This window comes from Stomoxys calcitrans, chromosome 2 (assembly GCF_963082655.1).
Source record: "Stomoxys calcitrans chromosome 2, idStoCalc2.1, whole genome shotgun sequence".
NCBI lineage: Eukaryota > Metazoa > Arthropoda > Insecta > Diptera > Muscidae > Stomoxys > Stomoxys calcitrans.
This window is the reverse complement of record NC_081553.1, coordinates 185564752-185809101: the sequence shown is the minus strand read 5'-3', so window position 1 is coordinate 185809101 and position 244350 is coordinate 185564752. Positions and strand designations below refer to the sequence as shown.

Below are 244350 nucleotides of genomic sequence, written 5' to 3'. Positions count from 1 at the left end.
ATTGCATTAAAAAAAATAAATATAAGCGAAAATAATTGTGTCTTGCTGTACTTTTTATAAAAAAAATCTAATTTGATGTCGAATTTTTAAAACCCCAAAGGGAATTTTCTAACGGCTTTTAAGTTTTGCTTTGATTCTCTACTACACTTTGTTACAACCCTGGTCTTTTGACATATTTTGCGTTTCTTTATTTCCCTTTTCGTAACATTGAAAGAAGAAGCATCAGATACATCATTTCCACCCTGCAGACCGGCGTTAATTTTGTCATTGAAAAAAAAAGAAAAGAAATTTGTTGTTATTTGTGGAAAAAACGTAATTTTCGCCCTGAGCCAACACCATGGAGTCCGAATTGGATGTCATTGATTCACTCAATGCCCTATCCTACCAGGGAAAGTGTTTGCAAAACGATGAGCTGACAAGGGCTCTTGAAGGAGGCACCAGAAGCCCTGAATTTCGCGAGGTTGTCGCTTGGTTAGCTCAGGAGCTGCACGTTTTAAGAAAAACTGATGAATCGGTTAGCAAAGACTGTGATGACCCCAGTGAATTTGCCATGGAACTTTCGGCTATGTTAAAAGAGTTAAGTTGCCCCTACAGCTGTTTCGTTACTGGTGCTCTCTCCGATCGTTTTGAGACCAAACAGGATAGACTTCAATTGCTGGACTACATGATTACCGAACTGATGGCTACAAAAATGATGTTGAAGTTAAAACCCATGGATCAGGCCTATGTAATACCTAAAACGGAAACAAATACAGCTAAAGCTTTAGAGCAATTAACCAAGGACTTGGGACTGGGCAAGCCTCCAGAGAACATAGCTCCCAAAGCGTTTTTTGACAAATTAAATTTTAAAGTTGAGGAAGTATTGAGAGGCATGAAACCAGGTGTGGTAAGTGATCCACTGTTTAGGAATACCCAAGCCTTGACCAATGAGCAATGGGCGCAGCTGGAGCAAATCCATGGTGAACTAGATCAGGAGTATAATTTGAGGCGTCAAATGTTGCTAACACGTTTAGAGGTGACCATACAGAGTTTCCAGTGGTCCGACACAATGAAGTCCAGAGAAAAGGAGATTGCGGACAAATTTCAAAAGAAACTTCAGGAATTGGAGACTTATAGATATGGAGGTATTGAGACTGATATAGTGGCCTTGTTGGCAGCTCGTGCCGATTTGGCCATAATTGAGAAGACAAGTTCAGCGAATGTTCGAAAAAATACTGGCTCCAAGATACACAAACATGTTATTGGCAAGGTGCCGGATAGAGGCGGCAGAGCCCATGAACATGCACCTCCACCACCGGAAATGCCTTCATGGCAGCAGCAGAGGTCATCTGGTCCTCAGGGTGGTGGCGGCGGTGGCCGTGGAGGTGGTGGCAACTTCCGTGGCGGTCGGGGTGGAGGTGGCGGCGGAGGTGGTGGTGGTGGTAGTGGCGGTGGCGGCGGCCATTGGCAACAATATTCTGCTCAACCTCAAACGCAAAGGCAACCCTATCAGTCGCAAAATCAACACCAGAATTATCAGTCTCAACCGCAACAGCAACAACAAAATTGGATTCAGGGCAGTGGTCGTGTCCAGGGTACTGGCTGGTCTCAGGGCGGTGATCGCAATGACAGAGGAGATCGAGGTGATAACTATCATGGTAGGAGTGATAATTATCATAGAGGCGGCGGCGGTGGTGGAGGCGGTAATAGAGGCCATTCGAACTACAACCGTGGCGGACGACGTTAATTAACGAATGCATTTGAAATGATACATAATCTCGATACGGAATTTCGCGTAAACTGAAATGATAATGATGAAGAATTTATGCATTAAATAAAACTTAACAAAATTGCAATAGAAAATAATTCTTGAAAGTTATTTGTTTTATTGAAAACTAATTTAGGATTCTTCGTCCTTACAGATCATGACGAATCAGAAGTAGCGGCTTCATTTAACAATCAGTTCCTTAAGATGTAGTTTATGCTGGCAAGAAATTCAGAGATAACATTAACACAGCAGCCAGCCGTATATCCCCACTTAGGCTCAATTTCATATCGCAGACAGCTGTAATCTCAGGCGCACGTAGATCCAATGATACTGATCTTAGAAATGGGGCAACTGAATCTGAAAATCTCAAAATTGTTCGGAATTTAAGGCTAGAATACTCGAAGCACTGTATTTGGGCATTGGTAAGATGTGGTCTACTGTCTAGTCGCTCTCAAACTTTAGCAGAATGAAATATAGGACTACAGGCGCTTTTGGCGATGTCCTAAAAGAAGCTTCAGGTTATCCAATCGTGAATTTATTAGCTATTGCGAGTGCGATAGGACCAGGAGGGGAGCTATACGTCATATACGTGGTCCCGGGCTGATGAGCAACCTTCACAATTAATCTTAGTTGAAGTTACGACTGTCATACTCAGCACCAAGTAAACCAATTTCCATACTGATGAAGAAGAACCTGAAGTCGAGTACCTGACGAGCTGCTCAACCTGTTTCTCAGCCCTACGCAGGATGACTATGAGCATCACACGGGCTGAAACATTGAGTTCCGATCTGTATGGTGTTTATTGTTATCATGAGCTCAGCTGAGAGCTACGAGTGTCCATATGTTGCGGGTAGTGGAACACTCTGCAGCTGCAATTGCATTTGCAATCAGCGGCATCGAGTGGAGGGTCTTAGGGAAAGGCTGGGCTGCACCGGCTCTTGCTTAAATACTGAGTGACAATGATGCTCGATAGGACAAGGAGAGCTTTTGGGGCTAACAAATGGCTATTACGTTCCCGCGGCGGGAAGGAGCATGCTCGCCTATAGGAGATTGACGAGGACCTCCATATGCAAATATGTGGCTAAAACAATCACAACCTGCCGCTGAGCGCTCTTACAGTTCCGGATGTCTGAAAACTGGGCAGTGTTCACGATACTGAAGCCTGGAAAGTACTTGAGCAAGGAAGAATTGTATATACCGATATCCATTCTGTTACCAATAGCTAAGACTCCTCCCGAGCCTTGTTGGAGAATTTCAATGTGTTGGGCATGCACAAATACATTTGTGGTTTGTAAGTCATTCCACTAAAAACGGCAATAGGGTATGGTAAGTTCAACAGTTTTATTATTTCATTTATGTTTGTACCTAATGGAAAATTGCAACATTAATGTATGTACAAAATATGAAGGCCTTATTAACTAAATTGGTAACAACTAATAGTGTTTAGTAACGAACCCGACGTTCATTCCAATCACCATAACTAGAACGTTTTTCTGTATTCAGAGTTATGTACAGCTGGAGTCCACGACCACCAACACTCATGTTTTTCGGTGCACCATCACAATCCTTGAACGGGCCTTCGTTGTCAAAGCGTCTACAGTCCATGGGTTTTCTTGACAACTCCAATTGTTGTGTTAACACTTTAATCGTTTGTAAGCGATATTCTTTAGGGTTTCTGGCCAATTCCGAGCCATAATGTGGTATCATTAGCACCGATGTGCATAAAATATCTATCATATTGTTAATATTCAATCGAACTTGGTCACTACAGGTTATGCAGTTCAAATGTGCCTCCAACCATGAGATCAGTTCATTGTAGTATGTTGAACATGCCCCACATCGTATGGCCCATTTGAGAATTCTTTCACTTTCACAGGCTCCTTGGTAGCCACAGGATTTTAGGGATTTTATTAAAGTCTGCATTAGTTTTTTAATCTTATATTTCCTCCTTGACAAAGCGATGATAGCTATACACTATAAACACACACAAATGTGTTTTATCATGTTCGAATAGTAACGGTACTTGCTTCTCGTTTTATGTCTCATTCGTAATGGGCTCTTTACAAGTAAAGATGTTTTGTACAATTGATTGATTTCTTAGGAAGCGTTGACATGTGGTAGTTATAATGTCGTCATTTTCAAGGTCTAGACGAAGCACTGTGACCTTTGGACTATCTTTGGGTCTATCCAGAGTTCATCGTAACGGAAATGAGGGTCAGACAAATAATAAAAAGCTTTTCGCAATTTACATCATCAGGTCCTAGTGGAATATTTCGGCATGTAGGAAGGTTATCTACACCCCATCGGACCGCCACATACACAGCATGCTACATATGCATGCTGTGTATGTCATAATCATAGGATTAGCATATACGCTTAAATAATCTCAAAAGGCAAGGATATGAATACTAATATCCAAGAACGACAAGGTAAAGGTTTACAAGTTAACAAGCCATACGTTATTCCAATTAAAATTATAAAGGGTGAAGTGTTAAAGTAGAGTCGAGGGAGTTAAACAAGTGTAGATAGTACGACGTCAATCGAACTTCAAAACTTCACACAGGAGCCTCATTATTAAAAATAAAAATTGTTCCACATAGTTTTCTAAAAAATGTATTTAAAAAAATATTAATGTATGTATGTATGTTTTGGTGCATTTGGTACATTGGTGTGTTTGGTGTTGAATAAAATTATGTTTTATTTATTTATAGTAGGTATTTGTGCAGGGACTTTCATAATACTGATTATTCCACAGGCTATACCGGCACCCACGGAATTCTCTTCATTCTGATAAGCCTGGGCATCGGGTATAGCATGTATAGCTGGCGATGAAAATACCTCAGCATTTAAGGCACTGTTCAAATCGATCGGTCTCTCATGAATCACAATGGAACGTCCAATGATGCCATTATAACCAAACAAAGTCAAATAGATGCTAATGAAGACCACTGAAACTTCGCCATTCTCTTTGACATCGATATTGCCCAACTGGAAAGAGAAAACTTTATTATCCCATAAGGTAAAAGCGATAGCATTAAGCTTACAAAATTATTGGCAAATTGTCCACCAGTTGAAGTGCAACCTTCCGTAAGATCTCCATAGGTGTGTATGTGCAGAGCGTGCTTGCCGGCTGGTATTCCCGTGGCATTAAGGGTAACCTTTACATCATTGTTATAGGGCAGTTGTTGAAAGGTCATCAAACCATCGATACCTTCCCCGGTCAATTTTGCTCCCGCCTGCCAATGCGGTGCAACCTGTGGCAGGAAGACAGAAAATGAATCTTATGTAAATGTATGGAACGTGTTTGATGATAGTGCTGCAAGCCAATTAGATTAAAACTACAAGAAAACGATTTCAATTAAGCAGGGTATTCAGTTCAACTTTTCACGCGGAATGCTGTTAAACTCAATATAAAAAAAATATCGCGAAACGTTAGAGAAATATCGTTGAAAAAGTAGTACTCAGCTTATAGTGGGAAAATGGCAAAAAATTATATTGGCAACCCTTGAAACCATTATGGCTACCATTGCCGTCATATTTTTTTCTTTTTGTTATTTTATTGATTTTGAAAATAAGTGCAGAGAAAATAATGTCTTTTGGTAAGAAAACAAGAAAAACATTTGATAACTGTAAAATTTTGCTCGTGAAACAATTAAAAAATTCAGCGACAATTCCGAACGCAGAACCGAATACCAACCCTTAGAAACGAATAGAAAACTCCTTGCTAGAAAGCATGGCGAAACAATTAAAGGTGGTCTTATTTATACAACAACCACAAATCATATGGTGCAATCCGCCATCTTGTCATCAAGCGGATCGGCTGTTATCAGCTGTTCGCGTGAGACCACCTTGGTCTTGTCTGAGTTAAAAGAAAATTTTTCAAATATACGGTTCAGGGTATTATTCTATTTTAACCAGGGTATTCTGCTCAGTTTCTTGAGCGGAACGCTGTCAAACTCCATATAAAAAAATGTTGGCGAAACGTTGGCTAAAAATGGGCGGAAAAGAAGTACTCTGCTAATACTGAGGAAAATGGCAAAAAATATATTATAGTAGCAACACTTGAAACTATTGTCGACATTATTATACCCACCACCAAAGGATTGGTGTATACTAATCTAGTCATTCCGAGTCTATCTAATCATGTCCGTCCGTCTGTCCGCTATCGGTGAAATCACGATAGCGGTCGAACGCGCAAAGCTAACCGCTTGAAATTTTGCACAGATACTTCTTATTGATGTATGTCATTGGGAATTGCAAATGGGCCATATCGGTTCAGATTTGGATATAGCCCCCATATTAACCGATCCCCGGATTTGACTTCTTGAGCCCCTAGAAACCAATTTTCATCCGATTTGGCTGAAATTTGGAACAAAGACTTGTGTTATGAATTTCAACATCCATGTCAAGTGTGATCCGATTCGGTTATAAACTGATATAGGCCCCATATAAACTGATCGCCGTATTTGACTTCTTAAATCCTTAGAAGTCTCAATTTTCATCCGATTTGGCTGAAATTTGAAACAAAGACTTGTGTTACGACATAGCCTCCATATAAACTGATCCACGGATTTGACTTCTTTAGTCCTTGGAAGCCTCAATTATCATCCGATAGGGCTGAAATTTGCAACAAAGACTTGAGTTATGACTTCCAACTTCCATGCCAAGTATGGTTCGAATCGGTCGACAAACAGATATAGCCCTCATATAAACGATCCCCGGATTTGACTTCTTCAGCCCTTAGAAGCGTAAATTTTCCCCTGATTTGGCCCAAAACCCTATTACAACATCCATGTCAAGTTTTATCCGAATCGGTCAATACGGTTACATAAACCAAAATAATTCAAATCCAAACTCGGTTAAGGGTACATTTTTAGCGGAATCCATGGTGGTGGGTACCCAAGAATCTACCCGGCCGAACTTAACACGTTTTATTCGTTCTTCAAATTGCGCTCGTGAAACAATTAATATTTTCGCGGCTTTTCCGAAAGCAGAATACCAAACCTTAGAATAAGAACAAGAATTCTTAAAATTTTTGTTTGAGCGGAGCGGACGTTTTGTTATTACGCTGCTCAGAAATTTTCTGTAATAGGTAGGTATTCTTGGAAAAAATTTTAAGTCATTGAAGAAAAGCTACGATAGTGTTATTCGTTTGGCGGTTGATGATTTGTGTCTATTTCCAGTGGAGAGGTAGATTTAGAGCCTGGCAGTAGGCTTAGAAGGGACTCTAAAGACCCAACAGCTGCGGTGGTGGTATAAACTCTACAGATCGAAAGCCACAAGGGCACCACACGATTGAGACGTCTATAAAGCTGAGGTAAGAAAATATAAGGGCGAGCTGAGAAAGGCTCAGAACAAATCCTTGGCGGAATTCTGCATCTCCGTGGATGATACATCTGAGGCTTCTAGGCTAAGAAAGATCCTATCCTCGATACCTATTACGGTGGGATATATTCAGAAGTCAGATACTGGATGGACAATGTCTAGTGAGGAAACACTAGAACTACTCGTTGACACACATTTCTCGGGAAACTCTCCAGCGAACAACGTGGCTCTAGAAGGGGTTGTCACGGGTATGCATTCGTCGGAGGTTATCGGGGAAATTGTGTCTGAGCCGAAAATCCTTTGGGCGATGATAAGTTTCGAATCCTTCAAGTTGCAGGGCCCTGATGATGTATTAACGGTTGAATTACAAGCTGTCTCAGACAGACTTGCTTCTAGGCTTAGGGAGATATAAACTGCCTGTATCAGCATGTCATATATACCTGTGGGATGGAGGGACACAAAGTTAATTTTCATTCTAAAAGAAGGAAAACCGTACCATACGAAAGCGAAAGATAGGTCTGTCATCCTTCAAGCTGAAGACTTTTGAGAGGTTGATAGAAACATATCTTAGGGCAAAGATCTCCGGAGATCGGATGTCTCGGCAGCAGCATGCAAGTCCACTGAAACAGCCCTTCACGACCTAGTCGGCTACGTAGAGGGTTATCTCGCGTTCAAGGAATATGCAATGGTAGCATTTTTTGGCATTGAAGGTGCTTTCAATAATGTAAAACCGATGTCAATCATGAAGGAGTTGGAGTTTCTAGGCATCAACTCTACCGTAAGAAAGTTTATTAATAACTTACTTACTAAAAGATGCATTACGGCAGGCTTGGGATCTGTTGATCTAAAAAGATGAGTCAGCAGAAGAACAACTCATCGAGGTGTACTGTCTTCTCTACTTTGGAATATAACCATTAAAAATATATTATTGTCTCTGGAAGAAAAATGTGTAAAAGTGGTCGCGTATGCTGATGAAGTGTCAATTGCGGTTAGGGGAAAGTTTCTCAGCACTCTAAGAGATATACTTCAGGAAGCTCTACGTGCAACAGCATAGTGGGCTACCGAAAGTGGTCTGGGTATAAATCCGTGCAAGACAGAAGTAGTTCTTTTCAGCAGGAGATACAATATGCCTACAGTGGAACCTGTCTCCTTGGGTGGAGAGAATGTTCCATTTACAAAAAGCGCAAAATACCTGGGTGTTTTGCTGGACTGGAAACTGAACTTCAAATCCGATATTTTGGAAAGGGCAAGAAAGGAAACTCTTGCCCTATACACCTGCAAAAGAGCCATTGGCAATAGTTTGGGGGCTTAAATCGCGTGTCATGCATTGGGTATATACTGCCGTTGTCAGACCTATTATGCTATATGGTGTTGTGGTCTGGTAGACGGCGCTTCAAAAATCCCCCTACTGCACAATACTTAACCGGATCCAAAGGATGGATTGTTTGTGCATCACAGCCGTACTGAGGACGACACCATCTGATGCACTGAATTTAATGCTACATCTTATGGCTCTGGACATTGTGGCTACCCAAATTGCAGCGACCACTGCCGTGAGGTTAAGGGAGCTTTCTCATTGGTCATGTGGCGGCCACGGACACTGTGTTATACTTGATACAATATTCGATGTTCCAGGCAGTGTGTATTACACCCTACCTGAGCCGATTTTTGATAAAAATTACTGTACCACTATTCCTGATAGAACCGATTGAAACTACAATATCCCTGGTAACAGAAGTTACATAGACTTGTAAAAGGATGGTTCCAAACTAAACGACCAGGTGGGCTTTGGGGTGTACTCTAAAGATCTAGAACTGGTCATATCGAAGAGGTTTCCCGACCACTGCAGAGATCCTTGCAATGGAAAGGAAGTGGTGGAATGGCTAAGATATAATGTCATTACGAAGATTGGCATACATATCTTCTCAGACAGACAGGCAGCCATTAAATCCCTGGAGAACGTATTTCTGAACACAAAAACCGTCGCAGATCTCTCAACGAGATGTCTGAACAGTTCAAAATTCACCTGTTCTGGATGCCGGCCCACAGAGATATCCCAGACAGCCATTAAATCTCTGGAGAACGTATTTCTGAACACAAAAACCGCCCTCAACTGTCGCAGATCTCTCAACGGATGGCTGAACAGTTCAAAATTCACCTGTTCTGGGTGCCGGGCCACAGAGATATCCCAGGGAATTCTAAAGCAGACGAGCTTGCCAGACTTACATTCTCCAGGGACACTGATATCTGTGGGTATGCCTCTAGCGACATGTAAGCTAAGTTTTTAGGACCAGGCCCGAAGGGCAAAGAATGATAGATGGTCACAAAGAGGGGGCTGTGAGCATTCCAAAACTATGTGGCCTCATCTAGACTTGAAGAGGTCTACTACTTTGCTGCCATTGGCTAGAACAGACGTTTCAATCATTGTGTCCGTCATGACAGGTCACTGTCTAATCGGAAAACATGCTGACAGACTGAAGGTTGCCAGCAACGACTTTTGCAAAAGCGGTAGGGACATCGAGGAAGAAGAGACTATAAAACACCTTCTGTGTGTGTGTCCCGTACTAGTAGTTAGAAGGAGTACCACTTTAGGTTCTCATTTCTTTGAGAACCTGTCTGATTTAGCGGATGTGAACATTCGTAAGTTACTGGGCTTTTTAAAGCGATCTGGATGGTTCAACGGTAGGAACTAGAAGACATCTTCCTTCTCTTGTTCCTGTGGTATCACAATGGATGAAAACGTCTTAGTGAGTCTGATGGCAGACTGCCACTTAAACCTAACCTAACCTATTGATGTGGGAGAAGTATCTTCCTTGTTTTTAAAGGGAAAACATTATACTCAAACAGGTAAAAGCGTGATAAGTACAGCCGGGCCGAATCTTGGATTCTGCTAAAATATGGGATCTATATCTGGTTATAGACCGATTTGAACCGTATTTAACACGATTGCTTATAGTCATAACAGAGCACTATGTGCAAAACTTCAGCTAAATTAAATGAAAATTTAGGCTTCTAGGGGCTCAAGAAGTCAAATCGGGAGATCGGTTTGTATGGGAGCTAGTTCAGGTTATAGACCGATTCGGAACGTACTTGGCACAGTTGTTTGAAGTCATAACAGAACACTATGTGCAAAATTTCAGCTAAATTGGATGCAAATTTAGGCTGCTAGGGGCTCAAGAAGTAAAATCGGGAGATCGGTTTGTATGGGAGCTATATCAGGTTATAGACCGATTTGGACCGTACTTGGCACAGTTGTTGGAAGTCATAACGGATTACTATGTGTAAAATTTCAGCTAATTTGGATGAAAGTTGAGGCCTCTAGGGGCACAAGAAGTCAAATCGGGAGATCGGTTTGTATGGTAGCTATATCAGGTTATACACCGATTCGGACCGTACTTGGCACAGTTGTTTGAAGTCATAACAGAACACTATGTGCAAAATTTCAGCCAAATCGCATGAAAATTGAGGATTCCAGGGTCTCAAGAAGTCAAATCGGGAGATCGGTTTGTATGGGAGCTATATCAGGTTTTAGACCCATTTGGACCGTACTTGGCACAGTTGTTGGAAGTCCTAACAGAACACTATGTGCAAAATTTCAGCCAAATCGCATGAAAATTTAGGCATCCAGTGGCTCAAGAAGTCAAATCGGGGAATGGGTTTATATGGGAGCTATATCAGGTTCTTGACCGATTCGGACCGTACTTGGCACAGTTGTTGGAAGTCATAACAGAACACTGTGTGCAAAATTTCAGCCAAATCGGACAAAAATTGCGGATCCAGGGTCTCAAGAAGTCAGATCGGGAGATCGGTTTATATGGGAGCTATATCCAAATTTGAACCGATATGGCCCAACTGCAATCCCCAACGACCTACATCAACATAAAGTACACTATGTGCAAAATTTCAGCAAAATCGCATGAAAATTGAGGCATCCAGGGGCTCAAGAAGTCAAATCGGGAGATCGGTTTGTATGGGAGCTATATCAGGTTATAGACCGATTTGGACCATACTTGGCACAATTGTTGGAAGTCATAATAGAACACGATATGCAAAATTTCACCCAAATCGAATGAAAATTAAGGTGTTCAGGGGCTCAAGAAGTCAAATCGGGAGATCGGTTTGTATCGGGAGCTATATCAGGTTCTTGACCGATTTGAACCGTACTTGTCACAGTTATTGGAAGTCATAACAGAACACTATGTGCAAAATTTCAGCCAATTCGGACAAAAATTGCGGCTTTCAGGGTCTCAAGAAGTCATATCGGGAGATCGGTTTATATAGTAGCTATATCCAAATCTGAACCGATATGGCTCAATGTCAATCCCCAACGACCTACATCAATATAAAGTATCTGTGCAAAAATTCAAGCGGCTAGCTTTATGCGTTCGACCGCTATCATGATTTCGATAGACGGACGGACATGGCTAGTTCGACTCAGAACGTCGAGACGATCAAGAATGTATATATTGGGTCGCCCAAAAAGTAATTGCGGATTTTTTAAAAGAAAGTAAATGCATTTTTAATAAAACTTAGAATGAACTTTAATCAAATATACTTTTTACACTTTTTTTTCTAAAGCAAGCTAAAAGTAACAGCTGATAACTGACAGAAGAAAGAATGCAATTACAGAGTCACAAGCTGTGAAAAAGTTTGTCAGCGCCGACTATATGAAAAATCCGCAATTACTTTTTGGGCAACCCAATACTTTATGGGGTCCTAGATCAATATTTCGAGGTGTTACAAACAGAATGACTAGATTAGTATACCCCCATCCTATGGTGTTGGGTATAAAAACTCTCTCTCTCTCTTTTGGCTTAGAATGTGCGATGTATGATACTTTCTGCTCTTATTTCGTACACAATATCGAAATGCTTGGTAACACCATCGACTTTTTTTCAAAATTTTATTAATTAAATCCTTTTCATCATCAAGATGTTTTGTCCTTTCGATCTGCTTTACATGTCCTGATTTGATTTTACTGAATATTTCGTATTCTTAACCCATCACCATGACCAATTCATTCTCAATCTTTTTTTAGAGAAATTGCGAAATTTGCCTAAAGTTTTCATTTTTGTTTTATTTGTTTAATGGATAGATGATGCCTTGGTCAGCCTTACCCTCGCTGGATAATAGAGGGGCCAATGTGTTACAAAATATTCCCTTAATTTAGGAAAATATACTATGGGCGTACGTACATAGGCCAAACCCAAATACGATGGGTGCTGGTGCACCAAATTATAATTGCCACCACCGAGGGGTACCGTTAAGCGCTCGAAACGTTTCACTTTCGTACCGGAAATGATTTTCACTTGCTCATCTGGCGTTGAGATATTGGCATTGGAATTGGGTCGAAAGCGATCCAAAATGCTTTGTCCCGTTACAAAACCGTTAAAGTTATAGCAAAACACAGACACAACAACAACAATCAATGTGATTGGAAAATTCGAATGCGAATGACAGCGAGCCATTAGAGTAGTCGTAATTACTTTTTAATGTACTTTGTCCGTAGGTAGGGATTAAAAATTAAAATCCAATTTTTTTTTGGAAAATATTTTCGTTGCCGTTCTGTTTTTCTATTGAATTTGTACCGATTTCGATTACCGTTTGGTTGCAAAGCTAAATGGGGACTGACTGCTTACTTTGGCTTGAATTTGGCTTATTGGCATATATTGAAGCGAGGCGTCATTTTCGCAGTTGGGGCAACATCGCTACGCTGTCAACTTTGGCGTTGATCATGATCATCATTGTAATTTTTTCTAAGCTGGGCCATAGAATAGAAATTGAAGGCACTTTTGGTGTGTTTTGGTGCTGGGCTATCTGTTTGCATGGTTTTTTCACGCTGACTGCTTCGCTTAATTACAGCAGGAGGAGCTTGCCCCTCCTCCACCCTCTGTCACCCACTTGTTAGCATTTTTTATACCCTCCACCATAGGATGGGGGTATACTAGTTTCGTCATTCTGTTTGTAACTACACGAAATATTCATCTGAGACCCCATGAGGTACATATATTCGTGATCGTCGTGACATTTTATGTCGATCTAGCCATGTCCGTCCGTCTGTCCGTCCGTCCGTCTGTCCGTCCATCCGTCTGTCCGTCCGTCTGTCCGTCTGTCCGTTCGTCCGTCTGTCCGTCTGTCCGTCCGTCCGTCCGTCTGTCTGTCCAAAGCACGCTAACTTTCGAAGTAGTAAAGCTAGCCACTTGAAATTTTGCACAAATACTTCTTATTGGTGTAGGTCGGTTGGGATTGCAAATGGGCCATATCGGTCCATGTTTTGATATAGCTGCCATATAAACCGACCTTGGGTCTTGACTTCTTGAGCCTCTGAGGGCGCAATTCTATCCTATTGGAATGAAATTTTGCACGACGTGTTTTGTTATGATATCCAACAACTGTAACAAGTATGGTTCAAATCGGATGATAATCTGATATAGCTGCCATATGAACCGATCTTGGGTCTTGACTTCTTGAGCCTCTAGAGGGCGCAATTCTTATCCCATTGGAATGAAATTTTGGACGACGTGTTTCGCTACGACTTCCAACAACTGTGCTAAGTTAGGTTCAAATCGATCAATAACCTGATATAGCTACCATATAAACCGATCTTGAATCTTGACTTCTTGAGGCTCTAGAGGGCGCAATTCTTGTCCGATTGGAATGCAATTTTCTACGACGTGTTTTGTTATGATATCCAACAACTGTAACAAGTATGGTTCAAATCGGATGATAATCTGATATAGCTGCCATATAAACCGATTTTGGGTCTTGACTTCTTGAGCCTCTAATGGGCGCAATTCTTATCCGATTGGAATGAAATTTTGAACGACGTGTTTTGTTATGATATCCACCAACTGTAACAAGTTTGGTTCAAATCGGATGATAATCTGATATAGCTGTCATATAAACCGATCTTGGGTCTTAACTTCTTGAGTCTCTAGAGGGCGCAATTCTTATCCCATTGGAATGAAATTTTGCATGACGTGTTTTGCTACGACTTCCAACAACTGTGCTAAGTTACGTTTAAATCGGTCAATAACCTGATATAGCTACCATATAAACCGATCTTGAATCTTGACTTCTTGAACCACTAGAGGGCGCAATTCTTATCCGATTGGAATGAAATTTTGCACGAAGTATTTTGTTATGATATCCAACAACTGTGCCAAATAAGGTTCAAATCGGTTCATAACCTGGTATAGCTGCCATATAAACCGATCTGGGATTTTGACTTCTTGAGCCTCTAGAGGTTGCAATTATTATCCGATTTGGCTGAAATTTTGTACGACGGATCTTCTCATGACCATTAACATACGTGTTTATTATGATCTGAATCGGTCTATAGTCTGATACAGCTCACATATTAATCGATCTCTCTATTTTACTTCTTGAGCCCTCAAAAGGCGCTCAATTCTTATTCGAATTGGCTGACATTTTACACAGGTCTCGAACGTATAATTTAATTGTGGTCCGAACTGGACCATATCTTGATAACGCTCTAATAGCAGGGTAAATCTCTTCTTTTATCCTTTTTTTGCCTAAGAAGAGATGCTGAGAAAAGAACTCGACAAATGCGATCCATGGTGGAGGGTATATAAGATTCTGCCCGGCCGAACTTAGCACGCTTTTGCTTGTTTTTATTAGAGTTGCCTCATAGTTGCCCTTTATGATGACCATTTGCACCTGATTTTCGATTGAGTGTGGTTGAGTGCTAGCGACTTCCCTGCTCCCCCAATTCTGGGACTCAGGTGTCGTGTCGTGTGTGGCCATTTGGGGGTGGGGTATATATCACATAATTTGATGTTATTGTCAATATGACGAAACTTTAGACAGACAGACGTATGCAGAGTTGTTGGAGCGTTCAAGCTCACCTCCAGTTCGGATTGCATGCAATTCTTTCAATGAATGTTAGTTAATAATAATTAATATTTTATTTATTTTCATGCTGAATATTCGCAAAACAAATGGAAAAAAATTTATGTATTTTTCTAATAGAAGAACATAAAAGTTGTAATTGGCATCATGTTGTAGATTGTAGAAAAATTGATATGGAAATAGCCAGCTTAGGAAAATCATGCAACAAAGCTTTTACCCACCATCAAGGATTATGCTAAATATATTCACATTATAAACTCATTTAAGATGAGGATAATGAATACAGCCTTTTCGGGAGATCGATATTTTTGAAGGCTATAGGTGTTAGTCATCATCAGTGACTAGACTAGTAGGTTAGGTTGAAAAGAGGGTGCAGATATTAATCTGCCCCATGCCACTAAACTGGTATACCCCAATATAAACCGATTTCCGGATTTGACTTCTTGAGCGCATAGAGGCCTCAATTTTCAACTGATTTGGCTGAAGTTTGGCACCAGGACTTCTGCTATGACTTCCAGCGTCTGTGTCGGACATGATCCGAATCGGAGTATATACTGACATAGGCCCCTTAAATACCCATTCCTCGATATGACTACTTGAGACCGTAGCAGCCGCAACCAATTCCCATTTTGATTGTTGTAAAATAACTCAAATACTAACTGAGTTAATCAAGTCAAATTTATAGCGAAATTTATTGTAGTGGGTAACCAAGATTCGGTCCGGCCAAACTTAGCAAGTTTTTACTTGTTATACCCCCGCCATAGGATGGGGGTATACTAATTTCGTCATTCTGTTTGTAACTCCTCGAAATATTCGGTTAAGAACCCATAAAGTATATATATTCTTGATCGTCATGACATTGTAGCCATGTCCGTCCGTCTGTCTGTCCACAGCATGCTAACTTTCGAAGGAGTACAGCAAGCCGCTTCAAATTTTGAAAAAATACTTCTTATTAGTGTAGGTCGGTTGGGATTGTAAATGGGCTACATCGGAACCGGTTTTGGATATTGACTTCTTGAGCCACTAGAGGGCACAATTCTTATCCGATTTGGCTGAAAATTTGCATGAAGTGTTTTATTATGACTTCCAACAACTGTGCTGAGTATGGTTGAAATCGGTTCATTACCTGATATAGCTGTCATAGAAACCTATCTAGGGTCTTGACTTCTTGAGCGTCTAGAGGGCTCATTTCTTCTATTTTTTATCCGATTTGGCTGAAATTTTGCTCGACGTGTTTTGTTATGACTTCCAATAACTGTGCTAAGTTTAGTTTAAATCGGTAAATAATCAGATATAGCTGCCATATAAACCAATCTTGAATCTTGACTTCTTGAACCACTAGAGGGGGTAATTCTCATCTGATTTGGCTGAAATTTTGCACGACTTGTTTTGTTATGACTTAAAAAAACTGTGCCAAATATCGTTGAAATCGATCCATAACTTGATATAGCTGCCATATAAACCGATCTGGGATCTTGACTTCTTGAGTTTCCAGAGAGTGTAATTATTGTCCAATTTGGATATTTTGTGCAACGGTTTCTCCCATGACCTTCAACATACTTGTCTAATATGGTGTGAATCGGTCTATAGCCTGATACAGCTCCCATAAAAACCGATCTCCCTATTTTACTTCTTGAGCCCCTAAAGAGCGCAATTCTTAGTCGAATTATGGTCTCCAACATTCAATTCAATTATGGTTCGTTGTACCATAACTTGATATAGCTCCAATATTATAGCAATTCTTTTCTTTTATTCTTTGTTTCTCTAAAAAGAGATAGCGGGAAAAGAACTCGACAAATGTAGTATCTAAATATTGGTCTGAGACCCTATATAGTATATGTATTCTTGATCGTCTTGACTTTCTGATCGATTTAGCCATGTCCTTCCGTCCGTCTGTCGAAATTAAGACAGCATTCGAACGAACAAAAAGATATCCGCTTGAAATTTTGCAAATATAATTCTTATTGATGTAGGTCGTTGGCGATTGAAAATGGGCCACATCGCTTCAGATTTGGATGTGGCCCCTATAAACCCATCCCCGGTTTTGACTTCTTAAGCCCGTGTAGGCATCAATTTTCATCCGATTTGTGACTTCCACCATATGTGCTGAGTATCGTCCGAATCTGTTTATAAACTGATAGAGCTTCCATATAAACCGATTCTGGGATTTGACTTCTTGCGCGCCGAGAAGCCTAAATTTTCATCCGATAACATCTGCACGGTTTTACTTGTTAAATTCTTTGTTGAGCAATGAGAGAAAGGGCTTAGCTACGGCGGACCTCCTTTCGCCTCGTGTGAGCAGGGTATGGAGAACAGCAATAATATCAATGAGGTTTGTTTGCTTGAAATGGCATGTCCGACATCTCTTGATCTACCAAAAGTGAGTCACTACAAGCGAAGTCTCTTTTCCTGCAGGACCTTGAGATACTGAACAGGAAGATAGCAGCGCAATATATTGAGTTTGACCTAATAGAGATGGGAACTGTGAACCATGTATCAGACTACGTCAGCAGGATATTCAAACTGGGTGCTACTTAAGAAGCTTTCTCGGTTAGAGCGACATCGACGTCATCCGAGGGATGTAGTTCGCGTCAATAAGGGACTTAAATAAAACGTCCTTGCCAGTAGAGTACAAATTTGATATTATTATTTGGGTCCAATTGTCTTGGAGACCATCGTAGTATAGAGGTTACCTTTCATTTAATACCCATATTGTGCCAATCGGTGAATATGTCCTGTTGAGGGGTTTTGGCAGGAGGGGTGGGGTGGACGCCTCAGACACCGAGGAATACATTTGTATATCAGCATTGTACACTACTTTTAAATACCTTTCATTTGGTATCCATATTGTCCCAATCAGTAAAAAATTCCTGCTGGGAGATTTTGGGGGGTGGGGAGGGCCTTCAGATGCAAAAAAATAAATTTATATGTCAGATTTGTATTCTACTTTCATTTGAAACCCATATTGCCTAAAGCTGTTAAGTGTCCTGCAGGGTGGTGTTTTTGGGGGTGGAGGACCCCCCCGAACACCTAAGGTGAAATTTGTATACCAATTTCGTACTCTGCTCTTAACTACCTTTCATTTGATACCCATATTGTCGCAATCGGTAAACATGTCCGTCCCGGTGGGTTTTGGGATGGGGCGTCCCCCCAGGTTATTTGATCCCAAAATGTTTTATTAACTTCGTGTTTTTGGGATACCATAAGGTGCCATGCAAAATTTCACTTAAATCGGTGCACCCATCTTCAAGATCTGGCGTTTTTGAGGGAGGGTCGGCCCCCCTGATAATATCAAAAAATGTAGTACCCTATTTTCACCGGGGGCCCATCTGTGAAAATTTCATTAAAATGGGTTCAGTCGTTATACAATGTTTCGGTATAGGAAGGGGGACGACCCTCCCCCTTATGCCAAAAACACCACCCAAAATCAAAAGAGGACCGATCGGGACAATATAGGTATCAAATGAAAGGTATTGGAGAGTAGAATACGAATATGTTATCAAAATTTGAGTCTAAGTACCTATCGGGCCACCCCAACCCCAAAACTCCCCCAAACAGACAGGATGTTCATTTCAATATGGGGCTCAAATGAAAGGTATTCGGGAGTATATTTCGAAGCTGGCATACAAAATCAGATCGATGTATAAGGGGTCATGCCACCCCTCAATCACGCCATTAGACCCATTATAACTATATGATACTTGGCTGAACAGATTTTCTTAAAATTTTCATAAATTGTGTACGTTTGTCTGGAAGGAAACATCGGGAGGCAGACCCTCCCCCTTACCGCAAAAACGCCATCCATATACGAAAGTGGTCCGATGGGCACAATGAGGGTATCAAATGAAAGGTATTGGAGACCAGAAAACGAATATGGTTTAAAAATGTGGGTCCAAGTACCCAGCTGGTCCCCCAACCCCAAAACTCCTCTAAACAGATATATTTGAAGTTCATGTCAATATGGGACTCAAATGAAAAGTATTCCGCAGTAGATTACAAATATGGCATAAAACATTAGGTCCAAGTAATGGGAGGTCGCCCACCCCCAAATATCCCCAAATGGGCATATTAGCCATCCATGGCTATATGGGACTCAAATGAAAGGTATTAGGGAGTAGATTACGAATATGACATTCAAATTTGCGTTCAAGTCTAGGTGGCGCTTTTCCTCTTTTTTTGTGCAGCACGAATTTGATATCCATATTTGAGTCGAAATGTTTGAGTTGCCATCCCTCCCCTTATGAGAACATTACCCTAGGAAGAACATTACCAACAGGAACCCAGAAGGGGCAAATTCCCACACATCAATGAGTGCTTTTCGATTCAAGTTTAAACTCAATGATAAGGCACCTTTTTTTTATTAGCCGAGTCCGAATGGCGTCACCTCTTTGGGGCAAAAATTTTTTAAATAGCAATGAATGGCATTGTGCCTCGCAAATGTCGCCAACATTAAGAGGGGATACACACTGCTTTGTCCGATGTTCTCCAGGAGGGCTAGAATGGCACGTCATAGGCGTCATAGGTTACAATGGCACGAATTCGATATCCGCATTCAGGGCGAATTGTCCCCACCCTAAAAAGATATTAGAGAGTTAAAGAAGGCGCAGCGGAGTGGGCCCGGTGCGGCTAGTTTTCTATAAAGATGGGCATTCAATCTAAATATAAAAATTTTTAAAACTCAAAATTCAACTAAAAATATTTTTTGGCAATTATGTTTTTTAACCGTCTTCTTTTTTTTAAAGCTTGATTGTTTTTTTATTTCATTATTCCGCTGCAAGTTAACAATCAACAACCATTTCAAAATCACGTGGACATTGCCGGCATCACAAACTTTTCATAGCGCTGTCATCGCAATGCTTCCGTTCGTTAATAAGCGACCAACTTATTTTGCTCTGGGCGATCTAATTAAAAATTAAATTTGACATCATTTTGCAAACTCAAAACTATCGAGTGTGAAAAATCTGACACGAAAACCCCAAAACAATTCAAATAAAATCATTCATGAAAATTTTCATAGAACAAACATACATCCGTGGATACATAATTCGAAATTTTTATTTATTTTAATTAAACAACCATCTAATTGTGAAAATAATAACATCATTATTTCGATTTGGGGTGGGGGGTTGGGTACAACTAAAGCATAATTATCACGTGGTTGAGTGGCGTGTAATTCAATTATATGGTGATATACAAAAGCTCATTTCCTTTTTTTTTTGGCCAAAAGTGTAGACCTTTGTTGTCAGCCTAATTAGCGATTAAAAAATTGTGTTAATAATCCAGTTAACATAATTTTGGACATTTGTATAGATGCCCGGCAGGTTATGTTTGCCACCACAGCCATTACTTCCACCTGAGGTGATGCCAAATTGAACGTAACGCATTTGACGATGCTCATAGGGCACGGCAGCGAACAGCGGTCCCCCAGAATCGGCGCGACAAGTGCTGCGCTTGTCAATGCCCCCGGCACAGAGATGGGCTTCATTGGTGATGGTGTCTTGTTGAAAGGCCTGCTGGCAAAATTCAAGATTTTGTAGGGGTATTGTGGCCTTCAGAAGGACATTGGAGGCATAACCTGTAAGAAAAATTGAAAATAAAAATTGAGATAAGATTCAAGGAGCAAAGCTATAGGAAAATAGTGAACATAAATGAAGCAAAAAATTCACTCTATTGCGATCATATGAAATTCTTCTTATGAGGCATTTTGAATAGAATGGACAGTTTCTCAATCGACTACCTTACAGAAAAGACTGCTTGGAGCGGCTGATGGTATTTGTATGGAAGAATTAGTTCCGCTTTATCTGACTGTGGCTTGAGATATCTCCAAGACGTTTTGACAGAGTTAATAAAAGCTGGATAAAAGCATAAAGTCGTTTTCGACCTTTTGCGTTTTCCACCTTTTGCGCACCACAATTCTTTCTCGTTTCATGGCTAAATATAGCTCAAAGTACCCATTTAAAATTTTGATTTGAATTATAATTATTGTTTCAATCATAAAAATTAGTTCCGGGAAAAACTCATTTTGGCTTTGACCATACACGTCATTTAGAAGTAAACAACTAACCGTTAGCCAACGACAATTACCCCGTTGATTTCCACGTGGTGTTTGATGGATGAGACAAATCGAAACTAAGGTTAAAGCACAAAAAAAACAAGTAAAAAGAATAAAGGGCCGAACTCTGGATATCCACCACCTAGGGTCAATCCCATGGCAGCCGGTTGTACGTACCGGATTGACCGCCTCAGTGTACAACACACTGCTACAACAACAACAACAACAACAACCACCTAGGGTATATATGTAAACCACCTTTCGTCATAAGCCGGTGAAAAATGCATAATATATGCCCCCATAGCAGCTAAATCGAAATATGGACCAAATTCGACACGGATATTGAGTGGTCTAATAAGTGCAAGTCATTGTTCATATGGTAGTCATATCCAAATATAGTTCATGGTAGCCATATCCAAATACAGACCAATCTGAACCATATACGACAGGGATGTCGAATATCAGCGAACTCGAGAGAGTTTAAATCGAGAGATCGGTCTATATGGTAGCTATATCCAAATCTGAACCGATCTGAGATGATTGGCAGAACGTTGTCGAAGGGCCTTACGCAATTCACTGTCCCAAGTTTCGGCGAAATCGGACAATAAATGCGCCTTTTATGGGCCCAAAACCTTAAATCGAGAGATCGGTCTACATGGCAGCTATATCCAAATCTGAACCGATCTGAGCCAAATTGCGGAAAGTTGTCGAAGGGCCTTACGCAACTCAGTTTCCCAAATTTCCGCGAAATCGGACAATAAATGTGTCTTTTGTGGGCCCAAAACCTTAAATCGAGAGGTCGGTCTGTATGACAGCTATATCCAAATCTGAACCGATCTGTGCTATATTACAGAAGTATGTCGAGGAGCTCAATTTAACTCACTTTCCCAAATTTCGGCAAAATCGGACAATAAATGCGCCATTTATGGGCCCAAAACCTTAAATCGAGAGATTAGTCTATATGGCAGGTATATCCAAATCTGAACTGATCTGAGCCAAATTGCAGAAAGTTGTCAAAAAGCCTAACGCAACTCGCTTTCCCAAATTTCGGCGAAATCGCATATTAAATGCGCCCTTTATGGGCCCAAAACCTTAAATCGAGAGATCGGTCTATATGGCAAGTATACAGAAGTATGTCGAGGGGCTCAACTTAACTCACTGTCCCAAATTCGATATAATCGGACAATAAATACGCCTTTTATGGGCGCAAGACCTTAAATCAAGAGATCGGTCTATATGGCAGCTATATTCTAATCTGAACCGATCTGGGCCAAATAAAAGAAAGATGTCGAGTGGCCTAACACAATTCACTGTCCAAATTTCAGTAAAATCGAAAAATAAATGTGGCTTTTATGATCCTAATACCCTTAATCAACGGATCAGTCTATATGGCGGCTATATCCAAATCTGGACCGATCTAGGCCAAATTGAAGAAGGATGTCGAAGGACTCAACACAACTCACTGTCCCAAATTTCAGCAAAATCGGATAATAAATGTGGCTTTTATGGGCTCAAGACCCTAAATCGGCGGATCGTTCTAAATGGGGGCTATGTCAAGATATAGTCCGATATAGCCCATCTTCGAACTTTACCAGCAGAGGGCAAAGTTTCAGCTCATTATCTCTTTTTTTAATGACTGTAGCGTGATTTCAACAGACAGACGGACATGGCTAGATCGTATTAGATTTTTACGCTGATCAAGAAAATATATATTCTTTATAGGGTCGGAAATGGATATTTCGATGTATCTGATATCCAATTGTCGGACCAAGTATTTGGGGGACCCCAACCCCCAAACAACCCTTAAATCGGACATATGTACCGACAATGGCAATATGGGTTTCACATAAATGGTATTTGCGAGTAGATTACGAATTGGATACCCAAATGTGGGATCAGGTTTCTAAGGGTCCACCCCTTCCCCAAATCACCCCCCACTGTACCACAGTGGTGGTGTAGGGTATAAAAAGCGACTAGCTTTGATAGAAGACGCTATCAAATGCTTTGGAGATATTACCCCGTGGTGAAAATAGGGTACTACATTTTTTGATATCTGAAAGGGACCCTCCCCCTTACCCTAATTTTCAGAAACGCCAGATCTCAAAGATGGGTGGTGCGATTTAAGCGAAATTTTGTGTGCTCTCATATAGTACCCTAAAAATAAAAATTTAGTATCCAAATTTCGGATGGGGTACCTATGGGGGCGGCCCCACCCCAAATCCTACCAAATATATATATATAGTCAAATCACGACAATATGGGACTCAAATGAAAGGTATTTAGGATAAGAAAACGTATGTGATATCTAACTGTCGGAGCAAGTATTTGGGGGACCTCAACCCCCAAACAACCCTTAAATCGGACATATGTACTGACAATGTCAATATGGGTTTCACATGAATGGTATTTGCGAGTAGATTACGAATTGGATACCCAAATGTGGGATCAGGTTTCTGGGGGTCCACCCCTTCCCCAAATCACCCCCAAACAGGACTTATTTACTGATCATGGCAATATGGGGCTCACATAAAAGGTATTTGAGTGTAGAATACGAATCTGATATCTAACTGTTGGACCAAGTTGTTGGGGGGCCGCTCCTCCCCAAAAACACCCCCCAAAGGGGAAAAATTTACGACCATAGCAATATGGGGCTCAAATGAAAAGTCTTTGGGAGTAAAGCACGAATCTGATATACATTTTTGGGGAAAAAGTGTTTATGGTCCACACCACCCCATAAAACCACCCAAATAGGATGTATTTGCTGAGCATTGCAATATGGGGCTCAAATAAGAGGCATTTTAGAGTAGAACAAGAATCTGATATATATTTTCAGGGCCAAGTCACTGAGTGGCCGACTCATCCCTCAAAATAGCCCCCAAAACGGTCATGTTTGTCGACTATGGAAATATGGGGCTTAAATGAAAGGTAATTGGGAGTAGACTACGAATGTAGGAGGTATTTGCTCTCCATGACAATTTGGGTCTTAAAGAGAGTGGAGCTCGATATTGATAGTTTTTAGGGTCCATGCCCCAAACCGGACATATTTGCTGCCCTTTTCAATAAGGGGTTTAAGTGAATGGTATTTGAGATTTGAAAACGAATTAGATATCCAATTTTGAGGCCAATGGCAATATGGGGTTCATATATACGATATTTGAGAGTAGAGCACGATGCAAATTTATTTTCAGGCTAAGTGTTAGGGGGACGTCCCCACTCTTCGAAACACCCCTAAATCGGACATATTTACCGACCGTGTCAATGTAGGGCTCAAATAAGAGGTATTGGGGAGTAGAGCACGAAATTAATGCTCACTTTCGAGACCAATTTTCTGTGGGTCTAACCCTTACCCAAAACACCACGCAAACAGCAATGATTTACTGAACATCGCAATATGGGACTCAAAAAAAACCTTCACCGACCGAAATTTTTGGTCGCAATAATATTATGAGTCGATTTAGCCATGTTCGTCCATCTGCTTCGGCTAACCTATATAGCAGTTAGTCGTGCATTGTGCTAGTAAATGCACCAAATCGGTTCATATTTGTATAAAGTTTCAATATAAACCGATATCATATGCGCCTGGAGGGCGCATATGATATACCATTCAGCTCACCTTTTTCGGTGACACCCCAACCGGCAACTATTTGATCCATAGCCATTTGGGCATCAATATGGGCATCCAGAGGCAAGCATATAGGTTTAATGTGACCTAGGATAAAGAAAAAACATGTTGGTCTTAAATTTCAGACATTATGTGGGTGCTACTCACTTTTAAACTGCACGGGACGCTGCAATCTGATCAGAGCAATATCATTCATTAATGGATGACGTTTATAATCAGGATGGGATGTAATACTTTCAACTTCCACATCCTCATAGGGAGGAGCACAATTCGAATCGGAATAAGATTTTCGATAATTCTCACAATCATGTTCATGGCCCAGATCATGTTCACCCAAACGCACTGAAAACCTATAACAGAGGGCAACATATCAAAGGATTAGTTATGAAGAAAAAACATTCCATATTTCCTTACTTACACCTCATTACGATCATCCACACAATGGGCAGCAGTCAACACATACTGATTGCTTATCAAAGTTCCTGCACAACGAAAGCGTTGACGTGACTTGCCACCCCTCGTCTCCAGTAAAACCATCCAGGGAAATTCCGAAAGACGTACCACTTCACCATTTGCTATACGATCACCAGCCAAAGGACCACAAGGCATTGAACGCAGTATTTGCTCGCCCACTGCTGATCGCACATAACTGCTGGTAGGTGGTAGATAATGAGAATGGGGAATATGCGGATGATAAGGCTCCACTATGACTGGATATTGGACATTGGCATCTCTGTGCAGCGGATTTCGGGGATTATGCACAAATGGAGGTGAAGGTGAAGGTTTAGCAATCTGCACTTGTGGCGGCGAGGCATAATATGGGTGGCCCGTATTGATGTCGTAAGAAGCGCAACAGGCATAATGCTGCAGGCAGAGAAACGAAAAAAAGAATGCATTCACGTTTAGAAGTGTCAATCAGCCAGTGGTGGGTGGCAATGTGCCATTGTTCATTGATTAAGAACATCGGTGTGGAATATTTACCACATTGCCGCTAGAGCCACAATGACTTTGTCGTATGTAACGATGAATATGTTCGGGATAGGGAGGTGACCAAGTCTTTAGCAACCATTCTATGCGACGACATTTGGCCATGGGCACACACAGGCCCGGTTTAAAGTCGGGCGTGAAACATCCTGGCATAAAGGGAAAGTAACTTCTTGAGATTGAAAGTAGGTTTGTAGCAGCTCGTTTACCTGTATATCCATTGTTTGCCATGCCATAGTATTGGCCATAGACACACATTACGCCAATGTTGACCAGAACCAGCGCCATTAGCGCTCTTCCCCCTAATCCATGGAACATTTTACGTTTGCGTTGTGATCCCTAGTCCGTAGTTGCTTAAATGAATTATTTGACGGTTTTATGCGCTATTTCTATTTGTAGAACTGAATCCGCAAGAGTCTGCTCGACAATTGATAAGAAGCTCAAATTTCACTTAATTCAATAGAAAATATTTTCTTCATTCTAAGGAGAGTCTAAATTTGAGAATATATTCCAATCTCACTACAGCACTTCCATTGAGAGATGCTGAAGAGTTACAATGCTGTCTATTTGTGGAAGAGTTAATTCTGGGGGCCACAACAAAAAAGAGAATCCATGATTCATTGCAGATGGGAGATTTAGCTGTGTACTTTGAAATTGAATCAATGGGTAGGCAATTTATATCAGAGGTTTAGATTTTAGAGAAATTCAAATCCGGATAATCGGTTATGGTTATTCCATTTAAAGGCAATTCATTTGAAGATATGACACCCATACTATAGCTCACACTAAAACGGATATCATAATAATTAAAAATCTTTATGGTGTTAACAAAAATTGTTTAGCTGAGAAGCGTATTTTTAAACTTTTTTTTTCCTCACCACATTTAGAGCATCATACTCAAGTGAATCATTTGTTGGTACATAAACATATGACACTGGTCATAAATTTTGTTATGGTTGAGCGAAAACTCATTTCTGAGTAAAAAGTTCAACAACATGCAATGGACGTTATTACTAAAATGGTATACCGGAAAGAAGCTGGAGTTTAACACATTAGTAAAGATTTTATTCACTTCGCTCCCAGGCTACGGCGGGACTCACCGAGACCCGGAATCTTGGAATAATGAGGTTTATCGAAGGCTTTTCATTATAGAATTTATGCTAAAGGAAGCCAGGAGGAGCTGCAAACCATTAAAGTCATCCGGACCCGATGGAATATTTCCGGCGTTACTACAGAAGGAGGTCGGATATACGGCGCCCCATCTGGCAACTATTTTCACTATGTGCTTACCACTTGCGTATACTGCGAAAACCAGGCAAAATGCAAGGGTGGTATACTGGGAGAGGAGTCATTTGTCTTATCCTTGGTTTTCGAGCTGAAGAACAGCCATCACAATTTACCTTGCACTAGGTTACGAATGTCATCTGTGGCGCCAAGTCATCTAAGGCGTTGGGCCACGAAGGAATCTCTACACTGAGTTCCTTACAACTGTCCTCAACCTGTATATGAATACTTGTATAGTACCCGATGTCTGGAAGATGGGCACAGTGATCGCGCTACTGAAGCCTGGAAAGGACCCAAGTAAGGGGGAGTCGTACCGACCTTTCTCCTTAATCTCACCAGTAGCCAAGACGCTTGAGGACAGCATGGATTTCGAAGACTGCATAGCACAAAAACTGCTATGCATGCCATCACCGCCCACATTTGCCTCGGCTTCAACCCAGGCCATATGATAGGACGGTCCGCGTCGCACTGGACCTATCGAAGACATTCGAGACGGTCAGCCATGCCAAACTATTTGATACGTCCCCCCAGCTAGACCTGAAACGCTGGGTCGCGAATTACCTGTGTGGTCGCTAGTCATTCATGGAATTAAGGGATAAGAAATCGAAACGCTGTAGAGTTCGCCAATGTGGGTTGATATCTCCGGCACTGTTTAACCTCTACCTATTAACCATTCCAGAAGAAATTGACCTCTCCGGCAAACCAGAGTAGTTTTGGCTCAATTACGATCCGGCAGCCGTCTCAATTCCTGCAGAGCAAGGATGGATACCAATGTGCGGGATGTATGTCCCGATTGTGACCATACGACACACGTCACCTGTTAAACTGCCTAGCCAGACACACGCGTCTTAGACTCAGTTCCTTTTGGACGCACCCCATCTTAGTCGCAGAGTTCTTGGATCTGGACACTCAACAGAATCAAGCAGACGAAAGATAAGAACACAAAACACTACTACAACAACATCCATAGGTGAGAATCGGTCGAACTACCTCGGTGAAAAACCATCCCCCCAACTCCTTCTTATCGAGTTTTGGGATTAGTAGTGTGAATTCAGTCCCCTACACAAGAAACAAGTCCAAGTACTTGGACTCCGGAGACAGTGCCAACTGTAGTGCATTTAAGATAGGTCCCCATAAAATGCCAAGTTTTCGTTTTCTGTTCAACATTAATGCAAAGTCCATACTAGGCACTAGGCAGTTTCTTTAATAAACACTGAAGGAGGTGTGTAATAGTAGAGAGAAATTCCGAGTTGCGATAGCAGCATAGCGTATTCCCTTCCCTTCTAACCCTTCCCTCAATGATCCTTCCCCAAATCGGTAAAGTATCTTACAAAAGTGGCCAACATTAGGAGGGTATAATCACCCATTAAAATTTGGCACAGTCTTGGACTGACTGAATCCTATCTTTGCCATCTGGAAGATCATGTTATACGGATGGATCAAAGCTAGAGGACAAAGTGGGCCTGGGGTCTACATTGAGAACCCAGGGACTGAGATCTGTTTTAGATTGCCTGACCATAATACGGTCCTGCAGGCGGAGATCCGGACGATTACGAAATGCGTGAGGTGTTGTGGTGCTTACGCGAGGACGTCGAGTGTGAAAATCTTTACGGACAGTAAAATGGCCATAAGGGCAATAACAACCAGGACGGTAAGGTCACGAAACAGTTTTGCAGTGTAAGAAAGAGATAAACGCCTTCTCTGTGAATGCCAAAATCCATATCATTTGGGTGTCGGGCTATGACGGAGAGGAAATGAAAGCGCAGACGATTTGGCGGTGGAAGACAGAGGAATGCCGTCAATAAACTTGGTTAAATCGAAGCGTTACGGGTCAAAGCAGTCCGAGTTAAGGCCGTGGACGACGAACGCGCATGTGGAACAGTGAAACAGTCGGTAGGGCGGCGAAAATCCTATGGGGTGATCGGGATCGTCAGAGGACGAGGCTATTACTGAAAGAAAGTAAGAAAGAGGTCAGTATAGCTTTTGCTATACTTTTTTGCTCATAACGGGACACATAAGACTACGAGCTCACTTATACAAAATCGGTGCCGTCACCTAGTAAACACGAATAGTGCCGCGTACTAGGGTATGCCTCCTAACCACCAATCTGCGTATAGTGCCGTATAATAGGGTGTGCCTTCTTGCCACTCTTTTGCCACCGCGACTGAACCCTCACTTTTTTGAACGGAGTACCCTCTCTCACCTCCTTGTGCCTTCACCTAGTAAATATGAATAGTGTCGCGTACTAGGGTGTGCCTCCTAGCCACCCAACTGCATATAGTGCCGTATAATAGGGTGCGCCTTCTTGTCATCGCGCCCGAAACCTCACTTTAATCTACAGGTTGCCCTCTCTCGACACCTCGTGCGGTCAGCTAATAAGCCCGAACAGTGCCGTGTACTAGGGGGTGCCTCCTAGCCACCAACCTGCGTACAGAGCCGTATAATAGGATGCGCCTTCTTCCCATCGCGCCCTCAACCCCACTTTTATCAACGGAGTGCCCCCTCTTGACACCTTGCGCCATAGGCTAATAAACATGAACAGTGCCGTGTACTAGGGTGTGCCTCCTAGCCAATGATTATGCCGTATAATAGGGTGTGCCTTCTTGACACCGCGCCCGAAACCCCACTTTTATCAACGGGATGCCCTCTCTCGCATCTTCGTGCCATCAGCTAATAAACCCGAAGAGTACCCGAAGAGTACTAGAGTGCACCTCCTAGCCACCAATCCGCGTATTGTGTCGTTTGATAGGGTGTGCCTCCTTGCCACTCTCTTGCCGCCGCAACCCCACTGTTATCAATGGAGTGCCCTCTCTTTCCTCCTCATGCCGTCACCAAGTAAACACGAATATTGCCGCGTACTAGGGTGTGCATTCTAGCAACCAACCAACGTATAGTGCCATATAATTGGGTATGTCTTCTTGTCACTCTTTTGCCATAGCGCCCGAACCCCCACTTTTACCAATAGATTGCCCTCTCTCGCCTCCTCGTGCCGTCACCTAGTAAACTCGAACAGTGCCGTGTACTAGGGGGTGCCTCCTAGCCACCGACCTACGTATAGCGCCGTATAATCCGCGCCATCAACCCCACTTTTATCAACGGAGTGCCCCTCCTGATACCTAGCGCCATAAGCTTATAAACATGAATAGTGCCGTGTACTAGGGTGTGCCTCCTAGCCACCGATTGTGCCGTATAATAGGGTGGGCCTTCTTGACACCGCGCCCCAAACCAACACTTTATCAACGGGATGCCCTCTCTCGAAACCTCGTGCCGTCAGCTAATAAACACGAACAGTGCCGTGTACTAGGGTGCGCCTCGTAGCCACCAATCCGCGTATTGTGCCGTATGATAGGGTGTGCCTCCTTACCACTCTCTTGCCACCGCGCTCGAAACCTCACTTTTATAAACGGAATGCCCTCTCTTTCCTCCTCATGCCGTCACCAAGTAAACAGTGCCGCGTACTAGGGAGTGCCTCCTAGCCACCAACCTGTGTATAGGGCCGTATAATTAGGTGTACCTTCTTCCCACCGCGCCCGAAACTACATTTATCTCTATCGACACCCCGTGCCGTTCTCCTGTGGTCCTGAACCGTGTATTACCGTGTACCCCCTTGACACCCATAGCATTCCCCATACTGTACCGCATATTAGGGTGTGACTTCTTGTGTTCACCGTGTCCGAATATCTCGTTTCGCAACGGTGTGAACTTCCGCATCTTCGTGCCGTGAACGCCGGTTAACCCGAATAGTAACGTGTATTCGGGTGTGCCTCCTAGCCACCAATCAGTGTCCAACCGTGTATTGGGGTGTGCTTCGTGTCACCTACCGGCTGTCGAACCACAGTGCCTAACAGTGTATTACAGTGTGCCCGCTCGCAAACCGACCCACCGATCCCCCCAGCGATTGTGCTCCCGAATCACATCCCTCACCTTTTAGCTTTAAGACTTCATCAAGCAAATAAAACATATAAAACGAAATTTAGAGGCTTTTCACTCTCCCAGTCCAAGATCAGATATATTTCTATGACGAACCTTGCCCCTGAGCTGAGCTGAACCCCAGCACACAGAGAAAACTTGTCGTTAAAAGTTGCTTATCATTAAATGCTTATCATTAAATGCTTATCATTAAATGCGCTATGACTGAATATCCGGAGAAGTACATCGCAGCCACTTGCTTGAGAGTCTCAGAGCTAGACTAAGACAGGTTCCACATTTCTCACAATGCTCCTAAGGATTTTCGGGTCCTTAGATAGCATCCTACGGAACCGGGAGGACTCGTAACTCCTTATATTAATAAATTTAAATTTTATTGGAATATTAAAAATAAATTTTATTGAATTAAAGTTCATTTCCCAGAAAATTTCGAAATCATTTGGGGTTAATAAACACCTCCCGTCTTTGTATTATTCCAAAAATTATTGACACCTTAAAGTATGCTACATAATTTTTAACAAAAGCACGAACTCACAAAAAGTGTCTAATTTCCATTGACAATATAACGAATTGTCAACGTGATTGATTGCCACCAACCTTCCCGCCGAAATGTAATGCAAACTAACCCAGAAGAGGAGCAACAGAAGAATAAACATATGACCCAGAGAGCATGCGCAGCACAACATTGATTATGAATGCCGATCACAAATAGTGGAATGCGGTATGGTGATGCAGCCGGCATATCAATGGCCAGCGACAATCGATTGGTCATTCCGTGTTGTGACTTTGAGGGGGCATTGGATAAACTTTCTTCGGAAGTTAATGACAATGGCTGTGGTCAGTTGTGGTCTTAAGCTTAAATGAAACGGTCAAAGTGAATAAACAAAAGTAAAAGTGAGAGAAATTATAAAAGGAAAGATGTTCTTCAAGTGGATATGGATTGGGACAATGTTGCTGATACTTACGAGTATACAGTCCAAGGAGCTTCCAGCTGAAGAAAAGGATACTAAAGAAGCAGATACGAACATGGATACTAAAATGGACAATAATGGCATCGCCACTACCGAGGAGGAAGTCATTGACTTGCCCATGGAATTGAATTCGGCGAATATATCGAAGTTGTATTGGGGCTTCAGTGACATCTTTGGCAACAAGCACAAGGAGACCCCTCTATTTTCTGGGCCTTACAATGATGTACCAGCAATTGGAGGTGACACTGCCTATGGCAGCTTTGATCGTCATCCCTGCCGCAGGGTTTGTCAACAGGGTAAAAGTCAATCCTGTTATTATCGCATCATAGTGCACTACTATCAGACATTGGGTCCCGAATGCCAGAATTGCCTGTACGATCCTAGTACTTGTGAATCGGAGAATTGTATATATGGTGATGGAGTGCCAAATGAGGTGATAGCAGTGAATCGCCAGTGGCCAGCTCCCTCAATAGAGGTGTGTGAGGGAGATACCATAGTGGCGGATGTGATCAACTATCTGAGGGAGGACACCACCACACATTGGCATGGTTTGCATATGTCTCAGACGCCCGATATGGATGGAGTGCCTTTTGTCACCCAATACCCGATTTCTCCAGGAGAGGTTCAACGTTACACTTTTCCTGTGGATCGCAGTGGCTCGGTGTGGTATCATAGTCACATGGGATGGCAGCGAGCTCTGGGTGCAGCAGGAGCTTTGATCATACGCCAGACCAAGGAGAACAATCGCCATGCCAATTTGTATGACTACGATTTGGTGGAGCACACCATGATAATACAGGACACCGTCTATAGTGGAGACTTTACACGTCCCCGTAATCTGGTGATAAATGGTAAAGGCCGTAATCATTTGAACTCCTGGCCCGACAATGACTCCAGGCATCGCTATGAACGCATTAATGTCTCGCCGGGAATGCGTTATCGCATGCGTGTCATCAGCAATGGGGTCTTCAATTGTCCAGTGGAATTTTCCATAGAAAATCACAAAATGCTGATGATAGCCTCGGATGGCAATGACTTGAAACCTGTCTATGGGGATAAATTTTTCCTTACCTCAGCCGAGAGATTTGATTTTATCTTACACGCCAATCAGTACACAGGCAACTATTGGATACGTGTCAAGGGCTATAATGATTGCGAAAATTTGAATCTATACCAGGGTGCCATACTACATTATCGTGGTGCCTCACGGCGGCGTTTGCCAGCTCAGCAGATAACCGAGCTGAGTAATGAAATAAAATCAACAACCTCAGAGGCTCCAGTGGGTATCAATACTTTGACGGAAGTTTCAAATCTAGCTACCAGAGATGAACGCAATGATGTGCCCACCCTGGGCCTGCAATCACTCACGCCTTTGGAGTGGCCTGCCTATACCAAATTCATCACCTACTACATGAGCTTTGGTCAGTTGGTGTTGGACGGTGAAGAGTATTTGCAAGTGGACGAGATCACTTTTGCCTTTCCCTCGGTGTCCTTGCTGCAGGGTCGCCATCTTTTCAATGATGACAATTATTTCTGTAACCGTACTGGCTTCCAGGCTGCTGGTATAAATTGTCGCCGCACCAATTGCGAGTGCACCAATGTTGTGCGAATGCCTGCTTATAAGCCCATCGAATTGGTGGTGGCAAATTATATGAACTCAACGCATCCCTTTCATGCTCATGGTTTCACCTTTCGTCTGGTGGGTCAAGACGTTTTGGGCAACATCAATGATGTGAGAAATGTAAGTTGACCACATGGAAGTGATTTAGTTTAAGGTAATTTAAAAGTTCTATAAAAAGTCGTATCAGCATTCTTAGATGGCCCTGAATTCAGCATAGACTGAAGATGGTCGTCACATATCCTAACCGGTCTCGATTACACATAGCCAGACGCCTTTAGCGCTGCTAGACTGCCCACTTATATCGGAATAGTCCGATCGGGCAGCCACTCCTACATTGAAATCGTTACCAGGACCTTCAGGATCGTAAAGACCTCTGCCTGAGAACGGGTTCAGAGAATGTGGTTTGGTGGCATAGGCTGGGCAATTTAAATCACATACAAAAGGGCTCTAAAGACAATTCTGGATGTCTAAACTTTGGGCATACAGGTTAAGTATGATGTAGCCACTGCGGTTTTGAGATTTTTGATGAAGTCCGAATGGATTTAAGGATTAGGAGCAAGTCTTAAAATTGAGGAATAATCGAAGGGTTTGTAGAATGGAAGAGGTTTCCCGTCAATTTGATGGGACACTGATGTTGTCATCTTTTAGTTGATGGTACACGGATGGATCAAAACAGCGCACAGTGGGAGAAAATCGAAAAAAACTGGTAAAAATATGCCGGGTGAGATACAGAGTGAAAACTTTTGAAAAAAAACTAATTTTTCAGATCAAAGTGTTCTTAAAAACTAAAATTAAATTCTCCCCGAATTTTTTTACGAAACTTCCCAAAATACGGAGTAAAAAAACATGTGCCCAATTGGGCGATTTGTGCTTTGGAATTTTTAAATTCGAGGGGTTTTTCCAATTTTTATACCCTCCACCATAAGATGGGGGGTATACTAGTTTCGTCATTCTGATTGTAACTACTCGAAATATTCGTCTGAGACCCCATAAAGTATATATATTCTTGATCGTCGTGAAATTTTATGTCGATCTAGCCATGTCCGCCCGTCTGTCCGTCCGTCCGTCCGTCTGTCTGTCGAAAGCACGCTAACTTCCGAAGGAGTAAAGCTAGCCGCTTGAAATTTTGCACAAATACTTCTTATTAGTGTAGGTCGGTTGGTATTGTAAATGGGCCATATCGGTCCATGTTTTGATATAGCTGCCATATAAACCGATCTTGGGTCTTGACATCTTGAGCCTCTAGAGTGCGCAATTCTTATCCGATTGGGATGAAATTTTGCACGACGTGTTTTGTTATGATATCCAACAACTGTGCCAAGTATGGTTCAAATCGGTTCATAACCTGATATAGCTGCCATATAAACCGATCTTGGGTCTTGACTTCTTGAGCCTCTAGAGTGCGCAATTCGTATCCGATTGGAATGAAATTTTGCACGACGTGTTTTGTTATTATATTCAACAACTGTGCCAAGTATGGTTGAAATCGGTTCATAACCTGATATAGCTGCCATATAAACCAATCTTGGGTCTTGACTTCTTGAGCCTTACTTGACTTACTTGTTTTATAATAAAATGTCTGCCAAAAGATGCCCGTACAACCTAGGGCATTGACATTTTGTACTCGATCTTGCTAACAGGCAAGCTCTAATAGCACTAAGCAACAGACCCACATATTGACTTGTTGACTAAAACACGGTTTTGCAAGACCGTGTTTCAAGTCAGGTAGTTTACAGGGATAGGCTTAAATGAACTAAAAGAAGTTAGGTTAGGTTAAAAAGGTAAGGCCACTATGGACATACACCTAAGTCAGTAATCTGCTTTTTGTGCGCTCTAAATACTAAAAGTTACCTCGAAAAAGAAAATCTAAGTCAGGAACTCCGAGCTACTTTCGCATTTCCTACTTGTTTTCCATACAACGATCCGAAGTTGTTTCATGTTTGGTATTGTGACCCCACCTAAGTGCCGGTGTCTGTTAGCCAATCAGTACACAGGCAACTATTGGATACGTGTCAAGGGCTATAATGATTGCGAAAATTTGAATCTATACCAGGGTGCCATACTACATTATCGTGGTGCCTCACGGCGGCGTTTGCCAGCTCAGCAGATAACCGAGCTGAGTAATGAAATAAAATCAACAACCTCAGAGGCTCCAGTGGGTATCAATACTTTGACGGAAGTTTCAAATCTAGCTACCAGAGATGAACGCAATGATGTGCCCACCCTGGGCCTGCAATCACTCACGCCTTTGGAGTGGCCTGCCTATACCAAATTCATCACCTACTACATGAGCTTTGGTCAGTTGGTGTTGGACGGTGAAGAGTATTTGCAAGTGGACGAGATCACTTTTGCCTTTCCCTCGGTGTCCTTGCTGCAGGGTCGCCATCTTTTCAATGATGACAATTATTTCTGTAACCGTACTGGCTTCCAGGCTGCTGGTATAAATTGTCGCCGCACCAATTGCGAGTGCACCAATGTTGTGCGAATGCCTGCTTATAAGCCCATCGAATTGGTGGTGGCAAATTATATGAACTCAACGCATCCCTTTCATGCTCATGGTTTCACCTTTCGTCTGGTGGGTCAAGACGTTTTGGGCAACATCAATGATGTGAGAAATGTAAGTTGACCACATGGAAGTGATTTAGTTTAAGGTAATTTAAAAGTTCTATAAAAAGTCGTATCAGCATTCTTAGATGGCCCTGAATTCAGCATAGACTGAAGATGGTCGTCACATATCCTAACCGGTCTCGATTACACATAGCCAGACGCCTTTAGCGCTGCTAGACTGCCCACTTATATCGGAATAGTCCGATCGGGCAGCCACTCCTACATTGAAATCGTTACCAGGACCTTCAGGATCGTAAAGACCTCTGCCTGAGAACGGGTTCAGAGAATGTGGTTTGGTGGCATAGGCTGGGCAATTTAAATCACATACAAAAGGGCTCTAAAGACAATTCTGGATGTCTAAACTTTGGGCATACAGGTTAAGTATGATGTAGCCACTGCGGTTTTGAGATTTTTGATGAAGTCCGAATGGATTTAAGGATTAGGAGCAAGTCTTAAAATTGAGGAATAATCGAAGGGTTTGTAGAATGGAAGAGGTTTCCCGTCAATTTGATGGGACACTGATGTTGTCATCTTTTAGTTGATGGTACACGGATGGATCAAAACAGCGCACAGTGGGAGAAAATCGAAAAAAACTGGTAAAAATATGCCGGGTGAGATACAGAGTGAAAACTTTTGAAAAAAAACTAATTTTTCAGATCAAAGTGTTCTTAAAAACTAAAATTAAATTCTCCCCGAATTTTTTTACGAAACTTCCCAAAATACGGAGTAAAAAAACATGTGCCCAATTGGGCGATTTGTGCTTTGGAATTTTTAAATTCGAGGGGTTTTTCCAATTTTTATACCCTCCACCATAAGATGGGGGGTATACTAGTTTCGTCATTCTGATTGTAACTACTCGAAATATTCGTCTGAGACCCCATAAAGTATATATATTCTTGATCGTCGTGAAATTTTATGTCGATCTAGCCATGTCCGCCCGTCTGTCCGTCCGTCCGTCCGTCTGTCTGTCGAAAGCACGCTAACTTCCGAAGGAGTAAAGCTAGCCGCTTGAAATTTTGCACAAATACTTCTTATTAGTGTAGGTCGGTTGGTATTGTAAATGGGCCATATCGGTCCATGTTTTGATATAGCTGCCATATAAACCGATCTTGGGTCTTGACATCTTGAGCCTCTAGAGTGCGCAATTCTTATCCGATTGGGATGAAATTTTGCACGACGTGTTTTGTTATGATATCCAACAACTGTGCCAAGTATGGTTCAAATCGGTTCATAACCTGATATAGCTGCCATATAAACCGATCTTGGGTCTTGACTTCTTGAGCCTCTAGAGTGCGCAATTCGTATCCGATTGGAATGAAATTTTGCACGACGTGTTTTGTTATTATATTCAACAACTGTGCCAAGTATGGTTGAAATCGGTTCATAACCTGATATAGCTGCCATATAAACCAATCTTGGGTCTTGACTTCTTGAGCCTTACTTGACTTACTTGTTTTATAATAAAATGTCTGCCAAAAGATGCCCGTACAACCTAGGGCATTGACATTTTGTACTCGATCTTGCTAACAGGCAAGCTCTAATAGCACTAAGCAACAGACCCACATATTGACTTGTTGACTAAAACACGGTTTTGCAAGACCGTGTTTCAAGTCAGGTAGTTTACAGGGATAGGCTTAAATGAACTAAAAGAAGTTAGGTTAGGTTAAAAAGGTAAGGCCACTATGGACATACACCTAAGTCAGTAATCTGCTTTTTGTGCGCTCTAAATACTAAAAGTTACCTCGAAAAAGAAAATCTAAGTCAGGAACTCCGAGCTACTTTCGCATTTCCTACTTGTTTTCCATACAACGATCCGAAGTTGTTTCATGTTTGGTATTGTGACCCCACCTAAGTGCCGGTGTCTGTTAGCCGCGAAAGCCAGGCAATGACAAAGGAAATTCTCCAACTTCAGGAAGATGATGAGCTTCCCCATATGCCCTTCACATGCTATCCCTTGCAGTACAGATTTTGCATAAGTGGGCTCGTAGTCCAATATGTTCCGTTATGATACCAAAAGTTATACTGATCTCCTTCTTACTTGCTTTCAGTCATAGAAAAAAGTCCGCTGAAAATAGCAAACACTGTCTGCTAAAAACAGCAAACACTGTCTGCTGATTGTTATACCCTCCACCATAGGATGGTTGTATACTAGTTTCGTCATTCTGTTTGTCTAAGACCCCATAAAGTATATCTATTTTTGATCGTTATGACATTTTAAGTCGAACTAGCCATGTCCGTCAATCTGTCCGTCCGTCCATCTGTCTGTCGAAAGCACGCTAACTTTCGAAGGAGTTGAGCTAGGCGCTTGAAATTTTGCACAAATACTTCTTATTAGTGTAGGTCGGTTGGGATTCTAAATGGGCGATATCGGTCCACATACTGATATAGCTGTCATATAAGCCGAACTGGGATCTTGACTTCTTGAGCCGCTAGAGGGCACAATTCTTATCCGATTTGGCTGAAATTTTGCATGAGCTGTTTTATTATGTCTTCCAACAACTGTGCTGAGTAGGTTGAAATCGGTCCATAACCTGATATAAATGTCACATAAACCCATCTGGGGTCCTGACTTCTTGAGCCGCTATATGGCACAATTCCTATCCGATTTGCACGACGTGTTTTGTTATGACTTCCAACAACTCTGTCAAGAATAGTTCAAATCGGCCCATAACCTGATATAGCTGCCATATAAACCGATATGGGGCCTTGATTTCTTGAGCCTCTACAGGGAGAAATTCTTATCCGATTTGGCTGAAATATTGCATGATGTGTTTTTTATGACTTCCAACAACTTTATTAAGAATGGTTGAAATCGGTACATAAGCTGATATAGCTACCATATGAACCGATATTGGATATCGACTTCTTGAGCTACTAGAGGGCGCAATTCTTATCCGATTTGTGTGAAATTTTGTATGAGGTGTGTTGTTATGATTTCTAACAACTGTGATTAGTATGGTTGAAATCGGTTCATAACCTGATATAGCTGCCATATAAACCGATCTGGGGTCTTGACTTCTTGAGCATTTACAGGGAGAAATTCTTATCCGATTTGGCTGAAATATTGCATGATGTGTTTTTTTATGACTTTCAACAACTGGGCTAAGTATGTTTCAAATCGGTCCATAAGCTGATATAGCTGCCATATAAACCGATCTTGGATCTTGTTTTCTTGAACCACTAGAGGGCGCAATTTTTATCCGATTTGTGGGAAATTTTGCATGAGGTGTGTTGTTATGATTTTCAACAACTGTGCTAAGTATGGTTGAAATCGGTTCATAACCTGATATAGCTGTCATATAAACCGATCTGGGGTCTTGACTTCTTGAGCCACTAGAGGGCGCAATTATTATCCGATTTGGCTAAAATGTAGCACGAAGAGTTTTATTATGACTTTCAACAACTGTGCCAAATATGGTTCAAATCAGCTGCCATATAAACCGATCTGTGATCTTGACTTCATGAGCTTCTAGAGGACGCAATTATAATCCAATTGGCTGAAATACAATAATACAATCCAATTTGGCTGAAATTTTGTACAACGGCTTCTGCCATAGCCTTCAACATACGTATCAAATATGGTCTAAATGTGTCAAAATCCTGATACAGCACCCATATAAACCGATCTTCCTATTTTATTTCTTGAGCCCCTTAAAGGCGCAATTCTTATTCGAATTGGCTGAAATTTTATACAATGACTTCTACTATGATATCCAACATTTAGTTCAATTATGGTCCGAATCGGTCCATAACTTGATATAGCTCTAACATCATAGCAATTCTTTTCTTTTATCCTTTGTTTGCCGAGAAAAGAACTCGACAAAAGCGATCCATGGTGGCGGGTATATAAGATTCGGCTCGGCCGAACTTAGTACGCTATTTCTGTAATAGCAGCAAAATTAACTACTAACTGACTGTGTTTACTTTGCTTATCATAGTTTTTAATTTTTTCTTTACTTATTCTTACCTTTATTTTCCAGATTCGAGAGCTCGATCTCCGTGGATATCTCAAACGTACTCCCGATAATTTTCCGGCTGTGGAAAAGGATACCATACAAGTTCCACCTTTGGGCTATATAATTATTCGTTTTATTAGTGATAATCCCGGATTTTGGGCAATGCATTGTCACATCGAACGTCATTCATTGTTGGGAATGACGGCTGTTTTGAAAATTGGTGAAAATTATCAGATGAAGAAGATAACACCTAAACTCAACTGTTAATTATACTACAGAGTCGTTAAGTTTTTACATTTCAAATGGTTATAGTTAAATTTAGATCAAGTATTTATTAAATTATTTATTTTGACAATAGCCGTAGCAGATTGACATTAAAATCATCAAAGAGATTTTGATTGGATTACAGGTTTCCAATCAAACCATCAGTGTCTTCAAAAAGTTAACTCCGAAGATTTTTCTATATGGGGACTTTATCAGAAATTGAACCTATGTTTATATATATTTTGTTTTATGAAGAAGTCGAAATGATATAACTTATCATTCCAAATTTCACCGAAATCGGATTAAAAATATGGCTTTGTAACCCGCCAACGGGTAAATAGCTTAACTATACCAAGTTTATGTTTAAGATTGTGGCTATGAATAACAACATACAGACAAGTTTACTCTTCTCAATCGTTCAACAGTATTTGCCATATCCCCTGTTTCAGCCAGAATGTACAATCAAATGCAAATTTGCCCATGAACCGGACAAACTTTAGGAACAGGTGCAAAATTCGGTGGCCTCCAATCAAGCTGATGCATATGTTCCATTATCACATTGTATTAGCCTTAAGAAGCTTAATTGGCAATCAGCTCCTATACAGAACACAAAGTTGGCTTAAAATTTAAGATTCTTCTTTACAAGCCAAAGACCTTAAACTTCAAAATAAGGATGCTATCTTAAAATTTATACCTACGGACATAACCATCCGTTTCGAATTTTGTTGGCTCATTGATTATTAGTTTACTTCACAGATGCCAGTCCAATTGTTATTTTTAAAAAAAAAACTTTTTAATTTAAACATTCTATCTTTACTTAAAACGTAAAAATGACCGGAACGAATCTTATATAGCCTACACCATGTATCTCATTTGCCAAGTTCTTTGCATTGTATCTTTTTATAAGCAAACAAAGGATAATCGATTAGAATTGCTGTGCTATTTGAGATATACCAAGATATGAACCGATTGAGGCCGTACTTGGTTAAGCTGTTGGAGACCATAGTAGAATTAGTTGTGCAAAATCTCAGCCAAATTGGATAAGAATTTAGAGGCCCAAGAAGTATAATCGGGAGATCGGCTTATATGGGAGCTGTAACAGGTTGTGAACCGATTTAGACCATACTTAGTACAGTTAGTGGAAGTCACAACAAACTATTGGGTTGCCCAAAAAGTAATTGAGGATTTTTCGTATAGTCGGCGTTGACAAATTTTTTCACAGCTTGTGACTCTGTAATTGCATTCTTTCTTCTGTCAGTTATCAGATGTTACTTTTAGCTTGCTTTAGAAAAAAAGTGTAAAAAAACTATTCATTCTAAGTTTTATTAAAAATGCATTTACTTCCTTTTAAAAAATCCGCAATTACTTTTTGGGCAACCATACTTCATGCAAAATTTCAGCCAAATCTGTTAATAATTGCGCTCTCCAGCGGCTCACTAAGACAAGATCCGATATTGGACTATATGGGAGCTATATCTGGTTGTGAAACGATTTAGACCATACTTGACACAGTTGTTGGAAGTCAAATCAAAACACTACTTCATGCTCAATTTCAGCCAAATCGAGATCGGATTATATGAGAGCTATATTAGGTTATAAACCGATTTAGACCATACTTGCCACAGCAGTTGATGGTCAAGCCAAAACACTTCATGCTAAATTTCAGCCAAATCAGATGACAACTGCGTCCTCTAGCGGCTCAAGAAGTCTAGATCCAAGTTCGGATTATTTGGGAGCTATATAAGGTTGTAAACCGATTTAGACCATTCTTTGCACAGTTGTTGATGGTCCAACCAAAACACTTCATGCTAAATTTCAGCCAAATCAGATGACAACTGCGTCCTCTAGCGGCTTAAGAAGTTTAGATCCAAGTTCGAATTATTTGGGAGTTATATAAGGTTATAAACCGATTTAGACCATTCTTGGCACAGTTGTTAATGGTCCAACCAAAACACTTCATGCTAAATTTCAGCCAAATCAGATGACAACTGCGTCCTCTAGCGGCTTAAGAAGTTTAGATCCAAGTTCGAATTATTTGGGAGCTATATAAGGTTATAAACCGATTTAGACCATTCTTTGCACAGTTGTTGATGGTGAAACCAAAATACTTCATGCTAAATTTCAGCCAAATTGGAAAATAATTACGCCCTCTAGAAGCTCACGATGTCAAGATCCGAGATCAGATTATATGATTATGAACCGATTTAGACCATACTTGCCATAGTTGTTGATGGTCAAACCAAAACACTTCGTGCAAAATTTCGGCCAAATCGGATAAGAATTGCGCCCTCTAGAGGCTCCAGAATTCAAGATCGGTTTAGATGGCAGCTATATCAAAACATGTACCGTTATAGCTCAATTACAATCCCAATCAAAGTGGTACAGGGTATTAAAACTTTGTGCATTTGTTTGCAACGCTAAGAAGGAGAAGAGCTTGACCCATTGATAAGTATACGGATCGGCTTAGAATTACTTCTGAATCGATTTAGCTATATCCGTTTGTCCGTCTGCCTGTCTGTCCAAGTGTTCTTGTAATCAGTGAGCAGGTCGCATTTTATGTTCGACTATCGTAAAATTTTGTACAAATTACTTGTTTGGTCCAAGGATAAACGCTATTGATTTTGAACAAAATCGACCCAGAATTAGATATAGCTCCCATATGATGTATATTCATCCCTGTTTTAGCTGTAGAACCCACAATTTTGACCCGATCTTTATAAAATTTGGATCGACATGTTTTATTTGGCATTCCAATACGTGGGCAAAATTTCATAAATATCGGTTAAGATTTAGATATAGCTGCCATATACATCTTTCATCCGAGATGGCCTGTTAAGGCCGTAGAAGCTACAATTTTGGTCCGATCTTTATAAAATTTGGCACAAAGTGTTCTATTTGGCGTCTTCATACGTGTTCACAATTTTATCAAAATATATATATACAAAAAATATATATATACTTATCAATGGGTCTATCTCTCTTCTTTTGGTGGGTGTTACAAACTAATTCACTAAGTTATAATACCCTGTACCACAGTAGTGGTGTAGGGTATAAAAATCTCCGATCATTGAGTTCGTATCGAAAGAGAAACAAACGAAAATTGTAAAATTAAAATGATCCGATCTGCCTAATCTTCGGAGCAACAGCGACATTCGTTGCCTTTGTTTAGCGTTGGAAGCCATCAATACAACTTCCAAAAAGTGCACAGATTCATATGTATGCCATGGGAGTAGTATTATTGTGTAGACAAAAAATATGCCATTACACAAACACATGCATTGGGAAAGGAACAGCTAAAAGACAGGGTTGTCGAGCGTGGGTAATGAGGTATTTATATCATCATAGAGATGATATAAGTACAACATATCAACGTATGGCCCTTGAGGCCTTCACACTTAATACGGCTGATGAGTTGTTCTAACCAAATGACGAAACGCATCCCATATTGATTGGTGTGTGTGGCGATCTCTGTAAAAATCTCCAAAAAGTCTCAAAAAAGAAACAAACAATGTTTTCATTTTCAAGTTTTTTGCCTGTTAGGGCCAAGATCATTAAAAATTTTATAATTCTTGTTTGCTTCTCTTTCGAGACGAGCTCAATGGTCGGATATTGGTTTTTTTTTGTTTTTGCAAATGGAAAAGGTAATCCAGAGATAGCAACACATACCAACCACTATGGGACGCGTTTCGTCTTTAGTAGGAAGACTTTAGGTGTGATGGCTTCAAGGGCCGTGCATTGGTGTGTTGTATTTGAATCGTATTAATTGCACAATGAGCCTCTGTGATACAATTACCACATTAACCACGCTCGACAACACTGTCTATTAGCTGTACTTTTTCCCAATGCATGTGTTTTAATTAACCAGAGTTGATTTCTTTGATGTGTGACTTGTTGGCATACATTTTTGTTCCAATTAAGCGATTTTTCAGTTACGCAGGTTTTCAATTGAGCGAAGTGAAATGTGTTAAAAAGTCTTTAAAATCAATTATTTCAAGCTAATTTTTTTCAATCAGCCGGTTTTTTCAACTAAAAGGTGTTCAATACAACAGATTCGACTGTACTCTTGTCTAATATAAAAATTTCAAGAGTTTGGAAAATTTTCTTTCAAAACCTTATACACAATGTTGCTTAGTTTAACCTGCATTAGACGGACGGACATACGGATGCCTCAAAATTAGCTTCTAAAATTTCGAAGTGTTAAAATCATGCTTGACAATTTTTTTTTATTGTAGGGAGAGAGGCAGAGCGTTATGGTATGAAAAGCCAAATTACCCGCAAGTTAAAATGCTAATGTATGCATTTTTTATGTGCATATTTGTACCATGATATTGTAAAGTGAATGTGCCCCGTATATATACAAGGTCTTGGATATTAGAAAAAAATTATTCACACATTTTACGCTAAATTATTATACCCACCACCGAAGGATGGGGGTATATTCATTTTGTCATTCCGTTTGCAACTCATCGAAATATCCGTTTCCGACCCTATAAAGTATATATATTCTTGATCACCGTAAAAATCTAAGACGATCTAGCCTTGCCCGCCCGTCTATCTGTTGAAATCACGTTACAGTCTTTAAAAATAGAGATATTGAGCTGAAACTTTGCACAGATTCTTTTTTTGTCCATAGGCAGGTTTAGTTCGAAGATGGGCTATATCCGACTATATCTTGATATAGGCCCCATATAGACCGATCCGCCGATTTAGGGTATTAGGCCCATTAAAGCCAAATTTTTTATCCGATCTTGCTTAAATTTGGGACAGTGATTTAAATTAGGCCCCTCGACATCTTTCTGCAATATGGCCCAGATCGGTCCAGATTTGGATATAGCTGCCATATAGACCGATCTATCGATTTAAGGTCTTGCGCCCATAAAACGCGCATTTATTGTCCGATATCGATGAAATTTGGGACAATGAGTTGAGTTAGGCCCCTCGACATCTTTCTGCAATACGGCCCAGTTCGGTCCAGATTTGGATATAGCTGCCATATAGACCGATCCCTCAATTTAAGGTCTTGCGCCCAAAAAAGGCGCATTTATTGTTCGATTTCGTCGAAACTAGGGACAGTGAGTTGAGTTAAGCCCCTTTACACCCTTCTTTAATTTGAGTCAGATCAGTCCAGATTTGGATATAGCTGCCATATAGACCGATCCCTCGATTTAAGGTCTTGCGCCCAAAAAAGGCGCATTTATTGTTCGATTTCGCCGAAACTTGGGACAGTGAGTTGAGTTAAGCCCCTTTATACCCTTCTTTAATTTGATTCAGATCGGTCCAGATTTGGATATAGCTGGCATATAGGCCGATCTCTTGATTTAAGGGTTTGGACCCATAAAAGGCGTATTTATTGTCCGATGTCACTGAAATTTAGGACAGTGAGTTGAGTTAGGCCCCTCGACATCTCTCTGCAATATGGCCCAGATCGGTCCAGATTTCGATATAGCTACCATATAGACCGATCTCCCGACTTAAGGTCTTGGGTCCACAATAGGCGCATTAATTGTCCGCTTTCGCCGAAATTTGGGATATTGAGTTAAGTTCGGCCCGGCCGATCTTAGTCCCCTCGAAATTTTTCTGCAATATGGCCCAGATTTGGATATAGTTGCCATATAGACAGATATCTCGATTTAAGGCTTTGGGCCCATAAAAGGCGCATTTATTGACCGATTTTGCCAAAATTTGGGACAGTGAGTTCTGTTAGGCCCTTCGATATCTTTTTTCAATTTTGTTCAGATCGGTACAGATTTGGATATAGCTGCCATATAGACCGATCTCTCGATTTAAGGCTTTGGGCCCATAAAAGGCGCATTCATTGTCCGATGTCGTGGAAATTTGAGACAGTGAGTTAAGTTAGGCCCTTGACATCTTTTTGCAATACTGCACAGATCGGTCCAGTTTTGGATATAGCTGTCATATAGACCGATCTCTCGATTTAAGGTCTTGGTTCCATAATAGGCGATTTATTGTCCGATTTTTCCAAATTTGGGACAGTGAGTTGTGTTAAGCCCTTCGACATCTTTCTTTTGGACCCATAAAAGGCGCATTTATTGTTCAATGTCGCTGAAATGTAGGATAGTTGGCTGCGTTAGGTCCTTCGACCTGCTATGGGGCATAAATTATGCATTTTTCACTGGATGAAGATGAAAGGATGTTTACATATACACCCGAGGTGGTGGGTATTCAAAGTTCGGCCAGGCCAAACTTTACGCCTTTTTACTTGTTTTTATACCCAAAGCTTATATTTTCAAATAGTGGCATTCTATTACGCCAGTAACTGTCTATAACTTGGAATAGGCAGTTGAAACCCACTTTGGTATCGGTATAGTGAAATATGAGAAAATCCACTACAGAGGATTGTTGGCGTTTGCTGCTGCTTATGGCAGTTCAAGTGAAATACGTTCAAAGTTTTCTCCATGTAAGCTCACAACGGGGAATTTTTCCAAATTTTCATCCAGTACAGTTGGAGAATGATATGTATGCAAATTTTGCTCGTCACCCGTGTCGACGCCAGTGTAGAGCAGGAGCCTCAATGACCTGCTACTACAAGCTGTATATACACAACTATCAGATGTTGGGTCCCGAGTGCCAACAGTGTCTGGGTAATCCAAATGCCTGTGCCGATGAGCATTGCATTTATGGAGATGGTGAACCTTTGCCTTTACAACTGGTCAATTATCAATTTCCAGGACCTGCCATAGAAGTATGCCAGAATGATGTCCTAATTGTGGATACCTATAACAATTTAACTGAGGATGCCACCTTGCATTGGCATGGCATTATCATGAAGAAAACACCTTGGAGTGATGGAGTTCCTTATGTGACTCAGTATCCCATAAGGCCAGGAGATGTATATCGTGTTTGTTTCCAAGTACCATTGGCAGGCACACATTGGTATCACAGTCATGTCTCTTTGCAAAGGGCAATGGGGGTTTGGGGAGCCTTAATTATACGCCAAAGTGGACGCTTGGATCCACATAGTCATCTTTTTGATGTTGATGATGTGGACCATGCCCTTTTGCTGCATGACATTAGCAGTTTGACTTCTCCACGCAATATAGTCATTAATGGCAAAGGCCGCAATCAGGATTGGCCTGTGGATGATGCCAGAAATCACTACTTTCGCATGACTGTCTCGCCCATGCGTTTTTATCGCATACGCATTATCTTGAATGGTGTGGCCAATTGTCCGGTGGAGATTTCCTTCGACCATCATAGATTTCAAGTCATAGCCACCGATGGTAATGACATTGAGCCCGTTATGGCTGATACATTACAGATGACCTCGGCCGAGAGATTCGATGTGATTATATATGCCAATAACGCGCCAGACACTTATTGGATACGAGTACGTGGCATCTATGAGTGTGAGAATATAACCCAATATGCTATACTCCATTATAAGGGAGTACCGCTGACGCAATTGCCAGAGGAAAGGCCGCGTAGAGCAAAACAGCAAGTTGTGATTAATGCTTTGGCCCAATATGTGGAAAAGCCCGAGATGGTGGTCATAACTGCCACCAATGACAATGTCAACATCACCAATATACCCACAGTGGAACTTAAGGCCCTTGAGCCCATGCCTTGTCCAGCCAATGCCGTCTATCGCAAATTTTATACCAGTTTTGGCTATATATTGGAGAATGGGGTGTACCATCTGCAAGTGGGCAACATTACATTTAGTGCCCCTAAAACTTCTATGCTGCAGAGTCGCCATTTGTACAATGAGAGTGAGGTCTACTGCAATCACACATCTCTGAAAGAAGCTGGTCGTGATTGCCGCAACTCCAATTGTCAGTGTACCCATGTTATACGCGTGCCAGCCAATGAGTGCATTGAAATGATTGTCACCAACTACATGGAAGAGACACACCCATTTCATTTGCATGGCTATACGTTCCGTGTGGTGGGCCAAGGTGTGTTTGAAGATCGAGCAGATTTGTATAAGGTAAGTATGATGAATGAAATAGGGGAAATGAAATAGAAATGGCCAAAGGCAATGCACATCGCCCTAAATCTATTTTGTTTTTCTGTTCTTTTCTTCCAGGTCGAAGAAGCCGATCGCCAAGGCCGCTTGAGACGCCATAGTCCTCACTACAAAGCAGTACAAAAGGATACAGTTCAAATACCCATTCTGGGCTACATTATCATACGTTTCAAAAGCACTAATACCGGTTTTTGGCTGCTCCATTGTCACATAGAGCGCCATCTGTTGGAGGGAATGGCTGCGGTTTTGAAAGTCGGTGAAGATAATGAAATTCTAAGCGTTACATCAGCAAATCAATGCGATGTACGAGCATTGGCTTCTAATTCAGGCAGCTAAGAAACTTTTACATACAATATTTAAAAGTTTATGTTTGCAGAGTAATTTAGGATTAAGTATAATTATAATGAATTTTTTTTTGGGTATTTTTTCCCACATGCCCTAAACATCATCTTCCACGCATGTCATTTTTTTAAAGCGATTGCGTGTATATTTCATTTTTAGAATGAATGTGAATACAATCTTGGTCTCATTTACAATGTGGCGTGAAAACTTAAGGGATCTAATGCCAGCCGCTTATCTTTGAACTTGGCCCCTAATTATACCACACACCAACATTGTGGTATTGTTATGTAGTGCATTTGTGCTTTTATTTGCAACGCTTAGAAGGAGTAGAGCTATACCCATTGTTAAATATACCGGTGGGCTTAAAAACAGTTCCTGATTCGATTTAGCCATGTCCGTCCCTCTGCCTGTGTATTGTTGCAATGAATCGCATTTATTGTACGCTTACTAAAAAATCGATCGGTCCAAGGATGAGTGGTATTTAATTTGAAACAAGTAAGAGCGTGCTTAGTTCGGCCGGGCCGAATCTTATATACCCTCCACCATGGTCGCATGCCACTATGCCATATGCCACATGGCGAAGCACAATGACTTCCGCAGAGGTTGTCTTGATGGGGATGAGGAGGCTTTGCTCTCTGGGAGGCGGTACTTTTGCGATCTTGGTGATCGTGAGAAGGGAGATCTCTTGAAATTTGTGGACTGAACGGGATGGTTCCGACGGAGGGTGCGATAAGACCCGGCAAAGGTACATATTTATTTTACGTTACGAAGGATGAGAATGGATCATTTTGTCATTCCATTTGCAACACATCGGAATATCCATTTCCGACCCTATAAAGTATATAGATTCTTGATCAGCGTAAAAATCTAAGACGATCTAGCCATGTTCGTCCGTCAGTCTGTTGAAATCACGATACTGTCTTTGAAAATAGAGATATTGAGCTGAAACTTTGCACAGCTTCTTTTTTTCTCCATAAGCAGGTTAAATTCGAAGATGGGCTATATCGGACTATATCTTGATATAGCCCCCATATAGACCTATCTGCCGATTTAGGGTCTTAGGCCCATAAAGGCCACATTTATTATCCGATTTTGATGAAATTCGGTACAGTGAGTTGTGTTAGGCCAGTCGACATCCTTATTCAATTTGGCCAAGATCGGTTCAGATTTGGATATAGCTGCCTTATGGACCGATCCCTCGATTAAAGGTTTTGGGCCCATAAAAGGCGCATTTATTGTTCGATTTCGCCGAAATTTGGGACAGTGAGTTGTATTAAGCCCTTCAATATCCTTTTTCAATTTGGCCCAGATCGGTTTAGATTTGAATATAGCTGCCATAGAGACCAATCTCTCTATTTAAGAATTTGGGCTCATAAAAGGCGCATTTATTGTCCGATTTCACCGAAATTTGCGACAGTGAGTTGTGTTAGACCCTTTGACATTCTTCTTCAATTTGACTTAGATCGGTCCAGATTTGGATATAGCTGCCATATAGACCGATCTCTAGATTTAAGGTCTTGGGCCCCTAAAAGGCACATTTATAATCCGATTTCGCTGAAATTTGACACAGTGACTTATGTCAGGCTTTTCGACGATGTCCTTCTAGAATTTGGTCCAAATCGGACCATATTTCGATATAGCTGCTATGGGGGCAAAAGTTATGCGTTACCGGGTTATGACGAAAGGTGGTTTACATATATACCCGAGGTGGTGGGCATTCAAAGTTCGGCCCAGCCTAACAAATGCGATCCATGGTGGAGGGTATATAAGATTCGGCCCGGCCGATCTTAGTACGCTCTTACTTGTTTTATTTTGTTTCATTTTATGTCTACTGCTCATAAATTGAACAGCAGACATTTCCATCAAACAGACTTTTTAGCAGGCAGCCTGCTGTTCTGAAATTGTCTATAACCGTAGAACAACTGCTGTAACAACAGCAATATTAACCACTAACAGTCAGCAGACAGTGTCTGCTATTATCTGCAGACTTTTTCCTACGAGTGTGCACAACAAAAAACACCATATTTTTTAAGGCACTTAAATATTATGTGTAAACATAATATTTTATCACCTCTTATACGTTTAGTAAATCTTTTTCATAGGCTTCCATTATATCTATAATTGGATCATTGATATATTTCTTAACTTCCTTGTGGGTGGAAAAGTCACCATGAGCCCAGGTGGGATCTTCCATGTGATGCATCACCTTATTGGGTAATTTTTGAGCAAGACGCTCAACATCTTCTACAGCAGCCAAGTCATCGTTATCGCTATACCACAAATGCACAAGGGAAGTAATCAATTCGACAGGATATGCAGGAGGAAGGGGGTGGCCATAAACATCAAGATTTTTGGCTACACCAAAGTCATAGAGACAGAAACAGCCGGATTGTTGTTCTTGCATATAATGACAAATTTGATTGGTGGAACAGCCAGCAGGATGAGTTTCAGCCAAAATGGGGAAGACACTCTAAAAAGCAAAGAAAAGGCAAGAATTGGACTTTGGATAATATATTTATCAAGTAATTCCTCCTACCGTATTACTATTCGTTTCAGGCCCCTCCAGCATATAACCAATGGAGTTGCATAGACCATGTACACGTGAACCCGGGGCGCAGGCATTATAGGCCAATTTGGTAAACAACTCATTGTGGGGCAAAAACTCTTGATCGTTGAAGAGAGCCGAATAGACATTGTGATGCCCCAAATAGGGAGCCAAAGTTTTTACCAATTTATCCTCCATGTTGCTCATATAAGCCACCGGTGCCAACATATGGGCTGTCTTAATTTTTCCATTATATTCAGGACGTGTGGACATCAAGGTAAAGTATACCGTGGTACCTTGCGAGTGGCCTATATAATGTATCGATTCCTGGCCTTGGCCATTTCTGGCCAAGGCATAGTCAATCATGGCCGCAATATCGTAATGGCCAATTTCATGCCAACTAAAGCGCCAAAAGTAGGGATGATTAATCGATCGGGAAACATGATGGCGATTGTAGGTGTTGCCTCGGGCATTACCAAACCAAACATCGTAGCCAGCATCGGCCAGATTAAAGCCAATGCCATCATTGGGCCCGTTCAACATCCAACCATCAGAGCTGCTAAACAATCCATGTTGTATGAGGACTATGGGACGATATTTGTCTTGATTTTGTAGCTTATGGGAATAGGGTATGCGGAACATGGTAATGATATAGCCATCCTCGGTTATGGTCTGATGGGTTTCGGCAGGATAACCATGGCCTTTAATGCGATCAGCCTATAGATTATAAAAAAAAAACAGTTTTTCAAGAATTTTTTTTAGTAATACTTCAACATACCGTGGTTAATTTTGGTTTCAACGTTATATGCGGCTCTGGATCTCGAAAATAATTCAAAAGCTCTAAGGCTGGATCCTCCTGAGGTGTCTCAGCAGTCACAGCCACCGCTGTCAGGCAAATTAGCCAAATCCACGTCTTCATATTGCCAATTTTCAGCAAACACTAATCTTGAGGTCTTACTATAATTTTGACCATTGCCTATTGATTTGATTGTTGGCCATCAGTAAACAATCAAATTTTGTTTGGGCCATTATCAATTGTTGGCGAATTTAGCTTATCTTGTGTGTACTTCCAAGTACTACATTTAAATTTAGTTAATCATGTGCGATTAGAGTTATTATTATTATTTCGTTTAAGTTAACACGGGTAGCACACTTGAGTTTGCCCCCACCAAAGACAAGTGAAGTGCTTGTAAAACCATTTAATTCTATGGGGGGCGTGTTTATGATTTTACAAAAATTTCCCTTATTAAAGGGGGTGATTACAATGAACAAACGTTGTCAGTTTGTTGGCTTAAAAGAAAAAAGTTTTATGCTCTCCAATGTCTCGAACTTGGACAACCGTAGCATGTTATCGTCTTAATTGCTATGATAGATAAGGCCATGCTACAGTGGCTGATATCCGTTAAAGGTAGTGAGCTAAAATGTGCCACGAGTTAGTAGCCCATCACCCGGAAAACTTGAAGAAATCACTATGAAACACGTTAAAAGCGTGCTAAGTTCGGCCGGGCTGAATCTTATATACCCTCCACCATAGATCGCATCTGTGGAGCTTTTTTTCCCGATATCTCTTTTAAGGCAAACAAAGGATAAAACAAGTAAAAAGGCGTTAAGTTCGGCCGGGCTGAACTTTGGATACCCAACACCTCGGGTATATATGTAAACCACCTTTCATCAAAATCCGGTGAAAATTGCATACCTTATGTCCCATAGCAGTTATATCGAAATATGTTCCGATTTGGAGCAAATACTAAAAAGTACAAGTCATTGTTCAATTGTGTATAAGAAAATATTGGACTTTTTAGTATCTATATCTAAAAATAAATCGATCTGACCATATACGACACGGATGACGAAAAGCCTAACATAAGTCACTGCCCCAAATTTCGGTGAAATCGGACAATAAATGCGTCTTTTATAGCCCCAAAACCTTAAAAAGAGATATCGCTCTACGTGGCAGCTATATCCAAATCTGGACCAATTTGGGCCAAGTTGCAGAAAAAAGTCGAAGAGCCTAACACAACGCATTGTCCCAAATTTCAGTGAAATCAGATAATAAATGTGGCTTTTATGAGCCTAAGACCCTAAATCGGCCGATCGGTCTATATGGCAGCTATACTAAAGTCTGGACCGATCTAGGCCAAATTAACGAAGGGTGTCGAAGGGCCTAACACAACTCACTGTCTCAAATTTCAGCAAAATCGCATCATAAATGTGACTTTTATGGGCCTAAGGACCTAAATCGGCCGATCGGTCTATATGGGGGCTATATCAAGATAAAGTCCGATATATCCCATCTTCGAACTTAACCTGCTTATGGACAAAAAAAGAATTTGTGCAAAGTTTCGGTTCAATATCTCTATTTTGAAAGACTGTAGCGTGATTTCAACAGGCAGACGGACGGACATGTCTAGATCGTATTAGATTTTTACGCTGATCAAGAATATATATACTATATAGGGTCGGAAATGGATATTTCGGTGTGGTGCAAACGGAATGACAAAATATTCATTTTCCCTCCATCCTTTGGTGGGGGGTATAAAAGGAATTGCTATGCTATTGGAGCTTTATCAAGTTATGGCCCGATTCTGACCATAGATGAATTGAATGTTGGAATGTTGTTGAATGCGGCCTTAAGGGGCTCAAGAAGTGGGAGATTAGGGAGATCGGATTATAGCGGAGCTGTACCAGGCTATTGACCGATTAAGACCACAATTGATACATATGTTGAAGGTCATGGAAGAAGCCGTTGTACAAAATTTCAGCCAAGTTGGATAATAATTGCGCCCTCTAGAGGCTCAAGAACTCAAGGCCCAGATCGGTTTATATGGCAGCTATATCAGGTTAATGACCGATTTATTTAGCACAGTTATTGGAAGTCATAACAAAACACCACGTGCTAAATTACAGCCAAATCGTATTCGAATTGCGCACTCTAGACGCTCAAGAAGTCAAGACGCCATATCGGTTTATATGACAGCTATATCTGGTTATGGACCGATTTGAACCATCCTCTGCACAATTGTTGGAAGTCATAATAAAACACCTCATGCAAAAAAAAAAAACAAAAACAATTCAGGCAAATCGGATAAGAAGTGTGCCCTCTAGCGGCTCAAGAAGTCAAGATCCCAGATCCCAGGTTTATATGGCAGCTATATCAAAACGTGGACCGATATAGCCAATTTACAATCCCAACCGACCTACACTAGTAAGAAGTATTTGTGCAAAATTTCAAGCGGCTAGCTTTACTCCTTCGAATGTTAGCGTGATTTCGACAGACAGACGTACGGACATGGCTAGATCGACTTAAAATATCATGACGATCAAGAATTTATATGCTTTATGGGGTCTTAGACGAATATTTCGAGGAGTTACAAACAGAATGATGAAATTAGTATACCCCAATCCAATGGTGAATACGGATCCCCAGATGTTGGCGACCCCCGCAAAATTTTAAGGTCCATGATTTGCGTGTCTGCATCTGGAATATCCGCACTCTTTATAGAGAGGGTGGGCAGACATTACTACCGTACAGGAAATGTGATCGTTCGAGAAGGATTCCATAACAACACCTAGTGATCACGCCCTATATTATAGATGCCATGAAACGAGGCATGAATTTGATTATGTGGTTAGTCGGAGACTGAAACACCTTCTCTCCAGGTTTACTCCGGTGAATGACAAGCTATCCAAGCGCCTAGATAGAGAATATGACCGCTTTCCCGGTCATGATATTAAAACCGTTCTGGGAGATTTAAATGCGAAGATAAGGAAGGAAAATATCTTTAGCTAAATTTAGCCTACACGAAGAAACTTCCGATAATGGATTTGGGCTAAGAGACTTTGCCGCGGCATTGAATGTGTTAGTTAGCGGCACCAGATTCCAACATCGAAGGATTAACACAGCCACATAGCTGTCACCCCATCTAAACACGAGAAACCAAATAGATCATGTTGTGATAGATGGAAGGCATTAAAGTAGTGTGTTAGATGTACGATCGATCCGAGGGGCGAATATATTGGATTGCCCAAAAAGTAATTGCGGATTTTTCATATAGTCGGCGTTGACAAATTTTTTCACAGCTTGTGACTCTATAATTGCATTCTTTCTTCTGTCAGTTATCAGCTGTTACTTTTAGCTTGCTTTAGGAAAAAATTGTAAAAAAAGTATATTTGATCAAAGTTCATTCTAAGTTCAATTAAAAATGCATTTACTTTCTTTTAAAAAATCCGCAATTACTTTTTGGGCAACCCAATAGTTTCAAATTCATCCGATTACACTGAAATTTGGTACCTTAAGCAGACCCCGAACACCCACACTAAATAAAGCTACTATAAGTCGTCAAGTGGAGTGAGAGGAACCGCTCCATTTAAACCTTTCCATTTTATTCTACACTAAATAAATCTACTATATGTCGTCAAGTGGAGTGCGGGGAACCGCTCCATTTAAACCTTTCCATTTTAGTCTTTAAGCCTCATACATTATCCGCAGTTTTTTTCTTCGAAAAATCCACATTCACTGAGCTAAGTGGTATACATTTTACCAGAATCCAACATCCAAACCTTAATAAAGGACATTTTATTTGTAATTTGTATTCCCACGAAAAAGTTCTGCACTACCACCCGTGCAGAACATTTTCGTTTTATTATTATTACTACCAATTCATTAATTTTATGACAGCACACTCTAATATACATTAAACCAGCTAAACCTAAGTACCTTCATAAATTCATGGAAAACATTTAACGCGCCGATAATTAGACAGACAAGGCAACATAAACATTATGGGCCAAGTGCATGGTAAGGCAACAAAAACTGCTTTAATAAATGAATTATTGTTACTGATAGAGAAAGAAAGGCTAGACGCAAAATTACTCCCACCCCATTATGTTGGAATATAAAAGCACAAAAATTATTAATTAAACTTCTAAAACTTAGCCATTATCAGACAGAGAATTATAATTTCACTAAATAATAATAATAGTTGTAATAAATGTATTGTAACAATAACCACAATTACAACAATAACAAAGCGAGAGTGGATTAGTTGAAGACTCGAAGTAGTTGTTAAATTATATGACAACATCTGTGTCTGACATTAATTAACACAATGTTAATCAATTTAATTAGAGTTTATCTCGTGTGCGTGGTGGCTAGAGCGGAAGTGATAAGAATTTCCAAGATATGGGAATACTTGCAGAAGCCTGGTGAACATTTACATGTGAATCGAAGAACAACGGTAAGAATGGAGTGTAGGATTGTATGAGATGAAGATATGAATGGGTTGCACTTCCAATATCGGATACAAATCGTACGAAAAAATGTTTTATCAATGTCCTAAGCCCATGATGTTTATGTATTGCCAGAATTCCTGCTATGGTTTTGTAGAAGAATGTGCCTGCTCCAAAACCATAGGTTTGAAGTTTAGATTTTCGAACTTCGTGTTGTGTAGGGTATTTTCTTCTTTAACATGTTTTTCATTTGAAACGTAACAATTTTTTTTTCTCATATTTCAGGCTCATCGTATTCTCGATTTGGGTTATCCCTGTGAAGAGCATGAAGTTCATACAGAAGATGGATATATTTTGACAATATTTCGCATTACCAATTCGCCAATAGAATTGGAGAGTTCCCCTCGAGCAAATAAACCCAAAGTGTTTCTCCAGCATCCATTATTTGGTACATCCGATACTTGGATCTTAAATGGGCCCCAACATAGTTTACCCTTTCTTTTGGCCGATCGTGGTTATGATGTATGGTTGGGCAATTCAAGAGGAAATCTTTATGGACGTAAACACAGAAATCTCACCATTAACCATACTGATTTTTGGCGTTTTAGTTGGCATGAAATTGGCTATTATGATTTGGCCTCCATGCTAGATTATGTGCTACAGAATGAAACAATAAATTCCAAGCAGCGCTCTTTGCATTTCATAGGTCATTCTCAGGGAACCACCGCTTCGATGGTTTTATTATCCCTGAGAACGGAATATCAACAACTTTTAAGAACAGTTCATTTAATGGCACCTGCTGTTTTTTTGGACAATACCGAAGATCGTTTACTGCAAGCTTTAAGTTCCTATCTGGGCTATCACAATTTGTTGTCCCAACAATTTAGCCATCAGGAGTTTATACCCCATAATGAGTTATTCAATATTCTTTTATACACGGCATGCCAACAGGATTTAATATGGCAAGGATTCTGTTCGCCCATGGCTTTTATGATGGAGGGAAGTTTGAAAAATAAAAATTTGGTAAGTTTTATAAACAAGGGTTTTCTGCCCACCACCATAGGATGGGGGGTATACTAGTATAGTCTTTCCGTTTGTAAAACCTTGAAATATCGGTTGGAGACCCTATAAAGTATAGTCTGAGTCGATCTAGCAATGTCCGTCGAAATTACGAATGAATATATCCGATTTTATACCCTCCACCATAGAAGTGGTGGTATACTAATTTCGTCATTCCGTTTGTAACACCTCGAAATATTCGTCTATGATCCCACAAAGTATATACATTCCTGATCGTCATGACATTTTAAGTCGATCTAGCCACGTCCGTCCGTCTGTCGAAAGCACGCTAACTTTTGAAAGAGAAAAGCTAGGAGCTTGAAATTTTGCACAAATACTTCTTATCGGATGGGATTGTAAATGGGTCATATCGGTCCATGTTTTCATATTCATGGACCGATATGACTCTTGGATCCTGACTTCTTGAGCCGCTAGAGGGCGCAATTCTCATGGGATTTGGCTGAAATTTTGCACGAAGTGTTCTGTTATGACTTCCAAAAATTGTGCGAAGTATGGCTCAAATCGGTACCTAACCTGATATAGTTCCAATATAAACCGATCTTGAATCTTGACTTCTAGAGCCGATAGAGGGCGCTATTCTAATCCGATTTGGCTGAAATTGTGCATTAAGTGTTTTGTTATGACTTCCAAAAACTGTGCTAAGTGTGGTTCAAATCGGTCCATAACCTGATATAGCTACCATATAAACCGATCTAGGATCTTGACTTCTTGAGCCGCTAGAGGGCGCTATTCTCATCCGATTAGGTTGAAATTGTGCATGAAGTGTTTTGTTATGATTTTCAACAACTGTGCGAAGTATGGTTCAAATCGGCTCTTAAACTGATATAGCTGCCAAATAAACCGATCTTGGATCTTGACTTCTTGAGCCGCTAGAGGGCGCAATTCTTATCCGATTTAGCTGAAATTGTGCACGAAGTGTTTTGTTATGACTTCCAACCATTGTGTTAAGCGTGGTTCAAATTGGTCCATAACCTGATAAAACTACTATATAAACCGATATTGGATCTTGACTTCTTGAGCCACTAGAGGGCGGACTTCTTACCCGATGTGGCTGAAGTTTAGCATAAAGTGTTTCGTTATGACTTTCAATAAATGTGCGAAGTATGGTTCAAATCAGTACATCTAGAGGGCGCAATTCTTATCCGATTTGGCTGAAATTTTGTACAACGGCTTCTGCCATTAACTTCAGCCTACGTGACCGATATAGCCCTGATACAGCTCCCATATAAACCGATCTCCCGATTAAGTTTCTTGAGCCCCCTCCAAGACGAACTTCTTATCCGAATGGATTGAAATATTACCAAATGACTTCTACTATTGTCTTTAACATTCAATTCTTTTACGACCCGAATCGGACTATAACTTGATATATTGGGTTGTCCGAAAAGTAATTGCGGATTTTTAAAAGAAAGTAAATGCATTTTTAATAAAACTTAGAATGAACTTTAATCAAATATACTTTTTTTACACTTTATTTCTAAAGCAAGCTAAAATTAACAGCTCATAATTGACAGAAGAATGAATGCAATTACAGAGTCACAAGCTGTGAAAAAATTTGTCAACGCCGACTATATGAAAAATCCGCAATTACTTTTTGGGCAACCCAATAGCTCCAATAACATTACAATTCGTATCCATCATTCTTTGTTTGCCTAAAAAGAGATATCGCTCAAAGAACTCGACAAATGCTATCCATGGCGGAGGGTATATAAGATTCGGCCCGGCCGAACTTTGCACGCTCTTACTTGTTATTTGTTATACGATCTTATTTTCTTACGTTTCCTTTCAGACCGCTTTACAAATTTGCTTGGAAACTCATCCTGGGGGAGTGTCAACCAATCAGTTACTCCATTTTATGCAAGTCAAACATTCGTCAAAATTTCGTCAATTTGATTTTGGTTCACATGAGAATCGTTTGCGTTACAATCAGCGTCATCCCCCTGAATATCCTCTTGAGATGATTGACGTACCACTACATATTTGGTATGGTGAAGGTGATCGTACTGTAAACCCCATAGATATTCGACGCTTAGCTGCCACTATATCTGATGTCCAATTGCATAGAGTTCCTGATAGAAATTGGTCACATGGTGATTTTATTATATCGCGTAATGTTCGCGAATATGTTTATGAACCTCTTATAGACATTTTAGATGAATATGAAGCAAATACGTAAAGATTAAAGCAATTTGAATTGATAGTTGTTAAGTAGGCTAGGAAAGCTAGACATTGTTCTAAACATTTACCCTTCAATGCCCCTGGGTTTCCAAAGGATGCTGGAGAACGAGAAGAATTGGCAAGCGGTGAAAAGATACGCCGAACAAATAGTGCACAGTGAGAAGATGGAACTGGATGCAGCGGCATAGAATATCAAAGCGGAGTTCTGGACGCATATACAACGAAGATGGTATAGATATTCATTAGATATGGGGTCCACTTCAAAGTAATGAGAGAGAGCGGCACCGTAGTGGAATCATCCCATGGGTTGACACAGTTTTGAGTTTTGGGCTGTACTTCTGATAACAACGGAGTTCGGTATAAGGCGAGATATATACTCGTCAGATGAGAAAAGCATTTTCTCATCTTGACCCGCAAAAAAATGCCCTTGAATTGGTTCAAGTCTGTTTTTGTATGTAAATCCAAATGTGGAAACATGTTACCATCGAAAACAGAGCTTCTATAGAGGTAATGCTCCAAAATCTTGTCTTTCCCCCCAAATGCTTTACAGACACTGTTAAGTTAGGTCAGGTTTGGTTGAAAAGAGGGAGAAGATATTAATCCGCCTCATGCCACCATGGGCATACACCCAAGCCAGTAACAGGCTTGTTGTGAGCTCTTAATACAAAAAAGTTACCTCTAAGTCAGGAATTCCGTGCTACTAACAAAACCCCTAAGAAAACAAAAGCACCGTAGTTCACTTGTATCTCCATATTTTCAGCAGGAGATGAAAGTTGCGTACAGTGGCACTTGTCTCCTTGGGAGGAGACAATGTTCCATTTACTGAAAGCGCAGTTCCATTAAGGAACAGGGGCAAAATTCTCATATATCAATGAGTGGTGTCCGATTCAATTTTAAGTTCAATGATAATGGACCTCCTTTTTATAGCCGAGTCCGAACGTCGTGCCGCAGAGCGACACCTCTTTGGGGAGAAGTTTTTACATGGCAAAGTACCTCACAAATGTCGACAACATTAGGAGGGAATAACCACCGCGGAAAAAATTTTTATGGTCCTTCCAGGATTCGAACCCAGGCGTTCAGCGTCATAGGCGGACATGCTAACCATTGGCAAAAGTTGGGGGTTTATACCACGTGTCATGCACTGGGTATATTGAAGTTGTCAGACTTGTAATGCTATATGGTGTGGTGGTCTGGTGAACGGCGCTTAAAAAGTCCACCTACTGTTCAATACTCAACCGGATCCAAAGGATGGCTTGCTTGTGCATCACAACCACACTGAGGACTACGCCATTGGCTACACTGAATTTAATGCTACACCTAATGCATCTTGACATTGTGGCTAGACAAATTGCAAAGACCACTGCTGTGAGGCTGAGGGAGCAATCTCTTTGGCCACGAGGAGGAGAACCGATTGGAACCAAGATATCCCTGGTAATAGAAGTTAAGTAGACTTCTATACGGATGGTTCCAAACTAAACGACCAGGTGGGCTTTGGGGTGTACTCTAAATATATAGAATTGGTCATATCGAAAAAATTACTCGAAAATTACACACTGCAATGTGTATCAAGCGTAAATCCTTGCAATCAAGAAAGTGAGCCAATGGGACGCAGTGAGTCAATCTAGCAATGTCCGTCCGTCCATTTGTCGAAATCACGATAGCGGTCGAATGCGTAAAGCTAGACGCCTGAAATTTGCACAGATACTTAATATTGATGTAAGTCGTTGGGTTTTGACCAATGGGCCATATCGGTTCAGATTTGGATATAGCCCCCATATCAACCGATCTCCTTATTTGACTTCTTGAGCCCCTGGATGCCGCAATTTTTGTCCGATTTTTCAGAAATTTTGCAGATAGGGTTATGTTATGATTTCCAACAACTGTTTCAAGTACGGTCTAAATCAGTCTATAACCTGATATAGCTCCAATGTAAACCGATCTCTCGATCATCCTTTCGTTCGATTCCTAGAAGCTTTAATTTTTGCCGGTTTGACAGAAGTAAGGTATGTAGAATAAAATTATGCCCTTCAACTAAATTTATTATTTTTATACCCACCACCAACACATCGAAATATCCATTTCCGACCCTATAAAGTATATATATTCTTGATCAGCATATAAATCTAAGACGATCTAGCCATGTCAGTCCGCCTGTCCGTCTGTCTGTTGAAATCACGATACAGTCTTTAAAAATAGAGATATTGAGCTAAACTTTGCACAGATTCGTTTTTTGTCCATAAGCAGGTTAAGTTCGAAGATGGGCTATATTAGACTATATCTTGATATAGCCCCCATATAGACCGATCCACCGATTTAGGGTCTTAGGACCATAAAAGCCACATTTATCATCCGATTTTGCTGAATTTTGGGACAGTGAGTTGTGTTAGGTCCTTCGACATCTTTTGTCAATTTGGCTCAGATCGGTCCAGATTTGGATATAGCTGCCATATAGACCGATCCTCCGATTTAGGGTCTTAGGCCCATAAAAGCCACATTTATTATCCGATTTTGCTGAAATTTAGGACAGTGAGTTGTGTTAGGCCCTTCGATGTCTTGCGTTAATTTGGCTCAGATCGGTCCAGATTTGGATATAGCTGCCATATAGACCGATCCTCCGGTTTAGGGTCTTGGGCCCATAAAAGCCACATTTATTACCCGATTTTGCTGAAATGTGGGACAGTGCGTTATTTTAGGCCCTTCGATGTCTTGCGTTAATTTGGCTCAGATCGGTCCAGATTTGGATATAGCTGCCATATAGACCGATCCTCCGATTTAGGGTCTTAGGCCCATAAAAGCCACATTTATTATCCGATTTTGCTGAAATTTGAGACAGTGAGTTGTGTTAGGTCCTTCGACATCTTTTGTCAATTTGGCTCAGATCGGTCCAAATTTAGATATAGCTGCCATATAGACCGATCCTCCGATTTATGGACTTAGGCCCATAAAAGCCACATTTTTTATCCGATTTTGCTGTAATTTGGGACAGTAGTTGCCATAAAAGCCACATTTATTATCCGATTTTGCTGAAATTTCAGACAGTGAGTTGTGTTGGGCCCTTCGATATTTGTCTTCAATCAGATTGGTCCAGATTTGGATATAGCTGCTATATAGACCGATCTCTCGGTTGAACAATGACTTGTGCGTATAAGCATTTGGTCTAAATCGGATTATATCTATATAGCTGCTAAGGGGCATAAGGTATGCATTTTTCACTGGATTTTGACGAAAGGTGGTTCACATATATACCCGAGGTGGTGGGTATCCAGAGTTCGGCCCGGCCGAACTTAACGCCTTTTTACTTGTTTTAGATTCAGCCCGGCTGAACTTAGCACGCTTTTACTTGGTTCCAGTTAGTTTTATGAAGATTGGTTGTGAGCTTGTAGCACTACCTCCCGCTTACTGCAGGAGTTGGTCAACCATCGCAAGATCATGACTGTTCGTTCACTGATCACACATCTATTTCTCTACAAATAGATACTCTCTTCTTTAACCGCCAAAGGCGAATGAGCTTGACATGACAGTTGACACCATCCGCGGGATAAAATTAGTATTAACGTTTGGCTGTGCACTCTCCAGAAGCCAAATGGGACGACCGGGAGCTATATCAGTTTGCATTCATTCAGACCATAGGTTATTTTAGGTTCAATGGGTAGCCCACTATAAGGGTGTGTTCACTGAAACTCTCTCATAGAGAGAAGAAAAGAAGAATATGGTAGAGAGCAAACGCATTTCTAATATGTCTGCATCCCTCTTTCAGGGACACTTTCGCAAAATCACTTAGTTCGGCTAAGAACCTGCTTCCAAAGATAGAGAGTCTGTGTCTCTGCTTACCCCAACATTAACGCAGCAAAGTAGTTATCCTAGTAGTTCGCCAGTTTGTCACATCTCGGTGGAGGTTATAAAAATATCGTCATTTACAATAAATCTCATCTGTATAAAAGAAAGTTTTAAAGGTTTTCTAAAGAATAATCTTAACAATCTTAACAACATTCAATTAGTAATTATTTCCATGAATATCTAGCTAAGAGCAAAAAATTCTGTGGAATCATTTGCTGCCAACACCATTGTCATAACCTTGACTCACAGAGTACGATAACATAGCGATTCGAAAGCTAGAAAATCGCAACTCATCAACCAAATTTATTAATTCATTAAAACATAAATCATTCACATAGATATTAAGTGTATATGAGAGAGAGAGAGAGAGAGAGAGACGGAGAGAGAGTGTGTGTTGCTGTGTTGGTGTACAGTTTGTAGTATGATACTTTCTCATATCCATCTAATTCATCTAAATCTAAAAATAATAAATTTCCGCAGGATTACTTTCAGACATCTCTCACAAAAATCGTTCTTATCTCCTGTCAGCAAAACAAACAGAGGGCTACATTTAAACTAAAATACAATGCCTGCCCTGTCATGCCCCTCATACTCAATTTGAGATAGTGGGCAAGGAAAACCAGCAACAACAACAACAACTGAATGGTGTTGAATACAGATTGTCGCCTTTGACATATGAGGCGCAAATTTTGTCACCGTTGACATTTTTATCTCTTTTTGCGAATAAATGTCCAAATGAAGTACAACAACCAAATGAAAACAAAAATTTAATCAAACCAAATCTCAGCCAAGATGGAAAGAGGAAAATTCCCATTTGGATGTTAATAAAATTTTTGTGTGTGTGGGAGATAAAAAGGCCATCTCATCTTATTTAATTAGGCATCGCCAGACTATAACTTTGATAAAGTCAGGGTAAATATTTGAAGACCACCTGAAACTACCCTCCCTGGTATTCTATCGCCCCTATTTGACAGAAGTTTGAGAGGAATTGGCTGTGAATGAATGGTGCCAAAAAATTTGCAGGCGCCATACAAATGTTTATAACTTTCGGATGTTAGATATTACACAGAGATTAAGCCATTTCTTTGTGGTGAATGGTATTAAGTTGATGGTGTGATAAGAGGGAAAATTCGTTTGTAAGGTGGATGGGGAAATAACACAAAGGAACTTTTTTAAAGCTTCTATGGGTGTAATAGGCAAGCAAAAATTTGGCTTATTTGCAATTATAATCCAATTTGCCTTAAATTTGCAAAGTGGTGTTTCGTTACAACTTCCAACAATCAATCCAAGAATGGTTTAAATCTGTCCACAACCTGATATAGATCCTATATAAACCAATCTCCCTATTTGACTGCATGAAAACTCTAGAACGCAGCTATTGAAAGCGCAATTAATATCCAATTTGGCTGAAATTTTGAACCTGCTGTTTTGTTAAGGTTCCATCAATCCCTTCCTGTAAAAACCGAACTCTTTATTTGAAAAAATTTAAAAAAAAAAATTCATGGTAGAGGGTATGTGACATTCGTTTCTGCCGAACTTTTAGACCCTTGGTACAGAATTTTCCGATTCTAAGCCCCAAATGTCTACCAAAGATTAATTTTTTACTCTAAAATACTTATCATTTGATCCCTATATTGCCATGATAGGATTACTTATCCAATTGGCTGGTTTGTTAGGGGGTGATAGCATTGCCGGCAGTTCACCCAAATTTTGGGTGACAAATGACTTTTATATTATGCTTTTGTTTTTAGTCTCATAATGTCCTGGTCTACATGCTCGCTTAGCCGAATTTCGGATAATTGGACCCATTTCTATACCCACCACCATAGGATGGGGGTATACTAATCTAGTCATTCCGTTTGTAAGACCTCGAAATATTGATCTAAGATCCCAAAAAGTATATGTAATCTTGACCGTCTCGACACTCTGAGTCGATCTAGCCATGTCCGTCCGGCCATTCGTAAGTCTGTCGAAATCACGATAGCGGTCGAACCGCGTAAAGCTAGCCGCTTGAAATTTTGCACAGATACTTCGTAGGTCGTTGGAGATTGCAAATGGCCATAGCGGATCAGATTTGGATATAGCCCCCATAAAACTAGAAGCCTAAATTTTCATCCGATTTAGCTGAAATTTGAAACGAAGACTTGAGATAGGACTTCCGACAGATATAGCCCCCATAAAAACCGATCCCCGGATTAGACTTCTTGAGCCTTTAGAAGCCTCAAATTTCGTCCGATTTGGCAGATATAGCCCTCATATAAACCGATCCCCGTATTTGACTTCTTGAGCTCTTACAAACATCAATTTTCATCCGATTTGACTGAAATTTAGAACAAAGGCTTGTGTTATGACTTTCAACATCCTTGATGAGTATGATTAGAATCGGTCCATAAACAAATATAGTCCCCGTATAAACCGATCCCCCGATTTGACTTCTTCAGCCTATAGAAGCCGATCCCCGGAATTGAACTCTTGACCCCTTAGAAGCCCCAATTTCTTCCGATTTGGTTGAAATATGCAACAAAGACTTGTGTTATGACCTTCAACATCCATACCGAGCACGATTAGAATCGGTCTATAAACAGATATTGCCCCCATATAAACCGATCCACCGATTTGACTTCTTGAGCGCCTAGAAGCCTCAATTTTCATCCGATTTGGCGGAAATTTGGAAGAAAAACTTGTGTTATGATTTTCAACATTCGCGCCGAGTATGGTTCGAATTGGTATATAAACAGATATAGCCCCCATATAAACCGATCCCCGGATTTGACTTTCTGAACCCCTAGAAGCCTCAATTTTTATCCGATGCGGATTAGATTTGGCCCAAACCCCCTATCTTATGATTTACATCACCCATGCCAAGTATGATCCGAATCGGTCAATATGATGATATAGGCCCCCTAAGTACCGATATACCGATATGATATCTTGAGGCCAATATAATTATAATACAAACTCAGTTAAGGGTAAATTTTTAGCGGAATACATGGTGTTGGGTATCCAAGATTCGTCCCGGCCGAATTTAGCACGCTTTTATCTTAGACCACTATAGGGTATCATAACTTAGTGAATTTGTTTGTAACACAAAAAGGAGAAGGGATAGATCCATTGATATGAATACCGATCAAATCAGATTTCATTTAGACATGTCTGTCCCTCTGTCTGTCTGTACATATTTAACTGTGTACAAAGTACAGATCATCCGGAAACCCTAGTAGGCACTCTAAGAGATGACGGAACATGAACGAAATCTAGCTCTGAGATACTCGAGCGTGCTCGAAAGTGGCCGGTGTGTCGAAGAACCCTTTGATACAACACAGTGCCGAATCACTGTTCGTGGTTGAGGTCATGATAACGAAAGGGAAGATAGCTGCTGCGGGATCGCCCCATAACTTCCTGTTATGTTCCCAAAAAAATACAACCTTTTGTTAAACAACTCTTTTAGATGATTTGTGAAGCGGCGTTTTGCTGGACTCGCGCCAACTGAATGGCGGCTAGTAAGGGTTGTTTTTATCCACCGATTTGGCCAATTTCTTTTCGAGGACTGCAGGCAATCAGTCTCCGATCCTTCATTTGGAAGACCCTGAAGAGACTAACCGACATTATTACTAGCGGCTGTCTCGATCTATTACTGCTATGAAATGTGGTGGACACTATGGCAATGTGGTGGACACTAAACTTTCATGTTGGTAAATTGGGCTCGATAAGGAAGATTGCCACCAGAGAAACTCCTGAAGTAGGTGTTTTATCCTTTCTTTTGCTGTTTATCAATGGGATTCTGAGTTCTGTCGGGAGGCAGAGGGTGAAGGTCGTTTCATACGCGAATGTTGGGTGCCCGTTTTCTCTCTACTATCAGGGACTTCATTTAGGGGGTGTTGAGGTTTGGCATAGAACCCAGAAAGATTGAGCTGGTACTTTTCACCAGGTGGGTATTTACAGGGGACTTGTACTGAATGAGTTGAAGCTGCATCTCTTTCCAGAGGCCTAGTACTTGGGCGTAATTCTAAAACTTCAAACCAAGTTGAAGAAGGAACGTTGTAGAAAGGGTCAAAAGAACAAAATGGAATTGAAAACGATCTACACTTGTCACAAGTCGATAGTGAGGAGTTGCGAATTTATGTCGGGTGCACTGAATGTTTACGGCGGTTGTTCGCCCAATTTTCAACCTTGGATGTCGGACATGGCATTGGTATTTGGTACAGGGTAACGGGACACTGCTGAGCGCCCCGAGAATGGCGCTGAACCTAATTCTAGATCTTAAGAGCAGAGGTTAGCATGTCCGTCTATGAAGCTAAACGCCTGGGTTCGAATCCCAGAAAAATTTCTAGCGGTGTTTTTCCACTCCTAATGCTAGCAACATTTGTCAGGTTCTATGTCATGTAAAACTTCTCTCCAAAGAGGTTACGCACGTTCGGACTCGGCTATAAAAAGGAGGTCCCTTATCATTGAGCTTAACATTGAATCGGACAGCACTCATTGATTTGTGAGAAGTTTGCCGCAGTTCCTTAATGGAATGTTCATGGGCAAATTTGCAAAATTTTTGTTTTTATACCCTCCACCATAGGATGGGGGTATACTAATTTCGTCATTCTGTTTGTAACACCTGGAAATATGCGTCTAAGACCCCATAAAGTATATATATTCTCGTCATGTTATTTAAAGTCGATCTAGTCCGTCTATCCGTCCGTCCGTCTGTCTGTCGAAAGCATGCTAACTTTCGAAAAAGTAAAGCTAGCCGCTTGAAATTTTGCACAAATACTTTTTATTAGTGCAGGTTGGTTGGTATTGTAAATGGGCCAAATCGGGCCATATTTTGATATAGCTGCCATATAAACCGATCTTGGGTCTTGACTTCTCGAGCCTCTACAAGGCGCAATTCTTATCCGATTTTATTGAAATTTTGCACGTAGTGTTTGGTAGCGCTTCCAACAACTGAGCTATGTATGGTTTAAATAGGTCCATGTTTTGATATAGCTGCCATATAAACCGATCTTGGGTCTTGACTTCTTGAGCCTCTAGAAGGCGTAATTCTTATCCGATTTTATTGAAATTTTGCACGTAGTATTTTGGTAGCACTTACAAAAACTAGGCTATGTATGGTTTGCATCGGTCCATGTTTTGATATAGCTGCCAAATAAACCGATCTGGGGTCTTGACTTCTTGAGCCTCTAGCGGGCGCATTTCTCGTCCGATTTAACTGAAATTTTGCACGTAGTGTTTTGGTAGCACTTCCAACAACTACTCTAAGTATGGTTTGAATCGGTCCATGTTTTGATATAGCTGCCTTATAAACCGATCTTGGGTCTTGACTTCTCGAGCCTCTAGAGGGCGCAATTCTCTTCCGATTTAACTGAAACTTTGCACAGTGTGTTTTGGTATCACTTTGAACAACTGTGCTAAGTATGATTCAAATCGGTTCATAATCTGGTATAGCTGTCATATAAACCGATCTGGGATCTTGATTTCTTGAGCCAACAGAGCGCTCAATTCTCATCCGATTTGACTGAAATTTTGCACATTGTGTTTTGGTATCACTTTCAACAACTTTGCTAAGTATGATTCAAATCGGTTCATAATCTGGTATAGCTGTCATATAAACCTATCTGGGATCTTGACTTCTTGAGCCAACAGAGCGCTCAATTCTCATCCGATTTGACTGAAATTTTGCATGAAGTGTTTTGTTATGACTTTCAATAACTGTGCTAGGTATGGCGTAAATCGGTATAGAACCTGATATAGCTGCCATATAAACCGATCTGGGATCTTGACTTCTTGAACCTCTAGAGGGCGCAACTCTCATCCGATTTGGTTGAAATTTTGTACAACGGATTCTCTCATGACCTTCAACATATGTGTCTAATATAGTCTGAATCGATCAATAGGTTGATACAGCTCCCATATAAACCTATCTCCCGATTTTGCTTCTTGAGCCCCTACAAGGCGCAATTCTCATCCGAATGAACTGAAATATTACACAATGACTTCTATAATGTTCAGTATTCATTTATGGTCCGAGTCGGACTATAACTTGATATCGCTCTAATAGCAGAGCAAATCTTTTCTTATATCCTTTTTTGCCTAAGAAGAGATACTGCGCATAGAACTCGACAAATGCGATCAATGGTGGAGGGTATATAAGATTCGGCCCGGTCGAACTTAGCACGCTCTTACTTGTTAGACCTATATGTTGGGTGTATGGCAACCAAGAACCTGGTACTCCTCAGACTTTACGGCGTGGCAGCATGCTATATTCGGCGCGACTTATACAATGCCAGGGGAGTCCTTCTTGTTGACGGGTTGGACGTTGTTTTCCCCAAAAGGGATCTGTGGGTTGGTTGCACACCGCTTTTGTCGAGACTTTCTGTATATACGGCTGGGTCTATATTGTATGGGGTAAGAATCTTGCTCCTAGTCAAACTTGTATTCCTTGTAATTAGGGAATCCTATAGCTTTTGAACAGGTGCAATGTATTTCAGGGTGAGGTATTCGTGGTCGCACGAAAGCACTGGAAACGATGTCGTTGTTAGAACCGCGGCTTTATAGAAACTTTTATTAGTCATCAACAAAATCGATTCAGATTTGATGGCGACAACTGTATAGTAGCCTATTATATAGTCACCACCGTTTGATTAAATTCAGTTATTGGATGAGATATACAACTGTTTTTGTTGTTTTAGTTGTAGCAGTGTGTTGTGTTCCATCTTTCGCCTGCTTGATTCTGTTGAATATCCAGATCCAGGAACTCTGCGACCCAGATGGGGAGCATCCAGAGGGATCTGGGTCTGAGTCGAGTGGGTCTGGCTGGGCAATCAAACAGGTAATGTGTGTCGGGTGGTCGCTGGTCATAATAGGGCCTTACATCCTGCACGTTGGCATTTATCCTTGCTCTACTCAAATGTTTTTTTGTTTTTTTTTGCTGTGGAATTTTGTTAAGTTCAATCTCAAAAAATATCAAGCAGAAAATCCTTCGCTTAAAAACGCAAAGAACTTAATTAGTGAAAATTTGTCCTCTTTTGTCTTAAGCGAAAATAAAAAGTTCCTTTAAGTTCATTAAATTTACAAAATTTTAAATATTATTTTTATACGGAAACTTTTTAATCATATTTAAAACTTTTTTCCAAACTCACTCTCAGGTTACCAATGTTTGTCATCCTTCTAGACATGGTCAAGGTAACAACATCATCCTTCTTTCCACCACAGTATCTTCGATTATGACAGATTTGCCAAAGTGACCGTTCGGCTGAGTGTATCTATTTTTAAGCCCTGAATAAAAGAAAATTTAAAAAATAAATTTCGAGGGCTTCATTGATTCACATTTGAGAGGGGACTTAATACTGTATGAGGGTTTCTTCAAAAGGTAAATGAAATTTGCTTTGGGTTTAAGATTTCCAATCTATCTTTGCTTTAAGAATTTACTTTTATATTTTCATTAAACAAAGAACATCAGAGGGACCTTAAACCGAAATACAATTTTTTTTAGTTTGGCCAAGAGAAGCAATGAGAAAAGATTTCAATGAACTCTGTAATAGATACAATTCCTATAAATAAGAGATCTTGGTCATTACTCTGTCCTTGGAGGAAAGGTGGAAAATTATTCCCAAGATGGACAGTTTGATGTGGTCGACAGGTTATGAGAAATGCTAAGTAAATTTAACATCCCTTTTTTTTTGCTGTTAGGATTTCAATATGAAAATCGTTATTTTGTAGAATAAACGTAAATTAAGTTTTGTTTACAAGGGATATTTGTTTGCAATTGGTTTGGGTGGGGTTGGGTTGGGTTCAAAAATGGTGAGTTTACCCCTTTTGGGTCTGATGGTTAGTTTAAATGAACCCCATAGTCAATTATGAGCTGAGAATGTAGTCTTAGTATTCAGGTTCAAGGCCAGTTTAGTTCTTTTCCAATAAACAACAAGCAAGAAAAAAATTGTATAAAAATGAAAGGAGCAATATTAGTCTCAACCAGTGTTGCCACTCAAGAATATTATTTCCTACCAAAATTTAAGAAAAATCCTACCAAACTAGACCAAAACCTACCAAATGTTCTACAAACCAAAAATGTGTTATAGTGAGTATTTTTAGCCACCGCCGAACAGTCGGCCATCTTGATATTCTTGGTATCCGATCGGACGCCTTTTCCATTCCTTCTAGGTTTCCTAACGTCGCACAGTGGGAGGAAATCGAAAAAACTTGATAAAAACAAGTAAAAGCAAGCTAAGTTCGGCCGGGCCGAATCTTATATACCCTCCACCATGGATCGCATTTGTCGAGTTCTTTTCCCGGCATCTCTTCTTAGGTAAACAAAAAATATTAAGAGAAAAGATTTGCTCTGCTATTAGAGCGATATCAAGATATGGTCCTGTTCGGACCACAATTATATTATATGTTGGAGACCTGTCAGCAAATCCGAATAAGAATTGCGCCCTTTGGCGGCTCAAAAAGTAAAATAATGAGATCGATTTATATGAGAGCTTTATCAGACTATAGACCGATTCAGATCATAACAAACACGTATGTTGATGGTCATGAGAGGATCCGTCGTACAAAATTTCAGGCAAATCGGATAATAATTGCGATCTCTAGAGGCTCAAGAAGTCCAGATCCCAGATCGGTTTACATGGCAGCTATATCAGGTTCTATACCGATTTGAACCATACGAGACACAGTTGTTGAATATGATAACAAAACACGTCGCGCAAAATTTTATTCCAATCGGATGAATCCAATCCAATCTAGAGGCTCCATAAGTCAAGACCTAAGATGGGTTTATATGGCAGCTATGTCAGGTTATTGACAGATTTGAACCATACTTGGCACAGTTATTGGAAGTCATAGCGAAACACGTCGTGCAAAATTTCATTCCAATCGGATAAGAATTGCGCCCTGTAGAGGCTCAAGAAGTCAGGACCCAAGATCGGTTTATATGGCAGCTATATCAGATTATTGTCCGATTCGAACCATACTGAACGCAGTTGTTGGAAATCATAACAAGACAGCTCATGCAAAATTTCATTCCAATCGGATAAGAATTGCGCCCTCTAGAGGCTCAAGAAGTCAAGATCAAAGATCGGTTTATATGGCAGCTATATCAGGTTATTGACCGATTGGAACCATACTTAGCACAGTTGTTGGAAGTTATAGCGAAACACGTCGTGCAAAATTTCATTCCAATCGGATAAGAATTGCGCCTTCTAGAGGCTTAAGAAGTCAAGGCCCAAGATCGGTTTATATGGCAGCTATATCAAAACATGGACCGATATGGCTCATTTACCATTCCAACTAGCTAGCTTTTCTCCTTCGAAAGTTAGCGTGCTTTCGAGAGACAGACGGACGGACAGACGGACGGACATGGCTAGATCGACATAAAATGTCACGACACTCAATAATATATAGACTTTATGGGGTCTCAGACGAATATTTCGAGTAGTTACAAACAGAATGACGAAATAAGTATACCCCCATCCTATGGTTGAGGGTATAATATACCGTATAAAAACGGGTAGAGACATCTCTTTGAAATCATTAGACCTAAGGTGTTAGCGAGATTATATGCGAAATTCCATTTACATTTACAACTCTCGAAGTACTAGATCGTCGTTATTCATAGAGGATCTAGACATACCCGTCCGTCTGTTTATTGAAATCACCCTATGGCATTAAGTTCAAAAATGGCCTATATCTTGATATAAAACCCTTTATACTGATCTCCCGATGAGAAATCTTCAGTTCATAAAATTGTGTTTCTGCCCCAATTTGAATGAATTGCTGGCCGATATCCGTGGACATCATACTGGCTGTAATATTGTGGTCAGATCTGTGTGGTGTTCATTACTGTCACTAGAAGCATAGCTGCGAGCGTCCACAGGGTAGCGGATTCCACTATCCTGATTCCTACTGAGTAGCAGCAACGGCAGTCGCGGACAATTTGCGGTACCGAGCGGAGAGTCTCAATGAGAGGTCGGGCGGCACCGACTCTTGCACAAATACTGGTTGGCTATGATGCTCGATATGACAAGGCGGGTTATTGGAGTATTTAAATAATCATTGACCACCCTGTCCGCGCGGCGATCGGTCCATTGGACCGGAAGGAGCTTGCTCACTTACAGGAGCATGACGTGGATTGCCACCTCCACATAAAAATGTGGCTACAAAAACAACAACAACATATGCCTGTTTACCGACTGAAGGCATTGATTTACGAAATCTAGAAGAGATTCCTTAACACTCAAAAAATCGTGCGGAGTACTTTTGATGGCACGAAGGTTCATATTGATACGATATCCGAAGTTCCAGGCAGTATGGATTATACATTGCCTGAGCTGCTTTGTGATAAAAAAATACTTTCCCACTATTCCTGATTGAACCGATGAGAACTACGATATCCCTGGTAACAGAAGTTATACGAATGGTTCCAAACTGAACGACCAGGTGGGCTTTGGGGTGTACTCTAAAGATCTAGAAATTGTCATATCAAAAAGGTTACCCGTCCACTGCAGTGTGTATCAAGCGGTGATCCTTGCAATTAATTATGAGGTGGAATGGCTTAGATATAATGACAGACAGCTAGGCAGCCATTAAATCCCTGGAGATAGTATTTCTGAACTCAAAACCGCCCTCGACTGTCGTGGATCTCTCAACAAGATGGCTGAATAGTTCAAAATTCACCTGTTCTGGGTGCTGGGCGACAGAGATATCCAAGGGAATTGTAAAGCGGACGAACTTGCGAAACCATGAATTCCAGGGAAACTAGAATCTATGAGTATACCTCTAGCGACCTCTAAACTCAGTTTTCAGGATCAGGTCCGAAGGACAACGAATGATAGATGACCACAAAGAGGGGGCTGTGAGCATTCCAAAGCTATGTGGCCTAATCTAAACTTGAAGAGGTCTACCGCTTTGCTGTCAATGGCTAGAACAGACGTCTTAGTCATGACAGGTCACTGTCCAATCGCAAAATCTGTTGACAGACTGAAGGTTGCCAGCAACGACTTTTGCAGAAGCCGTGAGGACACTGAAGAAGAGACTATAGATCACCTTCTGTGTATATGTCCCGCACTAGCAGTCAGAAGGAGTTCCACTTTAGGTTCTTATTTCTTTGAGAACCTGTCTGATTTAGCGGATGTGAACATTCGCAGCTTATTGGGCTTTTTAAAGCGATCTGGATGGTTAAACGGTAGGAACTAGAAGGCATCTTCCTTCTTCTGTTCGTGTAGTATCACGATGGACGAAACATCTAAGTGATTCTGATGGCAGACTTCCACTTAAACCTAACCTAACTTTACCTACGATCATCTTTGAAGAAGTGCGGTCCAATGATGCCATCAGCCCATAAACCCCACCAAACTGTAACCTATTCTGGTTGCATTGGTATCTTTTGCACTGCTTCTGGCTGATCATCACTCCAAACTCGAAAATTCTACTTGTTGCCGTACCCATTGAGCCAAAAATGAACTTCGTCGATGGAATGGATAAAGCGCGCGATGAACTTTCTTAACCGAGCATGCATTTTGATAATAAAATTCAATAATTTGCAAGCGTTGTTCGTTTGTAAGACGATTCATAGATTAATTATAAACACAACTGAAGACGTTTTGCAGTGAAACAAAATAAGAAACGTGACTGAGCTCTTTAAACTAGTGTTGCCAAAAAGATAATAGCTAGAAATTCACCCTTTATATTTGGGATCATTGTAAAATTCTAAGACGATTTAACGATGTCCATGTGTCTGTCCGGCAGTTGTAATCACAATCTTTAAAAATTGAGATATTGAGTTGAAATTTAGCACAGACTCGTATTTCTTCTATACGCAGGTTAAGTTCTTGAATGAGCTTCATAAGACTATACATAGATATGGCTGCCATATAGACCGATTTGGTAATTTAGGGTCTTAAGCCCGTAAAAACCGCATTTTTTCCGATTTCGCTGAAATTTGAAACAGGAAGTTGAACTAGGGGCTCGGATATTCAAGCCAAATATGGCCCATATCGGACCATATTTACATATAGCTGCCTTATATACCGATATGCCGGTTTAGGGTCTTAAGCCCGTTAAAGGCCTATTTATTATCCGATTTGGCTGAAATTGGAAACAGTAAGTTTATCTAAGCCTACCGACATCCGACTCAAATATGGCTCAGACCGGACCATATCTAGATATAGCTGTCATATAGACCGATCTGGTGGTTTAGGATGTTAAGCCCATAAAAGCCGCATATATTATCCGATTTCGCTGAAATTTGAAACAGTAAGGTAATTGAGGCTTCCCGATATCAGACTCAAATATGGTCCGGATTGGCCAATATTTAGTTATTGTTTACATATATTGACCTATCTGCCGACTGAGGGTCTTAAGCCCATAAAAGCCGCAATTATTACAAAATTTCGCTAAAATTTGAATCAGTGAGTTATTCAGATCGAACCATATTTAGATATAACTATAGACCGATCTGCTGATTTAGGGTCTTAAGACCATAAAAGCCGCAAGTATTATCCGATTTCGCTAAAATTTTTAACTGTGAGTTAGTTAAAGCCTCCCAATATTCGACTTAAATATGGTTCAGATCGGTTTTAATTCAGATATAGCTGCCATATAGACCGATCTGGTGATTAAGGGTTAAAAGTCGCAAATATTATCCGATTTCGCTGAAGCTTTAAACACCGAGTTGTTTTAAGCCTTCCGTTATCACACCCAAATATGGTCCTGATCGCACAATTTTTAGATATAGCTCCCATATAGACCGATCTGCCGATTGAGGGTCTTAAGCCCATAAAAGCCACAATTATTATCCGATTTCGCTAAAATTTGAACCAGTGAGTTGTTTTAAGCCTCCCGTCATACGACTGACATATGGTCCAGATCGGTCTATATTCAGATATAGCTGCCATGTAGACCAATCTGCCGATGGTAGGTCTTAAACCCATAAAAGCTGCATTTATTACCCGATTTTGCTGGAATTTGACACAGTGATTTATATAAAGCCTCCCATCATCCGACCAGCATATGGTTCAGATCAGATTATATTTAGATATAGTTGCCACATAGACCGATCTTCCAATTTTGGGTCCTAGTCCCATAAAAAGCGGATTTGTTGTCCGACTTCGCCGAAACTGTGACTTGTATAAGAGTTCTGAATGAAAGATGATTCATACCAGTCCCCATTCGCATATTAGTATGGATATGGTAGTGGAGTTGCTACAAAAGAGGATGGTTAATTTATTCATGATGGTGGGTATCCAAAATTCGTTACGGCCGAACTTTTCACTTTATTACTTGTTTTAGCATAGATTAACTCTACTTACGTATGTTCTCTCGAAAATTTCTTTTACTAAGTTCTAGACCATTAAAATTGTTTAACATTACCTTTTTAGCCATTGCCTTTTTGTGGATGTCTATCTAAATGGAAGAATGTAAATAATACGTGTTTAGTTATCTGCTCAGGCGATACAAGTGTCGTTATAAATTACAGAAGATTATGTCGTTGGTTTGATAAGGTGCCTTGTACCATGTGTTATAAAACACAACCTATCACTCGCATCTTGGGTGCCACATTTGTAGATTTGTTTAGGTTTATTCATAGGTAGTTGATCGCAGATAAATTCAGTTCATTCTGGCTAAAATTAGATTTGAGTCTCAATACTCTTTGTTGCAGTTTGAAGAGACCAATGGTTGCAAAGCTGATAAGGAACAGTGTCAACTGTTATCCTATAGTTTGAATAACATTGAGTGATATGTACACACAAACATTGTAGTTTGAGATTTTAGATATTATTACGGGGATATTCTTCTGGCTACTATTGGTGAAATTTATTATTTAAATTGACAGAGTATAGTATAGATAGAAAAGCTTATTGGAAATGTATGAAATACAGCTCATCATTCCGGTGAATGGTGCTATTACACGATAGGTGTTTGTCTTTTGAGCTGTTTCTTTGTGTATCCACTTGTCTTTCCTTCTGTACGTGAAATAGGAAAAGAGAGTGCTCTAGTTGAGGATAGGTTGGATGCGGATGACTCCAGACATAAGATGTCTTAGTATCCGCCGAGGCCAATTGCGGCCCATTGTGATTCCTCAATAGTCTTTCTCTCCTTGATCTGGGTAGATTAACTGCCGACTCCACTGATTGACGTTTGATGATAGAACAATAAATAATAGACTTGATGGATTCAGTCCCTAGAGTGATTCTTCAATAGCCTGCTTCGATCTGGGTAGATTAACTGGAGCCATCACTGATTGCCTCACAATTGATCGCTGTTCCTTCTCGTACTACTTTGATTATGGGACAAAAGACTTCAATCTCCCTGGATTCAGTCCTCCTAACTCCTCCAATGCCTGAAAGGAAAAAAAGACCAGTATCTTATTCCTACTATGACTTAAGGCCGGACATTGGCAAAGAAAATGATAACTATCTTCCGCAGTGTTAGTTCCATGATACCAGCGACAGATATCATCATTCTTAATGCCAATACGAGACACATGTGTACTTAGCTTTTTGTACCGTTAGAATTCCTGTGACTGGTCTTAGGTATATCCTTTCCGTCGATAAAAGCGGATCTATGTTGCGGCTGGAGCGTTCGTCCCATAGTTGTTTCGTATGCTCACAACCTGATTTTGCTTTGCGTCTGCTAAACAACGTTTCCTTATAACACATTCGGAGCCCGTAATAAATATGTGGGAGAGGGGGGGTGAATATCCGTTATCGATATAGTGGGAACATTCGCACCCTCTCTCGCAAACAAATCCGACTTCTCGTTGCCTGTTATATCCTTGGGACCAGAGACCCAATTAAGGGTCAACCTGTGGTGTCTATGTAGTTGTTCCAGAAAGAGACGGCATTTATACAGCGTTCTGGATCCTATGCTCGCACCCATAAGCGCTGCCTGAATATCGTTAGATATGCAAATATCCGACCGATCCATGTTCCTTGATAACACTAACTCCGCTGCCCTGGCTATCGCCAAGACCTCCGCCTGGAAGATACTGCAATTGTCCCTCATCCGTTAAAATAAATCCAATCGGAGTTCCTCGCAGTATGTTTCACAACCGATCCCACTATCCATCTTCAATCTGCCTGTAAAGATATTGAAGTCCTCAGTCCTAAACCGCCCTTTCTGCCACTCCGCCAAGGTAGGTATTATCACTTGTAACCAGCGGCTGGAGCGTTTGTCCCATTGTAGTTTCGTATGCTCACAACCTGCTGTTGTGTTGCTCCTGCTAAACCATGTTTTCTTATAACGCAGCCGGAGCCCGTAATAAATATGAAGATTCGCACCCGCTCCCGCCAGCAAATCCGCCTTCTTGTTACCTGTCACATTCTTGCGACCAGGGACTCAATATAGGGTTAGTCTGTGGTGCCTATGTAGTTGGTGCAGAGAGAGGGACGACATTGATACAGAGCTTTAGATCTTATGCTTGTACCCATAGGCGCTTTAAGCGCTGCTTGAATATCACTAATATGCAAATATCCGACCAGTTCATGTGTCTTGACAACACTAGCTCCGCTGATATAGCTATCGCCAAGACCTTCGCCTGGAAGATACTGCAATCATCCCTCATCCGTTAACATACATCCAATCGGAGTTCCTCGCAGGATGTTTCACAACAGGTTACACTATCCACCTTCGATCCATCTGTAAAGATATTGAAATCCCCAATCCTAAAAATCCAAATCCTGACGCGCCCCTTTCTGCCACTCCGCCAAGGTAGGTATTATCACTTGTAACCTGCGGTCCACAATATCTACCTACGTTATGTAGTCCGTCTGCAGATCAGCAATAGCCCCGTCGTGTTTACCCGTGTGTCGCATTCACCTTCACCGAAGTGGCTCCAATGCTGGCCGTGATCTCCTTAGGACCTGGTCGCAGTTTTACTCATAGCGACATTTTTAAATCTCAAAGTCCCAAATTGTCGTGACGGGTTAACATATATATTTGGTAGGTTTGGGGGTGGGGCGGTTCCCCTAGGTAGTCCATCCGAAATTTGGATACCGAAATTTTGTTTTAAGGCTAATATAAGAGAGCACACAAAATTTCGCTTAAATCGCACTACCCATCTCCGAGATCTGGCGTTCTGAAAACTAGGGTAAAGGGGAGGGCCCCCCCCCCCCCTTCAGTTATCAAAAACTGTAGTACCCTATTTTCACCACGGGATCATTATGCACCAATGTGAAAATTTAAAGGAAATCGGTTTAGCCATTTTTGGGTCTATAAGGAACACACAAAGAAACAAACAAACACAAATGGATTTTTATATATAAGAGTAGAGATGTTTCATACGTATCACACTATGTGTATAACTTTCAGAATTGTTATATTTAAAAGTACAAATGAGAATACATATGGTCTAATACCACCTTAAACGATGGCCATTACCCAAAATTCATTTGTCTTCAAACAATTTCGTAGCTTAATATTTCACTATGTAATGCAGATTGCCTTGTACCGCTTCTTCTTTCACTTCAAGTACAATCCAATGAAAGCTTAGCGCTATACAGCGCGTGGATTCGATGCCCATTGTTCTTTAATTCGTAAACAATGAGGCTTGGGGGCAAATCAAATGAGTTGATAGACGCCAAGTGCGCTTATGTCTAGGTAAAAAATTTTTAGACACATTGATGCACTGGCGATTATTGTATCTTAAATGCAGTATACACTCATGGGACATAAGACTGGCCCTTTCATTGGCGCAGTGACAACATTTGCCTGTACAGCTTAATGTATGCTTATACGTAGTATGTGTTCTTCGTCCGTTTTGTAGACTTGGGTTGTACCAATTTCGAATAGTATATCCCAGGTATTTTCACACGGGGATAAATCAGATTTGTCTTGTTAGCCAAGTTTTACTGTAAAATGTGTATTGTTTATAGTTTTCGCTGCTGGTTAATGTTTCATAATCGTATGCTATGATTGATACCTGCAAATATTGTATTACTGCTTTACCTGCCCGATGTGATCGGTTTCCAGTACCAGACTGGTGACTCACTGCAAGTTTTATTTGTTTAATATTGTCATTCACGTTTGCTTTAGTACATTGTTTTTAGTTCAGATTGGACCAGAATGGCATTGGAAAATATACGAACGCAATACTGCTGCCCAAAGAAATTTTGTGTAATTTGTTGACTTTCTGCACCGTTTTGTGTAATTGTTAGCGTATCGTAACATTGTGACAAAAAACTATTATTCGGCGTACTAATTTAGTAAGATCGGAGATTTGGCGAATCTTCTAAAAACTTAATTCACTGAAACAAGTCCCTTGTGACGATACAGTTTCAATTTGTAGTGGCAGGCCATATAGTTCAAATTTGTACTTTGATAACTCTTCTATCTCAATTCAGTATAAATGCGCCTTTTATGGGGCCAAGACTTTAAATCGAGATATCGGTCTATATCGCAGCTATATCCAAATCTGGACCGATCTGGGTCAAGCTGCAGAAAAATGTCGAACTGTCCCAAATTTCGGCAAAATCACACAATAAATGCGTCTTTTATAGGCTCAAAACCTTAAATTGAGGGATCGGTCTATATGACAGCTATATTCATATCTGGACCGATCTGTGCCACATAAAAAAAAATGTCGAAGGGCCTAACCCAACTCACTGTACCAAATTTCGGCGACATTGGGCAATAAATGCGCCTTAAATGGGCTCAAAACCTTAAATCGAGAGATCGGTCTATATGGCAGTTATATCCAAATCTGGACCGATCTGTGTCATATTGCAGCAGTATGTCGAGGGGCTTAACTTAACTCACTGCCCCGAATTTCGGCAATATCGGACAATAAATGTGCCTTTTATGGGCCCAAAACCCTTTAATCAAGAGATCGGTCTATATGGCATCTATATCCAAATCTGGACCTATTTGGGCCAAATTGAAGAAGGATGTCGAAAGGCCTAACACAACTCACTGTCCCAAATTTCAGCAAAATCCGATAATAAATGTGGTTTTTATGGGCCTAAGACCCTAAATCGGTGGATCGGTCTATATGGGAGCTATATAAAGATATAGTCCGATATAATCCATCTTCGAACTAAACCTGCCTATGGACAAAAAAAGAATCTGTGCAAAGTTTCAGATCAATATGATTTCAACAGACAGACGGACAAACATGGCTAGATCGTCTTAGATTTTTACGCTGATCAAGAATATATATACTTTGTAGGGTCAGAAATGAATGTTTCGATGAGTTGCAAACGGAATGAAAAAATGAATATACCCCCATCCTCCGGTGGTGTGTATAAAAATCCGTATCTCGGATTAGGTACCTATAACGAAAAAATTAAAAGCCTTCCATGAGTAGGCTCAAAATGGACTCCAATGAACCAACAGCTGCGGTGGGGGCATCAGATCGTATCATGTTGTCCTCTCCTCCAATAGGTGTGGGTGCCTTGACACCTATAGGCGAGTGTAATGCTTCGAGCGCACAACCAGTCGTCAGACTAACAAATGAGGAAGAGACGGATAAACCAGAGGGATGTACAGCCTTTAAAAAATGTGGTATTTCCGATTCAGACAGCGACGGGGTCAATGAAACACTCATCGCAGTCGAATAAAGAGATGAGCATAGCGGGATGACGGCAGAAGTGAGAGATGGCTTTGTTAAGCTCACAAGCAGACTGAGAAAGCGATCCGGTGCAAGACGAAGGAGACAGAGGACTGTGTACCGGCGGCGCAATCGGGTGAAAGTGCAGGATGCTAGAAGGGATAGAACTGACATTCTAGGCACTTCTACGGAATCTGGAAAGGGAATCAGATTTTCCGAAGAGTATAACACTGCCTAGACGATGAAGAAGAAAAAGAGCTCCCCGTTTTTAAGTACTCTGGGAAGACCAAGCCGGCCTCACCGCAATGGAGACTCTAGATATTGTTCTGCGGAGGGAGGCAAAGTCGGAGCAGCGACTAAGGAAGAGCGCACGGCCCCGGAGTCTACTTCCAAAAGGATGCCACAGCCATCATGGAAGGGGAAGATGGTCGCTGATAAAGGTAAAGAGCCGCCCTCTTACGCCTGAGTGGCAAGGAATCACAACAGAGATGAGATGACTTATGCAGTCATCGATATCGGCTACGCATTCGGTAGGGTTCCACCAGATCGTCGGTCCCAGGTGAGGCATTGAGGCATGGTACACGATCGGGTTATCGAACATGCGTTGAACTCTGAAGGGGGTCCACCCATACCAATTATGAGCTGCGAGTATAGAGGGGCCATCTTAACGCTGCGCTTTGCGTCTGTGGAATGCATGCCGTCAAAAAGTTCGTTGGAAGTATCCACACTCCCTAGACGCAAAGCTCGACCACAGTTCACAAAGGCGACGGTCTTCATCAAGGATGTGGGAGGCGAAATCTCGACAGAACGTATGAACAAACTCTCCTTGTGGTGGGCAATGATGGCGTATTACGGGACCATTGCCGTCTTTTTCAAAACTGGGAAGACTAGGATAGGCAAATATCCTCATATTGAGCCTTCAGGCGCTGCCGTGGCAGCACACTCAATACCACCTAATGAACAGGGGGCCGACTACAAGACAATCGTCGATTCTCTCAATATTGGGAAGACTAGGATAAGCAAAGATCATAATACTAAAAAAAAAATACCCAACTCAGCCACCTATTCCCAAGAAGCCCATTTACTTAAGATTTGTGTGACTAAGATAGACAAAGATCCAAATTTTGAAACATCAGGCAGTACTAAACTACAAAATTTCCCATGAACATTCCATTAAGGAACTGGAGATATTTATCTCATATCAATGAGTGCAGTCCGATTAATGTTTAAGCCCAACGATAACGGGACTCCTTTTTTATGCCGATTCCGAACGACGTGCCGCATAGCGACACCAATTGGTAGAGAAGTTTTAACATGACAGGATACCTTACACATGTAGCCAGCATTAATAAGAAAGGGGATAACAAGACTAGGATGGATACACATCCTAATGTTAAACCATCAGGCAGTGCAGTGACAAAGAACTCAATGCCGCCTAACGCACAGGGAGCCGACGTTGAAACCATGACCTACTCCCAAAAAGCTCATTTACTCATGATTTGGAAGACTAGTATAGACAAAGATCCTAACATTGTAACATAACAGGCAGTACAGGGACCATAGACTCAATACAGCCTAACGAAAAAGGGATGGAACCACCACCGACTTTCTCCAGATTCGGAAAACTAGGATATGCAAAGATACTAATATTAAAACATCAGACAGTGCAGTGATGGTAAACTCAATGCAGCAAAAAACCAGTAAAAGCGTGCTAAGTTCGGCCGGGCTGAATCTTATTTCCCCTCCATCATGCATCGCATTTGTCGAGTTCTTTTCACAGTATATCTTCTTAGGCAAAAAAGGATAAAAGAAAAGATTTGCTCTACTATTAGAGCGATATCAAGATATGGTGCGGTTCGGACCACAATTCCATTATATATTGGAGACCTGTGTAAAATGTCAGCCAACTCGAATAAGAATTGCGCCCTTTAGGGGCTCAAGAAATAAAATAGTGAGATCGATTTATATGGGAGCTGTATGGGCCGATTCAGACCATAATTAAAACGTATGTTGATGGTCATGAGAGGATCCGTCGTACAAAATTTCAAGCAAATCAGACAATAATTGCGACCTCTAGAGGCTCATGAAGTCAAAATCCCAGATCGGTTTATATGGCAGCTATATCACGTTATGAACCGATTTAAAGCTTATTTGGCACAGTTGTCATAGTCATAATAAAATACGTCATGCACAATTTCAGCCAAATCGGATAGGAATTGCGCCCTCTAGAAGCTCAAGAAGTCAAGTCCCCAGATCGGTTTATATGACATGTCAGGTTATGGACCGATTTGAACCATACTTGGCACAGTTGTTGGATATCATAACGAAATACTTCGTGTAAAATTTCATTCCAAATCGGATAAGAATTACGCCCTCTAAGAGGCCAAGAAGTCAAGATTCAAGATCGGTTTATATGGCAGCTATATAAAGTTATTAACCGATTTCAACCTTATTTAGCACAGTTATTAGAGGTCATAGCGAAACACGTCGTGAAAAATTTCATTTCAATCGGATAAGAATTGCGCCCTCTAGAGCCTCAGGGAGTCAAGGCCCACGATCGGCTTACATTGCAGCTATATCAAAACATGAACCGATATGGCCCATTTACAATCCCAACCGACATACACTAATAAGACGCATTTGTGCAAAATTGCAAGCGGCTAGCTTTACTCCTTCAAAAGTTAGCATGCTTTCGACAGACAGACGGACGGACGGATGGACATGGCCAGATCGACATAAAATGTCACGACTATCAAGAATATATATACTTTATGGGGTCTCAGACGAATATTTCGAGTAGTTACAAACAGAATGACGAAATTAGTATACCCCCATCCTGGTGGAGGGTATAAAAAACAGCGGGGCCAAGCCACGAGTGAGAGCGAGCAGAGGCAACGGAGGACATGTTGAGGCCCCATCCCATGGTGGAGGGTATAAAAAAACAGCGGGACCAAGCCACGACATGGGAATGAGAGCGAGCAGAGGTATAAAAAAACAGCGGGGCCAAGTCACGACATGAGAGTGAGAGCGAGCAGAGGCAACGGACGACATGTTGAGGCCCCATCCCATGGTGGAGGGTATAAAAAAACAGCGGGGCCAAGCCACGGCATGGGAGTGAGAGTGAGCAGAGACAACGGAGGACATGTTGAGGCCCCATCCTATGGTGGAGGGTATAAAAAACAGCGGGGCCAAGCCACGACATGGAATTGAGAGCGAGCAGAGACAACGGAGGACAAGTTGAGGCTTTTGGTGAAGCGCATTTTCCCCAGAATACGACGGGACTCAGACACCGGGATCTTGGAATATTGAGATTGATCGAAGGCTTATCATTACAGAATTTATGGTAAAGGAAGCTTTGAGGATCTTCAAACCATGTTCTAGGTACGTACACACTTTCACCCCTAATACTTTAAGATCTCTAGCTATGATGGGTCAAAACTTTTCTCCGAATGAACACCATTCAACCAAACCTAACTTTTTCTAAATACAAATCACTTTCCTCTGTCCCCTTCGAGAAATTACTAATATTATGTTGCACTACTTTCAAGCAACCGCAATTACTATGTCATATTAGTTGTAAGCCAATGTGTATCTGACAATGTGGTAAGAAAACTATTCTCCACACCTTCCTCTCTGTATTGTTAAAACAACCACAACCTTATGAATTCCAAGTTAAATCATTAATTTAGTGATTAAGTAATGACAAAATGATAAAAATATTTGTCAAAATAATGGAAACCAGATCGTTTACATTAAAAACAAGTAAGAGCGCACTAAGTTCGGCCCGGCCGAATTTTATATACCCTCCATCACGGATCCCATTTGTCGAGTTCTATGCGCAGTATCTCTTTTTAGGCAAACAAAGAATATCGAATAAGAACTGTTGTGCTATTGGAGCTATATCATGTTATAGTCCGATTCGGACCATAAATGAATGCTGAACATTGTAGAAGTCATTGTGTAATATTTCAGTCCATTCGGATAAGAATTGTGCCTTGTAGGGGCTCAAGAAGCTAAATCGGGAGATAGGTTTATATGGGAGCCGTATCAAGCTATTGATCGATTCAGACCATATTAGACACGTATGTTGAAGAGAAGCCGTTGTAAAAAATTTCTTCCAAATCGGATGAGAATTGCGCACTCTAGAGGATCAAGAAGTCAAGATCCCAGATGGGTTTATATGGCAGCTATATGAGGTTATGTACCGATTTGCGCCACACTTAGCACAGTTATTGGAAGTCATAACAAAACACCTTATGCAAAATTTCAGCCAAATCGGATAAGAACTGCGCGCTCTATGGGCTCAAGAAGTCAAAATTCAAGATCGGTTTATATGACAGCTATACCAGATTATGAACCTATTCGTATCGTACTCAACACAGTTGTTAGAAGTGACACCAAAACACTACGTGCAAAATTTCAGTCAAATCGGACGAGAATTGCGCCCTCTAGAGGCTCCAGAAGTAAAGACCCAAGATCGGTTTGTATGGCAGCTATATCAAAACATGGACCGATTTGGCCCATTTACAATCCCAACCGACCTATACTAATAAAAAGTATTTGTGCAAAATTTCAAGCGGCAAGCTTCAATCCTTCGAAAGTCAGCGTGCTTTCGACGGAGGGACGGACGGACAGACAGTCGGACGGACATGGCTAGATCGACTTAAAATGTGATGACGATCAAGAGTATATATACTTTATGGGGTCTCAGACGCATATTTCGAGGTGTCACAAACAGAATGACGAAAATAGTATACCCCCATCCTATGGTGGAGGGTATAATAAAGTATACATATTCTTGATCGTGATGACATTTTAAGTCGACCTAGCCATGTCCGTCTGTCTGTCCGCCCGTCTGTCTGTCCGTCCGTCTGTCTGTCCGTCCGTCCGTCTGTCTGTCGAAAGCACGCTAACTTTCGAAAGAGTAAAGCTAGAAGCTTGAAATTTTGTACAAATACTTCTTATTAGTGTAGGTCGGTTGGGATTGTAAATGTGCCACATCGGTCAATGTTTTGATATAGCTGCTATATAAACCGATCTAGGATCGAGAGTTTTTGAGCAACTAGAGGGCGCAATTCTCATCCGATTTGGAAAAAATTTTGCATAAGATATTTTGTTATGATTTCCAACAACTGTGCTAAGTATAGTTGTTATAGGTCTATAACCTGATATAGCTGTCATATAAACCGATCAGGGGTCTTGATTTTTTGATCCTCTAGAGGGCGCAATTCCTATCAGATTTGGCTGAAATTTTGCGTGATGTGTTTTGTTGTGACTTCTAACAACTGTGCCAAATATGGTCTATAACCTGATATAGCTGCCATATAAACCGATTTTGGTTCTTGACTTCTTGAGCCACTAGTGGGCGCGCTTCTAATCCGATTTTGCTGAAATTTTGTATGCCGTGTTTAGTTATGACTTCCAACTACTGCGCTAAGTATGGTTCAAATCGGTCTATAACCTTATATAGCTGCTATATAAGACGATCTTGGGCCTTGACATCTTCAACTTCTAGAGGGCACATTTGTTATCCGATTTGGCCGAAATTTTGCATGAAGTGTTTTATTTTCACTTCCAACAACTGTGTCAACTATGGTCTAAATCAGTCCATAACCTGATATAGCCGCCATATAAACCGGTCTCCCGATTAGACTTCGTGAGCTTCTGGAGGGCGCAACTCCTATCCGATTTGCCTGAAATTTTGAATGACATGTTTTGTTATGACTTCTAACAACTGTATCAAGTATGGTTCAAATCGGTCAATAACCATATATAGCTGCCATATAAACCGATCTTGGATCTTGACTTCTTGAGCCACTAGCGGGCGTACTTCTTATCTGATTTGGCTGAAATTTTGCATGCCGTGTTTTGTTATGACTTCTAACAACTGTGCCATGTATGATTAAAATCGGTCCATAACCTGAGATGGCTGCCATATAAACCGATTTGGGATCTTGACTTCTTGAGCCTCTAGATGGCGCAATTATTATCGGATTTGGCTCGAATTTTGTACAATCGTTTCTCTTATCCCTTTCAACATATGTGCCAAATATTATCTGAATCAGTTTATAGCCTGATACAGGTCCCATATAAACCGATCTCTTTATTTTAGTTCTTGAGCCCCTAAAGAGCGCAATTGTTATTCGAATGGTCTTCAACATTTAATTCAATTATGTTCCGAATCGGACCATAACTTGATATAGCTCTAATAGCATAGCAATTCTATTCTTTTTTCCTTTGTTTGCCTAAACAGAGATACCGGGAAGAGAACTCGACAAATGGGATCCATGGTGGAGGGTATATAAGATTCGGTCCGATTCATCACAACGCACACGCACTGCCTGTCTTTTCTATCATTTTTCTAAAAACAATGGACATTTATTTTGCCTTCCTTCCCATTGTGTAGCGCATGTTAATAATTGTTCTCGTTCAGCTTTAAATTTAAATCCCTAGCAAAAAGGAGAAGCATTTGTTTAATTTGTTTATAACTATCATTAAATTATACTTGTCTAACCTATCGTTTAGTGGCGCTCTCAATGTCTGTCCGTCCATTCGTTTGTCTGGCTGGCCGTTCAAGTGTCGTTGAGAGGTTCTGCACTTGTGCTTGGAGGTGAACAGACGAATAGAAAAAAAATGTCAGTCATTCAGCCAGTACTAAGTAGCTGATATCTCGCATCGCGAGTCACAAGTCTGGAGCAGGCTATTTGATCTGTTTGTCTGCGGCTCATAGTCACAGCCACTGGCAGCCACTGGCATCTACATCCACGATCATAGCTACTGACATCGCTCATCATCACAATCTTTGCTCGTAATAAAATTATAAAATATCAACAACAACAACAATAAGAAGAGAAAAAATAAAAGTTATCTATCAGAAGAAAGAAATGTTCTTTTTTTCTACTACGAGTATACGTTACGGTTAAGGCAGATGTGGATTAATTTTCATTTGTATGATGAAACATCTTTTCACACCGAAGATTCAGTTGTGTGAAATGTTCCGATGTGTAAACGCGTAAATTACGGATAAAATCGGGCGTAACTGTAAAAGCGCGTTTGCATCAAAACGATCACAAACACAACGGGTTAGTGTTGAAAATAACGGGGTGCTATTCAGAGTCCTGTCAAAAGATCCTTTTGTGATTAAATAAAGAAAAAAAGAAAAAAAATGCAAACTATTGTGAATACTCTCCCCCACAGAGATTTAGTGTTTTGTAACTGGATTAAAATTATGCAGAGTTCCAGAAAGTGATATTAAAAATTGCATTGTTTGAAGAACTATTTGAATTTGTTGTCCTTTTCCTTGACGTCCTCACAGTTTCTGTAAAAATCGTTACTAGCTACCTTGAGTCTATCAGCATGTTTTTCAATCAGATTGTGATGAGCTTGGCGAACACCATAAACTGATCTAGCCAACGTAAGCAAAGGGATGATAGACCTCTTCTTGTAATGTACAAAGCCTTCAAAATCCTGTCCATCGGTTATCCGTTGCCATTTAGACCATATCTCGAAGAATAACTAAACATGTGGTTAGAGGCATACCAACAGATTTCAATTTCTATTTCATCGTCTTGCAATATTATCAGTTCTTTAATTCCCTGGGATTCCAACCGTTCACCCATTGTGTTAAGAGAAGTCAAAGGCGACTTTTAAGAAAAACATTCCCCAGCGATTTAATGGCTGCCTGGCGTCCGGCAAGATATTTACGACAATTGCTATAAGGACGTAAATGCCACCGTAGCGGAGAGATAAGCATGTGCGCCTATGACGCTGAACGCCTGGGTTCGAATTCTGGCGAGACCATCAAAAATTTTTTTCAGCGGTGGTTTTCCTCTTCTAATGCTGGCAAAATTTTTGAGGTACTATGTCATGTAAAACTTCTCACCAAAGAGGTGTCGCATTGCGGCACGCCGTTCAGACTCGGCTATAAAAAGGAGGCCCCTTATCATTGAGCTTAAACTTGAATCGGGCTGCACTCATTGATATGTGAGAAGTTTGCCCCTGTTCCTTAGCGGAAATTCATGAGTAAAATTTGCAATTTTGCTATAAGGACATAACATCTTCGCCGCTTCATTTTTGTAACTTTTGTAATGGCATGAATCTCCGTTTAATATATAGTACAGTATTCGGGTAAGCTATGTGAACTGTCTAGGTGACTCCATCGGAATTTAGATTGTTGTTGCTGTAGCAGTGTGTTGTGTTTCATCTCTCGTCTGCTTGATTCTGTTGAGTGTCCAGATCCAGGATTCAGGAACTCTGCGACTTAGATGTGGTGCGTCGAGAGGAATCTGGGCCTAAGTCGAGTGGGTCTGGCTGGGCAGTTAAACAGGTGACAAGTGCCGAGTGATCCCAGGTCACAATCGGGACACACATCCTGCACGCTGGCACCAATCCTTTGCTATGTAAGATTTGAAGATGCTGCATCTGCCGGATGGTAATTGAGCCAGAACCATAAGCGTCACCAGCCCATTCGTCTGGTGGGTGCTAAAACCCTTTGAGAAGCACAAAAATAAGCTAACTTTGTCGATTACAACGTAGCTTTCTAAACTCTTGGTGGCCCCAGGGGCCTTCTACGCTTATTGCCAGAATCACTCTGGTTTGCCGGGGGAGGTAAATCTCTCCAGGTGCATGGGAGACGGTCGTTCTCCAAAGACCACATTCACCCGTTAGCTATTCACCGCATCTGCTACCGTGTCTGCATGAATGTTGTATGGGCCCGCTTGATCTAGAGGTTCTCTCTTGTAGCGCTGGATCTAGATCATATAGATCTACCTTGAGGCTTCTGGGCGGTGAATGCCTATCCAGATGATGATTTGAATGGTATCTGCAATAACAACCCAAAAGGTATTGCTAAGGCAGCATGTAATTATGTCTTCGCACGGTAGAATCTTTGTTTCCTGACGGAGGTGGTCCATGTGTAGTTCGAAGGGCGGCATTATGACAGATCTGTATATTATTCCAGTGCGTGTCACAAAGCTAACGGGACCACATTGGCGTTGCATGACCGGCCAATTGCTGTGTACCTTGTCATTAAGGTTTCTTTGTCAGCTCCCAAATTGCAAGTGACGGCAAGTGGCTTGAGGATATTCGATAAAGTCAAAGGTATATGACTTTATCGAATATTGCTGTGGCATGTTTGGAGAATTTGTAAGAGCTGTCAAATGTGACACCAAGTACGAGTATTTTGGGACACTTGATGGTCGGAATTGTCACTCCGTCGACCATCACTTTCAGCTCCCTACGCACCTCATGCGTGTATGTAGCAAACAATGTGACCGAAGAGTTAGTGCCAGATATCTTAAAATTTCTTGCAGCGAAATAAGAGGCAAGTTCGTTGAGGTAGATGTTTAACGTAACGCAGATGTCATCAATGGGTGATACGATCTCTATGACATATGATACAATCTCTATGAGGTCTGGAGGGCATGGAATGGAGGATAGGTAGAGGTTAAACAGTGCCGAAGATATCACCCCCGCTTTGGGGAACTCCCTGTTTCACTCTACGGTGTTACGATTTCTTATCCCTAAATTCCTCAAATTACTGGCAACCACATAGGTAATTCGCGACCCAGCGTTTCAGGCTAGGCTGGAAGAAGGTATAGGCGATGTCCTCAAAAAGTTCGGCATGGCTGAACGTGTCGTATGGCTTCGATAGGTCTAGGGCCACGATGACCATCGTATCACACGGCCTGGGCTGTTTGAAGCCACTGCAAGTGTATGCGGTGATAACATGCAGAGCAATTGTTGTGCTACGCAATCTTAGAAATCCATGGTGATGCTCGGCGGGTGGAAATTCTCCAACGAGGCTCGGGAGGAGTAGTACCTCATATAGGTACTAGGTCTGTATGAATCCTCCTTACTCGGATCCTTTCCAGGCTTCAGTAGGTGGATCACCCTGCCCATCTTCCAGACATCGGGTACTATAACAGTGTTCAAAAACAGGTTACGGACGGTTGGAAGGTACTCGACTCCAAGTTGATCCAGAATCTTCAGCATCAGTGAAGAGATTCCGTCGGGGTCCAATGCTTTGGATGAAATTTATATCTTCGTCCATGGTAAATTGTGATGGCTGTCCATTGGCTCGAAGACCACTGATACGAAGAATGGGTCTGCTCCTAGCCCTGTACACATACACAATAAATTGACGGTTGAACAACCTGGCGCACCTCTTCGCATCAGTCACCGTTGCGTCACCAAAAGTGACTGAGGTTCTGTCATCCCGTCTACCTTCGAGAGTGACTTAAGAGTACACCACAACTTGCCTAAACCGGTACCTAAGTTACATTGCTCCAAGTGTTCGTTGACTAACCTGTTTATTTACAGCTTCAGCTCGCTCATTCTGGGGTTAATGGGGTCAGCGTAAATGGGTGGTGTAGCGCATCCCATTACGCTCGTTTGCGAGTACCACTGTATGCGCCGGGATATTGGGCCACACTTGGGGTATTCGACCGGCTGGTATAAAGCGAGCGGCTGCTGCGTTAATAATGTCTCGTATTTTCCTCTCGGCAACTAGCACATTTGAGGTGGGTGTCAGCTCTCTGAAGCCAACCCAATCGGCCTGCTTTTTATTGATAAACGTTTAGCGCGCAGAGGTTATGAAGTCGTGCGGTCGGTCGATGGTGAGAATTATGGGGAGGTGGTCTGATCAAAAAGAAATGATGGCTTGCCGGGTTACGTCACTCAGGAGATCAGGGGATGTCTGGTGAGCTGCTACACCCCCTCGTAATCCTTGTGGAGTCATCCTCATTCACCGTGCAAAACGTGGAGCCTTAAATCTGCTCTGCCAAACCTATGATCCGCTGGTCGTTACCTAGGGGAGAATATCAGAAACGTAATGCGCATTAAAGTCCCAGACGATTATGGCCAGTGGATAGTAACCCACTTATGTTGGGCTTGAAACCCTGGCCGTTAATTGGGACACAGCCCCCAACCGGCGGTATGTACACTTTGTTTAGCTCTATCTCGGCAGTACCGGACCTAACAGCTATCCCAATGCACTCCATGTAGGGATTAATAGCGCCAGTCGCAGGCGAGATGGGTCTTTACAGCACGGAATGGTGGATACGAAGGCCAATCCCCCACCTCCATTCCTTAAGCTATCCCTACGTAGCACATTGTATTAGTGACAACTGTTCAAGCTGCAGGTGTTGGTTAGCTTTGTCTCCTGGATCGATGAAACCAATATGCTCTTCCGACTCATAAAATCTACAATCTCATCGATCTTTCCACGGCGACTGCTGCAATTAAAAAATGATCCCCTTCCAGGCCCTGGCCTGTTAATATTGGGGTTGGGATACTGCTGTTGCGAATATTGCCCCACGGGAGAGGTCGGAGTGTTAAACATAGTCCGACGACGAGAACGCAGAAGGGGACGACGACGACGCTTGTGACGTACTGCTGTCTATGTTCGTACAGCACCTTGCAACATATTCAGTGTGACTGTACTCCGTAGTGACGTAGGGCCAGAGCAAGATCGGTTCCATGCACTGGTTACACCTCACCGACACCGACCGATAATGGAAGCGGTTCTGGCAAACTGAACAAAACCACTGTCCGGGGTTCTTTTCAATCCCGCCACTAACCAAAAGCGTGCGGAGGCACTCCGGGATGTGCCTCTCCCTTTGACACAAAAAGGACGAACACGTACACTGAGGTGGCAGCCCTTGTCGTTGAAGGATTCTATCGGGTCAATCGGTGCGTACAACCGGCTGCAATGGGATTGCAACCGGCGGCTATGGGATTGATTAGCTTATGTTGTTTTGTAAGTAGTGTGTCACGCTTATAATCTTCTGAAGCAGGATATTAAACAGATAACATGCTCGGCTGTTTCCCTGTCTGAAACCTCGTTTGATATTGAATGGTTTGTAGACAGATTCTTTCCTATTGCTGCATGAATTTTTCAGGGATACCAAACACTGACGTTTGAAATGTCTTTGGTCGCAAGGGCTGTCGATAGCTCGGGACTTTTCCAGGATTTGGGGCAGAGTGAATTACTGGTCTATGGTGGATTAACACCGTCTAAAGCCGCATTGCGCATGGGTCACCGTAGCGCAGAAGTTAGCATGTCCGCCTCTGACGCTGAACGTCTAAGTTCGAATCCGGGGAGAAAACATCAGAAAAATTTCAGCGAAGGTTATCCCCTCCTAATTCTGGCTACATTTGTGCAGTACTGTACCGTTTGGTATGTCAGCCATGATATACCCTCCACCATCAATCGTATTTGTCGAGTTCTTTGCGCGGTATCTATTTTTAGGCAAACAAAAAATAATGAGTAAGGACTGTCATGCTATTGGAACTATATCAAGTTATAGTCCGATTTGGACAATAAATGAATTGAATTCTGAACATTGTAAATGTCATTGTGTAATATTTCAGTCCATTCGGATAAGAATTTCGCCTCGTAGGGGCTAAGGAAGCAAAATCAAGAGATCGGTTTATATGGGAGCTGTATCAAGCTATAGATCGATTCAGATCATATTGGACACGTATGTTGAAGGTCATGGGGGAAGCATTTGTACAAAATGAGAATTGCGGCTCAAGAAGTCAAGATCCAAGATCGGTTTATATGGCAGCTACACCGGGTTATGAACCGATTTGAACCATACTGAGCACAGTTATTGAAGGTGATACCTAAACACCAAGTGCAAAATTACAGCCAAATCGGATAAGAATTACGCTTTCTAAAAGCTGAAGAAGTCAAAAGCCAAGATCGGTTTATATGGCAGCTATATCAGGTTATGAACCGATTTTGGCCATACTAAGCACAGTTGTTGAAAGTGATACCAATTTCAGTCAAATCAGACGAGAATTGCGCCCTCTAGAGGCTCAAGAAGTCAAGACTCAAGATCGGTTTATATGGCAGCTATATTAAAACATGGACCGATTTGGTCCATTTACAATCCCAACCGACCTACACTAATAAAAAGTATTTATGCAAAATTTCAAGCGCCTACCTTTGCTCCTCCGAATGTTAGCGTGGTTTCGGCAGACAGTGTTTTAGACGCATATTTCGAGATGTTACAAACAGAGTGACGAAATTTGTATACCCCCGTCCTATGGGGGAGGGTATTAAAAGCAACCTCGAAATAGTCAGGAATTATGTGCTTCATGCAAAATCCATATCAAGCTCCTAAGTTGGTTCACGTCTGGTATTGTGTCCCTAGCTAAGTGCCGGTGTCTGCTAGCCGCGAAAACCGGGCAATGGCATAGGAAATGCTTGACGTCTCATCATTTTGCCCACATGCTCTCTGTATTTATTTGCTTTAATTCCACTAGCCGAACGTAGAATAGCGTTCCAAGCGCCTCGATCTTCTGCGCTCATTCTAATATCTCTGACATCAAGTTTCGAGGTGTCTCCCACCACTTGATCTTTCTATCGGGCTTTTGGTCTTCCCGGTTTGCGTGTACCACCGTGTTTGCCTTCAAAAGACTTCTTTGCTGGAGCTTCTTCATCCATTCTGACAACATGACCTAGCCAACGCAGCCGTTGTATTTTGATGCGTGTAACTATGCCAACGTTGTCATACAGCTCATACAGCTCGTGGTTCATACGTTGCCTATATTCTCCATTATCACAAACTGGTCAATATATTTTACGAAGAATCTTTCTCTCAAATACTCGAAGCACAGTCTCATCTGCTTTCACAAGTACCCATGCTTCAGAACCATATATAGCACGCTCTTACTTGTTTAAATATTAAATGAGAAATAGCTTTCATTGGAAAAAGTTAAAGAAAATTTTGAAAATTTAATTATAGTTTAGTTGCTTCAAATTACATTCAAGGCCGTTTAAGGTTCCCCTCTAAATTGTCTGTCATCTTAGCCTATAACAAGTCATTAACAATTTCAGCTACCATCATCAATTTAAATCGGCATTATGAGATTAAAGACGAAAATCTCAATCCAAGGCCATTAGAAAATTATTTTCTTAAAAAAAACCATAAGTTATTACAATTAGCAAAACTTATTTGCTGCTTGCTAACGCCTTAAAGTTCTTTTACAATGTTTAATCCAGTTATCAAAGTCTGAGACTCCACAAGTGGTCGGTGAGTTAGGGACAGCGAGACTACAAAGTCCGTTGACATTGACGACGACGACAGTTGACAAGCTTGACAAAAACTTCTTTCATTTACAGAAGAAATGCAAATAAATTAAATTAATTCTAAAGTGAAATTCAAAGCAAGGCAACCACATACAAAACCGCACAATAAAAAAAGTGAACAAAAAAAAATTCCATTAAAATCGATTGCGAATGCCAGAACTTTTTACACCACATGCCTAAGCTGTGTAAATTTGTGTAGTAGCCAAAAAAAAAAAAAAGATTGCCACAGTCCAATGAATGTTGAAATATAAAAACTTGTTCCAATGCATGGACAGAGATTCTGAGAATATTTCGCCAATATTAAGCCAAAAATAACTAAACTTAATTAAGTGCAAATCAAAGGAAGCCAGCTAGCCAGTCCGCCCAGCACACCCTGCTAGTCACAATAGCAATTTTATACACTTCATTCAAGTATCCAACAAGCACTAGCTACAATTTCACTGCTTAAACCACTAGAAAACAGTTGGTGGTCTCAAAAATAATGTCAAGCAACACAGCAGGTATCATGGCTGTGGCTTCAAGCACAGTGGCTACTCCTACAACTACCACTGCAGCAACAGCTACAAATGCTGGCGGTCAGCAGCCCATTATGGAAATGTTTACAACGACCATGGCATCCATAAAGGAAACTATGAGGACCTTAATTACTAACCCAACCACAACATCAACAATAACCACCACTACTTCTACAGCTACAACTACAACTACATCAACGGCAGCATTTTTACCCAGCACCTCAAAGGCCAGCATTTCCGTTTCCTCTTCGGCTCAGCCGGACCAACTTAATGTGGCCGACTTAAGTTCATCGCTGCAACACTTTGGCTGGGTGGATTATTGCGTTTTCGTTTTGATGTTAATCATTTGTGCCTTTATCGGTTTCTACTTTGGCTTTATTGAAAAGAAACAAAAGAATCAAAAACGCTCAGCCACCGAACATCGTCGTGGCTCCGAGGCCTTGGATTACTTGGTGGGTGGTCGTAAAATGAAAGTGTTTCCGGTGTCTTTGTCACTGGTGGCCAGGTAAGTGTGTCTGCCTTCATTCTCCCAAAATAACCACAAAAATCATGGAAAATTTCTGAATTTCTTGAAATCTTAGCTTAAGATGTTATACCCAAACTTTTCCACTTTAATGTTTAGGGCCCTTTGGGGAACAAAGCGAGGGGGGAAATAAGTAAGCGGAAGTTTTAAGAATAAAAGCAAATATATAACAACATAGGCGACAAAATAGAATACGGAAGGAATTCATTAGCGTTAGTTTCCGTAGTTTTTCTTTAACTTAATTCATTTAGTTTGCAAAAGTTTCCATGGATTCTTTTGGTCCTTTATGAAAGTTAAATGAGTAAAAGGATATTGGGATAAGGTGTGAAATGAGTAAAAGAAAATTTAAGGCAATGAAATAACAAAAGAAAGTTTGTTCCCCTTTAATTCGTCCATGATCTCTAATTGAAGATGCAAAGGAACTAAATATGGGAAACAATTATAGAGTAAATCTTAGAAACATTAGCTAGGAAAATTAGTAGGAAAAATGACTTTAAGTGATAAGTGGTCAAGGGAATCCTCAAAAGCTATTGCCGAAACCTTGCCTCAGGTACAGGCATCAAAAGTCAGACAAATTGTTTAAAAAGCAAATATTTAGAAAAATTTTACGAAAAACTGCACTTTACATACAATTCTACATATGGTAGTTCATTCAAGGAACGTCCCATTTGTAGGTTTGTAGGCTTGTTTATTTGTGTGTTCCTTATAGACCTAGAAGCGACTGAACCGATTTTCTTGAAATTTTCACTGATGGTAATCCCGTGGTGAAAATAGAGTACTAATTTTTTTTATATCTGAAGGGGGAGCGGACCCTCCCCTTACACTTATGTTTAGAAACGCCAGATCTCGAAGATGGTGGTTGCGATTTAAGCGAAATTTTGTGTGCTCTCTTATAGTAACCTAAAAAGAACAAGCAAAAAGGCATTAAGTTCGGCCGTACCGAACTTTGAATACCCACCACCTCGGGTATATATGAAAACCACAACCAAATAAACCGATCTGAACCATATACAGCATGGATGTCGAAAAGCCTAACGCAAGTCACTGTGTCAAATTTCAGTGAAATCGGATTATAAATGCTCCTTTTTTGGGGCCAAAGCTTTACATTGAGATATCGGTCTATATGGCAGCTATATGCAAATCTTGATCGATCTAGACCAAATTGCAGAAATATGTGGAGGGTTTTAACTTAACTGTCTGTCCCAAATTTCGGCAACATCGGACAATAAATGCGCTTTTTATGGGCCCAAAACATTAAATCGAGAGATCGGTCTATATGGCAGCTATATCCAAATCTTGACCGATCTGAGCCAAATTGAAGAAGGATGTCGAAGAGCCTAACACAACTCACTGTCCTAAATTTTGGCGACATCGGACCGTAAATGCGCCTTTTATGGCCCCAAAACCTAAAACCGAGAGATCGGTCTATATGGCAGCTATACCCAATTTTGGACCGATCTGTGCGATATTGCACAAGTATGTCAAGGGGCTTAACATAACTCCATGTCCCTAATTTCGGCGACGTCGGACAATAAATGCACCTTTTATTGGCCCAAAACCATAAATCAAGAAATCGGCAGCTATATCCAAATCTGAACCGATCTGGACCACATTGAAGAAATATGTCAAAGGGCCTAACACAACTCACTGTCCCAAATTTCAGCAAAATCGGGTAATGAATGTTTCTTTTATGGGCCTTACATCATAAATCGGAGGATCGATCTATATGGCAGCTATATCCAAATCTGAACCGATCTGGGCGAATTTAACGAAGGAAGTCGAAGGGACTAAGACATCTCACTGTCCCGAATTTCAGCGAAATCGGATAATAAATGCGGCTTTTATGGGCCTAAGACCCTAAATCGGAGGATCGGTCTATATGGGGGCTATATCAAGATATAGTCCGATATAGCCCATCTTCGAACTTAACCCGCTTATGGACTAAAATAGAACCTGTGCAAAATTTCAGCTCAATATCGCTACTTTTAAAGACTGTAGCGTGATTTCAACAGACAGACGGATAGACGGACGGACATGTCTAGATCGTTTTAGATTTTTACGCTGATCAAGAATATATATACTTTATAGGGTCGGAAATGGATATTTCGATGTGTTGCAAACGGAATGACAAAATGAATATACCCCCATCCTTCGGTGGTGGGTAAACAAATTTGGTATTCAAATTTTGGATAGGGTACCTAGGAGGGTGGGCGCGGCGCCCCATCTCAAAACCTAACAAGGGTGGGGGGGGTGGGGCGCCCCCTACCAAAACCTACCAAATGTATATATATACCAATCACGACAATATACCAAATATATATATATACACCGATCGCGATAATATGGGACTCAAATGAAAGGTATTTTAGATTAGAAAACGTATCTGATATCCAATTGTCGGACCAAGTGTTTGGAGGACATATTTACCGACCATAACAATATGGGACTCAAATGAAAGGTATTTGCGAGTAAAATACGAATCTGATAGCCAAATTTGGGGCAAAGCTTCTGGGGGTCAACTCCTTTCCCAAAGCACCCCCCAAACAGGACTTATTTACTGACCATGACAATATGGGGCTTAAATAAAAGGTATTTGAGTGTAGAAAACGAATCTGATATCCAGATGTGGGACCAAGTGTTTGGGGGACCGCCCCATATCCCAAAGAACACAAATTTATGACCATTGCAATATGGGACTCAAATGAAAGGTCTTAGAAAGTCAAGCACGAATCGGATATCAATGTTCGGAAAAAGTGTCTATGGGGCCACCCTAACCTCTTAACACCACCCAAATAGTAAGTATTTGCTGATATTGCAATTTGAGGCTCAAATAAATGGTATTTTAGAGTAGAACACGAATCTGATATATATTTTCAAAGCCAAGTCACTGAGTGACTGCTCCATCCCGCAAAACACTCCTCAAACCGGACATGTTTGCCGACTATGGGAAATTGGAGCTCAAATGGAGGGTATTGGGGAGTAGACCATGAATCTGACATCAACATTCGGGACCAACTGTCTAGGGGACGTCCCACCACCATAACAACCCCCAAGTAGGACGTATTTGCTCACCAAGACAATTTGGGTCTTCAAGACGGTGGAGCTCAATATTCTTAGTTTTTAGGGTCCATTCCCCAAACCTGACATATTTGCTGGCTTTTTCAATAAGTGGTTTAAGTGAATGGTATTTGAGATTTGAAAACGAATGTGATAGCCAATTTTAAGCCCAATGACAATAGGGGGTTCAAATATATGAGAATAGAGCACGTTGCTGATATATTTTCAGGGCTTAGGCGTACTCGGGTAGCAAAAGCCTCTTCCAAGGAACCCATGGTACGACCAGGAGTGTCAAAAAGCTACTAAAGCCAAGAAAGCGGCATATAGGGCAACTTTACGGTCAGCAGCAATGTGCCAGGCGAAGGAGTGGCTTCGAGAGAAAAGGAGAGAGAAGAAACGTTAATTCCGCAAGAAGAAGAAAAACGAGAGTATGAGCGAATTGAGATGTTCTGCAATCAAAATTAAGTCCGAAAATTGTAGCAAAGAATTTAACATCAAACCGATGGCTTTGGTAGAGGCACATTCTCCTGGAGGCCAGAGCTTAGCATGTCCTCCTATGACGCTGAACGCCTAGGTTCGAAGCCTGGGGAGAACATCAGAAAAAAAAGGTCAGCCGCGGTAACTCTTTCCCTATACCCGAGAGAGCCTTTGGCAAAAGTTGGGGATTTAGACCGCGTGTCCTGCATTGGGTATATACTGCAGTTGTCAGACCTATAATGCTATATGGTGTTGCGATCTGGTGGACGACGCTTCAAAAGTCCACCTACTTTTCAATACTCAAACGGATCCAAGGATGGCTTGTTTGTGAATCACAGCGGCACTGAGGACGACACCATCTGATGCACTGAATTTAATGCTACATCTTATGCCTCGGGACATTGTTGCTAGACAAATTGCAGTGACTACTGCCGTGAGGTTAAAGGAGCTTTCTCATTGTTCCAGGCAGTGTAGATTACACCCTACCTGAGCCGATTTTTGATAAGAAGTACTGTCGCACTATTCCCGATAGAACCGATTGGAACTTCGATATCCCTGGTAACAGAAGTTACATAGACATCTATACAGATGGTTCCAAACTAAACGACCAGGTGGGCTTTGAAGGACTTAGATTGGTCATTCCGAGAAGGTTGCCCGACGACTGTAGTTTGAATCAACCAGAGATCCGATAACTGGCTTAGATGTATGAATATAGTGACATGAGGCCGATTAATATCTGCACCCTCTTTTCATCCTAACATAACCTAACCTACAATATTTTGATGGCTAATTGGAGCCGCCATCAGTAGTTCCCCCATCTCCAGGTTATGTAAGTTTTGTTCCCCTCCACCTTGTGCAACACTAAATTGTTCTAGATTGTGTTGAATATTGAGTTACTCATCCGCTGCCTCAACCACTTCTTAAAGTTCTTGGGTGAACTCAATGTTCTCACAGCTCGGAATGTATTTAAAGACTTTGGGAAGTTGTTGCCCTAGGCAAATATCCGCGTTGGAAGGGAAGTAATTGCCAAACATGGTATTGGTTTCAAATAGAATTTGCACCTGTTGTTTTTCATTTTTTTTGCGTTTTCATTAATGCAAATTGTGTTTTTTTTTGCACTCAGCATTTTCAAGGATCAAATCATTAAGTGATTATCCTTAGATTAAATTTTTTTGTACCATCAAAACAAAATTAAACAATCATTTTGCAAAAGTCTATGAACTTTAGTTTGCAAAGAATTTGCATAAGTTTCGAAGAGCATGGTTTTTTTTCCTTCTTCAATGAATTCACTTTGTGGCTGCTTTTGTGAAAAAGCCTTTTTGGGCCCAGCGAGGGCGTAAATGCCAAAGGTACATCATCAAGAGGTCAAATTTTTTGAATATCTCATTTCATGGCCTAGCTTTGGAAAGCATTTTTCCAGCTCTATGGCATTTGAGAGAAAGCCATCGTCATTATCATTTGCACACCTTTTGAAAACGCAAGAGTTTGTTATGCATATTAAAAATCTAGAATTTTGATTTCTTTTTTCTTTCCAAGAATTCAAATTTCCAAAATTTTTGCTGTTTGTTTGGCAAACATTAAACAGTGAAATAGATTTTCATTCACTCATTGCAACGTGTTTGGAATTCTAATTACCGCCGCGCGCAATTTTAAGGGATGTTTATTTCAGCTGAATTTCACCTTCGATAAAGTGCACGTGTCCGCCTGGGGTTTGAGCAGGGGGTGGAGTCCTTTTCCATTTCTTTGGTAAAATGAAAGTGTTGCCAAAGGGAAAAAGGTTAAGGATTTGCATAAGGATTTTTTGGTTTGTTCGTTTTCCTATTTTTTAGGTTTTTTTTTTGTTCATTGTTGGGTAGACCCACCTTGAGTCCTGTTTTTTCGTTGGGGGGAGGATATTTCTTAGAATTATTTTAAATGTTGTTTTAGGAACGTGACAAAATTAAGTGAATGCTTTATGGATTTGTATTTTCGAAGGCGTTAAAAAGGAGTTTGCTTACTGAGAAAGAAAATTGTTCAATTCCCCTGTCCGAAATTCTTTTAAATAAAGAAATCTTATGGAAAAAATACCAAATAATAAGCGAACAGGGTGGTGTATACCAAAGGCTTTCAGAAACGTTGACCCTCTTTCATGGGAAAATAATGTGTCAAAATTCTTAGAATGGTTGCTTTAAAAGAAATGATTAGGATGTTGTCAAAATAAAGTGAATTTAAAGGCATTTTAAGGACAAGAGGTGTCTATCCCTTAAAGTTCCTACAGTATCACCAGCCAGATCCCTTTAAAAAGACTAATAACTTGGGAATGTTCACATCTGCTAAGTCAGAGAAGAACTTAAAGTGGAATTCTTCCTGCTACATAGTTTGCTCTTTCTCTTCTATTGTTGTTGTGACCAGGTTTGCTGTAAGTATTTCGTATACTTCATTCTAAGATTATTCTTACCCGGTTACCCGGTTAAATAGAGCCATCATCAGTGATGCTTACTTACTTTAATTGGCTATGACAGATCATTTGTTCCACCAGTCGAACGTAGAAGAGCGTTCCAAACGCCTCGATCTTCTGCGCTCATTCTAAAATCTCTGACACTAAGTTTCGAGGTGTCTCCCACCACTTGATCTTTCCATGGGGCTTTTGTTCTTCCCGGTTTGCGTGTACCACCGTGTTTGCCTTCAAAAGACTTCTTTGCAGGAGCTTCTTCATCCATTCTGACAACATGGCCTAGCCAACGCAGCCGTTGTATTTGGATGCGTGTAACTATGCCTTCATCGTCATACAGCTCATACAGCTCGTGGTTCATACGTCGCCTATATTCTCCATTAACGCAAACTGGTCCACATATTTTACGAAGAATCTTTCTCTCAAATACCCCAAGCACTGTCTCATCTGCTTTCACAAGTACATAATCACAAGTGCAGAACCATATAACAGCACGGGTAGTATCAGTGTCTTGTATAGCGAAATCTTCGTCTGTCGAGGGGTGGCGTTGTTTCTAAACTGCTTACTTAGTCCAAAGTAGCATCTGCTTGCCAGTATTATTCTTCGCTTAATCTCAAAACTGGTGCGGTCGGGAGGAGACTTATTCCTCTGTAGTTGGCACATTCCGTCTTGTCTCCTTTCTTGTGTACGGGACACAATATGCTGAGGTTCCAATCATTGGGTATGCGTTCTTCTAGCCAGATTGCGCAGATAAGCTGATACATACGCCTTATCAGCGTGTCGCCTCCGGTCTTAAATAGTTCAGCGGGTAACACGTCGGCTCCTGCTGCCTTGTTGTTCTTTAGTCAGGTCACTGCTACTTGGACCTCATTCTTACTAGGAGGTAAACATTCTATACCATCATCGGGGATTGGTTCTGCGGTATCCTCATCGCCGCCAACGTGGGACACTAGCAGTTAGGTACAATGTTCCTTCCATATCTTCAGCATGTTATCTGTGTCTGTTATCAGATTTTCTTCTTTGTCTCTGTAGGAGGATGTGCCTGCACCAAAGCCATCGGTTTGATGTTTAATTCTTTAATAGAATTTCCGGACTTCATTCTGACTTCTGTACATCTCAATTCGCTCACATTCACGTCTTTCAATTTCCTTTTTATACCCTCCACCATAAGATGGGGGGTATACTAATTTCGTCATTCTGTTTGTAACTACTTGAAATATTCGTCTGAGACCCCATAAAGTATATATATTCTTGATCGTCGTGAAATTTTATGTCGATCTAGCCATGTCCGTCCGTCTGTCCGTCCGTCCGTCCGTCTGTCTGTCGAAAGCACGCTAACTTCCGAAGGAGTAAAGCTAGCCGCTTGAAATTTTGCACAAATACTTCTTATTAGTGTAGGTCGGTTGGTATTGTAAATGGGCCATATCGGTCCATGTTTTGATATAGCTGCCATATAAACCGATCTTGGGTCTTGACTTCTTGAGCCTGTAGAGTGCGCAATTCTTATCCGATTGAAACGAAATTTTGCATGACGTGTTTTGCTATGATATCCAACAACTGTGCCAAGTATGGTTCAAATCGGTCCATAACCTGATATAGCTGCCATATAAACCGATCTTGGGTCTTGACTTCTTGAGCCTCTAGCGTGCGCAATTCTTATCCGATCAGAATGAAATTTTGCACAACGTGTTTTGTTATGATATCCAACAACTGTGCCAAGTATGCTTCAAATCGGTCCATAACCTGATATAGCTGCCATATAAACCGATCTTGGGTCTTGACTTCTTGGGTCTTCCGATTGAAATGAAATTTTGCACGACGTGTTTCGTTATTATATCTAACAACTGTGCCAAGTGTGGTTCAAATCGGTCCATAACCTGATATAGCTGCCATATAAACCGATCTTGGGTCTTGACTTCTTGAGCCTCTAGAGTGCGCAATTCTTATCCGATTGGAATGAAATTTTGCACGACGTGTTTTCTTATTATATCCAACAACAGTGCCAAGTATGGTTCAAATCGGTCTATAACCTGATATAGCTACCATATAAACCGATCTTGGGTCTTGACTTCTTGAGCCTCTAGAGTGCGCAATTCTTATCCGATTGGAATGGAATTTCGCACGACGTGTTTTGTTATGATACCCAACAACTGTGCCAAGTATGGTTCAAATCGGTCCATAACCTGATATAGCTACCATATAAACCGATCTTGGGTCTTGACTTCTTGACCCTCTAGAGGGCACAATTCTTATCCGATTTGAATGAATTTTTGCACGAAGTATTTCGTTATGATATCCAACAACTGTGCCAAGTATTGTTCAAATCGGTTCATAAACTGATATAGCTGTCATATAAACAGATCTGGGGATTTGATTTCTTGAGCTTCTAGAGGCCGCAATTCCTATCCGATTTGGCTGAAATTTTGCATGACGTATTTTATTTTTACTTTCAACAACTGGGTCAAATAAGGTTCAAATCGGTTCATAACCTGATATAGCTGCCATATAAACCGATCTGGGATCTTGACTTCTTGAGCCTCTAGAGGTCGCAATTATTATCCGATATGCCTGAAATTTTGTACGATGGATCCTCTCATGACCATCAACAAACGTGTTTATTATGGTCTGAATCGGTCTATAGCCCGATACAGATCCCATATAAATCGTTCTCTCTATTTTACTTCGTGAGCCCCAATGGGCGCAATTCTTAAACGAATTGGCTGAAATTTTACACAGGCCTCCAAGATATAATTTAATTGTGGTCCGAACCGGACCATATCTTGATATCGTTTTAATAGCAGAGTAACTCTTTTCTTATATCCTTTTTTGCCTAAGAAGAGATACTGGGAAAAGAACTTGACAAATGCGATCCATGGTGGAGGGTATATAAGATTCGGCCCGGCCGAACTTAGCACGCTTTTACTTGTTATTTCTGCGGAATTGACGTTTCGCCTCTCTTCTTTTGTCCCGATACCTTTCCTTCATCTGGCGTGTTGTTACTGATTGCAGGGTTAATCTACATGCCGCATTATTGGCTTCAGTAGCATCTCGACACTCTTGGACATACCATGGGTTTCTGGGAGGAGACTTCCGGTTCCCAAGTACCGATTTCGCGGCATTTTCCATGGAGTGAGCAATAGTTTGCCACTGCGCCATGTGCTTTCATCAAGCAGTTGGGTCAGTCGAGTGGAGTATGCCGCTGTCATTTGTTGTGTTTGTAGCTTTTCAAGGTCCAGCTTTCGTGCAGTGTCAGATCGTACGTTCCTCGCCATGTTCAAACGGGTGCGAACCTTTGCTGCAATAAGGCAATGATCCGAATCTATATTCGCTCCATGGATCGATCGTACATCTAAAATGCAGGATGAATGCCTTCCATCTATCACAACTTGATCAATTTGGTTCCTCGTTTTTTGATCGGGTGACAGCCATGTGGCTTTGTGAATAATTTTTTGTTGAAATCTGGTGCTACTAACTACCATGTTTTTTGCTGCGGTGAAATCTATCAGCCACAACCCATTACTGGACGTTATCTCATGGAGGCTAAACTTTTCGGCTGTTGGACCAAAAATGCCTTCCTTCCCTATCTTCGCATTCAAATCTCCCACAACGATTTTGGGTTTTGTGGGATTGCACATGTATTCCTCGTTGTGGCGAGCCGCTTGCTCCAAAATCCGACGCTCGCCTCACCCGCCCCTAATCTGGGAACATACGCTGATGTTGGCCATTGGTTATTTGAAGGCGCTAATAACACGCCTTGTCATCTCGAGTATCACTGGCACTCAGTATTTAAGTAATTGACCCAGCCAAGAACAGGCATATTTCAGTCGGCTCTGGGTTAATATTGAGACCTCTAGGTCTAGCCCAGTCATATGCCATATGCAAAACATTTTTTGGACTTCCGCATAGCTGGTTCAGATCCTTACACTGCATAGCAGATGGATTCAAATCCCTCCTCAGTCAGCATCCATAATAGGTTATTTTTGGCGGTCACCCAAACGAGTGGCAATAAAATGCCCCCCTGTGGCGAGCCTTGTTCCACTTTCTCCCTTATATTTCCTGTATTTTAGCATATGGTTTATCCAGTCTCATAGGACTGGGTCCATCCGGTCTGGTCTAAGGATTGGATCAGTGTGTCGGTCCGCACATTGTTAAAATCCCCCTCGATGTCAATGCATATCGCCACGGTGTTTGTTTTGGCAGCAAAGAATTCTTCTATTTTATGCACAACCCTCGTCAAGGGCAGTTTCCACAGACCTTCCCTTGGCATAGGCATGCTGATTGTATTTGAGCAGTTCGCTGGATGTCCTACTCTTTATCATGGTGTCCGTAAGGCTTATAGGTCTGTAGGTCTTTTGTGTCGCATAACTTGCCTTGCCGGGCTTTGGTATTAATACCACCTTTGCCTCCTGCTAGGCTTTCGGAGTGTATGCAAGTCCCAGGCACGCTGTGCCTGCGATAGTATTTTGTATGGGATTTGGTGGAGGCTTATTCCTCTGTAGTTGGCACTTACTGCCTTGCCCCCATTCTCTTCTACGGGACATTGTATGCAAAAGCTCCAATCGTTGGGTATGTGTTCTTCTAGCCAAATCACGCAGACGAGCTGATGCATACGCCTTATTAGGGTGTCACCTCCGGTTTTAAACAGTTCCGCCGGTAACTCATCGGCATCGGCTGCCTTATTGTTTTTCAACCAGGTTATTGCTAATTGGGCCTCATTCCTTGTACGAATATACCATTATCAGGGGTTGGTTCTGCGGTGATGTCCTATGATGGTGACGAAGAGTATATGACGATCATAGGATATCAGTACGTGGAAAAATGTTCTTTCCATATCCTGACTTCAAATTTCCATCTTTGTCTCTGCAGGAGAATGTGAATGTATCGAAGGCATCTTTACTATTCTAAATGATGAAGTCTCTCCCCTTATTGGCGATAGCCTTTAATTATACCCACCACCGAAGGATGGGGGTATATTCATTTTGTCATTCCGTTTGCAACACATCGAAATATCCATTTCAGACCCTATTGAGTATATATAGTCTTGATCAGCGTAAAAATCTAAGACGATCTAGACATGTCCGTCCGTCTGTCCGTCTGTCTGTTGAAATCACGCTACAGTCTTTAAAAATAGAGATATCGAGCTGAAATTTTGCACAGATTATTTTTTTTTTGTCCATAAGCAGGTTAAGTTCGAAGATGGGCTATATCGGACTATATCTTGATATAGCTGCCATATAGACCGATCTTTCGATTTAGGGTTTTCGGCCCATAAAAGCCATATTTATTATACGATTTTGCTGAATTTTGGCACAGTGAGTTGTGTTAGGCCCCTTGACATCCTTCGTTATTTTGGCCCAGATCGGTCTAGATTTGGATATAGCTGCCATATAGACCGATCTTTCGATTTAAGGTCTTAGGCCCAAAAAAGCCACATTTATTATCCGATTTTGCTGAAATTTAGGACAGTGAGTTGTGTTAGTCCCTTCGACATCTTTCGTTAATTTGGCCCAGATCGGTCCGGATTTGGATATAGCTGCCATATAGACCGATCCTCCGATTGAGGGTCTCAGGCCCATAAAAGTCACATTTATTATCCGATTTTGCTGAATTTTGGGACAGTGAGTTGTGTTAGTCCCCTTGACATCCTTCGTTAGTTTGGCCCAGATCGGTCCGGATTTGGATTTAGCTGCCATATAGACCGATCCTCCGATTTAGGGTTTTGGGGCCATAATAGGCGCATTTATTGTCCGATTTTGCGGAAATTTGAGACAGTGAGTTGCGTTAGGGTCTTCGACGTCCTTCATCAATTTGGCCCAGATCGGTCCAGGTTTGGATATAGCTGCCTGTAGACCGATCTCTCGGTTTTAGGTTTTGGGACCATAAAAGACGCATTTATTGTCCGATTTTGCCGAAATTTGAGACAGTGAGTTGCGTTAGGCTCTTCGACGTCCTTCGTCAATTTGGGCCAGATCGGTCCAGATTTGAATATAGCTGCCATATAGACCGATCTCTCGGTTTTAGGTTTTGAGCCCATTAAAGGAGCATTTATTGTCCGATTTCGCCAAGATTTGGGGCAGTTCGTTCTGTTAGGCTTTACGACATCCTTTCCGCATATGGTTCTGATCGGTTTATTTTTAGTTATAGCTTCTAAAAAGACCAATATTTTGGTCCAAATCGGAACATATTTCGATAAAACTGCTATGTGACATTAGGTATACAATTTACACCGGATTTTGATGAAAGGTGGTTTACATAATACTCGAGGTGGTGGGTATCCAAAGTTCGGCCCGGCCGAACTTAACGCCTTTTTACTTGTTTTTTATTCCTCTTCTTCTAGAGGCTTCCACTCTCATCAAAAAAGGCCGTTGGCCTGATTAATAATAAGTATAAACCCATACTACAGTATCTGTTCTGAAAGCTAATTTCAGTTATTTATAAAATTCTTTCAATATTTTCCAACAATAAATTGTAGCATCTATTCATAGATTTCTCCCTGTAAATCATAAATCCAAAACAAAAATGTATCAAAAACTTTTTGTGATATGTTTTATGAAAGCCGATCTGCGCCTTAAGTTTGAGGCAATACAAAAAAAAAGTCCTAAAAATCATTTTTATGACATTTGAATGAAAACTCATTTGCCAGTACGCAAGTATTCAACGAGAATGTTTTGCAAAAACATTCCAAAAGGCAACAAAAGAAGAAAAAAATATCCAATTGCATATTTATAACACGCAAAACAATTTAAGTTGAAGTTCTAAGAATTTCAATACACCAAAGTCAAACATTTTCATGGCACTTTTCTAATTAAACTGGACGCCATAGCGGGGGAGTGTGCCTAACATTCCTTAGCCCTTTCTAAAAAGCCCACACAATAACTTTTCGATAAGTCAAAATGCCTTCATCATTATGTTCTTCACCATGAAAACGATATGGATGAGGATGTTGCCTTGGCAAACGGAAAAGGCGAGAAAATTTTCGTATTTAAAAACTTTTTTAGTTTGGCAAAGATTTGCTCAAATGTTCTGCTTGAAGTCTCGCCCAAAAATACAATTGATTTAAATTCTTGGAATTACACTTTAAGCCTGAGAACTGAAAGTTTTCTTGAGTTTGAATTGAAATCGTTGCCTTTAGCTCTTTGCCCGTCCGGTTATCCCATTGTCCAGCCCATCACATTTTGAATGATTAACTTGAGGATTGGGCCAAACCGTAAATTTTATTAACATTGTCTGGCACGTCTGTCCGAGGCAGTTTGTATGGCAAAAGCATATTTACTTGGGAAAAGTGTAAAATGTTGGTTGACACCAAACAACATTAAGCCCTGCAGCCAGACAGAGTCGCCAGTCAGGCTACCCACGCTGCCTTCAAAGCAGCCTGGTATATTCATTACTTTTCTTTTGTAACTAGGCCTTGGGCATGGGAAACACAACAACATTTGGCCCAAAGACACCTACTGTACAAACACAAATCCAGCATCATTATTAAGGTCTTAAGAAGAAATTCGCAACTAAATTTATTTATGTTGTATATTTTGGGAATGTATTTAGCATATGCTCGGTAAGGAGCAAAAATTGTACAAGTCGATTTAAATGATTTTGTATATCTACCACAATAGGATGTGGATAATCTCCATCTAGTCATTCCTTTTGTAACACCTCGCAACATTGGTCTGCGACCCATTAAAATATATATATATTCTTGGTCGTCATGACATCCGGAGTCGATCTACCCACGACCTTCCGTCCGTCTGGGGAAATCACAATATCGGTCGAACGCGTAAAGCTAGCAACTTGGAAGTTTGCAAAGATACTATTTATTGATATAGGTCGTTGGGGATTGCAAATGGACCATATCGGTTCAGGTTTGGATATGCCTCCCACATAAAGGAATCTGCCCATTTGACTTTATAAGCGCCTGGAAGCGACTTCCACCAATCATGCCAAGTATAACCCGAACCGGTCCTGACAAGTATAATACGAATCAGTTGATAACCTTATATAGGTCCCATATAAACAGATCTCCCGATTTGACATCCTCATTCCCAAAAGCCGCAATTCTTATCCGGTTGGGCTGAAATTTTGCATGAGCGATCCATTGCGATGAGATCCCAAGATTCGGCAAGTTCTTACTTGTTTTTTATAGAGTATGTAAGAAATGTACTTAAAAATCCAGCAAGAATCCAAAATCTAATCTATACTAAGATTACAATATTTAGCAGAAATTAGATTAATCCTTTTTATGCTCACCACCACAGATAAGTAACCTTCTTGCATTTCAATGTGTTTTCCAACCAAACTCTAAGTCTTATTTTATGAAGTTGATAATAATTCACATTGCAAGAATTACCAAGAACATTAGCATTAGCTGGATTTTTAAAGTTTTTCTTAAAGAAAACCTTATTCAGCCAGGCTGAATTAAAGTTTTCTGAAAGAAAACCTTATTCAGCCAGGCTGAATTAAAGTTTTCCTAAAGAAAACCTTATTCAGCCAGGCTGAATTAAAGTTTTCCTAAAGAAAACCTTATTCAGCCAGGCTGAATTAAAGTTTTCCTAAAGAAAACCTTATTCAGCCAGGCTCAATTAAAGTTTTCCTAAAGAAAACCTTATTCAGCCAGGCTGAATTAAAGTTTCCTAAAGAAAACCTTATTCAGCCAGGCTGAATTAAAGTTTTCCTACAGAAAACCTTATTCAGCCAGGCTGAATTAAAGTTTTCCTACAGAAAACCTTATTCAGCCAGGCTGAATTAAAGTTTTCCTACAGAAAACCTTATTCAGCCAGGCTGAATTAAAGTTTTCCTACAGAAAACCTTATTCAGCCAGGCTGAATTAAAGTTTTCCTACAGAAAACCTTATTCAGCCAGGCTGAATTAAAGTTTTCCTACAGAAACCCTTATTCAGCCAGGCTGAATTAAAGTTTTCCTACAGAAAACTTTATTCAGCCTGGCTGAATTAGAGGTTTCCTAATGAAAACCTTATTCAGCCTGGCTGAATTAGAGGTTTCCTAATGAAAACCTTATTCAGCCAGGCTGAATTAAAGTTTTCCTAATGAAAACCTTATTCAGCCAGGCTGAATTAAAGTTTTCATAATGAAAACCTTATTCAGCCAGGCTGAATTAAAGTTTTCATAATGAAAACCTTATTCAGCCAGGCTGAATTAAAGTTTTCATAATGAAAACCTTATTCAGCCAGGCTGAATTAAAGTTTTCATAATGAAAACCTTATTCAGCCAGGCTGAATTAAAGTTTTCATAATGAAAACCTTATTCAACCTGGCTGAATTAAAGTTTTCCTAATGAAAACCTTATTTAGCCTGGCTGAATTAAAGTTTTCCTAATGAAAACCTTATTCAGCCTGGCTGAATTAGAGGTTTCCTAATGAAAACCTTATTCACCCAGGCTGAATTAAAGCTTTCATAATGAAAACCTTATTCAGCCAGGCTGAATTAAAGTTTTCATAATGAAAACCTTGTTCAGCCAGGCTGAATTAAAGTTTTCCTAATGACAACCTTATTCAGCCAGGCTGAATTAAAGTTTTCCTAATGAAAACCTTATTCAGCCAGGCTGAATTAAAGTTTTCCTAATGAAAACCTTATTCAGCCAGGCTGAATTAAAGTTTTCCTAATGAAAACCTTATTCAGCCAGGCTGAATTAAAGTTTTCCTAATTAAAACCTTATTCAGCCAGGCTGAATTAAAGTTTTCCTAATGAAAACCTTATTCAGCCAGGCTGAATTAAAGTTTTCCTAATTAAAACCTTATTCAGCCAGGCTGAATTAAAGTTTTCCTAATGAAAACCTTATTCAGCCAGGCTGAATTAAAGTTTTCCTAATGAAAACCTTATTCAGCCAGGCTGAATTAAAGTTTTCCTAATGAAAACCTTATTCAGCCAGGCTGAATTAAAGTTTTCCTAATGAAAACCTTATTCAGCCAGGCTGAATTAAAGTTTTCCTAATGAAAACCTTATTCAGCCAGGCTGAATTAAAGTTTTCCTAATGAAAACCTTATTCAGCCAGGCTGAATTAAAGTTTTCCTAATGAAAACCTTATTCAGCCAGGCTGAATTAAAGTTTTCCTAATGAAAACCTTATTCAGCCAGGCTGAATTAAAGTTTTCCTAATGGAAACCTTATTCAGCCAGGCTGAATTAAAGTTTTCCTAATGAAAACCTTATTCAGCCAGGCTGAATTAAAGTTTTCCTAATGAAAACCTTATTCAGCCAGGCTGAATTAAAGTTTTCCTAATGAAAACCTTATTCAGCCAGGCTGAATTAAAGTTTTCCTAATGAAAACCTTATTCAGCCAGGCTGAATTAAAGTTTTCCTAAAGAAAACCTTATTCAGCCAGGCTGAATTAAAGTTTTCCTAAAGAAAACCTTATTCAGCCAGGCTGAATTAAAGTTTTCCTAAAGAAAACCTTATTCAACCAGGCTGAATTAAAGTTTTCCTAAAGAAAACCTTATTCAGCCAGGCTGAATTAAAGTTTTCCTAAAGAAAACCTTATTCAGCCAGGCTGAATTAAAGTTTTCCTAAAGAAAACCTTATTCAGCCAGGCTGAATTAAAGTTTTCCTAAAGAAAACCTTATTCAGCCAGGCTGAATTAAAGTTTTCCTAAAGAAAACCATATTCAGCCAGGCTGAATTAAAGTTTTCCTAAAGAAAACCTTACTTCTTGAGTCGGATTATATCTTGATATAGCTTCAACAGCATAGCAATTCTAATCTTTTATCCTTTGTTTGCTTAGAAAGAGATACCGGGAAAAGAGCTCTACAATTGCAATTCATGATGGAGGGTATATAAGATTCGGCCCGGCCGAACTTAGCGCGCTTTTACTTATTGTTATTTATTATTTTTGATGCTTTCAAAGGCTGCAGTTACTACTTGCGGTGGCCGATCCATGGTATCGATGTCGTCGGCATAGACGAGCAACATGTGTCCGCTAGAGATTGGTGTGTCATATCTACTCAAATATACATCTCGTATAATCTTCTCCAACAGGACATTAAAGAGATCACACGATATGCTGTCTCCTTGCCTGAAACCTCGTTTGGAATGGTTCGGAGAGTTTTTCTTATTCATATTGAGGAACGAGTTATCCTACAGTGTCTACTTTAATTTGCAGGGATACCAAACTCAGACATGGTTTGAAATACCTTTGAACGTATAGGGCTATCGAAAGATGATTTGTAACAAAAAAAAAGAGATGGTAAGAGTTGACCTGTGCTTCTACAGACTTTTCCAGTATTTGGCGCAGTTTGAATATCTGGTCTAAGGTGGATTTACCAGGTCTAAATCTGTACGGATAGAGCCCAATTACCTCATTGACTTTGGGTTTTAATCTTTCACACAGTACGCTCGAGAGTATCTTGTATGCGATAAGTAGAAGACTTATTTCTCTTCAGTTGGCACATTCCCTCTCTTTTCTTTTCTACGGACATAGTATGGAATGTGTTCTTCCAACCAAATCGCGCATACAATTTGATGCTTACGCCTCCTTATGCATACCACTCCTTTAATTGGTTCGTTGCTACTGATTGCAGGATTGCTCTGTATGCTGTATTCTAGGCATCAGTAGCATTTCGACACTCTTGGTCGTACCATGGTTTTCTTTGGGAGGCTTTTGATACAACAATACGCATTGCGCGGCATTTCCTATCCTGTATACTCGTACTAAATTCTTCATTCCCTTTGTAACATATCAAAATATTGGTCCAAGATCCCATAAAGCATATATATTCTTATTCGTCCGTAAGTCTGTGGAAAGCACGCTAGCTTTCGAAGGAGTAGAGTTAGGCGCTTTAAATTTTGCACAAATACTTCCTATTAGTTTAGGTCAGTTGGGATTGTAAATGGACTATATCGGTGCATATTTAGATAAAGCCCCCATGCAAACCGATTTCGGATCTTGACTTCTGAGCCTCTAAAGAGCGCAACTTTTATCCGATTTGGCTGAAATTTTGCACAGTGACCTAGAATGGTAGGAATCGGTTCAAAACCTGACATAGCTCCTATATAAACCAATCTCCCGATGCCATTTCTTTAGTGTCTAAAGGGCGTAACTCTTATCCGATTTTGGCTGAAACTTTTTCTATGACCACTAACACAAGCGTCTAGTATGGTCGGAATCGGCCAAAAACCTGACATAGCTCCAATCTCCAATCTCCCGATTTTACTTATAAAGCGTTATTCTTATCCAGTTTGGCTGAAAATAAGCGCAGTAATATTTTCTAGGACTAACACATGTTTCAAATATGGTCCGAATCGGTTTAAAACCTGATAGAGCTCCCATGTAAACGGATCTTCCGATTTTATTCTTGAGCTCCTATAGAGGGCATTTCTTATCCGATTTGGTTGAAAATTTGCACAGTGGCATCTACTATGGTCTCCAAAATCCAAACCAAGTATGCGAATCGGTTCATAACCTCATATAGTTCCAATAGCAAAGCAATTCCTATCCATTATACTTCATATGCCCATAAAGAGATACCGGGCAAAGAACTTTAAAATGCGATCTTTGGTAGAGAGTATCTAAAAGATTCGGCCTGGCCGAACTTAACACGCTTTTACTTGTTTTATATTGAAGTCTAGTGCTGCTAAGTACCATGTTTTTTTTGCCGCATCGAATTCTATTAACGTCAAGTTCTTTATGATGTAGCGATAAATACGATATGGCTGGTCCAATGACAGGAACTTGTTGGCATCTCCCATTTCTTGTTCCTGTGGTATCTTAATGGGCTAAAATGGCTTAGGGATTTTGATTGCAGATGCCTTCAAACTTTCTCGACCTAAGCTACTAGATGCCCCAAATTTGTAATACTCACCACCAAATCTAGTCATTCCATTTATACAAATTGAAAATTTTTCCCATGGTCTCGCCAGGATTCGCCTGGGTTCGAACCCTTTCCGATTCGGCTATAAAAAGGAGGCCCTTACCATTGAGCTTAAATTTGAATCGGACTGCACTATATGTGAGAAGTTTGCCCCTGTTCCTTAAGGGAATGTTCATGGCCATAATTTGCATTTACATTCCACTAAGGAACCGGGGCAAACTTCTCACATATCAATGAGTGCAGTCCGATTCAAATTTAAGCTCAATGATAAGGGGTCACCTTTTTATAGCCGAGTCCGACCGATGTGCCGCAGTGCGACATGTCTTTGGAGAGAAGTTTTACATGGCATAGTACCTCACAAATGTTGTCAGCATTAGGAGGGGAAACCCACCGTTAAAAAATTTTTCTGATAGTCTCGCCAGGAATCGAACCCAGGTGTTCAGCGTCATTGGCGGACATGCCTACCTCTGCACTACGGTGGCCTCCAATTGTAGGTTAGGTTTTAGTGGCAGTCTGCCATCGTACTCACTTAAAGGTTTTCGTCCATTGTGATACCACAGGAAGAGTGGAAGAAAAATGTCTTCTAGTTCCTACCGTTGAGCCATCCAGATCGTTTTAAAAAGCCCTATAACTTGCAAATGTTCACATCCGCTAAATCCGACAAGTTCTCAAAGAAATGAGAACCTTAAGTGGAACTCCTTCTAATTGCTAGTGCGGGACACACACACACAGGGTGTTCTATGGTCTCCTCTTCCTCGCCATCCATCCACACAGTTTCTTCAAAAGTCGTTACTGGCAACCTTCCGTGTGTCAGCATGTTTTCCGATTAGACCACGACCTGTCATGATGGACACAATGACTGAGATGTCTGTTCTAGCCAATGACGGCTAAGCAGTAGATCTCTTCAAGTCTACATTAGGCCACATAGTTTTGGAATGCTCACAGCTCCCTCTTTCTGGCCATCTATTATTCGTTGTCCTTCTGGCCTGGTCCTGAAAATGTATCTGGATAAAGTACATATATTGGGTTGCCCAAAAAGTAATTGCAGATTTTTCATATAGTCGGCGTTGACAAATTTTTTCACAGCTTGTGACTCTGTAATTGCATTCTTTCTTCTGTCAGTTAACAGCTGTTACTTTTAGCTTGCTCTAGAAAAAAAGTGTAAAAAAAGTATATTTGATTAAAGTTCATTCTAAGTTTTATTAAAAATGCATTTACATTCTTTTAAAAAATCCGCAATTACTTTTTGGGCAACTCAATATATATGCTTGATCATCTTGACATTCTAAGTCGATTCAGACATGTCTGTCTGCTAGCTAGCTACTGTAAGTTTTGCACCGATACTTCTTATTGATGTAGGTCGTTGGGGATTGCAAATGGGTAATATTGGTTCAGATTTGAATATAGCTCTCATATTCACCGATCTCCCGGTTAGAGATCTTGAGTCCCTGAAATACGAAAATATTATCCTAAAGCCTAATAAACTCCCCCTGATTTGAAATCTTGAGCCCCTGGATCCGTAATTGTTATTAGTTTTGACTGAAATTTTGCATGTTGTGCTCTATTATTACTTCCAACATGCGTGCCAAGAAAGGTTAAAATCGATGTATAACATGATTAGCTCCCCTATAAGCCGATCTCCTGATTAGTCTTCTACGGCCCCAAGATGCTATAATTTTTTGCTGATTTGTCAGAAATTTTTTCGTAAAGTACACATGTGCTTTCAACTTAGTTAATTTTTGTAAATTTTTAGTAGAATCCAATGGTAGTGGGTTCCTAAGATTCAGACCGGTCGAACTAGCACGTTTTTCTTTGTTGTTATATGGTTCCAAAAATAATCCTTAATTAATTTAAAATTCAAAATTTCTTTTCAGTTTTGTTTCGGGTATCTCTCTGCTGGGCACTTCAACGGAAATCTATGTGTATGGCACCCAATATGCCTTCATTTTGATAACATTAGCACTATCGGGTGTTATTTCCTGGTATGTCTTTTTGCCAGTCTTCTGTAATCTACAGCTAACATCAACCTATGAGGTAAGTGATCCATGTTTCGATTTACTCCAACTATATATAATGCACTTTAAATTGGCTTTTGTTGCTAACCTTTGACATTTGTATACACATCTATCGTATTATACGAGTATATGCATGCACTCTATTAACTCTAAATGTTTACTTTTTAATATTATCACTACACAGTTTTTGGCAAATGCATTTTTTTATGTTTTTTATTTCAATATTAGCATTTTTTAACTATATATGCTGTAAATAAGCTTTTATCCACTACACACACACACACACACACACACACACACACATTTTCTATGTTTGCATATAAGGAATAGAAAAACAAGAAATATTTTGTTGAGTGTTCTAAAAGTTATGCAGATATTTTTTTCGGATTACGATATGGAAATTCGTACAACATATGTTGTGCATAAGTTTAGTGAGTTTTTCGACATCGTTGTGTTTATATGAAATGTTTAATATTAATGTATTATTTTCTCCGACTTTTACCGAAACTATAAACGATAATGTTATTAAAAAATATATATTGTAATATTATTGTAATGAATCTTCAAGTATTACGGAGTCAAACAATATTTACTTGGAGTCCAATAATACATCAAACATATTGTGTTTACATGACTTCTTGCAAGATATTGTCCAGCTTATTGTTTTATGATCATGCTACAACTGTTGAAAGAAAAATTTGTTTAATGTTATCAATGAATTGATTAATTCATGTGTTACCAGTCTGAAGTTTTTGTAATTCTAATAATGATATGTAATAATTTGATCTCTTAAAGTTTAATATTGGTTTTCTTATTGTTTATTCAACTCAACCATGTTTTGTTGGATTTGAAGATTTACATTACATGTTACTTACTGTAATAATAATATTCAAATTTAGAATATTTTATTTGTGAAGTACATAAGCAGAACTATCTTTGTATTATCAACATTGAAGTCTGAGTTTTATGGGCTAAGACAATGTTGAATAAGAAGACAAAATGGTTTTTAACATAAATGTTTTTATTAACAATTTTTGAAAATCGGATTAAGAGATGAGCATTTTGTGGACCAAAGCTGTAAAAATCGGTAGTTTAATCCATATAGAAACCATCTCATATTGGTTAACTGAAGAACATACTATAAATACCAAGTTTCAATTCGATAGATTCATTTTGAAAGACTAACATTAGTTCAAGCTACTGACCACCGGATAGATATCCTATGGTCAATTTGATGAATTCAAATTGAACAATGAAAAGAATGGTAAGTTCGGCTGGGCCGAATCCCCCATGGATCGCATTTGTCGAGTTCTTTTCCCGGTGCCTCTTTTTAGACAAACAGAGCAAAGGAAAGGGGCTCAAAAAGTTAAATAAGGAACTGGGGAGCTGATTCAGACCATATTTGACACATATGTTGGGGGTCATGGGAGAAGCCGTTGTACAAAATTTCATCGAAATCATATAAAAATTGCGCCCTATAGAGGCTCAAGAAGTTAAGATCTCAGATCGGTTTATATGGCAGCTATATTAAAACATGGACCGATTTGAACCGTACTAAGCACAGTAATTGGAAGTCATAGCGAAAGATGTCGTGCAAAATTTCAACGAAATCGAATAGGATTAGCGCCCTCTAAAAGCTCGAGAAGTCAAGACCCCAGATCGGTTTATATTACAACTACATCAGGTTATGCATAGAATTCACCCGTACTTGGCACAGTTGCGGTCAATCATAACAAAATAACTCACGCCAAATTTCTGCCAAATCGGATAAGGATTGCCTCCTCTAGTGGCTCAAGAAGTCAAGATTTAAGATCGGTTTATATGGCAGCTATATCAGGTTATGGCTCGATTTAAACCATACTTGGAACAATGGTTGGATATCATGACGAAACGCGTCGTGCAAAATTTCAGCCATCGGAGAAGAATTGCTCCTTTTAGAGGCTCAAGGAGTAAAATAGGGAGATCGGTTTATATGGGGAGCTGTATCAGGTTATAGATCTATCCAGACCATATTTGACACTTATGTTGAAGGCCATGGGAGAAGCCGTTGTACAAAATTTCAGCCAAATCGGATTGGAATTGCGCCCTCTTGAGGCTCAAGAAGTCAAGACCACAGATGGGTTTATATAACAACTATATCAGGTTATGAACTGATTTCAACCATATTTAGCACAGTTGTTGAAAATCATAACAAAACACCCCATGCAAAGTTTCAACCAAATCGGATAAGAATTGCGCCCTCTAGAGGCTCCAGAACTCAAGACCCCAGATCGGTTTATATGACAGCTACATCAGGTTATCAATTGATTTCATCCATATTGAGCGCAGTTGTTGAAAATCATTACAAAACACCCCATGCAAAGTTTCAACCAAATCGGATAAGAATTGCGCCCTTTAGAGGCTCAAGAAGTCAAGACCCCAGATCGGTTTATATGACAGCTATATCAGTTTATGGACCGATTTCAACCATACTTAGCACAGTTGTTGAAAATCATAAAAGAACACCTCATGCAAAATTTCAAAATTTTCAAATCGTCTAAAAATTGCGCCCTGAAGTGGCTCAAAATGTCAAGACCCATGATCGGTTTATATGGCAACTATATCAAACCATGGATCGATATGGTCCATTTACAATCCCAACCGACCTTCACCGATAAGAAGAATTTGTGCAAAATTTCAAGCGGCTCGCTTTACTTCTTCGAAAGTTAGCGTGTATTCGATAGACTGGCGGTCGAAAGGACGGACGGACAGACAGACGGACATGGCTAGATCGACATAAAATGTCATGACGATCAAAAATGTATATACTTTATGGGGTTTGAAACGGTTTATATGGCTATGAACGGTTTATATGGCTATGAACCGATTTTAACCATGCCTCGCACAATTGTTGGCAGTGATATTAAAACATCATATCAAGAAGTCAAGACCGAAAATAGGTTGATATGGAAGCTTTATCAAAACATGGACCGATTTGGCCCACTTTCTGATTCGATTTAGCTATGTCCGTCTGTCTGTCTGTCTGTCTGTCCGTCTGTCCATGTTAATTCGTGTACAAACTACAGGTCGCAATTTTCATCCGATCGTCTTCAAATTTAGTGTGGACGTGTTTTTTGGCCTAGAGACAAAGCCTGTTTAAATTGGAAAAAGTCGGTTCAGATTTGGATATAGTTCCCATAGTTCGTCCGTTTTGCAGTAATACTGCAATGAAATGATCACTTGTTAACCGATTTTCTAGCAATTTGGCAGGAAGGATTTTCTTATGACTCTTAACATAACAGGTGAATTTCATAGAAATCGGTTCAGATTTGGATATAGCTCCCATTTATATGTTCGTCCGATTTTCAGTAATAGTGCAATAAAATTTTCATTTGTTACCCGATTCTCTCGAAATTTGGCAGGAAAGATTTTCTCTTGACTCTCAACATTACTGGTGAATTTCATGGAAATCGGTGCAGATTTAGATATAGCTCTCATGTATATATATATATATATATATATATATATATATATATATATATATATATATACATATATATATGTATATATATATATATATATATATATATATATATATATATATATATATACTGCCCGATTTTCAGTTCTAGAGCCACTGTAAGCGCCTTTATTGACCAATCTTGCCAAAAATATTGCACAACGCTTTCCTCGATGACTACCACAATATACATAGAGTTTGGTCAAAATTGGTTCAGATTAAGATATAGCTCTCGTATATATGTTCGTCCGATTTCCAGTAATATTGCAATAAAATTGTTTTTGTTAACCGAAATTCGGCAGGAGGGATTTTCTCTTGACTCTCAACATTACTGGTGAATTTCATGGAAATCGGTGCAGATTTAGATATAGCTGTTGTATATGTATATCGCCCGATTTTCTCTTCTAGAGTCACAGCAAGTGCAATTATTGACCCATCTTGCCAAAAATTTTACAAAACGCTTTCCTCGACGACTGCCACAGTATCTGAGAAGTTTGCTCGATATCGCTTCAGATTTAGTTATAGCTCCCATATATATGTTTGTCCGATTTGGAGAAATATTGCAAGAAAGTGCTCAGTTTTTAAACGATTCTCTCGAAATTTTGCGGGAAGGATTTTCTTATGACTCTCGATTTTAGTGGTGAATTTCATAGTAATCGGTTAAGAGTTAGATATAGCTGTCATATATGTATATCGCCAGATTTTCACCCCAAGAGTCACTGCAAGCGCATTATTTGACTAATCGTGCCAAAATTTTGCACAACACTTTCCTCGACGACTACCTCGTTATCTGAGAAGTTTGCTCGAAATCAGATCAGAATTAGATATAGCTCCCATATATATATATATTTTCGTCCGATTTGCAGTAATATTGCAATCAATTGGTCATTTGTTAATCGATTTTCTCGAAATATGGCAGGAAGGATTTTCTCTTGCTTCTCGGCATTATAGATGAATTTTATAGAAATCGGTTCAGATTTAGATATAGCTCCCATATATATGTTTCATCAGATTTAAGGTATTTTGTCCTTCCTTACTGGTTTATTTTAAAAATTCTTCTTATTGATGTAGGTTGCTGAGGATTGAAAACTTTAGGGAAGTTGTTACGAAGCTAAAGCGAGGTCATGTTTTATTTATATATGTATATTCAAATAACATTGATTACAATACCAATAAATTCATTGTCATTTTCTTCGATCGCCATAAAGGGTACGATTGTGCACTTTTTATTTCTTATCAGTAATTTAAGCCATAAGTAAAAAAAAATCTTAAAGCTCTTTGTCGTCATTGCAATCATCATCTTTATCTATTGCTTTAATGCTATAATGAAACCATGCTCATCCATAATTTTGTATAATTCTCAATGCTTTCATCTATGCTTATGCTATGCAGATATACCTATGCTTATGCTTCGAAGGATCAATGCTTTGGCACAATTTTGCTTTCGTTTGATGATCTTTTCATTTTATTGATGCAATGCGGAATACATATTTAACGAGTTCAATTTGTGACCTATTTATAATCTTTTTACTCTTTTTTTGTTGGAATAAGAATTTTCCACTTGAGTCATTATTAATCGTCTTGTCTTGTTTATTATGCTCGATTAAAGCGAACCAATATTTTTAACGCAAGGGTAAACAATTACCTCTGTAATGGAATGAGGAATTTCGATGAAACACACAAAATTAAGGTCAAATCCACAGACTTCACTTAAGTTGTGATAATACATAATGTTTAGGTTGTTCTTTATCACAAGGAAATCGTTTAGTGAAATGCTAAAATAATGCCAAGAAAAATATCGTAGCTTATTGGCTTAGTGCTGAAATATTAAATGTGCCATGACTGATGGTGTATGTATGAAACACCTATGCCCATAAGAAAATCAATCAAGAAGCACAATATTTATAAAAAAAAAAAAACTACTGAAAATGTGGTGTTTTCCATCTTACTTTGTGTACCACCTACGAATAAATTATGCCTATTCTTGATGGCTATGACATTTAAACTTGAATCTTTCCGTATCTCAGTAAAGATTTCAATTGTCTGAAATTTTTCTTATGAATTTTTTTTTGAACATGCCTATTGATTTCATAATATTTCTCTTGGCGATCCTTCCATCTTCTTGGCTGGTGTAGCAATGCTAGAGCCACTAGAAGTTTATATATTAAGCTGAATCTTGGTAAGATGAGTTTTAATCCATGGGATGACTATGTTTAAATATGGACCATTCAATATAGAATATTGGTCTTATCTGTGTCACTTAATAAGAAAATCTTGCCCTGGGATTCGGAGCGGAGCGGAGCAGGCATAATTTTATCGGCTTCCATTTTCAAAAACTGTTCCGCTCCGACAAATTAAAAAAAAACAAGTAAAAGCGTGATAAGTTCGGCCGGGCCGACTCTTATATATCCTCCACCATGGATCGCATTTGTCGAGTTCTTTTCCCGGCATCTCTTCTTAGGCAACAAAGGATAAAAGAAAAGATTTGCTCTGCTATTAGAGCGATATCAAGATATGGTCCGGTTCGGACCACATTTAAATTATATTGTATGTTGGAGACCTGTGTAAAATGTCAGCCAATTCGAATAAGAATTGGGTCCTTTAGGGGCTCAATAAGTAAACTAGAGAGATCGATTTATATGTGAGCTGTATCAGGCTATAGACAGATTCAGACCATAACAAACATGTATGTTAATGGTCATGCGAGGATTCGTCGTACAAAATTTCAGGCAAATCGGATAATAATTGCGACCTCTAGAGGCTCAAGAAGTCAAGATCCCAGATCGGTTTATATGGTAGCTATAACAGGTTACGAACCGATTTGAACCTTGTTTGGCAAGGTTTTTGAAAGTCATAATAAAATACGTCGTGCAAAATTTCAGCCAAATCGGATAAGAATTGCGCACTCTAGAGGCTCAAGAAGTCAAGTCCCTAGATCGGTTTATTTGGCAGCTATATCAGGTTACAGACCAATTTGAACCATACTTGGCACAGTTGTTGGGAGTCATAGCGAAACACGCCCTGGAAAATTGCATTCCAATCGAATAAGAATTGCGCCCTCTACTGGCTCAAGAAGTCAAAATCTAAGATCGGTTTATATGGCAGCTATATCAGATTATAACCCGATTTGAACCATACTTGACACAGTTGTTGGGAGTCATAGCGAAACACGTCGTTGAAAATTTCATTCCAATTGGATAAGAATTGCGCCCTCTAGAGGCTCAAGGAGTCAAGACCCAAGAACGGTTTATATGGCAGCTATATCAAAACATGGACCGATATGGCCCATTTACAATCCCAACCGACCTACACTAATAAAAAGTATTTGTGCAAAATTTCAAGCGGCTAGCATTGCTCCTTCGAAAGTTAGCGTGCTTTCGACAGACAGACGGACATGGCTAGTTCGACTTAAAATGTCATGGCGATCAAGAATATATATACTTTATGGGGTCTTCGACGAATATTTCGAGGAGTTACAAACAGAATGACGAAATTAGTATATCCCCATCCTATGGTGGAGTGTATAAAAAGATCTAGCCATGTCCGTCGTCTATCCGTCCGTCTATTGAAATCACGCTACAGTCTTTAAGCATAGAGATATTGAGCTGAAACTTTGCACAGATTCTTTTATTGTCCATAGGCATGTCAAGTTAGAAGATAGGCTATATCGGACTACATCTTGATGTAGCCCGATCCGACGATTTAAGGTATTTGGCCCATAAAAGCCACATTTATTATCCTATTTTACTGAAATTTGGTACAGTGAGTTGTGTTAAACCATTCGATATTTTTCTTCAATTTGGTCCCGATCGGTCCAGATTTGGATAAAGCTGCTATATAGACCGATCCGCCGTTTTAAGGTTTTAGGCCCATAAAAGCCAAATTTATTATCCGATTTTGCTGAAATTTGGGACAGTGGGTTGTGTTAGGCCCTTCGACACCTTTCTGTATTTTGGCCCAGATCGGTTCAGATTTGGATATAGCTTCTACATAGGCCGATCTCTTGGTTTAAGGTTTTGGACCCATAAATGGCCCATTTATTGTCGGATGTCGCCGAAATTGGGGACAGTGAGTTGCGCTAGGGCCTTCGACATCCTTCTTCAATTTATTTTAGATCGGTCCAAATTTGGATATAGCTGCCATATAGACCAATCTCTCAATTTAAGGTCTGGGCCACATAAAAGACGCGTTTTTTATCCGATTTCGTCGAAATTTGGGATAGTGAGTTGTGTTAGGTCTTTCAATATCCCTCTTCAATTTGGTAAAGATCGGTTCAGATTTGGATATAGCTGCCATATAGACCGATCTCACGTTTTAAGGTCTTGGGCCCATAAAAAGGCACATTTATTGTCTGATTTTCCCAAAAATTGGGACAGTGATTTCCTCTAGGCCCCTTGACATCGTTCTGCAATTTGGACCAGATCGGTACAGATTTGGATATAGCTGCCATATAGACCGATCTCTCGATTTAAGGTCTTGGGCCCATAAAAGGCGCATTTATTGTCCGATTTTCCCAAAAATTGGGACAGTGACTTCCTCTAGGCCACTTGATATCGTTCTGCAATTTGACCCAGATCGGTTCAGATTTGGATATAGCTGCCACATTGGCCGATCTCTTGGTTTAAGGTTTTGGACCCATAAATGGCCCATTTATTGTCCGATGTCGCCGAAATTGGGAACAGTGAGTTGTACTAGGGCCTTCGACATCATTCTTCAATTTGTCCTAGATCGGTCCAGATTTGGATATAGCTGCCATACAGACCGATCTCTCGATTGAAGGTCTGAGCCACATAAAAGACACGTTTTTTGTCCGATTTCGCCGAAATTTGGGATAGTGAGTTGTGCTAGGTCTTTCAATATCCCTCTTCAATTTAGTCCAGATCGGTTCAGATTTGGATATAGCTGCCATATAGACCGATCTCTCGTTTTAAGGTCTTGGGCCCATAAAAAGGCACATTTATTGTCTGATTTTCCCAAAAATTGGGACAGTGATTTCCTCTAGGCCCCTTGACATCGTTCTGCAATTTTGCCCAGATCGGTTCAGATTTGGATATAGCTGCCACATAGGCCGATCTCTTGGTTTAAAGTTTTGGCCCCATAAAAGGCCCATTTATAGTCCAATGTCGCCGAAATTTGGGATAGTGATTTGTGCTAGGTCCTTCGACATCCTTCTTCAATTTGTCCTAGATCAGTCCAGATCGATTTGGGGTCTGGGACACATAAAAGACGCATTTTTTGTCCGATTTCGCCGAAATTTGTGAGTTGTTAGGTCATTCGATATTCCTCTTCAATTTGGTCCAGATCGGTTCAGATTTGGATATAGCTGCCATATAGGCCGATCTTTCGATTTAAAGTCTTGGCCCCATAAAAGGCGCACTTATAATCTGATTTCGCTGAAATTTGATACAATGACTAATGTTAGGCTGTTCGACATTCTTGTTGTATATGGTTCGAATCGGTCTATATTTGGATATATTTAACAAAAGGACCAATATTTTGTTCTACAAAATTGAACAATGACTTGTACTTATTAGACCACTCTATGTCCGTGCCTAATTTGATCCAAATCGGACCAAATTGCCATGGGGGCATACATTATACATTTTTCACCGGATTATAACGAAAGGTGATTTACATATATTCCCAAGGGTATCCAAAGTTCGGACCGGCCGAACTTAGCGTCTGTTTACTTGTTTTAGTTGCCTTGTAGGTCGCCCCAGTTGGTAGCGTGCTCGGATTACCAGTGCGTAGTCGTGAGTTCGATTCCCATCAGGGCCTGTTCTGTCGCTATTGTGGTATCACAGTGGACTAAAATAGTCTAAGTGAGTCTGTTTGGAAATAGACTGACACACTTTCCTCACCCTCTTCCTCCTCCTTCAAGTTGCCCTTTCTCAGTCACAGACCTTAAATTTCCATTCCATTTTCCTGCTAGCCATAACACAGCTCAAGAGGGAAAGTCCGTATTTACAATAGCCTCTCATATGCTTCAAATGGTGTTTAGATTTCATATTTAAAATATAAATTTTTTTATCACTGTATAAAAGGTATGAAAAACATTTTCTTTATCATTGAAAAGAAAACATTTACATTGGCATTTAGCCGTCTTATACTGGTCAACATTTTCTTCAACACAAGGAAATATTTGCTATTCATTTCTACGTGTGCATGTGTCTGTAAAGAATTTAATACTTCTCAAATCATATCTATTGAAATGTTAACATACTAATGCCGGCTAGCATTGCTAACAAACAAAAAAAAAAAAAAAAAAAACGAAAAAAGAAAATCCTTTGGATATTCTTTCAATCGGCAAAAGGAAATAACTGAAAGTGTTTGTTTGAAGCTTCCCAACTATTGTAATTCGTCTTATTTACTGTTGCTTAAAAGGAAAGTGCATTAAACTTCAGAAAAGAATTTCAAGAAAACAACTTCAAAATCAACTAAGCATAGTCATACAGCGATACTATGCCTTGCTTGAGGTTGTTTTTCTTCCTTAAGCTTACTGTTACATTACTGTATAAGAGAATTACAAAGAAAAAGTTTACAAACTAAAAAAAAAGCAATAACAACTATTTTGCAGTACTTCGAAATGCGTTTCGGCAAAGGAATTCGTTTGTTCGGTTCTATACTATTCTCACTGGGCACGGTAAGTAGTTTTGTTCGTTAAAATGCTTTAATTTGGGTAGTTTGAAAAGTTTCTTTTTTAATTGAAAAATTCCCCCACAATGGACTGTTGCTGCTGTTACTGCTACTGGGAATAAATTCCTATTGATTTCTATTGAACCCATGTAATGCCTTTGATACTCTGGCTGGGAAAATCTGCGCCACCTACAACCCAACATCCAACACTCTGGTCACCTTGACACTGCTATAAACTTGAAACGGATGCATTGGCATGCTGCTGAATTGAATGAACTCGCTCAACTCACAATTCACACTGCAAAATGTTAACAACTGACATCCGGTGAATGCACACACACCCAACTGTTGGCATTGATGGTTGTTGTTGCTTGAAATGCTCACCGAACACACAACATTCTCTACACATTCTACATTTATTGGTTGTTTCATCTACTTTTTTATGTATGTATGTGTGTGTGTGTGCATTGTCTTTCTACATGAATGCTCACATACACATCCGTGTTCAGATAACTTGGTTGCCCATTGTGATTTATGTTCCAGCTTTGGCGTTCAATCAAGGTAAAGTTGTTTGATTCAACGATCCACTTGTTGTTGTTGTTCTTGTTCATGAGATTTCTTTTTCATTGTTCACACCAAATTCTCCTTTCCTTTTGAGAGTGTGAGAGAGAGATGAGGTTTGATGAAAACACCTCTTTGGCTAGTCAATGAAATTGAATTTTCCTCGTTATAACTTTTATTTGATTTTATTATTATTTTCTTATTCCCTTTTTAACTGTTTTTTCCCCGTTTGTTTCATTAAATTTTTATGGCTCAGTGACGGGTGTTAATATTCACATCATTACGCCATTGGTATGCATGGTGTGCATTTTCTATACGTGTGTGGTAAGTTTTGAATGCACATCAAGTTGAGAGAGATAGAAGAGAGAGAGAGAGATTGGATAATTGGTATATCTTATTGACTAATTGGATTATAAGATTAAATTGGCTTATTTAAAGAAGAGTAACAGATTTTCGTCAATTATTCGTAAAACAGTAGAAATCGAGAATTCCTGTCGTCATCACTCCAATTAGCCAAATTTATTAACATAATTTCACCTACTCACTAACTTGAGTAAGAAGTTCAGTGGGGGGAAACATGTTTTATTTTGAGTTTCGAATGTACGAAAGAAAACAAATTGCTGCATTTCCTATGAAAGCTAAAAATATACGAAATAATCTATTCTAATGTTACGTTTGCTGTTGTTGTTGTTGTAGCAGTGTGTTCCAGATTCAGAAATTCAGTGATTATGGTGGGTTGTGTGCAGAGGGATTTGGATCTTGAGTCAAGTGGCTGGGCGGTAACACGGGTGACATGTGTTGTGTGTTGACAGGTCACCATGGGTCACACTAGAGCTGGCAAACTATCGATAATTGCAGCATTCGATATATTTCATTCTTTTAATGATAAATATCGATAGTATCGTTAATTCCCCATCACCTATGTTCCAAACAAAAATCTTATATATAACAAGTAAAAGCGTGCTAAGTTCGGCCGGACCGAATCTTATATACCCTCCACCATGGGTCGCATTTGTCGAGTATTTTTCCCGGCATCTCTTCTTAGGCAAAAAAGGATAAAAGAAAAGATTTGCTCTGCTATTAGAGCGATATCAAGATATGGTCCGGTTTGGACCACAATTAAATTATATGTTGGAGACCTGTGTAAAATGTCAGTCAATTCGAAAAAGAATTGCGCCCTTTGGGGGCTCAAGAAGTAAAATAGAGAGATCGATTAATATGGGAGCTGTATCGGGCTGTAGACCGATTCAGACCAAAATAAAAACGTATGTTGATGGTCAAGAGAGGATCCGTCGTACAAAATTTCAGGCAAATCGGATAATAATTGCGACCTCTAGAGACTCAGGATGTCAAGATCCCAGATCGGTTTATTTGGTAGCTATATCAGGTTATGAACAGATTTAAACTTTATTTGACACAGTTGTTGAAAGGAAAAATAAAATACGTCATTCAAAATTTCATCCAAATCGGATAGGAATTGCGCCCTCTAGTAGCTCAAGAAGTCAAGTCCCCAGATCTGTTTATATGGCAGCTATATCAGGTTATGGACCGATTTGAACCATACTTGGCACAGTTGTTGGATATCGTCGGATAAGAATTGCGCACTCTAGAGGTTCAAGAAGTCAAGACCCAAGATCGGTTTATATGGCAGCTATATCAGGTTATAGACCGATTTGAGCCATACTTGGCACAGTTGTTGGATATCATAACAAAACACGTCGTGCAAAATTTCATTCCAATCGGATAAGAATTGCGCACTCTAGAGGCTCAAGAAGTCAAGACCCAAGATCGGTTTATATGGCAGCTATATCAAAACATGGATTGATATGGCCCATTTACAATACCAACCGACCTACACTAATAAGAAGTATTTGTGCAAAATTTCAAGCGACTAGCTTTACTCCTTCGGAAGTTAGCGTGCTTTCGACAGACAGACGGACGGACGGCCAGACAGACGGATGGACATAGCTAGATCGACATAAAATTTCACGACAATCAAGAATATATATTCTTTATGGGGTCTCAGACGAATATTTCGAGTAGTTATAAACAGAATGACGAAATTAGTATACCCCCCATCCTATGGTGGAGGGTATAAAAATCAATTTGTGTTTGTCCTTATAGACTCGAAAATGGCTGTACAGATTTTCTTGACATTTTGCGAAATTTTGGTTGCTCTCTTATAGTAACCTAAAAACAAAAATTTGGTATCAAATTTACGGGTGGGGTACCTAGGGGGACCGCCCCACCCCCAAAACCAATAGTATATATATAAATATACCAATCTCGACAATATGGGACTCAAATGAAAGGTATTTTGGTTTAGAAAACGAATCTGATATCCAATTGTCGGACCACATGCTTGGCGATTCACCCCAAACCCCCAAAATACCCTAAAATCGAACATATTTACCGACCATGGCAATATGGGATTCAAATGGAATGTATTTGCGAGTTGAATGCAAGTTTGATATCTAAATATGGGATCAAGATTCTGGAGGCCACCGCCTCTCCAAAACACCTCCCAAACAAGATTTATTTACTTACCATTGCTGTATGGGGCTAAGACAAAAGGTATTTGAGTGTATAATACAAATCTTATATCTAAATGTGGGACTAAGTGATTGAGGGGCCGCCCCTCCCCAAAAATGGCGCCCAAATTTACGACCATAGCAATATGGACCTCAAATTAAAGGTCTTTGGGAGTAGAGCGCGACTCTGATACCATTATTAGGGAAAAAGTGTCTATGGGGTCACCCCACCCCCATAACACCAGCCAAATAGGACGTATTTGCTAACCATTGCAATGTGGGGCTCAAAAAAGATGAATTTTGGAGTAGAACACGAATATGATATCTATTTTCAGGACCAAGTCACTGAGTGGCCGCCCCATCCACCAAGACACCCTCAAAACCGGTAATGTTTGCCGGCTATGGAAATATGAGGCTCAAATGAAAGGTATTTGGGAGTAGACCACGACTCTGATATCAACATTGGGGACCAACTGCCTAGGAGACTGCCCACCCCCATAACAATACACAAATAGGACGTTTTTGCTCACCATGACAATTTTGCAGTAAGGGGTTAATTGATAGGTATATGAGATTAGAAAACGAATTTGATATTTAATTTTGAGGGGGGTTCACATAGATAATATTTGAGAGTAGATTACGATGCAGATATATTTTCAGGGCTAAGTGTTTAAGGGACCACCCCACTACCCAAAACACCCCAAAATCGGGCATATTTACCGACCACATCAATGTGGGGCTCAAATAAAAGGTATTGGGGAGTAGAGCACAAAATTGATACCCACTTTCGGGACCAATTTTCTGGGGGTCTACTCCTTCCCCAAAACACCCCACAAACAGCATTTATTTACTGACCATCGCAATATGGGGCTCAAATAAAGGTATTTGGGGGTAGAATATGAATCTTATATCCAAATGTCGGACCATATATGGGGGGTACAGCCCCTTTACCAAAACACAACCCAAGAGGTTACAAATTTACCAACCAAGGCAATATGTGGCTGAAATGAAAGGTATTTGAGATTTGAAAACGAATTTGATAACCAATTTGGGGCTAAGTGTTTGGGGGACACCTCGTCCCATAAACTCCCCTTATGGGGTTTAAATAAAGGGTGCTTGAGAGAAGAGCACGATGCTGATATTTTTTTCAAGACAAAGTGTCTCGTATCTTTTCCCAGCTCTAGGACACACATCGTGCAAGTTGGCATTAATCTCTATGAGAGCCAGAACCACTCTGGTTTGCCGGGGGAGGTAAATTTCTACAGGTGCGATGTGTGGCGATCGTTCTCCAAGGACAACATTCACCCGGTAGCTATTAGCCAAAAAATAAAATATCAATAGTATCGATTGTGCCATTGATATTTTCCCAGCTCTAGGACACACATCCTGCACGTTGGCATCAATCTCTTTGGGAGTTGAGCCAGCTACATCTGCCGGATCGTAATTGAGCCAGATCCACTCTGGTTTGCCGGGGTAGGTAAATTTCTTCAGGTGCAATGGGTGGCGGTCGTTCTCCAAGGACAACATTCACCCGGTAGCTATTTACCGCATCCGCTACCGTGTCTACATGAATGTTGTCCAGAAGCGCTTGGTAAGCCGCTTGATCTAGAGGTCTTTTATTGCAGCGTTGCACCTCAAGGTTAAGATCATGTATATCCACCTTAAGGCTTCTGAGCGGAGGATCTACCTACCCACAAAATGATGATTCGTATGGTCCCTGCGATAACAGCCCAGAAGGAAATGTTACGACAACATGTAGTAATGTCTTAGTCCGCGTTAGCACTCAGGAGACAGCCTGATTTGGCTGTCTCCTGAGTGAACGACCGTCACCCATCGCACCTAGTTAGTTTTGACCTAATTATGTTCCGGCAGATACAGGCGTTTCAACTCCTACAGAGCAAGGATTGATGTGTGTCCCGATTATGACCTGGGACCCCTCAGCACCCGCCACCTGTTTAGCTGCCCAGCCAGACCCAATCGACTCAGACCCAGAACCCTCAGGACACAACCCAACATAGTGGCAGAGTTCCTGGATGTGGATATTCAACAGAACCAGGTTTTCACATTTTCTCAAGGCAAAACTGAATTTGTATCTGGTACCGAGACAAATTTAAGTAAACATTTTTAGGGGAAAGATTCCCAAAAAGGACGTTTGGTGGCTCCAGGATAAAGTCTGCAAGGGAATTTTTGGCTTCTACGATGCACGTGTTATTGGCATGCCATTGAGAATGGGTCTGTGCCACCAGGATAACCGCAAAACCAAAATTCTGGCGAAGAATCTTCAGTTGTTCTAAACTTTATGTGGACAATAAGTCGGAGTACAAAGCCTTTAATACAAAGACGTTGAGTTTGAAGAGCGTTACGAAATGTACATTCTTTCTTAATATACTCCAAATAGATGACAATGTTAATTGGTGTTCATGAACATGACAACCTTCCAGGAGAAGTGAAAGCGGATACTTGCAATATGTCGAACTGCATAAATTACTAGACTCAATGACCTATCGATAAGATATCTCTATATGCCCTATTGGGAGTCATAGCTGTGATAGGTCCAATGGCGGCACACATGGTGATCTAGCACTTGGTATATTTATGTCCGGTCTACAGGAACATAAAGCTGCCAAACTTTGGGAGGAGGATCTTCTCCGAAATGAGAGATATTGTAAATGGTTAAAAAAATCGAAGGGACGAGATGGTTACAACAATATTAACTCACACGGAGTGCCCCCATAGAAAAAATCAAGCACGGCGTTGACAAATTGACGACATTGTTTCATAAAAGTGAACCAACACACAGGTGTTAACAGGTCATCGACAAATGTTCATAAATCAACAACAGTTTCTGTTAACAAGCCATCCACAGGCGTTCACATTCTGTTAACATGTAGTACACAGGTTATTTTAAAGATTTCAAAAAGTTTTTGTATGCTGCTGACAATCGAATCTTTGCGCCGTTCATACCATGATTGTGTGTTTATAGACGCATTACCACATTGCACCATAGCCGCCTCCGAACAAACAATGTTTTGAGATTCATGTGACCTAAAAACTGGTATACATACACATTTCGTGGGCATGATGTTCACAACAGTCGCAAAACAAACCCCTCATGTTGACAATATTTTCAACAACGCCTGTGTATGATAATGACACAATTGCTATGTGAATTTGCATATTATTGTATTTTCTTTTTTTTCTTTTTCTGTCAGTGTAGAGACACTGTAGACACTGATATGCGTGCAGTCAAATGCTCTTCGGACGTACTTGCATTTACAATCGATTAGTTTACACTTTCTACATTCGTCTTCCGATTTATGATCTGGGCACATACACCCTTTCTTCTCCTAGACTTCGTGTGACTCGGGTGCCAAGATGGGAGCTCCGATGTATGCGAAATTTCGTTTGCACCATAATGGTTATCCAAAAAACAATATAGGCGACAAACGGAAGATTTTTGGGAGTAAAGTACGAATATGACATTAAAATATGGCGCCAAGTGTTTGGGAAGCTGTAACATTCCCAAAAAGCATCTCAAGCGTATATTATGGGAGATGGGGACAATACGAGTATTAAGCTCAATTGATATGATATCCTCATTTGGAGGCAAGAATTTGGGGAATAAAAAGTGTTTTCTACCACATCCGAGTTTTTTTTCTAATTCCTTGTTTTAAAAACTTTTCTCAAAATTTTAAATGCAGTGAATAATACCTTTTTAAAATATTTTTTTGGCGAAAACTTTTTGATATATGGATTGTTAGGCAAATTATTCGCCTCGGCTTGTCTAAATTGTTACGAAATTTTAGTGTTCAACATTGAATGTTATATGCTCGCTCTTCTAACTCTCTCCTCAGTCTCGTTAACAATCTTCAAAATTCCATGATCATTACCGAAGCTTCCTTAATTTTCAAGGGAGGTCTTAAAGCTGTCGTTTGGACTGATGTCATTCAAACGATTATTATGGTGGGTGCCATTATCTTTGTTGTCGTCAAGGGTACCATAGATGTGGGAGGCCTTGGTGTGGTATTTGAACGTAATTGGGCCACAGGAAGAATTGAAATCCCTGAGTATGTTGCCTTATTAAAGAAAATCCATTCAAAGTAAACAAACGATTTTTTTTAGACTTACTTGGGATCCCACTGCTCGCATCTCTATGTTGTCTATTATGGTGGGCACCACCCTGTGGTACACGCAGGTCAACTGTGGCAATCAGGTTATAGTACAACGTTATTTGTCGGTGCCCTCCATACGAGAGGCAAAACGCGCCTGCATATATTTTACCACGGGCATTGTATTGATCAATGTGTTGTGCATGTACAATGGCCTGTTGATATTTGCCAATTATTATGATTGTGATCCTTTGAGTACAAAATTGGCTAAGGCCAAGGATCAGATGGTGCCCCTAATGGTTATGGAGACTTTGCAATTTCTACCAGGCATGGCTGGTCTCTTTGTGGCTGGGGTATTTAGTGCCGCCTTGAGCTCTCTATCGACAGGATTGAATTCCTTGGCTGCGGTATTTTTGGAGGACTATATAAAACCCTTTCGCAAGGAGACATTGACGGAAAGGCAAACGGCTTGGATTATGCGTTCCACGGTGGTATTTATTGGAGTACTAAGTGTAGCTTTGGTATTGGTCATACAATTCTTGGGCCATGCAGTGGTACAGTTGTCCACCACTTTGTCCTCAGTGACGGGAGGACCTTTGCTGAGTTTGTTTCTAATGGGCCTATTAATGCCCTGGATTAACTCAAAGGTTAGGTTGTGGAAAAAAAAAACTCAACAGAACGAAATATTAATAAATCTCCCATATATAGAGCGCTGTTAGTGGCTGTATTGTCTCGTTTATCACCATGACTTGGATTTGTGTCAAATGTCAAGTGGCCTTGGCCACTGGGGAACTGGTGTATGCTGAGAAACCCATGTCGACAGAGGGTTGCACCTATGATTTTGAACCCATAATGACCTCATTGGCCAATAGCACTTTTTTAGAACATAGGTAAATCTTGAATTAAATTTTGTTTTTATTTGATGTTTTATTTTTGGATTTTTACAGCACCAAAACTTTTGCCCAGTATATCTATCAAATGTCATTTTTCTTTTATGCTGCCGTTGGATGCACCATTTCCATTGTGGTGGCCCACTTGGCTTCGCTGGTGTTTGGCCGAAATGATCCCTCCACCATGAATCGCAAACTCTTTCCACCATTTGTGTGTAGATTAATCGAATTTAAGGATTACGACAGCGTCTATCAGAAGGATGTGGATGAGCAAATGGTTATTGTCTATGATTTGCAGATAAAAAATAGTGACTTAAAACAGTCCTTAAAGGATGATGTTGTTCTGTGAGATTTATTTTTTTCGTCGCAATTAAGATAAGTTTGTAGTAATGCGTTTTTTTGTTATTTTAGTCTAAGAAAATATAAAACAAACTGAAAACAATGGAATTGGTGTTTTTTTAGGAGAAAGGGAAAGAAATTTATGCTAGCCCTTTTAAGGCAAGGTTCTATTTGCAATAAGTTAATCTCCATCTCTCCAGACCAAAGCCCGCTCAAACGAAAAAACTGTAACGACCACCACAATGTGTGACTCTAATGTAGGGTATTTCAAAGTAGAACAAGTAAAAAGGCTTTAAGTCTGGCCGGGCCGAACTTTGGATACCCACCACCTCGGGTATATATAAAAACCGCCTTTCATCAAAATTCGGTGAAAATTTCATACCTTATGTCCCATATCAGTTATATCAAAATATGTTCCGATTTGAACCAAATACAATACTAATAAGTACAGTAGCTATATCTAAAAATAAACCGATTTGAACTATATACGACACGGATGTCGAAAAGCCTAACATAAGTTACTGTGTCAAATTTCAGTGAAATCGGATCATAAATGCGCTTTTTATGGGCCAAAGACTTTAAATCGAGATATCGGTCTACATGGCAGCTATATCCAAATCTGGACCGATTTGGGCCAAGTTGCACAAAAATGTCGAAGAGCCTAACACAAAGCGCTGTCCCAATTTTCGGCGAAATCGGACAATAAATGCCTCTTCTATGGGCCCAAAACCTTAAATCGAGAGATCGGTCTATATGGCAGATGTAAGAAGGAACATCGAGGAGCCTAACTAAACTCACTGTCTCAAATTTCAGCGACATCGGACAATAAATGCGTCCTTTATGGCCCCAAAACCTAAAACTTAGATATCGGTCTATATGGCAGCTATATATAAATCTGGACCGATTTGTGCGATGTTGCAGAAGTATGTCAAGGGGCTTAACTTAACACACTGTCCCAAATTTCGGCGACATCGGACAATAAATGCCTCTTCTATGGGCCCAAAACCTTAAATCAAGAAATCGGTCTTATGAGAGCTATATCCAAATCTGAACCGATCTAGGCCAAATTGAAGAAAGATGTCAAAGGGCCCAACACAACTCACTATCCCAAATTTCAGCGAAATCGGATAAAAAATGTGGCTTTTAGGTTCCTTAGACCCTAAATCGGAGGATCGGTCTATATGGCAGCTATATCCAAATCTGAACCGATCTGAGGTTTTTGTGTTCAGAAATATGTTCCCAAGAGATATTAAGGGCTGGCTGGTTGTCTGAGAAGATATTTATGCCAATCGCCGTAAGGACATTATATCTTTGCCATTCCACCACTTCCTGAATTGCAAAGATCTCAACTTGATACACCAGTTCTAGATCTTTAAAGTACACCCCAAAGCACACCTGGTCGTCTAGTTTGGAAACATCCGTATAGAAATCTATGTAACCCCTGTTACCAGGGATACCGTAGATCCAATTTAAAGCGTCGTCCACCAGACCACAACACCATATAGCATTATAGGTCTTACAACTGCAGTATATACATGTTGGAAAATAAGGGAAAATTGGAAAATAAAAGAATGCTCCTTTAACCTCACGGCAGTTGTCGCAGCAATTTGTCTCGCAGTTGTCGCAGCAATGTCCAGAGGCATTAGATGTAGCATTAAATTCAGTGCATCAGATGGTGTCTTCCTCAGTGCGGCTGTGATGCACAAGGAAGCCATCCTTTGGATCCGGTTGAGTATTGAGCAGGAGGTGGACTTTTGAAGCGCCGTCCACCAGACCACAACACCATATAGCATTATGGGTCTGACAACTGCAGTATATACCCAATGCATGATACGCAGTCTTAACCCTCAACTTTTGCCAATGGCTCTCTTGCAGGTGTATAGAGCAAGAATTGCCTTTCTGACCCTTTTCCAAAATGTTGTATTTGAAGTTCATTTTCCTTTCCAGCAAAACATTCAGGTATTTTGCGCTTTCAGTAAATTTAACATTCTCTTCTCCCAAGCAGACAGGTGCCATTGTAGGCAACTTGTATCTCCTGTTGTAAAGAACTATTTACTTCAGTTTTGCACGGATTTATACCTAGACCACTTTTGGTAGAGCACTTCGGTGATGTATATCTCTTAGAGTGCTGGGAAACTTTTCCCTAACCGCAATTGCCACGTCATCAGCATACGCGACCACTTTTACTACTCTTTCTTCCAGAGACAATTATATATTGTTAATGGCTTCATTCCAAAGTAGAGTAGTCAGTACACCTCTTTGAGGTGTTCCTCTGCTGACCCATCTTTTGAGATCCACAGATCCCAAGCCTGCCGTAATATATCTTTTAGTAAGTTATTAATAAACTTTCTTACGGTAGAGTTGATGCATAGAAACTTCAACTCCTTCATGATTGACGTTGGTTTTACATTATTGAAAGCACCTTCAATGTCAAGAAATGCTACCATTGTATATTCCTTGACAGCGAGAGAACCCTCTATGCAGCCGACTAGGTCGTGAAGGGCTGTTTCAGTGGATTTGCCCTTACTATATGCATGCTGCTGCCGCGATAGGCGATCTCGAGGGAATTTTGCCCTAAAATATGTTTCTATCAACCTTTTAAGAGTCTTCAGCATGAAGGATGACAGACTAATAGGACAAAATGTTTCGCCTTCGTGTGGTAAGGTATTCCTGCTTTCGGAATGAAAATGACTTTCACGTCCCTTCATCCCAGAGGTAATATGACATTCTAATGTAAGCAGAGTCTCTATCTTTAAGCCAAGGAATCAGTCTATTAGACACAGCTTGTTATTCAACCGGTGATGCATCATCATGGCCTGGCGACTTAAAGGAGTCGAAACTTCTTATCGCCCAAACAATTTTAGGCTCAGTCATAATTTTCCTTATAAACTCCGACAAATGCATACCAGTGACAACCTCTTCTGGCGCCACATTGTCCGTTGGAGAATTTTCCGGGAAATGTGTATCAATGAGTAGTTCTAGTGTTTCCTCACTAGACATTGTCCATACATTCTCTGACTTCTGAATATACCCCACCGTTATAGGTCTCACGGATAGAATCTTCCTTAGCCTTGAGGCCTCAGATGTATTCTCCACGGAGCTGCAGAATTTCACACAGGATTTGTTCTTAGCTTTTCTCAGCTCGCCCTTATATTTTCTTAGCGCAGCCTTAGAGACGTCCTAATCGTGTGGTGCTCCTGTGGCTTTTGTTAACGAGTTTTCTGCAGTCCTTCCTTAGACCAAACTATTGCTCTGTTACAAACAAATGCTCTAAGTTATAAGACCTTGTGTCACAGTAGTGGTGTATGGTATAAAACATGCAGAGTTTTTGGGAATTTGCAGATGTTGGTTGAATAGGTATTTTTGCCACTTCACACAGTCGTTCATCCTTTTTATACCCACCACCGAAGGATGGGGGTATATTCATTTTGTCATTCCGTTTGCACCACATCGTAATATCCATTTCCGACCCTCTAAAGTATATATATACTCTTGACCAGCGTAAAAATCTAAGACGATCTAGCAATGTCCGTCCATCTGTCCGTCCGTCTGCCTGTTGAAATCACGCTACAGCCTTTAAAACTAGAGATATTAAGCTGAAACTTTGCACAGATTCTTTTTTTGTCCATAAGCAGGTAAAGTTCGAAGATGGCTATATCGGACTATATCTTGATATATGCCCCATATAGACCGATCCGCCGATTTAGGGTCTTAAGGTCATAAATGCCACATTTATTATCCGATTTTGCTGAAATTTGGGACAGTGAGTTGTGTTAGGTCAGTCAACATCCTTCTTCAATTTGGCTCAGATCGGTCCAGATTTGGATATAGCTGCTATATACACCGATCTCTCGATGTAAGTTTTTGGGCCCATGAAAGGCGCATTTATTGTCCGAAGTCACCGAAATTTGAGTTGTGTTAGACCCTTCGACATCCTTCCTCAATTTGGCTTATACCGGTCAAGATTTGTATATAGCTGCCATATAGACCGATCTTTCGATTTAAGGTTTTGTGCCCATAAAAGGGGCATTTATTATCCGATGTCGCCGAAATTTGGGACAGTGAGTTGTGTTAGGCCCTTCGACTTCCTTCTTTAATTTGGCTCAGAAAGGTCCAGATTTGGATATAGCTGCCATATACACCGATCTCTCGATGTAAGGTTTTGGGGCCATAAAAGGCGCATTTATTGTCCGATGTCGCCAAAATTTCGGACAGTGAGTTATGTTAGTGCCTTCGACGTTCCTCTTCAATTTGGTCCAGATCGGTCTAGATTTGGATAGAGCTGCCATATAGACCGATCTCTCGATCTAATGTTTTGGGCCCATAAAGGGCGCATTTATTGTCCGACGTCGTCGAAATTTGGGACGGTGAGTTGTGTTAAGCCACTCGACATTTTTCTTCAATTTGGCTCAGATCGGTCCAGATTTGTATATAGCTGCCATATAGACCGTATGGTTTTGGGCCCATAAAATTCGCATTTATTGTCCGATGTCGCCGAATTTGATACAGTCAGTTAAGTTAGTCCCCTCGACATTTCTCTGTAATTTGGCCTAGATCGGTCCATATTTGGATAAAGGGTGATTTTTTTGAGGTTAGGATTTTCATGCATTAGTATTTGACAGATCACGTGGGATTTCAGACATGGTGTCAAAGAGAAAGATGCTCAGTATGCTTTGACATTTTATCATGAATAGACTTACTAACGAGCAACGCTTGCAAATCATTGAATTTTATTACCAAAATCAGTGTTCGGTTCGAAATGTGTTCAAATTTTGTTCAGCGATGAGGCTCATTTCTGGTTGAATGGCTACGTAAATAAGCAAAATTGCCGCATTTGGAGTGAAGAGCAACCAGAAGCCGTTCAAAAACTGCCCATGCATCCCGAAAAATGCACTGTTTGGTGTGGTTTGTACGCTGGTGGAATCATTGGACCGTATTTTTTCAAAGATGCTGTTGGACGCAACGTTACGGTGAATGAACACATTTCGAACCGAACACTGATTTTGGTAATAAAATTCAATGATTTGCAAGCGTTGCTCGTTAGTAAGTCTATTCATGATGAAATGTCAAAGCATACTGAGCATCTTTCTCTTTGACACCATGTCTGAAATCCTACGTGATCTGTCAAATACTAATGCATGAAAATCCTAACCTCAAAAAAATCACCCTTTAGCTGCCATATAGACCGATCTCTCGATTTAAGGTTTTGTGCCCATAAAAGGCGCATTTATTACCTGATGTCGCCGAAATTTGGGACAGTGAGTTATATTAGGCCCTTAGACTTCCTCGGATCGGTCCAGATTTGGATATAGCTGCCATATAGACCGATCCTCCGATTTAGGGTCTTAGACCCATAAAAGCCAAATTTATTATCCGATTTTGCTGAAATTTGGGACAGTGAGTTGTGTCAGTACCTTCGACATTCTTCTTCAATTTGGCTCAGATCGGTCCAGATTTGGGTATAGTTGCCATATGGATCGATCTCTCGATTTAAGGTTTTGGGCCCATCAAAGGCACATTTATAATTCGATTTCGCTCAAATTTAACACAGAGACATATGTTAGGCTTTTCGACATCCATATCGTATCTGGTTCAGATCGCTCTATATTTGTGAACGATTCCTCCTAAGATGCTTCATTAGCTGCTGCTGTGAAAGTACTTTTTGAGTTCCGTGCTTCCCCGTTGGCACACACCTTGAGCCCTGTCCAACCGGATGACCCACCCACACAGGGCTTGTCGGGACCCGTTTCGATGCTTCCCCTCTGGTCTCGGTTGTGGCAGGATGATTTTCAGTCTCCTTCATCTCCTTTAGGAACAGGGAAAACTTCTCACATATCAATGAGTGCAGTTCGATTCAAGTTTTAAGCTCAATGATAAGGGGCCTCCTTTTTATAGCCGAGTCCGAACGGCATGCCGCAGTGCGACACCTCTTTCGAGAGAAGTTTTACATTTACAAATTTTTTCTGATGTCCTCGCCAGGATTCGAACCCAGGCGTTCAGCGTCATAGGCGGACATGCTAACCTTTGCGCTACGATAGCCTCCGTCATCACTGCGTCACTCCGGTCACCATCAGCTTCATCCAATATACCAATCTTCCAGTCGCTGGTTGAAAGATTGGGATTACATTCCCTTAGTCTTCCAAGTATAGATTCAGGATCAGAGGGAATCCTCAGATCCAAATCCTACCATGCTCGATTGGTTGAGAAGGAATATCTTCCTTCTTGGCTATATATGGCTACCATAAAGACCAATATTTTGTTCAGCAAAATTGAACAATGACTTGTAGACCACTCAATATTTGTGTCGAATTTGGTAAAAATCGGACCATATTTCGATAAAGCTGCTATGGGGGCATAAATTTTGCATCTTTTACCGGATTATGGCGAATGGTGGTTTACATACATACCCGAGGTGGTGGGTATCCAAAGTTCGGCCCCGGCCGAACTTAACGCCTTTTTACTTGTTCTCTCTATCTCTCTCTCGATCTCTCTCGCTATCTCTTTACCTCTTGAATATGGTATGAGAATTCCTAATAACTCTCTTTACTTATAAAGGGAGGCCTCAAAGCGGTTGTATGGACTGATGTTATACAAACCCTTATAATGGTGGGAGCTATTATCTGCGTGGTTGTAAAAGGTACCATTGATGTGGGAGGTTTTGGTGTTGTCTTGGAGCGTAACTGGATGACAGGAAGAATTGAATATCCTGAGTATGTATCAAAAAATTAAATTAAATCTAGTTCCTACCATAGAGGGAGAGAGAAAGAGAGGAACGTTGAAAAATATATACCAATCACTGATATTTCAGACTCACCTGGGATCCCACCACTCGAGTTTCCCTGCTATCCATTATGTTGGGCACCACCTTCTATTATACGCAAGTCAATTGTGGCAATCAGGTTATAGTGCCACGTTATTTAGCCTTACCTTCAGTGAAGCAGGCTAAAAAGGCTTGCCAAAATTATACCATAGGCATTATTACAATCAACATCTTGTGCATGTATAATGGCCTATTGATATTTGCCAAATATTATGATTGTGATCCCTTGACTACCAAATTGGCCAAGGCAAAGGATCAAATGGTGCCCCTAATGGTTATGGAGACTTTACAATTTCTACCAGGCAAGGCTGGTCTATTTGTGGCTGGGGTATTTAGTGCTGCATTGAGTTCCCTATCGACAGGATTGAATTCCTTGGCTGCGGTATTTTTGGAGGACTACATAAAACCCTACAGGAGTGAACCATTGACGGAACGACAAACGGCTTGGATTTTACGTTCCACAGTGGTATTTATTGGAGTGTTGAGTGTGGTTTTAGTGTTCGGAATACAGTTCTTGGGTCATAATGTGATACAGTTATGGACCACATTGGTATCGGTGACAGGAGGTCCTTTACTAAGTTTATTTCTAATGGGTCTATTGATGCCCTGGATTAATTCTAAGGTAAGGTTTTGGAAATTGAAAAAAAAAAAAAATTAAAGAAATTCGAAGGATATTTTGTTTTGTAGAGCGCTGTTAGTGGCTGTCTTGTTGCTTTTGCCACCATGACCTGGATATGTGTCAAATGCCAAGTGGCCTTGGCCACCGGTGAATTGGAGTATCCAGAGAAACCCCTGTCTACTGAGGGTTGTACCTATGATTTCGAACCTGTCACAAAGACTTTGGCCAATTCTACCTTAATCGATAAAGGGTAGGATTTTTAAAAAACACTTTTTTAACAGTTTTTGTTTTAGACTTTCTTCTTTTCTAGTTCAAAAACTTTCGCCCAGTATATATATCAAATGTCCTTTTTGCTTTATGCTGCCGCAGGATGCTTAACTTCCATTGTTGTGGCCCATTTGGCTTCTTTAGTCTTTGGACGAAATGATCCTTCAAAGATGAATCGCAGACTCTTTTCACCATTTATAAGAAAATTCATTAAATTTGAAGACTACGAAAGTGTCAATGAGAAGGATGAGTATGAGAAAGTAGAACTTGTTTATGAAGTGGATAGTAAGAAAAATTGAGTTATTAAGCTCATTAGGACAATTTCTGTAAATATTTAAAGGTTGTGGTTATAAAAAGAATTTTTTTCAATTTTATATTAAAAAAAAAATAAATTAAACAATAATTTTTTTTGATGATAGAGTGTAGAGAGAGAGAGTGAATTAATAAAAAAAAAAAATTCTGCATGGTATGGATGATGTAAGGCGTTTCGATGCCATGCAGTATAATTTTGGTATTAATTCGTGGTTGTAACGTGGTGTTATCCTTCAATTATAACAAACTTAAGGCCAAAACAGAATGAGCTGAGCTTGTTTTGCAGCAGTGGTTATCCCCATTAACGCTGGCGACATTTGTGAGGTACTGTACGGTTTGGTATGACTGTTCTGTAAAAACTGGATGCCAAGGATTCCCTCAGATCCTGAATCCATACTTGGGAGACTAAGGGACTGCATTCCCAATCTTTCAATCATTGACTGGAAGATTGTTAGATTGGATGAGGCTGATGGCGACCGGAGACATGCCGTATTCGTACTAAACTCCGGTTGTCTCGCAGAGCTCATCAAGTCTGATGGAGTTGTGTCCTACGGATTCAACAAGTTAAAGCTGAAGGTCTATAGAAGCGGTGGGGTTGGGGAATCAGGAGATGCCTAAGCAGTTGTTGCTAAACACTTGGCAGAAAAACTGTCGACCACATTTCTAAAATCTGAAGGATTGCAGGAGACTGGAAATCTCATGGGTGTGTGATGGAATGGTTCGTGGACTAAAAATTCCTGCCTTTAAACTAATCAAGGGTACGGGGAATGGGATACACAGAGCCTGTATTCTTGCAAAGAGTTGTCTTAATGTTTTTCTCAGTTGTTGTTGTTGTAGCCACATTTGCATGTTGAGGTGGCGATCCTCGTCAAGCTCTTATAGGCGTGCAAGCTCGTTCCGGTCTATACGACCGATCGCCGCGGCAATATGATGTCCCATTGGTTAGTTAAAGGCGCAAATGACTCGTTTTGTCGTATAGTGCATCATAGGCATTCGGTATTTAACCAAGAGCCAGTGCCACTCGGCCTCTCCCCCCGATACTGCTGATTGTCCGCTACTCATTGTAGGAAGTGATGGTAATGCACCTCACCAGATATGGGGAAGTTCGGACGTCAACGAAAGCGATGAGCAGCTTATCGAATATATTGGGTTGCCCAAAAAGTAATTGCGGATTTTTTAAAAGAAAGTAAATGCATTTTTAATAAAACTTAGAATGAACTTTAATCAAACATAGTTTTTTTACACTTCTTTTCTAAAGCAAGCTAAAAGTAACAGCTGATAACTGACAGAAGAAAAAATGCAATTACAGAGTCACAAGCTGTGAAAAAATTTGTCAACGCCGACTATATGAAAAATCCGCAATTACTTTTTGGGCAACCCAATATTATAATTTGCAATCGGGCGATTTGTAATAAAGGGAATAAACCGACCGGAACAAACAGGAGGTACTAGATGTGACCTATGTATCGAAAGATCTAAGCAGAAGGATATGCGGCTGGCAAGTTTTGGATGACAACAGCTTATCTGATCATCGGTATATTAGTTTCAGCTTTGGCGAAAATACTGCAGAAGTGGTGCCTCGGCTAAACAGAAGAAAGACGAATTGGGATAGATTTCGGCACACATACTGCACGACTACCACTTCTAGACCAGAAAAGAAGTGGAAATTGCGGAGATAATAGACATTATGGTCAACCAGATCACGAAGGCCCTGAATGAGTCGCTTGTGTGAGCACGTCCTAGAGCCAAGCCAAGAGGCAAACAGCGACCGCCAAGGTGGAACAAACTCTGCAGAAAACTCTTCAACAGAACGAAAGCCATGATTGGTATGTCCATAAGGCTGAGCTAAGAAAAATCAAAGGCCTGGGTGGAGTTCTGCAGCTCCGTGGAAGATACATCTGAGGTCTCTAGGTTAAAGAAGATCCTATCCTCAATACCTATTACGGTGGGATAAATTAAGAAGTCCCAGAATGCATGGATATTGTCAAGTGGGGAATACTAGAACTACTCGTTGATACATATTTCCCGGGAAACTCTCCAGCGGACAACGTGGCTCTAGAATTCTTTGGAGATTATTAGGGAAATTGTGTCCCAGACGAAAATCCTTTGGGTGAGAGAAAGTTTCGACTACTTTAAGTTGCCAGGCCTTAATAAGGTATCACCGGTTTAATTACAAACTATATCTCCTTAGTGAGATATACTCTGCCTGTATCAAAATGTCTTATATACCTCTAGGATCTGAGGACACATTTCACTCCGAAGCATGAAATCTTTACCACAAGAAGGCAAAAGATTTTCGTCCTGTTAGTCTGTCATCCTTTATGAGCAAGACTTGTGGGAGGTTCATAAAAACATTTCTTAGAACAAAGATCCCAGTAGATCGCCTGTCTCGTGTTGCGAACATTCCAAAATATTTGTATAATTTAGACTTGAAGAGGTCTATCGCATTGCTGTTCGTGGCTAGAATAGACTTCTTTATCATTGTGTGCACCATGACAGGTCACTGTCTGATTGGAAAAAATACTGATAGATAGAAGTTTGCAAGTTACAACTTCTGAAGAAGCTGTGAGTTCGTCGAGAAAGAAAATACTATAGAACATCTGTTGTGTGTGTGTCTCACGCTGGCAGTCAGAAGGAGATCCTCTTTAGGTTCTATTGTATTTCTATGGGAACTTGTCTGATTTAGAGGATCTGAACTAGAAGGCTTCTTCTCTCCGCTTCTATGCTATGCAAAATAGAATTGTGGATTTATCAGTACTTCTTAGGCATGTCGTTGTGTTATTTTCCCACTAAAATGAGAATCGAGGACTAGGCCTAGGAATTTCGCTTTGAAGATGAATCCTTCCGGTGGCGTGAGTTCAAATCACCTATCTTCGACTAAAAATTATCGGAACAAAATTTTTCATTACATTCATCCTCAATTAATTAAATCGTAACCAATCTTGATAGTCTACTTTATGATGTCACGTCGACAGAAATTTGCCTCACATCGAAAGAGAATAGAAAAGAACACATGTCCTTGACACGTTATCCGCTTGTAATTCGCGTTATCACCCAACTTGTCATGTATAACCCTGTCACATAGCACACTATTCGGTATTTGGGAGATATTGTAGGATATATTCTTTCCTAAGCATCTCTAGATTAAAAGAGGCTGCCATAGCATAATCCTGCTGTGACTTCTCGAGATATTTCTCAAGGGAACTCTTTCGCACTTGTGTAGCGTGGATATATAGGTCAGTCCGAATCTTACATACGATCCACCATGCATCTCATGTCATAAGTTAATTGAATGACTTTTTCAATTATTGTACATTAGAGCTATATCAAGTTATAGATCGATACGGGCCGTACTGTCATTGCTATTAGAAGTCATAGAAACACCAACTGTAGGTGTTGGGAGTCATACCAAAACGCCACGTGTAACCTCTCAGCCAAAATAAATAAGAATTGCGTCCTATAGAGGCTGAAGAAATCAAGACCCAAAATTGTTTTATATGGCAGCTATAACAAAACTAGGACTGATTTGGCCCATTGGCATTCCCAATTGACCTAAACTAGCGTGCTTTCGACAGGCAGACGAACGGACGGATGGATGGATATGGCTAGATCGACTTAAAATGTGATACGATCAGGAATATGGGCTCTTCGATGTATATTTCGAGGTGTTACAAACGGAATGACGAAAATAGTATAACCCCATCCTAGGGTGAAGGGTATAAAAACAGACAGCATACATAATTTTCATAGAACTATGATATTTCCAATACTACAAAATCTGGGGTTTTGGACTTTTATTTGGGCCTACTGTTTGGCATGCCGCAGAGTACCTCCTCTTATAATAATGTTAAATAGCGAAAGATAATCTATAAGCAGGGGAATATGATGTCAGGTTTTCAATTTTGCTAAAGTCATTCCTTGCTTGTGCTTGTCTACTACATATTCAAAATTTACCATCCATTGATGCCGTTGTTGTTTTATGCATGTCTTAACATCTGCATTGTAAATATTTTTTTTTATTAATTCACAACTTCTTGTACACATGAGTTATGTAATCTTTAATTTTCTTCAAACAGTTTATGCTTTAAAATTGTTTTAAGGAAAGAAAAGCTAGACTTGAAGATTTGAATAATGTCATCATCATATCATTATGAGTAAATCTATCAATCAATGAATCGATCAATCCATGCATTTTTCAAAGCTTTTATAAACCAGATTGAAGTGATAAAGCTTCCCGGGTATCTCAAATGAAAAGTTGCTTAAAATGCCCATTTCGATGAGTTGCTCAAAAAATTCGTGTTGTTGCCACTAAAAGAAACAGGTTGAGTAGGTTATCACGTTTAAGAAGCCTATAATCGAAAAGTACAGGCCAAAAGTTTAAAATATCGGTATCGCAGTGCTCGCCGCAAGGTCCACTCCCAATTTGCTAAAGATCCTCGAGGAGGTATTCATCTGTGTACGAATGAAATCAAAAATGGCTGTTCGAATTAAATTTTGTAGTCTTTTTTATAGCCTCCACCATAGAGCGGGGGTACAATAACATCGTCATTATGTTTGTAACACATCGAAATATTGGTTTAAGACCTCATAAAGTATAGATACACTTTAAGTCCATCTAGCCATGACCGCCAGACTTTCGAAATAACGTTAACTGTCGTTAACTTGTTACTTGGTTTTAATGTAGGTCGGTTGGGATTGTAAATGTGCCAAATCGGTCCACTTTTAGATATAACTCCCTTACACAACGATCTCTCGAATATACTTCTTGACCCACTAGAGGGCGCATTTCTTATCCGATTTGGCTGAAATATTGGAGAATATTTACTACGATCTGCAACAGATGTATCGAACATGGTATTATTCGGTCCAAAACCTGATATGCCTCCCACATAAACCGATCTCCCGAATATGTAGAGCACACAATTCTTATCTCATTTAGCTATAAATTTGCACCATGACTTTGCCTTTGATTCTCCAAAAGATGTCCCATGTATGGTTGTAATCGGATCAAAACCGGATATAAGTTCCATAGAATCCGATCTCCCGAATATACTTCTTGAGCCTATGGACAACGCAATTATCATCCGATTTCGCTGAACTATTGTACGAGAACCTTTCCTATGACCTTCAACGGATGTACAGAATATTGTTCTAATCGGCCTAGAACCTGATACAGCTCCCATATAAACCGATCTCCCGAATATAATTCTTGAACCAATGGAGGGCGCAATTCTTATGCGAATTTTGCACGAGGACTTCTCCTATGACCTCCAACATATGTACTGAGTATGGCTCCAATCGGTCCAAAACCTGATATAGCTCCTAGCTTCCAGGGGCTCAAGAAGTCAAATCGGGAGACCGGTTTATATGGGAGCTATATCCAAATCTGAACCGATATGGTTCATTTAGAATTCCCAACGACCTTCATCAATATTTAGTATGTGTGCAAAATTTTAAGCGGCTAGCTTTACGCGTTCGACCGCTACCGTGATTTCGACAGACGGACGGACGGACAAACGGGAATGGCCAGATCGGGACGATCAAGAATATATGTAATTTATTGGGGATGGTGGGGGGGCGTCCTAGATCAATATTTGGAGGTGTTTCAAATGGAATGACTAGATTAGTATACCCCCATCGTATGGTGGTGGGTATAAAAAGTAATCCCGTAAAATAAAATCTAAGTCGGGAAGACCGTGCTACTTACAAAATTCGTGCTACTTGGTTCATGTCTTGGATGTCCGAGTATCGCGTTCCCAATTAAGTGCTGGTGCTTGTTGCCCACGAAAGCGGGACAATGGCATAGGAATGCTCCAACATGCCCCACACATGCTATACCTTGCCACACCGATTGGTCATATGATTTTCATCGTTCTACCGAACGTTTTGCTGTTCCATGAGTGTTAAATGAGTGTTCGTCGCATACATCTTTAACTAGGACTACCATGGTCCGAAAGGCTTTGGTTAAACCAAGTTTATTGACGGCAGTTCTCTGGCCTTCCCTGCCAAATCTTCTGCTCTTTCATTGCCCCTTACTCCGCTATGGCTTGGCACCCAAACCAAGAGAATCGTGCATCCTCAGAGAAACCGGCCAGCTCCTTTTTACACTCCAAGACTGTTCGTATACTGTCCACACCTCATTGCGCATTCCGTGATCGCCTGGGTCTGCGCCTGCAGGAACATATTGTGGTCAGGCAGTCGAAAACAGATACCAATCTATACGTTCTCTATGTAGACACTTAGGCCCAGGCTTTGATCCATTTGTGTAGCATGATCTTTCAGGTGGCAATAATAGAGTTCCATCAATTCAAGTCTGTGTCGCTGGCAGTAGGGTATCGCACTCTACCCGGAGTGTCATCTCATGTACGGAAACTTCTTGCCTTCCTTCCAGGTTTTCTATATTCTTCTCGATTATACCGAAATGGTATGACCTATTTCTATCCTTAACTCTCAAAGCCGCAGCGCCTGCCTCAACCCCTAATCTCTATGTCTATGGTTCGGATATATCTAGAATAGTCTGCAGTACCCTAGTGGGCGTGGTCTTCATCGCTCCGCCTATGCCAAATCAACATGTTCTCTGAACCTAATGTATTAACCTTGCGTTGCACTTTTTCTCCATTGCAGTCCATCAAACTACTGAGGCGTATATAAGTATAGGTCGGATAACTCTCCTATAAGCCAGTGAACTATGCTCGGATGCAGGCTCCATTTCGAGCATACTTTCCGTTTGCATAGTGCCCAACATCTGTGAGCCTCCACGGTATGCTCCGGAATTTGACACTTCTAATTTAGTTTCCTTTCAAGATCAATCCTAGGTATTAACCTAGTCAGATATCGAAATCGTCCTATTGAGGAAACGTGGTATCTCAAATTGGCCCACCTTCGTCTTTCTTAACATTATATATGATTGGATCGGCATTATTTGGTTGCCGAGTCATACTGTGGTACAATGAAATCAAAAGGAGGTTTAAGTGGCACTGAAGGATAGGAGTTTACTGATGATAAACTTACAGAAGGCGAAAGTCTTTGTGACAACCTCAAATGAATTAAGAACTTAAGGAGAAAGGAGATCAGGAGATCAGGAGAACATAAACGAGATAGGTGTGGCTAGCGAGGCTGCATGTAGGACAGTTGGAAAGGAAAGCTTCCTATGCAAGTGACCGGCTATCGAAAGAGATAGTTCCCATCGGACGCTGTACCTTGTACTTGAACCAACTGGAAACTATAGAATGACAGAGAATTGAGGTACAAGTGAAAAGCACACAATGCCTGACATAGGCGTTCTGACGTTACGTTTGGTGTATTTCTGGCTGTTAAACGCAGCACACTCTAATTTAACCTTGCAGTAAACTTCATACATACTACTGAGTGCTGTCCGATTTAAGTTTTAAGCTAAAATGACTAGGGGCCTTCTTTTTATAGCCGAATCCGAACGGCGTGCCGCAATGCGACACCTCTTTGTGGAGAAGAATTTTCATTGCTGCCATACCAGATGGTACAGTACCTCACAAATGTCGCCAGCATTTGGAGGGGATAACCATCACTGAAAAATTGTTTGTAATGTACTCGCCAGGATTCGAACTCAGGCGTTCAGTGTCATAGGCGGACATGCTAACTTCTGCGCTATGGAGGTCTTCTTCAACCTTACTTTAAAAAAAATACACAAATGTTGTAGATCACAGAAGAAGTCATTGTGCAAAATTTAATTTTATTACCGTCAGACATGTCCGTTTTATTAGGGAAATTCGATTTTTATAGAAACTGTATAACAGTGATTGTGTAACCCACAGTCGAATTTTATCCGTGAATTTGGATCTTTTTGATGTAAACGTCGCTTAGCTTTGGGAACTTCTTTTGTGGTTAAGGTTGTTCTATTACGCTAAAATTCAAAATTCTTTTAAGTCAAAAATGTTTTGCTTACAGCAAATTGTGATTTATTGCACGAAAAGGTGAATCGTTTTCTTTGTTTATTTCTTGTGTCTCTTTCATTTGGTAGAGAGTACGAGAGCTTGGCATACGCTCATTTGTCTCATTTCTTGTGTTTTCATTGAGTAATGGTTGGTCAGTCAGTATTAGTTCCTTTACTGTGGTATAGGGTATTATAATTTAGCGCAGTTTTGTTTTTGAAGAGAGGTAGACCCTATGATAAGTCTACGTATCATATCAGAACCACTTTCTTATTAGATTTAGTTAGGTCCGTCCATAGCAGTCTCATAGACGCAGTGGCTGTCTCACAGTTAATCTGTATGTCAATGGGTCGGATATCTAGAATAGTCTCTAGCGCTCTAGTGGACGTAGACCTCATCCATCCGCCTATGGCAAGACAACATGTTCCCTGAACTTGTTGTATGGTCCCAACGTTGCACTTTTTCTCTATAGCAGTCCACCAAACTACTGAGGCGTAAGTAAGTATTGGTCTAATCACGCTTCAGGCTCTACAGAAGCGTGATTAGACTTGCTCCAAGATCGGGCATCGCCTCTAGGTGTCCCTTACCAGGAAACAGATGTTGATGTTGTCCGTTGGTTATTTGAATTCGCCAATAACTCGCCTTTTCATCTCTGTATTTAAGTAAGAGCCAGTGCCACCTGATCCCTCGCTGAAGCTTTTCTCTCGAAAGCGTTGACTGCCGCATTTGCAGCTTTTCCCGCATAAAAACGAAGCTTTCCACTATCCACAACCTGTGGACGCTTTCAGCTAAGCTTTGTGCGATAACGACGAAAACACACAAGTCGGAGCTCAGAGTACCATCCTGTGTGGTGCTCATAGTTATCCCGTGTCCGCCGGAAAAAGCATATTTTTCTATTCGTTTTACTAACATCGTCATTCAGTTTGTAACTCATCGAAATAAGGATCTGAGACCGCAAAAAATGCAAATTTACCCATGAACATTCCATTTGGAAAATATCTCCCGTGAACATTCCAATCTCCCGATCGGTGCGCCTTCTAGAGGTGATTTTGCTGAAATTGTATACAATGACTTCCTCTATGACCTTCATATAGCTCCCATAGAAACCAATCTCCCGATTATATTTTTTCAGCCTCTAGAGGGCGCAATTCTCATCCGATTTGGCTGAAACTATCGGACTCAACAGATGTAACAAGTATGGTCTGAATGAGTTCAAAACCTGATATAGCTCCCATATAAACCGATCTTTCGATTATACTTCTTCAGCCTCGAGAGGGTGAAATTCTTATCCGATTTGGCTGATGTTTTGCACAATGACTTCTTCTATGACCTCCAATACACGTGTCAAGTATGGCTTGAATCGGTCTAAAACCTGATATAACTCCCATTAAAACAATGACTTCTCCTATGACCTCCAATACACGTGTCAAGTATGGCTTGAATCGGTCTAAAACCTGGTATAGCTCCCATAAAAACCGATATGTCGATTTCTCTTGAGCTCCTAGAGGGCGCAGTTCTTGTCTGATTTGGATGAAATTTTGCACACCGACTTCTCCTATGACCTCATATAAACCAAACTAGGTCTCATATAAACCGATCTACCGATCTATTGGTCTAATCACGCTTCAGACTCTATAGAAGCCTGATTAGACCAATACATGCTTACGCCTCAGTAGTTTGGTGAACTGCTATAGAGAAAAAGTGCAACGTTAGGACCATACAACAAGTTCTGAGAACATGTTGTCTTGCCATAGGCAGGGGGATGAGGACTACGCCCACTAGGGCGCTAGAGACTATTCTAGATATCCGACCCATTGACATACAGATTAACTGTGAGGTAGCCACTGCGTCTATGAGACTTAAGGCGATGGGAGAATGGATTGGGGATGGGAGCAGCTCATACCATCGCGGTATAATCGAGGCGACGATAGGAAACGTGGAAGGAAGGGAAGAGGTTTCCGAACCGATGATGCCAGCGGCACAGTATTGGACTGACCAAACCCTAGTATTGCCGTCTGGATCACGTTACACGGATGGACAGAGTGGGCCTGGGGGTCTACATTGAGAACCCAAAGGCTGAGATCTGTTTTAGACTTAGGGACACAATATCAGACATTAACCAACTTAGGGTAGTGGTATACAATTAAGGATTTTGTAAGTGGCACGGAATTTCTTACATAAAATTTTCTTTTAGGAAGTTAGTTTTTAGAGCGCACAACATGCCGATTACTGGCTTAGGTGTATGTCTTTAGTGGCATGGGACAGAGTAATATCTGCACCCTATTTCCGTCTGTCTTTCCATGTTAATTTGCGTAGTAAGAACAAATTGCACTTTTTATAATTTTGGCACAAAACTCTAACGTTTTTTACAAAAGAAGTTTACTTGTCGAAAATTTCGTTTTGGTTAATGAACTATTTTTCTGAGTGTACTGAAATCAAGTACTTGGTTGTTCTTTTCGAGTTTTCCTTTCCTTAAGACGGTTATTTCTGAAAATAAAAGACATTCTATTGATAGAGTGACTTACTTTCCTCTTCAGTATTTTGAAATGCGTTTCGGAAAATCGATACGTTATTTCTGTTCCATATTATTCACAGTTGGCATGGTAAGTATGAAATGGCCATAGTCTTCACTTCAAATGTTATTTCTAAGAGATTGTCTTCTGCAGATCCTTTACTTGCCTTTGGCAATTTATGTGCCAGCCTTGACATTCAATCAAGTGAGTGGCATAGATATCTATACCATTACCCCGGTGGTATGCATAGTGTGCACTTTTTACACCTGTGCGGTAAGTCTGAATCGAGTTGAGTGTATTGAGTTGATATTGGAGATTGTTTTGCTTTGTGTTACAGGGTGGTCTAAAAGCCGTTGTATGGACTGATGCCATACAAAGTATTGTCATGTATGGCACAATTTTGACCATTTGTATAAAAGGTACTTTGGACTTGGGTGGTCTACATGCTGTATTGGAAAGAAATTGGGAAGGCGGGCGGCTCAATTTTCCAGAGTAAGTAGAACTTTAATTGTTTTGTTATACAACAAATAAATGGGTGCTAAGTTGGGACGGGCTGAATCTTGGGTACCCACCACCATGTATAGCATTTGTCAAGTTCTTTGACTGATATCTCTTAATGGGCAAACAAAGGACAATGGATACGAATTATTATGGTATTGGAGCTATATGGGGTTATGGACCGATTTGCAATTCCATGGCAGCAGGTTTTACGTACCGGATTGACCCGATGAAATCCATCAACAGCAAGGGCTGCCGCCTCAGTAAACAACACACTGCTGCAACAACGCAATGCTACAACAACAACAACAACAACAACATGGACCGATTTGAGTCATACTTGATTCGAATAACAGATACCATGGTCATTATTCAAAACTTCAGGGTAGTCCTATAGGGACTCAAAAAGTCAAAGTGTTAGATCGGTTTATATGGGAGCTTGTTTAGTTTATATGGCGTCATAGGAGAAGTCGTGAAAAATTTTATCCAAATCAGACAAGAACTGCGCCCTTTAAGAGCTCAAGAGAAATCGACAGATCGGTTTTTATGGGAGCTACATCTGGTTTTAGACCGATTCAAGCTATACTTGACACATATATTGGAGGCCATAGAAGATGTCATTGTGCAAAACATCAGCTAAATCGGATAAGAATTGAACTTTCTAGAGGTTCAAGAAGTATAATCGGGAGATCGGTTTATATGGGAGCTATATGAGGTATTAAACCGATTCATACCATACTTGGTAAATCTGTTGAGTGTGATAGATTCGCCCAAATCGGATAAAAATTGCGCCCTCTAGAGGGTGAAGAAGTATAATCGGGAGATTGGTTTGTATGGGAGCTATATGGAGGTCATAGAGGAAGTCATTGTGTACAATTTCAGCAAAATTGGATAATAGTTGCGCTCTCTAGAAGCTCAAGAAGTATTATCTGGAGATCGGTTTATATGGGAGCTATATCAGATTTTGTATTCGGACCCATTCGGGCTTAACCTGGCACATCTGTTGTATGGCATAAAAAACGTCAAAACGTCTAGAGGCTCATTAAGAAGTATTTTGCAAATGAAATGTTCATGGGTAAATTTGTATTTTTTGGGATCCTAGATCCTTATTTCGATGAGTTACACACGGAATGACGATTTTAGTATAACGAATGGGAAAATAAGCTTTTCCCGGCCAACACGGGATAACTATGAGCACCACACAGGTTGGAACTTTGAGCTCTGACTTGTATATGTGTTCATCGATATCACGGGAAGCTTTGCTGAAAGCTTCCAGGCTCGTCTACAGGTTGCAGAAAGCTTGGTGTTTATGCGGAGTAGCTGCAAATGCGGCAGCGGGTAGTCAGCGATTTCGAGAGGAGAGAGTCACTGAGGGGTCAGGTGGCACTGGTTCTTACTTAAATACAGAGTACCAATGATACTCGAGATGACCAGGCAGGAAATTGGCGGCTTCAAATAACCAACGGTCAACATCAGTGTCTGTTCCCTGGTTAGGGGCGGCTGGAGGTAGGTGCCGGATCTTGGAGCAAATGGCTCGCGACAAAAGCCATGCGGTTGGGGCGCTGGGCTAATAACCCGCCCCCGGAAAGTTAAAGGAATTACTCTAAGAAACAAACAATGGCCTAAAGTCGGAAAATATCTTGCAATGCAATCTGAATTAAACAAAAGAATATTAAAAAGGAACTCCTCTAACGTTGACGCCCCACGCAAACGGAAAAAGGACCACGATTTGGGGATATGCACCTGGAATGTCCGCACTCTTTATGAAGATGGTGCAGTATACGCGTTGGTGGATGTACTTCAGAAGTACAAGGCAGGTATTACCGCCTTACAGGAAGTTCGATGAAACGGGATTGGCGTCACAACAACACCAAACGGTGACGAACTATGCTATAGCTTGGCATAGGGGGAGCGATTAGGACCATGCCCACTAAGGGAATGGAAACTATTCTTGATATCCGACCCATTGACATACAGCTAAGAGACTTAAGGCGATGGGAGAATGGATTGAGGATGGGAGCAGCTCATACCATCGCGGTATAATAAAGGCGACGATAAGAAACCTGGAAGGAAGGAAAGAGGTTTCCGATCGGATACATGAGGTGAACCGTGGGGTCAAGTTCGACGCACTGCTGCCAGCGGCATAGAGCTTTGGTATTGCCATCCTGAAGATAATGTTACACGGACGGATTAAAGCTAGAGGACAGAGTGGGCCTGGGGGTCTATATTAAGAAACCAACGGACTGAGATCGGTTTTAGACTGCCTGTCCATAAAACGGTCCTGCATGTGGAGATCCGGGCGATCACGAAATGCATGAGGTGGTGTGGTTCTAACGCGAGGATGTCGAGAGTGAATATCTTTGAGGACAGTAAAATTGTCGTAAGGGCAATAACAACCAGGACGGTAAGGTCAGGAAGAGTCTTACAATGTAAGAAGAAGGTTATCGCCTTCTATGAGGATGGCAAAATCCGCATCGTTTGTATGCCGGGCCAAAGCGGAGTAAGGGGGAATGAAAAGGCGGACGATTTGGCGGTGAAGGCCAGAGGACTGCCGTCAATAAACTTGCTTAACCCGAAGACTTTCGGTCCGGATTGAACCGGTCCTTAGAGACTGGATAAACCATATGCTCAGGAACAGGTGGCTTAATTGTGAGTCCCATGACATAAATATAAGGGAGGAAGTGGGACAGGGCACACCACAGCGGTCATTTTATCACCACTCCTATAGCCATGAACAGCCTATTACGGATGCTGACGGAGGTCCTCCTTCTCGAACCAGTCTGCTACGCTGAAATTGTTATAATATTTAGGGCAATAACAAACAGGACGGTAAGATCACGAACTGTCTTGGAATGTAAGAAGGAGGTTAACGCCTTCTCTGAGGATGGAAAAATCCGTTGTGTGCCGGGCCATAACGGAGTAAGGGGGAATGAAAAGGCAGAAGATTTGGCGGTGACGGCCAAAGGACTGTCGGTTAACCCGAAGCCTTTCGGTTCCACAGGGAACAGCAAAACGGTCGGTTGGACGAAAATCCTATGGGGGATGCAGATAGTGAGAAGACGAGGTTATTACTGTAGGGAAGTAAGAAGGAGGTCAGTATAGCTATTGGTATCATAACGGGACACATAACAGCAAAACGGTCGGTAGGACAAAAATCCTATGGGGGATCCCGATCGTTAGAAGACGAGGCTGTTACTAAAAGGAAGTAAGAAGGAGGTCAGTACAGCTATTGATATCGTAACGGTACACATTGCACAGTGCGGCAAGTGATGCCGTATGTAGGGCATGCGGGGAAGAAGATGAGACGTTGGAGCATTTCCTTTGTCATTGCCCGGCTTTGGCGTCTAACAGATACCGGCACTTAGGTGATGACACAATACCAGACATGAACCAACTTGGGGAAGTGGCAAGGAAAACAATTGAGGATTTTGTAAGTAGCACAGAATTCCTAATGCTTATTTTCGAGGTTACTTCTTTGAGCGCACAGCTACGGAGGCCATCGCAGCGCAGAGGTTAGCATGTCCGCCTATGACGCTGAACGCCTGGGTTCGAATCTTGGCGAGACCATCAGAAAACATTTTCAGCCGTGGTTTTGCCCTCCTAATGCTGGCAACATTTGTGAAGTACTATGCCATGTAAAACTTCTCTCCAAAGAGGTGTCGCACGCCGTTCGGACTCGGCTATAAAACTCATTGGTAGGTGAGAAGTTTGCCCCTGTTTCTTGGTGGAATGTTCATGGGCAAAATTTTTTGTTGTTGTATTGGGAGCGCACAACAAGTCGATTACTGGCTTAGGTGTATGTCCATAGTGGTATGGAGCGTATTCATATATGCACCCTCTTTTCAACCTAACCTAACTGCGAAAGCAGACGAGGCAGTGTTTGGAGTGTTTGAGAGAAAGATTCTTCGTAAAATGTATGGATCAGTTTGCATTGATGGAGAGTATCGGCGCCGTATGTACCACGAATTGTACGAGCTGTATGACGGCGATAGCATAGTTACACGTATCAAAGTACAATGGTTGCGTTGGCGTTGGTCATGTTGTCAGAATGGATGAAGAATCTCCATTAAAAAAAAGCTTTTGAAGGCGATCACGATGATGCACTCAAACCGGGCCGATCAAAAGCCCAATGAAAAGATCAAGTGGCGAGAGACACCGTGAAACTTGTTATCAGAAACTTTATCGTAGAAGGAGCACAGAAGATCGAGGCGCTTGGAACACTGTTCGGCTAGTGGGACAAATGTTCTGTCATAGCCAACTTGTTTAGGTTAGGTTGAAAAGAGGGTGCAGATATTAATCCGCCCCACGTCACTATGGACTTACACCTTAACCAGTAATCGGATAAGTTGTATGTTCTAAAGTAAAGTAGCTTTGCAAAGAATTTGACAAATGAGAGTCATGGTGAAGGGTATATAAAATTCGGCCTGACCGAACATGGCGCGCTTTAAATTGAGGCGTTTTTTTTTTAATTGGTTTTTGTACTAAATGTCAGTCTTTTTCCAGTCTCACTTGGGATCCTACGGTGCGCTTGTCAGCTGTTTCGGTCTTTTTGGGTAGCACTCTTCACAAAATCCAATCGAATGATGTTAATCAAATGTCCTTGCAAAGATTTAACTCCTTGCCCAGTATGGAAAAGGTTAAGCAATGCATGATCATCTTTACAATTCTGCTGATGTTTTTGCTCTTCTGTTGCTGCTACATGGGATTGTTGAGCTATGCGGCATACCATGATTGTGATCCATTAAGTACAAAGGTGAGTGGGAGGTGGAAATTTCCATTGAGAGTAAAATTTTGTTTCATTGCTAAGGTAGCATCGGTAGCCGATTTTGGTTTCCACTTAAAGCTTGACCTGGCGCAACTGTGGTATCACAATGAAGAGTTTTGGAAATCGAACCTATCCTAATTTTTAGTTACTAACTCACCTTTCTTATCTCCTTGCAGCTGGCCAGGGCTGATGATCAAATGCCTACCATCTTGGTGATGCGCATCTTGGGTGTTATACCGGGTCTACCTGGGCTCTTTGTTGCTGGAGTGTTTAGTGCTGCTTTGAGCTCCCTATCCACTGGATTGAATTCCATGGCCTGTGTAATATCCGAAGATTTGATAAAGCCAGTACTACCAAAGCCTTTAAGCGGTAGGCAAAATTTGTTTCTTTTGCGCTCCATTGTGGCTTTCTTTGGCTTGGGTTGCATATTCTCGGTCTTTGTGGTGGAAAAATTGGGCACAGTTTTGACTTTGGCCACCATGACGGGTGCTGTAACCATGGGTCCCCTGTTGGGTTTCTATACAATGGGGGTGTGTATGCCCTGGGTTAAGGGAAATGTAAGTGTTCATTATGATGAGGTTAAGAAAGATGAAACCTTTCTATGTTTTTTTTTTCGTTCCAGAGTACCTTGGTGGGTGGCATTGTCTCCTTTTTGATTATGGGCTGGATATGTTTCAATGCTCAACTGGGACAAGTGAATGGTGAAATCAGACATCCCAAGTTACCGATTTCTGTGGAGGGATGTTCATATGAGTTTGATAATTCCACATTCGTGGAGCGACAAAAATATACGTAGGCACATCTAAACTTAACTATTCCTTCTAATGAAATTTTTTCCCATTGTTCTAGACCTTCGGAGCGTAACATCTATCATTTGTCCTTTATGTGGTATACAGGCTTTGGTGGCATCCTTTGTTGTTTGGTGGGCAATTTGGCCTGTTTGCTTTTTGGTGTTACCAAGGCTGAAGACATTAACCCAGATCTCATCTCTCCAATATTGCATAGGTTTCTGCCACAAGGTGTGATGGGCAAGTCCGCCAAGGCTGAAATGGAACCTCTAGAAAAGCTAGTCCCTAATAAGGAGACTGTAATTGAAAAGAAATTACTGGACTATGTTGAATAAAATGTTATATAAAAAGTTATTTAGAAAGAAAAATTTTGGTATTTACTTTAAGAGGTAATAGGTGAAGGTGGCACATAAAAAAGGTTGCACATAAAGAAGGTGGCACAATAGAATATACACAATAATAAGTGAGTAATAAGTGGTTTATGGTATCAAGTTGCCTGTCATAATGATGGCGGTATCTCTATGACTAATTCTATTTATGAAGATTTTAAGTACACACCAACCACTTCATTCGTTCGCATGCACTGCACCGCACCCTTTAACTAAATTGAATGACAATTTCAAAATTTTCTGGTTTTCTTTTTGTTTTCTCTAGTATTTAGAGATGCGCTTCGATCGCCGTCTAAGGATTTTTGGTTCGGTGTTGTTTTTATTCATATCGGTAAGTTGTCAACAAGAATCTGTTTCAATTACTTAATGGCTTCCAGATATGTGGTCCCGGGCAAGCCACAGGTCTACAAGGCTGAGTTACAAGGGCGATCTGAAAAAGGCCCAGAGCAAATCCTGAACTGAATTCTACATTCAAGGCCTCTAAGGTATCGAAAACCATGCCCTCTCACTAAATACGGTTGTTTACATTCAGAACTAAGACAAGGTACATATGGTTAGGTTAGGTTGAAAAGAGGGCTTGTAGGGGCTCAACAAGCAAAATCGGGAGATCGGCTTATGTGGGAGCTGTATCAAGCTATAGATCGATTCAGACCATATTGGACACGTATGTTAAAGGTCATGGGAGAATCCGTTGCAAAAAATTCCTGCCAAATCGGTTGAGAACTGCGCCCTCTAGAGGCTCAAGAAGTCAAGATCCCAGATCTGTTAATATGGCATCTGAATAAGGTTATGTACCGATTTGCGGCACAATTGTTGGAAAGCATAACAAAACATCTCATGTAAAATTTCAGCCAAATCGAATGAGAATTGCGCCCTCTTGTGACTCAAGAAGTTAAGATCCAAGATCGGTTTATATGGCACCTATACCAGGTTATGAACCGATTTAAACCATACTTGGCACAGTTGTTGGAAGTGATACAAAAACACCACATGCAATATTACAGCCAAATCCGATAAGAATTACGCCAAATTTTAGCCAAACAGACGAGAATTGCGCCCTCTAGAGACTTAATACGTCGAGATCCAAGATCGGTTTATATGGCAGCTACATGATAATAAGGACCGATTGGACCCATTTACAATCCCAGCCGACCTACCGACCTAATAAAAAGTATTTGTCCAAAATTTCAAGCGCCTAGCTTTCCTCCGGACGGACATGGCTAGATTGACTTAAAATGTCATGACGATCAAGAATATATATACTCTATGGGGTCTTAGACGCATATTTCCAGAATAACGAAATTAGTTTCCGCCATCCTATGGTGGGGGTATAAAAATAGTCTCGAAAATGAAAATCTTAATCATGAATTCAGTACTGCTTACAAAAATCCTTGATTGTTTTCCAAACCACATCCCTTAGTTAGTTTATGGCTGGTATTCTGTTCCCACCAAAGTGCCGGCGGTTGTTAGCCGCGAAAGCCGGACAATGAGATAGGATATGCTCCAATGTCTCATCATCTTCTCCACATGCCCTACACATACTAGCACATGCCGCGTCGGTTTTGCATAAGTGAGCTGGTAGTCGCATGCGTCCTGTTTAGATATCGAAAGCTTTACTGACCTCCTTCTTACTTCCTTTCAGCAATAGCCTCGTCTTCTCACAATCAGGATCTCACCATGGGATTTTCGTCGCCCCGCCAACCTTTTCGCTGTTCCACAGCGTTCGAAGCCCACGCTCTTAACTCGGACTGCGTGGACCCTAAAGGCTTCGGGTTAACCAAGTTTATTGGTAGCCTTCACTGCCAAATCGTTTGCTTTCTCATTCCCAGTTACTTCGCAATGGCCCGGCACTCAAACGATGCAGATCGTGCCATCCTCAGAGAAGGCGTTTATGTCCTTCTTACATTCCAAGACTGTTCGTGATCTTACCATCCTGTTTGTTATTGCTTTAAATATTATAACAATTTCTGCGCACCAGACGGGTTCGAGGAGGAGGACCTCCGTCAGCATCCGTAATAGGCTGTTTATGACAATAGGAGTGGTGATAAAATGACCGCTGTGGTGTGCCCTGTCCCACTTTCTCCCTTATATTTATGTCATGGGACTCACAATTAATCCATCTGTTCCTGAGCATATGGTTTATCCAGTCTCTAAGGACCGGGTCAACCCGGCCCGAAAGGCTTCGGGTTAAGCAAGTTTATTGATGGCAGTCCTCTGGCCTTCACTGTCAAATCGATTGCTTTCATTCCATCTTACTCCGTCATGGCGCGCCACCCAAACTATGCAGATCGTGCCATCCTCAGGGAAGGCGTTTATCTCCTTTTTACATTCCAAGACGGTTCGCGATTTTACCGTCCTGTTTGTTATTGCCCTTTAGACCAGTTTACTGTCGGTAAAAATATTTACACTCGACGTCCTCGCATAAACACCATACCACCTCACGCATTCCGTGATCGCCCGGATCTCCGCCAGCAAATTTGACCATGAACCATTCCATTCCATTAAGGAACAGGGGCAAACTTCTCACATATCAATGAGTGCAGTCCGATTCAAGTTTAAGCTCAATGATAAGGGGCCTCCTTTTTATAGCCGAGTGCGAACGGCGTGCCTCTTTGGAGTGAAGTTTTACATGGCATAGCACCTCAAAAATGTTGCCAGCATTAGGAGTGGAAAACCACCGCTGAAATGTTTTTCTGATGGTCTCGCCAGGATTCGAACCCAGGCGTTCAGCGTCATAGGCGAACATGCTAACCTCTGCGCTACGATGGCCTCCTATTATGGTCAAGAAGACGAAAACAAATCTCAGTCCTTGTGTTCTCAATGAAGACACCCAGGCCTGTTCTCTAGCTTTGATCCATCCGTGTAACATGATCTTCCAGATGGCAATACAAGGGTTCTGTCAATCCAAATCTGTGCCGCTGGCAGCAATGCCTCGCACTCGACTTCAAGTGTCGTCTTAAGTATCCGATCGGAAACCTCTTCCATTCATTACATATTTCCTCTTGTGACCTCGATTATACCTCAATGGTATGAGCTGCTCCTATCCTCTATCCATTCTCCTATCGACTGAAGTCTCATAGACTCAGTGGCTACCTCACACTTAATCTGTATGTCTATAGGCCGGATATTGAGAATAGTCTCTAGTGCCGTAGTGGGCATGGTTCTCATTGCTCCGCCTATGTCAAGACATGTTTTCAGAACCTGTTGTATTATCCTAACGTGGCACTGTTTCCCCATCGCAGTCCACCAAACTACTGAGGCGTAACTAAGTATAGCTCTAATCACGCCCCTGTAGAGCCAGTAGACTATCCTCGCGTTCAGGCCCCATTTTTAGCCTTGGGCCCGCCTAATAGTGTCCAACATTTGGCAGTTTTCTGAGTACACTCCTGAATAAAACACTTCCAATTCAGTTTCCTGTCCCAGATCACTCCTTACTATTTGACCTTGTCAGATATGGAAATCGTTTTATTGAGGAAGCGTGGTGCTTTAAATTGGCCCACCTTTGTCTTCCTCTTGAACAAGCATATTTCGGTCTTTTCTGTGTTAACATTGAGAGGCCTATCCCAGTCATATGCCATCTGCAGGACCAGCTATGCAGAAGGGCCGACCTTCTGCATAGCTGGTTTGGATCCTTACACCTTAGACGTAAATATTACAACATTGTCCGCGTGGCAGATGGGTTCGAATCCCTCCTCAGTCAGCATCCGTAATAGTTTGTTTATGGTGACCACCTATAGGATAAAATTAGCGCTGTGGCGAGCCCTGTCCCACATTCTCCCTCAGATTTATGTCATGGGACCCACAATTAATCAACCTGTTCCTTAGCATATGGTTTATCCAGTCTCTAAGGACCGGGTCAACCCGATACTGGTCTAAGGATTGGATCTGTGTGTCGATGTGCACATTGTTAAAAGCCCTCTCGATGTCAATGCATACCGCCAGTGTGTACGTTTTGGCATCGAAGGATTCTTCTATTTTATGCACAACCTCGGGCTGGGCAGTCTCCTCCGACCTTCACTTGACATAGGCAAGCTGTTTGTATCTGAGTAGTTCACTAGATGAACTAGTCTTTACCATGGCACCCACAATACGTTTCATAGTTTTGAGTAGAAAGAACGTTAGGCTTATAGGTCTGTAGGTCTTTGGTATCGCTTAATTTGGCTTGACGGGCTTGGGTATAAATACCACCCTTGACGCCTGCCAGGCTTTCGGAGTATATGAAAGTCCTAGGCACGCTTTGAAAATTTTGGCCAGATGGGGCGCCAAATAGTCCGCTTCCTTCTGTAGTAACGCCGAAAATATTCCATCGGCTTCGGGTGACTTAAATGGTTTGAAGCTCCTCAAGGCTTCCTTTACCATAAATTCTGTAATGATAAGCCTTCGATCACTCATTTTTCCCAGATTCCGGTGTCTCCGTCAGTCCCGTCGTATCATGTGGAAAATGCGAAAATGCATTTTTATCAAAAGCTTCAACATGTCCTCCGTTGTCTCAGCATTCACTCCCATGTTGTCTACTAACGTTTCAGTTTGGACATGGGTTTTTGAGAGAAACTTTTTCATCTTAGCGGCGTCATTTAACGCTATCGACTTGGTCGAAAAAAATCTTTCAGTAGGCAAATTTTGCCTCTCGTATTCTCATTGAATTCCTTGAGCAGTGTGTAATACACATCCGAATATACTCCCGCTTTTTCACGACATGCTCTGTTATAAAGTCTTTCCCAATATAGCGAATCTCCCCGGTCATTCAGAGTTTTTCTTGGGCTGATTTTCTTTCTCGGAGAGAACAACTATCTTTGAAGGACCCCACCAGTACAGTCGTAATCCTGTTGACATTTTCGTCAATGTCTTCTATGCTTAGACAATCTGAAGCCTTCATCTGAGTAGTCTTCTGGATTTTGGCCAATTGGTGTTCAACTTATTACGGAAGCTTATCGGATTCGGCGCTGACCATGCTATTCTAAACCTAATGTAGCGATGGTCAGAAAAGAAGGTCTACCTCTTGTCAGATTTGCTTTCCTCACCAGCCGTTGCAGCTACCACGTGCCTGGCAGTGTCGGAGCGTCGAAAGGCAGAAAAAGTGATGCCAGGTATGCTCCATCGTCTCCCTGTCTCATCACTGTTGCATCCGACGGTGACAACTCTGCGAAAAAATCTAATTTAAATGTCTATAATACAAATAATACAGGTCTTCTGCCGATTACCAGAGTTAGCATAGAATGATAGATAGTTGGTATGGTGGAGAGCGTGTGTAGCAGTCTCGCTCCGGTGGGGGTTTATCAGTATAACCTCATTTTGTCCTCCTATAGATGGGCCTCTTGGGAGTGGGTGTTGATCTCATCGCCCGCTCCCTGCTCATTAGGTTGCTTTGACTTTCCTGTCACTGCATTGCTTGATGTTATCGTATTAGGTTCTTTGCCTATCCTAGTCTTCCGAATCTTTATAAAGTCGGTAATGGTTACATCATCGGGTCCCTGTTCATTATGCTGTATTGAGCTTCTCGTCCCTGTATTACCTTATGTTTCAATACTAGTATCTTTGCCTATCTTAGCCTTCTAAATCTTAAGTAAATGGGCTTCTTGGAAATAGATGATGGTTCCATTGTCGGCTCCCTGTCCGTTACACTGCATTGAGACAACTGTTGCTGCGTTGCCTGATGTTTGAATATCAGTCTAGTCGTCCGAATCTTGAAGTCGGTGATGGGTCCGTCGTGGGGTTCCTGTTTCTTACGCTGTGTTGGGTCTCTAGCCCTTGTACTGCCTGTTGTTTTAGTATTAGAATCTTTGCTTATCCTAGTCTTCTCAATATTGAGAGAGACGGTGATTGTCTCATCGCGGGCCTCCTGTTCTTTGGGCGTTATTGAGTGTCCCACTACTGCACCGCCTGATGGCCTAATATGAGGATATTTGTCTACCCTTATCTTCCGAATCTTGAAAAGGCGGCTTTGGTCCCTTAGTACGCCATGCCTTTAGTCTTAGCCAAAATTGTCACGGAGACTTGATTATTGCCCACCACAAGCATAGTTCTTTCCTCCTTCTCCTCTCTGTGGAAGACCTCAGATTTCTCCATGGCCAACTCATGGTTTTGTTGTTTAAGACTTTCATAGTGCGTTCCTTTACGAATTCGCCACCCTCATCCTTGCTGAAGACCGTTGCCTTTGTAAGCTGCGGGATGCGTATCTTTCTCACAAGGTTGAACTTTGCGCCCCAGGAAGCGTGGATACTTCCAATGAGCTTTTTAAGGGTATCAATACATTTCACTGACGCAAAGTGCAGCGTTAAGATCTCCTCTCCATACTCGCAGCTCATAGAAGAAAAAGCAAAACAGGAGGAGTGCAGAACCCGAGTGGGTGGTGAAGAAACGCTCGTCCCCACGCAAGCACGGATCTACCAACGCCTGAGCTTGTGGCACCTCCAGTGGAAACCATCCTGTTCCCTCAACAAACCTTAGGAGAAATACCAGAGGTACGTTCGCAAGATCACCCAGATCACAGAAGAAACGGCTCCCAAGAAAAGAGAGCCTACATCTCTGCAGATCCGGACAGGAACACAGCAAGTGTCTCCTCCTTATCCTCATCGAGGCAACTCTTGTAGAAGTAATCGTGCAGTATATCCATGCGCGTCGCCATGCGGCCTATGGCACAGTGTCCTGTTATGACCCCCGTCAAGGTACTCGTCGAACGCCAGCAACTCCCTCGTCCACCTCTGGTCGATGACAGACCATATCGCCTTTGCAGTCCCGCAACCATCTACCGAATCCCACCTCGCCACGGACGGATGGCCAGGGCGGGCCATCCCATCTACTGTGCTCAGTAGCTCGGCAAATGACACGTAGGCAAGACCGATGACTGGTCCGACCGGCGTTGACGAACCCCTCCTCTCATTTCCTGGAATCCCCTCATTCCCAGGAACCCATGTCAGCATCACATCGTAGACCCGGAGCCTATCCAGGGGTTCCAAACAATCCGCCACGCATCTCGATCCTAAGGCCTTGAGCGCCTCCATACGGTCCACATAAATTCTGGGTTTCGAGTGCGTTAAGTCCCTTATTAGAATTTCTCTTGCGACAACAGCAATGGCACAAACCTCTGCCTGAAAGACCGTACACTCGTCCGGCAGTCTCAGAGACATACTGATATTGAGTGCATCAAAGTAGAGCCCCAATTAAGTCCCCGACTCCATCTTGGAGCCATCTGTGTAGATCGAGGTCTCATCCTCCTCGAGTACACCATTCGCCCTCCATTCGTCCCTCTCAGGAAATAGAATCGCGAATGCCCTCACTGCAGTCGGCACTGGTGCCAGGTAGTCGGAGCTACTCCTCAGTCTACCCTCCGCATCCATGACACCCAGAATCGATCTGTGGCCGCAACCCTCCTCCTTCAACATGCCGATCGCTCAGCCTTAGCGTGACCCTGGCGGTGCAGTTCCAAATATAGGTCCCAAGGGGCTGCATATCCAGCATCGCCTCCAGGACTGCCTGCCGTGCGGATCTCAGTACCCCTGTGATCACGACGCAGGCCAGTCTCTGGATCCTCTGAACTCCCTCGCAAGCGTCCTCTTTCCTACAGCATTCCACCATACCAGTGCTCCATAGGCCAGTACTGGTCTCACAATGGCCGTTTACATCCAATAAATCATCTTCGGAGTCACCCCCACTTCCTACCGAACAGCCTCCTGGCCTGCCTGCGGTGCGGATCTCAGTGCCCCTGTGATCCCGACGCAGGCCAGTCTCTGGATCCTCTCGAACTCCCTCGCAAGCGTCCTCTTTCCTACAGCATTCCACCTTACCAGTGCTCCATAGGCCAGTACTGGTCTCACAATGGCCGTTTACATCCAATAAATCATCTTCGGAGTCACCCCCCACTTCCTACTGAACATCCTCCTGCAGTAGTAATAAGCGCTCAGTGCTTTACGGCTTCTTTCCTCGGTCTTCGTTTTCCAGGACAGTTTCGAATTGAGGGATATGCCTACGTACTTCGCCTTCTTAGACAGCCGCAGAGTGAGCCCGTTTAAGGACGGGAGTCTGAACTCCAGTTTCTTATATTTACACGTGAAGAACACCAGCTGAACACCCCTGGGTTGGTCCTCAACCCATTTTTGGCAGCTCATCGCGACAACCCCCTCAGTGACCCTTCCTTGATCTCGCTGATCGTCGACAGAAACTTTCCTCGGAACAGCAGCACGACGTCGTCCGCATAAGCGGTTGTCCTCGTGCCGTCCCCACCGAGATCCATCAGGATTTCATTAATCACGAAGTTCCATAGTATCGCCGAGAATACCCCTCCTTGGAGCGTTCCTTTGGTCACCCACCTTCTGACCACATTATCTCCCAGGTTCGCATTAATAATCCTGCCATAAAGCATATTATTGGTCCAGATTAAGGGGGGAGAATCCCCATTATTTCTCAGGTTATCTCCCAGGTTCGCATTAATAATCCTGCCATAAAGCATATTATTGGTCCAGATTAAGGGGGGAGAATCCCCATTCGTGCCATTGCGGCGACTATCGCCCCTATCTCCACATTATTGAAGGCCCCCTCAATATCCAAGAAGGTCGCCAAAGTGTTATCCTTATGTGGGAGAGACGTCACGACCTCCTGTACCACCTCATGAAGGGCCGTCTCCACCGACCTGCCTTTGAGGTATGCGCGTTGTGTCCCACTGAAGTTTTCCGGCGTCAGTCCCCCTCTCATCTTCAGGACAAATGGGCTTATAATTCTTCGTCTTCCCCAACGCGGGAAGAATAAACCACATGCCCTCGGTATGTATGCTAGGCTCGCTCGAAAGATCCGCTCAAGCCATGGCAGGGTGACTCCAAGGGACTCCTGCAGCATTGCCGGGATAATTCGGCCTATATTCATTGAGCTTAAACTTTAATCGGACTGCACTCATGGATATGAGAGAAGAATCGCCTGTTCCTTAGTGAAATGTTCATGGGAAATTTTGTAATAACGAATTCAGCGCTGGCGTGCTATTCCTTTATCTAATTTTGAAAAAAAAAAAACTTCAGTCGTTGAAAGAAGTTCAAAAACCTTGGGGGGCCTCTATTTCTGTCATTGTGTGGTGTTCTATAATATTTTTGATGAAATTTGTTCCTTAGATTTTATGGATGCCCATATCAATATATGTTCCGGCTCTCACATTCAATCAAGGTAATTATATATCATCAATTAGTGAAGACAGTTTATCAAAACTCTTTTTTTTTTAAGTGACGGGTATTGACTTGTACACCATTGTACCGGTGGTTTGTGTTATCTGCACCTTCTACACCTGCATTGTAAGTATGGGGATATGGGAAGTATTTTTTCCTAACTTCCTTAAGTAAATTGAATTGAAAACGTTTTAGGGTGGCATAAAAGGTGTCATCTGGACTGATGTCTTGCAAAGTTTCATCATGGTTGCCTCCATGGGATTTGTTATTATAAAGGGGACAATTGATGTGGGAGGTGTGGGCGTGGTCTATGATAGAAATAAGGCAACAGGAAGAATTGAGGCACCAGAGTAAGTGGTAAATCGGAAATATTTTCTCTTTCAATTTTTATTTTTTTCCCAATTTCAGATTTACTTTTGATCCCACTGTGCGCATGGGCTTCTTTGCCGTCTTTGTGGGTGGCACTATGTTGAAAATCCAGCATACATGCATTATACAGCCCGCCGTACAGAGATTCTTGTCCTTGCCCGGCATGAAGCAGGTTAAACAGGCATTGATTGTCTTCATCTTGGGTTTGCTCTGCATTTTGGGAATGTGTATTTATATGGGCCTCTTGGCGTTTGCAGCCTACTACGATTGTGATCCCATAACAACAAAGGTAAGTGTTTGCCATTAAAGTTGTCTCCATGTTGATTTGTTTTGCTGTCATACATTTTTTTTTTTGTATTTTCCCATTTAGTTGGCCCAGGCCAAGGATCAAATTGTGCCCTTGTATGTAATGCAAATAGCCGGTAGCTATCCTGGCCTGGCTGGTCTATTTGTGGCTGGAGTGTTTAGTGCTGCCTTAAGTTCATTGTCCACTTGCTTGAATTCTTTGTCGGGAGTGCTGTTGAAGGATTTTGTGGAGGCATATCGTTCGCAACCATTGACGGAACGTCAGACAGCTATTGCTCTAAGATCTATTGTGGTTGTCTTTGGTTTTTCTTCCATGGCCATGGTGAAGGTTGTGGAAAAACTGGGTATGGTTATGCAGTTATCGACCACAGTGGGCTCGATGACAGCAGGTCCTCTATTTGGACTATTCACCGTGGGCATGACCATGCCATTTGTTAAAACAGAGGTAAGGAGGGGAAACAAAAACAAGTAAAAGCGTGCTAAGTTCGGCCGGTCCGAATTTTAAACACCCACCACCATGGATTCATCTAAAAATTTACCCCCATTAACAAAGTTGGTTCTTTATTCCAATATGATCGGTACTTTGGTGGGCCTATATCAACCCACTGATCGATTCGTATAAAACTTGGAACTGATGAGATAAGTCTTAAGATAGGTTTTTGGGCCAAATTTCAGTCAAGTCAGGAGAGAATTTAGGCTTCTAGGGGCTGAAGAAGTCAAATCCGGGGATAGGTTTATATGCGGGCTATATCTGCATATAGACCGATTCCGGTCATACTTGGTATGTTTGTTAGAAGTTGCAACACAAGTCCTTGTTCCAAATTTCAGCCAAATCGGAAGCAAATTGAGGCTTCTAAGGGTATCCAGGGATCGGTTTATATGGGCTCTATATCTGTTTATAGACCGAATTGGATCGTATTGATCCAATTGGTACAGATGTTAAAAGTCGGAACACAAATTTCAGCCAAATCGGATGAAAATTAAGGCTACTAGGGGCTCAAGAAGTCAAATCGGGGAATCGGTTTATAGGGCAGATATTACCAATTTTAAAGTGTACAGACCGATTCGAATCATACTTGGTACGGATGATAACTTGGTACGGGTCATAACTCAAGTCCTTGTTTCAAATTTCAGCCAAATCGAATGAAAATTTAAGGCTTCTAAGGGCTTAAGAAGTCAAATCGGGGGAACGGTTTATATGGGGGCTATATCTGTTTATAGACCAATTGGGATCATACTTGGCATGGATGTTAAAAGTCGGAACACAAATTTCAGCCAAATCGGATGAAAATTGAGGCTTCTAGGGGCTCAAGAAGACAAATTGTGGGATCGGTTTATATGGGGGCTATATCTGTTTATTGACCGATTCCGATCATACTAGGAGTGGAAGTTGGAAGTTATAATCAAAGTCATTGTTCCAAATTTTAGCCAAATCGGATGAAAATTGAGGTTTCTAAGGGCTCAAGAAGTCGAATCCAGGATCGGTTTATATGAGGGCTATATATTTTTTAGACCGATTCGGATCGTACTTAGCATGGATGTTAGAAACCAAAAGTAAAGTCATTGTTCCAAATTTCAGCCACATCCGATGAAAATTGATGCATCGAAGGGCTCAAAAAGCTATATCTGTTTATAGACCAATTCGGTACATATATTTTGGATCGTCTCGACATTCTGTGTCGATCTAGCCATGTCTGTCCGTCCGTCTGTTGATATTACGATAGCGGTCGAACGCGTAAGGCTAGCCGCTTGAAATTTTGTACAGATAATTAATTTCGATGTAGGTCGCTGCGGATTGCAAATGGGTCTTATCGGATCAGGTGTGGGTATAGCTCCCATTTAAACCGATCTCCCGATTTGACTTCTTAAGCCTTACTAGCCGCAATTTTTAACCAATTTGTCTGAAATTTTGCCCGTAGTTTTCTTTTATGACTTCCAATAACTGTGTCAGGTGCGGTCCAAGTCGGTTTATAGGATGATATAGCTCCCATATAAACCCATCTCCCGATTTGACTTCATGAGCCCTTACAAGCTGCAATTTTAGCCCGATTAAAATGAAATTTGCATTTGGTGTTCTGTTATGACTTCCAACATCTGTGTCAGTTGCGGTCCAAGTCGGTCTATAGCCTGATATAGCTCCCAAATAAACCCTTCTCCCGATTTGACTTCTTGAGCGCTTACAATCCGTAAATTTTGACCGATTTGTGTGAAATTTTACACGTAGTGTTCTTTTATGACTTCCAATGACTGTGTCAGGTGCGGTCCAAGTCGGTCTAAAGCCTGATATAGCTCCCATATATACTCATCTCCCGATTAGACTTCTTGACCCCTTACAAGCTGCAATTTTAGCCCGATTTAGATGAAATTTTGTATATAGTGTTTTGTTATGACTTCCAACAGCTGCGTCAGGTGCGGTCCGAATAGGTCTATAGCCTGATATAGCTCCCATATATACTCATCTCCCGATTAGACTTCTTGACCCCTTACAAGCTGCAATTTTAGCCCGATTTAGATGATATTTTGCATTTGGTGTTCTGTGATGACTTCCAACATCTGTGTCAGGTACGGTCCGAATCGCTCTATAGCCTGATATATCTCCCATATATACCCATCTCCCGATTTGACTTCTTGAGCCCTTACAAGTCGCAAGTTTCATTCGATTTGGCTGAAATTTTGCACATAGTGCTCTGTTATGACTTTCAAGAATTGTACCAAGTATGGTTCAAATCAGTCAAGAACCTCATATAGCTCCCATTTAAACCGGTCTTCCGAATTGACTTCTTGCGCCCCTGGAAGCCTCAATTTTCATCCGATTGGGCAGAAATTTTGCACATAGTGTTTTGTTATGACTTCCAACAACTGTGTCAGGTGCGATCCAAATCGGTCTATAACCTGATATAGCTCCCATATGAACCGATCTCCCGATTTGACTTCTTGAGCCCCTGGAAACCCCAATTTTTTGTCCGATATGGCTATTGTTTTGTTGCGACTTCCAATGATTGTGCCAAATTCCTGAGAACCTGATATAGCTCCCATGTAAACCGGTCTCTTGATCATTCTTGTTCGGTTCCTAGAGCTTAAATTTTTCCTGGTTTGCATAAGATTGGTATGTAGAATAAAATATATTTTGTATAAATTTTTAGCAGATTTCATGGTGGTGGATTCCCAAGATTCGGCTAGGCCGAACTTAGCACACTTTTACTTGTTGATTTTTTTCTTCTGAAAACTAAAAAAAAATTCTTTTCCATTTTTACAGAGTGTATTGACCGGTTGCATTTCAGCTGCCTGTCTCATGGCCTATGTTGCCATACGTTCCCAAATCGATGCTGCCATGGGTCTTTTGAAATTTGCAACTAAACCGGTATCAGTGGATGGTTGTACTTATCTTTTCGATATTCCCCAAATACTGAATTCAACATTATCGAGGTATTTCTAAGCACATGTCTCATTTTATTACAAAAAAACAAATAAAAATATTTTGTTTTAGTGCTCCTCAAGACACTGCGCCCAGGGCTTTCCATCATCTCTCATTTTTATGGTACACTGGTTTGGGAGCCTTTACCACCATACTTGTCTCCTTATTGGCCACTCTCTACTTTGGCAAACTGGACAGCAGTGAAGTGAATCCTAATTTAATCATACCTAAGCTAAGGAAATATTTGAAGCCGTACAGATACAGCAGCATTCCCTTGGAAATGGACAAGCTAGATAAGAATGACAAAGAGTCGGAATCCTTAAAAACTGCTGGCAATATGAATGAGAATAATTAAAAGTTTTTTTTTTTGTGTAAAACTCTGAATGTTAGATGTACTTATATATTAAAAATATAAAAAAAAAACTTTGATATATTAGTACGAAATAAACGCCATAAATGAGAAATTTTGTTTTTCATACATTTTCATGTAAACATATCATTCTAGGGCAGCGATGCATTTGTTAAAAAAAAGGAAAAACTATGCCTACTCCTCACGCGAGTTCATTCGTTGTTGTCCCAACAACGACTGAAACAAAGAGCATAAGAATACGTGTGACTTGCCGTCAACGCTGCCGTAAAGGGCTGGGCATCGCTGATCTAGGGAAAGTCTTAGATTTCTTTTGGTTAAAGTTTAAACTTCTATTTGAAAAGTATTTTTCTTTTAAAATTACTACATACCTTACTTGGTAGTTGGTTATAATGACTTCTGTCTTTCCAAAGGTTTTATGTGACACGTCCTTTGTCTAAACAAAATTGCTTGATATTGTCAAAATTTGTATTTGGAACTTCCCGGTGCATGTTTATTCCCATTGTGAGATAGTCTACAATAATTGGTTGCACTCTTATGTAACATAAAATTTTTTACAAAATGCGGTTTTAACTTTACCTTCTTTTAATTTCTTTAGTATTTTGAGAGGAGATTCAGTCGTCGCATGCGGTTGTTTGGTGCAGTTCTATTCAATGTGAAAACTGTAAGTATTCAGCTTGAATATTTCATTACTAAAATTAATTATGCTGCCCTCTTATCCTCGTGCTAGCTATTATGGTTGCCAATTGCAGTTTATGTACCAGCCTTGACTCTAAGCCAGGGTAAGTATGGGACCAAACTTAAGTTTAGACACAATATTCTTAAAGAAATCTTAAGAAAAACTAGTAAAAGCGTGCCAAGTTCGGCCGGGCTGAATCTTATATACCCACCACCATGGGTCGCATTTGTCGAGTATTTTTCCCGGCATCTCTTCTTAGGCAAAAAAGTATAAAAGAAAAGATTTGCTCTGCTATTAGAGCGATATCAAGTTGGACCACAATTAAATTATATGTTGGAGACCTGTGTAAAATGTCAGCCAATTCGAAAAAGAATTACGCCCTTTGGGGGCTCAAGAAGTAAAATAGAGAGATCGATTCATATGGGAGCTGTATCGGGCTATAGACCGATTCAGACCAAAATAAAAACGTATGTTGATGGTCAAGAGAGGATCCGTCGTACAAAATATCAGGCAAATCGGATAATAATTGCGACCTCTAGAGGCTCAAGAAGTCTAGATCCCAGATCGGTTTATATGGTAGCTATATCAGGTTATGAACCGATTTAAACCTTATTTGACACAGTTGTTGAAAGTAAAAATAAAATACGTCATGCTAAATTTCAGCCAAATCGGATAGCAATTGCGCCCTCTTGAAGCTCTAGAAGCTCATTCCTAAGTCAAGTCCCCAGATCGGTTTATATGACAGCTATATCAGGTTATAGACTGATTTGAACCATACTTGGCACAGTTGTTGGACATCATAACAAAACACGTCGTGCGAAATTTCATTCCAATCGGATAAGAATTGCGACCTCTAGAGGCTCAAGAAGTCAAGACCCAAGATCGGTTTATATGGCAGCTATATCAGGTTATGAACCGATTTGAACCATACTTGGCACAGTTCTTGGATATCATCACAAAACACGTGGTGCAAAATTTAATTCCAATCGGATAAAAATTGCGCACTCTAGAGGCTCAAGAAGTCAAGACCCAAGATTGGTTTATATGGCAGCTATATCAGGTTATGGACCGATTTGAACCACACTTGGCACAGTTGTTGGATATCATAACAAAACACGTCGTGCAAAATGTCATTCCAATCGGATAAGAATTGCGCACTCTAGAGGCTCAAGAAGTCAAGACCTTAGATTGTTTTATATGGCAGCTATATCAGGTTATGGACCGATTTGAACCACACTTGGCACAGTTGTTGGATATCATAACAGAACACGTCGTGCAAAACTCCATTCCAATCGGATAAGAATTGCGCACTCTAGAGGCTCAAGAAGTCAAGACCCCAGATCGGTTTATATGGCAGCTATATCAGGTTATGAACCGATTTGAACCATACTTGGCACAGATGTTGGATATCATCACAAAACACGTCGTGCAAAATGTCATTCCAATCGGATAAGAATTGCGCACTCTAGAGGCTCAAGAAGTCAAGACCTTAGATTGGTTTATATGGCAGCTATATCAGGTTATGGACCGATTTGAACCACACTTGGCACAGTTGTTGGATATCATAACAGAACACGTCGTGCACAATGTCATTCCAATCGGATAAGAATTGCGCACTCTAGAGGCTCAAGAAGTCATGACCTTAGATTGGTTTGTATGGCAGCTATATCAGGTTATGAACCGATTTGAACCATACTTGGCACAGTTGTTGGATATAATAACAAAACACGTCGTGCAAAATTTCATTCCAATCGGATAAGAATTGCGCACTCTAGAGGCTCAAGAAGTCAAGATCCCAGATCGGTTTATATTGCAGCTATATCAGGTTATGGACCGATTTGAACCATACTTGGCACAGATGTTGGATATCATCACAAAACACGTCGTGCAAAATGTCATTCCAATCGGATAAGAATTGCGACCTCTAGAGGCTCAAGAAGTCAAGACCTTAGATTGGTTTATATGGCAGCTATATCAGGTTATGGACCGATTTGAACCACACTTGGCACAGTTGTTGGATATCATAACAGAACACGTCGTGCAAAATGTCATTCCAATCGGATAAGAATTGCGCACTCTAGAGGCTCAAGAAGTCATGACCTTAGATTGGTTTGTATGGCAGCTATATCAGGTTATGAACCGATTTGAACCATACATGGCACAGTTGTTGGATATAATAACAAAACACGTCGTGCAAAATTTCAACTATATCAAAACATGGACCGATATGGGCCATTTACAATACGAACCGAACACTAATAAGAAGTATTTGTGCAAAATTTCAAGCGGCTAGCTTTACTCCTTCGGAAGTTAGCGTGCTTTCGACAGACAGACGGACGGACGGACTGACGGACGGACATGGCTAGATCGACATAAAATGTCGCGACTATCAAGAATATATATACTTTATGGGGTCTCAGGCGAATATTTCGAGTAGTTACAAACAGAATGACGAAATTAGTATACCCCCCATCCTATGGTGGAGGGTATAACAATTAAAAAGTCATTAAGTTCGGCCAAGCCGAACTTTAAATACCCACCACTTTGGATATATATATTAACCACCTTTCGTCATAATACGGCGAAATAGCATCATTTATGAACCCATAGCAGCTTTGTTTGAATATGTTCCGATCTTCACCATATTCAGAAAGGCTGTTTTAAGGTCTCACACAACTTATTGTACCAAATTTATCGGCCTTTATAGCCCCAAAACCTAAAACCGAGAGATCGGTCTATGTGACAGCTGTATCGAAATCTGGACCGATCTGTGCCGTATTGCAGAAGTATGTCAAAGTACTTTACTTAACTCAATGCCCCAAATTTCGGCGACATCGGACAATAAATGTGCCTTTTATGGGCCCAAGACCTTAAATCGAGAAATCGGTGTATATGGCAGCCATATCCAAATCTGAACCGATCAGAGCCAATTTAAAGAAAGATGTCAAAGGGCCTAAGACAACTCACTGTCCCAATTTTCACCAGAAACGGAAAATAAATGTGGCTTTTATGGGCCTATGACCATAATCGGAGGATAGGTCTATGTGGCGGCTATAACCAAATCTCGACCGATCTGAGCCAAATTAACGAAGGATTTCGAAGGGCCTAACACAATCACTGTCTTAAATTTCAGTAAAATCGGATAATAAATGTGGCTTGTATTGGCCTGAGACCCTAAATCGGCGAATCGGTCTATATCAAGACATAGTCCGATATAGCCCATCCTCGAACTTAACCTGCTTATGGACAAAAAAGAATCTGTGCAAAGTTTCAGCTCAATATCTCAATTTTTGAAGACTGTAGCGTGATTTCAACAGGCAGACGGATAGACGGACGGACATGTCAAGACCGTCTTAGATTTTTACGCTGATCAAGAATATATATACTTTATAGGGAAGGAAATGGATATTTAGATGTGTTGCAAACGGAATGACAAAATGAATATACCCCCATCCTTCGGTGGTGGGTAAAAAAAGGCAATCCCTTATCTAGTTTTCGATATATTAAACTTCGAATCGGACCGAATTACCTACAAATTGTGTTTTTTTGTTTTTTTCTAAATAAAAAATTAGTCAACTTTGAACGGTCATATCCCCTAAAACAAAAATCTGACTTTTCTATACGTACCATTTTTAAAAATGTTGGAAAGTTTTATATATGATGGGTTCTGTCGAAATTTCGTAGGCGCACTTAAAAATATTGATTTTTCTTTTCATTTTCAGTGAGCGGCTTAAACTTACATACCATAGCTCCCATGGTCATCATTATATGCACCTTTTATACCACAGTTGTAAGTTGCCATAAAAACTTCATTTGAAATAAAATTTCATTAATATTTGTGATTTTTCTGTTTAAAGGGAGGAATTCGCGGTGTAGTCTGGACTGATGTCATACAAAGTTTTGTCATGTTCGGTTCCATTATATTGCTGATCATCAAGGGTACCATTGATATTGGTGGCTTTGGTGTTCTATGGCAAAGAAATTGGGAAGGCGGTCGCTTGAAATTTCCTGAGTAAGTAAGGTCTTGCAATGTTAAATTTAAGATGTCAACTATTTTCTTTTACTTTAGACTCACTTTGGATCCCACTGTGCGGATGGGAATATTGCCAGTGTTTGTGGGTGGTACCTTTTTTAAATTGCAAAATACTTCGATAAATCAACCCACAATACAAAGATTTATGTCCTTGCCCAGCCTTAAGAAGATTAAGCAGACATTGTGGACATTTTCCATAGGTTTGACTTTACTCTACTCTCTATGCATCTATGTGGGCTTATTGGCTTATGCAACCTTTTATGACTGCGATCCCATGGCAACGGGGGTAAGTTGTAAGCAATGAAAACTATTTTTTTTAATTGTATGGAACATGGTAAGAGAGTTGTTAGAAAAGTTCTATGAAATCGTAGATCGACCAATATATGGTGCAGTAACCAAAAGGCTTATGCATTGATAAATTACATTTAGTCACCAATCTTTAAATTTTTTTTGCATTTTACCTATAGCTAGCTCACTCCCGTGATCAACTGGTTCCGGTTTTGGTTATGAATGTCTTGGGTCAATTTCCTGGCATGCCTGGTATCTTTGTGTCTGGCGTGTTTAGTGCTGCCTTAAGTTCGCTATCTACTTATCTAAACTCCTTGGCTGCTGTGGTCTTGGAAGATTTCATTCGTCCATTTTGCAAAGAGGAAATCAGCGAGAGAACTACAGCCATTGTAATGCGCTCAGTTGTGGTCATATGCGGTCTAAGTTCTATTGGTTTGGTCTATGTTGTGGAACAGTTGGGCATGGTTCTACAACTTTCGGCAACGTTACAGTCCATAGTGTATGGACCTATGTTGGGAATATTTACAGTGGGCATGTTGATGCCGTGGCTGAATGAAAAGGTAAAGTTTATATGGTATATCTTCTTCTTCTTGTATTATATAAAAATGAAATAGTTGCACTTTGTTAGTTTTTATGAAATCCGAGGGGGGCGGACCCTCTCCTCTTACCCCAATTATAAAAAACCCCAGATCTCGGAGATATTTGCACTGATTTAAGTGAAGTGTATGCCACCTTATGGTAACCCAAAAACACGATTTTAGGATCATGTAACCTGAAGGGACGCCCCATCCCAAAACCCATCCGAATGGTCATGTTTACCGATTGGGAAAATATGGGTATCAAATGAAAGATATTTAAGAGTAGAGTACGAACTTGGTATACAAATTTCACCCAAAATGTTCCGAGGGGTCACTTTACCGCTTTGGCCAATATGGGTATTAAATGAAATGTGTTTGGAGGTGTCTAAAGAGCCTCCTTAACCCCAAAAAACGCCCAAAACAGACATGAATGTCCAACGCCACACAATGGGTATCAAATGAAAGGTCTTTGGGAGTTGACTACGAATCTAGTATACACTTTTGGGACAGAGTCCGGAACCGGAACCCTTCAATTAGACATGTAATACAAAACAAATTTATTAGTGTGGATTTGAATGAGACCCGTAGCTCTGAATATCTTGATCGCCACAAAATCGTGTTCTTGCACGATGCTGATAATATTTCAGGATCCGCCCCCCCAAATTCACTTCAAATCGGCCATGTTTGCCTACTATAGCAGTAAGTGGCTCAAATAATGGGATAATAGTAAAAGAATTTGATATCCAATTTTGAGCAAATTTTTTGGGGGTCATCTCACCTCATAAACCCCCCCTAAACCAATGGCAAGAGGGGCTCAAATTAAAGAAATTTGAGAGTAGAGCATGATGCTGATATTTTTTTAGGGCTAAGCGCGTGGGTGACCGCCCCACCCTACATACCCCTTAAACTGGACATATTCGTAGACTATGGCAAACAGGTGCCGCCCTCCTCTAAAGCCCGCCAAATGGAAATATAAACCAATAATGAAAATATGGGGGTCGAATGAAAGGTATTTGAGACTAGAGCACTAATCTGATATATGGCGGTCTATCTCAAATATCCACAAACCGGACATATTTACCGACCATAGCAATATAAGGCTCAAAAGAAATGATTTTGGGGATAGAGCATCACATTGGGGCAAAATATGTGAAAGACCGTACCAGCACCTCCAAAACAGGACTTATTTCCTGACCATGCCAGTATAGGGCTCAGACAAAATAAGAGAGTGAAAGAAGGCGCAGCGGAGCAGTCCTTGTCCAGCTAGTTCGATATATTTACAAAGTAAACGCACCACCATAGAGTGGGGGTATTCTAATCTAGTCATTCCGTTTGTAACACCGCAAAATATTGATCTGCGACTCCATAAAATATATATGTATATTCTGGAACGTCTCAATATTCTGAGTCTATCCGTCTATCGAAATCACGATAGCGTTCGAAATCGTGATTTCGATCTTATGACTTACAACACCAGAGCCAATTTTTATCCGAATCAGTCATTTTTATCCGAATGACCCAGCTAAATGCCGATATCCCGATATGACTCCTTGAGACCAAAATAATTCAAATGAAAATTAAGGGTAAACTTAGCACGCTTTTATGCATTACACATCTATCGATGGCCGTCGCCTTTCGCCCTATGCCGAGCTGGGTCTCTACGAACTAAAAACCAACGTTATCCTTACTCGCTTATTAAATCAAGGTAGATCCCCTTGTGGCACTTAAGCAGTTGCTATATAAGGTGTCTTTTCTTTGACCTGATGATCTCTTCGACAAAAGTTGTCTATCCTCTCTGCTGCCCATCTCCGTTGTTAGGTTTTCCACTGTTATTTCACCTATCTACTCTTCTAGTCGCCTCCGGTTGACGCGCCATCGGAGACAGTGGAAGACCGTGTGCTCTGCATCATCCCCCACCTCTTCTTCTTCGTAGATGCAGAATGATGAGTTGAATTTTCTCATTCTGTGTAGGTACTTGCGGAAGTATCCGTGTCACATAGAAGTTTACTTCGCCTTCCTTTCTAACGATCCATTGCCATATATCGGCGATGAGCTTAAAGGTTCATCTGCGTTGCGTGTCATTATTCCACCTTGACTGCCAAATGCTCAGTGTGTTTTGTCAATTTGGCGTCACATATGGTTGGAGGGAGGAAAGAGGGAGCAGAGTTTATTGATATTCGCCTTAAATTTCTGAAGGTCAATGTCGGTGGGAAAGACATTAGCCTGAAGTCGATTCCATATGCGAAAGGTTCGGGCGAAAAATGAATTTTTTCGATAATGCATGGTTCGTTTGACTGGCCAACCAATTGCTAACGGGTATGAGTTCCTGGCAAGTCTTGTATTTCTGGTGAACATCCTAACGTCAGGGATAAGAAGACGAATATCCCTGGAACACACGCCATGGAAATAACGTTAGAGCAATACAACGCTACCAACATTCCGACGATGTTCGAGAGAAGCAATAGAGTTGGATATCCAACTGTCTCCAATCAACACCATCGTTCTCCGTTGTACCTGGCTAATTACCTTCGAGGATGGTTTTGGAGCTCCTGCCCATATATGAGAGTTATATTCCATCCTCGGCCTAATGTAGTAAGTATAGATATTGAGAAGATCAGAAGGGGTGAAATACTTCCTGAATCGCTTAAGAAAGCCCAAAGATTTCAATGCTTCTTTCGACACTTCGAATACGTGACCAACGGACATCACATTGTACCTTCATGCGCAGAACATCAAGAGCATCTGATTGCTCAACACTTATACCGTTAATAGAAAAAGATGGTCGTAATAGGTCAGCCAATAGTTTGTGTGACAACAAGCAGCACAGAGTCTTGCGTGGCTAAAATCTACTCGATTCATTCGATCACATTCAGAAATGGCCAGCAAATCCTGGCAGAGTGTATCCGTATCATCCATAACCCGCCTCTTGTCCTCAATCTCTCGAAGACTTGGCCTATGGTCGAATGAGTACGAATGACAGAGATTACTGTTCTCCGCAAATGAGTTGATCGGATTCGATGTCTGACCCAACAGATCGTTGATGAAAATAAGAAAAAGAGAAGTAGAAAGAACAGAGACCTGGGGTACACCTGCGGTCAATTTATGGTCATTGGATGAGAATCCATCTATAACGACTCGAATAGTGCGATCTCTGAGAAAGCTCGAAATAAGTCGAACGAAGCCATTACCGACACCAAATGCAACAAGCTTTGATAGTAGTGCACCGTGCCAGACCTTATCAAATGCCTTGGAGTTATCCGGAGCCACGAGCTTACTCGTGCTTAAAAATGCCATTAGTTCTGCCGCAGAGTGATTTCTGCAGAACCCATACTGTCTGTCGCTAACAAGGCCATTGGACTCTAAATATCTCACAAGATGATGGTTAACCATACTCTACATAGCCTTGGAGAGCGGAGCATATCGTAATTGGCCGGTAATTAGCAGGGCTGTTCGTCCTACCTTTTTTGGGGATGGGCTGAACGTTCGGAACCTTCTAACGCTCCGGGAAAACTCCCGCACGGGAAGCAAGGTTAAAAAGGTTGAGTAGTGGACGAGCAAGCTTCGAAAAATATTTACAAAGGACAAGTGTTGATATACTGCCCGGGTCCCGAGATTTATTAACGTCGAGATCCGCAAGGACCCTTTTGACTCCACGTGTTCGAACGAATATCTGAGGCATCGAACTAGATACACTATCAATCACGAGGAATGGCTGATTGCTGAGGTAGAATTTCCTGCAAACATTTCAGCCAGTAGATTAGGCTTATCAACAGGGGCAGTGATTACCTTGTAATCCTTAACAAGAGTTGGGATTGCCGTTGGTTTGCCCTTTACTCTTTTTACGAATGACCAAAAGCTCTTGCTTCCCCCCGGAGAAGCATTTCGGCACGAAGACGCTGTTCGTAAAAAAACTTTTCGTGTCTTAGTACTCGTGGTATGTTTTCGTCGTTTGGTCTTGGATCGTGTTCAGGGGTTAGGACGGTTCCAATATTCTACTTGGTCTTATCATCCCTCTCCGCACTTGGGCTTTACATTTCCAACTTTTTCATTACAACTTTGTATTCAATAACCCAGGCGTCTCGGTTGAGTTATTCTCTTAAGGTGGAGTAACATACTATGCGCGCACAAAAGTTTAATAATCTTAAAACAATTTTTAACTTTGAACAATTATTCACTTATGACAGCAATGAAAGACACTCGAGTTGAAACATTAAACTTGAAAATTCTTCAACTTTTGCCCTTCGCTTTTGTGGGATTTGTTTGCAGAGTTGCATTTTTATTGCGTGCGTATAGTATGTAACTCAATCTTTAGTTCTTCCCATTTATCTCTTTTTGCTTTTGGTAATGGAGTTACCAGGAGCCTTTTTCGCCTTCTTAAATTTGGGTATGCTCTGTTTCTGCTGCGCCTCTGTGTTTAGCTTTGGTGTACTTTCGCCTTTTTCGGATGCAATCAGGTGTCTGTTTGAGTCATTCCACCAGTGCACTACAGCTCTGTTTGTTCTTGGTCCCTTTGGTGCTTCCGCTGGATCCAGATTCCTGCGTATGTCGGTCGATCTCGGTTAGGAGCAGGGATGCTTCTAAATGGTTCGCGCTCGATTTGGGTGCTCTTGTCTTCGTCATTTTTACTGACATGGCATCTCTGGGCCGAAAAAAGAAGTCGATGTACTGGTGATCACTTGCAGCATTTGTCTCGAGTACCAAGAACAGGCTTCAAAAAATGCCCTTATTAAAATGATAAAACATTCCGATTACTGATGGATACCAATTAACTCATATGACTCTAACAGTTGGTTTTACAAAGTCTCGTGTAGTGGCAATCGCTTACACTGTTTCAAAAAAGACTTAAACTCAGTTTACACTGCTCATTAAATCCGGATTTAAGGCTCTCGCCTGCTGATTTTACAAGGGGAATACAGATGATCGAGCCATTAAATCTGGATTTAAAGAGTAGAGTAAACTGGGTTTCATGAATACTTTTTAAAGCTTTTGGCTATATTGATGGCGCATGGTCGTGCAGAACCCCATTTCGTTCACATAATTGCAGTAAGAGATTTCTATATTGTAGAAGAAACATGAATCCTTCTTTGACCGTATAGAAACCTGGGCTAGAGGAACATGCAACATGAAGGTTTATTCTAAATAACATTCACATTTCAACAAAAATATCTATACTTTGGATATGCTCCAATAATAATATTTTTAATATTTCAACAATGCAAATATTTTTCTTCTCTTTTTAATAGAGTGTCCTGTCTGGCAGCATTGTTTCCTTTCTCTGTATGGCTTGGATTTGTATTAATGCTCAAATTGCTAATGTCACTGGAGCATTTCGACACTCTAAACTTCCAGTTTCTGTAGAAGGTTGCGATTATGAATTTGATATGACGAAGTACCTAAACTCTACATCAGAATAGTGAGTAAATGTCTATTTAAACATATCACTCTCCCCTATCTTTGATTTTGCACTGATTTCAGCTTACCCAGCCAGGGCTCCTCCATTTATCATGTATCATTTTTATTGTACACTGGATTGGGAGCCGTTTTGGTGATGCTAGCCTCCAATGTAGCTTCACTGTTTTTTGGTCTAAATGATATCTCAAAATTAGATGGTAAACTGTTGGCCCCCTTCATGGCCAAACTAATGAAAAAGTATCAATACGCAGAGGTTAAAGAACGTGAAAATTTCGTTTTAAAGTAAAAGCGAGTACAATGTAGAATCGTTGTTGGTAAAAAATAGTTTTTTAGATAGGGAATATATAACGGAAAGCGCCACATCACATTGCTATAACATGTGGAAATATTTGCATTAAAAGTTATAAACAAAAATACTACTAATGAGGGCGATACCTCAGAAAATCGAATGACATGTCTTTTGGTCTCACTATTTCAAATTTCAGCAAAATCTGGTAATATATAGGCATTATATGTGTTCAAAACCGTCAATTGAGGTCGATATAAGTCTATATATATATCTGAATATGGTCTGATATGGAGAATATTCGGGAACGATGTATAGGCGTCTAAAACAACTTACTGTATCAAATTGCAGCTAATTCAATAAGTAAATACGCTATTTATGTGAAGGCCACTGTAGTGCAAAGATTAGCAGGTCCATATATGACGATGAACGCCTAGTTACGAATCCTGTCGAGAACATCAGAAAAAATTTTATCTCCTCCTAATGCGGGCAGCATTTGTGAGGTACTTTGCCATATAAAAACTTCTCCCCAAAGAGGCGTCTCACTGCGGTACGCCGTTCGGACAAGGCTATAAAGAGAAGGCTCCCTATCATTGAGCTTAAAACTTGAATTGGTCAGCACTCATGAATGTGTGAAAAGTTTGCCCATATTCCTTAATTAAATGTTGGTGAGCAAATTTGCATTTTCATTTATGTGTGAAAGATCTTCAATCGGGAGTTCGGTCTATATTGAGCTATAGTCCGTTTTAATCTTTAGTCTGTTTAATCTGTGCAAAGTTTTGCTTCAAAATCTTTATTTTTAAATACTGTAGATTGACTTCAATAGACAATAATGAGGAAAAGGAATGTGCATCTTTTATTGATTTGTGTTTTTACGTTGGCTACCTGTTGGGGATGATTTTGGTACAGAAACACATTAATAAGTGATAATTTATTTAGAGGTTTTGAAAAATTTAAAACGTTCATATAAATCGGTATTCATTGATCGACTTGTATCATCTGCACTTAGCGGGATGGAATTTTCCATTCAAGTTTGTGAATTAATACAAAATGCCGTTCAAAAAGAGCTCTTTTAATAAGGAGAAGAACAAGGAAACCTGGACGAAAAACATAGCCAAATTTCAAGCACCATCAAGAAGATGAAACGATACCATTAAGTGAACGGAGTCGCATGCCCCTGAAAACCCTAGACATTTGACACATCAAATCTCTCAAGTCCACTAGCAAAGAACGGCGAGAGTGGATCGATCTAATTGCTATAGAGCTTGAGTTCCTATGAGGCAAACCATTGAACTTCCCGCATATATTTGATCAAGCCTTTTGAGCGGAACTAACAAAGCTTCTGAAAGGCAACAAGCGCTGCAGAAAAAAACAAAACTATGATTTTTTGAAGAAATTGTTTGACATAATCAAGGTAAGCGGAGAATCGATGTGCATAGATGAGAATTTTTAGGAGCTATAGGAAAGTTTTTCAAAAAAAAAAAAAACAGACTCGAAATTCAGAAAAATGCACGAAATCTTTATTTGAGTCCATAGTACGGTTCATATAATTTCATGTTTGAAGATTATTTCACGCAAATGTTGACCGTAACTGCTCCTCAAATGATACATCCGCTTAGTCCAATTTTAGCAAACTCTTTCCAACATTTCGGCCGATATCTCACGAATAAATGCTTCATTATTATCTTACAATGCGTCCATTGAAGCGGGCTTGTCTTTATAGACGTGAGCTTAACTGTAGCCTCACAAAAAATAGTCTAAAGGCGTTAAATCGCACGATCTAGGCGGCCAAATGACCTGTCCCGAACGTGAAATAAAATGTTCACCGAACTCGCCTCTCAATAAATCCATTGTTACGTGAGCTGTGTGGCATGTGGCATCGTCTTCTTGAAACTACATGTAATGTAAGTGAAACTCTTGTATTTTGGGCATAAAAAAAGTTGGATATCATCTCACTGTAGCGCTGACCATTCACAGTTACGTTACGATTCGCATTCGATTTGAAGAAGTACGGTCCAATGATGCCACCAGCCCATGAACTGCACCAAATTGTGTATCTGTATGCATTGTTAGGTCTTTCAATGCATTTGATTGATCTTCAAACCAAAATTGGCAATTCTGCTTATTTACGTTTATCATTGAGCCAAAAATGAGCTCTATCGCTGAACAAAAATTTTTGATAAAAAAAGTGGATCTTCGGTCAACTTTCCCAGAGCTCATTCACCAAAAATTCTGCGTTGCGGTAGGTCGTTCAGCTCTAATTCTTGCACCAGTTTTATTTTAAAAGGCTTCACACCTGATTCCTTTTGCAAACATTTCCACGTTGTTGAGTAACAGAGACCTGGTCATCATTAACACTGGCCAATACAGCTGCGATATTTTCTTGAGTTTGCAAAATTGCAAATTGCAAATTTTGCCCGCGAACATTCCACTAAGGAACAGGGGCAAACTTCTCACATATCAATGAGTACAGTATAATTCAAGTTTTAAGCTCAACGATAAGGGGCCCCCTTTTTATAGCCGAGTCCGAACTGCGTGCCGCAGTGCGAAACCTCTTTTGGAGAGAAGTTTTCCATGGCATAGTACCTCACTAATGTTGCCAGCATTAGGAGGGGAAAACCACCGCTGAAAATTTTTTCTGATGGTCTAGCCAGGATTTGAACCCATCCGTTCAGAGTCATAGGCAGACATGCTAACTTCTGTGATACGGTGGTCTCAGCTCGCACTCTTCCATAAATGGAAGAAGCGCGCGATGGAATTTCTTAACAGAGCACGCATTTTGATCATAAAATTCAATAATTTGCAAGCGTTGTTCGTTTGTAAGACGATTAATGGTAAAATTGTAGACCAAACTGAAGATGTTTGACTGTGAAATAAAAGAAGAAGCGTACGAGAGCTGTTTAAACCAGTATTGCTTAAAAGATAGAGCTAAAAATCATCCTTTATATTCGTGACGTTCGCACGCTAACTTTCGAAGAAGTAAGGATAGTCGCTTGAAATTTTGCACAAATACTTCTTCTATCGTAAGTCGGTTGTGACTCTTAATGGACCAAATCAGCCCATAACTTATTTTAGCTCCCATATAAATTCATCTCCAGATTCGACTTCTGGAGCTTTTATAGTGAGCACTCTAAAACATTCACATGGTACTTGCATACGATTTACTATACTAGTGCTAAGTATGGCTCAAATCGGACCATAACCTGATATATTTCCCTTGTAAGCCGATCTTCCGATTTGACTCCTTGAGCCTCTAAAGAGCGCTATTATTACCTGATTTGTTCAAAATTTTGCAATTGGTTAGGAGTAGAAATTCCTGAAGACTTCACTGTAAAATGTTTTCATAAGATTGATTTTAGGAGAACAAAAGTCAAAAAAAATATTCCCAGAAATTTTTAATAAAAACTTTCTGAAAACATCAAAACAAAATTTTACGTTACAAAAATTACTTAAAATAACAAAATTTTCGAATTTATTATAAAAAAATTTTCCACTAAATTAAGCAATGGCATGTTCTCTAACATCTTTGGCTCCCCAACGTTCAAAAAGTTGTCCAGCTCGCCTAAGTTGCCGAGACTTGAAATGGGAGCGAATGGGATACCAAGTGGCAACCACAGCCAACGGAATAGCAGATACAAAATGCATTCCTCAACAAGGGCAGCAATATGTTGAAGATATGTATCCAACGCAAGGTTATTGCAATTATGCTGCTACGAAGGAACATTTGTGGCCCAATGCAAATTTCTGGTGTGAATGTCGTCCTCCATTTGCTAAGCGGGGATGTGTTGAATGTCGAAAAGCGGCGCAGCAACAAAGCAAGGGAATAATGAACAATCCAGAGAATTGGTATAAGGAACATCATCATCCATATGCTGGAGAAGATTCTCCAGATGATTTTATGTTTATACATGATTTACAAGGTGAATCTGGGAATTCAGATAATGACAGCTATTGCAGTGCCCATGAAGATTGGGTAGAAGAAGCTGCGGAAGAATTCGAAGATAATTCGTTTATACATGCCAGTGAAGAACTTCTTTACAGGGGTTTAACGAAGCCAGGTCTATATGGGGGAGAGAACCTAATCTGCAGGGAATGTAATTTGTGCCTAGGTCATATTAGGGAATCTTATACACCGGCATCTTTTTGTTACAAAAAATCAAGCAGTTGCAAGGATTTCTGCTACAATCAAAGGCCACTAGGTAGCCAAAAGAATTTAAGGAGTAAGAAAACAGAATCTCAATCAGAAAGACCTTATATGGCTTTATGCACTTTGTTGGGAGGAACTTTTGATGATGATAGGCATTTCAAGAGAAGTGGAAATGATATTAAAGGAATGCCATGGGTTTCAAGTAAAGAAACTCGTACTTGTGGTCCTACTACTGAAAATGAACTCCCTTCAAACATTCCTCAGAAGAATGTCAGACATTATTGCTGTAGCTGTAGAGGCCTTGAAGAACCAAGAGTCATGGCTTCAACAGCAATTGAGGAGAATGTAAAACATATTTGCAGTTGCTGCAGATCGTTTGAGGAACCAATACTCATGACTTCAACTGGTGAAGAAATCTCTGATATATGCATGACTAATACTTCAAACAACTATTCTTCAAAGAATAATGGCGAATATCAAACAGAAGTCGATGCTTCCAACGAGAGAATGTCTCAAAGATCCTTTAAAAGAAAATATTCCCCTTCAAGTGGAAAATCAATGTCTTGTTATAACTCTCCCCATGGAAAAATGGTTGAAAAAGAACAAGTCGTGAATTCAATTAAACTAGGGAGTCATGCTTGCTATCCTCCATGTCCAACAGAGCCCGTAAGTTTCAAAGATGTGAGGAACTTTGAAGGAAGAACTGATATGAAAGACTTGTCAAGCAATGTCCAGAGTTTCTGTAACAGACACTGCCCTGCATATGAGCAGCATTGCCATTGTCAACAAAAAATTTGTAGAGAAAACTTACAATACAAGCCTTTCCAACGATCAGACTTGATATTAAAAACCCGTTGCAGCTATTCAAGTAAACACCAATTGGTTTGTGATTCGGATGTTTACTATCATCAATGTCAACAGGATTACAGCAACACCCCATCTGAGATGAAGACAGATTTAAAACATCTAAGCAATAAATCCCAAAATAATTGCCATTGTCCCAGAGACAGCCAATGTTTTGTTTCTTCCGCTAATGACCCCAAGGAATCCAAGAATACTCTAAAGGAGGAATATCAGCACTATAAGCTACTCAAAAGAACTGAGTCAAAGAATGATTATGGAAATCCAGACAAACATACAGACCATTTTCCGCGCAACAAAATTGGTCATTCCAGGCATGAAAACCAATATCAATCTCTAGTCTTCAAGGCAGAAACATCCCATTTTCCATCTAGTCAACAAAATTTTAAAAAATTTCATGAAAAACGTTATGACGAAAAATCAGTTAGCCATACACAGAGAAAGAATCCTCCCAAAATTTTTAATTTTTGCCATAATAGAAAATTATGTCCAGGAACAGAAAATAAATCCGATTTAAAAAAAACATTCTCCCCAAGAGAACAGCACGCCAATAACGTAAGGAATCCTTCAAGACAGCCTCTGAATAGACATAAAACCAAACTCTCCTCAGCTGTGAGTAAGGATTCTAAAAAAAGTCTCTCAATGGCCTTCCCCTCTGATTCTGCTAACATAAAAAATCACAACTCAGCTACTAATAGCCTGAATCCCATATCACATTCATATCAATCCCCAGAACCCCCGGCATTTTCCCGCGATATTTTAACCAAAGCTTCTGGTTTCCTTCAAAACTCTTGGGAAAAGTTTCTAAAATGTTGCTCTGAAATGTTTTATATGCATGACAACTATACCAAAGAATGTGATGTGAAGTTAAGAACTCTTCCCCAATCATTGGAAATTCAAGGCGCCACTGTTAAATCTTCCAGCACAGATGATCATGATCCTCACACTACTCAATACAGCATTTGTTGCATATGCAGCGGTGTTATTAGCAAACGAAATTTTACTCCCCCATCCCAGGCCTCTTGTGCTACTCTGAAAGATTTCTATTCCAGTGAAAAGGTGATCAATACTTGCAATTTTCCCTCTCCCCAGCCAGAGTGTGAGAATCGAAAATCTTGTTCCCAGTTTGTGGATCAATCCCTGTTATTATGTGATACTAGGAAGTTTGATGGTCCTTTGGTATCACCGCTGTATTGTAAATATGTTGAAATTAAGCCCCAGATATATTGCGGCTCAAATGAGAGATATTGTCAAGAGACGAAGTTATGCGATGCTCTTACAACATCTACGACTAGTCAAAATCAAAAGGATCAACAAAATTTTAGCAGCAATGGAGAGGAAACCCTTGTAAGAGAAGAACAGGAAGAAGGGCTCACCCCTAAAATTGATGAAGCTGGCCAAAACAAGTTTGTAAGAGGAATTTCTTCAGCTTCGAATTATTGTAAGTAAAATGAAGTAAGTACTGAATAACGACAACCATATCATAATCTGAAATGCTTTTTATAAAATTTAGCTATGATATCACAAGTCATAATACAATAATTTGTGCCGAAAGAAGATCGGTTGAGAACTCATCACATTGTTACACAGTTGTTGTGTAGGGTAAAACATGTGGAAGTGAATAATAGTTTGGGTTGGAAAGAGTCAGTAAACGGATTGTTGTACACTCCAAATACTAAAATTTAACATCGAACATGTAAACAGACGTTAAGTTCAACCGGATCGAACTTTGAAACCCACCACCTCGGGTATATATGTGAACCACATTTCATCATAATCGGTTGAAAAATACAAAATTTATGCCCCATATCAGCTATATCGGAATATGGTCAGTTTTGGACCAAATTTGGCTAATAAGTATAAGTCATTGTTCAATTTTGTAGAACAAAATATTGGTTTTTTCGTAGTTATATCCAACCTGAACCATATACGACACGGATATCGAAACGCCTAACATAAGTCACTGTATCAAATTTCGGCGACATCGGACAATGAATTCGTCTTTTATGGCCCCAAAACCTTAAACCGAGAGATTGGTCTATATGGCATATCTAAATCTGGACCGATCTATGTTGAGAGGCCTAACATAACTCATTGCTTCAAATTTCGTCCAAATCGGATAATCAATACGTCTTTTATGGGCCTAAGACTTTAAATCAAGAGATCGGTCTATATGGCAGCTATGTCCAAATCTGTACCGATCTGGGCCAAATTGCAGAAAGTTGACGAAGAACCTAACACAACTCACTGTCCCAAATTTCGGCGAAATCGGATAATAAAAGCGCCTTTTATAAGCCCAAAACCTTATATCACGAGGTCGATCTATATGGCAGCTATTTCCAAATCTGAACCGATCTGAGCCAAATCGCAGAAAGTTGTCGAAGAACCTAATGCAACTCACTGTCCCAAATTTCGGGGAAATCTGACAATAAATGCGCCTTTTATAGGCCCAAACCTTATATCAAGAAGTCGGACCATATGGCAGCTAAAGGGTGATTTTTTTGAGATTAGGATTTTCATGCATTAGTATTTGATAGATCACGTGGGATTTCAGACATGGTGTCAAAGAGAAAGATGCTCAGTATGCTTTGACATTTCATCATGAATAGACTTACTAACGAGCAACGTTTGCAAATCATTGAATTTTATTACCAAAATCAGTGTTCGGTTCGAAATGTGTTCATTCACCGTTCAGCGATGAGGCTCATTTCTGGTTGAATGGCTACGTAAATAAGCAAAATTGCCGCATTTGGAGTGAAGAGCAACCAGAAGCCGTTCAAGAACTGCCCATGCATCCCGAAAAATGCACTGTTTGGTGTGGTTTGTACGCTGGTGGAATCATTGGACCGTATTTTTTCAAAGATGCTGTTGGACGCAACGTTACGGTGAATGAACACATTTCGAACCGAACACTGATTTTGGTAATAAAATTCAATGATTTGCAAGCGTTGCTCGTTAGTAAGTCTATTCATGATGAAATGTCAAAGCATACTGAGCATCTTTCTCTTTGACACCATGTCTGAAATCCCACGTAATCTGTCAAATACTAATGCATGAAAATCCTAACCTCAAAAAAAATCACCCTTTATATGCGAATCTGGACTGATCTGTGCCAAATTGAGGAGGGATATCGAAGGCCCTAACCTAACCCACTGTCCCGAATTTCGGCGGAATCGGACAATAAATGTACCTTTTATGAGCCCGAAACCTTATATCAAAAGATCGGTCTATATGGCAGCTATATCCAAATCTGATCCGATCTGAGCCAAATTGAAGAAGAATATTGAAGGGTTTAGCAAAACTTGCTATCACAATGTTCGGCGTAATCGGACAATAAATGCGCCTTTTATGAGCCCGAAACCTTATATCAAAAGATCGGTCTATATGGCAGCTATATGCAAGTCTGAACGGATCTGTGCCATATTACAAGAAGATGTCAAGGAGCCTAAGACAACTCACTGTACCAAATTTCTGCGAAATCGGACAATTAATGCGCCTTTTATGGACCCAAGTCCTTCAATCGGCGGATCGATCTATATAACAGCTATATCCAAATCTGTACCGATCTGAGCCAAATTGCAGAAAGTTTTCGAAGAACCTAACACAACTCACTGTCTCAAATTTCAGCAAAATCGGATAATAAATGTGGCTTTTATGGACCTAAGACCCTACATCGGCGGATCGGTCTATATGGGGGCTATATCAAGATATAGTACGATATATCCCATCTTCGAACTTAACCTGCTTATGGACAAAAAAAGAATCTGTGCAAAGTTTCAGCTCAATATCTCTTTTATTTAAAGACTGTAGCGTGACAGACGGACAGAAGGACGGTCATGGCTATATCGTCTTAAATTTTTACGCTGATCAAGAATATATATGCTTTATAGGATCGGAAATGGATATTTCGATGTGTTGCAAACGGAATGACAAAAGGACCATCCTTCGGTGGTGGGTATAAAAAGAAAATCTAAGTCTGGAATTTCGTGCTGTTTACAAAATCCCAAATTGTTTACTGTAGCACGCACCTATGTTGATTCAAGTCTGGTATTGTATTTCCACCTAAGAGCCCGTGTATGTTAGCAGCGAAAGCCGGGCAATGGCATAGGAAATGCTCTAACGTCTCTAACGTCTCCCCGGGTGGGGAATATGATGAGACCACCACACAGGCTAGAACATTGAGGTCCGATCTGTGTGGTGTTCATTGCTGTTACGAGGAACTTAGCTGAGAGTCGGCAGTCGCGGACAATCAGCGGTATCGAGAAGAGAGTCTCAGTGACAGGACGTGTGGCACCGGCTCTTGCATAAATACTCCTTCTTACTTCCTCTTACACCGCTATGACCCGGCACCCAAAGAATGGGGATCGCGCCATCCTCAGAGAAGGCGTTAATCTCCTTCATACACTTCAACCTGTTCCTTAGCATATGGATTATCCAGTCTCTAAGGACCGGATCCACTCGGTACTACTTTAAGGATTGGATCAGTGTGTCGGTCCGTACATTGTTAAAAGCCCCATTGTTCAGACCCCCCTTCAGAGTCCTATTAATTTTGCAGGGATACCTAACTCAGATATGGCATGATATCTTCGAACCTATAGCACTATCAGAAGAGTCTTTGAAGTTAAGTAAGAGATGGTAGGTGTTGATTTGTCCTTCTCAGGTCTTTGCCAGGATTTGGCGCAGTGTGAATAGGGGCCCAGCGTGAATATCTGGTCTATGGTGGATTTAAAAGATCTAAAGCCGCATTGATAGAGTCCAATTATCTCATTGACTTTAATTTTTTTTAATCTTTCACACATTACACTCGAGATTGTATGTGAAGGTGGGGAGGGGGAGCTTTATTCCTCTGTAGTTGGAACATTCCGTATTGTCTGTTTTCCTGCCAATCATCGGAAATGCGTTCTCCTATCTAGATTGCAGATAAGCTGATGCATACGCTTTATCAACGTGTCACCTCCGGTCTTAAATGGTTCAGCGGGTAACCCATCGGCTGCTGCTGCCTAGTTGGTCTTTAGTCCTGTCACAGCTATTTGGACCTCATTCTGACTAGAAGGTGAACATTCTATACCATCATCAGGGATTCATCTGCGGTATCCTCTTCGCCGCCAACATCGGTCACTAGCAGTTGGGTACAATATTCTTTCCATATCCTCAGCATACTATCTGTATCAGTTACCAGATTTCCTTTTTTGACTCTACAGAAGGATGTGCCTGTACCAAAGCCATCGGTTTGATGTTTAATTCTTCGGTAGAATTTCCGGTCTTCGATTCGCTCCCACTCACATCTTTCCATTTCCTTCTTCGTTCTGTAGAATAGGCGTTTCTTTTTTCTCCTTTTCTTCCGATGCCTCTTATCTGGCGCGTTGCTGCATTTTGTATTCTCGCCAAATTTTGCCAGATTTCTGTCAATTCAAGATTGTTTTCCTGCCATCGGTGTTTTGCACTCGATCTGAAGTGTCGTCTCAGGTAAGCTCTGCTAAGTTAACATGATTTCCTTTTGTCACAATTTTGCCCATGAACTTTACATTACGGAACAAGGGCAAACTTCTCACATATCAATGAGTGCTGTTTGATTCAAGTTCAAGCTCAATGCAGTGAGATACATGGAGAGAAGTTTTTACATGGGTTCTATGCGTGGCATAGTACTTCACAAATGTCGCCAGCATTAGGAAACAACATCGCTGAAAATGTTTTTTTAATGTTCTCGCTGGCATTCGAACTTCTCGCTAGGATTCGAATTTCTCGATAGCGTTCGAACTTTGGTCATATGCGAACATGCTAATTTCTGCGCTGTGGTGGCCTCCTCATCTCGATTATCCCGTGATAATGTGATCGACAGCTAACATCCATCCATCGGCGTACTTAACCTGTATTTCTGTAGGTCTGTACCACTGTCCACTAAGGAGTAAGAATATCTAATTAAAATCCTGTAGATAAAGTTGCCGATTAAAAGATTCATGTCCCATTTACGTGGTGACCAACATCTTAGAGCCTTCTTCGTTTTTCTTCTAAACAATGGGATGATGTTTTTCTTTAAACTTCTAGGACTAGCCAAGTCGGCCCACCTCTCAGCGTCCCTGCAGACCTGATTCGTACTCTTGCTGGTTCGAACTCTTTACACCTCTCATTAATAAATGTTCCTTCGTGACGACCGAAGGTACCGTCTTTCCTTTACAAGATCTTAAACAAATTTTTGTTGAATTTTTTTCTGTGCATTATTTGTTCCTCTGGCTGATGACAGTTCTCAAATTTGTTGTTTTCTTGTTATTGTTTGTCATATAAGTTAATTTTTTTTTAATTTCTACAAAATTAACAAAGATCTTCATCAAAATTTCTTTACCGCTGGCAAATGAATTCCAATTTCGAATGAAATATCAAATCTCACAAAATTCCAAACCAAAGTTGTTATCGAACATCCGGAAACGAATACAAAAGTTCAACCATTTGAAGGATTAGCAAGCAAATGCATTCAGGTTATGGTGGCCCTCGGCCATTCTGCAGTCCTGCTGAATGTGACAAATTTAATAGTTGCTATGGTGAGGTGAACAGACAGCCCTCGCAATGTTGCTTTCATGCCTCCAATAAGAATTCATGTGATCCTTGCGCTTGTCCACAAATCTATTGCAATAATCAGCAACGTTCATTCATGACATTTTCCAAGATGCCATTATCAGCGATTCCTAGTTATGCTACTAGTGTCAAGACTGATATCCCAAAGAAAGTTAGCAAATCTTCAAAAAAGAAAGAACGAACCAAAATTGAGGTGGAAAAGGGAGGGTTTATAAGCAAAAGTTGTTCCTCGGATCCTATAGCTCCCAAGAAAAGTATATCTAGAGAAGAAGTGAAGGAATCGCAAACCTTATTAAACAAGAATGAATGTGGAGCCTTTAAGCAGCCCATTGAATCTGGTGCTGATAGAATCTTCTATGAGAATCGTATTCCTTCTAAAGACAACTTGAAGAATATCAACAATATCTTCAAGGGTCAAAAAAGTTGCAGTGAACATTACATTTCTTCCAAAGAGAAGATATTCGATGCCATTCTAGATGATAATGTGGTCTTTCAATGTCAGCGGAAAAATGACAAATTCCAACAAAGGTCCGAAGCTTCGCACACCATAAAATCCAAAAGATTTTCGCCTACTAATAGTCGGTGTCGAATTCCCAAATCTGAATATCAATATGAAGATATAGCAACCAATTCGGGAATAACAAGTAGACCAAATCACCAAAAAAGCCAAATCAATTCTGCAGCAACAACTCGTATATCAAACTATCCCAAATTCTCCAGTCAATCATGTTCCCATCTGAAAAGTAATCCCTGTTTGGCTGTGATCAATGAAGAATGTGAGAATGAAGAATGCCAATGTAAAGCTGGCGGTGAAACTACGAGGAGATCGCCTTCAACACCTAACAGCCCAATGAATCCAGATAATTGCAACCTTTTCGATGGGGAGAGTCATAGAAAATTGTCCAAATCCTTTGAGAGAACTTGTATTGAATTCTTCAATATTATCTCCGATAATATTTTGGAATCACTACAAAATTCAATAAAGGAAATTTCCTATGGCTGCTCTCATCAAATTTTAAAGAGCATCAATGATATGCAAGAGAAGTTGAAGCAGAATGAAAATATGATGTCGCAGCTGTATTGCGATATTATGGAAAGTGAGTATATCGTGGAATTATTGAAAAGATAATCTTTGTACAAAAATGTTGGCCAATGCCTACATTTAAAATTGCGCTCTCCAACATAGGACAGATGATGGTCGAAATTCTCCATTTTCATGGGCAATTATTAGCCTATCTGGCATTTGAAGTTCTGTTGTACATTTCTATAATTGTTGAGTGTGGTGCTTAAACTAACTTGCAAATGCAAAATTTGCCCATGAACATTCCATTGAGGAATAGGGGCAATATTTTCACATATCAATGAGTGCAGTGCTATTCAAGTTGAGGGCAGACGAGTGCCCCAGGAGGGGTTCGTCTGCGCCGGCGGACAAGTCATCGGTCTTGTCTACATGCCATTTGTCGAGCTACTGAACACAGTAGATGGGATGTCCAGGGCGGGACTCCGTAGATGGTTGCCGGACTGCGAAGGCGCTATGGCCGGTCATCGACCTGAGGATGACGAGAGAGTTGCTTGCGTTCGATAAGTGGTCGGTAAGTACTTTGACAGGGGCCATAGGCCGCATGTCGGCGCGCATGGGGATACCGCACAATGACTTCTGTAGAAGTTGCCTCGATGAGGAGGAGACTATTGAGCACTTGCTGTATTCCTGTCCGTGCCTGCAGAGACGTAGGCTCACCTTTCTGGGGAGCCGTTTCTTTTGTGATCTGGGTGAACTTGCAAACGTTCCTCTGGTAAGTCTCCTGAGGTATGTTGAAGGAACAGGATGGTTCCGACGGGGGGTGCCACAAGCTCCGGCATAGGTGAATCGTGCTTGCTTAGGGACGGGCCTTTCCCCTCCCCCCCCAACACCCCTCCCTCCCGCTCGGGTTCTCCACTCCTCCTGTCTTTTCCTTTTGTTCGTATACTAGCAGAACCGGGCCCGCTCCGCTACGCATTCTTTTACTTTGTATGGAACAAAAGTTTCCTTGGAATATTTATTTTCGACAATTAAAGAACTTTTAGTGAAATACCATGCTACGAAAATAGTATATCGCTTGACTAACAGTTTAACAATATACGATCCTTTATGTGAATCCCATATGATCTTTATTAGTCTACGAATTTAAGTTTGGATATAAGGTGTACTCCATTCTTAAAACAATTTATTACAGTCCGATATTCTCATCATATCTGATTTAGGGGTGTTTTCGGGGGTGAGGTGTTCCCCAGACACTTGGCCCTGAAAAAATAACAGCATTGTGGTCTTCTTTCAAATACCATTTATTTAAACCCCACATTGCAATTGGTTTTGAGTGGAGTTTACACGATGAGGCGTCCCCCAAACACATGGCCCTAAAATAGGTTATCAAATTCGTTTTCTAATCTCAAATACCTTTCATTTGAGCCACATATTGGCATGGTCGAAAAATGGGGGATGGGCGGCCACTCAGTGAGTTGGCCTTGAAAATATATATCGGATTCGAGTTCTACTCTAAACGTCCTCTTATTTGCGCCTCATATTGCAATAGTCAGCAAATACTTCCTATTCGGGTGGTGTTGGTGGTGGGGTGGCCCCATAGACACTTTTTCAGAATATTGATATCAAAGTCGTGTTTACTCCCAAAGACCTTTCATTTGAGCCCCATATTGCTATGGTCGTAAATTTGCCCCCTTTGGATGATGTTTTTGGGGAGAAGCGATCCCATATTTGGATATCAGATTCGAATTCTACACTCAAATACCTTTTATTTAAGCCCCATTATGCCATGGTCAGTAAATAAATCCTGTTTGGGGGGTGTTTTGGGGAAGGGGTGGAACCCCAGAAACGTGGTCCCACATTTGGATATCAGATTCGTATTCTACTCACAAATACCTTTTATTTGAGTCCCATATTGCCATGGTCGGTAAATATGTTCGATTTAAGGGGTGTTTTGCGGCTTGTAGTGGTCCCCATAGCACTTGGTCCGACAATTGGATACCAGATACGTTTTCTTATCCTAAATACCTTTCATTTGAGTCCCATATTGTGGTGATCGGTGTAAATATAGGTTTGGTAGGTTTTAGGGTGGGGCGCCCACCCTAGGTACCCCATCCGAAATGTGGATACCAAATTTTTATACCCTCCTTCATAAGATGGGGTATACAAATTTTGTCATTCTGTTTGTAACACCTCAAAATATGCGTCTAAGACCCCATAAAGTATATATATTCTTGATCGTCGTGACATTTTAAGTTGAACTAGCCATGTCCGTCCATCCGTCGAAAGCACGCTAACTTTCGAAGGAGTAAAGCTAGCCGCTTGAAATTTTGTACAAATACTTTTTATACCCTCCACCATAGGATGGAGGGTATACTAATTTCGACTTTCTGTTTGTAACTACTCGAAATATTCGTTTGAGACCCCATAAAGTATATATATTCTTGATCGTCGCGACATTTTATGTCCATCTAGCAATATCCGTCCATCCGTCCGTCTGTCTGTCGAAAGCACGCTAACTTCCGAAGGGGTAAAGCTAGCCGCTTGAAATTTTGCACAAATACTTCTTATTAGTGTAGGTCAGTTGGTATTGTAAATGGGCTATATCGGTCCATGTTTTGATATAGCTGCCATACAAACCGATCTGGGTCTTGACTTCTTGAGCCTCTAGAGTGCGCAATTCTTATCCGATTGGAATGAAGTTTTGCACGACGTGTTTTGTTATGATATCCAATAACTGTGCTAAGTATGGTTCAAATCGGTCCATAACCTGATAAATCTGCCATATAAACCGATCTTGGGTCTTGATTTCTTGAGCCTCTAGAGTGCGTAATTCTTATCCGATTGGAATGAAATTTTGCATGGCATGTTTTGTCATGATATGCAATAACTCTGCCAAGTATGATCCAAATCGGTCTAAAGCCTGATATAGCTGTCATATAAACCGATCTTGGGTCTTGACTTCTTGAGCCTCTAGAGGGCACAATTCTTATCCGATTTGAATGAATTTTTGCACGAAGTATTTTATTATGATAACCAATAACTGTGTCAAGTATGGTTTAAATCGGTCAATAACCTGATATAGCTGTAATATAAACAGATCTGGGACTTGACTTCTTGAGCTTCTAGAGGGCGCAATTCCTATCCGATTTTGCATGACGTATTTTATTCTTACTTTCAACAACTGTGTCAAATAAGGTTCAAATCGGTTCATAACCTGATATAGCTGTCATATAAACCGATCTGGGATCTTGACTTCTTGATCATCTAGAGGTTGTAATTATTATCCAATAACTGTCCCATGACCCCATCAACATACGTGTTTAATATGGTCTGAATCGGTGTATAGCCCGATACAGCTCGGACGAAACGGACGGACGAACATGTCAAGATCGACTTGGAATGTCGTGATGATCAAGAATATATTGGGTTGCCCAAAAAGTAATTGCGGATTTTTCATATAGTCGGCGTTGACAAATTTTTTCACAGCTTGTGACTCTGTAATTGCATTCTTTCTTCTGTCAGTTATCAGCTGTTACTTTTAGCTTGCTTTAGAAAAAAAGTGTAAAAAAAAGTATATTTGATTAGAGTACATTCTAAGTTTTATTAAAAAAGCATTTACTTTCTTTTAAAAAATCCGCAATTACTTTTTGGGCAACCAATATATAGGGTGATTTTTTAGCTACCATATTTTTGGCAACAATGGTTAAAACAGCTCATGTTTTTTTTTCACTATCAAACATCTTCAGTTTGGTATATAATTTAACCATGAATCGTCTTGTAAACGATTGCAAATTATTGAATTTTATTATCAAAATGCGTGCTCTGTTGAGAAATTTTATCGCGCGCTTCTTCCATTGAGAGACGAAGCACATTTTTGGCTCAATTGGTACGTAAACAAGCAAAATTATGGATTTTGGAGTGAAGACCATCTAGCGTTGAAACCACATGTCATGCAAGTCAACCTCTTTCATTGTGGGCAACAAAAAAGATGGATATCATCTCACGGTAGCGCTCACCATTCACAGTAACATTACGATTTGCATCATCTTTGAAGAAGTACGGTCCAATGATGCAACCAGCCCATAAACCGCACCATGCTGTGGCTTTTTCCGGATGTATTGGTAGCTCTTGCAATGCTTCTGGCTGATCTGCAAATGCAAATGCGAATTTTGCCCATGAACATTCCACTAAGGAACAGCGGCAAACTTCTCACATATCAATGAGTGCTGTCCGATTCAAGTTTAAGCTCAATGATAAAAGACCTCCTTTTTATAGCCGAGTCCGAACGGCGTGCCGCAGTGCGACACCTCTTTGGTGAGAAGTTTTACATGGCATAGTACCTCACAAATGTTGCCAGCATTAGGAGGGGAAAACCATTGCTGAAAACTTTTCTGATGGTTTCGCCAGGATTCGAACCTTGGCGTTCAGCGACATAGGCGGACATGTTAACCTCTACCCCTCTGGCTTCTGGCTAATCTTCACTCCAAAATCGATAATCTGCTTATTTACGCACCCATTGAGCCAAAATGAGCTTTGTCGTAATTTTTATCCGATTTGGCTGACATTTTGCTTCATGAATTCCACTTTTGTCTCTAACAGCCAAACCAAGTATGGCCCCAATCAGTTCATAACTTGGAATAGCTAAAATAGCATAGCAATTCTTATCCATTATTCTTTCTTCGCCCTTAAAGAGATATAGGCCAAAGAATTTGACAAAAGCTACCCATGGTGGAGGGTATATTAGGTTCGGCCCAGGCGAACTTAACACATTTTCACTTGTTTTATCCCATTTTTTTTTTCTCTTTTCAGAAATTGCAGAACAAAATAAAAGGAATTTAGGTCAATTTTGCACAATTTTAGAATGTTTAAAGGAATCGCAACCCAAAAGTTATCTTCGTCAAGCTACTAACACTCCAATATGCCATAATAAGGCGTGTCAGTGCGATATGTATGCCAGCGAAAGAGTTTCGCCCAAAATTCGTAAATCTTCAGGCTTTGACTTGGACGAATTTGAAAGAATTGTTAAGAATGGACCACAGTGTTCTAAAACGGGTAGTCATTCTGCTGAGGCAACGTGTAAATGTTGTGGCTGTGATATGAAACAAGCTTGTAAAAGAAATTCTGGGGGATCAGTTCAAACGAAAGATCACAACTCAGATAATAATTCCCGTAATGACAAAAATTCTGGGAAAATCCCTCAATGCGATAGACCTATAAAAGATCTTCAAAACATGCCAACATTTGATAATAGGCCACAATCCAGTGCTCATATCAACCCAAGGAACCCATTGAAGACATTGTATAGCGATTTGAATACATCGCCAACGCAACCGATCAACACATCTTTCACAAGTGACAGCAAAACCTCTATAAAAAATGTTTTAGATGATAAGGTTACTCACTTTCTAAGTCAATGTCACAATGCATTTCAAGCCTCAAATCTGAATGATGATCATGAGACTAGCGGCTATGCCACCGATCCGGAAGATAATGGAGATGACTTGAGCTATGTTAGGGGCGTCGGAGGCCATCGCAAATTAACTTTTGAAAAATCAAAATTGAAAGTGCCATTTGATAAGGCAGATGGTGTTATCAAATAAACCTGGGAATATGCATTGGCTTTGCAATTTAAAAGTAAATCAAATTTTTAAGCATAAGGCTTCTTCTTTGTTGGCACGTAGTGTGTGACGAACAAGTAAGAAGCTGAGATTAAAGGCAATTAAGCGATTAAACCTCCAAGTTAAGCTTAAAAGAAAGGTTTACTTTTAAGTTGCAAGACCTAAGCACCTTTTTTCAGTTTCAACGGTATAATAACCACTAAAATCAGTATCGAGAGTACCATACCATCAGAGTCAAGAGTACCATTTAGTCGTAATATTTAAAATTAATAAATTAAAATTTATAATATAATATGCATTAATAAGTAAAAGCGTCGCCTGATGAAGTCACCAAAAAAGTGATAAAAGCTTGGAACCAAAAGCTATAATTCTATGGGTTGCCCAAAAAGTAATTGCGGAGTTTTTAAAAGAAAGTAAATGCATTTTTAAAAAAACTTAGAGTGAGCTTTAATCAAATATACTTTTTTTACACTTTTTCTAAAGCAAGCTAAAAGTAACAGCTGATAACTGACAGAAGAAAGAATGCAATTACAGAGTCACAAGCTGTGAAAAAATTTGTCAACGCCGACTATATGAAAAATCCGCAATTACTTTTTGGGCAACCCAATATATATCTTATTTGCTCAAAAATCCGTAAGTCAGTGAGCTAAAAACAATCATCTAATGACAAAACAAAACAACAATGAAATCGATTGAAATTTGGCCAACCAGGAGCTTATAAGGGGTGATTTTTTAGCTTTTATCTTTTTGGCAACACTGGATTAAATAGCTCACGCTCGTTTCGTGTTTTATTTCATTGTCAAACCTCTTTAATTTGGACTATAATTTAACCACGAATCGTCTTACAAACGAACAACGCTTGCAAATTATTGAATTTTTATCAAAATGAGTGCTCTGTTAAGAAAGTTCATCTCTTCGCTTCTTCCATTTTGTTGGTCAGTTTAATCGACCCACTGAAGCGGCTATTCAGACTATTGTGACTATATTTCGCACCAAATTTCCATTGTTGGCCATTAAACCACCAACTCGCTTACGTAGAGTGCGAACTGAAAAAAAAAATATAGCAGATATATCGGCCAGTGTTAATGATGACCATTAATTATCGATTGGTCGCCGTTCACAGAAATTGGGCCTGTGTTAGGTGGAAAATTTTGCGGAGGGATTTAGGTGTCAAGCCTTTCAAAATACAGCTGATGCAAGAATTTAAGCCGAACGATCTACCGCAATGCAGCATTTTTGGTGAATGGGCTGTTGGAAAGTTGGCCGAAGATTTTCAGCGACGAAGCTCATTTTTGGCTCAATGGGTATATAAACAAGCAGAATTGTCGATTTAGGAGTAAAGATCAGCTAGAAGCATTTCAAGAGCTACAAATGCATTCGAAAAAAGTCACAGTTTGATGCGGTTTATGGGCTGGTGGCATCATTGGATCGTACTTCTTCAAAGATGATGCGAATCATAACGTAACTGTAAATAGCGAGCGCTACCGTGAGATGATATACAACTTTTTTTTGGTCCAAAATTCAAGAGCTTGACTTACATAGCATGTTATTTCAACAAGACGGTGCCTTATGCTACACAGCACGTGTAACAATGGACTCATTGAGAGGCGAGTTCGGTGAACATAATATATCACGTTCGGGACCGGTCAATTAGCCGCCTAGATCGTGCGCCTTCAAACTATTTTTTGTGGGACTATGTTACAGCTCATATCGATACAGATAGGCCCGCTTCAATTGATGTATTGGAGGCACATCATCATTGAAGCATTTATTCGAGAGATACAGACCGAAATGTTGGAAAAAGTATGCCAAAATTGGACTAAGTGGATGGACCATTTGAGGCGCAGACACGGTAAACATTTGCATGAAATATATTTAGATTTCATGAATTTTAAGTGTTTTTTTTTAACTTTCTTATAGCTCTTAAAAAATCACCCTTTATACGCATGCTGTTGCCGAGACATGCAATCTCAAGTGATTGTTTCTATCAACCTGTCTAAAGTCTTCAGCATAAATGATGTCAGACTAATAGGATAAAAATCTTTCGCCTTCGCTTGGTAAGAGTTTCCTACTATTTTGGGAATGAAAATGAAGCTTTGTGTCCCTACATCCCACAGGTATATACGACATGCTGATACAAGCAGAGTATTTCTCTCTTAGGTACAGAATCACTTTTCCGGACACTGCTTAAAATTCACCCGGTGATGCATCATCGAGTCCTTAAAAAGAGTTGAAATTTCTTATCGTTCAAAGGATCTTAGACTCAGACACAATTTCGCCAACATCCTCCTACCAGTGCATATCAGTTACAACCTCTTAGAGCGCCACATTGTCTGATGGAAAGTTTTCCGGGAAAAAATGTGTATCACTGCCCAGTTCTAAAGTTTCCTCACAGACATTATCCATGCATTCGCAGAGTTCTGAATGTATCCTAGGTTTCGAGGATAGGATCTTCCTTAGCCAAGAGGCCTCAAATGTATCCTCCACAGAGCTGCAAAATTTGTTAGGAGCCTCTTTCAGCTGCCCTTGTACTGTATTGGGTTGCCCAAAAGTAATTGCTGATTTTTCATATAGTCGGCGTTGACAAATTTTTTCACAGCTTGTGACTCTGTAATTGCATTCTTTCTTCTGTCAGTTATCAGCTGTTACTTTTAGCTTGCTTTAGAAAAAAAGTGTAAAAGAAGTATATTTGATTAAAGTTCATTCGAAGTATTATTAAAAATGCATTTACTTTCTTTTAAAAAATCCGCAATTACTTTTTGGGCAACCCAATATTAGCTCGGCCCTTAAGACGTCCTAATCGTATGGTGCCTCCCAATCTATCCAAAGATAGAGGGCGATATCTAGTTCTGCGCAGTGCACTCCATTCGTACTGTCTATATTCGATCCCCAATCTTTATCGCCATTCGAATACTCCGCCATATTTAGGTTAGGTTGAAAAGAGGGTGCTGATATTAATTCGCCCCAAGCCATAAGCCAGTATCGGCTTGTTGTGCGCTCTAAAAACTAAAAAGTAATCTCGAAAAAGAAAATTTAAAATTTCGTGCTGCTTATAAAATCCTGAATTGTTTTTCATACCACTCCCCTAAGTTGGTTCATGTCTGGTATCGTGTCACCACCTAAGTGCTGCTATCTGTTAGCTGCGAAAGTCGCTCAATGACATAGGAAATGCTTCAACGTCTCATCATCTTCCCCACATGCCCTACACATGCTTTCACTTGCCGCATCGGTTTTGCATAAGTGTGCTCGTAGTTGTATGTGTCCCATTATGACACCAAAAAGCTATACTGACCTCCTTCTTACTTTCTTTCAGTAATAGCCGCGTCCTCTCAAGATCCGGACCACCCCGTAGAATTTGCGCCGTCCTACTGCCGGTTTCGCTGGTTTACAGTGTTTCGTATGTCGCCCACTCCCTTAAATCGGACTGTGTCGACCCGAAAGGCTTCGAGTCTACCAAGTTTATTGACGGCAGTTCTCTGGCCTTTACCGCCAAATCGTCTGACCTTTCATTCCTCCTAACTCTGTCATGGCCCGGCACCCAAACGATGCGGATGATGCCATCCTCCTTCTTACACGGCAAGACTGTTCGTGATCTTACCATCCTGGTTGTTATTGCCCTTATGACAATTTTACTATCCGTAAAGATGTTCACAGTCGACATCCTCGTGTTTGTACCACACCAGCTCACGCATTCCGGGATCGCCCGGATTTCCGCCTGCAGGATGGTCAGGCAGTCTTAAAGAGATCTCAGTGCCTGGGTTCTCAATGTAGACCCCCAGGCCCACTCTATCCACCATCCATCCCTGTAACATGATCTTTCAGAAATACTTGGGTTCCGTCAATCCAAGATTGTGCCGCTGGCAGAAGTGCCTCGCACTCGACCTCAAGGTTCATTTCAGGTATCCGATCGGAAACCTTTTTCCTTCCTTCCAGGTTTCCTATCGTCGCCTCGATTATACCGCGATGGTATGAGCTGCTCCCATCCTTAATCCATTCTCCTATCGCCTTTAGTCTAATAGCCGCAGTCAATTGGTCGGGTATCTAGAATCCAGTGCCCTACTTGGCGTGTTCATAATCGATCCGCCTATGCCAAGACAACATGTTCTCTGAACTTGTTGTATGGTATTAACGTTGCACTCTTCCTCCATAGCAGCTAACCAAACTACTGAGGCGTAAGTAAGTATTGGTCTTATCACGCTTCTCTAGAGCCAGTAGACTATCCTCAGATTCAGGCCTCATTTCGAGGCTACGTCCGGTCTAGATAGTGCCCAACATCTGTGAGCCTTCTCAGTACGCTCCAAAATGTGACACTTCCAATTAAGTTTCCTGTCCTAGATTACTCCTAAGTATTTGACCTTGTCAGATATCGAAATCGTTTTATTGAGGAAACGTGGTGTGTCAAATCGGGCCATCTTCGTCTTCCTCGTGAACAGGCATATTTCTGTTTTCTCTGGGTTAACATTGAGACCCCTGAGTCTAGCCTAGTCATATGGCATATGCAAGACCCTTTCGGCCCTTCTGCATAGCTGGTTCGGATTTTTTTCCCCTAAGAAGTATTATAACATCGTCTGCGTAGCAGATGGTTTCAAATCCCTCTTCAGTCTGAATTCGTAATGGGTTATTTATGGTGGTTACCCATAGGAGTGGCGAAAAAATGCCCCCTTGTGGCGTGTCCTATGCCACTTTCTCCCTTTTATTTATGTCATAGGACCCGCAATTTACCTTAATGCTGTTAGAATATGGTTTATCCAGTGTCTAAGGATCCGGTTCGCCCGGTACTCGTCTAAGTATTGGATCAATATTATTAAATGCCCCTCTTTTTCAATGCATACCGCCAGGGTGTACGTTTTGGCATCGAAGGATTCTTCTATTTTATGCACAACCTCGTGCAGGGTAGTCTCCATCGACCTTCCCTTGACATAGGCATGCTGTTTGTATTTAAGCAGATCGATGGATATCCATATCGTTATCCAAGGCTTATAGACCTGTAAGCCGTTGATGTCGCATAACTTGCCTTGCCGGGCTTGGGTATAAACACCGCCAAGTTTAACTTCACTTATTGATGCGATAATTTCACACTCATTTCTTAGTTGAATTTTCATATGCAATTTTTTAAAGTTTTCCTATAGAAAGATATCTTCCTTGTCATTGTTGTTTGTTGGTACTGTTTTCCTTAATTTTATTATAAAAATTCACATTCTTCAGTTTTCCCTCCTTTCCAACTTGCTCGCCAAACTCATTCATCTATAAAATATGACTTTGTCATAGTTGTTCTAGCATAACCCATAAAACTCAACCAAAATTTCCTCATTTTCTAATTTCACTTATTCTCTAGATTTTCTGGTAAAACTCCGGAAAAACAATTTTCAATGTGTCATCATCTTTATTAAGCAAAAAAGATTCAAACGGCATGCAATCTTTGAAAGTATTGTCGTCAACATCGTCATCCTCATCATCATTTGGGATATGGTGCAGAGTTTGCAATGACTTCAATGTTTCAATTTTGTAATGAAGAGTTTTTGTTTTACGAGCACTCATCATAGTTTAATAATTTAATAACATCCTTGAGCAGCATGTCGTCAAGGCAACTGTGGCAAGGATTGTTCAAGGATTTGGCGATGGGTCGAATTGAAATAAATATGTTTTGGCACAATGTCACAAAAGTGAAAACATATCTGAAAATTATATGACACTGCATTGACTTGGATATGGAACATACGTTGTTCTGAAAAAATGCTCATTTGATTCCATTGTGGGATTGCATGGGGTGACCCATCAAGCAGTTGCTTGAATAGAGTTTTTAAATATAAGGACTCCCCCAACCATTCAGAGCCTATTTGATGTTTACAATATCTGCAGCCCTAGCAACCACAAAGTCTGGAAAGTACTGCAATCATCCTTCTTACAAAGGTCGATATCTGCATTTTGCGCAATGGAGTCCACTTGCTTTTCCACAATCCATGTTCGATCGAACTGTAAAGTTCTCAATGGTTTTTCGCCCTCATAGCACTCCGTAAAAGGGAACCACAATCTAGAAAAATAATTAACGAACCAGATATCGAGAAAAAATAGTCTAGAGAGATCTACAGGCTATATGCAAATATGTCCTGATTGGATTCATAGATTGCTTGGAGAGAGGTCTTATATAAATTCTGTTCCAAAGTTCAGTGAAATCGGATGATAAATATTGGATTACCCAAAAAGTAATTGCGGATTTTTTAAAAGAAAGCAAATGCATTTTTAATAAAACTTAGAATGAACTTTAATCAAATATATAATTGCCATTTTGTTCCATAACCTTTTGCCATCTTCCTGGCAAATTTAATATTCCACGCTCATAGAACTTCTGGCCTTTATCTGCAAAAAACTGAACCAAGTGCGATTTTATAGCCTCATCATTGCCGAAAGTTTTACCATTTAAGGAGTTCTGCAAAGATCGAAATAAATGGTAGTCTGATGGTGCAAGGTCAGGGCTATATGGTGGATGCATCAAAAGTTCCCAGCCAAACTCACTCAGTTTTTGGCGAGTGACCAAAGATGTGTGCGGTCTAGTGTTGTCCTGGTGGAATATGACACCTTTACGATTGACCAATTCTGGTCGCTTCTCCTTGATGGCTGTATTCAATTTGTCCAATTGTTGACAGTAAACATCCGAATTAATCGTTTGGTTCCTTGGAAGCAGCTCAAAATATACCACACCCTTCCAATCCCACCAAACAGACAGCACAACTTTCTTTTGGTGGATATCAGCCTTTGAAGTGGTTCGAGCTGGTTCACCATGCTTGGACGATGATCGTTTTCGACTAATGTTGTTGCAAACAATCCATTTTTCACCTCCAGTTATGATTCGTTTTAAAAACGGATCGAATTCATTGCGTTTAAGGTGGATATCACAAGCGTTGATTCGGTTTGTTAAATGAATTTCTTTCAATAAATGTGGTACCCAAATATCAAGCTTTATCACCAGCCAAAGACTTTTTATGTGATAATGAACGGTTGATTTTGGTATATTTAACTTCTCTCCTATCTCACTCTCAGTTACATGACGATCCAATTCGATTAATGCTTTGATTTGGTCATCATCAACTTCATTTGGCCGACCTGAAAAATCCGCAATTACTTTTTGGGCAACCCTAAATTCTGTTGCAAATGGTCCCGAGACCCAAAAATTTGTATTTTATGGCCCCGAGACCCAAAATCGATATAAAATCGGATATACCGAAGTACTCGTCGGGGTTATAGCCGACAAGAACTGATAGCACCACCGCCGAGTGTAATAACCTATATACGAGTCAGCGTCACTAATAGAGAGCCGCGAAAGTTTTTTATACCCTCCACCATAAGATGGGGGGTATACTAATTTCGTCATTCTGTTTGTAACTACTCGAAATATTCGTCGGGGACCCCATAAAGTATATATATTCTTGATCGTCGTGACATTTTATGTCGATATAGCCATGTCCGTCCGTCCGCCACTAGAGGGCGCAACTCTTATCCGACTGGAATGAAATTTTGCACGATGTGTTTGCTATGACTTCCAATAACTGTGCCAAGTATGGTTTAAATCGGGTCATAACCTGATATAGTTGCCATATAAACCGATCTTGGGTCTTGACTTCTTGAGACTCTAGAGGGTGCAATTCTTTTCCGATTGGAATATCTGTCGTCGGTTTGTCTGTCGAAAGCACGCTAACTTTCAAAGGAGTAAAGCTAGCCGCTTAAAATTTTGCACAAATACTTCTTATTAGTGTAGGTCGGTTGGGATTGTAAATGGGCCATATCGGTCCATGTTTTGATATAGCTGCCATATAAACCGATCTTGAGTCTTGACTTCTTGAGCCTCTAGAGGGCGCAATTCTTATCCGATTAGAATGAAATTTTGCACGACGTGTTTCGCTATGACTTCCAACAAATGTGCCAAGTATGGTTCAAATCGGGTTATAACCTGATATAGCTGTCATATAAACCGATCTTGGGTCTTGACTTCTTGAGCCTCTAGAGGGCGCAATTCTAATCCGATTGAAATCAAATTTTGCACGACGTGTTTTGCTATGACTTCCAACAACTGTGCTAAGTAAGGTTCAAATCGGCCAATAACTTCATATAGCTGCCATATAAACCGATCTGGGATCTTGACTTCGTGAGCCTCTAGAGGGCGCAATTATTATCCGGTTTGTCTGAAATTTTGCACGAAGACTTTTGTTATGATATCCAACTATTGTGCAAAGTGTGGTTCAAATCGGTCAATAATCCGGTATAGCTGCCATATAAACCGATCTTGAATCTTGACTTCTTGAGCTTCTAGAGGGCGCAATTCCTATCCGATTTGGAAGAAATTTTGCATGACGTATTTTACTATAAGTCTCAACAACTTCGCCAAATAAGGTTCAAATCGGTTCATAACCTGATATAGCTGCCATATAAACCGATCTGGGATCTTGACTACTTGAGCCTATAGAGGGCGCAATTATTATCCGATTTTGCTGAAATTTTGCACGACGAATCCTCTCATGACCATCAACATACGTGTTTATTGTGGTCTGAATCGGTCTATAGCCTGATACAGCTCCCATATAAAGCGAACTCTCTATTTTACTTCTTGAGCCACCAAATGGCGCAATTCTTATTCGAATTTGCAGACATTTTACACAGGTCTCCAACATATAATTTAATTGAAGTCCAAACCGGACCATATCTTCATATCGCTCTAATAGCAGAGCAAATCTTTTCTTTTATCCTTTTTTAGCCTAAGAAGAGGTACCGGGAAAAGAACTCGACAAATGCGATCCATGGTGAAGGGTATATAAGATTCGGCCCGGCCGAACTTGGCACGCTTTTACTTGTTTTTCTCTAGATTACCTATTAAAGAGCAAATTAAACTAAAGCCAAAGAATTTTACTGATTCTGATAGCTTCTTACAGTCTAGGTGGCCTTACTCAGGCACTTTCCCCTACAAAAAAAAAAAAAACAAGACTAGCATAGTCCTCCTCAACGCTAACCCTGAGTCCTGACTCTTCACTGAGAAAATGAAGTTAGGACAATACGAGTACCCCAGGTTCCCAGATAAAAAGATCTTAACATCGGAAACACTAAAATACCTGGGGGTTATCTTGTACAGGAGACTGAACTGTAAGTACTACCAATAAATTGGTCAGTATATAGAAAGAGGGACTGAATCCCAAGATGGTTCACTGACTCTGCAAAAGTTTTGTTAGGCCGATTCTGACTTGCTCATCACTAGGTAGATGAAGTACAAGGTAGAAACATTAAAGCAGGTCCATGGGCACCAGACCCATAAACATACAGATAAAGTATAAGGCGGTTCTCGATGAAGGCGATCCGCAAACGGATTGAAGCTAGCAACAGTTTGCATTATCGTCGGATAATCGATGTGTCCATAGATAAACGAAATGGTATTGCAGAGGTTTTGTACCGAATACCTGTCAGTTGAGGTCGAGTGTAAAATCCAAAGGGTTGGATGAGAGGAAACAGCAAGAATGTCATCTGGTGCCTGTTGCTACACGCATGGCTTGAAGATGATGGAGAAATGGTAATAGATGTCAATATTCCATAAGAGGCCGAGCCATAAACGAATGGCCTGCCAGAATGTAACAAGTTGCTTCAGCGGGGAAGCTGCAACCAGAACACTAGCATCAAGAAATCTCTGCATTGCAAAGAACGATTGACGCTTACGGTTCTTAGGGCGCAATCCGCTTTCGTGGGGTCCCGAGCCTCAAAGGTATAAAGGGCAATGACCATTGGGGTGGCAGTAACGGTGAGAGGTTTGCTTGTGATAAACTTGGTAAACACAAAACCTTCATTGAAACGTGATCGGGAAATGGGTGATCGATGCACACATGATATGTTGAAACGAAGAGACGGTCAAAATGTCTGCAAAGTCCTTTGTATCCAGACCTTGGCAAGATTAGGCGGATACTGAAGCAGAGCAGATAGGAGGTCAATATGGTATTTGGCATTTACACGGGATAGATTTCAGGCTCTCTTACACAAAAAAAGGTGGGCTAGCAAGGATGTATGTTGGATATTTGAAGAGGTCGCCGAGTCATCTGAGCCCTTGCTATACCAAAGCCCAACTTTTGCAAGGTCCCCAAGTTAAGAATCGGATGTAATACCAGACTTGAACCATGTCAGTGGCATAGCATGGACGAGTATAAGGGAATATGTGGAAAGTAAAGAATCCATAACAAAGGCTTTTAAAAGTCGTCAGGCTCTGACGATGTATGACTGGTTGAAATACAAGCTGTGTCTGATAGACTTGTTCCCTGGCTTAGGGAGATGTACTCTGCTTGTATCACAATGTCATATATATCTGTGGGATGAAGGGACACGAAAGTAATTTTTATTCCGAAAGCAGGAAAGACCTACAACACAAAAGCGAAAGATTTTGGTCCTACTAGTCGGTCATCCTTTATGCTAAAAACTCTTGAGAGGTTGATAGAAACATATCTTAGGGCAAAGATCCCTGAAGATCGCCTGTCGCGGCAGCAGCATGCATATAGTAAAGGCAAATCCACTGAAACAGCTCTTCACTACGTAGTCGGCCACATAGAGGGTTCTCCCGCTGTCAAGGAGTATACATTGGTAGCATTTCTTGACATTGAAGGTGCTTGAAATAATATAAAACCGACGTTAATCATAAAGGAGTTGGCGTTTCTAGGCATCAACTCTACCGTGAGAAAGTTTATTAACAACTTACTTACTGAAAGATGCATAACGGCAGGCTTGGGATCTGTGGATTTAAAAAAATGGGTCAGCAGAGGAACATCTCAAGGAGGTGTCTCCTCTACTTTGGAATATACCAATTAACAATATATTATTGTCTTTGGAAGAAGAAGTCGTAAAAGTGGTCGCGTATGCTGATGACGTGGCAATTGCTGTTAGGGGAAATTTTTCCAGCACTCTAAGAGATATACCTCAGTACGCTCTACGTGCAACAGCAAAGTGGGCCACCGAAAGTGGTCTTGGTATAAATCCGTGCAAGACAGAAGTAGCTCTTTTCAGCAGTAGATACAACTTGCCTACAGTAGAACCTGTTTCCTGGGGTGGAGAGAATGTTCCATTTACAGAAAGCGCAAAATACCTGGGTGTTTTGCTGGACAGGAAATTTACCTTCAAATCTAACATTTTGGAAAGGACAAGAGGGGCCACTCTTACCCAATACACCTGCAAGAGAGCCATTGGCAAAAGTAGGGGGTTTAGACCGCGTGTCATGCATTGGGTATATATTGCAGTTGTCGGACCTATATGGTGTTGTGGTCTGGTGGATGACGCATCAAAAGTCCACCTACTGTTTAATACTTAACCAGATCCAAAGGATGGCTTGTTTGTGCATTACGGCCGCATTGAGGACGACACCATCTGATGCATTGAATTTAATGCTACATCTAATGCCATTGGGCATTGTGGCTAGACAAATTGGTGCGACCACTGCCCTGAGGCTAAGAGAGCTTCTCTTTGGTCATGCGGCGGCTACGGACATTGTGTTATCCTTTATACAATGTCCGACATTCCAGTGAGTGTGGAATACGCCCTACCTTAGCCGCTTTTTGATAAGAAGTACTGTACCACTATCCTGATAGAATTCTATTTACATATAATTCCACAAGGATGGTTCCAAACTAGACGACCAGGTGGACTTTGGGGTGAACTTTAAAAAACTAGAACTGGTCATATCGAAAAGGTTGCCTGGTAATAGAAGTTGCATAGAATTCCACAAGGATAGTTCCAAACTAGACGACCAGCTGAACTTTGGGGTGAACTTTGAAAAAACTAGAACTGGTCTTATCGAAAAGGTTACCCGTGTGTCATATCGAAAAGGTTACCCTATTCATATCGAAAAGGTAGCCCGACCACTGCAGTGTGTATCAAACGGAGATCCTTGCAATCAAGGAAGTGATGGAATGGCTTAGATACGATTGGAACTACAATATCCCTGGTAGTAGAAGTTACATAGACTTATATACGAATGGTTCCAAACTAGACGACCAGGTGTGCTCTGGGGTGTACTCTAAAGATTTAGATCTGGTCATATCGAAAAGGTTACCCGATCATTGCATTATGTATCAAACGGAGATCCTTGCAATCAAGGAAGTGATGGAATGGCTTAGATACGATTGGAACTACAATATCCCTGGTAGTAGAAGTTACATAGACTTATATACGAATGGTTCCAAACTAGACGACCAGGTGTGCTCTGGGGTGTACTCTAAAGATTTAGATCTGGTCATATCGAAAAGGTTACCCGATCATTGCATTATGTATCAAACGTAGGTCCTTGCAATTAAGGAAGTGGGGAAATGGCTAAGATAAAATGTGACCACGATTGGCATAAATATCTTCTCAGACAGCCAGGCAGTCATTAAATCCCTGAAAAATGTATTTCTGAACACAAAAACCGACCTCGACTGCCGCAGATCTCTTACAAAGATGGCTGAGCCGTTCAAAATTCACCTGTTGTGGGTGCCGGGCCACAAAGATATCCCAGGGAATTTTAAAGCGGACGAGCTTGCGACTCAGGGAACTACCTTACAAATTTCAAGGAAACTGGAAATTGTGGGTATGCCTTTAAGCTAAGTTTTCAGGACTAGTCCCGAAGGACAGCGAATGATAGATGGTCATAAAGTGGGGCTGTGAGCATTCCAAAACTGTGTGGCCTAATCTAAACTTTAAGAGGTCTACCGCTTTGCTGGCACTGGCTAGAACAGACGTCTCAGTCACTGTGATCGTCATGACAGGTCACTGTCTAATCGCAAAACATGCTGACAGACTGAAGTTTGCCAGCAACGACTATTGCAGAAACTGTGAGGACATCGGGCTTTTTCAGGCGATCTGGATGGTTCAACGCTGGCATCTAGAAGGCATATTCCTTCTTCTATTCCTGTGCTATCGCAATGGACGAAAATGTCTAAGTGAGTCTGATGGTAGACTTCCACTTAAACCTAAACTAAACTATCCCTTCCTTATGCTGGTGACATTTGTGAGGTACTATTCCGAGCATAACTTCTTCCCAAAAAGGTTCCGCATTGCGGTTAGCTGTTCGGACTTATCACTAATCTTGAAACTTAAATCGGACAGCATTGATATGTGAAAAGTTTGTCCTTGTTACTTAATGTTCATTGGCAAAATTGGCATTGGCTTCTGGACTAGGAGACTTATTAGACTTTAAGATGAACTATGTCCAATGATAGCTTTTGTGAGCCACCAAAACCTCCGTCAGGGTGTCTCTGGTGGTGGTACCAAGCCCATCCCTTATATCTAGAGATGGAATATTACCCGCTAACTACCAGTTAGGGCATATCTTAGTTTTACTTTACTTTTATTGGCTATGACAGAATATTTGTTCCACTAGCCAAACGTAGAAAAGCGTTCAAAGCGCCTCGATCTTCTGCGCTCTTTCTAAAATCTCGGACACCAAGTTTCAAGGTGTCTCCCACAACTTGATCTTTCCATCGGGCTTTTGGTCTTCCCGGTTTGCGTGTACCACCGTGTTTGCCTTCAAAAGACTTCTTTGCTGGAGCTTCTTCATCCATTCTGACAAAATGACCTAGCCAACGCGGCCGTTGTATTTTGATGCATGTAACTATGCTATCGTCGTCATACAGCTCATACAGCTCGTGGTTCATACGTCGCCTATATTCTCCATTAACGCAAACTGGTCCATATATTTTACGAAGAATCTTTCTCTCAAACACTCCAAGCACTGCCTCTTCTGTTTTCACAAGTACCCATGCTTCAAAACCACATAACAGCTTCAGAACCACATAACAGCACGGGTAGTATCAGTGTCTTGTAAAGTGTAGTCTTCGTCTGTCGAGAGGTGGCCTTGTTTCTAAACAGCTTACTTAGTCCAAAGTAGCATATGTTTGCCAGTATTATTCTTCGCTTTATCTCAAAACTGGTGTCATTCGTTTCGTTTACGGCGGTGCCGAGGTAGATAACACTACTGACTATATCAAAGTTATGGTTCCCAACTTTCTCCATTTTCTTTATCTGCTGGGTTGTGCAAGGCTTTTTGGGAGTTGAAACCATCCATTTCGTCTTAACTCCATTTACTGCCAGACCCATTTTCACTGAATCACTTTCGATTCTTTCAAAGGCTGCAGTTACTACTTCCGGTGACCGACCTATGGGGATATCTACCGCTGAAAATTTGTTTGGATATTCTCGTCAGTATTCGAACCCTGATGTTCAGTGTCATAGGCGGACATGCTAACCTCTGTGCTACCCATTCATCCCAATCCCTGCCTTGTCTCTTCAAATTATCTATATATAGGGAGCCCTAAGCCAACAAGGGCTTAAAGTCAAGGCTTCCTTAAATGGGATACTACTCGCTATACTCGCTAGTAAGGGGATATCCACCACTGAAAATTTGTTCGTATGTTCTTGTCAGGAGTCGAACCCATATGTTCAGTTTCATAGACGCACATGCTAACCTCTGTGTGAAGTAGTCATCTCGATCACTGCCTTGTCTCATCATATCAACTTTATAAAGGGAGCTCTTAACCAACATCCTTCTTAAATGGTCCACATCTGAAGAATATCCCGTTGAAACCCCCTTTGTTGAAAACTAGAATTTATATTAAATTTCCCACTACTCGTCTTCTATCTCTCTCCGCACTGACCTTCAAGTTCAAAGATGTAACATGACATTACTGCTGTTACTGCACATCGAGTCGAAGTTTATGGTTTTATTTTGTTTGCTGCTGTATGGCTGGCTGGGGTATGTGTGAGTTACTACTTCTGTGAAGGCCATAGTTCTTGGCCCCAGCAGCAGCATCAGCATCTGCTGATATTATGCGTATGTTCTTATACGCACTTTTATTACAACCCCAAAAAGTTCAACGTAAAATGTTCCACTTGAATGATTTTCCAACAAAATTCGTCGCCATGTTCGTAGTCTGGCGTTCTAGCCATTGTTTTAATTAAAAAGGCGTTTCAGTTTTCGACTCATAATTTTGCAAGAAATTAAACGCAATCTTGAAAGTGTTTCCAAAATTGCCATGTATGTATGTGTGTTTGTTTATTCAAGGAAACTGGGCTAAGGAGGGGATTTATACAGATTTAGCTGGTATGGTAGGCATGGAGTTTATGGTGAAATTTTGAGTATTTATTTTACTTTTGTCTGCTGTCAACTCATTGCCAAATTAGACTAAACACAACCTTGAGTTTTAGTATCAAATTACGTCTGTACGGATGGAATAATTCTTTCAATAAGCTGTCTGCAAAAATTTGTATGTAACTGTTGAATGCGATATTATTTTAAGGCCACATATATTCACCACTCCCCCCCGACCCAAATTGCAGACGATTGAGGGCTAAGTTATTTTTGAATGGCATTCGAAAACAGTTCAATGACATGGTTTTAATGAAATTCAGATGAAATGGCCTAAGGTATATTTAAATATCAGTTAAAGGAAAATTCTTTATTAAAACAAGTAAAAAGGCGTTAAGTTCGGCCGGGCCAAACTTTGGATACCCACCACCTCGGGTATATATGTAAACCACCTTTTATCAAAATCCGGTGAAAATTGCATACCTTATATCACATAGCAGTTATAACGAAATATGTTCCGATTTACTCTCTGTCCCAAATTTTGGCGACAACGGACAATAAATGCGCCTTTCATGGCCCTAAAATCTAAAATCGAGAGATCGGTCTATATGGCAGCTATATCCAAATCTGGACCGATCTGTGCCATATTGCAGAATTATGTCAAGGGGCTTAACATAACTCACCTTCCCAAAATTCAGCGACATCGGACAATAAATCTGCCAGCTATAACCAAGTCTGGACCGATCCGGGCCAAATTAACGAAGGATGTCGAAGAGCCTAACACAACTCAATGTCCCTAATTTCAGCAAAATCGGATAATAAATGTGGCTTTTATGGGCCTTAGACCCTAAATCGGAGGATCGGTCTATATGGTAGCTATATCCAAATCTAAACCGATCTGGGCTAAATTGGTGAAGGACACGAAAGGGCCTTACATAACTCACTGTCCCAAATTTCAGCACAATCGGATAAAAAATGTAGCTTTTATGGGCCTTAGACCCTAAATCGGAGGATCGGTCTATATGGCTGCTATATCCAAATCTGAACCGATCTTTGACAAATTGAAGATAGTTGTCAAAGGGCCTAAGACAACTCACTGTCCCTAATTTCAGCTAAATCGGATAATAAATTTGGCTTTTATGGGCCTAAGACCCTAAATCGGAGGATCGGTCTATATGGCAGCTATATCCAAATCTAAACCGATCTGGGCTAAATTGGTGAAGGACACGAAAGGGCCTTACATAACTCACTGTCCCAAATTTCAGCACAATCGGATAATAAATGTAGCTTTTATGGGCCTTAGACCCTAAATCGGAGGATCGGTCTATATGGCTGCTATATCCAAATCTGAACCGATCTTTGCCAAATTGAAGATAGATGTCAAAGGGCCTAAGACAACTCACTATCCCGAATTTCAGCAAAATCGGATAATAAATGTGGCTTTTATTGGCCTAGGACCCAATTTTCAATAGAAATTGAAAAGCTAGCCTCGGCGGATCGGTCTATATGGCAGCTATATCCAAATCTGAACCGATCTGGGCTAAATTGACGAAGGACATTGAAGGGCCTAAGGCAAGTCAATGACCCAAATTTCAGCATAATCGGATAATAAATGTGGCTTTTATGGGCCTATGACCTTAAATCGGAGGATCGGTTTATATGGCAGCTATATTCAAATTTGATTCGATTAGGGCCAAATTGAAGAAGGATGTCGAAAGGCCTAACACAACTCACTGTCCCTAATTTCAACACAATCGGATAATAAATGTGGCTTTTATGGGCCTAAGACCCTAAATCGGCAGATCGGTCTATATGACAGCTATATCCAAATCTGGACTGATCTGGGCTAAATTGACGAAGGACATTGAAGGGCCTAAGGCAAGTCAATGACCCAAATTTCAGCATAATCGGATAATAAATGTGACTTTTATGGGCCTATGACCTTAAATCGGAGGATCGGTTTATATGGCAGCTATATTCAAATCTGATTTGATTAGGGCCAAATTGAAGAAGGATGTCGAAAGGCCTAACATAACTCACTGTCCCAAATTTCAGCACAATCGGATAATAAATGTAGCTTTTATGGGCCTAAGACCCTAAATCGGCAGATCGGTCTATATGACAGCTATATCCAAATCTGGACTGATCTGGGCTAAATTGACGAAGGACATTGAAGGGCCTAAGGCAAGTCAATGACCCAAATTTCAACACAATCGGATAATAAATATGGCTTTTATGGGCCTAAGACCCTAAATCGGAGGATCGGTCTATATGGCAGCTATATCCAAATCTGAACCGATCTGGGCTAAATTGAAGGTAGATGTCAAAGGGCCTAGACAACTCACTGTCCCGAATTTCAGCAAAATCGGATAATAAATGTGGCTTTTATTGGCCTAGGACCCTAAATCGGCGGATCGGTCTATATGGCAGCTATGTCCAAATCTGGACCGATCTAAGCCAAATTTACGAAGGATGTCGAAGGGCCTAATACAACTCACTGTCTTAAATTTCAGCAAAATCGGATAATAAATGTGGCTTTTATGGGCATAAAACCCTAAATCGGCAGATCGGTCTATATGGCAGCTATATCCAAATCAGAACCGATCTGGACCAAATTGACCAAGGATGTTGAAGGGCCCACTACAACTCACTGTCCCAAATTTCAGCAAAATAGGATAATAAATGTGGCTTTTATTGGCCTAAGAGCCTAAATCGGCGGATCGGTCTACATGAGGGCTATATCAAGATATAGTCCGATATACCCCTTTTCGAACTTAACTTACTTATAGACAAAAAAAAAAAATCTGTGCAAAGTTTCAGCTCAATATCTCTATTTTTAAAGACTGTAGCGTGATTTCAACAGACAGACGGACAGACGGACGGACATGTCTAGATCGTCTTAGATTTTTAGGCTGATCAAGAATCTATATACCTTATAGGGTCGGAAATAAATATTCCGATGTGTTGCAAACGGAATGACAAAATGAATATACCCCCATCTTTCGGTGGTTTCTAACATTTTTCCTTCATACACACAGTTTTACTTTAAATTATTGATATCACATTGGTATTATCGTAGAATTTTGCCAATTATTTTTCTCTTCTATTTTTATATCCTCCATCGTAGGATGGAGGTAGTCGTTCCGTTTGTAACACCTCGAAATATTCATCTGAGACCCAATGAATTAGCCATGTCTGTCCGCTTGTACAAATCGTCATAGCGGACGAACCAATGAAGCTAAGTACTCGAAATTTCCCACTTAAACTTATTATTGATGTGGGTCGTTGGGGATTGCCAATGGGCTATATCGGTTCAGGTTTGGATATAGCCCCTATGCAAACCGTTTCTTCGATATTAATTCTTTAGACCCTACAGGGCGCAATTCTTCCCGACTTGGCTAAAATTCGGCACAATGATTTCTATTATAAGCTTCAATATTCGTGCGAAATATGGTCTGAATCGGTTCATAACATGATATAGCACCTATATAAACCGATCTCCCGAACGTAATTTTTGAGCCCTTGGAATGCACAATTCTTACCCGATTTGTTTGAAATGTTGCACTTGACTTCAACTAAGATCGGTCTGTATCCTGACTTAGCTCCCATATAGGCCGTAAGGCACGGTGCCCTTTTTAAACCCTCCACCATAGGATGGGGGTATACTAATTTCGTCATTCTGTTTGTAACTACTTGAAATATTCGTCTGAGACCCCATAAAGTATATATATTCTTGATCGTCGTGACATTTTATGTCGATCTAGCCATATCCGTCTGTCCGTCCGTCCGTCTGCCTGTCGAAAGCACACTAACTTTCGAAGAAGTAAAGCTAGCCGCTTGAAATTTCGCACGAATACTTCTTATAAGTGTAGGTTGGTTGGGATTGTAAATGGGCCAAATCGGACCATGTCTTGATATAGCTGCCATATAAACCGATCTTCGGTCTTGACTTCTTGAGCCTCTAGAGGGCGCAATTCTCGTCCGATTTGACTGAAATTTTGCACGTATTATTTTGATATCACTTCCAACAACTGCGCTAAGTATGGTTTAAATCGGTTCATAACCTAATATAGCTGCCATATAAACCACTCTTGGGTCTTGACTTCTTGAGCTTTTAGAAGGCGCAATTCTTTTCCGATTTGGCTCTAATTTTGCACATGGTGTTTCGGTATCACTTCCAACATTTGTGCGAAGTATGGTCCAAATCGGTCCATAACCTGGTATAGGTGCCATATAAACCGATCTTGGATCTTAATTTATTGAGCCGCTAGGGGGCGCAATTCTCATCCGATTTGATACAAATTTTGTACAACGGCTTTTCCCATGGCCTTCAACATACGTGTGCAACATGGTCTGAACGATCTATAGCTTGTTACAGCTCCCATATAAACCGATCTCCCGATTTTACTTCTTGAGCCCCGAATCGGACTTTAACTTGGTATAGCTCCCTCTCCTCCGTCCTTATTCATTAATCTTTGTTGGCCTAAAAAGGGATACTGCGCAAAGAATTCGACAAATGCGATCCATGGTGGAGGGTATATAAGATTCGGTCCGGCCGAACTTAGCACGCTTTAACTTGTTGTACCCTACACCACTACTGTGGTACAGGTTATTATAACTTAGTGCATTTGTTTGTAACACCCATAAGGAAGAGATAAAGACCCTTTGGTAGGTATACCGATCAACTCAGGATCACATTCTAATTCGATTTAGCTATGTCGATCTGTTTGTCTGTCCATCTGTCGGTCCATCTATCCATGTTAATTTGTGTACAAAGTACAGGTCGCAGTTTTCATCCGATCGTATTCAAATTTGATACAGGCATGTTTTTCGACCTAGAGACAACGCATATTTAAACTGGAAAAAATCAGTCCAGATTTGGATATAGCTTCCATATATATGTTCGTCCGATTTGCAGTAATAGTGCAATAAAATGGTCTTTTGTTAACCGATTCACTCGAAATTTCGCAGGAAGGCTTTTCTTACGACTCTCGATGTTACTTGAGAATTTCATAGAAATCGGTTCAGATTTGGATACAGCTCCCTTATATATGTTCCTCCGATTTGCAGTAATAGTACAATAAAATGGTCATGTGTTAACCGATTCACTCGAAATTTCGCGGGAAGGCTTTTCTTACGACTCTCGATGTTAATTGTGAATTTCATAGAAATCGGTTTAGTTTTGGATATAGCTCCCATATATATGTTCGTCCGATTTGCAGTAATAATGCAATAAAATGTTCATTTGTTAACCGATTCTTTTGAAATTTGGCACAAAGGATTTCCTTACGACTCTCGATGTTACTGGTAAATTTCATAAAAATCGGTTCAGATTTGGAATTAGCTCCCATATATATGTTCGTCCGATTTGCAGTAATACATCAATATGTTCTGCAATGGCCTACATAAATAAGGTAAAACCTTGATATTCTAAGTCGATCTATGAATGTTATTCATTATTAAAAAAGCCTCACTGAATTTAACGTATAATAGATGGTGGTTGCTATTCAGGGTAAGGTAAGCTTTTTCTTAGTCCTTTCTTACAGCAAAATTCCAAATTTGCCCATGTACATTCCATTAAGGAACAGCGGAAAAATTCTCACATATCAATGAGTGCTGTCCAATTTCATAATGTTATCGCCAGGATACGAACCCAGCGGCATAGACGGACATGCTAACCTATGAGCTAAGGTGGCCTCCGTCCTTTCGTACTGAGCCCTTCCTTATTTATTTCTTTCAATAAACCTTCTGCACTTCGACTCTTCCTTCCATTTGCTTTCTTTTATGCCCTCATTAAATTCTTTATTTACTTATTTTAATATTCTCATTTAAATAACTTTCTCTCTTTCTTGTAAATGTTGGCAAGTTAAATGTCACTTTCCGTCTAAGCCCATTTCCAAAATGACCACAATACATACCACATTTCGACAAAAATTATTTGATTTTTGGCCTGCAATTGCCTTCTTTTTATTTAATGGTTAATTTGTTATCTTGGCATGGGTTTTTATCTTTTCTGAGGCGACCCTTTTCTGCGTCTTGCAAATTATTTAACGAAAATTTAATGTCATTTTGTTTTCTCCCCCCACCATTTCCCTTGTTCATCATGACACAATGTTGGCGTATGGTGTCATTTATTGTTGCCCTCTAGGTCATAGCAGAGTGGAGCAGCAGAAGCATTTAATACTCCATTATTTAACAGACATTAAAATTTCCAACACTTGGCCAGGGAAGGGGAGAAGAATTACTGGAGTAAAATGCAAGTCGCAGGATATGCTTAGAGCAACATTTTCAGGCAGCAGTTGGAGATAACGACATGTTTAAAGTTGAGGCTGAAGATGTCTTAAAAGTGATAAAAACATATTTGGACATTATTGTGTTGAGGGAAACAATGAAAAGGATATGTACTGGTGTTGGCAGAGAATTATTTTCGAATCCGGGCGAAACCACCAGAAAATTTTTTCAGTGGTGGTTTTCCCCTCCTAATGCTGGCAACATTTGTGAAGTACTATGCCATGTAAAACTTCTCTCCAAAGAGGTGACGCACTGCGGCACGCGGTTCGGACTCGGCTATAAAGGGGAGGCCCCTTATCATTGAGCTTAAACTTGAAGCGGACTGCACTCATTGATATGTGATAAGTTTGCCCCTGTTCCTAAGAGGAATGTTCATGGGCAAAATTTTGCATATTTTTGCCTTAGAAGGTTATATGACTGTTCTTATAAGCCTTCACTTTAATTATAAGAGTTTAATTTTGTTGTGTAAATATTCAGTAAATAGATAAATACATAGAAAACACAAATAAATAAACATTTTAAAACAAACTTTACATACAACATTTCAGAGTAAACCGATACTTGAGGCTTCTAGGGGCCATTGAGTTGGAATTGGAACATTGGTTTGTGGAAGCCATAATCATATCTGAACTGATATGGCCTATAAAAATACCCATTACAAAGCTGAATGTTCTCAAACTGTTCTTTCCCGAAAGATAAAGTATTGGAACTATTTTCTGCCAAAGAAATATATGCCTTCCAAAAGTCAAAACTACAAATTACCTTCTGAAGTTAGGTGTATTACAATAATCCCATTCCCAAGGATATTGACCTAAAACGACTCTTTCCCGAAGGCAAACATTCTGTCTAGATTAGCCTATCATGAAGCAAAACTAACCTTTCTAAAAGCAAAGCTATCCTTTCCTGCAGCAAAGTGCACTAAAAATACCCCTTCACCAAGGAAAGTATTCTAAAACTACCCTCTCACCAAGGAAAGTATATTCAAACCACCCTCTGCCGAAGAAAAATATACTATAACTACGCTTTCACAAGGGAAGCTATACTAAAACTATCCGTTCCCATTGAAAAGTGTACTAAATCTACACTTTCCTACTGGAAAGAGTACTTACAATACATATTCCTATTGGGAAGTCTGCTGACATTGCTCTTTCCTACAAGGATACTATAACTACCCTCAATTCAAATGAAAAATTGAGTGCTATCACTCACCTTTCCCCAAAGAATATATACTAGAGCAGTTTTTGCATTGGAGAGTGTATCAAATAAACATCTATCTATTAAAACATTTATAAAAACTACCCTTTCGTAATGGAAAGTGTACCCGACAAGTGTATTGTAACAACCCTTTTCTATTGAAAAGTGTGCTAGAACTAACCTTTCCCAAAAGTAAGGGAGAGTATACCAAAACAACAGTGTAGTAATCTACGCTTTTTATAGAAAAGTGTACTTATATCTCCCTTTTCTATTGAAAAGTTTACTAAAACTAAACTTTTCCCAAGTAAAGGATACTAAAACTATCCCTTCCCTAAGGAAAGGGTACTAAACCCATCCTTTCCCTATGGAAGGGGTACACTAAAGTACCCACTACATACAGAAAGGGTACTAAAACTACACCCTTCCTAAGGAAAGTGTACTAAAACTACACTTTTCCTAAGGAAATGGTACTAAAACTAAACTTTTTCTAAAGAAAGCGTACTAAAACTACATTTCCCCAAGGAAAGTGTACCAAGACTACCCTTTTCCTAAGGAAAGGTTACTACAACAAGCATTTTCCCAAGGAAAGGGTACTAAAATTACGCTTTCCCTAAGGAAAATGTACTAAACCTACCCTTTCTGCAAGTAAAGGGTACTAAATCTACCCTTTTTCTAAGGAAAGTGTACTAAGACTACCCTTTCCCTAAGGAAATGGAACTAAAACTACCCTTTCCCTATGAAAAGGTTACTAAAACCGCCCCTTTCTTAAGCAAAGGGTACTAAAACTACACTTTTCCTATGGAAAGGTTACCAAAAGTGCCACTTAATTAAGGAAAGGGTACTAAAACTACCCTCTTCCTAAGGCAAGGGTACTAAAACTACGCTTTCCTTAAGGAAGGGGAACTAATACTACCCTTTCTCTATGGACAGGGTACTAAAACTACCTCTTCTCCAATGAAAGGGTATTTCCCTTTGGAAAGGGTACTAAAAATACCCTTTCTTGGGAAAGGGTACTTTGACTAGCCTTTTCCCTAGAAAATGGTACTAAAAATACCCTTTTCCTAAGAAAAGGGTACTACAACTAAACTTTTCTCAAGTAAAGTGTACTAAAACTTCGCTTTACCTAAGCAATGAGTACTATAACTACGATTTTTCTAAGGAAAGTGTACTTCAGTTTGCGTTTTTCCAGGGACATGGTACTAAAACTACACTTTCCCTTTGGAAAGGGTAATAATAATACCCTTTTCCAAAGGAAAGGATACTACAACTTGCTTTTTCCTAAGAAAATGGTACTAAAATGACTCTTTCCCTAAGGAAAGAATGCCAAAACTACCCTTTCCCTATGAAAGGGTACTAAAACTACCTCTTTCCTCAGAAAAGGAAACTAAAATTACCCTTTCCCCATGGAAAGGGTACTAAAAGTACATTTTATTTAAAGGAAATGCTACTAAAACTACTCTTTCCCCAAAAAAAAGTGTACTAAGACTACCCTTTCCCTAAATAAAGGGTACTAAAACTACCCTCTCTCTGTGGAAAGGTTTCTAAAACCGCTCCTTCCTTAAGGAAAGGTTACTAAAACTACACTTTTCCTATGGAAAGTTTACCAAAAGTGCTGCTTAATTAAGGAAAGGGTACTAAAACCACACCTTCCTTAAGGAAAGGGTACTAAAACTAACCCCTCCCTAAGGAAAGTGTACCAAAACTACACTTTTCCTAGGGAAAATGTACTCAACCTACCCTTTCTGCAATTAAAGGGTACTTAAACCACCCTTTTCCTAAGGAGAGGGTACTACATCTAGCCTTTTCTTAAGGAAAGCGTACTAAAACTACCCCTTTTCTGAGGAAAGGGTACTAAAACTATTCTTTCCCCAAAAAAAAGTGTACCAGGTCTACCCTTTCCCTAAGAAAAGTATCCTTAAAATACCCTTTACCTATGGCAAGATTACTAAAACTGCCTATTCCATCAGGAATGGATACTAAAACTATCCCTTCACTATGGAAAGGGTATTAAAACTTCCCTTTCCTTATGGAAAGATTACTAAAACTACACTTTCCTTAAGGAAAGGGCACTAAAACTGAGTTTTTCCTTAGCAATGGGTACTAAAACTGCCCGTTTTTCTGATACGACAACAAGCATTTTCACAAGGAAAGAGTGCTAAAACTACGCTTTACCTAAGGAAAATTTACTAAACCTACTTTTTCTGTAAGGAAAGGATACTAAAACTACCCTTTTGCTAAGGAAAGTGTGCTTAAACTACTTTTTCCCTGAGGAAAGGGTACTAAAACTACCCTTTCCCTAAGGAAAAGTTACCTTCCTTACCTTTAATTTACTAAACCTTCTTTTTCTGTAAGGAAAGGGTGCTAAAACTACCCTGTTGCTAGAGAAAGTGTGCTAAAACTATCCTTTCCCTTTGGAAGGGATACTAAAATTACACTTCCGTTAAAGAAAGGGTACTAAAGATGACCTTTGCCTTCCCTTTTTCTAATGAAAGTGTGCTAACACTATCCTCTTCCTAAGAAAAGAAGGGGAATGAAAACTACTCTTTCCCTATGGAATGGGTACTACAACTACCCCTTCCCTAAGGAAAGGGTACTTTCCCTATAGGAAGGGTACAAAAAATACCCTAGCAACTAGCATTTTCCCTAGGCATGGGTACTTAAACTACACTTTCCCTATGAAAAGAATACTAAAAATACCCTTTTTTAGGGAAAGGGTAGTACAACTAACCTTTTGGCAACTAGAGGGTACTAAAACTTCACTTTCCTTAATAAAGGAAAGGATACTAAGGAAATGGTACTAAAACTACCCCTTCCCTATGGAAAGGGTACTAAAGCTACCCTTTCCTTAAAGAAAGGGTACTAAAAATACCCTTTACCTGAGGAAAGGATACTACAACTTGGTTTTTCCAAACAAAAGGGTACTAAAACAATCCTTTCCCTAAGGAAAGGGTGCTAAAACTGCCCCTTTCCTCAGGAAAGAGTACTAACACTATCCTTCCCCATGGAAAGGGTACTAAAACAACCTTTTTCTTAAGGAAAGGTTATTAAAACTACTATTTTCCTAAGGAAAGGGTATTACCCTTTTCCCAAGGAAAGGGTACTAAAACTACACTTTCCCTATAGAAAGGGTACTAAAAATACCCCTTTCTCAAGGAAAAGTTAATACAACTAGCCTTTTCCCAAGGAAAGAGTACTAAAACTAAGTTTTCCCTAAGGAAAGTGTACCAAACCTATCCTTTCTGTAAGGAAGGGGTACTAAAACTACCCTTTTGCAAAGGAAAATGTACTAAAACTTTTTTTCTAAGGAAGTGGTACTAAAACTACCGTTTCTCTAAGGAAAAGTTACCTTCCCTTAGGAAAGGGTACTAAGTCTACCTTTTTCCAAAGGAACGGGTATTAAAGCAACCCTTTTCTAAAGGAAAGGGTACTATGTCTACCCTTTTCCTAATGGAAGGGAACGTAAACTAACCTTTCCATTTAATAAGGGTACTAGAACAACACTTTCCTTTAGGACAGTGTACAAAAACTACACCTTCCTTTAGGAAAGGGTACTAAAACTACCCTTTGCTTAAAGAAAGGGTGTTAAAACTATACTTTCCTTAAGGAAAGGATACTACAACTTCCCTTTGCGTAAAGAAAGGGGACTTAAGCTACCCTTTCTCTAAGTAAAGGTAACTAAAACTATCCTTTCCTTAAGGAAAGTTTATCAAAACTACCCTTTCCCAACGAATGTTTACAAAAACTACCTTTTCCCTGAGGAAGTACTACATATATCCCTTTTCTTAGGAAATTGCATTGCTCTTTTCAAAGAAAAGTGATATTAAGGTATCAGTTCCCCAAGAAGAAGAGCAGTATGGGAAACCTTTCCCCAAGGTAAGTTTACTCAACCCACCCTGTATAAGAAATGTGTACAAATCCTACCCTTTGTCGCTCAAAGTGTTTACTGATGCTCTCCCCAGAATTCGAACCCATGCATTTGCATTATTGGCGGACCTGCGAACCTGTGGGTCATGGTTGACTGGATAAACTTAAATTAAAACGGCATGATTGTGATCATAAGACCACTTGCAAAATTTTGGTCATTTGAGGATAAGCATTTAACTTTTCAAGTATTCAAATCGGTCTTATACCAGGCTGTACATCAACATGGTTGGTAACCGATTTGGTCCATTCACAATCCTAGCCGATATCTGCCAAGATTATTTATGCAAAATGTTAATCGATAAAATTAGCAGAGGCGTAGCACAGTTGTGCTACGTCTCTGTGGCTATCCAAAAATGGTATTGTTTTGGAGTTTGAACCATTATCTCTCTTTCAAGTTCACCAATATTGCAGGAAAAATGTTTGTGCAGCAAACAAGAAAACTACACTCGAGTTTTACCTAATTTTTACTTTTTATTGCAAAGATTTCTTATGACTCCTTCTTTCTGCTTTCATTTTTGCTGATATTGAGAAATTTTGTTTTTGTTTCACTTGAGTAATGGTTCATTCCTCTTCCTGTGGTATCTAATACGAAAAGTTTCTCTGCCCAAAATGGGTGATGGCAAGCAAATCTTTCTGCTTTGGTGTAAAACGAAAGAAGCTACGAACTAACGCTAAAAACCAACACCAAAAACCATGGGAAATTTACCTCAACTAAGTTATGGTTATTGAGATAGTGAAAGCAAATACTTTGTTGTAACACTCTTTGCAAATGATTGTGAGGGAAATTTTTTGGGGGGACGGGGATGTTTGTTTTTGGCCACAACAATTATTTATCCAAACTTGCATTTTATCATTTTCCCAAGAAACAAATCTGTATTTAAGCTCTTAATAGGTCATAGACATTATTCTTTTGACATTTTTCATGCCATAGAGTCATTAGTCGTAGGGAAAATTTGTCATTGCCTTTGGATTTTCTTTCCTAGAAATCTGTATGTCCTTCTTCGCTTCTCTTGGGGGAGGATGGCAGATAATAAAGATTGATTCGATGGTAATTCATTTGCTTTCACAAGCTTAAAGCATTGGGGCAATTACTAGGTGAGCATGAGGGATGTCACTTTTGGACTAATTTTTTTCTTCTTATATGGTGGGGGATAATATGAAAATCAATATTGGAAGGAATGCCGTAATTTTTTAGCTACTAGGCACACATAATAAAGTCATTTTTATACCCATCACCGAAGGATGGGGGTATATTCGTTTTGTCATTCCGTTTGCAAACCATCGAAATATCCATTTCCGACCCTATAAAGTATATATATTCTTGATCAGCGAAAAAATCTAAGACGATATAGACATGTCCGTCCGTCTGTCCGTCTGTCCGTCTATCTGTTGAAATCACGCTACAGTCTTTAAAAATAGTGATATTGAGCTGAAACTCTGCACAGATTCTTTTTTTGTCCATTAGCAGATTAAGTTCGAAGATGGGCTATATCGGACTAAATCTTAATATAGCCCCATATAGACCGATCCGACGATTTAGGCCCATAAAAGTCACATTTGTTATCCGATTTTGCTGAAATTTGGGACAGTGAGCTGTGTTAGGCCCTTCGACATCGTTCTTCAATTTGGTCTAGATCGGTCCAGATTTGGATATAGCTGCCATATAGACCGATCTCTCGGTTTTAGGGCCATAAAAAGCGCATTTATTGTCCGATGTTGCTGAAATTTGAGATAATGAGTTGCGTTAGGCTCTTCGACATCCTTCTTCAATTTGGCCCAAATCGGTTCAGAGTTGGATATAGCTGCCATATAGACCGATCTCTCGATTTAGGGTTTTGGGCCCATAAAAGGCGCATTTATTGTCCGATGTCGCCAAAATTTGGGAAAGTGAGTTAAGTTGAGCCTCTTGATATTTTTCTGTAATATGGCACAGATCGGTTCAGGTTTGGATATAGCTGCCATATATACCAATCTCTCGGTTTTAGTTTTTGGGGCCATAAAAGGCGCATTTATTGTTCGATGTCGCCGAAATTTGGGACAGTGAGTTAAGTTAAGCCCCTTGACATACTTCTGCAATATGGCGCAGATCGGTTCAGATTTGGATATAGCTGCCACATAGACCGATCTCTCGATTTGAGGTTTTGGACCCATAAAAGGCGCATTTATTGTCCGGTGTCGCCTAAATTTGGGACAGTGAGTTAAGTTGAGCCCCTTGACATGTTTATGCAATATGCCACAGATCGGTTCAGATTTGGGTATAGCTGCCACATAGACCGATCTCTCGGTTTTAGGTTTTGGGGCCACAAAAGGCGCATTTATTGTCCGATGTCGCCGAAATTTGAGATTGTGAATTGTGTAAGGCTCTTCGACATCCTTCTTCAATTTGGCCCAGATCGGTTCAGATGTGGATATAGCTGCCATATAGACCGATCTCTCGATTTAAGGTTTTGGACCCATAAAAGGCGCATTTATTGTCCGATGTCGCCGAAATTTGAGATTGTGAATTGTGTAAGGCTCTTCGACATCCTTCTTCAATTTGGCCCAGATCGGTTCAGATTTGGATATAGCTGCCATATAGACCGATCTCTCGATTTAAGGTTTTGGGTCCATAAAAGAAGCATTTATTGTCCGATTTCGCCGAAATTTGGGACAGTGAGCTGTGTTAGGCTCTTCGACATTTTTCTGCAAATTGGCCCAAATCGGTCTATATTTTTTAATGGCTGCCATATAAACGGATATCTCGATTTAAAGTCTTGGCCCCATAAAAGAGGCATTTATAATCCGATTTCACTGAAATTTGACGCAGTATCTTACGATTGGCTTCTCGATATCCGTGTCCTATATGGTTTATTTATTTTTAGATATATTGACTAAGAAGACCAATATTTTGTTATACTCAATTGAACATTGACTTGTACTTCTTAGTATTTGGTCCGAATCGGAACATATTTCGATATAGCTGCTATGGGGCATAAGATATGCAATTTTCACCGGTATATGACGAAAGGTGGTTTACATATACACCCGATGTGGTGGGTATGCAAAGTTCGGCCCGGCGGAACTTAACGCCTTTTGACTTGTTTTGTTCTTAAAAATTTTCTAAGCTTGTTTTTGGTTTTGATAGGATTTTAGATGCAAGAGCGTGAACAGCCTATTTGGCTGGTATTAGAGCCAAAATCAATTTTTTATATTTAATGACTCTAAATTAAATTTAAAGATGAAGACATTGATTTTAACAAGGAAAATGGTCAAAAAACCATAAACCCAAGAATGCCAAGCCCTCTTGGTAAGCATGTTGGAGTGACTTTTTATGTGGAAGAACTGAACTTAATACTAATAAATATTAATCAACTGAAATATTTTATTTATGTATGGTTGGACTAAGCAAAACATTGCGACAAAAAAACGTCAACTTAAAGACAATTCGTGGCACGTTTCATATCCACTTAATATTTGACACTTTGACTCATTTATCTCTGAGCTGTTGATATATTTTAACTGCTTATTGAAAAAGGTGCCCTACACACACTACGATTCTGTTCAGACATTGTTGTCGCTTGTCAACATCTTCTCATCAAACCCTTAAATTGTAATGACTATGGAAACAATCTGTCTGGCTGGTTGGCTGACAAGTCAAATCAACTGTCTGTTTTCTGTCCTTACAGTCCATTTTGGTGTCTGTCAAGGTTATTTGGGTGGGCACCTTTGTTTGGGTGTCTGCTTGTACAATTGCCATAAAAATGAGAAGAAAACAAAACAATTTATTATTTTCTTATGCTTATAAAGGGTGATTTTTTTGAGGTTAGGATTTTCATGCATTAGTATTTGACAGATAACGTGGGATTTCAGACATGGTGTCAAAGAGAAAGATGCTCAGTATGCTTTGACATTTCATCATGAATAGACTTACTAACGAGCAACGCTTGCAAATCATTTTCAGTGAATGGGCCCTAGAATAGTTGGCAGAAAATCCGCTTTTTTATCGACAAATTTTGTTCAGCGATGAGGCTCATTTCTGGTTGAATGGCTACGTAAATAAGCAAAATTGCCGCATTTGGAGTGAAGAGCAACCAGAAGCCGTTCAAGAACTGCCCATGCATCCCGAAAAATGCACTGTTTGGTGTGGTTTGTACGCTGGTGGAATCATTGGACCGTATTTTTTCAAAGATGCTGTTGGACGCAACGTTACGGTGAATGAACACATTTCGAACCGAACACTGATTTTGGTAATAAAATTCAATGATTTGCAAGCGTTGCTCGTTAGTAAGTCTATTCATGATGAAATGTCAAAGCATACTGAGCATCTTTCTCTTTGACACCATGTCTGAAATCCCACGTGATCTGTCAAATACTAATGCATGAAAATCCTAACCTCAAAAAAATCACCCTTTATTTGTATAGACTGAGATGTATTTTTGTCATATTTTTTTATAATATTTTTGCTGGCAATCATTGTATTTCATTATGGGTACAATGTGTGTTTACCTTTTAAACAAATGATATATTAAATCATTTTTTTTTATATAAATCAGAAGTTAATTGAATCTTTAATGTTTTTAAAGGTCATAGGATAACATAATAATCCCTACCAGGATTAGGTAAAATTACTTTATCAAATTACCCGACGAACATATAGATGGGAGCTTTATCTAAATCTGAACCGGTTTCGAACAAACTTCATAGACATTGTGGAAGTCGCCAAGGAAAGCGTTGTACGAATTTTTGGGAAGATTGGTCAATGAATGCGCCAACAGTCGCTTTAAGTGTGAAAATCGGGCGATATATATATCTGAGAGCTATATCTAAATCCGAACAGATTTCTGTAAAATTAACCAGCAATGTCGAGAGTCATAAGAAAATCCTTGTTGCTTAATTTCGAGGGAATGGGTTAATAAATGACCATTTTATTGCATAATTACTGAAAATACGACGAACATATATATATTAGACAGCTTTTTCCCAATTTCCCACAAACAGGATGACGAAATTAGTAAACCCCCATCCTATGGTGGAGGGTTAAAAATGACTGTACCAAATTTTAAGATGATCGGGTGAAAACTGCGACCTGCACTTTTTATCCAATTAACATGGACAGACAGACAGACGGATATAGCTAAAACGAATCAGAAAGTGATTCTGAGTGGGGTGATCCCCCAAACACTAAGCCCTGAAAATATATCAGCAACGTGCTCTATTCTAAAATATTTGAACCCCATATTGCCATTGGAATGCTAACAAATTATCGAAATTCGAAAAAATGAAGGAATTGCAGCTTTGTTGGCCTTGAAAACAACTTTGAATTTTTACGCCCGAAATAAATTGGTTTTTGCTATGTTTTCCATAGCAACCTTTACAGTATCGCCCCATGCAGCACCTCTACGGAAAGGAATTTTTGCCACGAATCCAACGGTTTGATCAGAAAGTTCGCAAATTTTGAAGTTTTGCATTTTTCGGATATTGATTATGCGATTTTGAGCTTGTTTCTTAAGAGAAAAACATAGGAGTTGCACTAAACCGAATTTTTTGCCATAATCTTCAATACTGTGTACTCAACTCGAAAAATTGTTTCGCATCAAAAATTGAAATTTTTCTTAAGTTAGCCTTTGCTAAAAAAATGCAAAAAAAATAAAATGCGAAATTTCAAGTAATTCTGTTTACTTTACGAATCGTCTTCGAATTTCGAACAGCGGAAAGCTAACAAATTTTCGAAATTCGAGAAAATGAAGGAATTACAGCGTTGTTGGCCTTGAAAACGACTTTGAATTTTTACGCCCAAAAACAATTGGTTTTTGCTATGTTTTCCATAGCAACCTTTACAGTATCGCCCCATGCAGCACCTCTACGGAAAGGAATTTTTGCCACGAATCCAACGGTGTGCTCAGAATTTTGAAGTTCGCAAAACTAAGGATGTTACAGCAATTTCAAATCACGTTCATTTTTTTTTTTGAATTTTTCGGATATTGATTATGCGATTTTGAGCTTGTTTCTTAAGAGAAAGACATAGGAGTTGCACTAAACCGAATTTTTTACGATAATCTTCAATACTGTGTACTCAACTCGAAAAATTTTTTCGCATCAAAAATTGAAATTTTTCTTAAGGGGTTAGCCTTTGCTAAAAAAATGCAAAAAAAATAAAATGCGAAATTTCAAGTAATTCTGTTTACTTTTCGAATCGTCTTCGAATTTCGAACTGCGGAATGCTAACAAATTTTCGAAATTCGAGAAAATGAAGGAATTACAGCGTTGTTGGCCTTGAAAACGACTTTGAATTTTTACGCCCAAAATAAATTGGTTTTTGCTATGTTTTCCATAGCAACCTTTACAGTATCGCCCCATGCAGCACCTCTATGGAAAGGAATTTTTGCTAAATCCAACGGTGTGCTCAGAATTTTAAAGTTCGCAAAACTAAGGATGTTACAGCAATTTCAAATCACGTCGCACTGCGGCACGCCTTTCGGACTCGGCTATAAAAAGGAGGCCCCTTATCATTGAGCTCATACTTGAACCGGACTGCACTCATTGATACGTGAGAAGTTTGCCTCTGTTCCTGAGTGGAATGTTCATGGGCAAAATTTGCATTTTGCATTTGCCAATTCAGTTGCAGGTAGGCGCATCGGATAACTGTTACTATTTGACATTTAAACACATGAAAGGGAAGTTCGAAAATAGCTTTGAGGCCACTAAATAAGTGTAAAACTTGTTGTGGCAGCTTTGTAAAATTACTGCAATATATACATAGGTTAGGTTTGGTTAGGTTTAAGTGCAGTCTGCCATCAGACTCGCTTAGACATTTTCGTCCATTGTGATACCACCGGAACAGAAGAATAGAAGATGCCTTCTAGTTTTTACAGTTGAACCATCCAACGGTAGGAACTAAAAAGCCCAACAACTTGCGAATGTTTACATCCGCCAAATCAGACAGGTTCTCAAAGAAATGACAACCTAAAGTGGAACTTCTTCTAACTGCTAGTGAGGGACACACACACACACAGAAGGTGTTCTATAGTCTCTTCTTCTTCGATATGCCTAGAGCTTCTGCGAAAGTCGTTGCTGGCTACCTTCAGTCTGTCAGCATGTTTTCCGATTAGACAATGGCCTGTCATGACGGACACAATGACTGAGATGTCTGTTCTAGCCACTGACAGCAAAGTGGTAGACGAGGTCACAACCTCCGCTATGCTCCGACTCACAGCGTGTAGTGGTAGTCATCGTTGTATCACCTATCCAAATGAAGAGGCCCTTCGAAGTAGAAGTTAATTTTGGGAATTGTCCAAATCAAGGATGGAATGTGGTGAATAATCTAGAAGACTACATATTTTAGAAATTGGTCGTTTAAAACTTTTATTTTTAGTTGGAACCGATACCACCCAGGATGGATATTTTCAACGAGACCAATTCTGTGATAGTTTTTTGTCCATATCGGGCGAGATTGAAGGCGATTTAGATACTCATTTTGCCATTTTTCCAAAAATGTTGCTTGATCTTCTCTAAAATCTTCCAGCGAGTACAATGATTAATATTTGATTCCAAAAGCGTTTCTTCCTGTAAGCAATTTGTTGGCTCCCTTTAAAGAAAATGTGCCGGAGTAAGCGCCTCAAAGTCAGTAGGATCGGATGATAATGTACAAAGTGGACGAGAATTGAGGCTACTCTCACTTTGGCATAATAGTGTCGTCAGCTCCTCGAAGGTGAGAGCTCTGTCATTCGTAATTCTTTTCTAGTGATATTTAACGGACTTCACACCTGCTTCCCAGAGACCCCCAAAATTGGGAGAAGCAGTTGGTACCAAATATCAATTAGTACAGCCCTGGCTTAAAGCGTGTGGCGAAGATATCCTGGTAAAGAAGTTTGACTTCGATTATAAAGTACTTTTAATTCCTTCGAAGCACCAACAAAATTAGTGCAACAGTCCTATTAAAGATCTGTACAAGCGCCTCTGCTAGAATTGGAGCGACTAAAATCAGCGAGAAAAGCATTAGTTGTGAGATCTGATACAGCCTCCAAGTGCAAAGGCTTAGTAACCATGCATACAAATACGCATATGTATCCTTTCGTAGTGCTAGCAGATCTTAAATTTTTTTTGTACAAACTGGTCCTGCATAATCGACGCCACTATGTTTAAAGGGTCTAGCAACAGTCAGGGGTGTGGTAGTGGTAGTCTCTCCACATAGTTTTGGAATGCTCACAACCGCCTCCTTGTGACCATCTAAATATTATCCGTTTTCCTTCGGGCCTAGTCCTGAAAACTTAGCTTACATATCGCTAGAGGCATACTCACAAATTCCAATGTCCCTGGAATGTGTAGGGTAGTTCTTAGTCTCGCAAGCTCATCCGTTGTAGAATTCCCTGGGATATCTCTGTGGGCCCGTACCCAGAACAGCTTAATTTTGAACTGTTCAGCCATCTCATTGAGAGATCTGCAACAGTCGAGGGCGGTTTATGTGAATGACTGCCTGGCTGTCTGAGAAGATAGGGTGATTTTTTTGAGGTTAGGATTTTCATGCATTAGTATTTGACAGATCACGTGGGATTTCAGACATGGTGTCAAAGAGAAAGATGCTCAGTATGCTTTGACATTTCATCATGAATAGACTTACTAACGAGCAACGCTTGCAAATCATTGAATTTTATTACCAAAATCAGTGTTCGGTTCGAAATGTGTTCAAATTTTGACAAATTTTGTTCAGCGATGAGGCTCATTTCTGGTTGAATGGCTACGTAAATAAGCAAAATTGCCGCATTTGGAGTGAAGAGCAACCAGAAGCCGTTCAAGAACTGCCCATGCATCCCGAAAAATGCACTGTTTGGTGTGGTTTGTAAGCTGGTGGAATCATTGGACCGTATTTTTTCAAAGATGCTGTTGGACGCAACGTTACGGTGAATGAACACATTTCGAACCGAACACTGATTTTGGTAATAAAATTCAATGATTTGCAAGCGTTGCTCGTTAGTAAGTCTATTCATGATGAAATGTCAAAGCATACTGAGCATCTTTCTCTTTGACACCATGTCTGAAATCCCACGTGATCTGTCAAATACTAATGCATGAAAATCCTAACCTCAAAAAAATCACCCTTTACAAAGTGGACGAGAATTGAGGCTACTCTCAATTTGGCATAATAGTGTCGTCAGCTCCTCGAAGGTGAGAGCTCTGTCATTCGTAATTCTTTTCTAGTGATATTTAACGGACTTCACACCTGCTTCCCAGAGACCCCCAAAATTGGGAGAAGCAGTTGGTACCAAATATCAATTGGTACAGCCCTGGCTTAAAGCGTGTGGCGAAGATATTCTGGTAAAGAAGTTTGACTTCGATTATAAAGTACTTTTAATTCCTTCGAAGCACCAACAAAATTAGTGCCACAGTCCGATTAAAGATCTGTACAAGAGCCTCTGCTAGAATTGAAGCGACTAAAATCAGCGAGAAAAGCATTAGTTGTGAGATACAGATGATACATCCTCCGAGTGCAAAGGCTTTGTAACCATGCATACAAATACGCATATGTATCCTTTCGTAGTGCTAGCAGATCTTGAATTTTTTTATACAAACTGGTCCTGCATAATCGACGCCACTATGTTTAAAGGGTCTAGCAACAGTCAGGGGTGTGCTAGTGGTAGTCTCTCCACATAGTTTTGGAATGCTCACAACCTCCTCCTTGTGACCATCTAAATATTATCCGTTGTCCTTCGGGCCTAGTCCTGAAAACTTAGCTTACATCTCGCTAGAGGCATACCCACAAATTCCAGTGTCCCTGGAATGTGTAGGGTAGTTCTTAGTCTCGCAAGCTCATCCGTTGTAGAATTCCCTGGGATACCTCTGTGGGCCCGTACCCAGAACAGGTTAATTTTGAACTGTTCAGCCATCTCGTTGAGAGATCTGCAACAGTCGAGGGCGGTTTATGTGTTCAGAAATACATTTTCCAGGGATGTGAATGACTGCCTGGCTGTCTAAGAAGATATTTATGCCAATCGTCGTAATGACATTTTATCTTAGCCATTCCATCCCTTAATTGCAAGGATCTCTGCTTGATACACACGGCAGTGGTCAGGTAACCTTTTCGATATGACCAGTTCTAGATCTTTAGAGTACTCCCCAAAGCCCACCTGGTCGTTTAATTTGGAACCATCCGTATAGAAGGCTATGTAACTTCTGTTGCTTACCATTATCCTTGCAAATTCAGAGTAATCCCAACCAATAAAAATTGTTATGTAGCTCAGCGAAGCTTGGTTTAAATACGACACTTACTTTATTTACAACCTTAGGAAATTATAAATAATACAATGGCTTATTTGTATTGCATAAAAGAGCACAAAATTTTAACAATAGTTGCTTAACAAAATTTTTTTTTTTTTTATAAAAAGCAAAACCATTATCGGAGACATTGAAAATGGTTGTATTTGGTATGTAGGAAAAAAATTGCGTTAAAGATTTTTTGCTGCAAGTAATGACCAATAAATATTTACAAAATATATATATGCATTGTGTTGCCCAAAAAGTAATTGCGGATTTTTTAAAAGAAAGTAAATCCATTTTTAATTAAACTTAGAATGAACTTTAATTAAATACAATTTTTTTTTCCACATTTTTTTCTAAAGCAAGCTAAAAGTAGCAGCTGATAACTGACAGAAGAAAGAATGCAATTACAGAGTCACAAGCTGTGAAAAAATTTGTCAACGCCGACTATATGAAAAATCCGCAATTACTTTTTGGGCAACCCAATATGTGACCAATTAAAAGATCACTTTGTGGTAATAAATTAAAAAAATAATTGATTTGGATTTGCCTATAGAAAAAAAAATAATAAAAAAAAAAATTTAAGAGATTTCTAATCATTCTCTTTAACAAAATATTTCAAGTATTTTATTTTCAAAATACTCTTTTGAATTGAAAATGCAAAGAAAATTATACTACATAAGGATTTGATTATAATCACATTTTCTTACAATTACAATATTAAGATTATAGTTAGGTTACGATTCGTTTTAAATGAAAATAGCGCTCTACGAAATACTGAGAATAAGGCCAAGTTTGAAATTACAAATATTTATAAATATTCTTTTTATATATGTACATATTTCTATATATCGCAATCTATGAGTATAAATGGATTTGGATTTGGATTTAAATATCTAGGTTATGTAACACGCTTTTGTTACGATTTTCAATTTCAAAAAATTCACCTTTTATAGTTCAATGATTTCATTAAGTTAATCAAACTTAGGACAGCATTAAGAGGAAAGGTATCTTATCTTTAAAAAAAACTAAGCTCATTACCACAAAATTAATGACTAGTATCAACTGAGGTTGTTTTCATTATGGCTGAATGGGCAGGGAAGAAATCATAAGGCAAAGGTTCTCAAGTGGTATGCAAAAGGGTTGTATAAAATAAATATTGTTAAAAATTATTTTTAAATATTTAAATATAAAATATAAGTTAGTCGAGCATCGGATCATGAAGTAGGCGATTCACAACATCGAGGGATACATGTGTGATCACACTGATGGGTCAGTAACCGAAACACAGAAAACTATAAAGATTACTTAGAGAAACAAAAGTATGGTAAAAAACAAGTAAAAGCGTGCCAAGTTCGGCCGGGCCGAATCTTATATACCCTCCACCATGGATCGCATTTGTCGAGTTCTTTTCCCGGCATCTCTTCTTAGGCAAAAAACGATATAAGAAAAGATTTGCTCTGCTATTATAGCGATATCAAGATATGGTCCGGTTTGGACCACAATTTAATTATATGTTGGAGACCTGCGTAAAATGTCAGCCAATTCGAATAAGAATTGCGCCCTTTGGGGGCTCAAGAAGTAAAATAGGGGATCGATTTATATGGGAGCTGTATCGGGCTATAGACCGATTCAGACCATAATAAACACGTATGTTCATGGTCATGAATCCGTCGTACAAAATTTCAGCCAAATCGGATAATAATTGCGACCTCTAGAGGCTCAAGAAGTCAAGATCCCAGATCGGTTTATATGGCAGCTATATCAGGTTATGAACCGACTTGTACTTTATTTGACATAGTTGCTGAAAGTAACAATAAAAAACGTCTTGCGAAATTTCAGCCAAATCGGATAGAAATTGAGCCCTCTAGAAGCTCAAGAAGTCAAGTCCCCAGATCTGTTTATATGACAGCTATATCAGGTTATGAACCGATTTGAACCATACGAGACACAGTTGTTGAATATGATAACAAAATACTACGTGCCAAAATTCATTCAAATTGGATAAGAATTGCGCCCTCTAGAGGCTCAAGAAGTCAAGACCCAAGATTGGTTTATATGACAGCTATATCAGGTTATAAACCAATTTGAACCATACTTAGCACAGTTGTTGGATATCGTAACAAAACACGCCGTGCAAAATTTCATTCCAATCGGATAAGAATTGCGCACTCTAGAGGCTCACGAAGTCAAGACCCAAGATCGGTTTATATGGCAGCTATATCAGTTTATAAACCGATTTGAACCATACTTGGCACAGTTGTTGGATATCATAACAAAACACGTCGGGCAAAATTTCATCCCAATCGGATACGAATTACGCCCTCTAGAGGCTCAAGAAGTCAAGACCCAAGATTGGTTTATATGACAGCTATATCAGGTTATAAACCAATTTGAACCATACTTGGTACAGTTGTTGGATATCATAACAAAACACGTCGTGCAAAATTTCATCCCAATCGGATAAGAATTGCGCTCTCTAGAGGCTCAAGAAGTCAAGACCCAAGATCGGTTTATATGGCAGCTATATCAAAACATGGACCGATATGGTCCATTTACAATTTCAACCGACCTACACTAATAAGAAGTATTTGTGCAAAATTTCAAGCGGCTAGCTTTACTCCTTCGGAAATTAGCGTGCTTTCGACAGACGGACGGACGGACGGACAGACGGACTGACATGGCTAGATCGACATAACATTTCACGACGATCAAGAATATATATACTTTATGGGGTCTCAGATGAATATTTCGAGTAGTTACAAACAGAATGACGAAATTAGTATATACCCCATCCTATGGTGGAGGGTATAAAAAACAAACTCCCATAACGTTGACGCATGGCCCACGCAACTGAAAAAAGTGCCATGATGCATGCAGATCTGCAACTGCAATAACCGCACTTTTATAGAGAATGTGCAGTATACATACTAGTTGATGTATTTTTATACCCTCCACCATAAGATGGGGGGTATACTAATTTCGTCATTCTGTTTGTAACTACTCGAAATATTCGTCTGAGACCCCATAAAGTATATATATTCTTGATCGTCGTGACATTTTATGTCGATCTAGCCATGTCCGTCCGTCTGTCCGTCCGTCCGTCCGTCCGTCTGTCTGTCGAAAGCACGCTAACTTCCGAAGGAGTAAAGCTAGCCACTTGAAATTTTGCACAAATACTTCTTATTAGTGTAGGTCGGTTGGT

At 40.5% G+C, this 244350-nt stretch overlaps 9 protein-coding genes across 23 annotated transcripts; 6 read left to right on the top strand and 3 right to left on the bottom strand.

Annotated features, from left to right (window-relative positions):
- Nucleotides 1-221: 221 nt before the first annotated feature.
- LOC106086040 (protein FAM98B) lies at nucleotides 222-1845 on the top strand. The gene has a single exon (XM_013250544.2). It carries the CDS (start codon nucleotides 338-340, stop codon nucleotides 1724-1726), a length of 1389 nt encoding a protein of 462 aa, XP_013105998.1. The 5' UTR covers nucleotides 222-337; the 3' UTR covers nucleotides 1727-1845.
- Nucleotides 1846-4344: 2499 nt separating this feature from the next.
- Nucleotides 4345-12698, bottom strand: LOC106086052 (superoxide dismutase [Cu-Zn] 5). 2 transcript variants are annotated; one of them, XM_013250561.2, is made up of 3 exons: nucleotides 12190-12698; nucleotides 4792-5001; nucleotides 4345-4735 (listed from the first exon to the last, which is right to left on the bottom strand). In XM_013250561.2, exons 1-3 carry the CDS (start codon nucleotides 12538-12540, stop codon nucleotides 4445-4447), a joined length of 852 nt encoding a protein of 283 aa, XP_013106015.1. In that variant the 5' UTR covers nucleotides 12541-12698; the 3' UTR covers nucleotides 4345-4444. The 2 variants fall into 2 exon arrangements, with proteins under 2 accessions (XP_013106015.1, XP_013106016.1); XM_013250562.2 differs by having other exon boundaries at nucleotides 12268-12692.
- A 7275-nt stretch (nucleotides 12699-19973) lies between these two features.
- LOC106086051 (serine protease grass) lies at nucleotides 19974-26036 on the bottom strand. Its single transcript, XM_013250560.2, has 6 exons — nucleotides 25812-26036; nucleotides 25600-25751; nucleotides 25037-25482; nucleotides 24766-24968; nucleotides 24610-24705; nucleotides 19974-20519 (listed from the first exon to the last, which is right to left on the bottom strand). Exons 1-6 carry the CDS (start codon nucleotides 25918-25920, stop codon nucleotides 20203-20205), a joined length of 1323 nt encoding a protein of 440 aa, XP_013106014.2. The 5' UTR covers nucleotides 25921-26036; the 3' UTR covers nucleotides 19974-20202.
- Nucleotides 26037-31731: 5695 nt separating this feature from the next.
- Nucleotides 31732-40385, top strand: LOC106086050 (uncharacterized). The gene is made up of 3 exons (XM_059361713.1): nucleotides 31732-33525; nucleotides 35369-36022; nucleotides 39993-40385. The coding sequence occupies exons 1-3, from the start codon at nucleotides 31732-31734 to the stop codon at nucleotides 40233-40235; spliced, it is 2691 nt and encodes an 896-aa protein (XP_059217696.1). The 3' UTR covers nucleotides 40236-40385.
- Nucleotides 40386-46507: 6122 nt separating this feature from the next.
- LOC106086041 (uncharacterized) lies at nucleotides 46508-48667 on the top strand. Its single transcript, XM_013250545.2, has 2 exons — nucleotides 46508-48180; nucleotides 48280-48667. Exons 1-2 carry the CDS (start codon nucleotides 46567-46569, stop codon nucleotides 48553-48555), a joined length of 1890 nt encoding a protein of 629 aa, XP_013105999.2. The 5' UTR covers nucleotides 46508-46566; the 3' UTR covers nucleotides 48556-48667.
- Nucleotides 48668-50635: 1968 nt separating this feature from the next.
- Nucleotides 50636-52063, bottom strand: LOC106086042 (lipase 3). Its single transcript, XM_013250547.2, has 3 exons — nucleotides 51885-52063; nucleotides 51098-51823; nucleotides 50636-51031 (listed from the first exon to the last, which is right to left on the bottom strand). Exons 1-3 carry the CDS (start codon nucleotides 52023-52025, stop codon nucleotides 50636-50638), a joined length of 1263 nt encoding a protein of 420 aa, XP_013106001.1. The 5' UTR covers nucleotides 52026-52063.
- Nucleotides 52064-56214: 4151 nt separating this feature from the next.
- Nucleotides 56215-59781, top strand: LOC106086036 (lipase 3-like). The gene is made up of 4 exons (XM_013250541.2): nucleotides 56215-56343; nucleotides 56621-57358; nucleotides 59205-59587; nucleotides 59688-59781. Exons 1-4 carry the CDS (start codon nucleotides 56215-56217, stop codon nucleotides 59779-59781), a joined length of 1344 nt encoding a protein of 447 aa, XP_013105995.2.
- Nucleotides 59782-88613: 28832 nt separating this feature from the next.
- LOC106086045 (sodium-coupled monocarboxylate transporter 1) lies at nucleotides 88614-186225 on the top strand. 7 transcript variants are annotated; one of them, XM_013250554.2, is made up of 11 exons: nucleotides 88614-89047; nucleotides 96097-97083; nucleotides 117754-117913; nucleotides 175539-175604; nucleotides 175671-175722; nucleotides 179342-179409; nucleotides 179477-179631; nucleotides 179689-179938; nucleotides 180120-180500; nucleotides 185762-185931; nucleotides 185994-186225. In XM_013250554.2, exons 2-11 carry the CDS (start codon nucleotides 96545-96547, stop codon nucleotides 186214-186216), a joined length of 2064 nt encoding a protein of 687 aa, XP_013106008.2. In that variant the 5' UTR covers nucleotides 88614-89047; nucleotides 96097-96544; the 3' UTR covers nucleotides 186217-186225. The 7 variants fall into 7 exon arrangements, with proteins under 7 accessions (XP_013106008.2, XP_059218373.1, XP_013106007.2 ...); XM_059362388.1 differs by lacking the exons at nucleotides 175539-175604; nucleotides 175671-175722; nucleotides 179342-179409; ... (3 more) ...; nucleotides 185762-185931; nucleotides 185994-186225 and adding exons at nucleotides 154922-154987; nucleotides 155051-155105; nucleotides 170545-170609; ... (3 more) ...; nucleotides 174415-174584; nucleotides 174646-175037 and having other exon boundaries at nucleotides 88631-89047; XM_059362387.1 differs by lacking the exons at nucleotides 175539-175604; nucleotides 175671-175722; nucleotides 179342-179409; ... (3 more) ...; nucleotides 185762-185931; nucleotides 185994-186225 and adding exons at nucleotides 161603-161668; nucleotides 170433-170484; nucleotides 170542-170609; ... (3 more) ...; nucleotides 174415-174584; nucleotides 174646-175037 and having other exon boundaries at nucleotides 88632-89047; nucleotides 96100-97083.
- A 3397-nt stretch (nucleotides 186226-189622) lies between these two features.
- LOC106086053 (uncharacterized) lies at nucleotides 189623-203869 on the top strand. 8 transcript variants are annotated; one of them, XR_009397033.1, is made up of 4 exons: nucleotides 189623-192665; nucleotides 197627-198891; nucleotides 198981-199386; nucleotides 203625-203869. XR_009397033.1 is itself a non-coding variant. In XM_013250566.2 (2 exons), exon 1 carries the CDS (start codon nucleotides 189722-189724, stop codon nucleotides 192671-192673), a length of 2952 nt encoding a protein of 983 aa, XP_013106020.2. In that variant the 5' UTR covers nucleotides 189623-189721; the 3' UTR covers nucleotides 192674-192679; nucleotides 203625-203869. The 8 variants fall into 8 exon arrangements, 6 of the variants coding, with proteins under 6 accessions (XP_013106020.2, XP_059218369.1, XP_013106017.2 ...); XR_009397032.1 differs by lacking the exon at nucleotides 198981-199386; XM_013250566.2 differs by lacking the exons at nucleotides 197627-198891; nucleotides 198981-199386 and having other exon boundaries at nucleotides 189623-192679.
- Nucleotides 203870-244350: the final 40481 nt, after the last annotated feature.

Coding starts and splice junctions, on each gene's coding strand:
- LOC106086040 (XM_013250544.2), top strand. CDS start 338: ATGGAGTCCGAATTGGATGTCATTGATTCACTCAATGCCCTATCCTAC.
- LOC106086052 (XM_013250561.2), bottom strand. CDS start 12,540: ATGGCTCGCTGTCATTCGCATTCGAATTTTCCAATCACATTGATTGTT. Junction 5,002..12,189: donor CCCTCTATTATCCAGCGAGG/GTAAGGCTGACC, acceptor TTCCTGCCACAG/GTTGCACCGCATTGGCAGGC. Junction 4,736..4,791: donor GACAATTTGCCAATAATTTT/GTAAGCTTAATG, acceptor TTCTCTTTCCAG/TTGGGCAATATCGATGTCAA.
- LOC106086051 (XM_013250560.2), bottom strand. CDS start 25,920: ATGTTCCATGGATTAGGGGGAAGAGCGCTAATGGCGCTGGTTCTGGTC. Junction 25,483..25,599: donor GTGGCTCTAGCGGCAATGTG/GTAAATATTCCA, acceptor CTCTGCCTGCAG/CATTATGCCTGTTGCGCTTC. Junction 24,706..24,765: donor GCGTCCCGTGCAGTTTAAAA/GTGAGTAGCACC, acceptor TCTTTATCCTAG/GTCACATTAAACCTATATGC.
- LOC106086050 (XM_059361713.1), top strand. CDS start 31,732: ATGTTCTTCAAGTGGATATGGATTGGGACAATGTTGCTGATACTTACG. Junction 33,526..35,368: donor ACATCAATGATGTGAGAAAT/GTAAGTTGACCA, acceptor ACCCCACCTAAG/TGCCGGTGTCTGTTAGCCAA. Junction 36,023..39,992: donor ACATCAATGATGTGAGAAAT/GTAAGTTGACCA, acceptor TTTATTTTCCAG/ATTCGAGAGCTCGATCTCCG.
- LOC106086041 (XM_013250545.2), top strand. CDS start 46,567: ATGAGAAAATCCACTACAGAGGATTGTTGGCGTTTGCTGCTGCTTATG. Junction 48,181..48,279: donor ATCGAGCAGATTTGTATAAG/GTAAGTATGATG, acceptor CTTTTCTTCCAG/GTCGAAGAAGCCGATCGCCA.
- LOC106086042 (XM_013250547.2), bottom strand. CDS start 52,025: ATGAAGACGTGGATTTGGCTAATTTGCCTGACAGCGGTGGCTGTGACT. Junction 51,824..51,884: donor TGAAACCAAAATTAACCACG/GTATGTTGAAGT, acceptor TATAATCTATAG/GCTGATCGCATTAAAGGCCA. Junction 51,032..51,097: donor CTGAAACGAATAGTAATACG/GTAGGAGGAATT, acceptor TTTGCTTTTTAG/AGTGTCTTCCCCATTTTGGC.
- LOC106086036 (XM_013250541.2), top strand. CDS start 56,215: ATGTTAATCAATTTAATTAGAGTTTATCTCGTGTGCGTGGTGGCTAGA. Junction 56,344..56,620: donor ATGTGAATCGAAGAACAACG/GTAAGAATGGAG, acceptor CTCATATTTCAG/GCTCATCGTATTCTCGATTT. Junction 59,588..59,687: donor GATGAATATGAAGCAAATAC/GTAAAGATTAAA, acceptor GGGTTTCCAAAG/GATGCTGGAGAACGAGAAGA.
- LOC106086045 (XM_059362388.1), top strand. CDS start 96,545: ATGTCAAGCAACACAGCAGGTATCATGGCTGTGGCTTCAAGCACAGTG. Junction 155,106..170,544: donor CTTGACATTCAATCAAGTGA/GTGGCATAGATA, acceptor TTTTTTAAGTGA/CGGGTATTGACTTGTACACC. Junction 171,142..171,222: donor GTGATCCCATAACAACAAAG/GTAAGTGTTTGC, acceptor TTTCCCATTTAG/TTGGCCCAGGCCAAGGATCA.
- LOC106086053 (XM_013250563.2), top strand. CDS start 189,722: ATGGCATGTTCTCTAACATCTTTGGCTCCCCAACGTTCAAAAAGTTGT. Junction 192,666..197,542: donor TTCTTCAGCTTCGAATTATT/GTAAGTAAAATG, acceptor AAATTAACAAAG/ATCTTCATCAAAATTTCTTT.